Raw genomic sequence first — 243,793 nt, forward strand, 5'->3', positions numbered from 1 at the left:
TCATGAAGTTCAAAAAACTCTTCATGAGTTGAACCCTTACTTTCTCTCCTACGGCACTACCCATGCTCTCTCCCCACTTTTTAAAAAAAATTTTGGCTATGTGGGCTCTTAGTTCCCTGACTGGGGATTGAATCTGCACCCCCTGCACTGGAAGCAGAGTCTTAACCACTGGATCACCAGGGAAGTCCCTCTCTCCCCTACTTTTGAGCCTTTGGTACAGGAAAGGGACAAACGCATTCAAACTCCCACATCAGTGATTTGCAGAAACAGACCCAGTGGAAAATGGCTGCTCGCAAACCCCACGGTCTGAAAACAGAGAAAGCTGAGAACTGAAATGGAAGCAACTAGCTTGCATCTGGGCTGGGGCAGAGGGGTCCAGCTGCTTGGCCCAGAGCAGCGGCTGTGAGCAGCAGCTTGTCCATCTTGGGACAGTCTTGCTGGGCAGCTGCCCTGGCTCTGCCCCAGGTCTGGCTGGGCTGCCTGCCAACTAGCTCTCAATCTGGTAGCTTCAGAACTTTTTCCCAATCCTGCTCAGCTATTTGATGGACACCTCAGTGCTAGGAAACTGTTCTTATTTATCAGTGTTATCAGGTTACATGTCTGGAGGACAATATTCAAAGGCCATTTTTACTTAGCTTTGTAATGGATAACACTTTGTTCCCTAACGCATTCTCTCTTGCCTTTCTAATGATTTCTTACCAAAAATCTCTCACTTAATATTTTCACTTTCTGTAAGAAACCACACATAGGTACAGGAGAGAAGAGTAAAAGTATGTGTAGATTTCTAGAGCCAAGAGAACCTTACAAAATCTTTCTCTATTTGTCGAAAAGGAAGCTGATAGCCAGAGAAACTGAGTAACCAGCATATAGCTAGTGTTAAAGCCAGATGGCTTTTTTACTCCCAGTTCAGTGTTTTTACTAAATTTCATAAAGCAAGGGAGGTCACCCTAGAATGACAAGTTGACCATGTGATAAGGCGTTAAACTACTGAATCGCATGGGCAGTAGAGAGATAACTCTACATCTCAGATAGTTTAAGAGTTTTTATTTTTAACCGGGGGTGGGGGGGGGTGGCGGGAAACGAGAAGAATCTCCTAAAAACCTCCTGAAATCTTGAACTATATCTAGCAGAAAAAGGACAATTGGTCAAGGTTTCAGGAAGCCCGTGGAATATATGATGAGAAAACTTTAGAGAGTCAAAGATATAGAGGCTCCATCCCTGGGCAGGGGAGATCCCCTGGAGAAGAAAATGACCACCAACTCCAGTATTCTTCCCTGGAGAATTCCATGGAGAGAGGAGCCCGGCAGGCTACAGTCCAAGGGGTTGCAAAGAGTCGGACACAACTGAAAGACTGAACACACACACACACACACACACACACACAATGTTATCAGAGGACATAGGAAGGGTAGATAAGAGGGAGAGAGAGAAATATTCTACAATTGAGGAATAAGACAAACATAGAATACTCTGGACTTCTTTGTCTTCCTAGGGATCATACAGCAGCATCTTTGTCTTTCAGCAATTGCTTTTAAAGAAGAAAACATTTATTTAAAAAAAAATCACAGACATTTTTTTAATTAACAAAAAAAAAAAAAACCTCTCAAAATTTGCTTGTGAAATGAATTTTTGTGAAATGAAAATTTGTTTCTTTAATGAGTAAGGTCACTTTGGTGGCTTCAGGGACTAGAGTTTTCCTAGAGTTTTGCAACTAGTCCTTTAGGAAGATTATCTTCATTTTGCAGATAGGAAGTTGAGGTCTGGAGGTGTTAGTTAATGTGTCCAGGGCTTCCCTGGTGGCTGATTGGTAGAGAATCTGCGTGCAGTGCAAGAGACTCGGGTTCGATCCCTGGGTTGGGAAGACTGGAGGAGGGCATGGCAACCCACTCCAGTGTTGTTGCCTGGAGAATCCTATGGACAGAGGAGCCTGGTGGGATACAGTCCATGGGGGTCGCAAAAGAGTTGGACGTGACTCACTGACTAAACAAGAACAGACAACATAGAGGTGGTACTTTCCCTGTCCCCAGCATGTTGAAGATAACAGTTAAGGAAAGTAGTGAATTTCAGAAATGAGGTTAAAAACAATTTTAACTTCCATTAGTTAGTTGTAGTTAATTTGTACAGGGTAAAAATAAATAGTGTTAAAGAGACCAAGGGAGTGCTAGATTTGGTTTTTTACTTGTGGATTTTGAGTTAATTCTCTGAAAAATTTATATTTAGCACCTACTATATACTGGGAAAGAGGTTTAGACATTTTTATCCCTACATGTAAATGAATGTATTGTGTGTGTCTGTGTGTATTAGAGAGAGAGAGAATTATTATTTTAATCCTACTTGTCTTTGAAGAAAATAATATTTAGAGAAGTTGATTTGCTGAGCAGAAATTTAGGCTACTTTCCATGACACTATAACTATATTGTGAATATCCAATGAAGTTGTCCCACTGGCAATTGGATATGAAATTTTGGAACATGGTAAAAAGAGATCCAGCTGTAGTTATAGCCATAAAATTGGGAAGAAAAGAATGAACACATGAAAGTCAGTTCCAGCAGTACATCAGAGGTGTGTCTCGTATGATAAATATTATGATAAATATTTGTAAGTAAATGACACAGGAAAGGAACAGAATCAGGACCTGAAGAGAGATAGGAGATAACTTGGTGCAACATCAAAGAAGAAAGAGTGTCAGGAGATGGGGTGAGGGATCGTCAAGGATACTGAATGCTGGTCAGAGGTGAAAGTGACAGAGGGATGGAAGAAAATCTAGAGTCTAATCAGTCTTCTTGAAACTGAAAGCCAGTAAATGGAAGACGTCTCCAGGCTGGGACAGATTTGGGGGTGAGAAATCAATCAGTCATTTAACAAGAAATACTTTGAATTGGTTTGAGCAAAAAATAAAACATTAAGAAGTCAACACAGAGAGACAGTTGCTTACAATGGTGCAGTATTTGAAAACAAGCTTCTGGGGACTTCATGAGAGTGTGAAAGAGTTATGAAAACAGATGCACTCTGGCTTAGAGGACTCTTCAGTTTGTGATGGGGCTGTAAGCATCTTCTCAGAAATAAATGTGAGATCATTTTAGGGAGAGAGCATTACCATTTTTAGACACTTCTCCTGCTGAGGACAGAAGCTTTACGTGAGGCAACGGAATTATTTGAGGCAGTTACATGGTTAGAAGACTTTTCCTGTACACATCCTTCAGTGAGCTGTACCTTCCCCTTAATAGGAAAAGGTCTCCTATTGTCTCGGAAAGAGCATTGCAGATCTTGACGGGAAGGGCTCCTTAGTGGTGAGCTGCGGGGACCTCAGATATTTTGTTCTACAGTCAGTCTGCCGAGCTAAACAGAGGATGTGGCTGGGGTAGGAGGCGGGGACTGTGCATGTGTGTGTGTGTGTATGTGTGTTTGAGCATTTTCTCATTTCCGCTTCCCCTTTCAAGCCGGCAAAAGCAGTTTCATGAAGACAGTGAGAAAGGTGCGATATGCAATATGATACCTTCTCCTTGTCCTCGCCTCCATCCCAAAACAGGGGAAGGGCAGTGCCCAGCACTGACAACTGCATTGCCTCAAACTCAGCTCTCTACCAGTGGACAGGTGAGTACAACTTCCACCTCAGTTTTAAGACTGTGCTGATTTTGAATGATGCCAGGAGATGGGGAACTTCCCTGGTGGCTCAGCAGTAAAGAATCCATCTGCAATAAAGGAGACCCAGGTTCAATCCCTGAATCAGGAAGATCCCCTGGAGTAAGGGGAAATGACAACCCACTCCAGTATTTTTACCTGGAAAATTCCATGGACAGAGAAGCCTGGAGGGCTACTGTCCATGGGGTCGCAAAAGAGTCGGACATAACTTAGCGACTAAACAACAACCGAAGACAGGGCGAAACATGTCAGAGAAAATCAGGCTGCAGAGAAGAGGGAAACATCAGGAGAAAAGCTCCCACATCCCTGACTTCAACCTTAAGAAATGCATCACTGTGCCTCTTGGAACATGGTCTCTTTGCTTTTTTTTTTCCTTCCTGTTATCAGAGAGGTACTCTTGGCAGGGACATAAAACATGGGTTCCTTTGATGACCTGGTTAGTATTTAGGAATTCTTTCTCGCCTGAGAAGTTCCTCTCTGTGCCCTGCTGTCCTTACTTTTGCTTCATTTCAGTCTGGTTCTAGCTTTGAAAAGTTCTCAAGGAGAAAAGTTTCTTGCCTTCATCTGCTCTAGTATTCATAACTCTGACTCTCGAGAGTACCTAGCCTAAGTCAACTTTGCTTTTTGTGGATATGGCCTCTTTCTTCAAAAGCTGCAGAAGGTTGGTGAGGAGATAAACTATAGCCATATATGCTTGGGTGAGAGAAGAGGGAGAATTTATACAGCTGGACAACACTGGACCAAATTTACTGGAAAACCCAAGATCAACAACCACCTCTCAGGTTGGTGTTCAAGCCGTACATCTCAGAGACGGATTGATGAATATATTGACCCCTTAATGATCTATGTAATCCTGAGTGAGGAGGAGGTCTGCTCCTCCAACACACCTGGTCTCAGCAGTAATCAGGCTGAGCATGTCACCACCTGCATGAGTTTGGGGGAAGGTAGAGGAGTGTGCTGGGGTTTTCCCATGCCCTTCTTGCTACTGAACCCACCAGTGGGTGGAGGAGCAGAGGTGAGTCCCCAGTGCAGAACAAGGACAAGATGAAAGAGCCCCCCAGAAGGGATTTGATGAGACCAGGAGGGTTTGTAGGAGAGCCTCAGTGACTCCATCTACCACAAATGGCCCTGAATAGAGAGAAAAGAGAACTTTCTAGACTTCTAGACAGCATACAGTGGTACCCAGGATAGGAGACTGGCAGTTGCAGGATTTCAACTTTTTTGTCTAAGCTTGTTATTAGGCTTGAGTGATTAGACCTAAAGATCTGGTATAAATTTCCTATAACTTGAAGCATTATTATGAGGAGGGTAAGTCAGGTTTATTATCTGTCTCTACTGAGAATATCATCAGAGATAACTTGCTGAAGCTATGACAAGAGAGATAGAAAGGGGTTTTACAAATGGTTTTTTACTCACAGACACCCCAAGGAGTTTAGAAATTCTTTCCAACTGTACTAATAACTTTTTCTCATAACTCCTTTGCTCCACTGAAACTTAGATGGAGTTCAGTGATTAAACATACTGTAGTGGCCATGGAGACCCAACATAGTCATTTTGATTCATATTCTATTAGAAAAAGTAGAGGGAAAAAAAAAGGAGAGGAAATTTATTCTCAGCTCAGATCATGATTCACATAATAAGAGAAATAGATCCGACATCTATCTCCACTTAATAACTGCCAAATGTTTACTGCCTAAAGGACAAGACCAAGGCTGGTATTCCAGTACCCATGGTACTACTACGTGTCTGGCCCATACCTGGGCCTACTGCAAAAAGCTTGAACACAGATTTTGAGAAGATGAAGAGAGGGTATAGATATTGTGAAAGAAAAAGAAGAGTAAATGTGAGTACCTGAAGGACAGAGTTTCATTACCAAGGAAATAATACTGAAGTATTAAAGATTGTAATTCACAGAACTAACTCGATGATCAAGACATCTGCTCATTCTCACTCCTGTTTCTAGACTGAACTGCCTGTAAACCAGTCCAAATGAACTGGTGCCTCTTATTCTTGATGCCTGATGATAACCCATCCAGAGGAAAGAAATTAGTGTCTCCCAACATGGACAGCACAAGATTCCTTTTTTCCAAATGTACAACTTTAGTAAAGAAGAAAGAAAAAGAGTCTGTAGATGGTCTTCTTTCAGGATGCATTCAACTAAGCTTATTTGTGGGTAAGGGGGGAAGGAGGGAATGAAAAGAGAAGGGGAAAAGAGTTATAAAAGTGAATAGGCATTTTTCTTGGCTTTATTTATCAAATAGCATCCCTCTTTTCTCCTTGAATAGATTGAACTGCTCCCTTAGACCACAAGAATTCTCGAATGCAAAAATGCAGCACTCAGGGTAAATTTTGTTCTGATGGTCTTCCAAACAGCAGTGACACGGGAAAGGGTTACAGATTGGGAAGGCATTGCCTGTCTGTGAAGGAACATGAGAGCTTGTGGCGGGTATGGAGAGCCTGGAGGTATGGAGAATGACGGGCTGTCAGCCTGGCTTGAGGTGGAGTTTGTCCTATTCGAAAACCGAGAAATTGGCCGTCCTGGGATTTCCCACACCACCTTACAACAGTGGTGATGTCTGTCTTGGCAGTGACCGAGGATAAGATGTACCCATTGCGGAAGGTCTTACAGGCCTCATCATGGAAACTCCGTTTCCTTTTTCTCTCCTCCCACGCTTGTTTTCACTCTCAGTCCAATTCACAGGTACTGCTCGGGGTGTAGGCATAATTCAGAGAGAAGAGAAGAGAGGCCTGTCTGATACGTGTCCTAGGAGGAGGCCCAGAGTGCTGAAGAGAAAACCAGGGCTGGGTCTTAGAAACCAAGAGTGGAGGAGGAGGGCTGTGCAATATAGAGGAAGAAAGCACACACCTGGGGCTCAGAACTTGTGTGTGTTCCATTGATAACAGTCGGTATTCTGTGTGACTTCAGATAAGTCTCTCTCTGTCAGTTTCCTTAACTGCAAAATGAGGGATCGGGATTATATGATCTCTCTGATCCCTCTGAGTATTAAATAAGAACAAAGAACCTATTTACTGCTTATTTTTCATCTCTTCTTAACAGCATCGTCTTACTTTCATCCTCTGGATTTGGCACACACTTCTGTACCCTGTCCCCTGGAGGAGGAAATGGCGACCCACTACAGTATTCTTGCCTGAAAACCCCATGGACAGAGGAGCCTGGCAGGCTACAGTCCATGGGGTTGCGAAGAGTCAGATATGATTGAGCACAAACATATCTCTACTCTACTAACCACTTCTTATTCCTTCTTTCCTTATTCCTGAAAATGTTCCAACTTTAGTGAATGATTTAGACTGAGGGAAAATTAACAATAATAATAACTATGTTTATTAAGCACCTCCTTTATACATCAGGGACTTAATATGCATTATCTGATTTTTAAATCCCAATAACCCAAGTCTGGTACTCTGTCTGTTTTATATATGAAAAAATTTAGGTTTAGAGGGGACAAGGAATTTCACCAAGGACACATACACAGTAAGTAGGCAGAACTGTGATTTCAAACAAGGTTTATTCTGATTCCACAGTGCACATTCTTTCTACAGTTTTCCTTCTCAAGAATTGACCATTCTTCCTAAACCCCTTCAAAACATCCCCATAGTAAGATATCTGTAACTGGAGCTGATATTTGGCAGGTTCAGATTGGTAGGCTATAATGGTTGTTAAAGTATTAAAATATGTTCACATCAAATTATGATAAATATTCATTGTTTCAAGCCCTTTGAACGCCCATCACTAACTCAGCTATCCCAGTGCTTCCAACAAGACCCCCCAGATGGCACCAAAAATTCAGTGCCATGCTAGCCATAACGCTTGTGGGACCCAGGCCAAGGACTCTGACTGGTGTCACCTCTGATTTTCCTGTGCTGCTAAATGTTCTGAATGCTACCACCATCTAAAAGTAATGTGAGATTCCAGGCAAACTCTCTTCTAAAGTAGAACGTAGGGTCTTGATTGCTATTAACCAAACAAAGTCACTCTTCTTTTGCTAAGATGATAGCAAAGTTGAGCCAAAATTACTTTTGGTTTGTCTGCCTCCTCTGTACTAGATTATAAGATGGAGAGTTTATGTAGCATGATGTGGAATAGAAAATTTACTAACATTGTTTCTCCTTCTTTTTATCCTAAATTGCGTTTACTGCGGACATCTACATGGTGATCTTAGGTTATTCTCATATGCTACTACCAGTGGAAAGATGATACAACTAGAGTCAGATCAATGTGAATTTAAATCTCAGTACCACAAGATCTTAAATATATGACCTTGGATCACTCACATATCACTCTGAGCTTCAGATAACAGTAGTTAGCTCCAAGGAGATTGTGGGGATTAAGTGAAGTAGTTTGTGGAGAAGTTTTATGGGTAAATATAAGGAACTCTATACATCTCAGTTATTATGAATACCTATTACTTTGACTTGCCCATGTTAATATTAAGTGAACCTCAGACTACATTCCTTAGAAAAGAGATACTGGAAGTAAGTGATGATCTCAGTGTAGTAAAAATCACATACCCATAAAGATTTTCTCTGCTACAAAAGTTACTGCTTCTGCTGATGATTTTGGTGGGAGATATTCCTTTCAAAGTTCTTAAACAACTCCCTAGTCTTAAACCACGAATGGTGACTCTTCTTGTCTAACTCCAATCCTATCTGCTGAAATTTTTTCTTTTAACTATAACATCCTCAGAACAAAGAGAATTTACTTCTTCTCTGTTTGGTTGTAGTCAGTTTCCAGAACACTCAACAGATGATGGAGAAATATTTGGGGAGTAAATCTCTAGAGAAATGTAGGGAAGGCAAAGACAAAGGACTGAAAATAGTAGCAGAAGGGGAAAGAAGATTTTGGAGTGATTTAAGCAAGTAGCAATAAAGCCAGTGTGGTGTTTTTGTTGTTTTTTTGGGGGGTGTGGGGGGAAATAGTTAATGGAAATGTCAGAGAAAATTTATCAGACATCCATCCTTACAGAAGATAGATTAAATATAACATTATAATATAAACCAGCATTAAGAAAGATGGTACTCAAATTCCAAAGGAACTTTTGAACCAGAAGTAAAAATTTACAATGGAAAATTCTGGAAGACAGTTTTTTTTCCGTGTTTTTGTTTTTAGGATAGGAGGATTTGATAGTTTCAGCTTATAAATTCATTAAGATTTGTGTGGCCCTGCGTTCTAGCAACAAAGCCTTGGTGTGACTATGCCCCAAGCCTTCTTCCTCTTCATTACAAGGTATATAAAACATATACTGATACATTAGAATTTGAGACCATGTGGACCTGTCCTAGGACATAGACTAGATGAGGGTAATTTTTCAGCTCCAGTGCGATTCTTGCTTCTCTGCAGGTACAGTGTCTACTGAGCCCCTTCTGTTGTGAGGTACTGTGCAATGTCCTGAGTAAGATTTAGGGGAGAGGTTCAAGCATTGGTGGATAATGACAAGAAACGTAGGCACATACATCTTGCTGAACGTGACATAGGTACATGTGCTGGGTGCTAGAGGTGGGCAAGAGAACAGAGATGACTTGAGGAGGTCTTCAAAGGATAGATAGCATATGGTTGTGTAGAGAGGAAGGTGGATGAGCCTGTATAAACTAAGGCAAAGGATCAGAGAAGTTCAAGAAGCGCCAGGCGTCCATGAGCTCTCCTGACTGAGTCACACTCCTTTGGTCTCCTTCTTTCAGCCTTCCTCATCCAGGCTTACCACTTTCCTAGGTCACTAGGAAGTTTTAAGTCTGGAACCTCATGAAAGTGAAAGTGTTATACACTCAATCATATCTGTCTCTTTGTTACCTCATGGACCGTAGCCCACCAGGCTCCTCTGTCCATGGAATTCTCCAGGCAAGAATACTGGAATGGGTAATCATTCCCTTCTCCAGGGGATTTTCCAAACCCAGGGATCAAACCCGAGTCTCCTGCATTGGAGGCAGATTCTTTACTGTTTGAGTCACCAGGGAAGCCTTCATAAATTAGTATTAATTGAAAGTAAATTTGTTAAGTAGGAAGTAACTCCCGAGGCCACTGGACCATTTTCTAATTCTTACAGGAAAAACTACACAAATGCTTCTTTTGTACAGTATTGTTCCTACAAATATTTCAAATTCAACTAGAATAAATTCATAAATGTTACTATTAGAGGCAAACTCTACAATATTCATTGCCACTAATTCACTTTCTAGAGGACAAAGTCAATGCCCAAGTAGAAACCTGATTGACTTACCAGAAGTCAGTTAATTGGACAGCAAGTTTGGAAGAATGCCCAAGTCTCTAAACTCCCAGTAAGTGCTTTTTTCACTGCACCAAACTCCACTGTACACACAGGTGTGTGTTTTTGTATGACTTGTTTAGAGGAAATACCTCCATACCTTCTATTACAAGCCACCCCCGCCCCATACCTTCCAAGGTGCCATCCTGACAGCTGTGTGCATACATCCCTCAGTTCTAACACTCTCACTGTTGATGTGCTTGCCTGATAATCATTTGCCACTTCCTCCAGATTTCCACAAACACTCAGTTTCTTATCTTCCAGCAACATCACTTCCTTCTGCTACCACTAACCAGACAATTCTATTTCTTTCTGCCTCGGAATATTGCTGTACTTATGGTGTTCCCACACAATGCCCCATGAACCCATCTCTATAATCCAAGTGTGGCTGAGATTGGAGAAAACCAGTTAGATTCTGTTTAGGCAACAGGGACATAGCAGTGAATAACCCAGAGAAAAATCTCTGCCCTGGTGGAGCTTCTATTTTAATCAGAAGAGTAAATAATGAATTAGATTAACAAGTAAAATATAATGTTAGTGATAAGAACAATGAAGAAGGGAAGGAACTACGAGGAAGTGACTGTTTACTGGACACTGTGGAAGCCAGGCCTGGCTTCACAGAGAAATTGCTTGATAGCTGGGCTTCGCAGGTTGAGTGCGTCAAAGGCTGAGGTAGGGGGAAGACAGGGGAAAACAATGTGTGAAAAGCCTGGAGTTGAAAAAGAGATAAGCATTTTCAGGGGGCAGAGGGAAAATGAGTCTATATGAGTGTGATGTATTTTCCAAGAAGTAGGAGGAATACAGGATAGATTCACATCATGGAGGATGTTAAAACCCAAGTAGAGGCCTCCATAACTCATCTCAGGTAGTGAGATTCTGACACTGAGAAAATGAGCCCAGAGAAAGGGGATGAATTTGCCAAGGTTATACTTTTAGCAAGTGGCTGAATATGGGAATCCACGTCCCTTCCTTCCTTCACTTCTTCTTCCCTCCCTTCCCGACTTCCTTCTCTCACTTCTTTCCCTCTTTCTTTCCTTCCTCTCTGCCTGCCTTTATGACTTCCTTTTAAATTCCCCTCATCCCCAAATAAGTTCTGGTGAGCTGAAGATTTCCTGTGATTTAGGTGGGGTTCATTTGCTCTGGAAATTAAAGACAACAGGCCAGTCAGAAATTAAAGACAACAGGCAAGTCAACCTTTGGTATTTTCTTCCCCAGTCTGACTGATGCCAACCTATTAAATGCTTTGGATGGTGGTGCAGGACCAGGTAAATGAAGGCTAAGATGGCTTTTTAGACTCTTTCCCTAAATTCTTTACAGTGGCAGTTTCATCCTTGTATTATCACCTCACAGCAGCTTTAGCCAAAGGACAACAAATTCTCTCTGCTATCGCTCTTTGCGGCTTCACTCTGCATCACAGGTTTCAGTCAATCATTTAATTTCCCCTCAAAGGCACTGGCTGTGGACAAAGAGCCCAGTGTCAAGGGTTAATAAAGTTGCATAGTGCCAACTACTATCTCTCCTTGGGGGAAAATATGCCTTAGGCTGAACCTAAAGTAAAAGAATTTAGATCAGACAGCAGTAATTACGTATCCTTTTCCTCTGAATATATTTTGTCTGTAACAAACAGAAGCATCCAAAACAATTTTATTGTCTTAGGAAGGCTTTTCTATTTAGGATGTTCTTTTCAAAAATAGCTATTTTAGTGCCTAAATTAATGCTTCACTGATGGTTTTGTTTTTAACAGTTTGAAAAGCAGGAGTCTCTGGAAACTGGCTCTCTTCTTATTTTCCCCCCTTTTATTTTTCCTAACTCTAACAGATAAAGGTGTAGGTATAAGGATGGAGTGTTTATGGCAGCTGGAGGGATGAGGGGTGGTCCCACCTCCACCTGTTCACTGTGGAAGTTGTGAGTGCAGCTGGTGGAGAAGAGGCAGGACAGAGTATAAACAAATTACAGTATATTAGCCTCAAATCTTTTAAGCTGTATTTGCACAGTTGAATGATTCATTCCCTCTGATTTCCTCTTCAAATAAGTGGCTCGTGCCATCGGAATGCATCACTTGGAAAAACACACAAGTGTTGATCAGGCAGTGTTAAATGAAATATTAGCACACTGATGAACTGGGGAATTAACTCAGAGCCGGGGGAAAACCCAAGATGACAAATTAGAAGGTGATGATTCTAAAGGTGGTAACTGCTAATTGATCCAGAAATTCCAGAAAAGAAACATCTACATCTGCTTCATCAACTGCACTAAAGCATTTGACTGTGTGGATCACAAAAAACTGGAAAATTCTTAGAGATGGGAGTACCAGAACGCCTTACCTGCCTCCTGAGAAACCTGTATGCAGGTCAAGAAGCAACCATTAGAACCAGACATGAAATGACTGGTTCAAAATTGGGAAAGGAGTATGACAAGGCTGTATATTGTCACCCTTGTCACCCCGCTTATTTAACTTATATGCAGAGTACATCATGCAAGATGCTGGGCTGGATTAATCACAAGTGGGAATCAAGACTGCCAGCAGAAATATCAATAACCTCAGATATGCAGATGATACCACTATAATGGCAGAAAGTGAAGAAAAACTAAAGAGCCGCTTGATGATGGTGAAAGAGGAAAGTGAAAAAGCTGGCTTGAAATTTAACCTTAAAAAAACTAAGATCATGACATCTGGTCCCATCACTTCACGGCAAATAGAAGGGGGAAAAGTGGAAGCACTGACGGATTTTATTTCCTTGGGCTCCAAAAGCACTGCAGAAGGTGACTGCAGCCATGAAATTAAAAGATGCTTGCTCGTTGGAAGGAAAGCTATGACAAACCTAGATAGTATATTAAAAAGCAGAGACACCACTTTTATGCTAACAAAGGTCCGTATAGTCAAAGCTATGGTTTTTCTAGTAGTCATGTATGGGTGTGAGAGTTGGACCACGAAGAAGGCTGTGCAGCAATGAATTGATGCTTTTGAACCATGGTGCTGGAGAAGAGCTTTGAGAGTCCCTTGGACTTCAAGGAGATCAAACTGGTCAACATTAAATGAAATCAACCTTGAATATTCATTGAAAGAACTGATGCTGAAATTGAAGCTCCAATACTTTGGCCACTTGATGTGAAGAGCCAACTCAATAGAAAAGACCCTGATGCTGGGAAAGGTTGAAGGAAAAAGGAGAAGAGGGTGACAGCAGATGAGATTATTGAGCTGAATCACCAACTCAATGGACATGAAGTTGAGCAAACTCCGGGAGACAGTGAAGGACAGGGAAGCCTGGTGTGCTACAGTCCATGGGGTCACAAAGAGTTGGATGTGACTTAGTGACTGAGCAACAACAATAACAACAGTGTCTCCGTGTTGTTTTTATTATGGGATTCTCCCACCCCCATTTCCCCCAGAGAATTCCTATTTTAAACAGGAAACAAGACAAGCCCAGAATGACTGTAGTTAGAGTGACATCCTGGTTGTGAGACCTTTAGAAAATTGGTTTAACCTTTGAGATCTAATTTTTCCCCTTTCATATATCTTTATGAAGATCAAATAAAGTGAAATTTACACATTGCAAATTTAAAGATATTTTCATTTCAATGGAATATTCTGGGAGACAAAATTCTTAAGAATTAAAGAAAATGTTTTCTAATACGGCAGCTAACCTATCATGAGAGGCAGCCCTTTCTCATTGTCCCTTAAATCATACGATGTTTCAAGTTTTCAGATTTGAAGAAATCTGAAATTGCCCTGGTGTTTAGGTTGTTCAGAGCATTCCTTTTTTTTTCTTTGAAGAACCAGACATCTCCTCCCAGCTCCTGAATAGGCAGAGGGTTATGCTCCTTTGTGCAGAGCTGGGAAAATGTGGAGGCAACCCTGGGGGTGGTGGATTCTGAACACAGGATGATGGTGTATCACTGTGTTCCAACTCTCAGGATAGCATCTCTGTGGCCAGAGGCCCTGAAGTCTGAATCGGCGCCATGGAGGGCTCTGTGCTGAGCCCCACATCCTGGGAGAGACGCAGGGCCTGGCTCCGTCAGAGCCGGCACTGGCAGACCCAGGTCCTGGAGGAGGAGGCTGCAGCGGCCCTGCAGAATGTCCCAGATGCCGAGCCCTCTGGCATGGATGACGTTTTCCAGGAAGGTAAGGAGGCCAAACAGAGAGGCATATTGTCTTGAGATAGGGAATATGTGGCAGATGCCCAGGTCTGCCGTGAGGGCAGAGGGTCCCCGGTTTCTTCCCTGATAGCTTGGTTGGTAAAGAATCCGCCTGCAATGCAGGAGATCCCGGTTCGAATCCTGGGTTGGGAAGATCCCCTGGAGAAGGGAGAGGCTACCCACTCCAGTATTCTTGGGCTTCCCTTGCGGCCCAGCTGGTAAAGAATCTGCCTGAAGTGAGGGAGGCCTGGGTTTGATCCTCGGGTTAGGAAGATCTCTGGAAAAGGGAAAGGCTACCCCCTCCAGTGTTCTGGCCTGGAGAATTCCGCGAATTGTATAGTCCATGGAGTTGCAAAGAGTCGGACACAACTGAGCGGCTTTCACTCTCACTCCATGTGGCTCATTTTGACTGGGTTAAATGGGCTAAAGGGAAGACCATAAAGACAGTGACGTAAGGTATGAATTGTGTACAAAAGAAAGGGCATAAGATTGAGAAAGAGAAAGAGGTGCACTTTTGCGTCGTCTTGAGTATTTGTGAGGACCCCAGGCCAGGTATCTCTGTGAATGTTTAGAGTGTTTCTATGTTGAATGTGTGACAAAGCTACACTCAATCTTGGTGCCTGGACTCTGGCTGCTGCTCAGTTGCTGATGTGACCTTTGGCAAGTCACTCACCCCTCTAGAACATACTTGTCTAATTGAAGTATTAGTACCTGAAATAGTAATATTACCTTTTCCACATGCCTCTCAGAACTTCTTGGAGGTTCAAATGATGCTACAGACATGATTGAAAAATAAAAAATAAATCTTATGTAAATATGCCTACCCTGGCTTATTTGATAGGAAACAAAAAGGACAAAAGCAAAATTGTGCTGGTTTTTCTTGTTTTTTCTTTCTTTTTTCTTTAAACAGAATAATCTACCCCTGCTCCCAAACCTTGGAGTATTTCCCAAGTTTCTGGGAGAAAGGGGGCCCAGAGGCCAAGAGAAAAGAGATGTCCACTGTTTTTTTACATGGGTATATCACTCTTGTATCTTAAGGGAAAGTTTTATGGGAATAAGAAGGGTTCATGAGGTGGCTTGAATAAGGATAAATTTGTGGAACAGGGTGAGTTCCAGGGAGGAAGTCTGATATCCTTCAGTCCCCACAGTGATCCGATATCTGACTTTTCTAGGAAATCCAATCAACAAGATTGAAGACTGGCTGCAAGATTGTGGGTAAGTACCAGCAAAGTGGTGTGTTGAGCATGGTTGGTGGTTGGGTGTCCTGACTGGAGGACTCAAAGACAGGGACATGAGTTTTAATTGGGCCTAATAATTAGAAGTGAGGTTGAAATGAGTGAGAGGGGTCTGTAAAGAATTGAGTGAGTGTGGGGGTTAGGGCTGTGAGTCAAGTGCCTCTCTGGGCTGAGACTAAGTTAGGGTGAAGGTCTGGAAACACAGACTGGATCTGGTCTAAAACCAAGAAGGATGGAAATTGGCAGCCATAGTGAATGATGGCTAAATTCCAGACCCCTGCTCCATTACTTTTCCCTTTGGATCAGAGTCTTACACTGTGTGACAGAAGAGGAGTTAAAAACCTAACTGTTCTTATGATCAAAGTAATTCATCATTATGAATCATTATATTGTTTACTTCTACAACAGAACACAGGAAGGGCTAAGCATTTACCCTAGTTATTCAAAGCATTGACTAAGTGGAATAGGTACTTCAAGGCAGATTGTAGTATTTCTTTCCTGAGAAACTCTTAAAATTTGAGGCCTCACACCCCCAACAGGCTGTCCCATTTTAGGCTCAGTCTACTCAGACACAGAGGGAAAGCTTCTGTGACCTGTTTAAGTGTGATCACTTGTGTGATAATGAATTCTCAGAACTTAAAATCTACTGCCTGCTCTTTATTTCCTCTCCAGAAATGTCTCTAGCTTGATATAGCCTTTCATCTAAACTCGTTTATTAACATAAAAATAAGCCCATCCTGGTTGATTTGGTAGGAAATAAATATCACTGCATAATCCAAGGTTGTTTATTTTAACTCTACCCTGGCAGGTAAGGCCAGGAAGGATTTATTTTGTTTTGTTTGTTGCTGTTGTTTATTAAACATATTGTCTTTATTCATTGTCATAATCTGGTTCAAAATTTTTTTACTTCAAAAGTCAATTAAGGGTAATCAAAATACAGGGAATTGAAGGGATGATGTTAATGGGAATGCTTGCAGGTTTGGGTGTGTAAGAACTGTCCCAGGATTTAAAATGCTTCCCACAGTTCAATACTCCTTTGTACTCTTTGTTTATGAATTCAGTATATAGGAAGAGCAGTAACTTGGCCCTTCTATGTCAGAATGAAATGATGCTAAGGGACCTTTCAATGCAAATATGGAGAGGAGCAAACTCTGGATCTAGTCTCTAGTCATTGATTTTATGTCCTAAGCAATAACTCATGAAAGGCCTGGGACTTGGATGAGGGCTGTGAAATGTCAGACCACCATTCTCAGTGAGAAGACATCAACAGATCCAGGCTTTTGTCCATATTTCTGTTGTGTATCCCACATACACAAAGAAAAGCAAGGGTCAGCCTGAGCTGGTCCTCTTATATAGACTATAGAAATGCCTACTAGAGCACAACTAGAAAATAGAAACAAAGGATGCGCACCCAACAAATCTTGTGTTACCAAATTTTGTTTTGGACAAATAAGGAATTTTATCAGTGGGATTTTAATGTAAATTTTATTGAAGTATAGTATACACATCAGTAGAATTTTTCTTTTTAATATGAATTGTACAACTCAATGAATATAAGCTCCAGCTATGGTAGATGAATACATTCTAGTGACCAGTGCTGTACAACGTGGTACCTGTAGTTAACAATATGGTATTGGGCACTTCAAAATTTGTGTAGAGGGTAGATCCCATGTTAAGTGTTCTTATTTCAAAAAAAAGTCAAAGGGAAATGAAGATACCCTGGGAATTGTTGGATATGTCTGTTTCTTCGATTGGTGATGGGTGGTATCACAAGTGTTTACATATGTCCAAGCTTATCAAGTTACACATGTTAAATATGTACTGTTTCTTGTATATCAATTGTACCTCAAAAAAAACTTGTTAAAATAAGAGCAATATAAATCATTGAAGTATAAAATATTTACTGAAAAATAAGTGAGGATTTAAGTATATGGTTCAGTGAATTTTCTCGAAGGGAATAGAGTGATGAAATCTGAAAAATCTGAAGTGAAACATTGCCCACACTCCAGAAGCCCCTTGTGTCCTGTTCCATTCACTGCCCTACTTCCAAGGGTAACCAGTACCCTGACTTGTAGCATCATAGATAAGTTTTGTACTTTTTAAGCTTTATATAAAGGGAATCATACTATATGCACTTTTTTATGTGTGCTTCTTTTGTTCAGCCTTAAGTTTGCGATGTTCATCCACCCATTTTCACCCAGCAATAGGTCCTTCTTTTTAATTGTGTAGCCCTGTCCATCTATCCATCATGGAAATTATCCACTTTAAAATAACTAGAGATTTGGGAGTCTCCTGATTCTGGGTTATTATATATATTATTTCTTTTGGTGAATATATATAGTCATTTCCATTGATGGCCTACCTAGCAATGCAACAATAGTATGTTTTATTGTAGTCATATTAATAGTGGGCTTTAGTAGTTGCATTACTGTGTACTGACAGCACAAGCATTAAATGGAACAGTAGATCTTGTCATTCTAGTAGTTGACTGCATTCAGATCAGATCAGTCGCTCAGTCGTGTCCGACTCTTTGCAACCCCATGAATCGCAGCACGCCAGGCCTCCCTATCCCTCACCAACTCCCGGAGTTCACTCAGACTCACGTCCATTGAGTCAGTGATTCCATCCAGCCACCTCATCCTCTGTCGTCCCCTTCTCCTCCTGCCCCCAATGCCTCCCAGCATCAGAGTCTTTTCCAATGAGTCAACTCTTCGCATGAGGTGGCCAAAGGACTGGAGTTTCAGCTTTAGCATCATTCCTTCCAAAGAAATCCCAGGGCTGATCTCCTTCAGAATGGACTGGTTGGATCTCCTTGCAGTCCAAGGGACTCTCAAGAGTCTTCTCCAACACCACAGTTCAAAAGCATCAATTCTTCGGCACTCAGCCTTCTTCACAGTCCAACTCTCACATCCATACATGACCACAGGAAAAACCATAGCCTTGACTAGACGAACCTTTGTTGGCAAAGTAATGTCTCTGCTTTTGAACATGCTATCTAGGTTGGTCATAACTTTCCTTCCAAGGAGTAAGCGTCTTTTAATTTCATGGCTGCAGTCACCATCTGCAGTGATTTTGGAGCCCAGAAAAACAAAGTCTGACACTGTTTCCCCATCTATTTCCCATGAAGTGGTGGGACCGGATGCCATGATCTTCGTTTTCTGAATGTTGAGCTTTAAGCCAACTTTTTCACTCTCCACTTTCGCTTTCATCAAGAGGCTTTTGAGTTCCTCTTCACTTTCTGCCATAAGGGTGGTGTCATCTGCATATCTGAGGTTATTGAGATTTCTCCCGGCAATCTCGATTCCAGTTTGTGTTTCTTCCAGCCCAGCGTTTCTCATGATGTACTCTGAATATAAGTTAAACAAACAGGGTGACAATATACAGCCTTGACGAACTCCTTTTCCTATTTGGAACCAGTCTGTTGTTCCATGTCCAGTTCTAACTGTTGCTTCCTGACCTGCATACAAATTTCTCAAGAGGCAGATCAGGTGGTCTGGTATTCCCATCTCTTTCAGAATTTTCCACAGTTTATTGTGATCAACATAGTCAAAGGCTTTGGCATAGTCAATAAAGCAGAAATAGATGTTTTTCAGGAACTCTTTTGCTTTTTCTATGATCCAGCGGATGTTGGCAATTTGATCTCTGGTTCCTCTGCCTTTTCTAAAACCAGCTTGAACATCAGGAATTCACGGTTCACGTATTGCTGAAGCCTGTCTTAGAGAATTTTGAGCATTACTTTACTAGCGTGTGAGATGAGTGCAATTGTGCGGTAGTTTGAGCATTCTTTGGCATTGTCTTTCTTTGGGATTGGAATGAAAACTGACCTTTTCCAGTCCTGTGGCCACTGCTGAGTTTTCCAAATTTGCTGGCATATTGAGTACAGCACTTTCACAGCATCATCTTTCAGGATTTGGAATAGCTCAACTGGAATTCCATCACCTCCACTAGCTTTGTTCATAGTGATGCTTTCTAAGGCCCACTTGACTTCACATCCCAGGATGTCTGGCTCTAGGTCAGTGATCACACCATCACTGAATAAAGAAGACTTATTTAAGAACAGCTCCAATGGCTGCTTTCCAGTCAGTTTCCCCATTAACTCGCTTTAGCAACTCTTTATTCCAGCCTCCATTTGAGATTATATTCAAAGCATCATGTGCAAGTTCCATTTTTTAAACTTTCAGGAAAGCCAACTATAAAACTCACAACACATCAGTGCTCAAAGTGAACTTACTGCTGCTAAGTCGCTTCAGTCGTGTCCGACTCTGTGTGACCCCATAGACAACAGCCCACCAGGCTCCCCGTCCCTGGGATTCTCCAGCCAAGAATACTGGAGTGGGTTGCCATTTCCTTCGCCAATGCATGAAGGTGAAAAGTGAAAGTGAAGTAGCTCAGTCCTGTCCAACTCTGAGTGACCCCATGGACCGCAGCCTACCGGGCTCCTCCATCCATGGGATTTTCCAGGCAAGAGTACTGGAGTAGGGTGCCATCACCTTCTCCACAAAGTGAACTTAGAAAATGATAATATCTAGGCCTCTAAATCCCCTTACTTAATATATTTGAGAACATAGCAGCAGCAAGGAGCCACGACTGGAATCCAGGTACTCTGTTCCCCATTCAAAGGTTTTTCATAGACAACTTCATTCACTTGCTTCAGACAGTGAATCTCTTCCTTGTTTAAGCTGTTTCTCACTACCGTGTATGCTGACTTCCATCTGTTCTTGTGGAGATAGTGAATGTTTGATAAAGCACATATCTCAAAATGTAGAAACATAATCTTTAACCAAAATGCTGTTCCGACTGCTTCCTGAAAGACATGATATTCACCAAGAAAGGAGCTCAGAGGAAAGGAAGGAGAGGTGGGTAAATAAGATGATCTCCTAAAAGATTTTTTCTTAGTCTCAATATTTGCATTTGTAATGGAAAGTTTATGGCACTCAAACCCCTGCTTCTGTACATAGATTTCTCCGGTTTTGTTTCCATATTCTTTCTTTCCTAGCTTCTGAAGAATTATTGCTAAGCTGACTTGGGGCACTGTGGTCAGCATGATGGCTGCTGCTGCTGCTGCTGCTGCTGCTGCTAAGTTGCTTCAGTCACTTCCGACTTTGTGCAACCCCATAGATGGCAGCCCAATTTAAAATATGGGGCCCGCTGACTACCACTATGGATTTGTCAGTCAAATCATCACTCTCCATTTTCTTCAACATAAAAGTGATTTAAATACTACTGACTCTCATTAGAAAATTATACAAACTTGTGGGAGATATGTGAAGAAAAGCCCCTTTGAAAACATAGTGATTTCAACCTGTGTTTCTTTTTGGTTTTTAGATACTCTGAAGAAGGGTTTTTTGAGGAAGCAGGACAGTTGAACTACAATGGTAAGTAGAGGCTCTATTCTTTCTTCTGTTCATCCACCTTAGACAGTGACATCACTGTGTGTGTGTACATGCACATGCATATGAGTGCATAAGATGCTATATTTTCACTGCCTGCAGAACACCTATTAATGGTCATAAGGCAATCCAGGAGGCCCAGAAGATAGTGTTGGCTGAGAGCCCACAGGCTGACTAGTCCTCAAAGGTTATCTTCTGTTAGTGGTTGCTCAGCTAATAATCAGAGAAGGCAATGGCAATCCACTCCAGTACTCTTGCCTGGAAAATCCCATGGACGGAGGAGGCTGGTAGGCTAACGGTCCATGGGGTCGCGAAGAGTCAGACACGACGGACCGACTTCACTTTCACTTTTCACTTTCATGCATTGGAGAAGGAAATGGCAACCCACTCCAGTGTTCTTGCCTGGAGAATCCCAGGGAAAAGGGAGCCTGGTGGGCTGCTGTCTCTGGGGTCTCACAGAGTCGGACATGACTGAAGCAACTTAGCAACAGCAGCAGCAGCTAATAATCACTGCTATGGAAAAAGAGCTTTGTAAAATGTGTGTGTCTGTGTATGTATGTTTATGTATCTGAGTGCATACCTCCATGTGCTAATTCTTTGATAAAGGACTGTGTACTTGACTATGTGATTTGGGGACATATTAATTATAGGTAATTTTACAAAACAAAAAAAAATTTTACATGATTATTTTTAATCAGAATTATGAATGTGATTTCTGTATATGTATGGCTGGGGTTGTTTTGCAAATGTGTGGATGTGTGATGTGATTGTGTGGTTGTAGATGTGTATATAAGTGTGTAAGCATGTGTGTGAGTCCAAGCCTGATTTTCTGCAGCCCTTGCCTCATTATTTGATAGGGTGCCCCAGCCATGGAACCAGCTTTGAAGATGACTTGAGCCTTGGAGCAGAGGGTAAGTGGCACAGCTCTCTCAGGTTGGGATTGAAGAAGCGGCTATCCACTGGATGAATGAAGATAGACTGGAAGGGAAGAACTGCAGAAAGAAGCAGCCCATCCCTGGCATCTTCTCTGCAGGGAAAGAGCAATCCCATATGATCTAATGGAAAACTCAGAAAGCATCACATGCCCAGAACTGTCTGCTCACCATCCTATCAAGACATTTACTGGTTCATCATTGGAGCTTTCCTTTGGCCCCTAGGAAGATAATACATAAAATCACCCTAGAGTTGGCTGCCCAGACATCTTTGAAATGGTTTTCTATATAGAAGACCCAAGCAGCCTGAGTACTGGGTGTAAGAGAGAGATTACATTGGAGGAAGATAAAGGCTAAAATGAAGGATGGAGGTACATCAACCCACCTGTGTCTTCTGGGACCCTTAGAGACCCATGTGGTGAGATAGGAACACTAGCCTGGGGGCCTGAATGACTCTGTCCTCCTCAGGACAGAGAAACTCTTGTCTGGACACCAGGCATGGTTCAGAAGTTCGGAGGCATGGGGCCAGTTTTTCTCTGCCATGTCTGTCCCCCTTCCAGGTCTATGTTTGATAATCTTCATATACTTTCCTAAAGAACAGGGTTCATAGGGTTTATGGGCCTGTAGTAGTAGCAGAAAGGAACAGAAGGGGCCGAGGTTTCAGTTCAGAGGGGCAGCTCAGATGATTTTCCTTTCCCCTTCTAACTTTGTCTTTCTGTTACTTGTCCAGCCACACTGTTGGCCGCCAGCAGCAAACTCTACTCCAGGTAAGTGTTAGTTTCAGCCAGGCTGAGTGATATCTCCTTCAGGAGCTACTGAACTGGGGTGGGTGTCAGAGTCCAAGAGATTAAAAACAAAGAGCTGCAGTTTCACAATAGAGAGTGAAATTTCCAACCAGAAATGAGACCATAGATTCAGTTTTTACAGTAGATGGTTCAAACATACCCAGCAGGGAGTGACTGTGCCCTGCAGGGCATGTCTAGAAGCCAGAGTACAGACTGATTGCTCACAAGATTAGTGTGTCTTAGCATTGATCCCTGCAGGAGCTTCCTGGAGACATCCCGGCCCGGACAGCTACTAGATCTTGGCTGCAGTTTGGCTTCCAGCAGCATGACTGGTGGGACCAACAAGACCAGTTCAAGGTAGGTACCAAGTTTGGCAGGGTTATAAGGTCAGGGAAGATGAGAGGCAGAAGAGACTGGAACTTAGAACCATTGCCAGTTTTTTTCTGGGATATATTATTACTAGCGCTTTTATGCAGTCACATACTTGACAAGGGTGACAGCATGCTTCAAGAATAGCAGGGATGCACAAATATCTACTACTCAGAGCTGGTTGCTGTGTGTAAAATACAGGTGTCTCCTCCCCTGAACTTTGTACCCCAGGAAGTGTAATATTGGTCCAATCACATTTCCAGGACTTATAACAAGTTCTCAGTAAACAATCAGTTGGATATCAATTTCAGCAAACTCTCAGAGATAGTGAAGGACAGGGAAACCTGGCATGCTGCAGTCCGTGGGTTGCAAAGAGTTGGACATGACTTAGTGACTGAACAACAACAAAACAATCAATAAGTGTATCCATTAATTGATTGATCAATTGATGTGATAAAATATTGATTCATTCAAGCAATTTTGTATCTCCAAATTCAGGCCAGGCAATGACTGTATGGAATTTGAAAATCAAGTAGATAAAAAGTTTGCCTGAAGGAGCTCAACAATTCTATAGGGTGAAAAAAAAAATACACACCAATAACTCTAAAACAAGGTGGAAAATGATGAGAACTAGTGTGCTATTATAAAAATTGTTTGGAATTTGGAGTCAAAGTTTGAATCTCAAACCTGGTTCGCAGACTTATTAGCTTATTTACTATTTTTAGTGATTTGTACTCACTGAGCCTTACACCCCAATTCAGTTAACATAGAATCTCTGGGGGTGAGACTCAAATGTCTGCATTTAAAAGAAAACTTTTTTTGAAGTACATTTGATTTACAATGCTTCAAATGTACCGCAAAGTGATTCAAATATATATATATATATATATATATATATATATATATATATTCTTATTCAGATTCTTAGGTTATTACAAGATATTGAGTATAGTGTCCTATGTTGTACAGTAGGTCCTTATTGTTTACCCATTGTACATATAGTAGCATATATGTGTTAATCCCAAACTCCTAACTTATCTCTCATCCCTTGCTATCCCCTTTGGTAACCATAAGCTTGTTTTCTATGTCTGTGAGTCTATTTCTATTTTGTAAATAAGTTCATTTGTATCATTTTTTTGGATTCCACATGTAAGAAATATCATATGATATTTATCTTTCTCTGACTTACTTCACTTAGTATAATAATTTCTAGATCTGTGTTGCTGCAAATGGTTTTATTTCAATCTTTTTTATGGCTGATATATACCACATCATTTTTCCCTTGATTTTCTGGTTTTTAATTTATTCATTCTTAATCAGAGAATAATTGCTTTACAATATTGTGTTGGTTCCTGCCACACATCAGCATGAATCGGCCATTGGTATATGTCCCCGCCCCTTGAACCTCCCTCCCACCTCCTACCTGATCCCACCCCTCTAAGTTGTCACAGGGCGCCAGGTTTGAGCTCCTTTTGATTTAGAGCAAATTCTCATTGGCTGTTTTACTTATGGTAACGCACGTATTTCCATGCTACTCCCTCAGTTCGTTCCACCCTCTCCTTGCCCTGTGTCCACAAATTTGTTCTCTATGTCTACATCTCCATTGCTGCTCTGCCAATAGGTTCCATATATGTGTGTGTGTGTGCATGTGTGTGTGTGTTAATATATTATTTTTCTCTTTCTGACTTACTTCATTCTGTATAATAGGCTTCAGGTTCATCCACTTCATTAGAACTGACTCAAATGCATTCCTTTTATGGCTTAGTAATATTCCACTATATATATATATATATATATATATATATATATATATATATATATGCCACAACTAGCCTATAGTTGTTAGGGTTAGAGTTAGAGTTAGGGTTAGGGTATCTCTATATATACCACAACTTCTTTACCCATTCGTCTGTTGATGGACATCTAGGTTGCTTCCATGTCCTAGCTATTGTAAACAGTGCTGCAATGAGCCTTTGGGTACATGTGTCTTTTTCAACTATGGTTTCCTCAGGATAAATTCCGAGTAGCAGATTGTTGGATCATATGATAATTTTATTCCTAGCTTTTTAAGGAATCTCCATACTGTTCTCTATAGTGGTTGTGTTCATTTATATTCCCACCAACAGTGCGAGAAAGTTCCCTTTTCTCCATACCCTCTCCAGCATGTATTGTTTGTAGACTTTTTGATGATGGCCATTCTGATCAGTGTGAGGTGTAGTTTTGATTTTTATTTTTCTAATCATTAGCAATGATGAACATCTTTTCGTGCCTATTGGCCATCCATATGTCTTCTTTGGGAAAATATCTATTCAGGTCTTCTGCCCATTTTCTAATTAGGTTCTTTAATTTTTTGATATGAGTTGTATGAGCTGTATATTCATTTTATATTAACTCATTATCAGTCATATCATTTGAAAATATTTTCTCCCATTCAGTAGGTTTTCTTTTCATTTTGTAAATGATTTCCTTTGCTGTGCAAAATGTTTTCAGTTTAATCAGGTCCCATTTGTTCTTTTTTGCTTTTGTTTCCTTTGCCTTATAAGACAGATCAAAAAAAAACTTTGCTGTGATTTATGTTCAAGAGTGTTCTGCCTGTGTTTTCTTCTAGGAGTTTTATGGTTTCTGTTCTTATGGAACTGTCTTTATCCATTTTGAGTTTATTTTTTATATGGGGTAGGAAAATGTTCTAATTTCATTCTTTTACATGCAGCTGTCCAGTTTTCCCAGCAGCATTTGCTGAAGAAACTGTCTTTTTTCCCATTGTATATTCTTTCCCCCTTTATCATAGATTACTAGACTATACTTGCATGGGTGTATTTCTGGGCTCTGTTCTGTTCCATTGATCTGTATGTCTGTTTTTGTGCCAGTAGCATACTGCTTTGATGACTAGCTTTATAAAAGAGCTGTATCTGAAATGAGCACAAGTCACATCTTCCCCCAGAGTGTGCTGGGAACTATCACCTTAGTGGAAAGTGCAGCTAGAGATCAGGGGTGAGGGCGTTGGCTAGAGCCAAAGTTAGGTGTGAGCCAGGGCTTCTGTGCTCAGTGACTGACAGTTCCCTATCCAGGGCAGGATTGTGTCCTAAGTTTTTGGACAGGATTCCTGAGGGTCAGGTCTGAGCTGGTTCCCTTCTCTTTTAGTGTGTGGTCTCCCCCATCCCAGCTTTGGTACCTGTGCCCTGGAGGGGAACAGTGCTAGAGCCAGAAGGGCCAGAGCAGGTACCCAATGCAAGCTAGGGCACACTCTGGAGAAATTCTGGCACATTCAGTTAGAGTTTCAGCCCGTTCTTGATCCGCCTCCTCTGGGAGCAACAGTAATGGCTGCCATCACCCCTTTCAGATGTAGTGCCAGGTCCAAGCCAGCTCCATCCCCCACAGTTACACACTGTCTTCACAAATAGTGGCCTCCACCCTAGTGGAGCACTGCACTAGCAAGTGAGAAGAGCTGGAGTGATGCTCGGTGTAGGTTTCAGGAAGCTGGCCAGAGCCCCAGACACATTGAATCTGCTTCCTCATCCCTGTTTCAGGAGTAAGCAAGTGTGTGCATAATCTTTGCAAGCACAGTTCTTACTGCCCTCCTGTTAGTCCTACTGGTTTTCAAGCTAGCGAATGGGACTCCTCTGCCCAGCATCAGACTCGAGGGCTCTGGTGCCCAATTTGTGGTTTGAACCATCCATTCCCCAGGGAGGATCTCTGAGCCTCTGGGACCTCCCTCCTCCTCTGTGTCCCTTCCTAGGGATACAGATCCTGACCTGATCGTTTCTCTTCTCTTCCTACCCACTTCCATGTAGATCATTCTTTATAGCCTTAGTTGTTGAAGAGTCTTTCTGCCAGTCTCCATCCAGTTTGTTTTCAGCAAGAACTGCTCCTCGTGTGGATATATGTTTTGGTGTGTTCACTGAGGGCAATGAGCTCAGCATCTTCCTTCTCTGCCGCCTTGATCTCCTTCCTCCTCAGGGATCTAGTCTTATGAAGACAATTCAGATAAGGAAACTCGGGATCATGGAGATGAAATTAGCAGTTAGGAGGAACGCACAAGAATAGAGCCAGGGATTCCAATTATCCAGCTTTTACTTAAACAAGATGATTTCAGTTTGGAACACCGGCATCCTTTCTGAAGAGATTAACAGTGATTAGTCAAAGCCTCAAATAATTCACAGCTCCCCTACTCTCACTGATGTTTGGAATGTAGTGTGAGTGAGCTCTTGTGTCACCAGCCTGGTACTGCAACGATTTGCACAGAGATGGATGTTGGAGAAAGTGTTTGATCTACAGATGCAGGGATTCTATCCTGAAATTGTGCTACAAACAGGCCTACCTAACACAGCTGTATTGATAAAATTTTATCCTCAGGGTGAGAATAAAATGAGTTCTATGTTGCTTACACACTTATTGCCTGGTTGTTCCACCAACCACTGGTGCAAGCTGGTAAGCAAGTGACAAAGCACGTGGCAAAAGCCAGCTATATCTTATAGCAAATGGAAACTGACTGGTTAATAACACAACCACAGATCATTTTGCAACTATACTGATTTTGGTTTTTCAGATCCCTCTCATAGCAAATTTTCATTCATCTGTAATCATTTTAATCAGTCATTTGAAGTACTCTAATAGAATCATGTTCAATTTTTAAACCAAGGCCAGATTGTAATTCCCAGGTTTCAGACAGAGAATTTAGATTCAGAGAAGTGAAAGCTTTTCTGGGTTGCAGTGGTAGATAGAGAAATGGCCAGAAAGATATCTCAGTGTCCTGACACTTTTATTAGATAGTCTGGATTACCCTGCTTCTCAAAGCTTTCTGTGTTTACCCAAACCCCCACTTTTCAGCATCTCAGAGATTCTGGACAAGGTGCAAGAAGATGCGGAAGATGTTCTTTTCAGCCTGGGCTTTGGTCAGGAGGACCACAAAGACACTTCTCGAATTCCTGCTCGATTTTTCACCACCCCCTCTCAAGCCAAAGGCATTGATTTCCAGCTCTTCCTGAAGTCCCAGGTGCGGAGGATTGAGATGGAAGACCCTTGCCTCATGCTGGCCAGTGAGTGTTAGCACAGACCCGTGCTCTACTTCTCTCTCAACCTCCAGACAGTCATAACAGGGATCAATGGCTCTAAATCCTACTTTCTCTTGGTTAGCTTCTCTTCACCCTTTGTCTCTTGTGTCTGTTTCTTCCTTGTTGTCTTCAGTGAATGGAGAACTTCGAGTTCTGCTTCTCTCTCTTGAAGAGTTTTCAAGAGACCTGGTATCACAGTGACTTTCTTTTAGATCTTCTCTCTTTTTGCTGACTCAAATTGGACTGGTATCTTTAAATCTTATCACCATTTTCTATTTCTCAGTTGGAATTAGTGAATGTTCCCCATTTCTAGCCATTACGTTAATACAATTTCCATTTAGGACAGAAGTTCTGTTAATTATGTTAAATTGTGCAGGAGTTTATAAAGCATTCATATTCTTTGGCTTTTCTTCCACAGAAGGAAGGGCTCAGAAATATTTAAGTAAGCACACCAGTGATCTAAGCACACCAGTGATCTTTATGTATAATCTTACCACATCTAGGGAAACAATGACTTAAGGTGTCCCAATTCCATACTGAAGAAAGATATGAGAGGGCTTCTCTACTTTGATGAGGGATGAAAGACTCTATTTTATTCTTTGTGTTAGAATATATTTCAAATAATATTCTTTTACAGCCCACCCCCTCCCATCATAATGGTGTTCCTGATAGTGTTGTTTCAGATCTTTTGTATCAGATTCAACTTCAAAATTTGGTAAAACTATACTCCTGAGCTCCACTTGCTGAAATAAGGATTTTCAGTGGAAGTATTTCACAAGCACTTTATATGACTCTTATGCACCCTAAAGGTTGAGGATGTTTTTGTTGAATGTATTTTATGTGCCAGGTACAGATGTTAAATTCTGGAAGAACAGCAGCTAGGCAAGAGGAACATGATCTTGCCTTTAGGACACTTATAGTTTAATGGGTAAATGGTTTATCACATGCTTTTCAAACATGGATGTGCATATGAATTATGAAAGGATATTGTTAAGATGCATGGGATACAGTCTGAGATTCTGTATTTACATAAGTTCCCAAGTAATGCCAATGCTACTGAACTACTGACCACACGTTGAGAAGCAAAGTCTATTAGAAATAATATAGTCCATCTAGATTTCTCTACCCTTGTCCATTGCCTACTAATTGCTATCTCTCAAATTTGCTTCTATCAAAGAAGATTTCCATAACCCTAAATTTTTCTTACTAAGAACACAATGTTAGTTTTGCCTTTTTTAGTCATGTTTGTCATCTAAAGCAGGGGTCCCCAACCTCTGGGATCTAATGCCTGATGATCTAAGGTGGAGTTAATGTAATAACAATAAAAACAAAGTGCACAATAAACGTTATGCGCTTGAATCATCCTGAAGCCATCCCTCTACCCCAAGTCCGTGGGAAAAAATTGTCTTCCATGGAACTGGTCTCTGGTCCCAAAAAGGCTGGGGACTGCTGAAGCAAACATAGTGATAGAGGCCATTGTATACTGACAGCAGAAAGGATATGCTAAATCAAGATATGGAAAGGTTTCTCATCCTGTATAGAATTAATTTCTAGACTACTGGGGATAAAGAGTCAAAAAGTCAAGAAAGGGAATCCTAGGTCTAAGAAATCTAAATGGGAGAGATATTGGTAGAGAAACTGGCATCTTCTTTCTGAACTTTGAGTTTTAGGAAAGCTATTGAAGGGAAAAATTCAAGAAGTAATTTTCTGATGATTCCTAGACTCATCATCTTCATTCCTTGCACTCAGGCAGGTTTAAGCAAGTGCAAACACTGGCCGTCACTGCAGATGCCTTCTTCTGTCTCTACTCCTACGTGTCTAAGACACCTGTCCAAAAGTTCACACCATCCCACATGTTCTGGAATTGCAACCCAACTGATGTGCCATCCATCAAGATTCTGTCCCCAGAGCCTGAACCTCACTCACCCAGAGAGCGCCTCCGGAAAGCCATCTCCAAAATGTGCCTGTACACATGCCCACGAGATAGGCTCTCACCACCCGACCATACTCCCAAAAGAAACAGTTTAGACCAGGTGGTGTGGGAAGTGATGGACAGAGTGAGAGGAGAGAAGTTGGTCCTCCAGCAAGACTCTGGGTTTGGACCAGGCCCACAGGGAGATCCCGTGCCTCCTTTCAAGGGTACAAAACTGCCTACTTCTTCCTGTCCATGTGTCCTCTGCCTTAAAGAAGAAACACAGCAGGGGATGTCCACATGGCAAGAACCTTCAGAAACTATGGATTCTGACCTCAAAATACCATGTTGCTCACGTTCTCTGCCCAGAGCAGATATACAGTGGAACACAGACTCTGCACAGGTAAAGAGAGAGCTATGGGGGCTACAGGCGACCAGTAAGGAAGCCCATTCAGTCAAGGATGATGCCTTCTGGATAAGAAAGAGCAGAGCAAGAAGGAGTCTGTTTCAGAAGAATCCCATGGGCAAGAAGGTTAAATCACTGGATTTGTCCATCATCCAACAGAAATGGAAACAGAGTCAAGAGAGAACAGAAATGCACCGATCTCTAACTGAGCAGTGGCAGGACACTTTGGACTTGGAGGTGAGTGGGTTGAAAGTGAAGGAGAGGTTGGCATTCCTGCCCATGAATTCTGGATTCCTGCCCTTGGGTTAAAATATATCTTCCTTGTCAGATATACCCAAGTCTTGAATTACATTCAGAAACCTTTGAAAGTGGATTCCCTGGTGGCTCAGATGGTAAAGAGTCTGCCTGCAATGCTGGAGTCCCGGGTTTGATCCATAGGTCGGGAAAATCCCCTGGAAAAGGGAATGGCTACCCACTCCAGTATTCTTGCATGGAGAATTCCATGGGCAGAGGAGCCTGGTGGGCTATAGTCCATGGAGCTGCAGAGTCGGATACAACTGATCAACCAACATTAATATAGAAGGAAGGGGAAAGAGAAATAGACCCAGTTTCTTAAGAGCACCCAGTTTTTGTCACTATTTTTCTAATTCCTCTTCCAGGCTGATCTTCACTAAAATTTCCCATCAAACACACCTACCCCTATCATCTGTGGGATACACACAAGAGTAAAGATAAGGTCAGTTACACACTAGACTAAACACGATTATATAAAATCTCTTCTACCTTGGCAAGTATATAACCATGAAGACCTAGAAGTTCAGATTCAAATCTAGAATTCTCACTCTTAGGACTTCAGCGCTAGAACATGGCAGCGTGGGCAGAGCCATCCCAGCCCTGGCCTATCTCTTTCTCTTCCCATACCTATGTCTGTCCTGCACCATAAGGGATTTTGCACACCATGTGTGAACACCCCAGCTGGCATATTCAAATGCCACAAAACCCCTGCATGTGTGCATGCACGCTAAGTCACTTCAGTCATGTCCGACTCTTTGTGACCCTATGGACTGTAGCCTACCAGGCTCCTCTGTCCATGGGATTCTCTAGGCAAGAATGCTGGAGTGGGTTGCCACGCCCTCCTCCAGGGGATCTTCCTGACCTGCGGCTTGAACCTGCATCTCTCACATCTCCTGCATTGGCAGCTGGGTTCTTTACCACTAGCGCCACCTGGGAAGCCCCCACAACCCCCCTACCAATGCATATAACCATCTACCAGTTATCATTCAGGCCTAGAAGTGCATACCCTAGGAAAAAGGCCAGTCTAGAGAGAACAGACACCAGGCGAAACCAATGCATTTCCCTGAAATAGGCTTGGGGCCATTGAGTTGCATTTGGGGAGGGGATTGTGGGCATCCAGAGCATGGTCTAGAAGTGGTAGTGCAATATCAAAGTGGACACATTCTCTCGGTCCACTGATTCTTCAGCCCATGAGCTCTCTAAAACTCGGGATTCCTCTTGCCTGGGTCTATAGACAGTGCTATGATCAAGTGCCAGAGTCTCAAGGAAAATCCCTCAAACCCTTGCCACAAAGAGAAGCGTGGTGATTTGCAGTCCTGTTTGCATGTGTGTCGCCTCTCACTGAATGTAGAGCTGGCCCTGCCTTCCTCACTGCCAGGCTCCTACCACAAGAGAAGAGCCCAGGTTTCTCAAGTACACTCAGCCTCTTTCCCCTATAGTCGCCTGCTGTCCTGCACTTTCCCCTGCCACTGGTACTGACTGAGTTCTGCAGGGATCTTGGTTACAGGTGCAAAGCAACAGTGAGGAGGAGGAGAGCCACTGGCCCAGCAGACCTGGACATCACCACCTCTGCCAGACTTCTGCTGGCGAAGACTCCAGAAGTAAGTGAAGTGGATCTCTCGTCTCTCTCTGTCTCTCTTGGTTCTCAAACTGGGCCGCACATTGCAAGCACATGTTGAAATTTTTACAAATACTCATAATGAAGTGTCCCACATCCTGCCTTCTAATTTAATTGATATGGAGCCCAGGGACTGATTTTTTTATTGTTAAGCTCTTAGGTAGGGTGATTCTATTATGGCTGGATAAATACTTCTCTAAATCAGTGACTCTCAGACTTTAGCATCAAAATCCCCTGGAAAGCTTGAGGCACTACAGATGCCTGGGTCCTCACTGCCAGAGTTTCTGATTGAATAGGTCTGGACAGGGCCTGGGAATCTGCATCTCTAACATGTTCTCAAGTGATGTTGATGTGGTTGGTTTGGTGATTACAGTCTGAAAACTGTTGTCCGGGGAGAAAATTCTATATTACCCTAATATTCAAATATAGTCTACAGAATAGCAGTTTTAGCATCACTTGGGATATTGTTAGAAATGTGGGATCCCAGCCCTTCCCCATCTTAGATCTGATGAATCGAATTTTACTGAGACCCTTAGGTGATTTGCTTGCACATTGAAGTTTAAGAAGCATTATAGTTTTGCAGCAGGTGAAAACCAACCATGGAGATTTATACCCTCGCACCTGCTTTTAGCTGCTTTCTAATCAGCCTAAATCATAGGACTGAGGCAAAATTCCTTAATGTGTTCATTTAAGCTATGAGGTCCATCCTGCAGCTCGGGTTAGGTATACATAAGCTTTCCTTCCCTCCTCAAAGAAGGACCATTAATATTATATAGGTAGTTACTGAAGCTAAAATGTCTTTCCTCTAGATGTGAATTTCAAGCATTAATTCTTTCAGAGGTATTTTTTATTCTTTTTAATTTTAGCTAAAGATTTGTATTTAAACTAAGCAGAAATTAGTCTCCTGGTGCTACAACTGCCTGTCCCCTAGGACCACAGAGAATATGGCAAGAGTAAGAACTGAAATCTTTCTTGAATTAAGTAAATGAATCATCTTGCTTGGGGTTCCCTCCATTTTGGATGTTTTATTATTATTTACTGTACTTCCTAGTCTGATAATAATCAAATTGTTGATTATTAACCAGTTGTTAACCAAAATTTTGATTAACACTGAAATTTCATTGTTACTGGTCCTGAATCACAAAAGTCTTTATGAGACTAACTCCTTTAATTCTTATTATCTGTGGTTTTAGGGCCCTAGTCACTTTATTTTCTCTTGTGCCCATTACCTTTATCTCCAGGTACATAACTAGTAGCTATCAGTCACTCACAAAAGAGGTAAATATCAGAAGCAGCAATCTACTATGTGCAGTTGAAAAAATTTAGGATATGAAGTCAAATAACCTACCTCATACTAGCTCAGTAATCTTGCAGAAATCAACTTTTGTTTGTTCCTATGAAACCTTTCAAGGAGTATGTGAAAGAAATGTGATTTATTGGAGTAACAGTTATGATGTTGCTGCTGTAGATGATGATGATATTTTAGGAAAAAGTAATTATGGGCATAAAATATTTAGATCAGTGATTCCCAATCTTGCAAGCTTTTTTAAAAAAATATATTTTATTTCCTGGATTCCACCTAATAGAATTAAATATAAATCTCTTAGATTTGAACTTGGGCATTATTATTGTTTATTCTTCTTTAAAAGTTTTCCTAGTGATATCAATCATCTGTTGTTGTATAATAAACCACCCAAAATGTAGTGACTTAAAGAAAAACTTACTTATTATTTCTATTTTGTGGGTTTGCTGGGTGGATTCTTCTGCTTGTCTCATCTGATTTCACTTATGCAACTGCTTTTGGCTAGTTGACTGGGCTGGATCTGGTCAAAAGTGGGCTCGCCCTAATGGTGCTGACCTTGGACCGAATCTTGGTGCTCACTGTCAGCCAGGTACTCTCTCCATGGGGGTTGAGTCATTCTTCAGTAGTCTTAACGGAAGAATGTTCAGCAAAAACTGAAGTTGCAATGCCTCTTTTTAAGGATATGTTGTAAGTTGTACAATGCCCCTTCAACCACATGTTATTGCTCAAATTAAATTGCAAAGCCAATCTAGATTCAAAAGGAAGGAAAACATGCTTTACTTTTTTAATAGGAGTGGCAAAGTCACACTGTGAAAAGGCATGTGGAATGGGAGGGTTGTTGTGGCCATGTTTATAAACAGTCTATCACAGACAGTGATTCTGGCACCCGGTGAGGGTTAAGAACAACTAGTTTAATTAAAGGGCTTTATCCTCACATATTAAAGATACCCCAAGGGCAAGCTCTCATTCTAAAGCTCACTGAGACTCAGCCACAGCATACAAAATTTGAAAAGAAAATTAACTGCCAAACTTACCAAATTCAAATAGAAAACATGGAGTATATGCACCACAGCTAAGCTTCACTGCCAAAAATTTTAATTTACTCTAAAATACAAAATTCTGATCAAGTGTTATTTGTCCAGCAGATGTCAGCCTCACACAAGCAAAAAATAATGCCAAGATGTCCAGCAAAGCAGGCTGTGCAGAATCTATATGACTATACTTTTCTACACAATTCATGAAATACCCAGCACATCAGTTCCTCTCTCAAACATGTCCCATCTTTGGCTAGAAGTCAGGTATACAGAAAGACTGGAATTGCTTTGCCAGAGAAGAAGTTTTCAGGAGTTACACATTTCAAATAAGTAATAGATTCTATTTTCTGCTAGGGTAATAGGATTTCATTATAGGAGGAGTTATTGTGGTTAGAGATGCTGTATTTCACTTATTCTAAGATGTACATTTTTCTGTATTTGAATATGTCTGAAATAGAATGGGTCTAACAATTGGCATTGTTAACCAATGTAATTGTAAGATATACAGTTTTGTCCTACACACACACACACACATATACTTGCCTCCTTGAAAATAATTATAAGCCTTACAAACAATAGCTTATCAGATTCAGTGAAACACAGTAACTTTAGAAAAGAAATCAACCCTGAATATTCATTGGAAGGACTGATGCTGAAGCTGAAACTCCAATACTTTGGCCACCTGATGCAAAGAGCTGACTCATTAGAAAAGACCCTGATGCTGGGAAAGATTGAAGGCAGGAGGAGAAGGGGACAACAGAGGATGAGATGGTTGGATGGCATCACCGATTCACTGGACATGAGTTTGAGCAAGCTCTAGGAGATAGTGAAGGACAGGGAAGCCTGGCGTGCTACAGTCCATAGGGCCACAAAACGTTGGACATGACTGAGCGACTGAAAAACAACAACAACAAAAATAATGTTTCGAGAAGGGGGTGTAGTATTCAGTAACATATGTCATAAAATATCTAGTAGGAAAGACAGTGCAACGATACCACTAGATTTTCCACTAGAAAATGATTAGGAAACTTGATAAGAGTATTTTTATTTGTGTGACAGGGCTTTATAATATTAATGTGAAAAATGAATAGGAAACTATGCAAGCCAAGTAGATAAAAGGGTCAAGAGTCTCTAAGGAGTGTTTTGTGTTTTTTTTTTCCCTAGGATGATGAAGTTTTAAGCATGTATATTTGCTGGCGGAAAAGAATCAATAGAGTGTGGGGGACCATGGTTCAGGAGGGTAGGGAAATGACGATGTGAGGTCAGTGGAGAGTGGGAATGAGCTGAGATCCAAAGCACTTTTGGAGGGTTCAGCCAGGGACTAAGATACAGATCTTTGAGATGAGAGGAAATGAAAAAGGACAGGCGTGACTAGTTACATTGGTCATCTGGAGAGGAGGTCAAGAAATGTATGCTTACTCTTTTCTCCCTTTTACCTGTCAGGTCAGCAATAAAATTGTGAGGCAGGAAATCTGAGGAAGATCATAAAGGTTTGAGATCACCACTATGGAGAAAGGACAAGAATAATAGAAACATATATTAGTAGTTGAATTGGTGAATAACGTTGGGGCTCAGCTCAAGTTGCAGAACATGGATTGGCAATGGTTTTGTCATTTTCTCCAGCAGTGCTCAGTAATCTATACAAAAGAATAAGAATAAAAGTATAGGTAATCATTTTATAACTCTAAACATTGAGTTCAATAGAAAGTCTACATCACATGACTCTTTGATGTCTCTGCTGCTGCTGCTGCAAATAACTTTAAAGATCACTTGTAGTAGCAAGAAACATTTCCCCAGGTAGGGTATGGAAGTTTCTACCAACCCAGTGCCTACAGTTGTCTCAAAGATGCATGATGTGACAAACAACCCAATCAAAAATGAGCAGAAGACCTAAATAGACATTTCTCCAAAGACATAAAAAGCTGCTCAACATTGCTAATTATTAGGGAAGTGCAAATCAAAACCACAGTGAGATATCACCTCACATGGGTCAGAATGGCCACCATCAAAAAGTACAAATAAATGCTGTAGAGGGTGTGGATAAGAGGGAACCCTCCTATACTGTTGGTGGGAATGCAAATTGGTGCAGCTGCTATGGAAAACACTAAGGAGGTTCCTTTAAAAACTAAAAATAGTATTACCATATGATCAAGCAATCCTACCTCTGGGCATATACCCAGAGAAAACTCTAATTCAAGACAATTCATGCACCCCAATGGCACTACTTAAAATAGTCAAAACATGCATACCTGCTAAGTCACTTCAGTTGTGTCTGACTCTCTGCAATTCTACGCACCATAGCCAGGCTCCTCTGTCCATGGGATTCTCCAGGCAAGAATACTGGAGTGTGTTGCCATTTCCTTCTCCAGGGGATCTTCCTGACCCGGGGATTGAACCTGCATCTTTTATGTCTCCTGCAGTGACAGGCAGGTTCTTTACCACTAGTGCCACATGGGAAGCCAAAACATGAAAGCAGCCTAAATATCCATGGACAGATGAACAAATAAAAAAGATATGGTATATATACACAGTGAAATATCACTCAGCCATTAAGAAGAATGAAATAATGACATTTGCAGCAACATGGATGGATCTAGAAATTATCATACTAATTGAAATAAGTCAGAAAGAGAAAGACAAGTATCATATGATATCACTTATATGTGGAATCTTAAAAATGATACAAAAAAACTTACTTACAAAACAGAAAAAAACTCACAGATATAGAAAGCAATCTTATGGTTACCAAAGGGAGTAATGAAGGAGCAGGAGAGGTAATTTAGGAGTCTAGGATTAACAGATACACACTATGTGTGTATGCTCAGTTGCTCAGTTGTATTTGACTTTGCAGCCTCATGGACTGTAGCCCGCCAAGTTCATCTGTCTATGGAATTTTCCAGGCAAGAATACTGGAATGGGTTGTCATTTCCTACTCCAAGGGATCTTCCCAACCCAGGAACTGAACTAGTTCTTGCGTCTCCTGCATTGGCAGGCAAATTCTTTACCACTAGCACCACCTGGGAAGCCCAATACACACTATACTATACATAAAACGGATAAACAACAAGGTCTTGTTGTATAGCACAGAGAAATATATTCAATATCTTGTAATAACCTATAATGTAAAAGAATAAAAAGAATTCATCTGTGTGGGCTTCCCTGGTGAGTCAGTGGTAAAGAATCCTCCTGCAATGCAGGAGACCTGGGTTTGATTCCTGGGTTGGGAAGATTCCCTGGTGGAGGGCATAGCAACCCACTCCAGTATTCTTGCCTGGAGAATCCCCATGAATAGATAGAGGAGCCTGGTGGGCTACAATCCATGGTGTTGCAAAGAGTCGTACACAACTAAGCAACTAAGCGCAGTTATATAATTGCATTACTCTGCTGTACACCTGAGGCTAACACAACATTTGTAAATTAGCTATACTTCAGTTTTTTTAAAAAAAGCATGATGTGTTTCTTTTACATTTCCATTGCAGGCTTTCACCACAACCACAGCACATTCTCTGACAGCAGTGACTTCACAGAAAAGCCTAATTCCCACCTCTTCTCACAGGAGGCTCTACAGCCTCCAACATCCAGCTCCTGCTCCCTGGCCCTGCAAACTCCTGACCTCAATAAGAGAAAAGCAAGATGGTACACCAGACAGAAGACCAGAGTGAGAGACTTGGAATCTCCTCCTGATGCTGTCATGAACAGCATGCACAGAGATAGAACTTAAACAGTCGCTTCATTTCTCTGCACTTTGGTTTTTCTATGTGGGTATTAGAATACATGATCTATATGATATGAACAGTGGTAACCTGGACAAAGAATTTTCTCTCAAGCTTTGACACTGCCTAGGGCAGTTAGTAGATTTAAGGATAACCAAATCTGAGAAACAAGGGTGCTACTGGAATACTCTCAAAAGGCTCAAGCTAAATAAGGAAAGACAATTCCCACTTTCAGGCTCTGAAACCTTGGTGCAATCTACAGTGGGATTCCCTCAGACCCTCTACTCATCCCTCTGTGCTCCCAGTTAAATTCCAGGAAGTCTTCCACCGTACCAATGTCCTGTTTTTCTTCTTTTTTATTTTTAGTTTATTTAATTGGAGGATAATTGCTTCACATTGTTGTGGTGTTCTCCGCCGTACATCAATGAAAATTAGTCATAATTTTATATATATATATCCTCCCTCTTAATCCTCCCCCACTCCATTCCACTCCTCTAGGTCATCACAGAGCACCAGGCTGGGCTCCCTATATTAAACAGCAGCTTCCCGCTAGTTATCTATTTCACACATGATAGTGTGTATATGTATATTCATATATATGCATATGTATATATGCTACTTTCTCAATTTGTCCTGCCTTGCCCTTCCCTGAGTCCACCAGCCCATTCTCTATTCTGCATCTCCATTTGTTCTCTGTAAATATGTTCATCAGTACTATTCTTCTAGATTCCATATATACATGTTAATATACTGTATTTGTTTTTCTCTTTCTGATTTAATTCATTCTTTATAAGAGGCTCTAGGTTCATCCACCTCACTACAACTGACTCAAATTTGTTCCTTTTATGGCTGAGTAATATTTCATTGCAGAGAAGGCAATGGCACCCCACTCCAGTACTCTTGCCTGGAAAATCCCATGGACGGAGGAGCCTGGTGGGCTGCAGTCCATGGGGTCGCTAAGAGTCGGGCACGACTGAGTGACTTCACTTTCACTTTTCACTTTCATGCTTTGGAGAAGGAAATGGCAACCCAATCCAGTGTTCTTGCCTGGAGAATCCCAGGGACAGCGGAGCCTGATGGGCTGCCGTCTATGGGGTCGCAAAGAGTCGGACACGACTGAAGCGACTTAGCAGCAGCAGCAGCAGCAGCAGCAGCAATACTCCATTGTAAATACATACCACATATATCTTCTTTATCCATTCACCTGTCAATGGGACATCTGGGTTGCTTTCATGTCCTGGCTATTGTAAATAGTGCTGCAGTGAACACTGGGGTACATGTATCTTTTTTAGTTGTGGCTTTCTCAGGTATATGCACAGTAGTGGGATTCCTGGGTCATGTGGTTGTTTTATTCCTATTTTGTTTTTCTTCTTAAGGCCCCATCTGAGGAGATCTGCTTGGAGCCTTCCCCCGCCCAAAAACCAGCTTCCACCTGTATCCCAAATTTTGGATCTTCATAGGAAAAGAGATGAGTGGGATTCAGAATCCCTCCTCTTGGCCATTGCAAAAAATGTGCAGTATTTTTTGCTGGCAGAAAACGATACAAATAAAAATGTTTATTTTTTCAATTGGAGTATAGTTGCTTTACAATGTTGTGTTAGTCTCTACTGTACAGTAGATCGGCTACATGTAGACATATATCCCCTCCCTCTTGAACCTCCCTCCCACCCCGCCCCCACCATCTCATCCCTCTAGGTCACTACATAGCTCCCTGTGCTATATAGCAGGTTCCCACTAGCTATCTGTTTTACACGTGCCAGTGCACATGGCAATCCCGACCTCCCAATTCATGGCACTGCCCCTCCCTGCCTTGTGTCTACATGTCCATTCTCTATGACTGTGACTCTACTCCTACACTATAAATGGGTTCATCTGTACCATTTTTCTAGATTCCACATACATGCATTACTATAGGATATTTGTTTTTCTCTTTTGTTAAAAGATATTTATTTGTTGCATTGGTCTTTGTTGCTACACTTGGGCTTTCTCTTGTTGTGGCAAGTGGGGCTACTCTCTAGTTTTGGTGTGTGGGCTTCTCATTGGGGTGGCTTCTCTTGTTGCAGAGCATAGGGTCTAGGATACGTGGGCTTCAGTAGTTGTGACTCACAGGTTTAGTTGCCTCTCAGCATGTGGGATCTTCCTGGACCAGGGATCTAACCATGTCTCCAGCATTGGCAGGCGGATTCTTAACCACTGGACTACTGGGGAAGTCCCCTGTTTTTCTCTTTCTGACTTACTTCACATACCGAGTAAAGTAAGTAAAAACATGTTTTTTAAACCTTGGCATTTTTAAAAGAGAATTAACAGTTGTGGTTTATATAAGACATAAAGTGTTTCGTCAGTAAACAGAGCCTGAGCACTGACAGGGCTCTCCCAGGCAATATACGGTAGAGAGTTTTCTTCCCAAAGAAAATTTCAGTCTAGTGAGAGAGGTCTCACACACACACACACACACACACAGAGGTTTACAGTGATGTATCACTTGATTGCCTAATACACCGCAAGATAACAAAGACCAGAAAAGAGGGATTCAAAAGAAAACATAACCATGAGTGTTAAAGGAAAAAAATCATACCAGATATGACAAGCAAACAGAGCTCTATTTTATTTAGATACTATTGCTGGTAATAGACCAGTCTCGTTGCCCAGCTAGGTGGAAACAAAGGGCTGAAGACTTTTAAGAGCTGGAGTGGCAGGCATCTTAGACCATCAGTGTTTGCTAATTGGCCTTCCCCAAAGGAAAAGTCCCCTGGAGAAGCAGATGGCAACCCACTCCAGTATTCTTGCCTGGAGAATGCCATGGACAGCGGAGCCTGGCAGGCTACAGTCCATGGGATTGCAAAGAGTCAGACACGACTGAGCAACTAACACACTACACTATACACTAAAGGAAAAGTAAACTTTCTGGTATCTTCTTGAAGGAGGTAGTTTTGCAACTTGGAACTAGCCTTCCTCCCCCTCACCCCTAAGTCAGGATCTTACCCTCCTGGAAACTGGGTGATATTTTCCTCAATATTTACATTTCAGAGAAATGACTCTTTGGTCATAGAGAAAGACTTTCCAGGGCTGTAAAAGTGGAATGAAGCTGAGAGAAGATTTACATCTCAAATGGACAGAGATAAGATTTACAATAGCAAGCTTTCTAAAATAAATGCTCAAAGAAAAGAGAAGTCAGAACCTAGAGTCTGGAAGATACCCATCCAAAGTTGAGTCAACCTGTAGGAAGGCCCAGTGGTTTAGTCATGTCCAACTGTTACCCCACGGATGTAGCTTACCAGGCTCCTCTGTCCATGGGATTTTCCAGGTAAGAATACTAGAGCAGGTTGCCATTTTCTACTCCAGGGGATCTTCCTGACCCAGGGATCCAACTGGCATCTCTTGCGTCTCCTACATTGGCAGGCAGATTGTTTACCACTGCACCAAAGCTGAGGGGAACTTTAAAGCCATCGTGATCAAGGAGACCGGAAGTATCTGAGATTATTTCATTTAAAGAGTTTGAGAGGCTAACAGCCTATACGACCCCATCATGGAAGGAATAACTTGGGACTGCAGAACCAGACAACCCACTATTAGATGCAGGAATGAAAGTGAAAGTGAAAGTCACTCAGTCGTGTCTGACTCTTTGTGACCCCATGGACTTAGTTCATGGAATTCTCCAGGCCAGAATACTGGAGTGGGTAGCCTTTCCCTTCTCCAGGGGCTCTTCCCAACTCAGGGATCGAACCCAGGTCTCCCACTTGCAGGCGCATTCTTTACCAGTTGAGCCACAATGGAAGCCCAAGAATACTGGAGTGGGTAGCCTATCCCTTCTCCAGGGGATCCGCCCAACCCAGGAATCGAACCGGGGTCTCCTGCGTTGCAGGTGGATTCTTTACCAGCTGAACTATGAGGGAAGCCCCAATTAATAACAAGACTTTTAGAGAGCTCATCTGGAGGGAGGTGGGGACAGGATTCTGGAGGCAGGGTATGCAGGGATAAGCTTCTCTGTTCCCTAACTGCTTCCTGGGGCGCTGTTCCCTCAGGCCAAGGAACTTGGAATAACCCATGGATCTGTACCAGAGGCAATATCGGAGAGGGAGGAAAAGTAGTCTGTCTCCCTTTTCCCTCCCTGGCAAGATTCTGAAGAACTGGGAAGGTGAATCAGTCATTTGCGGAAGATTCTATTATTAGCCCTGGGAACAAAAGCTTCCTCTGGTCTCTATCCTCCCCTTATTTCTGCCAGCATCTGTCTGGGCTCCACCTGCTCAACCTTCTGAGTGGTTAGAGGGGCAGGGTGTGGAAGGCAGAGCCAGTACAGCATTTCGGAAAAAGGGATTAAAGGTGTGGTAATTCCGTGGCTTGTTAAGTGGAGTTCAGCCACTGGAGTCCCACAATGCTCCCAGATCCCAGTTGTGCTCATCTATACAAGCTGTTCCACCCATCAGAAATCCCAGCTGCTACATCCTTGTGGGCCCAGGGGAAAAGGGGTTAATATCTCCACTCTCAATGAGAAAACTGAGTCATGGAATATCACAGTTTGAAGGAACTAGTCTAGTCAGTTGTCTGACTGTAAAAAAAAAAAAAGAATGAAAGGAAAGGATTGTGTGTCCAAAATCACATACTGGCAGCCAGTGCTAGAATTTAGATCCTCTGACAGTTAGTAGGGGGTACTTTTTTCTATTAAATCCATTTTCTGTATTGTCCATGCATTTTCACACAATCCTTTTTAACCAACACCCTTTTTTAATGTATTTTTACAAAACTTTTACTAGAGTATAGTTGATTTACAATGTTGTGTTAGTTTCAGATATACAGCAAAAAAAAAAAAAATCAATTATACATACATCCATTTTTTTAGATTCTTTTCCCGTATAGGTCATTACAGAGTATTGAGTAGAATTCCCTGTGGTATACAGTAGGTCTTTATTAGTCTTTCTGAAAGTGTGAAAGTTGGTCAGTCATGTCCAACTCTTTGCGACCCCATGGACTGTAGCCCGCCAGGCTCCTCTGTCCATGAAATTCTCCAGGCACGAATACTGGAGTGGGTAGCCATTTTGTTCTCCAGGGGATCTTCCCCACTCAGGGATTGATCCCAGGTCTCCTCCATTGCAGGCTCAGGCCACTTCAGATCACATTCTCCTTTCTTCATGTTGGAGAACAGTGGACAATTAACCCACAATTTATATAAACCCATGACAGAGAATTCATGTTCTCTAATATCGTGTGAGAAATAAGCAGATTTTCAATATTCACCATTGACAATGCAATCAGGAATATGGCTTTCTCAGGCTTGTGCTCAGGATTCCTTATAACCTCTCCCCCAGTGGAAGTTTTGATATGAGGCTGGGATAGAAAACAGTCATTGCAGGAAGGAGATGAAGTGCAAGTGCAGACTCATCAGGAGAGGTGTCAGTGGAGCAGCTGTTGTATCACGTGAAAGAGAAAAATGAAATAGAGGATATGAGCTGAACACCAGTTTGGGTGCAAAGAGAAGAATATGGACAACGATGCAGGTTTCCACAGATAAATAACTTTAGTCTTTGGTGCACACATTGAGGGAGGAAAGATGCACAGATAATATAAAACCTGACAAAAACATATGTGATAATTTGCTTTCGTGAATAAACTTCTGATTTACATTCTTAAACAGATTCTGAAGCTGGGTTCAGAACTGACTAAAGATCTAATCATAAGGAATTCAAGTTCACGGACCTGGTCTGAAAGTCGTAAAGTCGTATTTCTATGCTAATCTTACAACCCCACCCCCACCCCCGTTACTCGCAGTATTTGACAATTAAGGCTTAAAATGGTGAAAGGTACTTGAGGATAAAGCTGCTCTTTAAAAACTTATTTTTTAACTTCAGAATTAAGACTGCAAAAAATTATCCAGTTACCCGAAGAATTAACAACTCAAACTTGCAGTTTAAACAATTACCATGTTTCACTTTCTTTTTTTATTGCGGGGGTAGGGGGAGAGAGCGAGTCCTGTCTCTTAAACTTGAGCAGTCATTTTTTTCGTCCTATGTTACACGTTTCTTTACGCGTCCCAAGTAAGTTTAGCTATTAGCAGTCCTTCCCCGAAGGCCAGCGGGAAAGGTTTAAGAAGCTGGTATTTAAAAGTCGTTTAAGTGTCTCTAAATGGCAGCAGGTGCTGGCAAGTGCCGGGACGGATCAATGCAGGGAAGGCAAGACATTCCTTATAAAAGGAGGACTAGAACGGCCCTTCCAAAGCATGTCAGAGGCGCTTCGAGCATCACCTGGCGGCAATCAAAGCCAGGAGCAGGATGCGCTTTATCTCGAGAGCGCCAGCTCCGCAGAGGGAGCCGCAGGCATCAGAGACGCGATCATTTGCGAGTACATCTCCACGCTGCATCTCCCTCAAGTCCCCATTTCTCTGCTTCTCCCAACTCGCCCAAGGCCCAGTCCTCGCCAGAGCGGCCATCTTAGCGCTCCTCCCGCGCCCTCCTCCCTACCTGCTTCCCTTCCGCTCCTGCTCCCCCAACCCCCTCGCTCACCGGTACCCCGGCGGCGGCCTGATGGGGCGGTTACGTCAGTGGTGACGCCGCGGCCGACCCCGCCCCCACCCTGCCTAGCCTTTCGAGCGCCGGAGGAGAGCCGGCCCCTTGGCGCGGCGACCATGGACCTGTGGCTTGGCGGCCTGAGGGAAGAACCCGGCGCCCGGGCTCCACCTGGGAACCCGGGGGATGGATGTTCCTCTGCGCCGCCTGTGGCTCAGCGGGGACGGCAGAAGCTCCTCCTGGGCGGGTTTCGCACTTGTCGTAGCTTTCGGGGCCTGGGAGGGGGCATCCAGTGTTAACTCCAAGCAACTGAGATGCAAAATATTCCCCGGACGTCCTTACCCCTTCATAGAATTTCTGCCACTCAGCGTCGAATGGGTTGACAGAAACGTGCGCCTATCTCGTTATCTTCAGAATCTGCCCGTATTGACTGGCGTAGAAAGTTTTCCAGAAAACATTTCCTTTCTGAGGAGGCAGCCAGGTGTGAGCTCAGGTGGCAGTGAGTGCTTTGAATTTGGCTTCCTCAGACAGCAAATAAGTTTCCAGAATGGGAAACAAGATGTAAGGGAAACGAAAGTCGCTTCTGTTCAAAATTACTTTACCTGAAACTGCCAATTTAAGGTAATGAAGTAGTTTCCGGAAAGAAACGGAAGGAAGAGACTCGGGGAGAAAAATCTAGAGAAAAGTCAAGCCTACAGGTACGGAAAGATTAATCCACTAGTATTTATTGAGCTTTTATTTATACTTTGCGTTCGACTCTGAGCCATTTGTGCTCTGTTTCCCCGTGGGGAAGATGGAAAATGAAAAGAACCAGCGAGACAGACGTGCAAAGTTAATAACATGTCAGTGGAGTACAGTATCTTGCAATATATAAGACAAGTAATACAATTGTTCATATCTTTTAAAACAACAGTTCCACTTTGGGAAATACCTTTCAATGGCCTGACTTTTAAAAAATGAATGCACTAAGGTACTCATGCGGTATTATCCAAAATTATCCCAACAACAAAAATTTGAAGGGAGAAAAAAATTCTAACTAAAAGGGAAAGGCTAATTAACTTCTGGCATACTGACCTTGGGAATTCTTGGTGCAGATCACAAAATGGCAATAGCCTTATCGATTAATAGTTGACAAATACCAAAATGTACCTGCAGGCTCAACTGCGTAAAATGTAGTTATGCATATAAAGATTAAAGATGAGTGAATTTGGATAGCTTAATATGCCTTTCATTCCTTTTTCAGTATATTTGAGTGCATAATAACTTTCCAATTCAAGTCCGTCTCCAGTGCATTCCTCCTCCTCAGAATACAAACTGCTGTATTGTAATCCCTACCACCTTCATTCCTAAAATGTACTAAATTCATTACATGAGAGCATCTCTTAAAAGCAAATATTTCTTCTAATTACGTAGTTCTAGCATATGGTATAGATGTCCCTGTGGTTCCTAAAAAGCAAAATATAACAATATAAAATCGTTGCTCCTATTTTAATGTCATAAAACCCTTGGAAGTTCATCTGGCAAACACTATCAAGAGTGCCACCTCTGATGTAGTAATTCAACTTTTAGAAATCAAGAGTTTTTACTTGAGGCTCATGCAATTTAGCAGGCTATTCATCTCACTGTTATTTATAATAGTGGAAATCAGAAACATGCTAACTGTTCATCACTGTTGGAACAGTTAGGTACATCTGGAACGTTCACAGGACAGAAAATTATATAGTCGTCAAAAATCTTATTTTCAAAAAGTAAGAAATGAAGGAATATAGATCAAGACAACTGTGTCTGCCATTCCCTTTCCTCTAAGAGGTTTCGTCTTCATAAGTTCTGTTATGGTAGACATGACTCTTTCTCCCTCTTTGCAACATTTTGTGGACCGGCATGGACACTAGACCCAAGTGTAATAGGTCTGTTGGAAATTTGTTAAAGCTCTACCCAAACACTGTAAGGAGAAAGAGAGGCTGAGGTGGTTTGAAAAATGGCTTAAAGGCATTGAATATGCGAGTGGTGGATGCCAGACAGCAAAAACCACAGGGAGCAGAAGTCACGAATAATCAGAGGTTACAGAGAATACAGGCTGAGTTACAGAGAGGCAGCAGTAGCAGAGAGGCAGAAGAAGCAAGATTCTGAGTAGAACCACTTGAATTCTAGGAGCCTCCAAAATAATTATGGAAGTGAAAACTAAAAGCAAGATGCAAAGATGTTTATACTGAAAGGGAGGGGACATATGTATACCTATGGTTGATTCATATGTATACCTATGGTTGATTCATGTCGATGTATGATAGAAACCAAGACAACATTGTAAAGCAACTATCCTCACAATAAAAATAAGTTAAAAGGTCTAGTCCTAAAATATGGCATGTCTAGCTTGTCTGCTGAGCTCCAGGATCTTTCTATTGCAGTCTGATATTTTAACTGTGTTTTAAAATATGTGAAAATGATTCACATTTTACAATATTTGGAAGGAGTGCATTAGTATTTTAATAATGGTGGCAAGACTACAAGTTATTTTTATTTTCTACAACAATCATGATTTTTTAAACGAGCATTAACTAGCATGAATACCATCAGCAGTCAAAAATTCTAATAATTTTGAAAATAAGTTCTGTGTTGTCATTGTGTGGTTAAAGTGACTAGCAGACAGAATTTCAGAGAATTTTCTGAGATTATTAATGACTTAAGGTCTTATAAGGACTAAAATCATTTGACTAAATGACAGGAGGAGGTGAAATGGAAAGAAGATGAAGTAAAGGCAGGCATAGGTGGAGAGTACTAAAAAGGATGTCTTGAATAAAATGTCTTTGATACAAAAATGTAAACTAGGGAGAGGTGCTCCATGGGAAGGGGGGACTGGAGATAAATTATCTGGAGATAATTGTTAATTAGGTTAATAATTAAAGAATAGGAATGGGATGAGCTTCCCTGCTAGCTCAGGTGGTAAAGAATCCGCCTGCAATGTGGAAGAACTGGGTTTGATCCCTGGGTTAGGAAGATTCCCCTGGCAGAGGACATGGCAACCCACTCCACTATTCTTGGCTGGAGAACCCCCAGGGACAGAGGAGCCTGGCGGGCTATAGTCCATGGGTAGCAAAAAGTCGGACACAACTGAGGAACCAAGCACAATAGGAATGGGATAGTGTGTAGCATAGCCTTTTCTTTATTATTTTTATCTTAATTCAACTTGGAAATTTCCTCAGCTACCATTTTATTTCAGGTCTTAACAACCTAGGCCTAAAATATGGCATGTCTAGCTTGTCTACTGAGCTCCAAGACCTCTCTATTGCAATCTGGTTTTTACATAACTATCATAAAAATCATTCTTCTCAGGTAATTTCCCTATTTGCTTTTTACCCACCATATAAAATCTAAGCTTTTAAATAACAACCACAACAAAAATCTCCATCCCTTCCCCTCTTTATCACCTGACTTCCCCAAACTTACCAATTGCATTCTCAAAATCAGTCAGTTCAGTCGCTCAGTGATGTCCGACTCTCTGCAGCATGCCAGGCCTCCCTGTCCATCACCAACTCCCAGAGCTTACTCAAACTCATGTCCATTGAGTCGGTGATACCATCCAACCATCTCATCTTCTGTCATCCCTTTCTCCTCTCGCCTTCAGTTTTTTCCAGCATCAGAATCTTTTCAAATGAGTCAGTTCTTCAGATCAGGTGGCCAAAGTATTGAAGTTTCAGCTTTAGCATCAGTCCTTCCAATGAATATTCAGGATGATTTCCTTTAGGATGAGATCATCTCACTTTCTTGGTTATGGAAAGTCTGGTTGGATCTCCTTGCAGTCCAAGGGACTCTCAAGAGTCTTCTCCAACACCACAGTTCAAAAGCATCAATTCTTCGGCGCTCAGCTTTCTTCACAGTCCAACTGTCCCATACATGACTACTGGAAAAACCATAGCTTTGACTAGACAGACCTTTGTTGGCAAAGTAATGTCTCTGCTTTTTGATATGCTGTCTAGGTTGGTCATAACTTTCCTTCCAAGGAGTAAGCGTCTTTTAATTTCATGGCTGCAATCACCATCTGCAGCGATTTAGGAGCCCAGAAAAATAAAGTCTGACACTGTTTCCACTGTTTCCCCATCTATTTCCCATGAAGTGATGGGACCAGATGCCATGATCTTAGTTTCTGAATGTTGAGCTTTAAGCCAACTTTTTCACTCTCCACTTTCACTTTCATCAAGAGGCTCTTTAGTTCCTCTTCACTTTCTGCCATAAGGGTGGTGTCATCTGCATATCTGAGGTTATTGATATTTCTCCCGGCAATCTTGATTCCAGCTTGTGCTTCTTCCAGCCCAGTGTTTCTCATGCTCTACTCTGCATATAAGTTAAATAAGCAGGGTGATAATATACAGCCTTGACATACTCCTTTTCCTATCTAAATGAATACAATTCCCAGATTTTCCAACCCAGACTTCTGTTAACTTCTGACCCCATATATCTATCTGCCTATTCAGTGTCTCTGCATGGATGTTGAATAGATAGCTGAACTTGACATTTGCAAAACTGAATTCAAAGTCTTCAAGTCTGCTCTGTTGTTGTTCAGTCACTAGGTCATGTCTGACTCTTTGTTACCCCATAGACTGCAGCACACCAGGCTTCCTAGTCCTTCACTGTCTCCCATAGTTTGCTCAAGTTTGTGTCCATTGGATTGGTGATGCTATCCAACCATCTAGTCCTCTGCCACCCCCTTATCCTTTTGCCTTCAATCTTTCCCAGCATCAGGGTCCTTTCCAATGAGTCATCTCTTTGCATCAGGTGGCCAAAGTATTGGAGCTTCAGCTTCAGCATCAGTCCTTCCAATGAATATTCAAAGTTGATTTCCTTTAGGACTGATTGGTTTGATCTTCTTGGTGCCCAAGGGACTCTCAAAAGTCTTCACCACAGTTCAGAAGCCTCGATTCTCAGTGTTCAGTCTTTTTTATGGCCCAACTCTCACATCTGTACATGACTACTGGAAAAACTGTAGCCTTAATTATATGGACCTTTGATGGCTTTTTCTGATGTTTAACATAAGATCATAGAGATTTATTCTTAACATACAGAACATTTAAAAAGTCTAAATAATGGGTTAAAAAATAACAGGAGACAGAAGTTACATGTGAGTATCCTGTCATGCTAAATTAATATAAACATTTGCTTGGTTCAGAATTATTAGTTCATGTCCTGTCTTTCCAACTGCAGCAAGAACCCTCCAGAGAACCATATTTATAGCTGTAGTCATTCACCATCTTAACAATAAGGATCAATGATCCTGTTCAGTCAATAACAAGTCAGAGGGTATTCATAACATGAATGGGCTCTGAAGCTGGCATCCAAGATGAGTTCAGAGATTAATGGGTGTGAATGGTTTAATGAAAGATGACATGTCACAGAATACTTCAAGTCCAGCTGGTGGTATAAGAATCCATCTGGGAATTAAGCTTATCAGGAGTATAAAAACCAGGTCTATTTAGGTTTGCCATGATTGAATGAAGCTAAAGTTTAGAGTTCTATGTTCTTCTAACATGAAAAAATTAATTTTTGAAGTAGTAAATGAATCTACTTATAAAGTGAACTGAGACTATTCTTTTGAGTGCCAGGGGGATTTCTAATTTCCCATCAAAAAAGGAGAAAAGATCTTAAGAGTGGAAAATCAGTATTTGTTTATGTTGAATATTTAAAGCACTTGACTTTTCCTGTTGAAACCCTTTCCTTAGTGAATTTAGCCATAAGGGGGTGCCCTGGGATAATACTGTTCAGCAAAGCCACTGTCCTTTCTACTTGGTTACCTGAAAAAAAGCAAACTTGTAGATTTGGTAGTTCTACTTCTCATCCAGACTCATTAACCTTTGAAAGGTGTCAGCTTAAATTAAAACAATCAAAACTAGTGAAAACTATTTAAAATAACAAGTGTCATTTTGTTAGACCTTTGTTTCCTTTTCAAAGAAATAACAAACATAATAAGCCAAAGTTACACTTGAATTCTGTTGACTTGGGAGCTAAATCCATATCTTGAGGAACTAGTAGTTACTCTTTTCCTTTAGTTCCTTTTTGTGGCATTACTTTCACTATGTCATTGTTTTTGGCCAATGCTTTGGGGGTGCATTGTAGTTGAAACTGCTTTCTTATGAAGTTTCGCCAGTGTTTCTGTAACCGCTACTGTTAACCTCTGCCACATTTATTGACAAATTCTTGCCTCCCTAAGTGTTGCAAGTGACACAGTAAGAAGGAAACTGAATTCTCTTTTTATGGCCTGGAAGGGAGAATGAGAAGCAATCATAGTATTCCAGACACAGAATGCCGTGAAGGACAACTAACTAGTCAAATCACTAACAGGACATTCAGTGAGATGGCTACAACATCTGATGGCTAGAACAGAGGGTCCTCATTGTTTTGGGCACAAGAACTCACTAGGTTGTACCACAGGATATGTGACGGTGTTGGCTCCTTAATTGCCTGGCAAATAGCCCTAGTATTTAGTAGAGGGATAGAGAGAAATGTTATACCTTTGCTTATAAAAGACTAAGTCTCTCTCTATATTTCCTAAACTCATCTCCTCAGGCATAACTCGGTGAGACTTCTTTAGTCACCCCTATATACAAGAGGGAAATTTGAGGATTTATATAGTGTAATTTGGGAGGTTTTTTTTTTTTTTTATGATTGGTGTATAGCTACTTTACAATGTTGTGTTAGTTTCTACTGTACAGCAAAGTGAATCAGCTACACATATACATATATCCCCACCTCCTTGGATTTCCTTCCCATTTAGGTCACCACAGAGCATTGAGTTCCTTGTGCTCCACAGTCATTTCTCATCAGTTATCTATTTTATATATAGTAATGGATATATGCCAATCCAACTTGGGGGACTTTTAGAATAATGTATGTTCATCCATCTATAGTGTCCTTTTTTCCATGGCATTAACTTAAAAAATAAGATATATCCATATCAATATCTATATTTGAAAAATACATTTTTCTTAAATATATGTTGGGTTCCACTTCTTAGAATTGGTTACCTTTAAGCTTTTTTTTTTTAAGAGGTGATGCAGAGAAATGAGGGTGAGAAAGAGTTATGGGTAAAGGAAAATGTATATAAATTTTTTCCTCCTTATTTTTAAGGTTTAAACTAGTATTTTCCTGTTCTTTCCACTTGTGGTGGAAAAATCCAAACTTTTATTAGATTCCTAGAATCTAGTATTAGAAACCCTAAGAGTTTATCAAATGTCAAAGAACTAAAACAAAGAAAGAAAATGTTCTCTGTTTTTTCTTGCTGCTTTCCCATCCATTTAAGATGAGAACTTTAAAAAGATTTTTAAATAAGCCACAAACTGCACATGTCTGATAGTTGCCTCAAGGATTTTGTGGGCTGATCAAGCATCAGAAGGGAGATGTACAGTTACTAAACTGGCTCCTGACCTGCACACACATTTTTTTCTCATTAATCCTTTGCACAGAACAGATGCTCTGGGTGTAGCTTTAGGCCAGAAGAATGTCCAAGATATGTGGGTGTGAATTTGGCCAAAGGGTTAGCTGAATGTGGAGCTCAGATACCAACCTGGTAACAGGCCACATTTTAATGAAAAACGCACAATCAGCATGGCATTGTGTTTTTCAAAGAGGTAATTCCCAGCCATGGAGATTACAAGGGAGAAACAGGCAATCATGTGGAACTGCTTTAAAACAAAGTTCTTGTGTATCCTGGCTGGTGGGGCAGGGCTCTCTAGTAGCCCCTGGGAAATTAGATGATGGAATTTTGCTAGGCATAATTGAGTTTTTTTTGATCATCAGTCATAACTCTTCAAAAAGAAAAACCCTCTACAATTGAATAAAGAAAAGACTTCAAAATTATAATTGGTTATGGTAGAAAAAACTTTCTAAGAGGGGCAAAGATGTTGTGTCATTCACAAGCTGAGAACTGTGAATAAGCACAGGAACAGAATTTTCCTTGTTCCACTTAAGAAAAGAAAAAAAATAGTGAAGAAAACAAAGTGACCAAAAACTCTTTACCTGTACATAAAGAGTGAAATTCTTGTGCTTCCCTGTGTCTCAGCTGGTAAAGAATCTGCCTGCCATGCAGGAGACCTGAGTTCAATCCCTGGGTTGGGAAGATCCCCCTTGGAGAAGGGAAAGGCTACTCCAGTATTCTGGCCTAGAGAATTCCATGAACTATATAGTCCATGGGGTCACAAAGAGTCAGGCATGACTGAGCAGCTTTCACTTCACTTCACTTCAAAGAGTGAAATATAAGTCTCTTAGATATATGTTGTACTAGAAATGGTTCTGTTTCCTCTCAAGAAGCATGTATGTGTTTTAAACCATGTTGTATCATCTGTAAGTACATAAGCGGCTTCCCAGATGGCACTGGTGGTAAAGAACCTGCCTGCCACTGAAGGAGATGTAAGAGACATGGGTTTGATCCCTGGGTCAGGAAGATTCCCTGGAAGAGGGCATGGCAACCCAATCCAGTATTCTTGCCTGGAGAATCCAATGGACAGAGGAGCCTGGAGGGCTACAGTTCGTAGCATTGCAGAGTTGGACATGACTAAATCAACTTGCACACACACACATAAGTACATAAGAAACATAACTGAGGTTATCTTTTAAGAATGAGAGAAATGTAGAAACAGTAGACTCATTCACTTTTAAAAAACTTATTTACTTACTTATTTTGGCCCACCATGTGGCCTATGGGATCTTAATTCCCTGTCCAGGGGTTGAGTCCATGCCCTCTGCAGCAGAAGCATGAAGTCTTAACCCACTGGACCTCCAGGGATGTTCCAGTCATGTTTTAAATAGGAACATAATGCTATTTGATAGTGTTGACAAATAAAGATTTAATTTTATGTCACTGTTATGGCTAGTTGTATGCAGCATACAAAAACAGCAATAGAAAGTGGCTTCGGAAAAGGAAACACATTAATAAAGGTATTATGTGTGAAGTAAAGAAGGTGAGAGTTTATTCTACATTCTGCTAGTCAATTTTATGTTCAGAACCTTCCTTCAGAAGAGCTAAGGTGCTGAGGGGAGATGACATTAGGACAGCAAGGAAAAGTGAAAGAATCTTAGTGTTGGCAAGACTAGAAGAGTCAAGAGGAGGAAGAAAGATCAGACTTCTTCTGGAAGGACCTTATCATGTTGAATTTTGTTCAGTGAATGGAAAAAGTAGGTATTGGTCAAATTTTGGTTTAGTAGTGAGCTCTTCAGGGGCCTCCCAGGTGGTGCTGGTGGTAAAGAACCCACCTGCCAATGCAGCAGATAAGAGAGGATGGCTTGATCCCTAGGCTGGCAAAATCCCCTGGAGGAGGGCATGACAGCCCACCCCAGTATTCTTGCCTGGAGAATCCCATGGACAGAGGAGCCTGGCAGGCTACAGTCCTTAGGATCACAAAGAGTTGGACACGACTGAAGCAACCTAGCATGCACGCACGCATGCAAATGATTACAACTAACAATATAAAGAAAACTCTTTTGAGTTTTAACAACTATTGAAATAAGTTGAACCCCTTCTTGTTACCTTCTCTGTGAGATGAAAGTGGTTGTCAAGGGCTAGAGATTTCCTACACTTGGATTCAAAGAAAAGAAAAACAACTCAGAAGACTCTCTTCTTGTTCTGGAAGATCAGTGCTGGAACAGTTGAGTGTCTTTATGGGAAAAAGAGAAATAGACTTCTACCTCACACCATAGACATGCAACCTCAATGCATGAAGCAGGGCACCCAAAGCCAGTGCTCTGGGACAACCCAGAGGGATAGGGTGGAGAGGGAGGTGGGAGGGGGGTTCAGGATCGGGGGGACACATGTATACCCATGGCTGATTCATGTTGACATATGGTAAAAACACCACAATATTGTAAAGTAATTATCCTCCAATTAAAATTAATTAATTAATTAAAAAATCAATACCAGGTAGATTTATGACTTCAATATGAAAGTCAAAACTATAAAGCTATTAGGAGAAATATAGGAAAATACCTCAAGGTTTAAGTGACATTAAACAAGTTACAAAAATCACTAAACATAAAGGGAAAAATTGACTATATTAAAATTATGTCAAAAGACGACTTAAAAAGACAGAAAAGAAATGACAGAAAATGGAAGACTTTTGCAACCTGTAGGATCAATCAAGTATTTATTAGTACTCAGAATAAAGAACTCCTTTTAAAAAAAAAAAAAAAAAAACAATCTATAGCAACAGCAAAACATGTGAGGGATTTTTCACCACTTCACAATAAAGGATATCCAGATGGCTGGTAAAATTTATGAAAAAGGTACTCAACCTCCTTTCTAATCAAGGCTATGTAGATTAGTGGGATACCTTTACACACCCAGCAGATTTGCAAAAATTAGTACATCTGACAATATCAAGAGTTGTCCAGGATAAAAAGCAGCTGGAGCTCATAGATTTCTAGTTGCAGTGTAATTAGGCACAATTGCTTTGGAAATTAGTTTGCATTATCAGGTAAAATTGAAGATATTCATATCCTGTGACATAAGAATTCCAGTCTTAGGAATACACTGTGTGCTTATGTTTATCACAGTTCATGTTTAACAGCATTCATAGCACTGTTATTGTTAGTAGTCCTCAAATTGAAACATCATAAATGTTTATTAGCTGTACAATGGAGAAATAAAAGGATATTTAGAAATGGAAAATTAGACAGAAGTAAAAATGAACAAGTATAGACATAAGCAACAATATGGAGCAAAAGAGAATACATATAGTATGATTCAACTTTTATGAATTTCAAAAATAGGCAAAACTAAATTATATTATTTAAGGATACATATATGGGTGGTGAAACTAAAGGAAGCAAGGACAAGACTATGATAAAAGTAAAGGTAATGATTAAGGGGATCGGAGAATAACAGAAGATCCATTCTCCAGAGTTAGTAAGTATAGATGATTTCTAGAAGGAACAAGGTATAGAAAGTTCGTGAGTTGAAAAGAAAGTGTGTCTAAAAGAGCTATCTATAAATAAGGTATCATCTAATTTTGAAATATCTTAGAAGATAAATTCACATCCAAACCTAACTTAGTTAATATGGGCTTATTTTACCTGAAATCTTATGAGGGTAGATTATTGGTAAAATTGTAGAATAGGCCAAAAATTTTCTTAGGCTGTCTGGTGAACTCGTTTCATCTCATTTCTAAGTTATTTAATGAAGATGATAACTGCCCTCTTGGTTTAAGGGATTAACTCTCCCAGGAATTTGTATTTTAAGAGGTTTTTTTAAGAAGACTGAAAGGTTTTTAAAGACTTTAATAAAATCTCAGAGAGTGGAATTTAAACTATTTTTTTTAATGTGGAGCAATTTTTCACAAGAGGACTCACTTATAAGGTTTTGCAAGTAACAATCAGTCTCTGCTTATAGAAGGCCCACCAAAAGAGAGCCCTGTCTAACTTGGCAGTTGATTACTTTTGAAATCAGCAAAGATTTAAAACACTTTACCTGAAGCTTTTGCTTCGTAAGAGGTGAAATCTCTACTAACTCAACGATTTGTAAGTAGAGATGCACATTTTAGTTGTTCATATATGAGATGGCTTTTTTCAGTTCAGTGAAATGAAATATAACCAGCCACCAAAGTATGAAACGTATATCCTTTATAAAAGAAACTGAAAGCTTATACTCTTGGTTAGAATGGAATGAATTTCTTTGATTTATAAAGTATAAATTGTTAAGATCACTGGTTTGGCAAAATTAAAAAGGATGTATTACTATGCATGAGTATAAGAATTCTGTTGAATTTGAAATGCATTCTTTAAATAATTATCCCCAAGACTGAATCAACTCTCAGGATAGAAGCAATCATCAGAAAGTACTAAATTTCTAACTGATCAAGTAGATAATTTGTGGAGCTGTGCTTGCAATGAACAAAAGAATTTAAATAAGTTGGACTATATCCTAACTGTTGAATACCCCCAAATTCATTGAGTGGCAATAATTGCTAATTCAACTCAAAATTGTAGGTGAAAATACTCCTGTATTGGTTTAAATGTTAGCTCAATAATATAAAGAGTACAGTACAGTTGACCCTTGAACAGCAATACATTTGAACTGCTCAGGTGCACTTATCTGTGGATTTTTTCAATAGTAAAATAATACAGTACTATATGACCCAAGGTTCGTTGAACCCTCAGATGCTGAACCATGGGTACAGAGGAACTTAGGATATTGAGGAATTACTGAAATTTATATGCAACTTTTCTACTGCTCAGAGAGTGCGTTGTTCAAGGGTCAACACACACACACACACACACACACTTGAGAATTTCATTAGATTCTTGTCTGAGTAGTCAAGGATACCTGTAATAGATTTCAAAATGGATAAATATCCTGATGCATCTTTGTTTCAGAGTAGCCAATCTAGTTGCCACAGTTAAAATTTTATTTTCTACTTCCATTACCTGATTTTCAAGAAAATCTCACAGATGCACAAGGATATATATATGTATATATACTTATATATATAAGTATATAATGTTCTCCCCCAAAACATTTTTTAAGTTTAATTTTTATTTTATATTAGAGTGTAGCTGATTTACAATGTTGTGTTAATTTTAGATGTACAAAAAAAAGTGATTCAGTTATACATATATCCATCCTCTTTCAGATTCTTTTCCCATATAGATTATTACAGAATACTGAGTAGAGTTCCCTGTGCTATATAGTAAGTCCTTGTTGATTACTCTATATATAGTATTGTATATCTGTTAATCCAAAGCTTCTAATTTATCCTTCCCTCAGCCTTTTCCCTTTAGTAACTATAAATTTGTTTTCTATGTCTGTGAATCTCTGTTTTGTGAATAAATTCATTTGTGTCATTTTTTTAGATTCCATATATAAACGATATAGCATTTGCATTTTTATACACTAACAATGAAAGATCAGAAAGGGATATTCCATTTACCATTGCATAAAAAGCAATAAAACACCAGACTTCCCTAGTGGTCCAGTGGTTAAGAATCTGCCTGCCAATGCAGGAGACATGAGTTCAATCACTGGCCTGGGAGGATTCCACATGCCACGTGGCAACCAAGCCCATGAACCACAGCTACTGAAGCCTACACTAGAGCCCATACTTTGCAACAGGAGAAGCTGCTGCAATGAGAAGCCTTCACACTATAACTAGTGAGTAGTCCCCACTAGAAACTAGAGAAAGCCTGTGCACAGCAACAAAGAACCAGTGCAGCCAAAAAAAAAAAAGAATAAAATACCTACCTAGGAATAAACCTACCTAAGGAAAAAAAAAATCTATTTCTGCTTTATTGACTGTGCCAAAGCCTTTGACTATGTGGATCACAATAAACTGTGGAAAATTCTGAAAGAGGTGGGAATACCAGACCACCTGATTTGCCTCTTGAGAAATTTGTATGCAGGTCAGGAAGCAACAGTTAGAACTGGACATGGAACAACAGACTGGTTCCAAATAGGAAAAGGAGTTTGTCAAGGCTGTATATTGTCACCCTGCTTATTTAACTTATATGCAGAGTACATCATGAGAAACGCTGGACTGGAAGAAACACTAGCTGGAATCAAGGTTGCCGGGAGAAATATCAATAACCTCAGATATGCAGATGACACCACCCTTATGGCAGAAAGTGAAGAGGAACTCAAAAGCCTCTTGATGAAAGTGAAAGTGGAGAGTGAAAAAGTTGGCTTAAAGCTCAACATTCAGAAAACAAAGATCATGGCATCTGGTCCCATCACTTCATGAGAAATAGATGGAGAAACAGTGGAAACAGTGTCCGACTTTATTTTTCTGGGCTCCAAAATCACTGCAGATGGTGACTGCAGCCATGAAATTAAAAGAGCTTACTCCTTGGAAGAAAAGTTATGACCAGCCTAGATAGCATATTCAAAAGCAGAGACATTACTTTGCCAACAAAGGTTCGTCTAGTCAAGGCTATGGTTTTTCCTGTGGTCATGTATGGATGTGAGAGTTGGACTGTGAAGAAGGCTGAGCGCCAAAAAATTGATGCTTTTGAACTGTGGTGTTGGAGAAGACTCGTGAGAGTCCCTTGGACTGCAAGGAGATCCAGCCAGTCCATTCTGAAGGAGATCAGCCCTGGGATTTCTTTGGAAGGAATGATGCTAAAGCTGAAACTCCAGTCCTTTGGCCACCTCATGCGAAGATTGACTCATTGGAAAAGACTCTGATGCTGGGAAGGATTGGGGGCAGGAGGAGAAGGGGATGACAGAGGATGACATGGCTGGATGGCAAACTGACTCGATGGACGTGAGTCTGGGTGAACTCCAGGAGTTGGTGATGGACAGGGAGGCCTGGCGTGCTGCAATTCATGGGGTCCCAAAGAGTCAGACACGACTGAGCAACTGAACTGAACTGAACTGAAGGAGGAAAAAACCCTGTACTCTGAAAATTATGTGATGCTGATAAAATAAATACACAAACAGATGAAAAGATAAAATGTCATGTTCTTGGATTGGAAGAATCAATATTGTAAAAATGACTGTACTACTTAAGGCAATCTACGAATTCAATGCAGTCCCTACTAAATTCCCTGGAACATTTTAAAGGGAAAAAAAAAATTGAAGACAAGCTATAAGCTCATTATAGTGGAATAGTTGTATTATGGTACAATGATAAAAATGAATGAGCTAGATTTATAGTATAAATGTAAAAGGATTCCTGCTCCTGAAATATTAGCTTCTTTCTCCCAACCTGTGCCTGTGGCCTCATTGGGAGTTGCCTGCAATCAGTTGATAGGGGAAGACAAATCTTAGGCCTGGTTTATAGATGATTCTGTGCAACATGCAGACACCACTTGAAAATGGACAGCTATAGTACTACAACCCCTTTCTGGGACATCTCTGAAGGATGGTGATGAAAGGAAGTCCTCCCAGTGGGCAGAATGTCAAGCAGCACACCTGCTTGCTCATTTTTCTTGGAAGGGAAAATGACCAGCTGTGTGATTATATACTGATTCATGGGCTGTGGCCAATAGTTTGGCTGGAAGGTCAGACACTTGGAAGAAGCATGACTGGAAAACTGGAAACGAAATTTGGGGAAGAAGTATATGAATACACCTCTCTGAATGAGTGAAAATGTGAAGTTATTTGTGTCTCATGTGAGTGTTCACAAAAGTATGTCCTCAATAGGGGAGGAGTTTAATAATCAAGTGGATAGGATGACCCATTCTGGGGATACCAGTCAGCCTCTTTGCTCAGCCACCTCTGTCATTGCTCAATGGGCTCATGAACAAAGTGGCCATAGTGGCAGGGCTGGAGTCTATGCCTAGGCTCAGTGAAATGGACTCGTACTCACCACAGCTGACCTGGTTGTGGCCACTGCTGAGTGCTCAGTCTGCTATCTACACTGAGTCCCCAAAAAGGCATCCTTCCCCAGGGTGATCAGCCAACTACCAGCCGACATGTTGATTACATTGGACCACTTCCATAATGGAGGGGGCAGCATTTTCTTTTTATTGGAATAGACACTCTAGATATGAATTTACCTTCCCTGCACACAGTGCTTCAGCCAAAAATACCATTTGTAGACAAATAGAATGCTTTATCCGCTATTAGGGTATTCCAGCATTACTTCTGATCAGGGAACTCAATTTACAACAAATAAAGTGTGACTATGGACTATGTTCATGGAACTTGTTGGTCTTACCATGTCTCCCATCATGCAGAGACATCTGGCTTCACAGAATAGTGGAAAGGCCTTTCAAAGACTCATTTATAATGCCACCTAGGTGGCAATTTTGAGCATTAGTTTACTAGCGTGTGAGATGAATGCAATTGTGCGGTAGTTTGAGCATTCTTTGACATTGCCTTTCTTTGGGATTGGAATGAAAACACCTTTTCCAGTCCTGTGGCCACTGCTGAGTTCTCCAAATTTGCTGGCATATTGAGTGTAGCACTTTCACAGCATCATCTTTCAGGATTTGAAATAGCTCAACTGGAATTCCATCACCTCCACTAGCTTTGTTCATAGTGTGCTTTCTAAGGTCCACTTGACTTCACATTCCAGGATTCACTTCACTGGCTCTAGGTCAGTGATCACACCATCGTGATTATCTTGGTTGTGAAGCTCTTTTTTATACAGTTCTTCTGTGTATTCTTGCCACCTCTTCTTAGTATCTTCTGCTTCTGTTAAGTCCATACCATTTCTGTCCTTTATCGAGCCCATCTTTGCATGAAAGTTTCCCTTGGTATCTCTAATTTTCTTGAAGAGATCTCTAGTCTTTCCCATTCTGTTGTTTTCTTCTATTTCTTTGTGTTGATCACTGAGGAAGGCTTTCTTATCTCTTTTTACTCTTCTTTGGAACTCTGCATTCAGATGCTTATATCTTTCCTTTTCTCCTTTGCTTTTTGCTTCTCTTCTTTTCACAGCTATTTGTAAGGCCTCCCCAGACAGCCATTTTGCATTTTTGCATTTCTTTTCCATGGGGATGGTCTTGATCCCTGTCTTCTGTACAATGTCATGAACCTCAGTCCATAGCTCATCAGACACTCTATCTATCAGATCTAGTCCCTTAAATCTCACATGCTAGTAAAGTAATGCTCAAAATTCTCCAAGCCAGGCTTCAGCAATACGTGAACCGTGAACTTCCAGATGTTCAAGCTGGCTTTAGAAAAGGCAGAGGAACCAGAGATCAAATTGCCGACATCTGCTGGATCATGGAAAAAGCAAGAGAGTTCCAGAAAAACATCTATTTCTGCTTTATTGACTATGCCAAAGCCTTTGACTGTGTGGATCACAATAAACTGTGGAAAATTCTGAAAGAGATGGGAATACCAGACCACCTGACCTGCCTCCTGAGAAATCTGTATGCAGGTCAGGAAGCAACAGTTAGAACTGGACATGGAACAACAGACTGGTTCCAAATAGGAAAAGGAGTATGTCAAGGCTGTATATTGTCACTCTGCTTATTAAACTTATATGCAGAGTACATCATGAGAAACGCTGAGCTGGAAGAAGCACAAGCTGGAATCAAGATTGCCGGGAGAAATATCAATAACCTCAGCTATTCTGATGACACCACCCTTATGGCAGAAAGTGAAGAGGAACTAAAAAACCTCTTGATGAAAGTGAAAGTGGAGAGTGAAAAAGTTGGCTTAAAGCTCAACATTCAGAAAACTAAGATCATGGCATCTGGTCCCATCACTTCATGGCAAATAGATGGGGAAACAGTGGAAACAGTGTCAGACTTTATTTTTGAGGGCTCCAAAATCACTGCAGATGGTAAATGCAGCCATGAAATTAAAAGATGCTTACTCCTTGAAAAGTTATGACCAACCTAGATAGCATATTGAAAAGGAGAGACATTACTTTGCCAACAAAGGTCCATCTAGTCAAGGCTATAGTTTTTCCAGTAGTCATGTATGGATGTAAGAGTTGGACTGTGAAGAAAGCTGAGCACCAAAGAATTGATGCTTTTGAACTGTGGTGTTGGAGAAGACTCTTGAGAGTCCCTTGGACTGCAAGGAGATCCAACCAGTCCATCCTAAAGAAGATCAGCCATGGGATTTCTTTGGAAGGACTGATACTAAAGCTGAAACTCCAGTCCTTTGGCCACCTCACACGAAGAATTGACTCATTGGAAAAGACTCTGATGCTGGGAGGGATTGGGGGCAGGGGGAAAAGGGGATGACAGAGGATGAGATGGCTGGCTGGCATCACCAACTCGATGGACATGAGTTTGAGTGAACTCCAGGAGTTGGTGATGGACAGGGAGGCCTGATGTGCTGCAATTCATGGGGTTGCAGAGTCGGACATGACTGAGCAACTGAACTGAACTGAGGTGGCAATATCTTGTAGGAGTAGGACAAGATTGGCCAGGAGGTTTTATGTACTCTGTACTTTCTGCTGTTCTCCTGTAGCCAGGATTCATGAGTCCAGGAATTAAATGGTGGAAATGGGAGCAGCACCATTCACTATTTTCCCTAGTAATCCACTATCAAATTTTTTTCTTTCTGTCCTTATAAACTCATATTCTGCTGGCCTAAAGATCTTAGTGTTAAATGAAAGGATGCCTTTTTCCAGGAGACACAAAACAGATTGGAAGTTAAGACTGCCACCCCACCACTTTGGGCTCCTCATACCCCTAAACAGACAAAGAATAGAGTTACTATGTTGGCTGGGATGACTGATCTTGATAACCAAGGGGAAATTGGTCTACTACTTCACAGTGGAGGTAAGGAAGGGCATGTCTCTTAGGGTGTCTCTTTATTATTACCATGCTCTGTAATCAAAGTGAAAGTGAAAGTGAAGTCACTCAGTTGTGTCCAACTCTTTGCGACCCCATGGACTGTAGCCCACCAGGCTTCTCTGTCCATGGGATTCTCCAGGCAAGAGTACTGGAGTGGGTTGCCATTTCCTTCTCCAGAGGATCTTCCCAACCCAGGGATCGAACCCAGGTCTCCCACATTGCGGGCAGACCCTTTAACCTCTGAGCCACCAGGCAAGTCAAAGATGATGGAAAGTTACAACAACCCAATTCAGGCAGGACTAGAAATAACCTAGATCTTCCAGGAATGAAAGTTTGAGTTATTTACGTGGTAAAGAACCACAACCAGCAGAGGTGCTTGCTGAGCGAAAGGGGAAATACAGAATATGGAGTGGAAGAATGTATTCTAAATACCAGCTGTGGCTGTATGACCAGTAGTAATAACTGTTGGTGAGGGACAGGTAAGCCTAGCATGTTAAGGTCCATGGGGTCGCAAAGAGACGGACACAACTGAGCAACTGAACTGTACTGTAACAACTGTAATTATCATGAGCATTTCATACTTATTTTATTATGAATGTCTGTATGTGTGTATTCCTAGCAAGTATCTTTGTTTTCTTCTTTTTTGATCCTCTTATATAACATAAGATGTATTAGTTTTATAATATTTAAGTTGTATGGTAAGAAGAGTGAACATCACCCAAGAACTTTGCATCTTCTTTTGGAGAAAGGGTTAGTGCTTTTTCAGTTGTACAAAGGATAGTTGTACCATATTAGATGGAAATATAATCTTATTGTTATGGATGGAATGTTTGTGTCCTTCCAAAATTAATATGTTGAAACTCCACCCCTACAGTGTTATGGTATTAAGAGATGGGGTCTTTAGGATTAGGATAAGATGGGGTCATGATGATAAAACCCTCAGGAATGGGATTAATGCCTTTATCAAGCCTACAAGAGAGCTTCCTGTCTCTTCCTGCTTTCTGCCATGTAATACAAGAAATCAGCAGTCAGTAACTGGAAGAGTTTCTAGAAGAACTTGTCCAGAACTTGACCATGCTGGCACCCTGACCTCTGACTTCCAAGCTTTAGAAAAATACATTTCTGTTACTTATAAGCCACCCAGTCTGTGGTACTTCACTATATAGCCTGAACTAAGACACTTGTTATTATCTTTATTTAGATATTAAGTATGATTTTAAAAGTACCAAATTGACAAAGGGTGTACTGTGATGATTAATCCTGAATGTGTCAACTTGGCTTGTCTGTGGTGCCCAGATGTTTGGTTAAATTCCAATTTAGATGTTGTCAAGGTAATTTTTAGATATGATTAACATTTAAATCAGTAGTTTTGAGTAAAGCAGATTATCTTCTATAATGTGGGTTGCTGAGAAGCACATAGAGTAAATTCCATTTTTATTAAAAATTCATATTCAAACATATGCACACCTATAAATAAGTAGTCATAGAAAAAGCTCTGGCAATAATGCACATCCAACCAACAGCGATTACCTCTGGGGAATGGGACAGGGGTTGAGGTGAGGAAAGAGGTGGATCATTCCTTTTGGATCTTATAAAATTTCTGTAATTAAAAGTTCACCAATCAGAATATATTTCTTACATTTGTACTATATTCCATAAGAAGATTCTACTTTTCTTTATTTAGTTTTTATTTTGGTTAAGAGGATCAGTTATCAGACTGACAAACTTGGTTCCCCGAGATTCACCTACAGCTATCTGCTGGAACTAGCGCTATGTCCAAAGCACAGCCACACCATGACCATCCTCCCTCCACCCTGCAGGCTGTATAAATGTGCATAATAAGACAAGGAATACTGTAACTTGTTTGAGATTCCATTTTTTTTCAATAACTACATTTAGTGTCATGAAGTATTAAAAATGTGAGATATTTTGTGAGGGAAAAGATGGCCTTTTTTTGGTAATGTACTTGCAGTGTTGCAAGTTGGGTTTCCCAGGCAGCAGACTCTGAGACACAGCTTAGCGTGCAGGATGTTTATTAAGCAGTGCCTTGGAATTAAAACTTGTTGAAACATGGGGAAGGAAGTAAAGGGATAAATCCAGCTGTGATGCACACCAACCACTGTCTCCGCTGACCCTACAAAGAGCTCTGAAGCTAGAATGGCCATTTGGGGTTGTCCTAAGTTGGCCCTAGATGGCTAAGTCTTTATACTTCCACATCAACCAGTCATTGGATAGGGGCCACCCTGGAAAGGGCATGGTTTGGGGCAAGGTTTCCCATCATAGCTCAGTCAGTAAAGAATCTGCCTGCAATGCAGGAGACACCGGTTTGATTCCTGGGTCAGGAAGATTCCCTGGAGAAGGGATAGGCTACCTACTCCAGTATTCTTGGGCTCCCCTTGTGGCTCAGCTGGTAAAGAATCCACCTGTAATGCGGGAGACCTGGGTTCAATCCCTGGGTTGGGAAGATTCCCTGGAGAAGGGAAAGGCTACTCACTCCAGTATTCTGACCTGGAGAATTCCATGGATTGTATAGTCCATAGGGTCGCAAAGAGTCGGACACAACTGAGCGACTTTCACACACACTTCAGGCAAAAGTCTCTGCTTCTGAGGCAGTCCTGGAAGGGGCTGGCTGATGGCAGAAACCTGATTAAGATAGTTCCTGAAAGGTGTTAACGTAGGGCAAGACTGTCTGCCAACAATGTTCTTAGCTGAGGCAACGTCTGTCAATGAAGAGGAATCTGGGCAGTGCAACACAATATCTACCTCATGCACCCTTTTTAGTCTTAGGATCAACTTCTCAAAACCATTCATATGTCTTTTTTTGTATGTAATTATATAATCATAGCAGTATGATAACTCAGTGAGATAAGTCATGTGAAATATTTATGATGCCTATTAAGTGCTCTTATTATCATAATTATTAATACGATTGTTATTATTCTCACCTAGTTGGCAGATGTCTTGGAAAAAAGAAAACAGTATAATTTACCAAGCTGTTTTTTTATTAAGCATGGAAAAGAGCTAGTATAAGTGGAAAGGAAAATTATAACATTTCTGTTGAGCATACATTATATTGTTTATCCTAAAAAAGTTTCAAATTTTAGGTTGTTTTCTTGTGGTGTGAGTGCTAATTCCTTTCACATGACAAAGGGAATTTTATTCTTCCCTTTTTATTTTATAAGATATACTTCAGTGTTATTCAATGATTCCTAAGGAATTCTCTTTCCTGGTTTATTAAGAAAAGAGTTAGGCCCAGATTTTAAAGTCATTCCCTTGACAAATGTAATCCCATCATAAATCACCATAAATTAAAAGCTGGCTTTTGCTCTTGGAAAAAAATAGTCATGTGAGACTATTGTGTTAATGCATTGACATTTGGTTTTTTACATTTGACTGCTATGCTGATGAAAAATACTTGTTAACCAGGGGGAAAAAAGAAGCTCACACTTACTGAGTACTCTTCTAAGTATTTTACCTGCTTTATTTCATATGTCAATCTTCTGAGGTAGATACTAGTATTGTCTCTTTTACAGATGATGAAAGTGAGGTTTGATTAAGGTCAAACATGTACTTAGAGGCAGCACAGGAATTAGGGCCTAGGATTTTTGGACTGTAAGATTCATATCATTCCTCTTTACTAACATTAAGGACTGATTTGGGTTCATTTCTCTGTTAATTAATTGTTTATTGAAAACATACTGTGAGCCCAGCACAGCCCAGGATTGGAAAGATTTCAAGAAAATCAAGGGAAGTGTTCCCTACACCTTAATTATTCATTTACTATTTTTCTTTGTTGTCATGTGGTCCACATGAAGTATTACTTCCCCCTCTCTGAACACTTTTGTTTCCAAAACTTGACTTGTAAACTCAATTCTCCCAACTGTGTTTAAAAAAAAACCTTAACCAAAGAAATAGTTATTCTTTTATCTTTTGTATTTTCTTGAAAGGTAATTCAATACTTTGTTTAGGACAATAAGAAACTGAAGAGTGATGTAATAGTGGTGATTTATTTTACTATTGCAAATACTTCTGGTAATTTAATAATTCTATTTTCTTATTATCTTATTCTTTGAAAATCATAGTTGAGAATAATTGGTAAGTATTGATGAGCCAATTTCAAGGATGATGGCATAGCAAAATAATTGAATATATGAGAAAAATAAGGTCACTAAAATCCCATATGTTAGATTTTGAAGAGTTCATTGGACCTGTATGGCAATTACAAGATAATAACAGTTTAAGCCTAAAAAATAAAAACACAAAATTTCTCTTTGTTTTTTTACAATCTCTAAAATAAGTCAATCTTCTCAGATGAAGACCTCTATGAAAAGTTAATCTTTACAAATAGAGCTACTCAAAATAGAAATTCAATCATCAAAAAGGAGTCTAGTGGACACTGACATTATACCAAGGTTACATTTTGAAACAATTTTATGAGATAGATTCTATTATTTCCATTTTACAGATCAAAATATTCAGTGTTTAAGAAACTTGCAGTCAGTCCAGCCTTACAACCTGTGCTCATATATGTGCTTACTATTCTATAATAATTCTCCTAACCTCTCATGTCATCCTTTAGTTGTCCTTCAAAAACTATACATACATACAGCTTCTCACTGTAAGGACAGAAAGTATGTTTTGCTGACCTAAGTTTATCACTGCTTACAGTAGTGCCTGGCACAGAATCAATGCACAGTTAATATCAATAAAATTGAATAAAGAAGAGACAATTATTTAGTCATTGTGCTTAGCACCTAATCAGTTAACATGGGCAAAGGTATCTAAACACTTTATATATTAAACACATATTCTCTTAAGAGCAAGTTGTAGACTCTGGAAAAAGAAGATCAAGACATAATCCCTGTTCTCAAGGAACCTTTGATATAGATGGGATGTAGGGCAGGGAGCAAAGACAGGGGGATAAAAGGGTTAATAATAATGCAGGAGGGAAGGTATAGACAATTAGTCTATATAGAGCATCACCCTCCCTAGGAGCTTCTCAGCTTCACATGACGGAGTCATCATGAGGGTTCCATTTTGTCCAGGACAGAGGAAACTAACCCATATAAAAAGAGAAACGTATGCCTCCTTTTTCTAATCCATGGTCTCTTCCAGGACGTTATTTCAACCTATATCTTATATGCTCAGTTTAAACAGACATCCTCTTTTCCTCTTCTTAGAGATAGGAACTAGTGGTGAATGTTTATATGCAGACTTTGAGGATCATTTACTAAGTCACTCTCCAGTCTTCTTTTCTCCAGGCATATAATTTTTAAAAGTTTCATCCTAAGTTTTATTTTCCTACCCTCCAATTATAATTACGGCTTCCCTTAGACTTACCTGCAAATTTTCCAGGTTTATTTTAAGTTGTGAAGTTGAGATTTGAACATGGCCCTTATAGTCACTTCAGTTCAGTTGCTCAGTCATGTCCGACTCTTTGTGATCCCATGGACTGCAGCACTCCAGGAGACTTCCCTGTCCATCGCCAACTCCCAGAGCCTACTCAAACTCATGTCCATTGAGTCAGTGATGCCATCCAACCATCTCAACCATCCCCTTCTCCTCCCGCCTTCAATCTTTTCCAGAATCAGGGTCTTTTCCAGTGAGATGGTTCTTCGCATCAGGTGGCCAAAGTATTGGAGTTTCAGCTTCAACATCAGTCCTTCCAATGAATACTCAGGACTGATCTCCTTTAGGATGGACTGGTTGGATCTCCTTGCAGTCCAAGGGACTCTCAAGAGTCTTCTCCAACACCACAGTTCAAAAGCATCAATTCTTCGGCACTCAGCTTTCCTTATAGTCCAACTCTCACATCCATACATGACTATTGGAAAAACCATAGCCCTTATAGTAGAATCATTATTTACCTGTTTCTGCCTATTTTCCTCTTCTTCTTTTCTTTTTCTTTTTTTCCTGTGTTGGCAATGCCAAACAGTACTTTTTTCCCCCACTATGTTTTATTATACAGACATATTAGAGTCAAATTTTACTGATAATAGCATACTGTTAACTTTACCCAAGCCACAGCTCCTCTGTGGTAAATTGAACTATGCCTTCTGTTATTCAGGCCCCTGTGTTATGTTCTCCTCTTGACTGTGGGCTGGCCCTGAGACCTGCTGTAACTAACAGAATACTGAGAAAGTGACACTGTGCTCATTCCAGACTTAAGCCTCAAGAAGACCTAGTAGCTTTCTGGAGTAAAGCCAGCCACTGTGTAACATTTCCACCCTAAGACTGCCATGCCGTGAGCAGTTGTGCTCCACATCACCTCTCCACGAGCCCAAACTAGCCACATGGAGAGGCCATGTAGAGAAGACCAACCCCTGGCCAACGGCCCTTGCTGATCTAACTGACCATGCCAACTACACCAGCTTGACTTCCCACCAGTGAGGCCATCTTGTAAGTAGATGGAATTCTCTAATCATAGACATGGCACCCCATCTGAAGCCATGTGGAGTGATGACAAACTATCCTTGCCCATCCTTACCCAAATTACAGAATTAGAGGCAAATAAATGGCTTTTTAAAGCCACTATCTTTCAGGTTAATTTGTTAAATAGCAAGAGAATTGAAACACACTCTCTGTGCAAGATGTTTTTCATCTGTAAGATGAATTAGTCGGACAAGATAATTTCCATATAGCATAAACTCCCAGAAGTTGCTACTCAACTTCTGTCTGCAGCCTTATGTTGGTCCTACAGATTCTTCATATCAATTTGTGACTGATCTTGTTAAAATTTTTTCTTTTCTTTTTTAAATTTTAGACACAAGTCTCTAACTTGCCAAAGTCATTCTCGGTACTGATTTTTATCCTCCAGTATGCTAATGCCTCTCTCAGCTTCTTGGTGTGTCCATTTTATGACCTTACTTTCTACTTCATCGTTTCCTTCAGCAATCTCACAGCTGCATTCTCACAGCTGGACTGGCTGATTCACTGTCTTTCTTGGCCCTCAGAAAATCTTACTGGCATAGTTTCTAGGATTCAGAACCCTGCAACTCAACCTTCCCACCATTTTGCTGTTTCTGGCTCAAGAATACTCCTAAATGGGTCACTTTTCCAAGACATAGCATGTCCATTCCTGTGAATTTCTTATGAGTAATATGTGCTATTAGAAAGTTAATGAGAAAAATACTTCCCTTTTTTGGTGGTGTCTTGGCTCAGAATATTTCTGAAGCAATCGTCAATTAATTATGCCTCAGGACTTCTGTGATATTGATGTGAAACAAGTAATTTTTTCTCACATCATGTCTCAGAATATTACAGCACATCTGCTCTCCTTGAGCCGAATTCTTTCCAGAAAGAACATGTTTCTCAGTAAATATCATCCAGTCATTTCTGAAGGACCCTTAAGCTTAGAGAGTATTAAAGTAATTGATTCTCAGCATTTCTAAAACTACTTTCAATTTTAGCCACTGCCGACCATCTGTTTATTCACTTCAGAAAGAGTTCCAAACATAGCCTAGAGTCATCATGAGTAATCTTAACAGGCTCACTGGAGCATATGCTATAACCCCCATCTTCCCAGGATTTCAAAGTGCTTTAGAAAAAAAACTGCATGCCATGTTAGGATCCACTTATGCTGTCTCACAGATGATATACTCAGAATATCTAGGAACTAAACATGTTAACTGAGGTAAAAACAAAATAGAAGAGTTGATCTATGGGACAACTGTAAGGTTGTAAGGTTAACTCGACACAAATTCCCATGATGTTAGGTTACTAGTTCCAGGGCAGAAGATTGCTGCTTTCCCTCCTCACTAAACCTTTCAACTTGGAAAGCACCAATTGCCATAGACTCCTTAAATACATGCATAAAAATGTTCTGGAGTAATACGATTTACCAGACATTCAGCTTTCCTACTGCGCTGGACTCTCTCTCTCTCTTTTTTTTTTTTTTTTCATATCCAGCATCCTTTCTTTATGGGAACTGCCTCTCCTCTACTTCCTGTGACTCTTATTGGCTGCATTTCCCAGGGTCTCACTCATTTGGCAACAGTAAAGGCACATGAACCAGGCTTGGCCATTCATAGTAACCTCTTCTTCTAAACATAGTTATTGGCTCAGGAGTGGGCATTGATCTAAGCAAGACCAGTCTGAGACTTTCACTGAACTGATGGAAGGTGGTAAAAAGGATTCCTTCTGCAAAGCTGCCAGATTAGGATATAGCATGAAGCCTCACAGAATAATCCTCCCAGGCCTCATGGAGTCTGTCTTACACTAAGAGAAAATTAACACACAGGAGCAGAGTGGAGAAACAGAGAGAAAATGAAAGGTGCCGATATTGGTCTGGTTCCTGGATATACTTGTATTTAAACTTTTCCAGACAACCTAGTCATTTGCTCTTTTTCTTAAACGCATCTAAGTTGTGTTTGTCTCATTTTTAATTGAGTTATAATTAATAACAATCTATTCTTTAAGGATCTTCTAGAAGTGACACCAAAAACAGATGTCCTTTTCATCATAGGGGAATGGAATGGAAAAGTAGGAAGTCAAGAGATACCTGGAGTAACAGGCAAGTTTGGCCTTGGAATACAAAATGAAGCAGGACAATGGCCAACTGAGTTTTGCCAAGAGAACGCACTGGTCATAGCAAACACCCTCTTCCAACAACACAGGAGACAACTCTACACATGGACATCACCAGATGGTCAATACTGAAATCAGATTGATTATATTCTTTGCAGCTGGAGATGAAGAAGCTCTATACAGTCAGCAAAAAAAAAGACCCAGAGCTGATGGTAGGTCAGATCATGAGCTCCTTATTGCAAAATTCAGACTTAAATTCAAGAAAGTAGGGAAAACCACTAAGCCATTCAGGTATGACCTTAATCAAATCCCTTACAATTATACACTGAAAGTGACAAATAGATTCAAGGGGTTAGATCTGATAGACAGAGTGCCTGAAGAACTGTGGACAGAGGTTTGTAACACTATACAGGAGTCGGTGATCAAAACCATCCCCAAGAAAAAGAAATGCAAAAAGGCAAAATGGCTGTCTGAGGAGGCCTTACAAATAGCTGTGAAAAGCAGAGACACTAAAGGCAGAGGAGAAAAGGAAAGATATACCTATCTGAATACAGAGTTCCAAATAGAAAGGAGAGATAAGAAAGCCTTCCTAAGTGAACAATGCAAAGAAATAGAGGAAAACAATAGAATGGGAAAGACTAGAGGTCTATTCAAGAAAATTAGAGATACTGAGGGAACATTTCATGCAAAGAAAAGCACAATAAAGGACAGAAATGGTATGGACCTAACAGAAGCAGAAGATATTTAGAGGGGGCAAGAATTCATTGAAGCACTACACACACACACACACACACACACACACACACACACACACACACAAGATCTTAATGACCTGGATAACTCTGATGGCGTGATCACTCACCTGGAGCCAGACATCCAGGAGACATCCAGGAGTGTAAAGTTAAGTGGGCCTTAGGAAGCATCACTATGAACAAAGCTAGTGGAGGTGATGGAATTCCAGCTGAGCTATCTCAATCCTAAAAGATGATGCTGTGAAAGTACTGCACTCAATATGCCAGCAAATCTGGAAAACTCAGCAGTGGAAAAGGTCAGTTTTCATTCCAATCCCAAAGAAGGGCAATGCCACAGAATGTTCAAACTACCATACAATTGCACTCATTTCTCATACTAACAAGGTCATGCTCAAAATCCTCCAAGCCAGGCTTCAACAGTATGTGAACTGTGAACTTCCAGGTGTACAAGCTGTACTTAGAAAAGGTAGAGGAACCAGAAATCAAATTGCCAACATCCATTGGATCATCGAAAAAGCAAGAGAATTCCAAAAAAACATCTACTTCCTCTTCATTGACTACACTAAAGCCTTTGACAATGTGGATGACAGCAAATTGTGGAAAATTCTTCAAGAGATGGGACTACCAGACCACCTTACCTGCCTCATTAGAAACCTGTGTGCAGCTCAAGAAGCAATGGTTAGAACCAAACATGGAACAATAGACTGGCTCAAAATTGAGAAAGGAGTGCATCAAGGCTGTATATTGTCACCCTGTTTATTTAACTTACATGCAGAGTACATCATGGTAAATGTCAGGCTGGATGAAGCACAAGCTAGAATCAAGATTTCTGGGAGAAATATCAATAACCTCAGATATGCAGATGACACAACCCTTATGTAAGAAAGGGAAGAGGAACTAAAGAGTCTCTAGATGAAGGTGAAAAAGGAAAGTGAAAACACTGGCTTAAAATTCAGCTTTAAAAAAATGAAGATCATAGCATCTTGTCCCATCATTTCATGGCAAACAGATGGGGAAACAATGGAAACAGTGACAGACTTTATTTTCTTGGGCTCCAAAATCAGAGGAGGTGGTGAGTGCAGCCATGAAATTAAAAGACGCTTGTTCCTTGGAAGAAAAGCTTTGACAAATCTAGACAGTGTATTAAAAAGCATAGACATTACTTTGCTGACACAGTTCCATCTAGTCAAAGCTATGGTTTTTGCAGTAGTCATGTGTGGATGTGAGAGTTGGACCATAAAGAAATCTGAGCATTGAAGAATTGTCGCTTTTGAACTGTACTGTTGGAGAAGACTCTGGAGAGTCCCTTGGACCTCAAGGAGATTCAACCAGTCAATCCTAAAGGAAATCAACCCTGAATATTCATTGGAAGGACTGATACTGAAGCTGCAGCTCCAATACTTTGGCCACCTGATGTGAATAGCTGACTCATTTGAAAAGACCCTGATGCTGGGAAAGATGGAAGGCAGGAGGAGAAGGGGACAATGAAGGAGGAGATTGTTGGATGGCATCACTGACTCAACAGACATGAGTTTGAGCAAGCTCCGGGAGATGGTGATGGACAGGGAAGCCTGGCATGCTGAGGTCCATGGGATCATGAAGAGTCAGACATGACTGAGCAACTGAACAATAAAATTCTTTAAGGAAAGTCTATGCAACCTTAAAAGTTGCTTTCCTATCCAGTAATCCCGCTTTTTGGTATATATAGTCAAAGGAAACGCAGCCAGTATCTTGAAGCAATATCTGTACTCTTATGTTCATTGCAACACTATTCACAATAGCCATGGTATGGAAACAACCTAAGTGTCCATAAGGGCATCCCAGGTAGCACTGGCAAGAACCTGCCTGCCAATGCAGGTGACATTAAGACACCAGGGTTTGATCCTTGGGTGGGGAAGATCTGCTGGAGGAGGCCATAGCAACCCAATCCAGTATTCTTGCCTGGAGAATCCCATGGAGAGAGGAGCCTGATGGGCTACCATCCATAGGGTCACAAAGAGTTGGACACAACTGAAGCAACTTAGCATGCATGCATCCATTAACAGATGACTGGATCAAAAAAATCTCATCTGTCTGCACACACAGACACCAACACACACACAGGAATATTAGTCAGCCTTAAAAAAAGAAGGAAATCCTGTCATTTGGGACAATGTGGCTGAACCCAGAGGGAATTATGCTAGGTGAAAGAAGCCAGACAGAAAAGACAAATACTACCTGGTTGGGCTACAGTCCATAGGGTCACAGCGAGTCAGACACAACGGAAGTGACTTAGCACACACACACACACTATGTACCTGTGGAATCTTAAAAAAAAAGTTCAAACTCAAAGTAACAGAGCAGACTGGTAGCTACCAGAGTCTAGAAGATGGGGGAAAAGGGGAGATATTAATCAAACCATACAAACATTCAGTTATAAGATGATTAATTTCTGGAGACCTAGTGTACAGCATGATGACTGTAGCTAGTAGTAATGTATTGCATACTTGAAATTTGCTAAAAGACTGTATCTCAGGTGTTCTTACCACACACACACATACACGCTACATACAAGGTAACTATGGGAGGTGATGGATATGTGAATTACTTTGATTGTGGTAATCATTCCATCATATATTTATACATATTACATATGTGTGTGTTTATATATATATATATATATATATATCAGAACATCATGTACACCTTAAGTACATACAATTTTTATCTGTCATACATAAAAATTCAGACACAGTTTAAACTGAAAATTACTAATCAAAGTGAACAGACAAAATTCCAGTTAAAAAAAAAACAAATGGGAAGGGAAGAAGTAGAAGGGAAGAGGCATTCTTAAACTTGGAAAATCTTAGAGGATTATGCCAGTTTTCTTTATAAAGATAAAAACATTTAATTACAAAGATAGCAGTTAAGGTGAAATAAAAAGTTTACTGATCATCTTTGCTTAGAAGTGTCCTTTTCCATCTCCTGATACATCCATCAGAAAATACTTATGTTCAGTGGACTCTGCATCATGATCACATCTTGAAATCAGTACCCCCTGCCCCCCATCCCTAAGGAGGCACATGCCAGAGTTCCTTAATTCTGATTATTTCTCTGGGTTCTCAGTTTCTAATATTTCAGGCTAAAGAGATGCTGCAACTATATTTCTTGGGCTAAAACCTCCCAGTAGGTAAAAATACATTTTTTTGAAAGAAAATTAGGATGGAGAATCTTATCAAATAAGGCTCTACCTGCCTGGATTAAGGATGCCACTTCTAGCTCTGGTACTCTTGCCTTCTGAAAAATTATCATATTATATGAAAATTCTGTTCTAAAATTTTAACACCTGTCATTTACATTTCCAAAAAGAAGGCTAGTATTTATTTTGGCCATGTGGCTTGCAGGATCCTAGCTCCCCAACCAGGAATTGAACTCCATGTTTCTATGAATTATACATTTTATAGTGGAATTGACAGTTGCTGTAAACCAGTGACTACTGCGTATTTCCCATTTTTCCCTTTTCTGACTTGGAGTTTTTATTGTGGTTATCTTGTGTTTGTCATACTACATATTGGAATGGAATATGTATAAACATTATATATATATATATATATATATATATATATATATATATATATATATATACATACACACACACACACACACACACACACCACATTTTCTGTATTTTTCTTTATCCATTCATCTGTTGAGGGATACTGAAATGGTCTCCATACCTTGGCTATTATGAATAATACTGCATTAAATATGGGAGTAAAGATATCTGTTAAAGATGTAACTTTATTTCCTTTAGATATGTACCCAGAAGTGGGATTGATGAATCTTATGGTATTTCTATTTTTAATTTTTTTGAGGAACCTCCAAACAATTTACCATAATGGCACATGGGTTCCCTATCTACACATCCTCATATACAAGCAACTCCTGCAGCTCAATTCTAAAAAAATAAATGACCCAATCAAAAAATGGGCCAAAAAACTAAACAGACATTTCTCCAAAGAAGACATACAGATGGCTAACAAACACATGAAAAGATGCTCAACATCACTCATTATAAGAGAAATGCAAATCAAAACCACAATGAGGTACCATTTCACGCCAGTCAGAATGGCTGTGATCCAAAAGTCTACAAGCAATAAATGCTGGAGAGGGTGTGGAGAAAAGGGAACCCTCTTACACTGTTGGTGGGAATGCAAACTAGTACAGCCACTGTGAAGAACAGTGTGGAGATTCCTTAAAAAACTGGAAATAGAACTGCCATACGACCCAGCAATCCCACTGCTGGGCATACACAACAAGGAAACCAGAATTGAAAGAGACACGTGTACCCCAGTGTTCATGGCAGCACTGTTTATAATAGCCAGGACATGGAAGCAACCTAGATGTCCATAAGCAGATGGATAAGAAAGCTGTGGTACATATACACAATGGAGTATTACTCAGCCATTAAAAAGAATACATTTGAATCAGTTCTAATGAGGTGAATGAAACTGGAGCCTATTATACAGAGTGAAGTAAGCCAGAAAGAAAAACACCAATACAGTATGCTAATGCATATATATGGAATTTAGAAAGATGGTAACAACAACCCTGTATGTGAGACAGCAAAAGAGACACAGATATATAGAACAGTCTTTTGGACTCTGTGGGAGAGGGAGAGGGAGGATGATTTGGGAGAATGTCATTAAAACATGTATAATATCATATAAGAAACGAATCGCCAGTCCAGGTTCGATGCAGGATACAGGAAGCTTGGGGCTGGTGCACTGGGATGATCCAGAGGGATGGTATGGGGAGGGAGGTGGGAGGGGTGTTCAGAATGGGGAACACGTGTACACCCGTGGCGGATGCATGTTGATGTATGGCAAAACCAATACAATATTGTAAAGTTAAAAAAAATAATAATAATAATACACATCCTCACCAACAAGTGATACCTTTTGACTTTTTTAATAGTAGCCATTCTAACAGGTTTGAAGTGATATCTCCCATATTGTGGTTTTGATTTGCATTTCCCTGATAATTAGTGATGTCGAGCATCTTTCATATAACTGTTGGCCATTTTTATGTCTTCTTTGGAAAAATGCCTATCCAAGTGTGTTTGTATTTTATATTTATAGTACCTTAAACACATTTTCAGAGAAGGCAATGGCACCCCACTCCAATACTCTTGCTTGGAGAATCCCATGGATGGAGGAGCCTGGTGGGCTGCAGTCCATGGGGTCATGGAGAGTCAGACACAACTGAGCGACTTCCCTTTCACTTTTCACTTTCCTGTATTGGAGAAGGAAATGGCAACTCACTCCAGCGTTCTTGCCTGGGGAATCCCAGGGACGGCGGAGCCTGGTGGGCTTCTGTCTATGGGGTCGCACAGAGTCAGACACGACTGAAGTGACTTAGCAGCAGCAGCAGCAAACACATTTTAGAAGTATAATAAATACACATATATACATACAAAATAAGGCTAGAGACTTCTGGCAAGATTGGAGGAAATAGTAATAAAAACGTACTTTGATTTTAGACTCAATATTATCCTCTAAAAAATTAACAAGCACACTAGAGAACCTAGCAAAAATGATAATTTTGATAAGTACTTAAGCTGAAGTAATCAAATATTTTTGAACACCCATGTACAAGAAATCATGCCAAATACTGAGAATGAGAAGATGGAAATGATTTAATTCTTCACCCTTAGGAATTTAGTAAGGGGGATAGATTTGATTTCCCAAAGAAGCCGGACTAATACTTCTTCCATTAGGCTCTTATTGTAACTATCTCTATTACAGCATATATTATAATTATTTCTTTAAGTATCCATGTACTTTTTTTTTTAATTTTGGTTATGCTGGGTCTTCACTGTGGCACTCAGGCTCTTTGTTATAGCCTGCAGACTTCTCTAGATGCAGTGCATGGGCTTCTCTAATTACAGTGTGCAGGCTTAGATGCCCCGAGCCATGTGGGATCTTAGTTTTCTAACCAAGAATTGAACCCACATCCCCTGCTTTTAAAGGATGGATTCTTAATCACTGGACCGTGTCCCTTCATGTCCTCTTTTAGAATAAAAATTCTCCAGTGGACCAGTTGATTGTCTTCATTTTTATTCTTTCAGTGTTAAAATCTTTTAACACTTAAAAAGTATCTGTACAGTAGATACTTAACAAAAACTTGATGATGCAACTAACTTATGTTAACTTATGTTAGTTCACATAAGGAGAACTCCAGTGGTAGGGTGGATCCAGAAGTCCCAATATGTCATCAAAGACAAAGGGTCATTCTGTTGCTGTGTTCTGTTTCAATCTGCAGACAGATTTCTTTTGGTGTTGAAGGATGGTTACTAGAACAATTAGGGTGCAGGCAAACTTGGCATGTGACAGGATAGAGAGAGATAGAGACCGAGAAGGAGGAAGTCACACACACACACACATATACACACGCACACACACACTCCTAAGCTTCTTTCTTAAGAGACATGAGCAGTTTTCCCAGAGCATCTAGAAAACCTCTTCTAGTTGGTTGGACTTGGGTCACATCATCATTCCTTCTCATCAGAGGGATGGGATTAGGGCTTCTCAGCCTTGACACCGTCAGCATTGGGCTGGGTCAGTCTTTGTTGTGGGGGACTGTCCTGTGCATTTTAGGTTATTTGGCAGCACCCCAGCTTTTACCCACTAGATGCCAGGAGCATCCCCCAGCCAGTTGCAACAACCAGAATATCTCTAGATGTTGCCAAATGTCCCCTAGAGGCAAAATCACCCTGAATGAAAACCACTGATTTAGATAATTCAGGATTACTCCAGAAGCTGACGGTAGATCAGCTTTGTGTAAAGCAGATGGGAACACAGACTTAAACTCATCAGGGTACTGTCAGGAAGGTAATGGATCTGCTTAGGTAACTGACTGACAATGTGCACTATGCTTATTGGACATAGAGACCAATTTAAAATTGGTATCCAATTTACAATTTTAGTTTTCTTCCATCTCTTATGTCCTCAAAACCAATTTCTGCACAGTTTAGTGAAATTAAACATGAAAAAATGAATTTGTGTTAGAATGATTATTGTCTCTAAGCAGTTTCTTACAAAAGTAAAATTGAGTCAGGGCACTTTAAGTTGGAAGTTACGGAAACACAATCCAAACTGTTTATGCAAAAATGGAACTCACTGGCTCATAATAATAATCACAGCCAAATTTTATCAAGTGCTTCTCCTTAACAAGAATTGTTCTAAATGCTTTCCATGTGTCAACAGATCTAATTCTCATAATAATTCTGTAAAATCTTTGCTATTGTTTCCGTAAGAAAACCAAAGCACAGGGAAGGTAAGTAACCAGTAACTAGCCAGTAAATGATCACAATTTTTAAGTGCTGTTGGAGCCCTAAGGAGGAATTGATTGATTCTGACCTGGGTATACTAAGGAGATCTTATAGAGAAGGGGCATTTTTACTTTGCTTGAAAGCAAGAGTAAACTATTTATATGGTTAGGATGACATTGTGTTGAAGGTTGAATAGAGAGAAGAAAATGTTCCCCACTACTGTGTAATGCTCACTCAGGGGTGTACTTTGGCAAAAACTCTGGATCCTAAAAGGTAGAGTTCTGCTCAGTTTACAAGTCCCCACTATTTCCTGCATAGGCACACTCAGATCTCTGATGTGGTTGCTTCAGATGGGTTCTGATATTAACTGAGAAGTACTTAGAAGCAGCACTCTTTCAACCCTTCTTGGGAAGCTTGGCTCATAAGTCTAGACTCCTGTCTTCACAATGAGTGTCTTCTAAAGGATTCCTTGCCCTTTCCTGTAATCTGACCTCACTCAGGATTGGGGCTATCACAGCCTTGCAGTTTGTGTGCTATACAATTCCAGGTGTGTCACTCACAGAAAACTATTAAATGTTTGCAAGAAACCATAAACCTATGCTTTTTCACACCCCAGTACAACCCTGGGGCCCACACCAGCAGGAAACAGACTGAGAAAATTTCAAGTATCCAAGAAGGACATAGTTTCTAATACCAACTTCAGATGTGGTTACAGAGGATATTGGTGAAAGAACCCCCATAGAGCAGAACTGGGGTGATCAGAAGTGCCAACCAAGGGACTTAGTCTTTGCTGGGGCAGGGAATCTTTGCAGTTTTTGCTCATTAGGAATTTACAGTTGCTGTGTACTAGTGACTACGACCGTATTTCCCATTTTTCCCTTTTCTGACTTGGAGTTTTTATTGTGGTTATCTTGCCTTTGTCATACCACTACATATTGGCTGTCTTATGAAAAGAAGCCACATCCAGATATGATGGAAAAGATTGCTTAATGCTCACAGAACTTGGACTCCAAGATGGATGTGGTAACTAGGTGGGATGTTGGATGGGTTCCCATGGGAAGGAAGTGGATGTGCTCTTATGTATCAGAAGGGTATGTGTCAACACTAGGGTGGCCAGAGAGGTGGTCTGTAGGAAAGCCTACTAATTGACCTCTGATAATTATTCTGTCAGTCTTTTATTTTTTTAATTAATAGAAGTTCCAGTTTTTAGTTGGGAAAACGACTATCAAGCTAGAAACAACATTTTCCAGCTTTCTCTGAATGTAGGCCATGTAACTAAGTTCTGGCCAATGAGATGTGAAAGGGATTGTCACACTTAAGGAAATATCTTTAGTTCTCTTTTTACTCTTTCACACAAGCTGCAGTGTGGTGGTAAACCAGCTTTGACTTTGCAGTAGAGAACTTCATTTAGTATATTTCTTTGCAGAGGTTGGCAAATTTTCTTAAAGGACCTGATAGGAGATATTTTGACTTATAGGCCATAGGGTCTTTGTCACAACTCAGTTCTGCTGTCATAGATTAAAAGCAGCCATAGCCAATACTTACACACTTGGGCATGGCTATATTCTAATAAAACTCTTTTTTTTTTTTTTACAAAAGTAAGCGATCACCCTACTGACTATAGTTTCTCTACCCCTGCTCTTGTGGAACAATAACATAGGTGAAATCTGGGTTCTTGGGTGACTTCATGGAAGAAAGCCACCCTACACTCCACATCATCTACCAGCTCAGACTTTTATGTGAAGGAGAAATAATTCTTTATTCTTATTTAAGTCACTGTTATGTTGGATTCTGTTAAGGTATTCAAACCAATGTCTTAATGCAGTCATATCTTATTGTGAGAAATTCCTAAATATATGTAATCATAATCCACTAGAAGTATTATTGCTTTATTTTAATCACTAATCTATTTCTAGAAAAAAGAGCATTGATTTGGGAATGACTTTCTCAAAATCCCATGGCAAGTCTGTGATAGTACTGAGAAATGCTCTCATTTCCCTTGATTTTGAAGATGTCAATCAGGCATAGCAACTAAAGTTTTTTGGTTTTGTTTTTAACTTGAAATCATTGTGAAAGTGCTTGGAAAATGTCAAATGACCTCTGAGCCACTTATTTATTGGTAAGGATATAATGAATAACTTTTCATTAAATGCACATTAGTTGCATGTTCTTACATGAAATTCTGGTTAAACATATGTATTTTAAAGATAGCATGTTGGTAAAGGAAATTCCAATATGATGCATTAAATTTACATTTTATCCATCATTCAATGCCTTGTATGCACTATTAACTTCTCTAACCACTCTCTTTATTCATAATGAATATAAAATTGAAAGGAACTTCCTCTCCTGTTGTTGATAGCTTGATGTTTTCTGAAGAGCAAGATAATCAAAACAAAAGAATAGGTCACATTGAAAAAGAAAATTTACTGAATGAAGCAGGTAGTTGGAGGGAAGGGGTTATAATTATTGTTGAGAAAAGTTGCATAGATTGTTCATTTTAAAAGATCTTCAGAGTATTCTTTTTATTTTCCCTTTTTAGTGAAGGCATAAGTGTATGCTGTTTAATGTTCTCTTCTCTATAGTAAATAGCACATTCATTCACTTACCTAAAATTTTATCTTTTGGCTCCATAGTTTTAAAAGTGCAAAGTGATATTTATATTACCATTTTGGATTTTTGCAGTAGTAGGTGTGGTTGCCTTATAAAAAGCTCTTTTATTTGGTATAGTGAATGTCATGTTCCTTATTTGTGTGTTATTTGCTAAACATATTCAAGGCAGCACCCCCTGAGACAGCTGTGACAATAATGCCCCACCATGACAACAGAGGAACAGTGCCAAAGCTCAGCAAAACAAAATTTACTTGGCAGGGAAGAGAGAGTAGAGGCTTTCACTGCTCTTTGTAAATGCTAATAAGGTCTCAACCTTGAACCATGCTCATTTTTTATCTTGGAAAACCTTTCCAGTTATGATACAATCTGTATAAGTAGAAGGAAGAGATTCCAAGTTGGGAGTTTATGCAACAGCAGATTGATAAGAAGGGTTAGTCCAAAATCCAGGTGCTCTCATCTGGGAGAAGGTATACATGGGGCCATTTTAAAGTCCATAATCAACTTCTTTGGTCCCTTAAAACTTGAGTCTCCAGCTTGGCAGGCATCATCACCAGGGGTGGCATTGTGTTAAAATGGATGAAATACATTTGTGTTGTGTAAACAGTTGACTCAGAGCTCAGATTTTGTTCTGATGAATAGCTCTTTTAAGCTTACCTGCCCATTTTGTCCTACATTGCATAGTTGAAGAAAAATATTATTATTTCATGGCTGAATTTAAAGATCCACACTAAACCAACTAAACTCAGCCTTCATACTCACATATTCCCTCCAATGTATGGCAGTAATCTTTTAAGTAAGCAATCGGAGGAATACTGTTTTATGGGTGTATGAAAACTGGTCACTCTGTTATGTCTCAACAACTCACGGAAGCTTGAAGCTGGGTTGCTGGATGAAAACTTTCCCTTTTCTTTCTCTGCTGTATGCTCTTTGGAATAATTAGAAGGATGGTGCTTTCCTTCTGTGATTTATCTGTGTTTTCAATGACATAAATCCCATGAAGAGATGGGCTATTAAGAATTACAAAAGTCAATACATTTAAATATCTGTTTGAAATTTGTATTTCTTTTTTACTGTTTCTAAAAGACTAAGAATCTTGATAAATAAGCTATAACTCTCTTGTTGATCATTTTTAGTAATTTAAAGCCCCCACCCAATTATATAAACTGACACTGTTTGCAGAAGGAAATGGCAACCCACTCCAGTATTCTTGCCTGGAAAATCCCATGGACAGAGGAGCCTGGTGGGCTACAATCCAGGCGGTAGCAAAGAGTCAGACACGACTCAGCAACTTCACTTTCACTTTAGTATAAAAACAGATAATACAGGATCATGGGAAATCCAAGTTGTATCATTGCAGATCAAAAGTCAACAATTAGTTATGATTAACTGTCTTAAAATTTATCTCTTCCTACAGAAAAAAACAGTATTATTATTAACAGGCCCCTTTGGATCCTTTTTGTTATTTTTCTTTAGTACTGGAGTCTGGTAATATTTTTCTCTGTATTTTCATGCATGCTTTAATAAGTGACTTCCTTGGTGGCTCAGATGGTAAAGAATATGCCTCCAACTCAGGAGACCCAGGTTCGATCCCTCTACGGAAGATCTCCTGGAGAAGGGAATGGCAGCCCACTACACTATTCTTGCCTGGAAAATTTCATTGACAGAGGAACTTGGTGGTCTGTAGTCCATGAGGTCATAAAGAGTCGGACATGACTAAGTGACTAACACACACACATACTTTAATAAGAAAAGCAGATGAGATAAAAACAACATAGGAATATTATGTCTATGTAAATGAATAAGGCTTAAGTAAGTATTTTATGGCAATTAAATTAGTAATGTGAATAATAATATGTGATCACTGAGTGGTCTCCATAATAAAATGTTGGAAGTTATATTTACAGTAGTTTTCAAATTAAGATGAGGCAGTGGCACCCCACTCCAGTACTCTCGCCTGGAAAATCCCATGGATGGAGGAGCCTGGAAAGGCTGCAGTCCATGGGGTCGCTGAGGGTCAGACACGACTGAGCGACTTAACTTTCACTTTTCACTTTCATGCATTGGAGACGGCAATGGCAACCCACTCCAGTGTTCTTGCCTGGAGAATCCCAGGGACAGGGGAGCCTGGTGGGCTGCCGTCTATGGAGTCACACAGAGTCGGAAACAACTGAAGTGACTTAGCAGCAGCTGCAGGGACCAAAGCATACTTTCATAATAAAATAATTTTTCAGTGTTACTACAAACCAAACTATATGTGTATATCTGTATGTAAGAAAAGAATGCTTGTAGAAAATTTGGAAAAACTTCATCTAAGATTTTAAAAGAGATAAAAACAACTACTCTGTTACATCTTTCTAGTCTTTTTCAAAAAATGGACACAAGCATTTTCTCTTTTACAAAATTGAAATAAAAATCTGTATACATCTAACAGTGCTTCACTATCTGCTTTTGCTTTCACCATGTGATATTTTATACATTTTACTATTTCTTTCAATTTATTTGGTAACATGACTTTAAAGCTTAATCAGGTAAACACCACAATTTATTTAACAAAATAATGTTGGTCATTTAGATTGGGCTCAATTTTTTCCTTTTTATGGTAACATTCAGCATAATACCACTGAACATAAATCTTTGGATGCATCTTGATTATTTCTTAGGATAAGTTCCTAAGTTTAACCTTAGTGACTCCAAAGTTACGGTCACCTCAGTTTTAATGGGCGAAATAATTTTAAAAGTTATTTTCAAGTCAATAGTTTCCTTTAATTTCTATATGTGAGAAATAAGTTCTCTAACAAAATAAACTTTTTCCTTTTAAAGGTAAGGATAGTTTGGCTTATCCAACAAATGAAATTTTATGTCAGTGTATATGTGATTTTGTAAGCATTATAAAATATATTTGGGGAACAAATTGCCTTGGAGCCCCCCTTCTGCATGAGTGCCCCATTGCTTCATTTATAGCAATCCATTTGCAGCTGTTATTACCACCCCTGTCATTTGGGAGGGTGGAGGTAGAGACAAAGACTGATGATCAAAGATGGATTAGGAATTAATACCAAATCAGACAAGAAGGACATAAGTAAATGGTGAGAACTGGTCAGATAGTTCTAGAACCAGAGTAAATAATTTAATCTATTTCGATGAATACTAATCAGCTGGCTTAGTGACAATCTTGTCTTAATATACAAAAATACAATGGCTTATGCAAACATTTAGTTTAGTTATTAATATGTGGCCCTAGGAACAGATTACACAGTTGGATTCTTCCTCAATCATTTTCCTTTCCCGAACATGCCCCAAAATGCAGCTGTGGGAATCAAAACAACTATTAAAAAATATTTAGTTCAGAAGTGTAGTATTTTGAGTGAAAATGTAGTTCAAAGGTTATAGACAAGAAATAATTAATTTTTTATAAATAATTTTTATTCATGGAACAAAGCCAGAAGGTTTGAAAGCTATTTTGTGGTTGCACTGCTACTATGAAACAGTGAGGAACTTTCTTTATAGGAGTAGAGGACCAGCCGCCCAGGAAAATTGTTGCTACCTGGGATAATCTTCATTCCATCTAAAACTAAAGAGCAAGCATAAGTTATCCCTCCTTCCAAATTAAAGCAGAGGTAAGAGGGATAATTGAAATCCTGTGAGTCAGAATTTATCAGAGAGATGAGATGGTCAAACAGGGAGAGGTGATGTTAGAAATAAACAGATGTAATCACTGTTGTCACTGAGACTGTGTCCTCTGGCCAGGGTTGGATCTCTTAGAGCTGTGGTTTCCACATCTGAGCATCAGCTATAACTGAGGCATTGACATGTTCGAACTCAGAACCTTTGGAGGGAGGGGGCTTGAGATTCTATCTTGTAAAAAAGTTTCCAAATCTGTCAGGCTAGGAGCTACTGTCTTGAAGCTTTATCATTTTAAAATGTGACTGTGGGCTCTGGCCATCAGACCTAGTAAGAGTTTCTTAAAGTTATATAGTCTCCAAAGTAGGAATGTTGGAAAAAATATTAGAAATATCTTTATTTTTAAAATCTTATTTAAAACATTGTACATTTTTCATGCATTATGAAATATATGATACAGGAGTATGTATTATATAATATGATTTATAACTCAGGTGGCTCAGTGGCCACAGGAGACATGGGTTTGATCCCTGGGTCAGGAAGATCCCCTCCAGGAGGATGTGGCAACCCACTCCAATATTCTTGCCTAAAAAATCCCATAGACAGAGGAGCCTGGTGGGCCACAGTCCATGGGGTCACAAAGAGTTGGATACCACTGAGTGACTGAGCACAAACATGCATACAGTGGAACTTGTGCTCAAACTGGTAAGAGTTGAGTAGTCAAAACAGAATTTGGCAACCACTGTCTTTAGATAACCGAGAAAATTGAAACTTATGTTTAAGGGGCAGATGTGTATCCAGAAAGATTATTTGGCCTTCAGAAGCAGGTATAATGGACACCACATTTCTAGCGTCACTGTAGCGTAGAAAATGAATGATCCAGACAGGACAAGGGTAAAATACCAGGACAAGGAGAAACCAGGGCAGGAACTGCAGTTCTGACCACTGACAGTTTGAGACGGGGCATGACATAGCAAAAAAAGGGTAGACTTAGGAGTCAGCGGGTCTGACTGAAACTTTGAGTTCTGCCACTTCACAGCTGTGGAAGTCAGTGTTTGATGTCACATATCATGCTGTCTATAAGAAGTGATTTGGAAGTTTATAAATTTAAAAAGTCTCAGACTTTTGTAATATATAATAAAGTAGAATAATTAAATGGATAAATATATATTATTTGTCAATGAGTAAAACATTGTTGTGTACATTTAAAACATTGTTCCATTCTCATGCCCTTTTACATATACAGATTTTCAATGCTACATTAAAATGTAATCTTGAAATTATTTTAAGTGACATTAAATATAAATTTAAATATTTATTAGAGTATGCAAGTAACTGATAAAACCTGCATTATACTGATGTTCTGTCTGAGAATTGACAGCATTTTAGAATCAAATAATTTGAAATTTCTCTTTTCTAGGTATAGATCAAGACTCCTCTGTCTGTTACCTCTTTTTCTTGGGGAGATCTGTTGTATTCTAGTTAAGCAAGATTAATCACATAGTCCAATCCAGGACCAAGAGAACTCCAGGAAAGGGATATAGGCACTATCTTTATCTTAGAACAGAGGAGAGACTATAAAAAGAGCTGTACTGGACTTGGTGAAGTCAGCTTGGACTGTTAATGCCTGAGCTCTGGTGTTATTTGGAAAAGGAATGACCCTGGGCTTTTGGAAGTATATTGAAGTGATTATCTTTGAGACTCTCAGAGTAAGACCATACTTTGGTGAGTTTTGGATGGTGGTTTTCATGATGACAGTGGAAATTTGTGATCTTGGAAACTCAGTCATCTTGAAAGAAGCACTTCCTGGGACTGGAAATAAAATAGAACTTGGGTGAGCCTTAGACCAGATGAGAGAACTCTTTTGTCTCACTAGACTTTTTGGCATTTTGCCTGGGTTTTGCTACATGGACATTCCAGTACACTAGTAGTGGTGGGGCTGAGCCAATGTCTACCACATGAATGCAGGTTGAAAATTAGACATGGATGTGCCCTGAGGGTTCCTCATATTGGCTGCTGGTCTTATGGGCTCTGAAAGAAGTCACATCTTATAGCAGTTGTAAATTACTTCCCATGCCAGTCAGTCAAATATTGGTGTGCATGTATACCTTCTGGGGAGATTATTATCATATCTGAGTCCCACTTCCAGAAATTCTAATCAAGGGCAAAGTGGGGCCCTTAACCTTGTTTGTTAACAAGCACTTCAGATAATTCTAATGCATGTAGTTTAGAGTTTAGCAGATAATCTTAGGGTCTCTTCCAGTTTGTTACTTTTGAACCTTTGTTGAAGCCTTGTTATGGGTGATATAGTCTGCCTTGATGAATTATTAGAAAGGCCTGTTGCATGCTTGAAAAGATGTGGCAAAGAGAAGAATGATGCCACATCTCTAGGGCCAGAGAAGTGGGAGCAGTGGTGGTGACCAAGCTGAAGAAAGCTATGCTTAATAAAGTAACTACCTCACCAGGGACATCGTGATAGGGAGCAGCCTTACTCAGGCTGCTGGGGAAGTGGCAAGGTTGAAGCTTGCAAGGATTTCTCAGGGAAAGAAATAAGAGGAAGTAATTTGGAATCAAGGATCTAGCTAATTTAGATAAAAGGGCTCAAAATTATAGAGTGGTTTCCAAAAGAAGAAAAGGCCACCCTTTCTCCCCGATATTCCATCCTCAGATATATGTATAGCCAGGAAAGGCTGACTTCAGTTTCCCTCAAGGGTGACAAACAGGAAGAGAAGACAGAGTTCGACACTGCTGCTCCCTGGAACCGTTCTTATCAGCTGGGCTTCACTGAAGCTCCCAATGGTACTGCTATTCTTGGGGACTTCCTCCAGTTTGTGTGTTTGATAACTAACCTTTGTGTGTGTGTGTGTGTGTGTGTGTGTGTGTTCAGTCTCTCAGTCTTGTTCACCTCTATGCAACCTATGGACTGTAGTCCGCCAGGCTCCTCTGTCCATGGAATTCTCCATGCAAGAATACTGGTGCGGGTTGCCATTTCTTCCTCCAGGGGATCTTCCCGATCCAGGGCTTGAACCCGCCTCTCCTGCATTGCAGGCGGATTCTTTACCGCTGAGTCAATGGAGGAAGCCCGGAGAAGTCCTGGTGGTGGTGGTTTAGTCACTAAGCCAAGTCCGACTTTTGCGACCGACCCCATGGACTGTAGCTAGCCAGGCTCCTCTGCCCATAGAATTCTCCAGGCAAGAATACTGGAGTGGGGAGAAGCCCTGACCCCTTCCCAAATATCCTTAGGCCACGCAGTGACTAGAAACCGCAGTATCGCCTCTAGAGGGCGCCTGGATCTATCCCAAAGCCGTCAGTGGCCTGACTAATCTGAGATTGCCACTCATCTTCTAAGAAATTCCTTTTTTAAGGTTACACAAGAGAGAGAGGCCTGTGGGGTCCTAATCGATGTCCCGTGTTCTCTATCTTCTTCAGTGCCACGCTGGGGGGCAGGTTCCTCTCTCTGCCCTGGCTAAGGACACATTCTTAAATTTTCCGTTAGGTACCCTCTTCCCAATGCTCCTCCTGCACGGCAGGGTGTTGATGCCAGATCCATTCTCAGGAGTCTTGTGGTCTTGGCAACAGCCCTAATGACCTCCTTCTGTGTTGCCCCAAGTAGGGTGTAGGACCACAGAGGCAGACTGGGCTCAGGTACTGCTAGAGGAACTGATCACAGAGAACCCTAAGGTAGATTTGCAAGCTAAACTTTGAAAATCAGCCCCAGGAAGCACTGATCGGTATCAATTTCCAGGCAAGAACAAGTGAAAAGAAGTTCTCCTCTGTCAACCCCAAAGAAAAGCAGTTTTGACCTCTTTGTCCTCAATAGATTGTTTGCTCACAGTAAAAAATGTTCACATGGAATAGCTGCCATTAATATGGGTGACCTAAAGGTTAATATAGCCCAGGGAATGCTTTTCATTGTTCTGTATTGTTTGTTTCCCTTTTGTGAACTTGTGGCCAGGGAACTGCATCATTCCAGTATGTGGCCCAGTAGCACATTACTAATTGCATTCTTTAAAATACAGATTATGTTGATTTGTTTGGCCATACCAGGAGAGAAACCAGTGCAGGGGGTTATAAAGCGTCAAGGTTATAAACTTTATGGGGCTTTCAGGCAAATGAGGAATTTTTATTAATTCTTTAAATGCAAATGTCTAGTAATGTCCTCACTTGTCACACCCCTGCAGCGCTCCAGTTAGGAAAGGATTGCAACCTGCTCAGTTGGGGGCCAAGTGGAGGAAGAAAATCTGATTATTCATCAGATATTATTCAGGGGCTCTCCGTTGTTGAAGTGTATAACTGAATTAAAAAACTCCCCTTCTCCTCTGTCTCCTCTCCTAAAAAACCATGTGTCACATACAAATGCAAAACAGAGGAATCCCTCTCTTTTGTAGCCCCTGGCAGGACACATTTTAGAATGAAATCAGCAAGTACTTTGGCAGGCACCCAAGGTATCAGGTAAATTGTTAACTATCTGACTGTTCTTTTACAACCCCCAAACTGAGTGTGATGTTAAAGCAAAACCTCTTTATTTTAAACTAGTTGTTCATGATCCTATTTTAGATGTCCCTAAATAATCCTTCATAAGAACTTTTAAAAAGTGTGCTTTTTTTTTTTCCCTTTCATACTACAGCAACGGAAGTCCAAACTTAGAATAACAAATCAACATGTATCAATCACCTTCATATTCCTGTCAAGGGCATATTGGGTTACCATGAAAAAGACCCTAAACCTATCTTCTTGTTCCCAAGTTAGCATGGGATGAACTTTTCACACTTTAACATATTATTATCTGTAGCCACATGTTATTGCTGACCTGTGTTTTTGTTTATAATGCATACAGTAGAGATTTGATGGTTAAAGAAGGAGGAGATTGCTTTATACCAGTAGTTCTCAACATGTGAAAGTGGGGAATTAGAGACAGGGTTCTCTAATCAGCTGTGACACAGCACTGTCTGTGGATCATAAATAACAAATCTTGGGATGGGGTGGGAGATAGGAGGAAGGTTGAAGAGGGAGGGGACATATGTATACTTTTGACTGATTCATGCTGATGTATGGCAGAAACCAACACAATATTGTAAAGCAATTATTCTTCAATTAAAAATGAATTAATTTTTTTAATATCTTACATATATATGTATGTGCTTTATGAAATCAGGTGCTATATTGGTTTTTACTCACTTCTGTACCTTCAGTGCCTGCCTTGGTACCTGGGATATATTATGCATTCCATAAACAGACAACTATAGGAAATAACGAACATGGTTCTCCTAACATATGTAAATGCCATAAAAATACAAATTTTTTTAGTTTTTTTAATTTTTTTTAATTGAAGGATAATTGCTTTACAGAATTTTGTTGTTTAAAAGCATCACTAAATTCATATTTCATCATCCTGATTTTTTTATTGTAGTAAACTACTCATAACATTAAATTTACCATTTTAACCACTTTTAACTGGATAATTCTATGGCATTAGTCAACATGGTTTCTTAATACCAGGAATTTAAATACTAACCTGATGAATTCAAAGGGGACCTTATACTTAGAAACGCTGGAGACCACTTGTATTCAATTTTACTGATAGCAAGTCATCCAATGTTGACTATTTCCAGTATCATAGATCTCATCCTTTTGAAGGGGTGGCATGTTTCATGACTAGGCCATAAAAGTGTTAAAAATTTATCCTTTGTATTGAACTGAAATCTGTCTCTCAGCATTTTCCCATCCGTCTTATTGATCCTAGCAGGAAGAAATAGCATCAATATACATTATGCTTTCTTCCAAGGAACAGCCCTTATTGGATGCCAGCTTTTAATTTTTTTTTTCCTTTTAAAGCAACTTGTTATAAAATCTTGATTAAATCTAACCAAAATTCCTCCCATTTAAATTTAAAGACTTTAAAAATTTTCTGCTTTCTATCAATTCTGGTTAGTAATATAAAAAGCATATGTAGTTTGGGTAGGCCAGGTATGTCACTCTCACACCTCAGAGACCAAGCCCTGGTAGGACAGCTCAAGTTTTCGCCTGCAAAGGGAAGGCCTTGTCCAAGACAGAGCCTCACTTGTCTTCTTTTTGTTATTAGTGATGAACCACACAGTGGGCTACGCTTGACCTCTCCTGCTCTTCCCCACAGCCAATCCAGCACAGAAGAGACTTGATGTTTCCCTTCCACAATCCTATATGTGCCAGCTTTAATAACATCTTTGAATCCAAAGTTATTACTTTCTTTTCCCGCATCATCAGATGTTTGGGTATACATTTTTTAGAAATGTTCTTTCTTTCTGCTGTCTATTTTCTTCTCCTGTCATTCTGTTTTCTCTCCACTATTCTGCCTTGTGTCCTATAGACCACTGCTTTCCTTCTGTGATTTGTTTGGCAACAATAATCTGAGTTATTCATCTCAATTAAGAGTAAATGTCAGTGTCAAACCAGACTCCTGGCTTCACGTTTTGATGAAGAGTTACTACACTCAGAAAACAGTGGGTCTAGTGCTAGGTCACACTCCAGTGAATGTTGAAGGAAGGTTGACTACTGAGTGAAAGATGAAATAACAAAACAAGCTAGTTGGAGCTGCCAGTCTGTACTTGGCTGCCTCTTGTGTTTCCCTGATTACCAGAGCCAAAATTAGCTATGAGTGGGAGATCATGCTTTCTTTTTCCAACTCCCACCCCATGTTGACTCACATGGACATTTCAAAGGATCCTCAAGTCCAAAATAATTTGTCACGAGTACAAATACTTCATTTCTAATTCTGGCCTTTAATTAAGGTCTATAAAGGAAGTTTGTACCTGATGGTTAAATAAAGTGTATGGGAACCAATATCTAAATTTAGGTTTTTGACTTCCTTCTAGAAGTCAGTTCCTGGACAAGTTCTTGACAGTTTAGCTTCTCAGTAGTTATTTCCACAAGTGAGCCTTTGTCAAAACTTATATAATATGATATGGAATCAATAGGGGCTACCTTTACCTGGTTTTCTTTTCTCCCAGCTGAAAAAACCACTTATGCTCAGTCAGAATTTTTCAGCACCCCTTTAATTCTTTTGCTGTTGTTCTAGAGAATTACTTGGAAGAACTAGTGAAAGTCAGCTAGGTCTAGCTATGATTTCAGGATTGAATTTAGCTAAGCCAACCCAATTGGACCATAAGTTCTAAGAGCAATATAGGCCTTCCGTAGTATTAACTAACCTGTTCTCTTTTCAACTAGGACAGGAAGTAATCTTGTCACTTCTTCCCAACAAGGAAAACTTCTGATTGCTCTTTAATGTAAAACAGAAATTCTGTTAGTCATTATCCCATGGTGATCCTCTGAATACATATGTAATGATGGGTTTCAGAGGATTCTAGGACTGGAAGGAAGCCCTCGGTAATATGGTACATTTCCACAATAATCCTTTATGTCCATGTTAAAGAGCCTAAGTCGGCTCTTGGTCATTTCCTCACCATGTTAAATGACATTATCTCTACGAGATTTGCTAGTGTCGATTTCCTCTCTTGGAAGAAGAAAACATTCCTTTTTCTGTCTGAAAGCATTTTCATGTGTCTACAGTACGATACAGTATAGGTTTTTTATCCTTTGCATATGGAGGAAACATTGTTAACATGCCATTATTAGGGCATATTCTTTAAGTGACAGTTTCTTCAAAAACAAATGTCATGCGGTAAAAAAAGAAGAAGGAGGTATCATTACAAATAAAAGGAAAGTTGAGGGCCATATCAGTTAACCAAAATCTATGGGCCTGGTTTAGATCTTGATTTTACCAAAACTATTGTAAAAACGATACTTTTGACACCGTTGGGAAATTTGATCATGGAATGCATACTAGATGATATTAAGCAACAATTGTTTTAAGAAAGAAATGATTGCTAGCTTTGTTAGATATGATCATTGTATTGAAGTTATGTTAAAAAGAAGTTCTTTTCTGATAGGGATTCAAACTGAAATATTTATAGTTGAAATTATAATATATTTGGTATTAGCTTTAAAACATTCTGGAAAAATAAGATAAAACAATTTAGAAAATAAAAATAAAACAATCTAGAAAAATAAGATGAAATAAGATTGAATAAATGCTAATTATTGATACTGTGTAAATGGAGATTCATTAGATTAGTTGCTTTAATTTTGTATATGTTTCAAAATTTCCCAAAATAGAAGGGTTTTTTTTTGAAGGAGAAAGAGCAATTCCTTTATTTTTCCAACTATTAATTTGTTATTGTTATTATTCTAGAAGCAGATAAAAAATATTATTCAATCTGGGTCTTACCTATATTATTTGTACTAATGATAAAAGAATCCAAAACATAGTTACTAAATTAAATAGCTACACTGGCTGTTTTTTTGTTTTGTTTTGTTTTGTTTTTTAGAGTTAACCACTATATTTCAAGTGCTTTATAAATATTTAATTAATTGCTCTGTAGTAGATTATGTTATTCTTTTACAGTTGAGGAAACTGCGCTTCAGAGAGCTTAAATAATGTAGGGTTAATAAAGTAACAGATGATTGAGCCTAAGGTCTGGACCCAGAGCTATCTCATTCCAAAGCCCATGCTCTTTGCACTACCACCCTACCTCTCATTCTGTGTGCAGTTTGAGACCTTGTTGACTAGAGGAAGCCACATCAGCAGGTTAATTAAGAGTGATTCTCCTAAAACATAATCCAGAGTATGTCATTCCTCAGCTAAAAACCTCCCAAAGAATTTCCATCTCACATAGCGAAATTCAGAACGTTTTCAGAATCTACAAGGATCCTAGTCATCTTCCCCCCTGACACCCATTCCACCTCATCTCTTTGCACTCTCGCCTTTGCTTACTCTGCTGTAGCCACACTGGCGACATCAGTGTTTTTCCTAAAATGTATAAAACATCCTCTTGTACAAGGCCCTTCACTTGGTGTGCCTTCTGCCTGGAATGCTCTTTCCATGGATATCCCATGGTTCACTTTCTTCTCCCTTCCCTCTGTTCCTTCAGTCTGCTCAGATGTCTTCTTATGAGAGAGGACTTCCCTGGCCATCTAAATTGAATAGCACCCCCACTGAAGTTTTCTCTTTTCCTCTTTAACCTTCTTTATTTTTCTTCATAGTGCTTATCCCTACTTGACATCATTATGTACTTAGTTGTCTGTTTCCCCTTGCATATTCAGTCACTTCAGTCATGTCCAATTCTTTTTGACCCCATGGACCATAGCCCGGCAGGCTCCTCTATCCACGGGATTCTCCTGGCAAGAATACTGGAGTAGATTGCCATGCCCTCCTCCAGGGGATCTTCCCAACCCACGGATCAAACCCGAGGCTCCACCATCTCCATCATTGCAGGCAGATTCTTAACTGCTGGGAAGCCCTGTTTCCCTTTATTAGAATGTAAACCCAGCGAGGACAGGGACTTTGTCTGTTGATTCACTGCTGTTTCTCTTATACCTAGAACAGAGCCTGGCACACAGTAATTTCTCAACAATATTGGTTACAACTGAGTGGCTGTGGGCCTCATCAGCACTGTGATCTGAGTCATCAGTCATATACATCATTGCTCAGTAACCAGGCAATGTGTGGGACTAACATGGGATCACTGATAGAGACCAGCACCACCCTCTAATGTTCTGTTTTATGATGTGGACATTGTGGAAAGATTATCATTCCAGATCCATCATTTCCCAGCTGCCTATAAGTATATTTCTTAACTCGTTTTAGTCTTACATCTTTAAATGAGATAATAATGTAAAAAATGAGATAATAATTATTAATTACATGATTATCAGATACTCATGTAGAATACTGAGCAAGTTGTACAGTCCAAACCTTCTCTTTATGGTATATCAGACGGTCCTCCTTTAGCTCCAAACACTTTCTTTCATAGACCTAGACATCTGGTCAGGCAGCCAAGAGCTCTGAAAGGCCTTTGGCTGGAAACTGAGGATTTACTAAAGCCCATGTGCTCTCCCTCTTGTTTGAGCATGTAGATAACATGGAATAACCCCTCTGATTTATTGAATTGGCTTTTCCAGGGTTGTTTGTATTGCCAGATGATCACTTCCCATTTTGATAAAGCTCACTTCATAAGGGGGATTAGATGGTGCAAAAATGACAGTGGTCTCTGCCGGATCTGTCAGTCTTTTTTTTTTAACCAAAAATCTTCAGCATGCCAAAACTTTGCACAAAGACTTATTGTTGTACAAGTTTCCAGGACTTAATAAATTACCCATTGTTATGAGATAACCTCAAAACATTAAAAGATCCTGGCTAGGAGGCAATAAGATAATTAAAAAATGGAGTAGAAGTATGGATGCATCAGTTAAAAAAAAAAGCTTTAATCCCAGATATTATATTTTTTTTCCAAGTTTGAGTGGAAAGTAGTATAATCATAGGAATGTACATTAACAAAAAAACAAGCTAATTAAATAACACAAATGTTTTATTGTCTGGGTATTAATGCTTAAAGGTCGTGTCTTAGTTTACAATGGCGAAGGGAATTTATTAAGGGAAGGTTATTTGACAGGAATCTTTTTGTCCTACAAGTTATGTGGAGGTTAAGATAATCAACAGTTCTTTCTTATTTATTTTTTCCTATGAGTGGAATCACAGAGAAGAGAAGTCTCTGCAACATACATGTCTTGTTTGTTACATTATGGTGTTTGGCTCACAGGATCTTGGGAAGAGGAGAAGTAAAAAGAGGAGAGGAGAGGAGAAAACTCTTTTTGGGCATAAAGCTGGGGGCTAGTGTTCTAGTCAGCTGGCCATAGTAAGAGGCACTGAGTCTTGCACAAGTTTCTGGGATTTAATACCTAACAGAGCAGGAAGCAAATGAGCACTGAGCAATGTGGCACCATTTTCCTGTCATCTCTAAACAAAGAGAGCAAACGTCCAAAAGCACAAAGGTGGGTCTGGCACATGGAGCTGGGTTTCCTGGTGCCTTTATCTCTGTCTTGGCATTTGGTCTGTGTTTACAATCTGAGTAACAGATATGAGGTAATGAAGCAAAGGAGGGAAGTGCTAAATAATGACCGTAACACAGAGGTACTGTTTGCTTGGAGCCTTTTGGAGGGTAGAGGAGGGCTGGAAAACTCAGCTATACTTGAGTCTGTCTGCAGTACGTCTGTGGCCCAGGCTTGCTCCATTCAATAGTCCACCATCACTCAGGACCGCACCAGAGCTCCTGGAGGGCAGTGAGGGCTGTGAAAAGCATGTGACATAATGACGCTTTCAGAGAAAACTGTTGGTTCTAGCGACAATAACTGGGTGCCAAGAACTTCTTGGTGCTAGGCATAAAGAAGGTTCTCAATAAATATTTGAGGTGACTTGACCCTGACACAGGCTCTAGTAAGAGACTCCTTTCCTTTACTAGGATAACCTAGGCTGTTGTAGGTCTGTGTAGGGAAACTAAGAAATACCCCAGGCTTGTTTTGCTCAGGTGTCCCTATTTCACCTGGGAGTGGTAGAAGGGCTGGTAATCATGGAAGAAGGGCCAAGGACACACTCAAAGACATGGGCTAAAGAGAGTCAGTGGGTCCATGTCTTTCCTCAGAGACTTAAATGTTAGTCAAGAGGCAGTTTTGAGTATGACTGCAGTGTGTTCCCTTAGCTTCCCTACTCTAATTTTTTAGGGCCGTATGCAAGTTTGATTCAAAAAGGGTTTGGGGGACGAACTAGGAGACATGATCTTTGCAGGCAATATATATATTCAGTGGAGAGACTGCTCTGAGCCCCTCTTTGACAAAGGTATTACAGAGTCCCTTTAAGAAGTGTAACTGGAACTTCCCTGGTGGTCCAAAGACAAAGACTGTCTTCCCATGCAGCGGCATGGGTCGGATCCCTGGTTGGAGAACTAACATCCCTCATGCTGCAGGGATGCAGTCAAAAACAAACAAAAAAGAAAGTGTAACCAACTCCTGAGGCAACAAGGGGCATCAGCGTGTGCAGGAACTTTGCCACTAGGGGGAGCCATGGCTGAAGAGAGTAACAAGGAGCCTGAGACAAAAAGAGACTGGTCCCCACCAGACAAAAGTAATTCAGTCTGGGTATGACAAACTCTGAAGTAAATCAAATAATGAAATAGTCTTAAAGCAGAAACCAGAATTAAAGCTGCTTCTGAAGATGCCTGAAAAAATGTGATAACAGGCACCTCTGAGAGTCTCTGTCATCAGGTGGGCAGCATAGTTACTCCACCTTACTTGCAGGGCAAAGAATGAAGGAAGAGGCAGAGACCACAAAATGATTTTGTGGCAAGATGTAACTAGAACCCAGGAGTGGTGAAATCTGAGAGAGTTTCATGGGTCACTGGAAATTTCCCAGTAAGCACCAGGGCCAGATGAAGTACTGTTGAGTTCAGGGAAATAAATTTTCACTAAATGACAGTGATCAAGCAGAGTTAGCAGTTTTGAGCCTTGCCAAATTCAATGCTTTGTTAACACCGCGAACCAGAATTAAAGCAGAACACAGCTGGCCCTGCCTGTCTGTGGTTTCTGTGTCTGTGGATTCAACCGAGGATCAAAAATGTTAGAAAAATAAGTTTCAAAAAGCAAAACTTGTGTTTGCTGTAAACTGGCAACTGTCTACATAGCATTTACATTGTATTTGCAATTTACATAGCATTTACTTTGTATTAGGTATATAAGTAATCTAGAGATGATTTAAAATATACAGGAGGATGGGAAGATATCCATAGGTTTTGTGCAAACACCATGCCACTTTATGTAAGAGACTTGAGCATCTGTGGATTTTGGTATCTGGAGGGGGAGGGGGTTTCCTGGAACTAGTCCCTACATATACCAAAGGACTATGGTATTTGTTTCCATATTGTCTTTTGTTATTTGAACACTGATGTCATTACTTCCTAATCTCCAGTTTTATGGTTTTCTCCATACCTCACTAGGACCAGTCAGTGAAAGAATATTTAGCTGCCAGACAACAGGAAAATACCATGCATAGCACCTAAAGATGTATGAGTTTAGAAAAACATGATGGCCTCAGAAAATCAACAAGGATAATCCTAGCATATATCCAATAATGACTTATTTTAAACTATAGCTCATTTCAAGTAATCCTTCTGTTCCAGGAAAAAAGCACCTGTTCACTGCAATTCCTGACATGAGACTATAGGAAAAGTTCTCCAAGCCAAATTACTACGTAATACAAATAATAATATTTCATTATGTGAGATATTTGTTGGTGCCTTTTAGGCTTCTTGGAAAATGCTGCAGATTACGCCATGTAAAAGACAGAATGGCTGCTCTTCAGGATCATTACTTGCTCACACTCCCTTCCCACCTCAACCCTCTGCTAAGAGTCCCTAGGACAGACAAGTGGGACTTGAAGTAAGGAAAGCATTTGTACAAGGTCGAAATCCTTAAGATGTCAAGCCTGAGGTGAGGAGGACTAGAAGAGAAAGACTAGAGCCTGTGCAAGCAAGATGAGGGCCATCACCATGTTCTGAACTCCATGAGCTTTCGGTGTGTGGTGAGCTGTCTGGGAAGACAGACAGGGCTGGGCTTGGGGAAGGAAAGCAGCAGGGACTGGGGGGATGTCTGAACAGCAGCCTAAAATTGTGAACCTGGCCTACCCCCCATTCTACTCTCTATTTTTATGAGTTTGGCTTTTTTAGATTACACAGATGATATAAAATGTTTGTCTTTGGATTATCTCACTAAGCCTAATGCTCTCAAGGTCCATCTGTGTTGTGCAATTTCCTTCTTTCTCATGGCTGAATAATATTTCACTATTTATAATAGAATATTAAATATATATGTACATATCATATCTTCTTTATCCATTCATCCACTGATGGGCATTTAGGTTGTTTCTGCATCTTGGCTACTGTGAATATAGTAAACATGGGAGTGCAGATATTTTTTTCTCATTCTGTTTCTATTTCCTGGGACTTTCTCAAGGCCTTGCATGTTTCTTCTTGTTCTCTTGAGTCTCTGCCACTATCTTTGCCTGGCTGGCCTGCTGGTCCTGGGAGGATGAGAGACATAGAGTGTAGCTACCTGTCTGACCCACAGACCTGCAGATAACAGCAGAGATGCTTATATTAAACCACAGACAATTTAGAGATGGGAGCAAAAATATATTATTGTTGTTTTATGCCACTGAGTATTGGGAATCGTCATGTGCCAATAACCTCCCAGGTAGTGCTAATGGTAGAGAATCTCCTACCAGTGCAGGAGATGCAAGAGATGTGAGTTTGACCCCTGGGTCAGGAAGAGAAGGTTACCTTGAGAAGGAAATGGTACCCCAGTCCAGTATTCTTGCCTGGAAAATTCCATGGGCAAAGGAGCCTCATAGGGCTATAGGCCATGGAGCTGCAGAGAGTCGGTCACGACTGAGTAAGCACACACATGTGGCAATAGCAGCATTTGTTTACCTTTCCAAATATGAATCTTTAGCCTTTGGTGTCTCTTCTTTTGTGCTCTAGACTTTTATATCCAACTGACTATTTGACATCTCCACTGTGTCTAGGAGGCATCTCAAATGAAAAAATCCAAAATAGACTCTTTATTTTCAACCCCAAATCTGCCTTTTACCATCTCAGTGGATACCACCATTCTTCCAGTCGTTCAAGCCAAAAGAACTAGGAGTCATTCTTGAGTCTCTTTTTCACTTTCCACATTTAATCCTTTAACAACCCTGTGGGGTTTCCTGCAGAGTCGTGCATGTAAATACAGCCACTTTTCTCATGTTCATCAACATACCAGCTGCTGCTGCTGCTGCTGCTAAGTCGCTTCAGTCGTGTCTGACTCTGTGAGACCCCATAGACGGCAGCCCACGAGGCTCCCCAGTTCCTGGGATTCTCCAGGCAAGAATACTGGAGTGGGTTGCCATTGCCTTCTCCAGTGCATGAAAGTGAAAAGTGAACGTGAAGCTGCTCAGTCGTGTCTGACTCTTAGCGACCCCATGGACTGCAGCCTACCAGGCTCCCCCGTCCATGGGATTTTCCAGGTAAGAGTACTGGAGTGGGGTGCCATTGCCTTCTCTACAACATACCAGCACTTGTTAGGAAAACTTCAATAACCTTTTAATTGGTCTTTCTTTCTTCACTTGTATTCTTTCTTTAATCTATTCCCAAAATACCAGCCAGAGGGGTCTTTTTAAAAAGTAAAACAGATTCTGCCTCTTTCCTCCAATTGCTCCTCATCATTATCTAGAATAAAATCCAAACTCTTCCAAGGTTCTCATGCTCCGGCCCCTGCCTGCCTCTTCAGATCTCATTTTATACCACTCTCCACCCGGACTGGCTGTTTGAACTTTGAACACTCCCAACTTGTTCTGTCCTGGGGGACACTGTTCTATTTCCTTTAATAAGAATGCTTTCTCCTCTCTACTTTATGGCTGCCACTTCCTCACTGTAGAGTTACCAGCTTAAACATTACCTCCTCAAAGAGGCCTTCCATGACCACATTTTCAGGCAGTGACCCGTCCCTTCCATCATGTCTTCTCGGTGGAATGCGTACTGGGTGCTATCCTGTCTCCCTTCAGTGGCAGCGGGCAGTCTTCAGCTGTCAGCCCCTTTAGGAACTTCTTCAGCTGCAGAGATCATGGTCATGCCCCTTCCTCAGGTAGCCCCCATCCAAAGAGGTATCTAAAAGCCTGTTTACCTCAGCCCCACTCAGGACAGCCCTGAAGGTTCACTCTGCTCCAGCTGCCCTTGTGGCGTGAACTGGGGCTATGGTTGGGCCTGCTTTGCTGTTCAGTTTCTCCTCTGATTACTTCTGTTTCCATCTCCTCCCTTCCACAGAGGTTGACCTCTCCTTAGTAAACATTCTAAATCCCACCTCCGTGCTCATTTTGCAGGTGGCACTAGTGATAAAGAACCTGCCCGCCAATGCAGGAGATGTAAGAGACACAGGTTCCACCCCTGCGTCTGGAAGATCCCCGGGAAGAGGGCATGGCAACTCACTCCAGTATTCTTGCCTGGAGAATCCCATGGAGAGAGGAGCCTGGCGGGCTACAGTCCATGGGATCGCACAGAGTTGGACACAAATGAAGCGACTTAGCACACACACACACTCATTTCTCAACACCAGGAAAGTGTCATTTCCTTCATAGTGTTTAAAACTATTTGAAATTGTTTCACTGACTGGTTTGTAAGTTTACTGTTTGTTTCTCCCACTAGAATGTAAGTTATATGTACACAGGGACCTATCTGACTTTTTCACTAATGTACCCCCGGTGCCCTGAAGCTTAGAACACCATCATCATCTTCATCATAGCAAACACCTACTGTTTATTATATGCCAGGTGCTGTTTTATTTATTTATTTATTGGCTGCATCACTTGACATGCAGGATCTTAGTTCCCTGGCCAGGGATTAAACCCATGAGCCCTGTATTGGGAACATAGATTCTTAACCACTGGACCCAAATCCCAGGTGCTGTTCTAAGCACTTTACCTATGTTAATTCACTTCTTCCTTACAACAATCCAAGGGTAGGTGGGTGCTGTTACTTGCCCCATTTTACAGATTGGGAATATAAAATACGGAAAGGTTAGTTGGTTAGCCCAGGTCCACATAGCTGATAAGCGACAGAACCAATATTTGAATCTAGGCAATCAGTTTACATTCTGTGTTCTTAAACACTCCATTAAGCCATTTCTTTTAGTAACTGCTGTTCAATTAATTTTGAGTAATTAAATATATAAAGAAAAGGGAACAGTTGAATATGTTTTGGGAGATACCACCTATTTATTCATTGACAAATATTTTCTGAATACCTGCTATATGCCAGGCACTCTGGTATGCATAGGGGATATAATGTGAAGAAAATAGATATAGTGAGTCCCTTACATATGAACCTTCAAGTTGTGAGCTTTCAAAGATGCGAACCCTGAAAGGAGTGAAGACTTCTTACAAAAGCCATAAGTAGTCATAGATGTGGATTTCCAAAGCTTAAGGAAAAACTACTCTGCAAAAATCAGATCACAATGTCTTAGTGCTCTGGAATAGCAACGCTTTATGTTAAAAATCTTCAAAGCTCTGAAATGTCATTGCCCAAAGCCAAAGGATAATTCACCAAATCCCAGATTGACCTCCCTATAAAATCAGCTTGTGGTTCATGATAAAAAACAGCAGGGAGAGAATCTATAGAGTTAATGACTAAACTTTGGTCTATTAAATGTACAAAGCATACGAGGATGGTGCTGAAACTTTGACGTAAGTGGAGGAATTTGAATTCTTTTGCAGCTGGAATGTGCTGGAACTTCCCAACAGCTTGAAAGAATGCCTAGTATTTCTTTTTCTATTATGATCACTGTTATTTCTCACAGGGGCAAGTGAATCTTCCCAAACTCTCATGACTGGAGTTGATGAGACCCCAGTAAGCTTGTGTGGGGAGCAAAGCCAGCCAGTACACCAAGGCTTGGGCACCTGGAATCCCTGTGTTTCTCATGCATGAGTGTCGCACAGAGCTGTTGTAAATCTTTGAAGCCAACAGGAAAATTAATGAGCACCACACAGAGCAGGACCTTGTCAGTTCCATAACGGGTGGTGGGAGGAAAAATTCTGCTGCTTCCCGCCTCCCCCCCACCCCACCCCAGGCATTTAGTGTAACTCAAAAATGCCTGCTTTGTGACCATTAGCCAATTTTAACAGCTTTCCATTCTGAAGAATGTAATCATTTATTGCTTTCAGTTCATCTGGGAGAAAATAGTGTTCAATGCAACCAAGATGACAGGGTTCATTGCATTAGATTTTCCCTTTAGTGATGAAAAGAGGATATTCCTCTTAAATCATTTAGGGCCAGGGAGCACTCCATAAATAATCCTTGCAGTGTGGATAAAGAGTAGGGCTTATTATATGTATCTTATGAAAGGCCTCTCCCAACACAGTGTAAGCTCCATGAGAGTAGGGATTTTATTTCATTGACCTCTGTATCCCCAGGACCCAGAACAATGCCCACTGCACAGGAAGGTCATTAGAAATACCTGTATTCAAGATGTTGTTCTGAGGATCAATTGAGATGAAAATTGTGATGAAGTTTGACACTCTGAAAATGCTGATTCTACCCCTGCCTCCCATAAATCATGTTGTTTCAGTCAGGAATTTACATAATGGATGACCTACTCAATGGGAGACTAAGCGAGTCAAGCATCTCTTTACTGCCTTAAAAATCGATATTAAAGAACTCTTCATGTTGCAGGGTACTTACTCTTCTTTTGTTTTTTTTTAATGTGTTATTTTCTTTTCTACTTGAAAATGGAAAGCACATTTTGTAAAGATACTGAATCAGAATCCTGAAAAATCAACCATGGCCTATACGAGGCTTTAAAACACCATTTCTCAAATAGCTTTTACCTAATCCAAGTTGGATAACATTTAGGGTCAAGCAAAAGCTTGGAGGGATCTTTCCTAAAGTTAGCTTTCTTTCCTGAGACTTGTAAAACTTGTAAAATTCTGGAGGATGCGAATTAAGTATACTTGTAAATACTGCATTAAAACAATGTATTCACTGTGTTTTTGCTTCAAACTACTTAGTACAACATTTATCAAAGGCAGAGAACACTGATAAAAATATCCAGTTGTGTATTCTCAATTATTATAAAAAGCTCTCAAGGTTGCTAAGGTCACTGCTGGCCAACTCTCTATGTGTAAGAGGTTGGAGCTTGTATGTGTATATAACAAGTATTACTGAAGTTAAGGAATTCTATTTTCTGTGATACAAGTTGTGTACATTTTCTCGATTTTTCTGCCCATGTGTATCAAGGAAAATGTTATCCTAGATTTTACTTCTCACTTACAGGAATGAGAAAGAAAAACGTGAAGTCTGTGCAGACTATTATTTGTGGCATGAATCCTTATTTCTGACAGAGGGTAAGTTAGATGGCTCTCAATGCTTTCCTTTCCCAATGTCACTGCTTTTTATATTTCTCCTTACTTCTTAAGCTTCTGAGTGGGTAGCTTACACTCACAATTGAGTGTATGAATAGGACTGGCGCTGCCTAAAGGGAAATTAGGAAGCTGCCTAAGCCGCCTGATTTATGAGGCATTGAAAAGCACAACTGACCAAAAATATCTCCTCCACTGGCCTGCCATCAGTGCCTGAAATTCCTATGATAAGAATCACCCATTAAAAGTTTTCTGCAGACACGCATGGTTTATTTGGGTCAATAAAACATTGTGTTCGGGAAAAAGAAGAAAGTGGGAAAATGGGAAGGTGTCTCATTATGATGGCTTATTTTACCTTATCAGTTTGTGAATCTCTTAGTAAAGAGCCGCATCTTGACAGGTAGGTACAGTATACAGTTAAGGCTGGAGGGAAAGTTGAGAGTCCAGAGTTTCATGTAGCATCTTCATGTAGACTCTCAGCAGTATGAAGGCAATAAGCGCTTGGGAGAAGATTGCCCAAAATGGACCAAGGAGCAAATTTAAATATTTCACAGTTCTGTTTCAGGCAAGGTTAAGAAGTAGGGTACATAATAGTTGGAGGAATCCCCTTTCAATTCCCTTTTCCACTGTCTTTGTTGTTGTTGTTGTTCAGTGCAACCCCATGAACTGCAGCACACCAGGCTTCCCTGTCCTTCACTATCTCCCTGAATTTGGGCAAACTCATGTCCATTGAGTCAGTGATGCCATCCAACCATTTCATCCTCTGTTGCCCCCTTCTCACTATTAGTTCTTGGGTAACCATAACAGGACTAATGATTTGGTTATTCATAAAATTAATATTCATGATGAAGGCCAAGTGGATTTATGATCAGAGGGAGATACATTTGTAGAAGCAGAACTAATGATCATTCTGACTTTGTTGAGACTATTCTGTAAAAGTGTCTAGGGCAGTTGTATCTGAATCACCACACAGATTTAATTGCCTCTCCCCGGTTCCCACCCAGAGTCTCTGAAACAGATGTTCTGAGATGGGGGTCTGGGACTCTGCATTTTAACAAATATGTCTGTTGATTCTTATGCACATTATTTGAGAATTATTGGTTTGGAGGTTTCAGTAGATTATAGAGGTTAAAAATATGGGTTCTAAAGGTAGGTAGGTCAGGGTTCATATCCCACCTCAGCTGCTTGCTTGTTTGGTGACCTTGGACAAGCAACCATCTAGCCCTCAGTTCCTGCCTAATAAGAATACCAACTTCACAAGATTTTTAAGTGAGGTCCAAGGAGCTAAGTTGTATGAAGTTTAGCACAGCATCTGGCACTTAATAAGGGCAAAAGTGATATCATTATTAAGATGAGTATATTTATTGGAAAAGACTCAGGCAGGACTAATATTAGATATTAAATATTTTGATGACCATGTACTTTATAAAAGATGATTTCAAAATTCTATTGCAATATATGGTAAAACCAACTGGTTTCCTAATTATTGTTCCCTAAGGTTTTTCTGTTGCTGTATCTTCTTTAGCTTTTCTGACTTCTCAAACATATCTAATAGCAAAAGAGTTGGATGGAATATTTTGTAATAAAAATTTGGAACAATCTCACCTAAATCATGGTATCTAGCAATGGAAGAATTGATTATGTTATACTTTGAAATATTTTGCATATTCTTACTAGAACAGACCACCTGGTTTCTTTCCCAGCTGTCACTTTCCTTTTCTTCTCTTATATCTTTACCCTTTGTTTCTTACCTTTTGCTCTCTCTCCTTGGTCAACATAGTGCCTACATTCTCTATTTTCTTCTGTTTCCTTGTCTCTCTGGTGTAATTCCTTCTCATTCATCTTGCAAGCAGAATTGCTCTACATAGCAAAATTTAAAGCTGAGAGAACCGATTGAAATTCTGTTAAATTGCATAGTAACTTATTCAGGGTCACTACTGATAAATGCGAAAGTGGACCTTTTACCTAAATAGATCTCAGAAAATCAAACCAAGAGGAAAAGAGCAAAGATAAAAATGGACTCATTGTTTCATCCTAGTGTAAACTATGGTAAACAGTTTTATGCTAATGGCAATGTAATAATAAGAAATAAAATTATGTAATCACAGAATAATGGGATACATTATAATTTGGAGGATAGAGAAGGAAAACTGGGATTCAACTGCAATCCAAAAGAAACAGCATGTGAAATCTAAAATATCACACAAATGAACTTATCTACAGAACAGAAACACTCACAGACATAGAAAACAGACTTGTGGTTGCCAAGGAGGAAGGTGGAGTTAGGAAGGGTTGGAGCTGAAGTCTGGGGACTAGCAGATGCAAACTATCATATATAGAATGGACAACAACAAAGTTCTATTGTATAGCCACAGGGGGCTATATTCAGCATCCTGTAATAAACCATAATGGAAAATAATATGAAAAAAATATATATATATATATAAATGAGTCACTTTGCTGTGATCAGAAACTAACACAACATTGTAAATCAACTATACTTCAATGAATAAATAAATAAAAGAAACAGCCAATGAAAAAAATGGTGCTGTTGGCATCATCTCACATGAATTCCCCTCTGAATACTAGGATCCCCTTTTAGTGGTTGAAATATGAACTCTGGCAGTTAGAATGCTTGGGTTCAAACACAGGCTCCACAATTATTGGCTGAGTGTCCTTGGACAATTTAGTCTCACTGTGCCTCAGTTTCCTTGTCTGGGAATGTAGATAATAACAGCATGTCCTTTAAGGGTGCTTAGGAGGATCAAATGAGAATAACATGTGTAAAGCACTGAGAGAAGTGCCTTCTTTGTGGCAAACTCTTAAGTACTGATTGCTATTGATGTATTATCTTTCTTATTTTTCATTCACCAAGTTTGAAATCCTCAGTGATGTCCTGAGTGAGGAGGAAGTATTCAGCGAGTTTCTGGACAGACCATTTTGCTCACATTGTGAAAATTTGCTGACAGTGGTTATTTTTCTTTCTGGGAAGCAAGTTTCCTTGCCTGGCTGCCATTCCCCTTTATTCAGATAAATGCACTATGATTTGATCACCCCCAATAAACCTTGGATAGTTTTAGATTTATAAATTAACTTGTTATTAATGATCACACTTTGGGATATAATCACCCATCTGTGACCACATATTAAAAAACTAGAGGTGTATTCAGTATTTACTAAAACTCTCTCTTAACAGAACATGCATCTTAATTCTGGAAATATCTATTTGACCCAGTGCATATATCTTTCTCGCTCGTAACTAATACTGCTTTTTTTGTCTTTCAGCATATATAAAGACTAATAATAAAGCTGAGAATTTGTCTTTTAAAATATTGTAGGTCTCAAACACAGTAATGTTAAAAAAGTAGAGAAATGTTCAAATCTCTTTGGCAGAAGTGTAGGAAAGCAGGAACAAGGGCATCATTTTTCAGAAAGTATTCTCAGACAAATCATTCTCTGAGAGATTAAAAAAAAAATCAGTCATGCAAGGCACACCCCTTTGCTTCTATTCCATTTTTATCATGGCAATCTCCCCTACAAAATTGAGGTTGTTCGTAAATATTTTCCTTCCAAACTGTGGGAAATAAATCATGAGTAACTTTGGATCTTTGATAAAGTTAGGTTAGGGGACTGCTTATCATTGAAACAATGAACACAAAGGCAATTCAGTCCTGGGGCCTCTGACAAAACTCTCAACAGCTGAGGCGGTACTCACGCTCCTTTTTCTCAAGCATTCCAGGGGAGTGGCAAAGGGACAGACAGCACAAGGAATTTTCAAGGTTCTTTTTCCCACCCTTCAGAGTTGATAAGTCTCTAATCATTTAGAAAGGGATTTGTTCTGCAAGAACCCAAAGTATCCCAAAGAACTATATTTACCCATAACAGGCCTTGCTCTCTGTTTAATCTAGCCAGATGGACACTGCTTTTTGGACTCACAATCATATCCCTACAGATTTGACCTCATTTAGCAGACACTATTAAAAGATTATCCTATGATTGAGAATTTCCATTGCATCAAATACTAAATATTAGTAACATTCCTCTATGGGGAAAGTGATGTAATAAAAGGGCATAGACTGAGTTGACCTCAGACAAATTATACAGAGAAGTATGTGAAGATTATGCAACTAATCTGCTGGCTAATAAAGCCCAGCGGTACAGGGAATAAAGCTCTGGGGGCAGACTTTCCCACTAGCTCTCGAAGGAAGTGTTCATGTTCATCTGCAGCCATAGATGGAAGCTGTATGTGATTCTGTTGCCTTGGTACCGTCATGGTTATTTTGAAAGATGCCAAGGGTGAGAAAGTATACAGAAGTGTGGCAGAATGATGGAATGGTGGGATGGGAGTGGGGTCAGGAGGCAGCTTCCTCACATTTCATTTTGTTATTTACTTTTACAAATGGGGAGCATGAGGTTTCTTTTCTTTTTTTTTTTTCCCTCTGGAAGCCAACAATGCTCACAGGAAATTAAAACTGCAGTGAAGGGGCTAAAAATGATATGAAAATCAAGGCATTAAGAAATGATCACAAGAGGGGCCTTTTTTTTAGAATATTGCCAGAAAAGGTGTTGAAAGAGTACCTAGTGAAGATTCGAATCATAAGGACTGGATTCTGATCAAAAGACATGTTTTTTAAGCTGCTTGTAAATGGAAAGCCATATAGGGGGCCCCAGCAATGTGGTAAACTAGCTAAATTAAATTTTTGCTATGATTTTGCTTGAACATACTTTAAAAACAATTGATTAACAGTTAATTATTTTAAAAATGTTACAAAACCAGTACATAATCAAGGAAAGAAAGTCAAGCAATGCCGACATATGTAAAATAAAAGGTGAACGCCTCCCTCCTTCTTTCCCCTGCAGGGGCAAATATTACTACTATATAATCTATCTGTCAGAACTTTTGAAATGCTGTATATTTTATAAATGTGTTTTAGGAGTGGGAGCTAATACTGTACATATTGTTCTGTCATTTTCTTTTACTGAATAATATATTATTAGCATCTTTGTACTCTTTTAAAAAATAGACATTATTTATATTCTTCTTTTTAAGGGGTTATTTTATGTAAAGTGAAATGGAAACGAAGGCAACCTGGCAATTCTGAAACTTAAGAAAGTCATATATTTGATATATTTTTATTTTTATTGATATGATGTACTTACCACTATGTTGTATAAGTTGTTTGTAAATTATGCCTGCTAGATAGCATTCCATCTACCAGGATAAGACAGGAATAGAGAAGAAACTGAGACCTATGCTACAGGTTATAAAAGCAGATTTCCTAATAGTATGTATAGTATAATTCCAGTTCTATAAAAGGTATGTATATGCATAGAAAGCAGTCTAGCAACATCTACACTGAAATGCTAATAGTTATTATCACAGGATTGTTGGAGTATAGCCATATTTTTCTCTCATTATGGTTTTCTGTATTTTCAACAATGAAATTTTATTGCTTTTAAAAAGTAAATGTAATATAAAAACGCAATGCATCTGATGAAAAAAGTTCACATCCAACAGCTACAGAAAGTAAACCCTTCTGAATTAGCTTCCACTCCATTCCCAAACCCCACGATATTTTATTTTCTTAATTTAAGGGATTAGAGTTGAGCTCCTACATTGAGAGAAAGCAATCTTTAATATCAGTGAAAGAGCTGATCAGAAAATGAGGCAAAAGTAAGGAGATCATATTTCTTTATTACATATATGAAGTATAAAAAACTTAACAGAGCAATATATATAAATTTTTTGCTAGTCCACAGGACCTCAGGAAAAACATATGTTCTGAATGTGAAGTTAATCTTATGGCACTGTGGTTCACGATTTATATATTCAAGTACAGAAGAAATGGTATATATAGTGGTTATGATGGATACAGAAGATGAATAATAATGAAAAACTGTAATTCGGTGAACTATCACATACATTGCATCCAAAAATGAGTGAACAGAATGACCATATACTGTTAATAAAGACAAGGAGGAAACTGTCTCAATATTCAGGTTTAAATACTAAACACAAAAAACAAATTCTGTGTCTACAATAATCTCTGAAGTGTATACAAGTGCATTGCAAATAAATGGGCTTTTTACAATTTAAAGTCCATTTCCTCTTTATCCAAGCATTTTCTATACTTAGGACTCCTTTCTCTTATTTTAGAATCTCTTCTTGTTTAGTTTTTTTTATTTTTCAAAGTTTGACCATTGCTGGTATCTGTGGAATCTAACCTCTAGCCCAAAGCTGAGACTTCATGCAAACATATTCTCCTTTCAGGTTGCATCTTCACATAGTTTCTCTAAGTGTTCAAGGTTAAAGAGTACAACTTTCTGTATGTGGTCATTTTTTTCCACACGTGGTGGCAGTGCTTCTGTTTCAGCAGGTTTTCATACACACCTTTTTCTCTTTTTTTCCTGTCAACAGCAGTCTCCAAACTTTCACAACACAAGTGGTAGGTAGTAAAGTGCTTTATACAATGAAATACTATATACATGTGGAGAGGATCCATTTAACACTCCACAGACCAAAGTTCACACACATCACGCAAGAGAAGGCTCTTTTTAAGAAACACCTTTTCTGATAGTAGGGTTGGGAATTCCTTAAAATCTCATTAATTACTTCAAGTAGCACAAATGTAAGTAACATGTCTGAAGATGGGAAGAGTCCTTGTTAGGTGCATTGGGCTTAATAGATTACTGCTAAATATCATATTGCTATTAAAATATCCTTAATAGTTATGAATTTCAGAATCAGTCTCATAGAAAATAGGTATCAGTATTAGGACTTTTCATTCTTCTTTATGAAACAAACTGCATTTAAACATGGGCCCAAAAGAGATACATTAAATAAGGTCCATGCATTGGAACATTTCTATATATTTTGGCACTTAAAAAAGTTTCCAGTTTCATTTTTGAGGTCTCCTTTCCATTAAGTTTGTCTTTTGTACATAGAGACGTGCCATTAAGTGCTATAAACCTTTACTGTTACTTGCACTCTCTTCTCAAAATATCCATGACTTTTCTTCCAAGAGATGGTTTCCAGTGCTGGACAAAACTTTTCATATTCACGACTAGTTTGCCTGTTCTTACATCCTCGTGTCCTGCTACGAGGTACTCCAAACCTAAAAGAGAACAATATTAGGGGCTATGCAGTATCATAATTTATGGAAGGGAAAGATATGATTTTAGCAGTTTTATATATACATGGTTCAAAGTTTTATCAATTCACAGTTGAAATAGGGAGTCACAGGCAATAATTTGGTAAATATTCGTTAAGTGCCAAATGCTTTAAATGGATTATCTTATTTAACCTTAAAAATAATCCTTTGAAGTAGGTATCACTTTTCTTCTTTCCTCATTTTACAAATAAGGACACTGAGGCTTGGCAAGATTAAGAAACAGTGTTTCCCAGTAAGCAGTAGCTCTTTGACTCAAGCTTAGCCCTGTCTGATGGTAGAAGTTTTACTCTTTGCTATATACCACTCTCCATGGTGAAGAAGTGAGGATTCTGTGGGTACTTAACATGCTGCTATAAACCAATAGTTCTTGGGGACTCACTATATATGGTAGTGTACATTAAGGAGGATTTTATAAAAGTGAAACAACCATTTGGGAAAACATATCGAAAGAAAGAGAAGCCCCGGTGGCTCAGCAGTAAAGAATCCACCTGTAACGCAAGAGATGCGTACAGATGTGTGTTCAGTCCCTTGGTTGGGAAGATTCCCTGGAGAAGGAAATGGCAACCCATTCCAGTATTCTTGCCCGGAAAATCTCATGGACAGAGAGGAGCCTGGTGGGGTACAGTCCATGGCATCACAGAGTCAGACACGACTGAGCAACTGAACAACAACAACACTGGAAGAGAAGTATGGATTATACAAAACAGTACATATCTCCTAGATAAAGTGTTTTTGGAATATAGAATGTTTGTTTGTCATACTTTTAAAAAATGATGAGACTTGACAAGACCTACTGCTGATTTTATAATAAAAGAATTTTATAAAATTCCTTTCAGGCTTCAAATAAAATTTTTTGGCTAACAAATAAAAAAACCGAAAGGACAATCTCATTATCTATACATTAATAAATAGAAATATGATAATCTCCCTCAGTAGATGTCTTTAGTAATATCAATATTGGTATTTTGAAACAGTTTTCTGTAATATTATAGGGTAAAACAAATAAGTAATTACATTTATAAAATAAAACTGTCCAATATAAGATAAAGAGACATACACTTTAAAACTCAAGGGAAAACATGAGACATTAAAATTCAGTTGAAAATATCAATTTAAAGTCTTGATTTTATATATATATATATAGTCTTGTTCATTCACTGGAGTGAAAGTAAAAGTGCTAGTCTCTCAGTCCTGTCTGGCTCTTAGCGACCCCATGGACTGTAACCCACAAGGCTCCTTTGTCCATGAATTCTCCAGACAAGAATACTATAGTGGGTTGCCATTTCCTTCTCCCAGGGATATTCCCAACCCAGGGATTGAACTCAGGTCTCCTGCATTGCAGGAAGATTCTTTACTGTCTGAGCCACCAGGGAAGCCCCATTTCATTTTCTGAAATGGTTTTAAAAAATGCCATTCTAATGGTAAGGATTACCTATTACAAATATAACGTGGTCTCTAATAACAGGTATCACCAAAAACAACACAAAACAAAGCTTCTTGAAGAAATGCTTTTTCTAGTTCCAAGGCAGAAAGATACAGGTACGCATGGGACTTATTATGCTAAAAAGGCTCATAGGAATCATTTTAAAAGGGCACAGTAAAGGAATCAGTAAAGGAGGGTTATAACTTGTCAAAGTTATGATAATTTGAGCACCAAGAGCATAGTAATTGTGTGCTAACATACTGAATCAACAAAAAATCCATAATTCCAAAGTGATACTCAAAAAGTACCAGAGAGAAATTAACTTGCCATCTTGAGACAGTTGTTAAAACCATTCCTTACTTTGGAAATTGCTGATTAAAGGAAACAATTTAGCCTTTATCCTGCTTTTATAATAGGAACTATATTTCATAGTAACCTAATAGCCCACCATGGGAGAGAAAGTCCTCTTACAGAATAATGTCATGTAATAAATGAAGGGAATTAGACAAAATTAGAAAAAAACGTTTCTCAAACTAATTAAATTATTCATCCAAGAAGGGATTGCCAGTTGGGTGACAAAATCACTAAGTGAATAGTTGATGGGAACTGGATGTTTGCATAGTGGCTAAATAACTCACACTCATTGTTTCCTAGTCTCAAAAGGGAAAACAAAACTCTCCAATGGAGAGATCAGACTGTTCAGTTTGAGCAACCCAGATGTTTAGATCCGCGATGGTGGGTCATCCAGGTACTGTATATCTTGTGATGTGATTTAACATGAAACAACACAACAATATCTATAATAAGTGCTAGCCAAAATGCTTATCTTGAGCCTATCAAGATAAACTGTAGAGATTACAAGAAAAATAGGAAGTAGAGAGACAAGCTAAATGACACTACAAAGAACCAACCAAATACAGAAGGCAGGATAATTTACAGAACACCTGGCCTATTTTTTTCAACAATAATTTCTAATGCACTAAAAAGAAACTCATCATAAATCTAAGATATTTGAGGGACTTAAAAACTAGATACAATTTGTGATTTTGGATTGAATAGTTGGATTCAATAGTTTGGATTGAATACTGTCAAGGACAAGCCCTAAAGAGCATTTTGGGATCAGTTGGGAAATTGGAATATGATCTCAGTATTAGAGTATATGAAAATAAACAAAAATTTAAGGTAAAGATCATTAACTGAATAAAGTAGGTTGCAGAATGAAGTGTATATTATGATTTCATTTTGGTTAAAAATATAATGTATACATATATAGAGAAATATCTGGAAGGATTCACACTAGGATGTTAACAGAAATGATCTTTGGAGGACACAAGTGTAAAATTTAAAAATTTCCCCTAAATTTCTATAATGTACATGTGTTGCTTCTATAATAATAAAAAAGGTTATTTAAATTATTAAAAGAAATCAAGATTATTAAAAGAAATTAAGTCTAGGACTTAAAAGCTTTAAGTCCTAAACTTAAAAATAGCTACGATGATATTTTCAACAAAAAAAGGAGAGAGACAAAAGAAAAAGGAAAATAATGACATAGGTTTTAAACACTGGAGAGCATAAATGTAAGGTGAATTATAAGCTATTTAAATTCTTTAAAGGGTAACCTTAGCTTCTCCATGAAAAAGAATCCCAGTATTTAATCAACAAATTAGTTGAAACATAATGGTTGTGATATTATTTGTATCATCCCTAAAATAATAAAACCCTCTTTAAAAATACAATGAATAATTTTTAGGAAACTTTCAGTGTTAAGTCTAGTATTTAGATGAATTTACCTTGAAAGTATAAATAAAACAAATATTATAAGAGTTTGCCATTATGTCAAAGTATAAATATAAATTAAACTAATGAAAATGATGCTGAATAAATCTGTAAATTATGGAACAGCATCATACCAAAAGTTAGCATGAAAAATAACTTTATCTGTTGTATCACTTATTAGCATTTACATTTAATTTTGATATCTCTTTGCTTTTGACATCTACTTTGCTGAAAGGTTGAGGGCACAAAGCTCACTTTTTATCCACAGAAAAAGAAAATACAATATTTTAGTGCTAGTCTTGACATTCTAAAATATTCAATAGATGAATGAGCAAATATATGCCTGAAAGTAAGAATGAATGAATTTTTAGGGATGCCAACTAGATTACTACTTTTCAAAAGTAGCAAAGGAAACAGGTTGGCGTGTAAGGTTTCAGTGTTTTCTTATCAGCTTTCTTTGGCCTTAGCTATTAAACTTGTAAAAATGGAAAACAAAGTGAAAGAGTGTCTGGTTTTGCTTTGGCAAAGTCTTTTTATCAAAGTGAATAAACATGTTTTCAAGAATTCTTTGAATAATTGTGCTTATGTTTTCAATTGTGATGAACTCAGTTGGTTCTTTTACTCTGTTTGGCAGAAACCTGATTAGGAAGTATAGTTCACTTCCTGGAGGGCGGTGCAGATGGTCAAAGCTTTTGTTTTTAATGTCTTACTAAAAAACTGAGTAGATTTCTTTTTTTTTTTTTTTCGTTTGCCAGTTTAGTCAAAAGTGCTTATAGAAAGAGCCCCTATGCAGAGATCACTGGGAAACAGAACTTAATGACTCAGTCTCCAGTATTCAAAACCCAAGATTCTGATTAGTTCGTTCTTTGGAAACATATTTTAAAATGTCTTTTAAATTTTCCTTATTAAAATTATACAGAGTGAAGTAAGCCAGAAAGAAAAACACCAATACAGTATACTAACGCATATATATGGAATTTAGAAAGATGGTAACAATAACCCTGTGTACGAGACAGCAAAAGAGACACTGATGTATAGAACAGTCTTTTGGACTCTGTGGGAGAGGGTGGGATGATTTGGGAGAATGGCATTGAAATACGTATAATATCATATATGAAATGAGTCGCCAGTCCAGGTTCGATGCACGATACTGGATGCTTAGGGCTGGTGCACTGGGACGACCCAGAGGAAGGGTATGGGGAGGGAGGAGGGAGGAGGGTTCAGGATGGGGAACACATGTATACCTGTGGTGGATTCATTTCAATATTTGGCAAAACCAATACAATATTGTGAAGTTTTAAAATAAAATAAAATTTTTAAAAAAGAAAGTGAAAAAATAAAATAAAAAATAAATAAATAAAATTTAGATTAAATAAAATATGAAGAGCTACAAAAAGGGTATGAGAGGTTAGTCAACAAAGTCAACAGTTATATCATTGTTTAGATTGTTTAGGTTGGGGGATATTTTATTGATAGCTTTTCTCTCTCTCTTACTCAGTTATCTGCTTCTCTCAAATTTATTAACCAAAGACCATAAATGACTTCTTAATGTAACTGTGCTTTCCTGGACTTAACTTTGAAAAGAATTAGATCCAGAACACAAATTATGCACCTGTTTCAGCAGTGTCATTAAGACACAAATGGCAACTTTGTAAACAGGGAAGTACAGAAGATTTAAAAAATATATTATTTGTTTTGCTAGAATTCATTATTTGTGTACTGCAGTACTATTATCTTGGAAATAATGGTAGATCCTGGAGACAGTATGGTCAAAAATCTAAATCCCATCCTCAAATTTAGTGAGAGAGAGAGAGAAATAAGCAGATTATGACACAATGTAAAGAGTGTGCTTATAAGGTAAACAGATCAGAATCCCATGCTTACTGGCCTGCCTCTGTGTCTGTCATATTATTTTAAGGTGTAAATTTCCCTCCATTCCAAGTTTCTCTAAGATTCTGTAGTTTTGCTGCTGTTTATTTTTACTGTTCTTGATTTGAAACCAGAATGATCATTTAATGAAAAAGAAGATGATGACAACTTGAGAGTTGTTTTCTATCCAGAAGAAACAGATGCTTCCCATGCAATAGAAAAAATGAATTCAATATTATTTGCACAGATGGAATTTTGCCTTTGAAATTCCTTTGGGAGCAAGTTCTAACCAGGGCATTGTAATAGGACCTAGCTTTCCAGTACAGTATTAGTGGCAGAGGAATTCATGAAAATGTTTTCCTTGCTACTGCCACTGGAACCAATCTGAGACTTCTCTTCAAGACAGAAAATATTAAATTGCTGGATTTTAAAATATTTTACTTTCATAGAGCATGTGAAGAATTCCGTTTGGACTTTCCCCAGAATTCAGGTGGTGAAAAGGAGAGATGCTCTTGCTGAGTTTATTTAGATTGTGATTCAGACAATGTAAGACAAGCAGCAAATCAGCAGAGACAAGGTAGGGATCAAGCTAGTAACATCTAATGCTCACCAGGATTGAGGATTGGACAAGTGCAGCCTCTGTTAGTCCATGATTCTGGATACAGTGTTCGCTTTCCTCGTAAAATTTTCAGTTTGGTGGATTTTAAGACTTTTTTAATCTTCACGTTGACCTCAGCATGAGATCCTTTATCATGAGCCGATAAGATCTTTATTTTTAGCACTGTAGGAACACAATTCCAAAAGTAAAAATGAATAGAATTTCATACTACTCTTTGAACTTTGAACAACTTAGATATGCATTTCAGAGTATAATGGAAAAGTGAACTAGTGATTATAATGTGGAAATATGCTTTAAAAATCATTAGGGATTAAGAGGTACACATTTCTATGTATAAAATAAACAAGTTACAAGGATGTATTTACAACACAGGGAATATAGCCAATATTTTATAATAACTGTAAATGGAATATAACCTTTAAAATTGTGAATCACTAGTTATACTCCTGAAACATATAATATTATATATTAACTATATATCTCAATAAAAGAAAATCATTAGGCTCATTGATTTTACACTAACTTCATCCAATCTATCTATATTAACTATCCTCTTCCTTCTTAGACATTTTCAAATGTTACTTCTTTCCATATCATTATGTTAAGAGAATATCAACCATTTGTCTACTGCAAATAAATCTTAAGCACATTCAGCTATCAAATCTAAAAAGAAAAAAGATGCACAGGAAGTAGAATTGTTATCCTGGCTTTTATTTAGATTCTGACTATATTATACTCTATGGCTGGCTTTGTGTAATGTTATGACAAGGAGCAAAACGTTATTGCCAGGACATATTTTACATAGTCTAAAGAGATTAAATATTATTGGTTACTTTTCTTCCCTGGTGTAAAATTCAAGCTGACTGGGATTAGGAAGCTGTCCTGTGTGATGGCAGAGCTCCAGTTTCATGATTCTATTATACTCTTCCATTTATGAAGTGGATGTGGATAGGAATTATGTATATTTTGGGCTGTATAAGTTATGGAATAATAAAAGACTCAGACACTAGTCAATGATATGGCAGCAAGATAAGGCATCTTTAATATATTGAAAGTGAAAGTGTTAGTTGCTCAATCATGTCCAATTCTTTGCAACCCCATGGACTGTAGGAACTGTAGCCCACCAGGCTCCTTTATGCATGGAATTCTCCAGGCAAGAATACTGGAGCAGGTTGCCTTTTCCTTCTCCAGGGGATCTTCCCAACCCCGAGATTGAACCAGGGTCTCTGGCATAGAGGGCCTATTCTTTACCATCTGAGCTACCTATACTTAAGAATAAAGCCATTTAGAATTTAAAAATAGTAACAGTCTTTACTTAGGGCAATGACATTTTCCTTTGTCCATACACTTTATCTTCTGGGTATTTGAAAGGTAGAGGAGTAGACAGAGATGGCAGGGAAGAGAGTCAGGCAGAGAGCTAGTCTCAATGCCTTTCCAGTATATTTCTCCTTCCCTCCTACTACTTACTGAGCATCTAGTATGTGCAAGGAAATGTGCTGTGTGGTTTTCAAAAATCTCATTTCATGGGGAAGATGGCATCATCCCTGTTTTACAGATGAAGAAGTTTGGAGATGTTAAGCTGCTGCTGCTGCTGCTGCTGCTAAGTCGCTTCAGTCGTGTCCAACTCTGTGCAACCCCATAGATGGCAGCCCACCAGGCTCCCCCGTCCCTGGGATTCTCCAGGCAAGATGTTAAGGTACCCACCCAATAAACCAGAAATAAAACACACATAAGGTCTGAATCCAAAGCCTGAGCTTTTAATCACTGTGAATACACTGCTTTAAACTGATTTCTACTTAGTAGTACTACTGGCCAAGGAGTCATTTAAATGGCTAGAGACTTTCCTTTTAGATTAATAAAATAAGAATCATTCATAGGAAAGGATTATATGTCAAGATTTTGTTGTTGTTGTTGTCTGCCTCTTTTCCACATACTAGGATAACCTTGCTTTTGCTCTAAAAGCCTCCTACTCTCACTAAGACATTCAAAACCATCTCTATTAGGAAAATCTAGGTCAAGACCAGAATACTGTATTTACTACTGTTACATAAGACTAATGCTTTGATTTACTGAGAATGTCATAAACCAGGCCACTCATTTCCTTCAAAACTCTTTGTACAGGTAGTTTGAATAGATCCTTGGAAGCACTCATGGACTTCAGACTCACCATATGAGTATTTCATTCCACAGAATGCCTTGGAGTTTCCTAACACCTGTTCCTTACATTCACATTTACCTAAAGAAAGTAAATGAACATGGTGTTAGTAATTTGGAAACAAAGTAAAAAAAAAAAAAATCAGCAAGTAAATCCAAGTGTCATAACCTTTTAAGACTTGAGTGATTTGTACAATATAATCCATAAGAAACCATGAAAAGTCACTTAAAAGAAAACTATTTTAATTGAATTAGTTATCATCCAACAAAGTATTGATGTAAGAAAAATATAGAAAAGTAGAAACAATGATATATTTTAATGCTTGTAACTGATGTAGGTAGATACAAAGATGTAGGAAACATTGACATATTGGTTCTAGCTAAAGTTTCTTGAGAAATCAGAGCACAAGATTTGCAAGTTGAAAATCATAATGGGATTAAATAATGGGAAAGATAAATCAAAAGTGCTTAAAATGAACTATTGTGATTTGTTCAATAATACTGCTTATCATCCAAACAAAGCAGAGGATTGCTCCTGCAGAAATTGTAGCAACCTGAGTGGATACCTCATGGCCTTTGATGATTCTACCAAAGCAGGAGAGTATGGTAACTACCATGTTAATTGAAATCCAAATGCTAAATGAGCTACAAAAGCCTAATTGAACTCCAAATGCTAAATGAACTCCAAAACCTATTTGAACTCCAAATCGCATATCTTTAAAAATTTATTTATTTATTTGGCTGTACTGGGTCTTTTTCACAGTTGGCTTAAATCTCAACATTCAGAAAACTAAGATCATGGCATCTGGTCCCATCACTTCATGGCAAATAGATGGGAAACAATGGAAACAGTGACCGACTATTTTGGGGGGCTCCAAAATCATTGCAGATGGTGACCACAGCCATGAAATTAAAAGACGCTTGCTCCTTGGAAGAAAAGCTATGACCAACCTAGACAGCATATTAAAAAGCAGAGACATTACTTTGCCAACTAAGGTCCATCTAGTCAAAGCTATGGTTTTTCCAGTAGTCATGTATGGGAGAGTTGGACTATAAAGAAAGCTGAGCGCCAAAGAATTGATGCTTTTGAACTGTGGCGTTAGAGAAGACTCTTGAAAATCCCTTGGACTGCAAGAAGATCCAACCAGTCCATCCTAAAGGAAATCTGTCCTGAATATTCATTGGAAAGACCGATGCTGAAGCTGAAACTCCAGTACTTTGGCCACCTGATGCAAAGAACTGACTCATTTGAAAAAACCCTGAGGCTGGGAAAGACTGAAGGCAGGAGGAGAAGCGAACGACAGAGGATGAGACGGTTGGATGGCATCACCAACTCAATGGACGTGAGTTTGAGTAAACTCTGGGAGTTGGTGATGGACAGGGAGGCCTGGCATACTACGGTCCATGGGGTCACAAAAAGTCGGACACAACTGAGCAACTGAACTGAACTGGGTTTAGTTGCAACACATAAGATCTTTGCTGGGGCATGTGGGATCTTTCAGTTACGGCATGTAGACTCTTAGTTGTGGCATGTGGGACCTGGTTCCCTGACCAGGGATCAAACCTGGGCCCACTGCATTGGGAGCACAGACCCTCAGCCACTGGACCACCAGGGAAGTGCCCTCCCCGCCACCAATGGCATATCTTATTCCTGAATGTAATGCTCTTCTCTTTAGTCCTTCAGCCTATAAGAACATGGGTAGGGAGGGACAACATAGTGGTAGGGGAGTGGGAGGTACAACCTATTGAGTGTTAGAGAGGCTCAAAGATGTATTGTACAACATGGGGAATATAGTGAATATTTTGTAATAATTGTGAATGGAAAGTAACCTTTAAAAATTGTATGAAAATAAAAAAGGGGAAAAAAGAAAAAAATTTTTTTAAAGAACAAGAATAGGTCTGTTATTTGAAAACCTTTTCTTGGCTGCTTTCCAGTACTCCCTTTTCATATGCTAAGAAATCAGACATTAAAATTTGAATAAATCTTTCTTGATTAGGCCTCAGCCCAGACGCGTTTTCTTAATAGAAATCTGGAAGAGGAGGAAAACCTATTTAGTTATACTGGGTTGTTAGAATATTTCATAAAAGAAGTATTATTTATAGTTCTGTTGTACTAGTTAAAGCCAGTTAAGTGAAATTTTCATCTGATGTTCTCCATCTCACAAGACGTGGTAGAAATTAAGAGTATCTTCATGTAATGCATTATATTCCTAGTTATGGAAACATGGCAGGTAAATAGGTAAACAAAGTTGGAGAATTTGAAAAACCATTAGAAAAATAGAAGAAATCTTTCAAAAGCAATTGTTCAAACATAGAATTCAGACTAAGTAGCATTAAGGCACAAAATTAATGGGAAAGATTTTTCCTTTTCAAATGCTAAAAAGATAGATACCACAACTTCATATTATCTAATCTTTCCTACCTTCTTGCCTGTTGTAAATTAAAGTAACACCAGTTAAGAAAATGATCTTAAGATTGTTAAGTGAAAAAAAATCATGATACAAAATTGCTGATATCGAGTGTTTCTCATATTTGAGTTCTTGATTCTTGAAAGGTCCATAATTCTCTAGGAGAATGCATTAAAACTGTGGTTTCTTAACTCTGCTCCAGCCACACTTGCCTCCTTGCTGTTTCTTAAATAAGCCAGGCCTAGCTTTCATGCGTTGGAGAAGGAAATGGCAACCCACTCCAGTGTTCTTGCCTGGAGAATCCCAGGGACAGGGGAGCCTGGTGGGCTGCCGTCTGTGGGGTCGCACAGAGTCGGACATGACTGAAGTGACTTAGCAGCAGCAGCAGCAGGCTTCCCAGGTGGCGCTAGTGGTAAAGAACCTACTTAGAAGTATGTCCCTCTCAAGTCCTTCTTTTCCTCCATCCCTGCTTTATTTCTCTATTATACTAAACATCATTAAATATTTAATTTATTTATTAGCTGTCTTCCTCTGCAGGAATGTAAGCTCCTAAGATACTGAGATTTTTGTCTGTTCAATTACTCTATTTGCAGCACTGGCACATAGCATAGGCTACTCAATAAGTATCTGCTAAAAGAATGAGTTTATAAAGAACACTTACAAATTAGTAAGAAAATTACAAATAGGAAATTCACAGAAAAAGAAACCTGAATGTCCCAGAAGTCATGAAAAATTACTAATCATGAAAATGAAATTAAAATGGCAAGCTCCCATTTCACACCCTTCAGATTGGCAAAAATTTAGGTTTGATAACATTAATTTTAGAAGTCCAATAAATATTAACTGAGTTAAACTGCCTGAATAAATGAGTTATGATAGTGCTTGGCCCTTTGTATATGCTACATAGATATTTGCAAAATACAAAGTATTAGTGAGGATGAACAACAGGATGTCATATTTTGCTGGTGGAATGCAAATGGATACAACCACTTGAGAGAGCTATTTGGCAGTAAATGATAAATTTGACAGTAAGCACTCTTGCGACCCAACAAAATTCCAGTTGAGCTATTTCAAATCCTAGAAGATGATGCTGTGAAAGTGCTACACTCAATATGCCAGCAAATCTGGAAAACTCAGCAGTGGCCACAGGACTGGAAAAGGTCAGTTTTCATTCCAATCCCAAAGAAAGGCAATGCCAAAGAATGCTCAAACTACTGCGCAATTGCACTCATCTCACACACTAGAAAAGTAATGCTCAAAATTCTCCAAGCCAGGCTTCAACAGTACCTGAACTGTGAAGTTCCAGATGTTCAAGCTGGTTTTAGAAAAGGCAGAGGAACCAGAGAGCAAATTCCCAACATCTGCTGGATCATGGAAAAAGCAAGACAGTTCCAGAAAAACATCTATTTCTGCTTTATTGACTACACCAACGCCTTTGACTGTTTGGATCACAACAAACTGTGGAAAATTCTTAAAGAAATGGGAATACCAGACCACCAGACCTGCCTCTTGAGAAATCTATATGCAGGTCAGGAAGCAACAGTTAGAACTGGAAATGGAACAACAGACTGGTTCCAAATAGGAAAAGGAGGACGTCAAGGCTGTATATTGTCACCCTGCTTTTTTAACTTACATGCAGAGTACATCAGAAGAAATGCTGGGCTGGATGAAGCACAAGCTGGAATCAAGACTGCCAGGAAAAATATCAATAACCTCAGATATGCAGATGACACCACCCTTATGGCAGAAAGTGAAGAACTAAAGAGCCTCTTGATGAAAGTGAAAGAGGAAAGTGAAAAAGTTGGCTTAAAACTCAACATTCAGAAAACTAAGATCTGGTCCACCACTTCATAGCAAATAGATAGGGAAAGAGTGGAAACAGTGAGAGATTTTATTTTGGGGGGCTCCAAAATCACTGCAGATGGTGAGTGCCGCCATGATATTAAAAGACACTTGCTCCTTGGAAGAAAACGCAGAGACGTTACTTTGCCAACAAAGGTCTGTCTAGTCAAAGCTATGGTTTTTCCTTTAGTCATGTATGGATGTGAGAGTTGGACCATAAAGAAGGCTGAGCATTGAAGAATTGATGCTTTTGAACTGTGGTGTTGGAGAAGACTCTTGAGAGTCCCTTGGACTTCAAGGAGATCCAACCAGTCCATCCTAAGGAAATCTGTCCTGAATATTCATTGGAAGGACTGATACTAAAGCTGAAATTCCAATACTTTGGCCACCTGATGCAAAGAACTGATTCATTTGAAAAGACCCTGATGCTGGGAAAGACTGAAGGCGGAGGAGAAGGGGATGACAGAGGGTGAGATGGTTGGATGGCATCATCGACTCAATGGACATGAGTTTGAGTGAACTATGGCAATTGGTGATGGACAGGGAGGCCTGGCAAGCTGCAGTCCATGGGGTTGCAAAGAGTCAGCCATAGCTGAGCGACTGAATTGAACACTTGAGACTCAACAAAATGAGGTTGTATCCTAGAACAGGGATCAGATAATAAACATTATAGACTTTGTGAGCCACAGGGAAAAATTAAGGATTTTATGTAGGTATTTATGTAACCACTTAAAGTGTAACTGTTTAAACCTTAGAGCAGTTAGCTTTCAGTTCAGTTCAGTCGCTCAGTTGTCTCTGACTCTTTTCGACCCCATGAATTGCAGCATGCCAGCCCTCCCTATCCATCACCAACTCCCGGAGTTCACTCAGACTCATGTCCATTGAGTCAGTGATGCCATCCAGCCATCTCATCCTCTGTTGTCTCCTTCTCCTCCTGCCCCCAATCCCTCCCAGCATCAGAGTCTTTTCCAATGAGTCAACTCTTCATATGAGGTGGCCAAAGTCCTGGAGTTTCAGCTTTAGCATCATTCCTTCCAAAGAACACCCAGGACTGATCTCCTTTAGAATGGACTGGTTGGATCTCCTTGCAGTCCAAGGGACTCTCAGTAGTCTTCTCCAACACCACAGTTCAAAAGCATCAATTCTTCGGTGCTCAGCTTTCTTCACAGTCTAACTTGCATATCCATACATGACCACAGGAAAAACCATAGCCTTGACTAGATGGACCTTTGTTGGCAAAGTAATGTCTCTGCTTTTGAATATGCTATCTAGGTTGGTCATAACTTTCCTTCCAAGGAGTAAGCATCTTTTAATTTCATGGCTGCAATCACCAAAAATAAAGTCTGAAAAAAAACTGTTTCCACTGTTTCCCCATCTATTTCCCATGAAGTGATGAAACTTTAGCCTGCAGAAAAGTATAAGGCAGGCCAGATTTGGCCTGAGGGCTGTAGTTTGCCTGATCTAGTGAAACTCCTTCTCAAGTACACAATATAACATATGTAGGAAAATATTCATGGTAGCACTGTATGTAATAGTGGAAAACTGGAAATTGGAGATAACCTAAATGGCAAACAATTGGAGAATAAAAATGGATAAATCTAAAAAAAAGTACACATTTAAGTAAAAATAATTTTAAGGGGTAGGTAAGTTATCATGTACATAAGATTTTTAAAATATTATATATTATACTAATTATATACTATTTACTATGAAAGTGAATAGGAAAAGGAGTTCATCAAGGCTGTATATTGTCACCCTGTTTATTTAACTTATATGCAGAGTACATCATGAGAAACGCTGGACTGGAAGAAACACAAGCTGGAATCAAGATCGCTGGGAGAAATATCAATAACCTCATATATGCAGATAACACCACCCTTATGGCAGAAAGTGAAGAGGAACTAAAAAGCCTCTTGATGACAGTGAAAGTGGAGAGTGAAAAAGTTGGCTTAAAGCTCAACATTCAGAAAACGAAGATCATGGCATCTGGTCCCACCACTTCATGGGAAATAGATGGGGAAACAGTGGAAACAGTGTCGGACTTTATTTTTCTGGGCTCCAAAATCACTGCAGATGGTGAATGCAGCCATGAAATTAAAAGACGCTTACTCCTTGGAAGGAAAGTTATGACCAACCTAGATAGCATATTCAAAAGCAGAGACATTACTTTGCCAACAAAGGTTCGTCTAGTCAAGACTATGGTTTTTCCTGTGGTCATGTATGGATGTGAGAGTTGGACTGTGAAGAAGGCTGAGCACCAAAGAATTGATGCTTTTGAACTGTGGTGTTGGAGAAGACTCTTGAGAGTCCCTTGGACTGCAAGGAGATCCAACCAGTCCATTCTGAAGGAGATCAGCCCTGGGATTTCTTTGGAAGGAATGATGCTAAAGCTGAAACTCCAGTACTTTGGCCACCTCATACGAAGAGTTGACTCATTGGAAAAGACTCTGATGCTGGGAGGGATTGGGGGCAGGAAGAGAAGGGGACGACAGAGGATGAGATGGCTGGATGGCATCACTGACTCAATGGACGTGAGTCTGAGTGAACTCTGGGAGTTGGTGATGGACAGGGAGGCCTGGCCTGCTGTGATTTATGGGGTTGCAAAGAGTCGGACATGACTGAGCGACTGATCTGATCTGATCTGATGAAAGTGAAAGTGAAAGTGAGGTCGCTCAGTTGTATCCGACTCTTTGCGACCCCATGGACTGTAGCCTAACAGGCTCCTCAGTCCATGGAATTTTCCAGGTAGGAGTACTGGAGTGGGTTGCCATTTCCTTCTCCACGGGATCTTCCCAACCCAGGGATCAAACTCGAGTCTCCTGCATTGCAGGCAGACGCTTTACCGTCTAAGCCACCAGGGAAGCTCACTATTTACTATATGTATAGTAAAATAGTAAAAATATGAAAGTGTATGGTGAACACCAAAATTCAGGTTAGTGGTTATTCTATGGCATAAGGAAGGCTAATTGAGTTTGTAGATTGGTACACCTAGGGCTTCAAATGTATCTGTAATATCTTATAATTTAAATGAAAATATGGCTTCCCAGGTGGCACTAGTGGTAAAGAACCCATTTGCCAATCCAGGAGACACAAGAGATGTGGGTTCAATCCCTAAATCAGGAAGATCCCCTGGAGGAGGACATGGCAGCCCACTCTAGTATTCTTGCCTGGAGAATCCCTGGTGGGCTAAGTCTATAGGGTCACAAAGAGTCGGACACAACTGAAGTGACTTAGCACATGAGATAATTATTGCAAAATTAAGATTTGATAGCATTACAAGGTGTTCATATGGGTGTTCATATCATAGTTTTGGTGTTTGTAATGTTTAATAATAAAAATATTTTAAAACTTATTTTAAGTTTTATTTGGATGATTTGGTGATCACTTTATAGCCAAATGCTGACAAGATTTTTTGTCCACATTTGTATTTTTGATAAGAGTAAGTCGGTGCTAAATAGAAACACTTGATTTTCTATGAGAAAAGAATACAGACAGGATAAACCCAGAAATTATGTATTCACACCAATATTACAGCATGCTCCTCAAATGACAGAGCAGATAAATATCACAGCAAAACTGAATCAGAAGAAATAGTATAGACTTGATAAGCTCAAAGAATCATCTTTATATAGTAAACAGTGTTTTGACTTCAGTAAAAATCATGTTTCATATTCAATTAATGTTGTTAACATGAATTTTATTAGTTTTATTTGGCTTATATTTAGTCTATAAAATTACTTTTAGAGTTGTAACAAAGCTATAAACATAAGGCGTTCACAGCTAGTTTTTGCTTTATGCTATAAACATAAGGCAGTCACAGCTAGTTTTTGCTTTGTACATACTGAGTTACACTCGGTCTATAAGAATATTTTTCTTTTAAATGGATCTGTACATTTCCATCAAAACAGTATATTTTAGAGAGAAGGAAACACAACAAAGTACCAAGAGTGGGATAGTGAGATTTGGGTATTTTTTTACTTGATATTTTCTGTTTTCCAATTTTTTACTCTAACTATATGTTACTCTACCAATAAGAAAATTTAAAAAGCTTGTTTTATATTTAATAGTTTTATACTTATGGGGTTCACTACCTGGTTAACCTCAGAACTAAAGCATTCCCCTTATAAGATTCAAAATCTGTTCTCTGGTTTGTCATGGATCACTGCTACTCGAGACCAGACCCAGAAATATCATCTCTAATTATACCTCTTGTCCCACCTGAATGTCGAAGTGCAGAAAATCCTTGCTCATCCTTCCAATCCCAGGTTGGCTCACTCTTATTGTGCATGGAATGGAAGTCAGGAACTTCATGATACCAGTCTATGTCTGTGCTGCTAATAAAATAGAAAACGATGAAGAACCTATTAAGGAATCTCTTAGAACTTAAATTAAATGAATGTATTTATAGGGATTTAAACCTTGTCAGCTATCTTCCTATCTTTTCACTTTTCAGAAATAAATAGTATCATAAAGGGCCTATTGTTAAAAAGAATAATTCACCTTGCAAAATGAACCAGACCATCTCTAGAATCTTGCAAGCACAATTTCCTTGATTCTGCAATTTGACAAAAACTCTTTAAAGAGATGTGAAACTACATCTTTGCTCCTCCAGTGGCATGTAAGGTTTTCCAGATCACCATCAGATCTTCAAAAGAATGTGAAAGACACAGATGAGAGCAAGAGCCCTGCCTGTTCACCTGCTGAGGCAGTCTCCTGTATGAGGGTCGCAGCTCCCCGCACAGTCACAAGGCCGGCAGCCGTAGTCTCCGAAGCCCCAGTACCCCACCATACACCTCTCACAATGTGGCCCTGCCACCCCAGGCTTGCACGGGCAGTCACCATTGCTGGGGTCACAGAAGGTCACCGAGCTGAAAGGAAGGACAGCTGATCCAACTGGATGACAGGAACACGCTACAACAGAGAAGACACAGAAGCACCAATGAGTCAACTGGTTATCTGCAAAGATTGGTCCCCAGCTGTTTCCTCTCACCACACAGCACATCTCTGAGGCTCCTCCTTTACCCACTTAATGTATGCTCAGCGAGTGAAAGCTAATTAAACTGCAGATAAGAAGACATCATCAGAAAAGCACATCTGCTGCTAAACCACCTAATTTATCATTAAATTAAAGGCATTAATATGAACGGCTTTTTGTCTGGGGTGATGAGGATGAATAAGCAAAGAAGACAAAGAAGAAGCAGTTAGTGAGAAAGAAAAAAAAATCATGAGTGCATGGTGTTCTGGAAGCCGAAGCTCCAAGGAGGTGGGCAACATCAACTGTGTTAAATGCTGTGAGTCCAAGCAGATGAGGGGCAGGAATGGATCAATGCACCTGACAGCATGAAGACCACTGGTGTCCATGACAGGAACAGTTTCAGTGTAATAGTGAGTAGTGAACCTCATTGAAGAAAACTCAGGAGAGAATAGGAGTAGAGGAATTTGAGCATGAAAACAGAGAGCGCTATTGAGAGCTTTTCTATAAGGGCACAGAAATGTAGTGGTAGCTTAAATTGGAGATAGGAACTGAAGTGAAGGTTTCAGTTTTTGTCCGTTGTGTTTGTTTTAAGCTGGGAGAAATTACAGCATGCTTGATGTTGGAAAAGATCCAGTAGAAAGGGGAAAACTGATGAGTAAAAGAGAGATGGGAGAATTTTAAAAGGGATATTTGGGCATACTTGGGTAAGGACAAAAGGATGGGATTTGGTGTAGAAGAGGAGGTGTTGGCCTTGGGTAAAAGCATAATTAGTTCATAGTAATAAGATGGAAGGCAGAGCATGTGGATACAAATGCAGGGAAGTGGATAAACGCCATGGTGGGAGCTGGGACTTTTCTTCTGACTGCTTGTTTTCTGGATGAAATAGAAAACTATGTCATCAGGTGAGAAAGATGACGAAGAATGGGAGTGGGAAAGTGACTGAGAGACTTAGGAAGTGAAGTATAATTGCCAGCAGCATAAAGGGCACCTTTTGAGATTAGTAGTCATGAATTCATAGTGACTTCAGACAAAATGGTTGTTTCTTCAGTTCTATACAACTAGGAGAGTTCAGATGTGGCACAGGAAGAAAGCTTGATTTGATTTGCTGAATGTTTGTGTCCTTCCCACTATATTTGCATGTTGGAGCCTAATCCCCACTGCGATGGTATTAAGAGGTGGGAAGCCTTTGGGAGGTTTGGATACAGTTTAGGGGAGATGATATTGGTACCCTTATAAGGGAAAAAGAGCGCAGAGCTCTCTTCCTTGAGAAGGATGTGAGGCAACAACAGAAGTTGGCAGTCTGCAACCCGGAAGAGAGCTCTCACCAGAACCGGGCCATTGCTGGCATCATATTGCAGACTTAAACCTTCAGAACTGTGAGAAATAAATGTTTATGTTTAAGCCACCTGCCTGCCTGTCTGCTAAGTTGCTTCAGTTGTATCCAACTCTTTGCAACCCTGCGGACTGTAGCCTGCCAGACTCCTCTCTCCCTGAGATTCTCCAGGCAAGAATACTGGAGTGTGTTGCCATTTCCTCCTCCAGGGGATCTTCCCAGGGACTGAACATGCATACCCTGTGGCTCCTGCTTTGGCAGACGGATTCTTTACCACTGAGCCATCTGGAAAGCCCTTAAGCCACCTAGTCTATGATATTTTGTTATAACAGCCTGCATAGGCTAAGACAGCTCCTCAGACTAGAATCTATAATCACCATTTCTGCAAGTTCTTTATATTAATCAAGAGTCCTTCTCCTCAGCCCTATGGACAGAGAAGCCTGGTGGGCGCAACTTAGTACATATGCAACAGCTGACTAACAATGCTGTGACAGTTTCAGCCTCCTTCATGCCTTCGAGATAGTTAACCACTCTTTCTTCTACACTGCTTCTGTTCTTTGTATGTATTTCTATTTTGTGTGTATCACAGTGCATCATTATTATTTGTTTATGTGCCTGTCTCCCTTATTACTAGACTCTGAACTCATTGACAGAAGCGTCTTTATCTTCTTATTTTGGCTTTCTATACTCCAGAACAGAGTCCGGAATATAGTAGATGCCCAAATAAGAATTTATGGAATTGACCTGAAGGTCATTCTAGGCTGTGCAAGTCGTATGTGAAAGGGCCTATTTGGGGAATGTAAGAAGTTTAGTGTGTGTAGAGTGTACATTTAGGGGAAAGCAGTTGGAACTGATACCATTGTTGTTGTTTAGTCACTAAGTCATGTCTCCATGGACTATAGCCCACCAGGCTTCTCTGTCCATGGGATTTTTCCAGGCAAGAATACTGGAGTGGGTTGTCATTTCCTTCTCCAGGGGATCTTCCCAACTGATGAGGCAGAAGAAAAAGTGTTGAGTTAGGTTTGGAGCCAGACCATGGCAGAACCTAACCTAAGAAGTTGAATTTTGTCTTATGGGTATAAAGAATCATAGGAAGCAAATTGTTTTTTTTTAAAAAAAAAAAAAGAGCAGAATTATGACATGGTTAGAATTTAATTTTGACAGTTACTTTGGTGACATCATAAAGAGACTACAGTAGGGAGAGGCTAATGTCAGGGAAACCAAACAAATGAGAGAAAACAAGGAATTGAACTAAGACAGCAGATGAAGGAACAGGAGAAAAGGTTGGATGTGAAAAACTTTTAAAATATTGAATTGATAGGATTCAGGGGCTGGATGATGAGGAAGAATGCACTGTTGAGGGACAATAGAAACTGAGGAAGATTTTAAGGTTTCTAGTTTATGAAAGTGAATAGAGCAGGTTGGGGTAGGTGAATCCATGTTGGGGTGGAGATAAGGAAGAGAAGGAGAAAAAGATGAGTTCAGGGTTAGACATATTGAGATGTCTGAAGAATACACTAAGTTATACTGTGTATGTATGTGCTTAGCTGCTCAGTCATGTCCAAATCTTTGCGATCCCGTGGACTATAGCCCACCAGGCTCCTCTGTTCATGGGTATTCTCTAGGCAAGAATACTGGAGTGAATTGCCATGGGCGATTCATGGCATCTTCCCAACTCAGTGATCAAACCCAGGTCTCCTGTATTGCAGGTGGAATCTTCACCATTTGAGCCACCAGGGAAGCCCAATAAGTTATACCAAGCAACTGGAAATAATAATCTGAAGTGTAATAGAAGGTTGGAGTAACAAATACAGTTTTGAGAATTGTCAGAAGATGAGAATTGAACCTAGGACTACTGGATGAGATTTCCCAGAGATAGTATACAAAGTAAGAAGATAACCAAAGTGGAACACTGGTGAACACCCACATAGTCCAGGCAGTGGAGGAGCAGTAACTTGTGAAGCAGATAAGGACCAGATAGAAAGGGAGAAGAATCAAGTAGGTGTTATGGAAACCAAAGGATGAGAAAGTTTCAAGTGATTAACAATGTCAAACAAAGCAGAATGTGTAAGTCACATAAGATATATAATAGGACAGTAATGTTGTCACATAGGAGGGCATTGGTGACTTGGAAGAGCAGGATCTGAAGAAATGGAGGTATTAATGGCATAGTATTCTGTTCAGCGGAGAAGGCAATGGCAACCCACTCCAGTACTCTTGCCTGGAAAATCCCACTGATGGAGGAGCCTTGTAGGCTGCAGTGCATGGGGTCGCTAAGAGTCCAACACGACTAAGCAACTTCACTTTCACTTTTCACTTTCATGCATTGGGGAAGGAAATAGCAACCCACTCCAGTGTTCTTGCCTGGAGATGTCCCAGGGACGGGGGAGCCTGGTGGGCTGCCGTCTATGGGGTCGCACAGAGTTGGACACAACTGAAGCGACTTAGCAGTAGCAGCAGCAGCATTCTGTTTAGATCTCCCTCATTTTGTTAAGCCTATAATCATTAGGGTAGTAGTTTTCAAACCAGCAGGAATGTGAGAAGTCTGCAAAAATTCTATACTTGTTGTATCTGTGAAACATACCCTTCCTTTCCTCTCTTATGCTCTCCTTGGTTGAGAACCACTAAAATAAGAACATGGAATATTGCCCTTTTTAAAAACAAAAGGTATAAATTATCTTCTTGGGACTATTCATTTACTTGCTCACTCAACCAACATGTGTTAGTTAATAATTCTAATGTGTATGAAGCATTTGTAGTTTACAAAACACAACTACTCCTTAGTCAAATATTTAATGTCCTTCATATTATGGCCCTAGCCCACTTTCCTACTTTAACTTCTCATTACTCTCTTGCGTACAGCCCTTATTCTAATTGAATGAAATGAATTCTTGCAGTTAGCCTTTATTCTAATTAAGTGGAACCCCAATCTTTCCTGCTCTTTATGAATCCCAATAGGGAAATCTTTTCTCCTACATCTATCTTTCAAAATTCTACACATCCTTTAAGATCTATTCAAGTGTCAACCCTAAAGGTTGTCTCTGGAAGGCCATGGTCAAAATGACTCAACGATTTGGAATAGTGGAAGTGCTCATGGTAGAAGCCCTGTTTGCATCTTTCTTATAAAGACAGAACCTCACAGTTGAAATTCAGTGATATTCAGAAAAGATGCAGCACCCTTCCCGCTGCAACCCCCTCCCACCCCACCAAGTATGAAGCCCAAAGCAGCCATTCCATTTATCCATCTAATGGGCAAGTTTACCTTAGAAATCATTCCCTATTTCAACATAGTTGAATATGATTTCATCCTTTATTTGAAACCTCTTGGTGCTTTAAAAATAGCATTTCTTGTTATAGCTCTGCTCACTTCTACTTTGCATTTCAGACAGTCAGGCGTCTACTTTTCTCTGACCAACCAGTATGTAAATTCCTTGAAGGTGAGCATGGGTTTCACTCACCTACCTCCGGAAGTCTTCAGTGGAGAGACTTGGGTTCAACTCCAAGCTAAATGTTTTTATCTTTATGAGCCTCATGTTTCTATTTTACCAGGTTGTATTAAGAATTAAATGAGTCATAGTGTATGTCCCTTGGAGAAGGAAATGGCAACCCACTCCAGTGTTCTTGCCTGGAGAATCCCAGGGATGGGGGAGCCTGGTAGGCTGCCGTCTATGGAGTCGCACAGAGTCAGACACGACTGAAGCGACTTAGCAGCAGCAGCAGCAGCAGTGTATGTCCCTAGGACTTAACAGGCAGCTAGCAAATAGCAGATTCCGGCTACTCAATAAAAGATGGTTTATTTGAATTAAAAGGCAGTGATGAAAAAGCTATTTACAAAGGGCAGCAGAGGAAAACACCATAATTGACATTGCTTGAAAAGATAAATGTGTGTGTTTGTTTAAGGCAGCATTTATTTATCTGTTCACTTATTCAATAGACATTTAATGAGCACTTACTGTGTGTTAAATACTGAACAGACTTCCAGGCACCGATTTGATATTTTTGGCTCTTAAAGATATCCAGAATTTAGAAGAATAATTATTAGAAGATTAAAAAAACTTATCTAATGCAAGGAGAAAAGTAAACATTCTGCCTCTAAAACACTGAGTTTTTCAGGAGACCAACTTTATTTCGGTTCATACAGTTATGGTGATTGCTGACATTAAATCCCCTGATTTTTTTTTCTTTTGGTTGGGTTTTGTTATGAAAACATTCAGCATTTCCTCTTGATAGCAAAGTATTTTTGATTTTTCATTTGTTTTTAATTAAATAATTTGGAGAGATTATACAGTATGTAACATGAATGTATCAAAATGCTAAATTAAGTCCCATAATCCAATAGAAACTTTTCATCATTTTGAGGTAACTAAACCAATAGTTACCGTATCACTCAGTTAAGTCAACTTAGTTCTTGACAGCAGACAGGGGACCAGAAGAAAGACAAGGTAGGACTCATCTATTGTATTATATGGTATTCCACCACTACCACCGCTGTCTTTTACTCTTATGGGAAAATCCAGTCCTTTCTACGATTTGACCTCTCTGTACTGCCATATATTTTAAAACCTACACACATTTCAGGAATGGCCAGAGAAGAATGTGATTCTATTACACATGCTAGTGGATTTCTGTCAATGTGACTTTTCACATAAATAAAAGATAAAAATACCATTAGGAAACTATGCAGAATTAGCTCCAGGCAAAAGCTCCTGACACCTTTCATGGCATACTTTTTCAGAATGCACACTGAGGCTCGCCTTGCATACCTATCTCCTGAAGTTTCTATGGCAAGCAATATCTATTACATACATAATCTACATTTCTTATTTTCTTCCAAAATGGAAGTATATTTTCTCCTTGTTTGGGAGGAGGAGGGAAGGTTCTTCTTAGATTCCAGTTCAGGTTATGATCTTCCAACATAAATAGTAAGTGCTTGGGTTGAATTTTAGAATCAATAATTTACTAATTGTGTAAATCAATAACTTACTAATTGTTGACTCTAAAATTCAACCCAAACACTTACATTTTATACATTCATTATGGTGAATATCAAATTAAAACCAAGGGGGCTTTCCTGGTGGTTCGGTGGTAAAGAATCCACCTGCCAATGCTGAAGACATGTGTTTGATCACTGGTCTGGGAAGACCCCACGTGCTGCAACTAGGAGTTCACATGCCACAACTAAAGACCCCGTAATGCCGCAGCTAAGATCTGGAGCAGCCAAATAAATACATTTAAAAAAAAATTAGAACCCAGAGTGACATAAACCCTTGACTTCAGTTTTGTCTTCTCCTTGTTAGACACAAAACCCAATAGCAGAGATTGAACTGACACCATATACTATTATTCTAAACTTAATTATTAGTTTCATTATCATTTGGGGGGGGTATTCAGCTGTGGTAAATTGTTCCCGACAGCCAAAATTGTTGGTAAATTGTTCCCGACAGTGCTTTGAGTAGTAACCAGATACACTGGGTTGGCCAAAAAGTTCGTTCAGGTTTTTCTGTAACATCTTATACAAAACCCTGAATGAACTTTTTGGCCAACCCAATATTTAGAGGCTATGTGGTCTATCTAGGAAGCAAATTATTACTGGAGTAATTATTAATACCACTACCTCCCAAAAGAAAGCTCACCCTAGGCTGCTCTCATACAACCATACTGACAAAGCAAAATTATTTTTTAAATGTCATTTTAATTCCTCATTATTGTCACAAGATTTCATTAATAATGAAACAACTTATTTTAAACAGTATGTTCTGTCTGGTATGTCCTGTTATAAGAACACATGACACAGTAACACAAAATTTCCAGAACAGATGAGATAGAGGAAACGAGTACTTCACAAAAGATTTCACAACAATTTTCCTTCAAATAATGAATTTAAATAATTGCTAAATGTTGTACAGATCTTATTTACAGATACGTATTAGTAGCACCACATCTATTTTGTGATGTATTGTCCCTCCACAGAGCATGTACAGACAAGAGTGAGGACAGAGGCGGTTTTTTCCTTAGAAAAGGTAACTACAAATAGAACAATAGATGAAGACTTTTAAAATAACCTTGTGTATATATAAGGCTCTGAAACTAATATCTGTTTCAATCACAAAGGCTGACGATAAATACAACTGTTTGGAAAGTACCTGTAATGTCTCAGGAAGACATAACCTACAATACAAAGACAATCTAATAGAGTTGGTAATGGCAAAAACTTAGAGAGTCAGACTAAGAGTTCAAATTCTGGTTATGTGGCTTACTCCTTATATAACTGTGAAATTAACCCCCTCAAGTCTCAATTTTCTCACTCATGAAAGAAGAGTAATAATACCTATGCTACAGAATTGTTTCTTTGAGGACTAAATGAGATAATGTATATATGTAGCAATGTTTCAGGCATTAGTAGCACCTTATGTAAGGGGACGCCAGAGGATGAGATGGCTGGATGGCATCACTGACTCGATGAACTTGAGTCTGAGTGAACTCCGGGAGTTGGTGATGGACGGGGAAGCCTGGCAGTGCTGCGATTCATGGGGTCGCAAAGAGTCGGACACTACTGAGCGACTGAACTGAACTGAACTATGCTTAGATAATCACTGTTATTGTTATCTGCATGAAACATACCAGCTTTAAATGTCCACCATTTATTCATTTATTCATCAAACCTTTACCAAAGAGTTATTGAGCTTTGGTGTTAACATGAACTATGCTAGGAGATGAAGATACAAAGACAAATAGAGAGTCATATCTCTTCGAGAGATATGTAAATAAATTGTTGTTGCTAAGTCGCTAAGTCGTGTCCAACTTTGAGACCCCATGGGCTGTAGCCCTCCAGGCTCCTCTGTCCGTGGGATTTCCAGAACAAGAATACTGGAGTGGGTTGCCAATTCCTTCTCCAGGGATCTTCCCATGTCTCCTGCACTACAGGTGGCTTCTTTACCACTGAGCCACCAGGGCAGTAAGTGTTAGAACAGAGGTAGACCAGGGTGCATGGAAGCACAGAGGAAAGAATAAAAACTGCCTCATTAAAGATATGAGTTTTTTTAAGGAAATTAATTATCTAACTGGCTTTCAAAACAGGCTGAAATTCCTTGCTTTGTACCTGGAAGGAATCGGTGGCAAATAGCTTTCTTGACTAATCTAAGTCCTCTAGGTTACTCGCCCTGTTACATGTTCCCTTCTCTGCTTAAAAGAAAATTAATCAGCTATCACTCTTATTTTGTGGGTCAAAGTATGTTGAGAAAAAGTAGGGTATTATCCATGGTCCTGCTGCTTATAGGGAGATACCCTGCAATGGAATGTAGGACAAGAGTCACAGCTGTCAATCTGCATGAACATAATAAGCATGTCAACATGGATACAGAATGGCCAGGAATATAATGGAAGAGCTATGGCTTCCTTTATTCTGATGGGATTGCTAAAGCCTTTGGTGGTAGAGACCATTGCTGCCTTTTCACCTTTATTCCCACCTTCACTGCAGCTCAATGAGTCTGCGTATCATTCACTCAAAGAGTGATCCAGGATGCCAAGTGTGGGAACCACCTTGGGAACCACAGAAACCACCTGCTGAGTTTAGCATCTCACTATTTTTTAAATTGTCAGGACTTCTTAGTATTACCTGATGGCTCTAGCTTTTGCCACTTTGTTAGTAGAAGCTATACTGGGAGCAAAATACCCTGGAAGTATTTGCTTCTGATTTAGCTTTTCTAAAAACAGAACTCCAAGGTCACGGCTCTCAGCTGGGAAAGAAGCTGCTCGTGAAGCTTTTTCCCCACTGCTCAGCAACCATGCCTTCAGCAGCACCTTCCAGCCTCCCAACATTGTTTTCTCCTGAAAAGGCCAAGGCCCTACAAAATTTCTGATGGGGAATTTCTAATACCAAAGCCATTTCAAAAGTTTCCCAGCTTCCTGCCAAGGTTCTTAGAAGGAACAGGAAATGACTTTCAGATGCAGCTCCAAACAGGAGACAGTATGAACTGTCATTACTATATTAAGTGTGAAGTTAAGCGTTAGATAAAATGAAGTTGTCTATTTTTTTGACATTATTTTCTCCTTTCCTTCTACTATCAACTATTTTTTTGCTAGTGGATGGATAGCTATAAAAAATAAACAAAAAATTTGTACATGAATTTTACTCAAATAAAATATGTTTTACCCCTTTATTCTCCTAAGGAGCATGTTTCTATTCACTTTTTAAGTGTTATACACATTGTATTCAAAGATAGCTAGTTCCACAATATTCAAGGTATATATTCCTTTAAAAAAACTACACTAGAATAAACTTAATAAGAAAATAATCTAAATTAAGATTGCCTATCAGTTACTAAAATGCAATGTCTCCTGAATTGTACATCCCACACAAAGATAGAGATTCATTTATGCCTGATATCTATCCATTCTTGCCTCTATTGAATAATTTTTAAAAATAAATGGAAGGTATTTAAGTATATTTCCTATCTGTCTTCTATAAGCTTTTAAATGAGTAATGCAAATAAATACAAAAGTCATGCCCTTTATTTATTTATTTTTGGAATTGAATTGTTTGGATATAATCCCACTGAATTCTTATTTTTTTATTTATGTATTTATTTTTGGCCATGCTGTGCAGTATTCAGGATCTTAGTTCCCCCACCAAGGGACAGTCCATACCCCTTGTAATGTCCCCTGCAGAATCTTAACCACTGGATTGCCAGAGAAGTCCCCAGGCTGTTTATTTTTAATGCTTTACTATATGACCACTGCTCAGACCCTCAGTTTGATCTCTATATCATTCCTTTCCTGTTTACTAGTTGTAACTGAGCCAGTTCCTATTTATTTCTGGGTATATGTAAGAGATCTTAGAGAACTAAATAGCTGATTTTTATATTCCTGGGTTGCTACTTTAGTTAAAATTGAAGGAAGTACTTTTGAGTGTATAGACAAATTTTACTATGGCAAAACTTTTTGGTACAGTTTTGGACACTGTATTTGGAGGATTTGGTTAGATTATACACCATTGTCTTTTTGTTAAAGACAGCCTTCTGTATTCCCAGTCCACTCAGGTACCATCCACTTAGTCATCTCTAACTCCTTTTTCCTTTGAAGAAAGAACCCCTATGGACTCCATTTATAGCCCCTGCTAGACTGTCATGGTACCCCTTCCTTCTTAATACTTAATGTAGTTTTTTTTTCCTTAATGCAGTTTTTAATTTACACATTTACTTGGGTAAATTTATTTATAGCTTGTTCACATGGAGTTAGGGACTCTTGCTGTTTGTATCATGAATAGGATAGACCAGTCACATGATAGGCACTGGGTAAATCTGTGTTGAGTTTTTTAAAACTGGGTTAATTACAGTCAGTTAATAAATGTTTCCTAATGATTGATGGTCTTCTGGCCTCCAGTGTAATTTCATTATGATTTTTCACCTCACTGCCATCTCTATAGGATATTGTGAAGGCCTAGAAGGTAGAGGCCTTGTCTTTTCATCTCTGTATTCCCCAAAACCTAGGACCATGACTGACCCATTTTTAGGACTTACTCAATCTCTATTGAGCAACAACCAGGAAATTATTTTATGTTTTCAAGAACCTCCTAAAAGGCTCATACTATTTCTTTTACAGGTTTTTAGTAACACTAAGATACTAGAAACAGAACAAGCAGAACAAATTCATAAAAAATGGAAATGGCCAAATAGAAGAGAATATTCTGAATCTTCCTAGAGCAAGGCTGTTCCCTGCATTAGTGCAAGACTGCTTCCTACATTTAATGAGCTACTCGGTCAAATAATATTATTTATTATTTGTAAAAAAAGTTCTTTATTCTAACTCTGTGGGAGACATTCCCCACCCATAAATCCTCTCACTGGCAGCAAAATATTTTTTTCACATTAATCAATCTGAAATTCCTTTCATCACTTTCAAACCAATTATATCTAATTATGACTCTTTGTTCTAGGAAATTCAGTTCTTTTTTTGCCACTCCATTTGTAAGCTAGTAAAGAGTCCACCTGTAATGTGGGAGACCTGGGTTTGATCCCTGGGCTTGGAAGATCCCCTGGAGAAGGGAAAGGCTACCCACTTTAGTATTCTGGCCTGGAGAATTCCATGGACTATATAGTCCATGGGGTCGCAAAGAGTCCGGACACAACTGAGCAACTTGCACTTATGTACCCTTATACCTTTCAAGTATATGTAAAAAGTTGTATTCTCCCTGAGCAGTTTCCTCATTGATCTGAGAATATTTATTCTCTTCCATGTTTATTTATTAGTATCTCTTTTCCTGATTCTTCTGTTGGTCTATTTGAAGCTCTCTCCATTTACCTTCACCTTTGTTATACTAAGTTTAAGATAAATGCAGTTCTTAAGGTCCAAGAATATAAGTATACATATATAATTTCTGATTCTATCTGCCTTTGTTTACTCCTTTTGTTTTCACCAACTAGGTCACAATGTGGTGTGGAATCAAATTCTTTGGATCTTAACAGGTCTTTGGATCAAAGTCTTTGGGAACAGATAAACCTGAGTTCAAATCTCTGTGCTGATCAGTTGTGTGAACTTGGACAAATTATATAGTCAATTTAAGCCTTGATATCCTCATTTATGAAATACAATAGATACCACCCAACTCATAAAAATTGCTAAATGGGAAAACTTATGTAAACTGCCCAGCACAGTGTCTGACCTATAGTAGCCACTCAACAAATGCTAGCTCTCTTCTTTATAGCCTGTCTAATTTTGTCTAGGTTTTCTGAGAGTTTAAATATTTTATCATTGTTTATTTGATTATTTAATGCTTCTTCTCATCAAGTGCAAAATAGCATATTATTTATTTATTCAGTGAATTGTCCTAGAGACATTTTAGAGAACAACGGACTGGTTCCAAAAGCAAAAGTTAGAACTGGACATGGAACAACAGACTGGTTTCAAATCGGGAAAGGAGCACATAAAGGCTGTATATTGTCACCCTGTTTATTTAACTTATACGCAGAGTACATCATGCAAAATGCTGGACTGGATGAAGCACAAGCTGGACTCAAGATTGCCAGGAGAAATATCAATAACCTTAGATATGTAGATGAAACCACCCTTATGACAGAAAGCGAAGAACTAAAGAGCCTCATGATGAAGGTGAAAGAGGAGAGTGAAAAAGCTGGCTTAAAACTCAACACTCAAAAAACTAAGATAATGGCATCTGGTCCCATCATTTCACAGCAAATAGATGAGGAAACAATGAAAACAGTGACAGACTTTATTTTCTTGGGCTCCAAAATCACTACAGATGGTGACTGTAGCCAGGAAATTAAAAGACACTTGCTCCTTGGAAGAAAAGCTATGGTAAACCTAGACAGCATATTAAAACACAGAGACATTACTTTGCCAACAAAGGTCCATCTAGTCAAAGCTATGGTTTTTCCATTAGTCATGGATGGATGTGAGAATTGGACCATAAAGAAGGCTAAGCATTGAAGAATTGATGCTTTTGAACTGTAGTGCTGGAGAAGATTCTTGAGAGTCCCTTGGACAGCAAGGAGATCAAACCAGTCCATCCTAAAGGAAATCAGTCCTGAATGTTCATTGGAAGGACTGATGCTGAAGCTGAAGCTCCAATACTTTGGCCACCTGATGCTAAGAGCTGACTCATTAGGAAAGACCCTGAGGCTGGGAAAGATTGAAGGCAGGAGGAGAAGAGGATGAGATGGTTGGATGGCATCACCAACTTGATGTACATGGGTTTGAGCAAGCTCTGGGTGATGGTGTGAAGAACAGCAAAGCTTGGTGTGCTGCAGTCCATGGGGTCGCAAAGAGTTGGACCTGACTAAGTGACTGAACAGCAACAAATGACCTCTCCCATTTCTCTGCCCAAATTTCAGTGACTTTTATATTTATCAGTTCATAAAATATCTCCTTTTGACAGTGAATTTTAATGTTATTTAATCTTTTAAAGGATAGTCCTAGTATGATTATTACAATATATATATATGCATTTTATCTATCTCTTTGACTACTTAACATTCTGGTTTTACATCCTAGATTTTTTTAAAACTGAGATTAAAGTTTCCCAACTCTTATTGCCAAGTCACTGTTCTATTTAAAGTTCCGTTTTCAAAAACAGTTACTTCATATTGATTCTATGCTAGAATCATTCACAGTTACTTCCAAAATAAAACAAAATGTCTGTGTTGTTTATACAACATAAGATAAACTCATGTGGCTTTGCTAAAACTACAGTTTCAAAGAAAAAACCCACTAAGCTACTCCTGGAAACCATGTCAATACCCTTGGGGAACAATTCTTTTCTGAGATGGACTGGAATACAGGTACAAGAATGAAAAATGGAAGGTAATACTGTGGTAAGGCAGTCTGGATTTGATTAACAATTTTACTTCAAAGACAATTTGAAGGTAAAGAATAACTATGCCAGGGGTAGAATGAAATACTTGTTAAATAGGAGTACGAGCAGAGAGTGATTCTTGTGAATCTTCTTGGGACCATGATGAGAAGGTGATGTCTGAATAGGACTGTGAAGGCTGGAAAGAGGGTCTGTGGCAAAATAGTTCCCATTCAAGGCACTTGTATTTCTATCAGCTGAACAGTTTTCATCTAAGCCAGAAAGAAGAAAGAAAAAAAAAAAAAAAAGGCAAGAAGACACAAAAGAGATTTGAATGGATGATAAAACTCATTCTTTACAAAGATAGTTGGCTACATAGGGTAATGGTAACCAAGTAACCAGACAGTATCTTGGTAAACATTTGGTTTGGGGTTTAGGGCAGAGGGACTAAGTTTGTTTTTATTCACTCTCTGCTAAAGGCAGTTGACTACATTTATTTTGTCCCACCAGGGAGGAAGGAAGGGCATGTCAGTTTTTCAAGCGGTTGTTTAGTTTGACAGAGAATGAGTTCTACTTTCTTTTCCATTCGCTGATTTTTCTTTAAAGGTGGAAAGAGAGTGTGCAATAGGTAAAAATATATCTTGACATAAAAGTCAATTCATTTATTGTAAAGTAACTGTTTCCCAAAAAGAGAACTAATGCTGTTCTACAAAGCATTTCTTCAAACATCTATTTTAAACCACAAGTCCCACTAAAGTAAGGGAAATTTTCTATAGAAAAATGTCAAGGACTAGCTGTCTATATTCCACATGCAATCAATTTCCCACCCATCGAACATTTAACACATCTTGTGGTGTTAAAAGAACAGAGAAGGGGGAAGGATGGGACTTCATGAAGTACTGGATTCAATAATCATTTAAATACCAACATAACGTAATAGTTTAATGCTACTTCTGGAATATGTAATATAGAAGTAAAGTAAATTGTCAATGTGGTGGTAAACTAATTTTATTATAAATTCCAGTCTCACTACAATAATTCACTTTAAAGTATGAGGTATTTATGGTAAATAAATCTGTATACTATGAATGGGGGTGTGTGTCTCTGAATGGAATTGCTAGGTATTTATTTTGAAATTGTTATATGAAAAACAGACATCTTAGAATTCTGCCAGAAATTTTGTTGCAGAAAGGCAGAGATTCTGAGTGAGACATTCTTAAGTGGGAGAAGATAACTGAACGAGTGCTTATCAACATTCACATCTATCATTGAGTTAGGAAAACATGTCTAGCCAGAGTTTTAGTAATCCTTTAGAATTTTCCACCAGAGATATGGCTAATTCAGTAAGTAGACTAAGTTATAGATGATAATTAGCTCAAAATCTTTGGTCCAAGAATGAAAGTGAACAGAGTTCATCCTGGAAATAGGAATAGCATGTGTAGTGCTATCATATGCTAACCTGGAGACCAGAAGGCTGAATAAGAATCACCAATGATGCTACAAATTTCTGTCGCCACTTCTGTTGGAGATTCTGATTCAATAGACCTAGGGCAGGACTCTGGGATTTCATATTTCAACAAGCCTTCCCAAATGATTCTTTTTTTTTAATTTTTTGATTAATTTTTGTTGGGGTATATAGTTGCTTTGGGAGAAGGCAATGGCACCCCACTCCAGTACTCTTGCCTGGAAAATCCCATGGGCGGAGGAGCCTGGTAGGCTGCAGTCCATGGGGTCGCTAAGAGTAGGACACGACTGAGCGACTTCACTTTCACTTTTCACTTTCATGCACTGGAGAAGGAAATGACAACCCACTCCAGTGTTCTTGCCTGGAGAATCCCAGGGACGGGGGAGCCTGGTGGGCTGCCGTCTATGGGGTCGCACAGAGTCAGACACGACTGAAGCGACTTAGCTTAGCTTAGCTATAGTTGCTTTACAATGCTGTGTTAGTTTCTACTGTACAGCAAAATGAATCAGCTCTAAAGTATACATGTATCTCCTTCCTCCCATACCTCCTGCCAAGTGATTCTGATCTGCATACAGGTTTGGGAACCAATGACTAGATAGCAACAGTGCTTGAGATAAAATAAGGGTACTGTGAAAGTGGAGGCAAGACTTTGTTCAAAGGAAAGAAACCATCCTACTTTTATTTAGAATCTGAGTTTCTGACTTTAAAAAAAAAGCCTGGTAGCTTGAAATTGGTCATGGTGGAAACATTTAAATAATAGAACTGACCAGTGCTGCAAATCAGGGCTTCCTCCCCACTAAAAAGCCAGCACACCACTGTCTAGTAGGGTTATTCTCATATTTTTAAAAGGCCTGCCATAGGAAAATCTATCGAGGTTACAGGCTACCAAAGGCACATAAGTGACTTTAAGGATTTCAAGTGAGTTACTCTAGAAGAAACTGCTGTTTTAGAACAAAGACAGAATTCCTTCACCATGGCTCAGGACACAGTAATAGATTTCTCCTGTACCTTAACAACTAGTTTGTGCCTCCATTTTGTTCTCAACCCTAAATTCAGCTGGAGAGATTCACAATGTCCCTTGTGTTTACAGACCTTAAATGCACTGTCCTTAAATAATTTTTTTTTCTAAGTTGTAGAAATAAATTCAGTTTCAATGATCCCTTCTAGTTTAAAAAAAAAACAAACAACATCTCTAAAATCCTCAAAAGTGATTTCTTGGCTATGAAAATATGTAGTTGATTATTTGGGTCCCACAGGTGACTCTAGTTAATGCTAAAATAAAGAGGAAGTGAGAATAGAGATGATTTAATTTCTCACAGGAATAAATCTATTGGCTAGTAGAGTTGACTCGGGGCCCTGTTTATTCAGGTTTGGTGAATTTATGGCCAGTAACTAAAAGTTTACACACAAGGACCATAGTATTAAGCATGGTGTTTGTTAGGAGGGGAAAAAACCCTAGAACATCCATGGGACCAATAAGTCCTTGGCTTATCTGGCAGAGAGATAGTTACCTAACTGTGAATAGAGTCCCAAGAGCAATGTTATTACTATTTGTTGAATGAACTAATGTGCCCAGGTAAATATTCTATTAAATGTACAGTAGATTCTGCAAGGAGGAATAACATCAATTCATTCCCTTTCCCAGATCACCTCATTAAAGGCAATGCAGGCAATCATTGATTAGAAAGTAGGACAAACTTTGTGTTTTGGCACTTTAAGAGGGAAAAATAAAAACAGTCACCAAAGAAATATTGAAGACATCTCTTCAAGGAAGTCTCCCCTTATGCCCTCACACCACCCTCAAACTCTCCTTAAGGCACTTCGTGTCTCACTTTCATTGCACTTTCTTCATATAATAGGGGACAATAATATTACCTACATGAAAGTGCTTTTGTGAAAGATAAGTGAGTTAATACCTATACAACCCTTTGAACAGTGAACAGAAAAGAGCAGGCACTCAATGAATGTCAGCCACTACTATTACACCATCACCACACCACAGTGTATTGAAATGATCTATTACAATAAATTTCTCCCCATCGAGGATATAAGATCCTTTAGGGAAGACCTCTTCATCTTTACAGATCCAGTACTTACCACAGTGCCTACTGTAGGGGAGACACTCAATGAGTGTTTCTTTGGCTAAACTGCACTTTGATTTTTACACTTCTAATAAACTTTGGACTGCTGTTTCAGGTTTTCCAATAGTTCCAACTCCTGAAAAGACATAAGCTAGGAAATAAAGGAGAGAAGGATTTTGATACATCATTGATGGCCATCCAATAGATTATAATTGCCCAGGCCTATTTAATATTAGAGAGCAATACTGTATAGGAACCTGGAATGTTAGGTCCATGAATCAAGGCAAACTGGACGTGGTCAAACAGGAGATGGCAAGAGTGACCATCAACATTTTAGGAATCAGCAAACTAAAATGGACTGGAATGGGTAAGTTTAACTCAGATGACCATTATATCTACTACCGTGGGCAAGAATTCCTTAGAAGAAATGGAGTAGCCATCATAGTCAACAAAAGAGTCCGAAATGCAGTACTTGGATGCAATCTCAAAAAGGACAGAATGATCTCTGTTCATTTCCAAGGCAAACCTTTCAATATCATAGTAATCCAAGTCTATGCCCCAACCAGTAATGCTGAAGAAGCAGAAGTTGAATACTTTTATGAAGACCTACAAGACCTTTTAGAACTAACACCCAAAAAAGATGTCCTTTTCATAATAGGGGACTGGAATGCAAAAATAGGAAATCAAGAGATATCTGGAGTAACAGGCAAATTTGGCCTTGGAGTACAGAATGAAGCAGGGCAAAGGCTAGTAGAGTTTTGCCAAGAGAATGCATTGGTCATAGCAAACACCCTCTCCCAACAACACAAGAGAAGACTCTACATATAGACATCACCAGATGGTCAATACAGAAATCAGATTGATTACATTCTTTGCAGCCAAATATGGAGAAGCCCTGTAGAGTCAGCAAAAACATGACTGGGAGCTGACTGTGGCACAAATCATGAACTGTTTATTGCCAAATTCAGACTTAAATTGACAAAAATAGGGAAAACCACTAGACCATTCAGGTATGACCTAAATCAAACCCCTTAAGATTACACAGTGGAAGTGACAAATAGATTCAAGAGATTAGATGTGATAGAGTGCCTGAAGAACTATGGACAGAGGTTCATGACATTGTAAGGAGGCAGTGATCAAGACCATCCTCAAGAAAAAGAAATGCAAAAAGGTGAAATGGTTGTCTGAGGAGGCCTTACAAATAGCTGAGAAAAGAAGAGAAGCTAAAAGCAAAGGAGAAAAGGAAAGATATACCCATTTGAATGGAGAGTTCCAAAGAATAGCAAGGAAAGATAAGAAAGCCTTGCTCAGTGATCAGTGCAAAGAAATAAAGGAAAACAACAGAATGAGAAAGACTAGAGATCCCTTCAAGAAAATTAGAGATGCCAAGGGAACATTTTATGCAAAGATGGGCTCAATAAAGGATAGAAATGGCAAGGACCTAACAGAAACAGAAGAGATTAAGAAGAGGTGGTAAGAATTCACAGAAGAACTATACAAAAAGGTCTTAATGACCCAGATAATCATGATGGTGTGATCACTCACCTAGAGAAAGACATCCTGGAATGTGAGGTCAAGTGGGCATTAGAAAGCATCACTATGAACAAAGCTAGTGGTGGTAATGGAATTCCAGTTGAGCTATTTCAAATCCTAAAAGATGATGCTGTGAAAGTGCTGCACTCAATATGCCAGCAAATCTGGAAAACTCAGCAGTGGCCACAGGACTGGAAAAGGTCAGTTTTCATTCCAATCCCAAAGAAAGGCAATGCCAAAGAATGCTCAAATTACCACACAATTGCACTCATCTCACACACTAGCAAAGTGATGCTCAAAATTCTCCAAGCCAGACTTCAACAGTACATGAACTGTGAACTTCCAGCTGTTCAACCTGGATTTAGAAAAGGCAGAGGAACCAGAGATCAAATTGCCAAAATCCATCAGATCATCGAAAAAGCAAGAGAGTTCCAGAAAAACATCTATTTCTGCTTTATTGACTACACCAAAGCCTTTGACTGTATGGATCACAACAAACTGTGGAAAATTCTTAAAGAAATGGGAATACCAGACCACCTGACCTGCCTCTTGAGAAATCTGTATGCAGGTCAGGAAGCAGCAGTTAGAACTGGACATGGAACAACGACTGGTTCCAAATCAGGAAAGGAGGACGTCAAGGCTGTATGTTGTCACCCTCTTATATAACTTATATGCAGAGTACATCATGAGAAATGCTGGACTGGATGAAGCACAAGCTGGAATCAAGATTGCCAGGAAAAATATCAATAACCTCAGATATGCAGATGATACCACACTTATGGCAGAAAGTGAAGAATAAAGAGCCTCTTGATGAAGTGAGAGAGGAGAGTGGAAAGGTTGGCTTAAAACTCAACATTCAGAAAACTAAGATCATGGCATCTGGTCCCATCACTTCATGGGAAATAGATGGGGAAACAGTGGAAACTGAGAGACTTTATTTTGGGGGGGCTCCAAAATCACTGCAGATGGTGGCTGCAGCCATAAAATTAAAAGATGCTTACTCCTTGCAAGAAAAGTTATGACCAACCTAGACAGCATATTAAAAAGCAGAGACATTACTTTGCCAACAAAGGTCCATCTAGAGTCAAGGCTATGGTTTTTCCAGTAGTCATGTATGGATATGAGAGTTGAACTATAAAGAAAGCTGACCGCCAAAGAATTGATGCTTTTGAACTGTGGTGTTGGAGAAGACTCTCGAGAGTCCCTTGGACTGCAAGGAGATCCAACAGTCCATCCTAAAGGAAATCAGTCCTAAATATTCACTGGAAGGACTGATGCTAAAGGGAGGAGGGTTCAGGATGGGGAACACGTGTATACCTGTAGTGGATTCATGTTGATATATGGCAAAACTATGCTCGCTTCGGCAGCACATATACTAAAATTGGAACGATACAGAGAAGATTAGCATGGCCCCTGCGCAAGGATGACACACAAATTCGTGAAGCGTTCCATATTTTTTTTTTTATCAATGGTGCTGTATAGAAGGAGAAGTTTTGAAACTACTGTAAAAATAAGACCAGTAACTGGAAGCAGGAGGCTTAAATCCAAACCCTGACTCCAGGGAACTCCTGACTCCAGGGAACATTAATTGACAGGAGCTCATCAAACGCCTCCACACCGATACTGAAACCAAGCACCACACAAGGACCAACAAGTTCCAGGGCAAGACATACCAAGCAAATTCTCCAGCAACAAAGGAACACAGCCCTGAGCTTCAAGATACAGGCTGCCCAAAGTCACCCCAAAACCATAGACATCTCATAACTCATTACTGGACACTTCATTGCACTCCAGAGAGAAGAAATACAGCTCCACCCACCAGAACACCAACACAAGCTTCCCTAACCAGGAAACCTTGACAAGCCACCTGTACAAACCCACACACAGCGAGGAAACTCCACAATAAAGAGAACTCCACAAACTGCCAGAATACAGAAAGGACACCCCAAAACCAGCAATTTAAACAAGATGAAGAAACAGAGGAATACCCAGCAGATAAAAGATATATGGCAAAACCAATACAATATTGTAAAGTTAAAAAATAAAATAAAATATTTTAAAAAAATAAAGCTGAAACTCCAGTACTTTGGCCACCTGATGCAAAGAATTGACTCATTTGAAAAGACCCTGATGCTGGGAAAGATTGAAGGTGGGAGGAGAAGGGGACAACAGAGGATGAGATGGTTGGATGGCATCATGGACTCAATGGACATGAGTTGGTGATGGACAGGAAGGCCTGGCGTTCTGCAGTCCATGGGGTCTCAAAGAGTCAGACACAACTGAGCAGCTGAACTGAACTGAACTGTGATCATTTCACTGCTAGAAATATAAAGTTTATTTTCTCCTTAATATACAGGTGTAGGCTCTGGCTGTAGCACTTGAAAATGAGGAACAAACATATAGAAGGAATCTTCTAGGATATGTCTTTGTAAGTGACTCTTCATATAGGTAAGGCCACTATACAATGCAATATTTCCAGTGTGTTCTATGGAACACTAGTCCTGAAAGAGACTCCATAAGAAAAGCATTCTCTGGTTAAATTTGGGAGTCATACTTCAAAACTATATAGGAGTTTTATCATGAACACTGTTATTTAAAAGCTCTGAGAAATCTTTAAGTAAAGAAACCTTTGACTAATTTATCATTTCCTGAATCTGAAGGCTGTAGAAAAACTCCCGTATATCTAATTTCTATTAATATCTTATGGAGTTAGTGTTCCATGAATCAAACTTTGGAAAACACCAAATCATAGAAACACATGTATCCAGATTTCCATCCTTTTCATCAGATTTCCATCCTTTTCATCTACGTAATTCATTAAAAATCTAAGTCTATATGCATACAAAGAGAGATGCAAGCTTTGGTTAATTTGAATGCTCAGGAATCGTAGGTTATTCTGTCTGGCTAACTAAAAAAAAAAAATTAACTGTAGAATAAGTGCTAAATGAATTTAACCCTTGATGAAAAGTATTCTGCCCACTCTCAAACTTTAAATATAATCACCTGAGAGTTTTGGTAAAGTGCATGTTGGCTTCAGCAGGTGTTGGGTGGGGATCAGAGGTTCATCAGTAACTGAATGATCTTAATGCAGCTGGTCTTTGGACCACACACTGAGCATCAGGTTACTTTTCTGCCTTGGAAAGCACAGTAGAATAAATACATTGTTATTTTGAATAACATTATACATGTTGATGAAGCCACACACTGAGATAGTTTAATTTTTTTTTTCAAATGTCCACTTGTTTTCTTGATATGACCTTCCTCATATAAAAGTAAAGTGGGACCCAATGGGCAGAAAAGTTGTAGCCATAACGATTCTCTATCAGCACTTAGCATGAAATATGGTGCACTGTGCTGTGTGTGCTAAGTCCCTTCAGTCGTGTCTGACTTTTTGTGACCCCATGGACTGTAGCCGTCCAGGCTCCTCTGTCCATAGGATTCTCCAGACAAGAATACTGGAGTGGGTTGTGCCCTCCTTCAGGGGATCTTCCCAACTCAGGGATCAAACTTGTGTCTCTTATGTCTCCTGCATTCACAGGCAGGTTCTTTACCACTAGAGCCACTTGGGAAGCTTGTGGTGCACTGTAGGTACTTGATAAATGTTAAGTACATTAACATATTTTTCATAAGCTTAATTCTCAGCCTTGGTAAATCTAAAGGTGATATAGAGACACATCTGCTAAAGAGGGAGTTAATAATATGAAATATTACTAAATAAAAATGAAAACATTGCCAAACATGTTGCCAACCAAACAGCATGTTATGGAAAATACTTGAAAGAGAGAAAAATAGGATGTGCTAATAAGTGGTGGAGTCTACTCCTGACTCAGAAAAGGGAAAGGAAGAACTAGAGTCATAACCTGGAATAAGGTGCAAGTTAAGAAAAGCCATGCTTGGGAAGTCACACAGGCATCTGTGTCCCAAACGTGCTGGAACTGTCATAACATGAATGGAGATATGCCTTTCTCAGGCAGTCTACCCAGAATCGAAGGCATGTCTGGAGAAGAAAAAAAGGAAATATAGATCTTCCATACTAATCCATTTACCTCCTACAAATTATACTAAAAGGACTAAATTGGTACCAGTTATTTTCATAATTCCCCTATTTGTTGCACCATACTTATAAGGTGTAAATATTTTGAATTAGGAGTGGTTCGCATTATGAATTATTGGTGGTAGTTTCTAGCTTCAAGTCATTCAGGATTCCAGATGTAAGGGAATACTATGATAATTTAAGGGGTTCAGAAACTAATCCAGAAAAGTGTGTTACAATTATCTTACAATGTTTTGTTTTGTTCTAGAATGTCATTACTGTGCTGTTCATGGACTTTTCATTGAAATAGCTTTGGTACCTTTAGTACCAGTTTGACATTGCCTATAAATATCTTTTGGTAGGGTCCAGTAATATTAAATGGTACTTATTGACTGACTATCACCCGCTTGTGGGATAGTTCAACCCACAGCATCTCACTGATGGAAGTATCCAAGATGAGGGCACCTCCAGCCAACCACCCATCTTCTCTACTTCTCTCACCCTCATACTCCTCTACCATGCTCCCCCCTTTTTTTCCCTCTGTAAGGTCTGTCTTGGAGAAGGCAATGGCACCCCACTCGAGTACTTTTGCCTAGAAAATCCCATGGACGGAGGAGCCTGGTAGGCTGCAGTCCGTGGAGTCGCTAGAGTCGGACACGACTGAGCGACTTGACTTTAACTTTTCACTTTCATGCATTGGAGAAGGAAATGGCAACCCACTCCAGTGTTCTTGCCTGGAAAATCCCAGGGATGGGGAAGCCTGGTAGGCTGCAGTCTATGGGGTCGAACAGAGTTGGACACAACTGAAGCGACTTAGCAGCAGCAAGGTCTGTCTAGTCAAGGCTATGGTTTTTCCAGTGGTCATGTATGGATGTGAGAGTTGGACTATAAAGAAAACTGAGTGCTGAAGAATTGACGCTTTTGAACTGTGGGGTTGGAGAAGACTCTTGAGAGTCCCTTGGACTGCAAGGAGATCCAACCAGTCCATCCTCAAGGAGATCAGTCCTGGGTGTTCATTGGAAGGACTGATGTTGAAGCTGAAACTCCAGTGAAGAACAGACTCATTGGAAAAGACCCTGATGCTGGGAAAGATTGAGGGCAGGAGAAGATGACGACAGAGGATGAGATGGCTGGATCGCATCACTGACTCAATGGACATGGGTTTGAGTAAACTCTGGGAGTTGGTGATGGACAGGGAGGCCTGGCATGCTGCGGTTCATGGGATCGCAAAGAGTTGGACACGACTGAGCGACTGAACTGAACTGAACTGAACTGTTCTAAAATTTTTCCAGTTCTTTGAATATGCTATAGTCTTTCTTCCTTCTGTTCCTTTTTAGCACTGGTTGTTCTCACTGCTGGGAATATCCTTTATCCATACCATGTTGATTCCTATTAAACTTCAGGTCTTAGATCTTAAGTCGAAAAATCAACTCTTGTTCATTGCCCCTCCTATGATCTCTCCTGTATACTCTAAATAGTACTGGTCATACTGGTGTGATTTAACACACACATATATATCACTAGTTGCCTATACACACACACACACACATACATATATATATTTATTCACACACATACATATATATATTTATTCACACACACATACATATATATATTTATTCACACATAAAAAGACTGTGTCTCAAAAAAAAAAAAAAGACTGTCTCTCTTGTTCACTGTTATAATTCCCAGAAATGAGCACACTTAGTACACAGTAAAATTCAATAAGAATTTGTTGAATGAAAGGGAAAGTTTTTAAAACGTTCTAATTTTGTTTCAACTCTATTGACCTTGGAAATCAAACAGTATATTATGGAAAATATTGTCTCTATAGACATTTTCATGGACTAAAAAATAATAAAAAGTTATGTGTTTTGTAGTTTTAGCTACATTCTCACATTTTGCTGATGTTTTTATAGAACTGTAATTTGGAGACCAAAACCTATAAAGCCTTTTCGGCAAAGGTCCCCAGAAGAGCTACATTAAGTAGTGGGATAACTTTTTAAATAATCTCCTCTTTCATGATCTTTTTATAAAACTCTGAAACCATGAGCCCTCTAGTATTTAAAGAGCTAGAGCTGACACAACCTTTTTACATTTTGTAAGAATATGAGCAGTAGCTTGAACACAGAACAGTAACAAAACAAAAGGTGTTTATTTTGGCTCCAAGTCAGCCAATAAACCTTTTATATTTCTCTTTTTATTGGTAAGACTTAGACATTAAAAAAAATTATCTCTGTTTCAATCTTTTATACATTTACTCATCTTGCAGTTTTGAAAAGCTGAAGAATTTAAATGTTGACTAGTAAAGTAAAATGCAATGAAAAATATGCAGTGCTTTCAAATTAATCTGAATATTATATTAGTAAAATATATTTGAAATATATGAAACTTTCCAGATTAATCACTGCAATGGCTCCCAGTACCCTAGAAAATTAATACCAAAAAATTTTAGGCTAGCATACAAGGCCCTCTAAAATCTAGTCCTAATCAATGTTTCAAAGTTTTCTTTCTCTCTTCTTACAGATCTTCTGCTTGTTACTCTAATGAAAGTGACCAGCCATTTGCTATACCAGAACATGTGCATGCATGCTCACTCGGTTGTGTCTGATTCTTTGTGACGCCATGGACTGTAGCCCACCAGGCTTCTATGTCCACGGAATTTTCCAGGCAAGAATACTGGAGTGGGTTGCCATCCCCTACTCCAGGAGAATCTTCCCAACCCAGGAATCAAACTCATGTCTCCTGTGTCTCTTGCATTGACAGATGGATTCTTAACCACTGCGCCACGTGGGAAGCCATATTAGAACAGTGAAAGTGAAAGTGAAGTCGCTCAGTCGTGTCTGACTCTTTGTGACCCCATGGACAGTAGCCTACCAGGCTCTGTGGTCCATGGGATTTTCCAGGCAAGACTACTGGAGTGGGCTGCCATTTCCTTCTCCAGGGGATCAGAGTAGATGCTTAAATGTTAGTTAGATATCAGAAACTAGGTTTGTTTTAATCAATGTAAGTAAAATTTGCAGAGTCTTAATCTAGACCAGTGTTTCTCAAACTGCTTGCATCAGAATCACCTGGCAGGCTTGTAAAATTCAGATTTCTGGGCTCCACCCCAAAATCTGGTGCAGCTGGTTTGGGTTGCAGTCTGAAAACTTGCATTTCTAACACATTCCCAGATGATGCTGATGGTCCAGGAACCAGACATTTTGAGAATCACTGGTTTGCTTGTTGACTGCAACTAAACTTGAATTGAGCTGCCTTTGTTCAACACAAGAATGAATCTTTGAAAAGTAAGTCAGATTATACCACTTTTCTGTTCAAATATCTATGCTGGTTCATCATTTCACTTCAGGTAAAATGTGCTGTGCTTTCAGTGGCTTACAGGCCCACATTATTTGCCTCATACCTCTGGTCTCATCACCTGTTCCCCCCAAATCCCATTCTGATGCAGCCACGCTGACCTCCTTGTTTTCATTTTGACACATTAAGCACCTTCATGTCTGAGGACATTCGCTCTGGGTGTTCCATCTGCTTAGATTTTCTTAAATATTTGGCCAACTTTTTTACTATCTTCGGTTCTTTGCTCAAGTCTCACCTTCTTAGTGATGAAGCCTATCCTCATTCAATACTGCATCTTGTCTATGTTCTCACTTATATCAGTGAGAAGCTAAAAAACCAAACTTACAGGAATAGAGAACAGATTGGTGGTTTCCAGAGGTGGGGAATGAGGGGTTGTTAGGGCAAAATAGGTGAAGATGGTAAAACAACAACAACAACAACAACAACAAACTTCCAGTTATAAGATAAATAAGTTTTGGAGATATAATGTACAGCATGATAAGTACAGTTAATACCATACTGTGTATGTGAAAGTTCCTAAGAGAGTAGATTATAAAAGTTTTCATCATAAGGAAAAAACTATAATTATGTGAGGTGATAGATGTTAACTAAACTTATTGTGATCATTTCACAATTATATATACATATACCAAATGATTATGCTGTACATCTTAAACTCATATAGTGCTATATGCCAATTATTAAATAACGAAAGTGAAAAATAATACTGCATCTTGTCACTCATCTTCTCATTCCAAACCCCTGGCACCTCGGATCCTTCTTAACTTGTTTGATTTATACTTCTTTGGTGATGTTATTAATAGCACTTACCATCTTCTAACATATTTACTATATACTTCATTTATTAATTTTATTTATTGGTTTTTATTAGTTTTTATTGGAGCATAGTTGCTTTCCAATGTTATGTTAGTTTCTGCTATACAGCAAAGTGAATCAGCTATACGTATACATAGCCCCTCTTTTTTTGGATTTCCTCCCCATTTAGGTCACCACAGAGCACTGAGTAGAGTTCCCTGTGCTATAAAATGTTCTCATTATTTGTGTATTTTATATATAGTATTACTAGTGTATATATGTCTGACCCAACCTCCCAGTTCATCCCACCCTCTTCCCTGTTCAGAATCCATGCATTCGTTCAAGGCTATGGTTTTTCCTGTGGTCATGTATGGATGTTAGAGTTGGACTGTGAAGAAGGCTGAGCACCGAAAAATTGATGCTTTTGAACTGTGTATTGGAGAAGACTCTTGAGAGTCCCTTGCACTGCGAGGAGATCCAACCAGTCCATTCTGAAGGAGATCAGCCCTGGGATTTCTTTGGAAGGAATGATGCTAAAGCTGAAACTCCAGTACTTTGGCCACCTCATACGAAGAGTTGACTCATTGGAAAAGACTGATGCTGGGAGGGATTGGAGGCAAGAGGAGAAGGGGACGACAGAGGATGAGAAGGCTGGATGGCATCACTGACTCGATGGACTTGAGTCTCAGTGAACTCCGGGAGTTGGTGATGGACAGGGAGGCCTGGTGTGCTGCGATTCATGGGGTCGCAAAGAGTCGGACACAACTGAGCGACTGATCTTATCTGATCTGATGTCTCTATTTCTGCTTTGCAAATAAGATCATCTATACCATTTTTCTAGATTCCACATATATGTGTTAATATACAGTATCTGCTTTTCTCTCACCGACTTACTTCACTCTATATGACACTCTCTAGGTCCATCCACATCTCTCCAAATGACCCAATTTCATTCCTTTTATGACTGAGCAACATTTCATTGTATATATGTACCACATCTCCTTTATCCATTCCTCTGTTGATAGATATTTGGGTTGTTTCCATGTCCTGGCTATTGTGAATAGTGCTGCAGTGAACTTGGGGGTGCCTGTGTCTTTTAGACTTATGGTTTTCTTTGGGTATATGACCAGGAGTAGAACTGCTGGGTCATATGGAAGTTCTATGTTTAGTTTTGTAAGGAACCTTCATAATGTTCTTCATAGTGACTGTATCAATTTACATTCCCACCAATAGTTCAAAAAGCTATACAAATGAGAAAATAAGTAAAAATGTCAGTGTTTGCAGATAACATGATACTATACATAGAAAATCCTAAAGTTACTACCAGAAAACTACTAGAGCTAATTAATGAATCTGGTAAAGCAGGATACAAAATTAATGCACAGAAATCTGTTGCATTCCTACATACTAACAGTAAAAGATCACAAAGAGAAATTAAGGAAATAATCTCATTTATCATTCCATCAAAAAGAATAAAATACCTAGGAATAACCATACCTAAAGAAGTAAAGGACCTGTACTCAGAAAACTATAAGACACTGGTGAAAGAAACCAAAGATGACACAGAAGGTGTTTTTGGATGGGAAGAATCAATATTGTGAAAATGACTGTACTACCGAAAGCAATCTACATATTCAATACAATCCCTATAACAGTATCTTTCTGAAAATGTTGCCCATTGCCATGCAAGGTAGTAAACTAATTTCCTGTTTTATCTGCTTGTTAGTGCATATATTCTTTCTTTTAGACATTTTTACTAGTGGTCTGAAGATGTGAAATACCCCCATACACATATATATTTAAATATATCCTGTACAAAATGGTGCTGGGGCTGAATATGTTTCAGGTTGAAAAATTTCATAAGCAGACCCTTCACTGAGCACACAGAGTTAAGGAAACTACATGTTAGTCCCTAAGGTACTATGGATTTTAAAGGAGAAATTATTTTTGTTATAAGGTATTTTTAATCAATAAAGAGTAGATCTTATAGGACAACAGTTTATACTAGTTTTTCATTTCTTTAGGACTTACTATACAAGAAACCTGCTAAACACTCCACATATTTTAGGTTATATAGTTCTCATTACAACCTTGTGAGTAGAAAGACATTGGTGTCCAAAGACCTTCAACAGTTGGCATTGGGTTACACAACTGTAAGGGGCAGGGTAAGTTTCTGTTCTAGATCTGTTTGAATTCTACTAAAATGAAAGTCTGATGGTTGGGGCATGTAGAAGGGAGGCTCAAGTATATGTGTATCAGTTCAGTTCAGTCGTTCAGTCATGTCCGACTCTTTGCGACCCCATGAATCACAGCACGCCAGGCCGCTCTGTTCATCACCAACTCCCAGAGTTCACCCAAACTCATGTCCATCAAGTTGGTGATACCATCCAGGCATCTCATTCTCTGTTGTCCCCTTCTCCTCCTGCCCCAATCCCTCCCAGCATCAGGGTCTTTGCCAATGGGTCAACTCTTCGCATGAGGTGGCCAAAGTACTGGAGTTTCAGATACAGCATCAGTCCTTCCAAAGAACACCCAGGACTGATCTCCTTTAGCATGGACTTGTTGGATCTCCTTGCAGTCCAAGGGACTCTCAAGAGTCTTCTCCAACACCACAGTTCAAAAGCATCAATTCTTCGGCTCTCAGCTTTCGTCACAGTCCAACTCTCACATCCATACATGACCACTGGAAAAACCATAGCCTTGACTAGATGGACCTTTGTTGGCAAAATAATATCTCTGCTTTTCAATATAATATCTAGGTTGGTCATAAATTTCTTTCCAAGGAGTAAGTGTCTTTTAATTTCATGGCTGTAATCAACATCTGCAGTGATTTTGGAGCCCCCAAAAATAAAGTCTGACACTGTTTCCACTGTTTCCCCATCTACTTCCCATGAAGTGATGGGACCAGATGCCATGATCTTCATTTTCTGAATGTTGAGCTTTAAGCCAACTTTTTCACTCTCCACTTTCACTTTCATCAAAGGGCTTTTTAGTTCCTCTTCACTTTCTGCCATAAGGGTGGTGTCATCTGCATATCTAAGGTGATTGATCTTTCTCCCAGCAATCTTGATTCCAGCTTGTACTTCTTCCAGCCCAGCATTTCTCATGATGTGCTCTGCATATAAGTTAAATAAGCAGGGTGACAATATACAGCCTTGACGAACTCCTTTTCTTATTTGGAACCAGTCTGTTGTTCCATGTCCAGTTCTAACTGTTGCTTCCTGACCTGCATATAGGTTTCTCAAGAGGCAGGTCAGGTGGTCTGGTATTCCCATCTCTTTCAGAATTTCTCACAGTTTCTTGTGATCCACACAGTCAAAGGCTTTGGCATAGTCAATAAAGCAGAAATAGATGTTTTGCTGGAACTCTGTTGCTTTTTCCATGATCCAGCGAATGTTGGCAATTTGATCTATGGTTCTTCTGCCTTTTCTAAAACCAGCTTGAATATCTGGAATTTCACGGTTCACGTATTGCTGAAGCCTGGCTTGGAGAATTTTGAGCATTACTTTACTAGCGTGTGAGATGAGTACAATTGTGTGGTAGTTTGAGCATTGTTTGGCTTTGCCTTTCTTTGGGATTGGAATGAAAACTGACCTTTTCCAGTCCTGTGGCCATTCTGAGTTTTCCAAATTTGCTGACATCTTGAGTGCAGCACTTTCACAGCATCATCTTTCAGGATTTGAAAGAGCTCAACTGGAATTCCATCACCTCCACTAGCTTTGTTTGTAGAGATGCTTTCAGGCCCACTTGACTTCACATTCCAGGATGTCTGGCTCTAGGTCAGTGATCACACCATAGTGATTATCTTGGTTGTAAAGATGTTTTTTGTACAGTTCTTCTGGGTATTCTTGCCACCTCTTCTTAATATCTTCTGCTTCTGTTAGGTCCATACCATTTCTGTCCTTTATCAAGCCCATCTTTGCATGAAATGTTCCCTTGGTATCTCTAATTTTCTTGAAGAGATCTCTAGTCTTTCCCATTCTGTTGTTTTCCTCTATTTCTTTGCATTGATCGCTGAGCAAGGCTTTCTTATCTCTCCTTGTTATTCTTTGGAACTCTGCATTCAGATACTTATATCTTTCCTTTTCTCCTCTGCTTTTCACTTCTCTTCTTTTCACAGCTATTTTTAAGGCCTCCTCAGGCAGCCATTTTGCTTTTTTGCATTTCTTTTCCATGGGGATGGTCTTGATCCCTGTCTCCTGTACAGCATTTCTTTTCCATGGGGATGGTCTGGATCCCTGTCTCCTATCAGACACTCTGTCCATCAGATCTAGTCCCTTAAATCTATTTCTCACTTCCACTGTATAATCATAAGGGATTTGATTTAGGTCATACCTGAATGGTCTAGTGGTTTTCCCCACTTTCTTCAATTTAAGTCTGAATTTGCTAATTCACAATGTTACAGCAGAAACAAACACAATGTTGTACAGCAATTATCCTCCAAATAAAATAAAAAAATTAAAGTCTGAATACAGAAATAGCATTTAGAATCAAATCGCATACTGGCCAGAGAAGCTCAGAGGGCTCAAACATACCTTGTACACACCAGGACTGGAGACCCCACAGAGACTGAGACAGAACTGTGTTTGGGTGTCTCCAGAGGAGGTACAGGTCAGAAATGGATTGCTTCAGGGGCAGGGGCTCTGGGTGCACTAGACCTGGGTATGACATAAGCCCTTTGGGAGGAGGCTGCCATTAACCCACCATAGAGTCGCTAGATCTTACACACGACTGGGGAAACAGACACTCAAAGGGCACAAACAGAATCTTGTATGTACCAGGACCCAGGAGAAAGGAGCAGTGACCCCACAAGAGACTAACCCAGACTTGCCCATAAGTGTCCAGGAGTCTCTGGTGGAGGCGTGGGTCGGCAGTGGCCTGCTGCAGGATTGGGGACACTGAGTATAGCAGTGCGTGCATGGGACCTTTTCATTACCTCCACCATAGTTTGGCCTCAGGTCAAATAATACCAACAAAGGTCCGTCTAGTCAAGGCTATGGTTTTTCCAGTTGTCATGTGTGGATGTGAGAGTTGGACTGTAAAGAAAGCTGAGCACTGATGTTTTTGAACTGTGGTGTTGGAAAAGACTCTTGAGAGTCCCTTGGACTGCAAGGAGATCCAACCAGTCCATCCTAAAGCAAATCAGTCCTGAATATTCACTGGAAGGACTGATGCTAAAGCTGAAACTCCAATACTTTGACCACCTGATGTGAAGAACTGACTCATTTGAAAAGACCCTGATGCTGGGAAAGATTGAAGGCGGGACGAGAAAGTGACAACAGAGGATGAGATGGTTGGATGGCATCACCGACTCAAGGAACATGAATTTCAGTAAATTCCAGGAGTTGGTGAGGGACAGGGAAGCCTGGCATGCTGCAGTCCATGGGGTCTCAAAGAGTCGGACATGACTGAGTGACTGAACTGAACTGAACTGAGTACAGAAAAAAAACAGGAGTAAAACAATTCTTGGAGAAATATTGTGACGTAAATCAAAATTTGGGGCTTAGTGTTGAAAGTGAGCTGTTCCACATTCTATCTTCAACAATATAAGAGAAAAAGCCTGTTAACAAGCCCACTCATATTTCATGTAAATACCTCCTGCCTTATGTCAAAACTGTTTTTTCAAGAGCAACAGAATTTTTCCTTTAAATTAAAAACAAACTCAAGATTTTAAATGATTGTTTCCCATTGTATTGTTCCTTTCCTGTCTCTGTTTTTTGACCTAGCGTAGAGTCCTTAGTGGGAAAAGGAAGGGCATGATCATTCATCTCCATTAACAGTCGTGAGTGGTTTCTGTGATCTAATCATCTGAGTCAAGAGACATGTAAATGCTCATGTAGTTAGAGGAACTATTCATCCACACTGGACTTTTACTTAAGCTCTGTCTACATCCTTCATAGTCATGTTTCAGAGAATGTCTCATTAACTGGGCAGATCTTTGAGAATTATACTCTTTCTTTGGAAAAAAACCTCTTATTGGATTTATGCCAACAAAAAGCAGAACCCATTCTTTAATAGTTTAGTATTTGGAGGGAATGTAAGGAATTACTGTTATGTTCTAAATTCATTTATGATACCATGGTACCTTACAGCAGAGTCAACCAGATTGCATTCACAGTGGAACCAAAATCTGTCATTTTTCAGATGTTCAAGTTCACTGCAGACATGAAAACAAGAATGACCCAAGTGCAGATAACCACTCTTTATTTCATCAGTTTGAGTCCATTATTGTCTGTGTCCTACTCATATATTTGGTCTTAAGAAAATTTGAGCACTGCAGAATTAATGCTTTTGAACTGTAGTGGTGGAGAAGCCTCTTGAGAGTCCCTTGGACTGCAAGGAGATCTAACTAGTCAATTCTAAAGACAATCAACCCTGAATATTCATTGGAAGGACTGATGCTGAAGCTGAAACTCCAATACTTTGGCCACCTAGTGAGAAGAGCTGACTCATTGGAAAAGACCCTGATGCTGGGAAAGATTGAAGGCAGGAGAAGGGGATGACAGAGGATGAGATAGTTGGATGGCATCACCAACTTGATGGACAGAAGTTTGAGCAAGCTCTGGGAGTTGGTGATGGACAGGGAAACCTGGCATGCGGCAGTTCATGGGGCTGCAAAGAGTTGGACATGACTGACAGACTGAACTGAGCTGAAGATAATCTTAAATATATCTTCCTTTTGATCATTCTTTTTTCCCTGTTATTAGTCATCTTGTTTTCCAAAATATGGTGCTATAGGAGACAATTTTATTTCATGGAGAGTGAGTAAGGAGATTGTTTTTATGACTATTGTACTGTGCCCACCTGACAATTTTTACCCCTTATCAATGAAGTTAACTGAAGTGTATGAGTGGATTGTCTGAGAATTTCATGACCTCTCTCCCTTGGGTGAGCAAATGAAGGATGCAGTGTCATCTCTTTTGTAAGAATCAAACTTTTCCCCCCATAACCATGAGTTCACTTACATTTGCAAGCATCTGGGGCAGAGAAAGGTCTTCGGAGGTCCCAGTAGAAGCCTGGCTTACATCGCTGGCAGTGTTGACCTTCTGTGTTGTGCTGACAGTCATTGCAGACGCCGCCACTACGATTCCCTGATGCCTCCCACACATTAATGTCAAAGTGACAGGCGTCAGCATGTCCATTGCACTTGCAGGCTGGGGGAAAGAAGAATCAGAGGAAAACAAAGAATTAAAAATAAAATGACAGTTTCTCTAGTATTCAGTTACAAGTAGGGCAAATTGACTGCTAAATTTTTTTTAAAATTAGTTTTTTCAGATTCATAAGTAGAAAACAGACTTGTGGTTGCCAAGAGGGTGCGAGGATGGGGAAAGAATAGAGTAGGAGTTTGGGGTTAGCAGATGCAAACTATTACATATAGAATGGATAAACAATGAGGTTCTACTGTAATAGCACAGGGAACTACATTCAATAAACTGTGATAAACCATAATAGAAAAGAATATGGAAAAAAGAATACATGTGTGGTGTGTGTGTGTGTGTGTGTGTGTGTGTGTGTGTGTGTGTGTGTGTGTGAAGTTGCTTCAGTCGTGTCCGACTCTTTCGTCCCTTAAAGACTGTAGCCCGCCAGGTTCCTCTGCCCATGGGATTCCCCAAGTAAGAATACCAGGATGGGTTGCCATTCCCTCCTCCAGGGGATCTAACTGACACAGGGATCAAACCTGTGTCTCTTATGCACTGGCAGGCGAGTTCTTTACCACTAATGCCACCTGGGAAGCCTTATGTATGTAAAATTGAATCACTCTGCAGAAATTAACACAACATTGTAAATCAATTGTACTTCATTTTTTTTTAATTTAGTTTTTTGAATAGTATACATTTTCACAATACAGGAGTCAAAACAGTGTAAGCAGGTTTATATATTAAGAACTCTAGTCTCCCCATCCCTATTCACCCTGTTTCCTCTGGCCCTCAGTAGTTTCTTTCCTTTCTTCCTTCCTTCTCTTTCATCCTTCTCTCCCTCCCACCTTCCTTCAAACCTAGAAGGAAACCTCTAGTGCACAGGGGTTAGTAACTTGGCAGATAGATTGATTTGCCTTTCATGAAGTACTGTTCTTCAGTTATTGTACTGGTGAGTATGAGGTGGTCTCCTAAAGAGGCCTTAATTTTCTTATGGGAGAGGCTTGCAAGTTTCTTATGTAACAGATTCTCAAAGTCATTTCTAAGATTATAGTAAGTAGCACCAAGTGACAAGTCTCTGTGTTCTATATGTATTTAGACATGCAGCTGGTTTCTGTGGAAAGGGTCATAATGGCACTCTAGGAATTCGGAAGAAATTCTTTAGATTGTCTTGATTGATTTAGAATAAGGATCTGAACTTTTTCCTGGAGGTCAGCTGTATTTGAAAATGTTTTTGCTATTGTTTTTCATTGTTTCCTTGATGTGTTATGATATTTTGACCAGATTCATAGTCTTTAAAAAGCATACTATAAGATAATTTAAGATTTATGCTTAGAGGAAATCCTGTACATTTCCGTGAAACTAAAATAAATCAGTTATGATTCCAAACTACCTATGGGAAGAGACTTCCCACAATTTTACCCACTGTATTTGCCTTTAAATCCTAGTAAAGTTGAAGTTTGTTAGTGTAAACATTGTTATGGGCACGTGCATTTCTCGGTGCCTGTATATTTCCATTTCATGTGTGCTTCATTTTTAATTGCAAAGAAAAAAATGGTTCACATTCCCATATTTTTTACTCTTCTATCTAATCTCAAACCTCAAACCCAAAGTCAGCCATGACAGTGTTAGTCTCATTCTTGATGAACTGGCATAGTTTCAAATCTAATTTGTTTTTAAAAGTATAAGTGAAGAGACAGGCATTATGGTATTCTAGAAAAAAGTATTTAATTTGGAGTCTGAAAACTAGGGATCAAGTCCTGACTCTATCATTTACTAACTTTGGCAAGATACTTAAAATTTTATTGGACCTCAGTTTACTGATCTCTAATATGGGATTAGGAGAAGGCGATGGCACCCCACTCCAGTACTCTTGCCTGGAAAATCCCATGGATGGAGGAGCCCTGTAGGCTGCAGTCCATGGGGTCGCTCAGAGTCGGACATGACTGAGTGACTTCACTTTCACTTTTCACCTTCATGCATTGGAGAAGGAAATGGCAACCCACTCCAGTATTCTTGCCTGGAGAATCCCAGGGACAGGGGAGCCTGGTGGGCTGCTGTCTATGGGGTCGCACAGAGTCAGACACGACTGAAGCGACTTAGCAGCAGCAGCAGCAATATGAGATTAACACCACCTACTTTATAGGATTGTTTTGAGAACTGAATTCAAGATACCTATTTTCATTATTATAATTCAGTATCTGTGAACTCTAAACCTCAGTTGCTCTGTGTCTGGCCATGTTTTTATTATGTCAAACTCTCAAGAAGGGTGCTCAGGTTCAACATAGAGTCCCAGCAAATAAGCAACACATTTTTGGCAAAATAGTCATACCAGCGACTTTGCAAGCAGTAATTGTTTCCTGAGCACTGAAGAATTGATGCTTTTGAACTGTGGTGTTGGAGAAGACTCTTGAGAGTCCCTTGGACTGCAAGGAGATCCAACCAGTCCATTCTGAAGGAGATCAGCCCTGGGATTTCTTTGGAAGGAATGATGCTGAAGCTGAAACTCCAGTACTTTGGCCACCTCATGTGAAGAGTTGACTCATTGGAAAAGACTCTGATGCTGGGAGGGATTGGGGGCAGGAGGAGAAGGGGACGACAGAGGATGAGATGGCTGGATGGTATCACTGACTCGATGGACATGAGTCTGAGTGAATTCTGGGAGTTGGTGATGGACAGGGAGGCCTGGCCTGCTGCGATTCATGGGGTCGCAAAGAGTCAGACACGACTGAGTGACTGAACTGAACTGAACTGAACTGAATTGTTTCCAATGGCTGAAGTCACAGTGGGCAGTGATATGGGCTATGTTTGTGTAGGTTAGCATCTGTAACCTACCACTTAATATTGTGTTTCTCAAGACAACAAACGAGAAGTCTACAGATGTTTACTTAACAAAGAAGACTTCTGAGTCTGTGGACTTGGTACTTACTTCTGCACTCATTTGGAGACCCTGTTTTTCCATCAGCTGCCTCCCAGGGGCGGTCGTTATATAAAGGTGCACAGTGTTGGCAGTGGGTGCCTGCTGTGTTGTGCTTACATATACACTTTCCATGGACCTGCAAAGAAAAGTAAGAGCTAAGAGCACAAACAACGCTAGGAAAGAACATTCTTCCCACAAGCTCATCTCGTTCATTGGCTTTAGCCATATGACATTCATTCACTTGAAGATATTAATCATCAAGATGAGAGATCCTTTCTTTGGTTTGTCTTTGCTGTTAATTCAAAAAACTACAAAATATATATTTTCTTGACAGCAGGATACATGACCCAAATAAGCAATTCTGAGATAATTGCTAGGCATTTACTTAAATTTTTAATACTTCAAATTTTTTTTTATTCTTTACACAAAAGTGATACGTCTTCAATACAGAAAATGTAGACCTTTCCATGTCATTAAATGTTTTTGTACAACACCCATTTAATGATTTCCTTGTACAATATACAGTTTATTTGACCAATCACCTATTTTTGGTTATTTAGGTTTTCATATATTTTTATACAGTATATTTTAATTCTATAATTAATATCCTTGTAGCTATTGTGTACATCTTCATTTATTTGGAATGTGTTTTCTAGAAGTAAAGTCAAACAGTCATCATCTGTATATTTTTAAGGCTTTGAAGACATTTTGTCATAATACTGGGCATTTTCTTTTAATCCCATAATTCAGAGTAGCTGAGGGTTTTAAAAATAGTATTTCTCACAAGGAAAAATATTTTAGTGGAATTGTTGCAGGAAGGGGGACCCCTTCCAGGGCCCGAAACTGGGCTCTTGTCTAACACTCGGAAAAGAATTGTCCAAGGAGACACATGTGCTGACAAAACAAGAGATTTTATTGAGAAAGGGCACTCGGGTGGAGAGCAGTAGGGTAAGGGAACCCAGGAGAACAGCTCTGCCACATGGCTTTTATGGTGATAGTTTATGGGGTTTTATGGGTTTTATGGGTTTTTATATGGTTTTATTGGGTTTTATGGTGATGGGATTAGTTTCCAGATTGTCTTTAGCCAATCATTCTGACTCAAGAGTCCTTCTTGGTGGTGCACGCCTTGTTCAGCCAAAATGGATGCCAGAGAGAAGGATTCTGGGAGGTGGTCGGACCTGTGGTGTCTCCTTTTGACCTTTCCCGAACTCTTCTGGTTGGTGGAGGCTTATTAGTTCTCTGTTCTTTACCAGGACCTCCTGTCGTAAAACAACTTATGCAAATGGTTACTATGGTGCCTGGCCAGGGTGGAAGGTTTCAATCAGTGTGCTGCCCCTAACAGAATTATTTGGGATCTGAGCATTTTATGAGAATTTTAATATTTTGTATTATCTCATCAATAACTTCTAAAAATTAGTATTTGGGATCATCTGGAATACTTCCTAATAACTAAGTTTGCCATGAATTCCAGTACCACAATGAATTTATTGACACATGATATCATGACTGTACAAACGAACGTTTTTTGAAGTAGCTCAGAGACAGAGTCCCAAACTTGGATCTATGAAGTATTGTTTGTTTTTTCTTGAGAAACAGTATAAAAAATAAATCAATGCAGAGGTAATAAGTTATATCAACCATTTATAATTATTTAATGAATACCTACTAGAGAAAGTTGCTATATTAGGCAATGTTTGATACACAAAGCGTTACAAAACATGATTTCTGTCTTTAAGCAAAGTACAATGTAGCTGGATAAAAAAGATTTACATAAAAAAATTATGCATAAACAAGACAATAAATAAATACCTAAGAAAGAAAATTATGTTGGAGTTCAAAAGATGCAGAAATCACAGTAGATTAACAGTGACTGAGGACTTTATGAGACAGACGGGCGTTGAAGTTGGGCAGTATTTCTGACAGGCAGAAGGGAAGAGACTTTCCAGGAAGAGGAAACAAAATTAACCAAGCTGTGGTTCTGGGAGGTTACAGAAAATCTATGAACAAAGTTTATTTCAATATATCTGAAATATTCTGACTGCGATGATAAAGGAACTACTAAAAATGAGACATACTTAGACTGGCCAGAAATAAAATTAATCTTAGGGTTCAACAAATGTGGAAATAGCTACAACCAATACATTGAGGTATTACTGCTTGACCTAACTTAACACTTGAGAAAGTTGCGTTGTCTACCCAAAGTCTCCTTTCTCTTTTCATTCTCTTGGAATATATTTCTTTGGTTCCACTGGTAGAGGCGCTCTGGGAATAGCATATGCATTATCCAAGTGTGTTATGTGACTACTGTGGACCTTTATGTACACATAAAATTCAAGTGCAGGAATTATTCAGGGCTTGGAGGTCCACAGGCTACTTGTGAATGAATCACATGATACCTAAGAGCCATCTTGCTAAATTTAGTTTCTATGTATTATAAACAAAGGTTTTTGTGCTTAATGAAAATGAACTATAGCTGTCCTTTTAGTTCTTAGGGATTAGCTAGGATATAGATTTTTTAAATGGTAGAATTGACTCAGAGTGCAATATGTTACAAAAATTTTTGTTGATTTTCTTTATAGAAACTCAGCTAATATTATAGATTCAATGTATTGGTTTTGTTCTTGGAATGCCCAAGCATGAGATGAATTATAGTTACCTTTTTTCTTGGGCTTTTCTTTGTGAAAAGACTTGTTTATACAACAAAGCTAGGACTTGTTTATACATAAAGTCCCATGGAGTTGTTAGGAGTTTACTATACATAACTATTCACACATCCAGCTAAGAGCTAAAGACAACTTTGCACTTAAATTTGGAGAGCTGCAGGAATTCAATGTTCACTACTCTATAAGAATGAGGTGTTTTCATCCTAGCTCCTGAATATCTAATTTTTCATATATTCTGTTGAAATGTTCTAGTCCAACTGCTTTTTATTAAATCTTTTAAATTCAACATTCTTATCATCATGAAAAAAAAATTCTATCAAATAACTCCTACAAGGTAAGATTCTTTTTCTTAATTGAAATATAGTTGATTTACAATGTTGTATTACTTTCAGCTATACAGCAAAGTAGTTCAGTTATGCATATTCATATTCTTTTCCATTATGATTTATCACAGGACCATGAATATAGTGCCCAGTGCTATAAAGTAGCTTGCTGTTTATCCACCCTGTATATAATAGCTCGTATCTGCTAGCCCCAAACTCTCACTCCTTCCCTCCCCCACACCCCCATGGCATCCCAAGTGTGTTCTCTCTATGAGTCTGTTTCTGTTTCATACATAAGTTCATTTACGTCATATTTTTTTAACTAAAAATTTTTTACTGGAGTATAGTTGATTTACAACATTGTGTTCCAGGTATACAGCAAAATGAATCAGTTATATATAGGTGTGTGTATATATATATATCCAGCATATATATATATATATATATACCTCCAGCACTGCAAGCGGATTCTGCTGCAAATTATTGCTATTTTTCTTTAGAGAAACTAAACTATCATTATAAGTCAGTTTATCAGGTTTGGTCTTGGAATGCCCAAGGGCTGTATGTAATTTCACCCAACTCTGGTTAGTCCTGGTCCACAAATTCCAGAACTCAGGAGACCAAAGACACTTAGGGAACCTCATCAAACATTCACGTGCATCACAAGATGATGTGGACCGGTCAGTTCCCTCTGGAGTAAGGATCTCAGAGCACTTCCTTGCACCCACATGCAAGGATTGGGATGAACCTCCCGGGGTCTGAAAGATGCCAGCCCAGCAAATATTTCTGCACACAGAAAAAGTCAAGGAACTGTCATTTTGAGAATTACTAAAAATAGTTGTAAATCATTACCTAGACCATTTGAAACAAGAAATCCTTTCTCAGCGATACAACTGTTACTGTTCAAGCTTGAAAGATCACCCACTATTTGATGCTTGTGAAAAATGTGCAAGTGAAACTAGGTCTTCACTGGGGAAAAAAAAAACAGAAAAAGGAAACTTTAGTAACAAGTTAAACAAAGCTCTTGTTTGGTATACAAACATAAACTAGATAAAGAGCAGGAAAATGGGATTATGTATTTAAGGCTTAGTTGAAAAAGAGAGGTGTCTGGCTGTGTAACTGGGAAATGAGAATTCATCTTTAACAACAAATCTACAACCCTAATTATACAAGAGTTATACCTTGGCATTTTTGATAGTCTATGAATTTCATAAACCCCTCCATTATACTGAGAGTACATTTCTCCATTGATGTCAAAAGTTTCTTACTATATCCCATACAGGGAGGGAATCATACAAACTTTGAATAAGAAATTTAAGGGATTACTAGAACAGCTTGCTCATGAATACCTGTCTACTTTGGTGACAAATATGATATATTAGAGGTAAATAGACACAGAAGAGAAAATACTGCTCCTTCATATGTAAGGCTCTAAGAATCTATGTGGGAACAAAATGAGGAAATTATTATCTTTCAAATTTGTCATTGTAAGATAACCCATCTTGCTTAGAAAAGCTCATTTTTAATTGTTCTTTGGGGGCAGAAGGCCCTCTAGTAGTCAGCAAACATAGACTTGAAGAAATTGTCCATGGCAGGAGGTTGTGAGAATCTGGCCATTGGCAATGTTAAGCATAAGGGTTGGACAATCGCTTATCAAGATAGTGTAGAATATTTAAACATTAAATGGAAGATTGGCTTTGACAACTTTTAAGGTCCTTTTAGTCTTAAGGTGATCAGTCCTGGGTGTTCTTTGGAAGGAATGATTCTAAAGCTGAAACTCCAGTACTTTGGCCACCGCATGCGAAGAGTTGACTCATTGGAAAAGACTCTGATGCTGGGAGGGGTTGGGGACAGGAGGAAAAGGGGATGACAGAGGATGAGATGGCTGGATGGCATCACCGACTCAATGGATGTAAGTTTGAGTGAACTCCGGGAGTTGGTGATGGACAGGGAGGCCTGGCATGCTGCAATTCATGGGGTCGCAAAGAGTCGGACACGACTGAGTGACTGAACTGAACTGAACTGAGTCTTGCTGCTGCTGCTGCTAAGTCGCTTCAGTCATTTCTGACTCTGTGTGACCCCATAGACAGCAGCCCATCAGGCTCTGCCGTCCCTGGGATTCTCCAGGCAAGAACACTGGAGTGGGTTGCCATTTCCTTCTCCAATGCATGAAAGTGAAAAGTCAAAGTGAAGTTGCTCATTCATGTCCAACTCTTAGCGACCCCATGGACTGCAGCCTACCAGGCTCCTCCATCCATGGGATTTTCTAGGCAAGAGTACTGGAGTGGCTTGAGGTTCTATGATTCTAAGGCCTGCCTCTGTGTATTGTGAATACTGCCTGGTTGAAGGCAACTACCCATAATCCTTTCTAAGCTACCAAATAAGCCTTAAATGTCATATGGCAGGTCCTATTACCATTTCACCAAGAGTGTTTCCAAATAATGTGAAAGTCAAATAAGGGAGAGTTAGGAGAATATCTCTCCTTTTTAGCAGGCACTACCTGATGTGGCAGAAATGAAAAAGTAAATGTTAATAGTCTCTGAAGATGGATTTGCATATGTCGATAATGACTATACCAAAACTAAAATAAGTTTCATTCTTTCTGATTTTTCTCTTACTGTTTTCCTCCTTCTGTACTGCATTTTCCCCATTGCTTATGAGAAAAGTAATCAGACTGTCATTCTAGCACCTGCCTTCCAAATAAAGGTATATTTTATCATCCACAGACATTCATTATAATGGAAATACCAAAGCAAATAATAAATATGGTTAAAGCTTTGGAAGACTCAAATTAACTGAATTCTTTTATCAATGTCTGATAAAATTTGCTTCCCAGCTGCTCTCCAAGAAAGAAAGAACCAACTATTGTTCAAGTCCTACTACAATTTATAATGAAAGTTAGTGGGAAAAAAAAGATTTTACAGCCAAGTATTCAGAAATTCTTCAATTTCTGAAGAATTGGGTACTTCAATTGGGTACTTTCCTTGGGCTCCTGTGCCATTATTGTTTTTATATACATGATTTTATTTTCTTTCTTTACCATTCAACTTTGAATTTCAATGGAAAATGAATATCCTTTCATACCATCATTGGAACTTTAAAAAATGTTTGTGAAAAGAGAACACAAACAGTGCCCATTCTATGATCCTAAGAAAATTGCCCACTTAAAGGCAGCTATGGCAATTCACAGACCTTCATTTAGCGCTGATAAATGATTTACAAAAGTGGAACAGTGCTTTGCAGCAACTTTAGAAAAGATGTAAAGGCAAAAAAACTGATTTAATTTCTAAAGAGATAGTATGTCCCTTTTAGAGAAAAGGATTAGCTTCCAAATGAATGAACTTCTTATGTATGAAAAGAGATAAATTCTAACAATGGGCTAGCCTGTTAGAACCTGCTCCTCTTAAGCAGGACAAAAACAGTCACCACAATGCTACAGCACAAACCCTTGACTAGAAAGCATTGTGAGGAAAACATGTCTTTTCATTAACAAATAAAATCTTTCTCTACCTCTATTAAAGGTATGCATATTTCAATTTAACAGAAGTGGGAGTTCTATGGTGAACATGTAGCACAATAATTGAGTTTGGTAAAAGGAGGCTTGAAACATAGTGTTAGAATGGAGTAAAATGAAGACTGAATATTTCAAACCCTTGCCCAATAATATATATATCGCAGGATTGTAAGCAGTGGAAAAGCTCTACAATCTATTCTTTGGTCTATACTTGAACACTAGAGAAAACAGGTCTTGTAAGAAAGCATGAGCAATAAAATAGGTATAGAGCAGAAACAATTATGATTAAAGAATGAAAATCAGCCACAGGAGACTTCTCTCTTCCCAGTCAGCCTGTTGCCTGAAATTCTTCCTATCAGAACTCATTCCTTTAGGCCCTGAATATCGTTTTAGGTTCAAGAGCTCCCTACAAAAAGGGACTTAAGCTCAGAAACCGAAAATCCTTAAATTATTAGCAGCAAACATATCAGCAGGGATTATAACCATCTGTTCTCAATTTTAGAACTGTACTCAGAGTTGCCTAAAGAAGGAAGTAGCTTTCTGGTGGAGGGAAAGGGAATGTCTAAAGAGAGGGAAGGAGCCAAAGATAAACTGTCCCTACTGCACTAAGGTGCCAAGTAACTGGCTGACAAACCTGGAAAAAATGCATGGGGCCAATGCAAATTTCATAACAAAACTGCATTTAAGTACACTGTATGGTAATCATGTGTTTATATACATCTCTCTGATAGATTGTAAGCTCTTGCAGGGAAGAAACTATGGCTTAAATTTCTTTGAATCCTTATTAACTGGCATATAATAGGTTTTCAATTGATATGTGTTAATTTTTTTCATTCAGCCAATATATATTCAATGGAACATGGAGAACCTTAGTTATTGAGTTTAAGTCCATTTTCAAAACTTCCCAAGAAGAAAGGGTGCTAATTATTCATTTGAAGTGGGAATGGGGTACTTTTGTTTGTCACCAAGCAGGATTTGGGACAGAACAGGGTTGAAAGATATTTAGCTTTGTCCAGAGCACTTTTGGACAAGTCACACTGGTAAATATGATGCTATGTAGAGAGTTACTGTAAGCCTAAGGCATAAGGTTAATCAGGGAGGGAAATGAGAATAAAGATGAAGATGATGATGATAAGTAATCAAAATAATAGTAGTAGTTAATATTGATTAGCACTTACTATGTACCAGGTGCTGTTCTAGGCACTGTATAAATATTAATTCATTGGATTTACACAAGAACCCATAGTATTTTAGTTGCTAAATCGTGTCCAACTCTTGCAAGCCCATGGACTATAGCCCTCCAGGATCCTCTGTCTGTGGGATTTCCCAGGCAAGAATACTGGAGTGGGTTGCCATTTCCTTCTCCAGGGGATCTTCCCAACCCAGAGACTGAACCCAGGTCTCCTATATTACAGGCAGCCTCCTGCATTGCATGTGGATTCTTTACCAACTGTGCCACCAGGGAAGCCCCATAAGAACCCTATAAGGTAGGTATAACTATTGCTGTCATTTTACAAATTAGAAAACTGAAGCTTAAGTAATTTACCCAAGAATTCTATAGCAGTCTGACTCCAGAGTCACCATCCTAACCCTTAAATGACCCTGGGGAGTAGGATTTTTGAGAGATCTACTTTGGCCAAATATCTTCAGTGTGTTACTTAAATAATATTGATGTTTCAAACCAATTTGTCTGTCCTTGAAGAGTTCCTCAGGATGAAGGTTGGTATGGACTCAAAGTGAGTCATTTCAAGGGTATTCTGTTCTTGAATGGATTATTTGTCCTCTTCCTCTGAGAAGCCTAGCAGTTTTGGCAATGGGTGAATATAGGAAGATTGGCCCCATTTCCCACGCCTGGCATCAATAAGTTCAGGGCATGTAGGAGTAGAGAATATTTTTAGATTCTTATTGGTGCAATGTAAAATCTATCTGTACCTTGGAAATTCTGATGCCTCCTAGGGGCATTTGTGGGCCACTGCAGGTGTTAACAAGTCTTAGAAGTAAAAGTCAATCAGTCCTGTCCAACTCTTTGTGACTCCATGGGCTATAGTCCATGGAATTCTCCAGGCCAGAATTCTGGAGTGGGTAGCCTTTCCCTTCTCCAGGAGATCTTCCCAACCCAGAGATTGAACCCAGGTCTCCCACATTGCAGGCGGATTCTTTACTAGCTGAGCTACAAGGGAAGCCCAAGAATACAGGAGTGGGTAGCCTATCCCTTCTCCAGGGGATATTCCCGACCCAGGAATCGAACCTAGGGTCTCCTGCATTACAGGCAGATTCTTTACTGCCTTAACTTAGAAACTCCCCTGAATAAATTTGCAAATGGAGATAACAGGAAAGTATGTAAATACATTCTAATTAAAGATTTGCTCTTTGTGAATAGCCTCCCTTTTGTTATCTGTTCTCCCTAATTGATATGATCTGGTAAGGATAGATAGTAATACTGTGTAATGTGATGGCTTTTACAGTTAGTTTTAATTTATAAGAATGGTAAGTCAAACATTGTACATAACCTAATGATTCAAGTCAAAGTTAAGATTCAGGCTGTTGGCTTATTTCCATTTTTTTAATGTACAAAACTTTGTATGCCCCAAAGCTTTGATTTGTATATCTAAATGGCAGTTTTTCTGTGCCATTGTGCATGCTATTTATCAGAAGAAATCAGTAGCTGAGGTACTATTCGGAAGCATGAATTCACATACACAGAATTTCCAAATGCTACTAGATCTATGTATTCCCAACTGTGGACATTAATTTTAAGATTTCTTAAAGATGTATTTCAGTAGACCTTTGTTTTGTAGTATGACAGCTAGAACTGAGAACTAACTAAAATCAAGTTCTGTGGTTTATCTTCCAACATACCACATGGCCCTTGCTGAGAAATTAGATGATTGGTCAAAACAAAGCAAAACATACAAAATCAAACCTTCCAAACCCAGTATCTGCAGAAAAAAAGGCAGAAACTTCTCCAGGACAGAGAAAAGCTTTTTGGACCTTCCAAATCAAGTTCAAAATACTTTTGAGTTAAAAAATGTTAATAAAGTAACCTATTTTAAAAGCCAAGTGAAATATTTTAAAATATTCCCATTGTTTTAAAATGTACTATTAGCTCAACTGTGTTTTGTTAAGTGAGCACTTTAGTTTAAATTTGGGGTTCTTCAGTAAATTTTAGGTACAATTTCCTCTTAGCTTTCAGAGTGATGATTTCCTAGAATAAAGAAAATCTCTCTTTGTGAGTCCAGGGATAAGGACTACTTTTATTTATAACCATGGGCAGGATCAATGCAGGATCTTTTGGAAAACCACGTTATCAGAATACTTTTCTTTGCATTTTTCTCTAATTAACAAATAATATTCTTTCTATTGGATAAAATTGTGATAAACTTTGAAATGCACCCACCCCCCATAAAGAGAGACTAAGTGTTCTGGCTAACATACTTTTCTAGATTATATCTGCTTTTTTTTCTTTTTAATTGAAGTATAGTTGCTTTACAATGTTGTATTCATTTCAGGTGTACACCAAAGTGATTCAATTATATATAAATATATATATATATATATTCTTTTTCAAATTATTTTCCATTATAGGTTATTACAAGATATTAGATATAGTTCCCTGTGCTATACAGGAGGTTCTTGTTGTTTATCTGTTTTATATATAGAATTTGTATCTGTTAGCCCAAAACTCCTAATCTATCCCTCCTCTACTTTTCCTTTGGTAACTATAACTCATATGTCTGTGAGTCTGTTTCTGTTTTGTAATAAGTTCTTTTGTATCTTTTTTTATATTCCACATATAAGCAATATTATATTGTATTTGTCTTTTTCTGACTTATTTCACTTAGTATGATAATCTCTAGGTCCATCCATGTTGCTGCAAATGGCATCATTTTATTCTTTTTTATGAGTAATCAGATCAGATCAGTCGCTCAGTCGTGTCTGACTCTTTGCCACCCCATGAATCGCAGCACGCCAGGCCTCCCTGTCCATCACCAACTCCCAGAGTTCACTCAGACTCACATCCATCAAGTCAGTGATGCCATCCAGCCATCTCATCCTCTGTCGTCCCCTTCTCTTCCTGCCCCCAATCCCTCCCAGCATCAGAGTTTTTTCCAATGAGTCAATGTTTCGCATGAAGTGGCCAAAGGACTGGAGTTTCAGCTTTAGCATCATTCCTTCCAAAGAAATCCCAGGGCTGATCTCCTTCAGAATGCACTGGCTGGATCTCCTTGCAGTCCAAGGGACTCTCAAGAGTCTTCTCCAACACCACAGTTCAAAAGCATCAATTCTTCGGCGCTCAGCCTTCTTCACAGTCCAACTCTCACATCCATACATGACCACAGGAAAATCCATAGCCTTGACTAGACGAACCTTTGTTGGCAAAGTAATGTCTCTGCTTTTGAATATGCTATCTAGGTTGGTCATAACTTTCCTTCCAAGGAGTAAGCGTCTTTTAGTTTCATGGCTGCAGTGACCATCTGCAGTGATTTTGGAGCCCAGAAAAATAAAGTCTGACACTGTTCCCACTGTTTCCCCATCTATTTCCCATGAAGTGATGGGACCAGATGCCATGATCTTCATTTTCTGAATGTTGAGCTTTAAGCCAACTTTTTCACTCTCCACTTTCACTCTCATCAAGAGGCTGTTTAGTTCCTCTTCACTTTCTGCCATAAGGGTGGTGTTATCTGCATATCTGAGGTTATTGATATTTCTCCCAGCAATCTTGATTCCAGCTTGTGTTTCTTCCAGTCCAGCATTTCTCATGATGTACTCTGCATATAAGTTAAATAAGCAGGGTGACAATATACAGCCTTGACGAACTCCTTTTCCTATTTGGAACCAGTCTGTTGTTCCATGTCCAGTTCTAATTGTTGCTTCCTGACCTGCATACAAATTTCTCAAGAGGCAGGTCAGGTGGTCTGGTATGCCCATCTTTTTCAGAATTTTCCACAGTTTATTGTGATCCACACAGTCAGAGGCTTTGGCATAGTCAATAAAGCAGAAATAGATGTTTTTCTGGAACTGTCTTGCTTTTTCCATGATCCAGCAGATGTTGGCAATTTGATCTCTGGTTCCTCTGCCTTTTCTAAAACCAGCTTGAACATCAGGAATTTCACGGTTCACATATTGCTGAAGCCTGGCTTGGAGAATTTTGAGCATTACTTTACCAGCATGTGAGATGAGTGCAATTGTGTGGTAGTTTGAGCATTCTTTGGCATTGACTGAGTAATATTCCATTGCATATGTATATTTATATATACATATACACACCACATCTTCTTTATCCATTCATCTGTTGATGGACATTTAGATTGCTTCCATCTCTTGACTGTTGTAAATACTGCAGCTATGAATACTGGGGTGCATGTATCTTTTTGAATTAGAGTTTTCATCTTTTTTGGATATATGCCCAGAAGTGGGATTACTGGTTCATATGGTAAGTATATCTTTAGTTTTTTAATGAACCTCCATACAGTTTTCTATAGTAGCTGCACCAATTTACATTCCCACCAACAGTGTAGGAGGGTTCCCATTTCTCCACATCCTCTCCAGCATTTATTGTAGACATTTTAATGATGGCCATTCTAACTGCTGTGAGGTAATACCTCATTGCGGTTTGATTTGCATTCTCTAATAATTACTGATGCTGAACATCTTTTCACGTGCCTGTTGGCCATCTGTATGTTTCTTTGGAGAAATGTCTACTTAGGTCTTCTGTCCATATCTGCATTTTATTATCACTGAACTATTTCACAACTCCATAAGCTGTAGAAAATTAACGATAATGCAAATAGTTCTTCTCCACAGAAATGCAAGTCAGTTGTGTCTGACAGTGCAGTTGAACAATTCTTATCATATTGACCTGTTTTGCACCTCTTTGTAAATCTATTTATTTGCCAATGTATGTGTGGTTTTTTAAATTTTTCTTTGAAGCAGTAGTAAGGTCTTACTGTCCCCTTATTAATTACTGAGTTAAATAAAATTGTTGACATGTTTTTATTTTATATCTGTGTGAATCATGACTTTACTCTTTAAAAGAATATCCTTAAATATTGCCATTTCTTATCCTCCACATGTTACCTAAAGTTCTTCCATGTAGACTACTTAAGAGTATACTTCTAAAAGTGGAATTTCAACATGCTATATGTAGTTAAATGGGTTTTGAATGTCTCATATCTTTACAAGATTAATTCTACTAGCTTTGTTTTTTTCCGTTTCATCAGGCACTTCATCTCTCCTGTGGAAACTGTAATAAATATTTCAGCCATAAAAGTGTAAATAGCATTAAACTAAAAACTATGATGCCTAGGAGGCTTATGAAGACTACATTTAGATAAAATCAAACTATTACCAATTTAGGTGATTTTTTTTCTATCCTTACTTCATTACATAGAACCATCTCTTATTTGCTTTTCGTTTTCAATGAGCTTTACGTATTATTTCTGACTACAGGATTTTAAAAATGATGTCTGTCCAAACAGACTTACTTATTTGGATAAATCCTACAAATGAATACTTAGGTTACATGCATAATCTGGTTTCAGATTTGCATGTGTACAATGGAAATAAAGCAAGGCACTCTGATTTTAAGACATTTATTTTGGTGTATCTATGGAATTACCTCAAAATGTCAAGTCAGCTCCTTTTCTACAGTTACAATTTCTTCAAGGTACAGAGCAAGAGAAGACTGACAAATACCATTAGATTCTTGCTGCCGTTCTTGTTTATAGGCAGACTTTGATTTTACTTAAAGACTATATATGAAACTACCTTAGTATACAGATTCGACATGTGAAATCTGTTTCAAGCCAGATTGCTACCTGGTTACTGTGTTGAGTTACTGAAACAGTTGCTACATAGCCATGTGATCCACTTCATCTCTGTTCTTCATTTGATCTCAGTTAAGTCTTGTTTTCATAAGTTAACTTTGCACTTATCTTTTTATATTTAAGCTTTTCCAGGGTCACAAGGCAAGCCAGTGGCAAAACAGGGAACAAAACTCCCAAGAGAATCCAAAAATATTAGAGGCTTCCATCTTGGAACAGTGATGTCATCAGGAAGATTTTTTTTTTTTCCTTCCCACAAACACCTAAAATAACTTCTTAGGATAAACTTTCTTGAGGGGTAAAAAGGATAATTTCAAATTTTTATCTAGTTAATTTGAATAATTTTAGAAAGAAAGAGCGAAAGTGGAGTTAACAGTATATAACTTCTATGCTGTTAAAACTATTAACACAACAATTGTCAGACAAGAACCTGAGAAATTAAGTGAAGGGAAATACTAGAACTCATTTTGTGAGCAACTTATCTGTCAAGCAGCATTTGACACAAGAATGAAGGAAGGTCTTGTGGGGTTTTGTTCAGTGTCTTTTAGGATTTAGATGGGTTTTTATAATTAGTAGAAGACCAGGTAAATTCTATTAGAAATGCTGTGGGGGATTATTAAGTACTTTTCACTTGCTCAATGTGTTCACATAGCTTCTGGTTATTTTAAAGAAAATTCCTTGTCGCAGACTATTTTGCATTCTCTTACAATTTTAATTCATTCTACTTCACATTTCTCACTGTTTTTCCTCTTTTCTTGACAGTTCTGTTTAACTGTCACTCAGTATTCTATACAGTGCAGAGGGTGTTACAAAAGTTGACTTGTTTAAGATAAATGAGCCCCTGATTGTCGTACAAGAAGCCAATTGCTAGGGCATGTTTTCTTCCATAGTTTTTTTTTTTTTTTTTTCGTTAAATTAATTCATTCAGATGCTTCTTTTCACATAGGAAAATTGCTTGTTTCTAGGTGAACCATGTAAAACATAGTCTTCATTACTGAATATGTTCATGTGAATGATCAAGGTGGAAATACTGATATATTAAAACTTATGCTTATTGGATAACTCTATCAGAATGTCATTACCAAATCTGTGGTCATTTGTACACATCCAGAAACAACAACTGCAGCTACTGAAAGAACTGGTTTGCCTCAATACCCATCCATCCAAAGCTAGTGCTTTTTAAAACAGTCCCAGCTAATGACTGGGACTTGAAAAGAAATATATTCATTTTGTAAAGTTCCTTTATAACCAGCCATAGGTTGGTTTGTTTTTCAGCTTTTGATTTTTTCCTACTGAGATTATATTCACACAGCATAAAATGTATCATTTTAACTATTTTAAAGTATACAATTCAGTAGTTTCTAGTATATCCAAAAAAAATTATGCAGTCATTGCCATTATCTCATTCCAAGGCATTCCCATTACTCCAAAAAGAAAATCTGTGTCCATTAAGCAGTTACTGCCCATTCCTCCCTAAGCTCCAACTCCTAGCAACCACTAACCTACTTTGTCTTTATGGATTTGTCTCTCCTGGACATTTCATATAAAAGGAATAATACAGTACGGGGCCTTTTGTGTCTGGCTTCTCTCACTCAGCTAATGTTTTCAAGGTTCATTCTTGTTGTAGCATGTATCAGTACTGCATTCCTTTTTATGGTTGGATAATACTCTGTTGTATGGATATACCACATTTTGTTTATTCATTCATCAGTTGATAAACACTGGGTTGTTTCCACCTTTTGGCAAGAATAAAGCAACTATGAATATTCAGGTACAAGGTTTTGTGTAGACATTTGTTTTCCATTCACTTGGGCAGATACTAAAGAGTAGAACTGCTGGGTCATAAAATAATTCTGTTAAACTATTTGAGGACCTGCCAGACAGCAGCAGCACCATTTTACATTCCTACCAGCAGGGTGTGAGGGTTCCAATTTCTCTGCATCCTCATCAAAACTTGTTATTATTTGTGTTTTTCATTATAGTCATTCTAATAGATGTGAAGAAGTATTTCATTGTAGTTTTGATTTGCATTTTCCTAATGACTAAGAATTTCAAACATCTTTTCATGGGCTTATTAGGCATTTTCATATCTTCTTTGGAAAAAATACCTGTTTAAACCTTTGCCCATTTTTAAATTGGGTTCTTTTCTTAGCATTATGTGGATAAATATGACATAAAGAGAATAAACTTTGGAATTAGATACATGGGGTTTCCAATCCCTGCTCTCAGTAACCTTGGATAAATTCCTTAATAACAAGCCACAGTGTCCTACCTATAAATAGTACTGGCTCCATGTATTTGAGAATTAAAAGAGAAAATGCGTGTAGATGTGTGACACAATCAATCAAGAGCAGTCATTATTATTGATTTTTAACATTATCTGAAATAAATCCCTTATTTTTAAAATTCTATTGATTAATTCATTCATATATTAACTGGTGATATTTTGAACCCACTATGTGTTTGATATTTTGATTATTCCATCATCTGCCTTTAAAGAATCAGAGAGTTTAGCAGATAGGAAAAGCTGAATATGTACGCAAATGATACAGTGAGGTAAATATTTTAATTGCGAGAGGTACAGGGAACTCTTGGAGGTCTGAGGAATGACTGGGGCTTTGTGTCTAGGCCACTAATAACCTATTTGTTTGAAAAAATAGGTTGTAATTCTTTACTTCACATGTTAGTGAAGTTAAGTGCCAAAACAGAACCCACAGAGTGAAATTCCCTTTTTATTAACTATGAGAACTGGCAAATGAGAATTAGCGGCTAAATATACTACAATTATGATCTTTAGCCCTTATTCAGAATAATGGAAATACTAGGATCCCATGTTTTCTTTAATCTTAATGCCTACTCAGGCCTTATGGGGGAAACAATGAAACCAATGCCCTTCAGGAATTCTGAGAGCTGACTGAGCCAGCTAAATTACATGCCTGGTACTAATGCCCTTAGAGATGCAAAAATAGAAGGCCAAGGACACTTGGTCATTGTTTACTTTTATAAATTTAATAACTGTATCTATAAAATATTTACTAGTGGAAAAATAATCATTTTTCCATTTCCACATATATTGTAGTTTTTGAAACTACAATATATTGTAGTTTTTGAAGCCATAATTTTCTCTGCTTTTTCTATCTAGATAGCTAGAGCAAAGAGTTTTAAAGATACCAAAATTTCATCTTATTAAGAATTAACTAATACTATACTGTTTCTATGGAGAAGGCAATGGCACCCCACTCCAGTACTCTTGTCTGGAAAATCCCATGGACGGAGGAGCCTGGAAGGCTGCAGTCCATGGAGTCGCTGAGGGTCGGATATGATTGAGCGACCTCACTTTCACTTTTCACTTTCATGCATTGGAGAAGGAAATGGCAACCCACTCCAGTGTTCTTGCCTGGAGAATCCCAGGGATGGGGGAGCCTGGTGGGCTGCCGTCTATGGGGTCACACAGAGTCGGACACAACTGAAGTGACTTAGCAGCATACTGTTTCTATACCCCCACATGTGTACTATTTCATTCCATTAAATATTTACATTGCTAAGATATAATATGACTGTAGTTCCAGTTATAGTATTAAGGTTTTGAATGCTAAGACTTAGACACTTTGCTGTTCTCACTATTTGAAATGACTCTGAAGTTTCTCCACCTTGTGGAATAATTATTATATATATTATATCATATATTGTATATATTCATATATTATATATTCATATATTATATATATGAATATATATATACATATACATACACACACGTGTGTATGTGTGTGTATTTTAACTTTGTATGTTTGGTCACTAAAATTCACCTCATAAGAGGGAACAGGACTTAAATTACAACTTATCTTCCACTGAATGTAATTGTTTTAAGACAAATTGAAGTACATTTCCAGCTCTTACAAAATTGGCAAGACACAAGTGAAATACCACAGAGATACGAGACCTGGGGTTGTGAACCAGAAGTCAGATATCTGTAACTTCAGCTTCTTTCCATGTAGCTTCACCCTCCACTCACTCCATTATACTAACAATTGAACAGGGAGACTAGGCTTTCCAGACACACAGATCTGATCTAGGCTTCCAACTATCTATGAGATGGACCTTCCAAATGCTACAGCACTGAAAAGGAATTAGTCTTAAGAAAATTTGCAAAGTGATATGTTAAACTCATTTTTGTACCTTTACAATACTCAAAATTTGACCTAAATATACATGTGATTCATTTTCTTCAAAGCATATTCATGAAAAGTTGAATGTACAAAATATAGTATTTGGAGAATCAACCTTATTTTCCTATTGGCTTGTATTTTATTTTCAGAGATGTCAGCTCTCACACTAACATCTTAGCTTTCCAGTATTTTTATCCTTTAACCTCTCTGTTAAGCAGTCCAAAGCCCATAAACAAATACTTAAATGTTCTGGGGAACCTTTGAAAGGAACTTCACAGGGAATTGCTTTCCTGAGTGCAAAAATTATTTTGTAACACTTCTAGTTCTTAAGTCTTCTGGTTTCCTAATCGTCAAATAAAAAGAGTAATCTTAGGCAACGTTTGCCATTAAAATAGAGTATGTCTTACTGTTTAGAGGGAAAATAAGGCTAGATTCATTTGCAGTCTTATGGTCAAAACACCAACAATTTCCAACCATGAACATATTTTCCTGACTTGTCCTGCTACTAGGAAACACAAGGTAGGAATGAAGTATAAAGAACATTCTGTACACCTTCTATTATTGTATCTGTAGTTACTCATTGCCAAGGGACTACTGGCAAAGCTATACCATACTAACATAGGAACACTGAAATAAGAACATTAAGATTTTGAAATGAGTTGAGAATAGTCTCACACTAACTGTGTCAAGTTGGCAGTTTCTATTTTGTTAATTTTAGGAACAACATTGTGTCCCCGTTGGTGATAGGATTACCCATTCCTCCATGTGACGCATCAAGGGTGTGAGGTTGCTGCTGCCTTTCATTAGCTGTGAAAATGATTTAGGGCTGGAGATGGAAGTAAAGAATGGTAGGTCCAGAAAGCCCTCTTTCTAGTAAAACCAAAGATACTCAACAAAGATGAGTCACACACTCCAAAAGATAGGTACTTCTAAATTATTTTCTTTGTAGATTTTCCAGACTTGTTTTTACTCTTTCTTGCCTTTGGACCATTTCACTAATGAATAGAAGAGAAGACAGAACCAATGATAATTTCAGATTCAACATTAAAATGCAGATGACTTGGATAGATTACCTATTCCTATGAAAAGAGTCTCTTTAGTGAAAGCTTTTTCCTTGGTAGCATATTGAGGGTAGAGGTGGGGTACAGTAAAAAGAACTCTGAATGTAGAAATTACTACCACTGTGACGATAAGCAGGTAAATTAATCTCTCTGTACCTCAGTTTCCCTTATCTGTGAAACAGTATTGACAATGCTCATCTTCCAGAATTGTAGTAAGGATCAAGGGGGAAAAAATGCATGGGAACGGGCTTTATAAAATGTAAAAATTAAGAGCTTTTGGTGGTGGAAATAGTCTTTGCTCTCTTATGTCATTACTCAGTTTATTTATTTATTTTTTATTTTTTAGCCATGCCACACTGACCTGCATCTTCTGCAATAAAAGCACAGAGTCCTAACCACTAGACCACCAGAGAATTCCCTTTGCTTGGTTTAGATTCCATGATCCATGATGATTATTAATTACTTGAGTCTACCTCCACCTCTCTTGCCCTCATGTCCTGTCTATGCTCTTTTTTACTCTGTTCTTGACATATTATCAACCCTGTATAGATTAAATTTTTACAGTACAAAAACAACAAAAAAGGATGGACGATGAATTTAACCTGAGCTCTACTCTTCATTAACCTTTGGGAAGTCAGTTAACATTCCCAAGCCTCAGTTCCTCATCTAAGAAACAAAGTGATGACGACACTCCACCCAGTTATTGTGAAGATTAAATTCAATAACACCTGTAACATGACAGCACGAAACCCGGCACACAGTAAGTGGTAACTGTTAGTAGTAGTGTTTATAATCCATGATAATTATTTTTTTCTCTGCTGAGAACTCAGACCTGACACTAATTTACAAATGTTCATTTCCAAATATACATGTATGTTTGCTATAAAAATATGTTAAAATTTTGAATATTCTTATTTAATAACCTTATTGTTTTTAAAACCTATGTTCTTTGCCTTAATATCTTGAAGAGCCAAGAGCTTTCAAATTAATACATATTCACAGTACGGCAAAGAATTTTTAAAAAGAATATAAAACTATGGCCTTAAATCTGTCCTGAATTTATAAAATATGACATATAAGAGATACAAATATAAATATGTGAATAAAAGTCTTCAGATTCAGAGGGAGAACAATGTTTGTAATGACGTTATATGAATGATTCTGCTACCTGACTTACATAGCTAGTAGCTAAGTAATATCTTTCTCAAACCTCACTCTATGGTTCCACAAGTTTTGATGTTTACCTTCAGATTTAGAACACATTAGTCAAAACTCTTATAAAAAAGAGTTTCTGGTTACAAAAGAAAAATCCGCCTTAACCTTAGTGTAACTCAAGGCATTTAAACAATTCTCCGCAGCATTCTAAGGCCTGTGTGTTATCCAGTGAATGGTATTTTAGTAAAACAATGAAACATTCCATGTTCCTTCTTATTACCATCCATCATCCCACAGCTGTAAAATCGCCAACTGCTAGGAAAAAGGGAACTAAATCAGTCCTCCCCAGCTGCACAGAGAAAAAGCTTAAGATCTCCCTGCCACATCATTTCTGGGATCCCAGCAGGCTGGAATCAAAGTACCATTTTCCGTGACATAACACCCCTGCTGCTGCTGCTGCTAAGTTGCATCAGCAGCAGTGTCCGACTCTGTGCGACCCCATAGACAGCAGCCCACCAGGCTCCCCCGCCCCTGGGATTCTCCAAGCAAGAACACTGGAATGGGTTGCCATTGCCTTCTCCAATGCATGAAAGTGAAAAGGAAGTCGCTCAGTTGTGTCCGACTCTTAGCGGCCCCATGGACTACAGCCTACCAGGCTCCTCCATCCATGGGATTTTCCAGGGAAGAGTACTGGAGTGGGGTGCCATTGCCTTCTCTGCAAAAAGCACCTACTCTATGATTTATTCTTGTTGTTATTGGGAAAGAAGTGTCTGTAAGAGAAGTGGTAGAAAAGACAATACAAGATAACAATAGTGATGTAAATAGTGGCTACCGAATGTCAGGCAGTGGCTACCCCGTTTTTAAGCCTCACAATAACTGTGTAAGGTAGACACTGATCTCATTTCCTTAAGGAAAATTTTCTTGCTGCAGTGGCAGCAGACTCGCTGTTTTTCATAGAACATGATTTCTATAATATGATCTATTAATAAAACCCCTCAGCTATAGGAGGACAAACAGGCTGACCATTAATGTCAGAACTAGGGCTTCTCACGAAGCCTCTAATACAGGCCACAAAGGAACCCCCAACACCATAGAGTGCTTCCTTTAAAGTTTCCAAAATATTACAGTGGAGTGATGGGCAGGTTTTGGGGGGCTCCGACTTTCTTACACATGTAAATTCTTAAGAGAAAAGCTGTAAATATAAAGATGGGGAAGAATTTAGTTTACAGCCACAAAGCCACCAATGTTTCTGCCCCATTTCACTATACGTTCTTTTTTGAGAAACACTGCTGAGTGTTAGCACTGTGGTTGAAAGAAATGATTCACTTACCACCATCCACCCTCCTTTATCCTCCTTGTGAATCTCATGAGCTCAGAGGCTGAAGACAAGGTTTTCTCTGTTTTCTCTCATCAGGGAACTCACTGAGTGACCTGGTGGCTGTCATGAGAGAGGCAGCCTAGTTGCCTGTGTCCCTTGCCACAGAGATGTGGCTGACTTTGTCATGTAGATGGAGAATTCCTTGGTTGGCCACTCCACCTACTTAGGTGGGTGTTAGACCTGTGAAATGAAACTTGCCAGTTTGGTCAGGGATGTGCCGCCCATTGTGTGAGAAGCCCTCTTTCTTGAGGCTGGAGGCAAGTTGAATCTGAGTGCTAATGACACAGTTGGCCATGCCTTTAATTTCTTGCAACCGTTGTTTTTTGCAAATCTGGGCTGGTCTCAGGGATTAAGGCAATCAGGACTCCACTGAGAATACACAGGGTGGATCAAGATCTTCAAGTGCAATTCCACCCTTTTGGCTCCATTGGCATCTTTGTCGAATCATAGTGAAGGCTCCCACATGCTCACGTATAAGCATAGGACTTACATAGGCATAGGACTATGTAACGTTCTTGGCATAGGACTGGCAGAGATAAACACGAATGCCCTCTTTCATGAAGTGCTGCACAGCCCAGACATCCTTGTTACCATCACCACTGGCAAAGCCCTTGATCATCTGGCTGAAGATTATATAGAATGGTTGTACTTTAAGACTTCTGCCATCAGCAGACCAGGTCAGAAAGGGGCACTGAGGTGGCTCTGCCTTGCTGCTGGTACCGATAACATCTTACTTCAAATCTGGATATTGAGGCCTGCAGTGGCTCTGGGGCAGCAGTGGCTGAGGCTGAAGCACTGGGAATTGATGATGTCCCTACCAGCTAGTGTATAAAGATGCTTGCTTTTATTGAGGGGCCACAGCTAGGCCTGGCTGTCCTTGCCCTCAGAAGCACAGAGGGATCCCTCTGGAGAGATAGTCACAGTGGTCAGGTAGTCTGGGGGGCTGATATGATTGGTCTTCAGTTTGCAGTTTACCAGGCTTCGTATCTTGACCAGCTTGTCCCAGGCACAGGAGACAGTGATGGGATTGCTGCTATTGAGTGAGAAGCATATGCAAGACACCCCTCTCAGTGGCTCTCAGTGGCTCTCACTCTAGACAGTGTACTTGCAAATACCCAGAATATATAATAAAAACTTCCGGGATTTTCTCTTCAGCCTTAGAAAATGTTGCTAGAATTGGCATAGGATTGGCAGAGATAATCTGCCAACTTGAAAGTTTATATTCAGAAGATTTACTTTAAAAAAAAAAGAAAGAAAGAAGCTATTGCTTTTAAACGCATACCCATGAATGCTTTATAAGGCTCTTGAGAACTCTAGTAATTTAGTTTGGTTGATCAGAGTCATTCAGGTGGTCTCATAGGTCATGAGACAAATCAAATGTGGCCTATTCTGTGCCACTCATGTTTTGGGGGCCTCTAAGCTTGTATCCGTCCTCAGGACTCTACCCTGAAATTATCCTGTAAGGCTCAGGTTACAAGAGACAGTTGAAACAAGAGGCCAGTGTCGTAGTCTGTTTGGGCTGCTAGAAGCAAGTACTATAGACTGGGTGGATTATAAAAGACAGAGATTTACTTCTCAGAGTTTTGAAGGCTGAACGTCTGAGACCCAGGTGTCAGCCTGGTCAGGTACTGGTGAAAGCTTTCTTCCAAGTTGCAGACTGTTCACTGTGTCCTCACAGGACAGAAGGAGAAGCTAGCAAGCTGTCTGGCTTCTTCTTCTCAGGGCACTAGTCCCATTCATGAGGGCTCCACTCTCATGACCTAATCACTTCTCAAAGGCTCCATCTCTACGTACCATCACACTAGAACTAAGGGCTCAACAGAATTTGGGGGTGGGGACACAAACACCCAATACATTGCAGCCTGCAGGCTCTCCTTTCACTAATGCACCTAAATATAATGGCAGAAAGTTACTAACATCTTACCTCATACAGACCTGTTTTCAGTCTGGTTGACACGTCTCCAGAATATCTAGGTTACTTTCTATTTGACTAATACCTGAACCCAATTAACTTAGGTATAAAAAATAATTTCATCATTTATTTGAAACAATATTGATTCAAAAACCCATTAATGAGTAGAAACTAGTACATGTTTGTTGAATGAATATTGTACTTTCTTCCACTTGGGAACCCTAGATTCACTTCGAAGTAATAGCATTATTTCTATTCTTGTTACTTCCTGGCTGCTGTCCTAATCATTTCAGTTACCCCAGTGCTACTCTGCACCCTGCCAACTCAGCCCAGCTAACAAGATAATCAGGCTGGCTAACTGGTTCATGGTCTCTGGTGGCCCTATCCTATATCAGGGCTGGTAGAAAGAAGACAAATGTGTATGTCAATGCTTTAGGTAACAAAGTAAGGATATTCTGAAGCCTTTTATTTTTGATTTGGTTTGATTAGAAGTATCAGAAGAAAATATAAAATTAAAGAATTAGAATGCTCTCCTATTTCCCTATTCTCCATTCATGCCTCCACATGAATCCCAAATGGTACTTGCTGTCTGAGACACTCTGTGTCTTTTTTGGAAGAAGATGAGGTGAGGACAAATGGTGACAGTAATTTACATCCTCTCCCTATTCCTATGGTGCTATCATTCAACCAAATACCTGCTGAACACCTTCTTCTGGCTCAGGTAACACAATAGATCCTGAGAATACAAAGATCACACAGTGCCTGTCCTCCTAGGAGAGGCAAACGAGTAAAAGTTCACAGGAAAGTGCAATGAGAAGTGTGAGCCTAGAGGAAAGAGCATTTAAGTCTGCCTTAGGGTGAGAGGCCACTCTTAAGAGAGGAAAGTTATTATTCATTCTACTGGCTGGCAAGCAGAAGATACCAGGAGTTAAACTAAGGTTCTTATTTTTTACACTCTAAAATCCATTTAACAATAGTACCCATTTACTGTCAAAGCTGGTTTCCATGTGATAATGCCACAAATATGATTATGTTAACCTCTCCTACTGCTCACCTTACACTTTATATCTGAAGGTCATAGTACTAAAATCTGGCATGAATGTTTTCCAAGGAATCTGGTTATCATGCTTGACTATTTATAATTCAAAAATGGAAGATTAAAAAAAAACAACAAAAAACCCAAGTTAATAGGCACATCCTGGGATGACCATGGAGTTGGAGGAGTGAATCATCAGAGGAAGAAAGAAGAAGCACTATGCAAGCATAGACTCACTGTAAGAGAATTTAGACTAAGGATTTTTTTCATAAGTGAGGACTTGTTTTACATACCACGTGGAATGCTCCAGGGGCCTTGACAGGTCTGAAGCCATCAATAGGTATGCACTGGTCAGCATGGCCGTTACAGAAGCAGCTGCCCTTAACAATGAAATCATAGATTGCATAGTGGGTAAAATGTTGAGGCTCTGCATTCAAGTGGTTTCTCTGACAGGGACAAGACTGTCGTTTTAGCAGCTGCACACGGAGGTTGGTGATCTTCAGCTGCTCCTGCACCTTGGCACCGTAAGGGTTCTCCATATCATTCGGTGGTGACAAAGCTCTGAAAATAACCTGTAAAGAAAAAGAAAACGCGGTGCATATACAGGACTGTGTGCAAACCCTGAACTCTCCCGCCCCGTGTAGTCCTGCTTTGCTTTATACCTTTCATCATCTACAAATGATAAGATAAGAGGGTTTCAGACCTTGATTCCATCTGGGGAAGAGCTGCCCTATTATTTCAAGGAACAGATGTGCTGCCTGTTTGGATGCAGAAGTATAAACTGAGTAACAGCAGAAACCTGACTCTTGGGATAAAGGCAGCCATACAAAGATCTTGAGAGAAGAGCCTTCCAGGCAGAAGGAACAGCCAGTTTAAAGACCTTTAAGTAGAATCAAGCTTGGCTTATTCAAGGAAGAACAACAAGATCAGTGTGACCAGAGTCCAGGGGACAAGGGGACAGTGTTCAGAGAGGAGGAGAGAGCTCTTGTATGACAGATTATGAATACAGCGCCCTTTAAAGGCCATGGTAGAGTCATTCTAACTGTAGTGGGAAGCCACTGGAAGGTAATAGGCAGAGAAGCGATGTGATCTGATTTGCATTTTTAAGAAAGGGAACTTACTTTTGTGAGGAGGGTGGATTACAAAGAGTAAAGAACAGAAGCAAGAAGACCAGTTAGGGAGAGACTGCAAAATAATAAAGATCCAGGTACTTATATTTGTAAATGAGGTATGACCTTTTCAAAGGCTCATCAGTTATTAACTGAGGCCACTTCCACTAGAAATATTTTTGGTCCTCCTTTTCTGGATCTGCCTGGCAAGCCTGTGGCATATATTTGGAATATTTTTGTGTGTTAGTCACTCAGTCATGTCCAACTCTGCAACCCCATGGACTGTAGCCCACCAAGCTTCTCTGTGCATGGAATTCTCCAGGCAAGAATATTGGAGTAAGTTGCCATTTCCTTTTCCAGGGAATCTTCCCAACCCAGGGATTGAACTCAGGTCTCCTGCATTGCAGGCAGATGCTTTACCATCTGAGCTACCAGGGAAGCCCAAAAGTGAAGTCACTCAGTTGTGTCTGACTCTCTATGATTTCATGGATTGTAGCCTTCCAGGCTCCTCTGTCCATGGGATTTTCCAAGCAAGAATACTGGAGTGGGTTGCCATTTCTTTCTCCAGGGAATCTTCCCAACCCAGGGATCAAACCCAGGTCTCCCCTCATTGCAGGCAGACTCTTTACCGTCTAAGCTACCAGGGAAGCCACAATATTTTTACTGGCAGTAAATATACAACCCTTTGAGAATGGATCTGATTTCTGAAGTTAGTCAAAAGTCATTTAAATACAGAGGAGGCAATGACAACCCATTCCAGTACTCTTGCCTGGAAAATCCCATGGAGAGAGGAGCCTGGTAGGCTACAGTCCTTGGGGTCGCTAGGAATTGGACACGACTGAGGAACTTCACTTTCACTTTGCACTTTCATGCATTGGAGAAGGAAATGGCAATGCGCTCCAGTATTCTTGCCTGGAGAATCCCAGGGACGGGGGAGCCTGGTGGGCTGCCGTCTATGGGGTCTCACAGAGTCGGACACAACTGAAGTGACTTAGCAGCAGCATTTAAATCCAATGCAGTAAGTAATAAACCTGATTGAGTTAGTTAACAGCACTTTTGGTGAAAAGCAAGGTATAATTAAGCAATGATTTTTTTTATTGTTTAGGTTATAGATAGGTTATAGATTCTATAGGCAATTTAAGGTGTTAGGAGGGAGGGAGGAAAACCAGAGGGAGGAAGGCTCAGAAGGGCATGCGAAGGAGTCTATACCTTATATAGGGGTAATAACATGGGCCTTGGGGTGGGGTGGTGTAAAATTCTCTAGTGGACCTGTTACTTTGGAGTAGAGACTGGTGGAGAAGGAAATCACTGCCTGTTGAAACTAGTGAATATAAATATAATGTAACATGAAGGATTATTAGAAGGAAGGCAACACTCATGCATGAGTTGCCTCAACACTCATGATGAATTACCCCTCATCATGCAGTTAAACAAAACAGACAAAACCTCAGTCAATCTCATTGATTTATATAGTAAGAAACACAAAGCTCCTCTGAAAAATTCTTAAACATCTCTTGGCTTTAAAAAAAAAATGTCAAAACCTTATTTACAAAAAAACAGAAATATTTTGATAACCACATACAGCCATCCCTTGGTATTCAGGAGGACTGGTTCCAGCACTGCCCCCGCCCCAATACCAAATTTTGCAAATGCTCAAATCCCTTAGTTGGTCCTCCAAATCCACAGATATGAATCCTGTGGATACAGAGAGCTGACTATACTATGAAATAAATTATTAAAAAGTAAACTTTGGATAAACTCCCATTTAGAAAGAATGTATGTAAAAGTGACTTTCCAGGGGAAAAAATTTTTTTCTTTAAGGAATACTTTGGATAGAAAAATTTCATTTTACAAATCAATTTTGCATGGAAAGTATGAAAAGACAAGACTCTACTGTGTAGGATCAGATTTCCAGATCTACTGGTACAGAACTGTCCTCAGTGAAATATAACTTAAGGCAAGGTGTTAATTCAATGGACACTAGACCTTCTCTAGCCAATTCTCCATCCAGCAGCCAGAGTGATTCTTCACTAACAGAAATTGGACCATGTCCCTTGCTTAAATCCACACCCACCCAAAGACCTCCCATTTCTCTCAGAATAAAATACAAAGTCCTTATAATGGCCCTGCTTTATTTTTTATCTTAGTGCTATTACTACCTGCACATTATAGTTGTAGTTGTTTAATGTTTTACTAGTAGTCTTTTCAATATAGAATATAAACTTGTTTTTTTTTTTTTTTTGGCTGCACCACAAGACATACAGAATTTTAGTTCCCTGACCAGGGATCAAACCCATGCCCCCTGCAGTGGCAGCGTGGAGTCTTAACCACTGGACTGCCAGGGAATTCCAGTTCCCTAGAATGTGAACTTCTTGAGGAGAGTCACTGATGTATCTCAGGACAGTGCCTGGCACAGAACAAGGCCTGGTATTCAATAAATTTTTGGTAAATAAATTGATTAATTATAACATTGTTCTCAGCATTCAAATAACAGATGAGAATTTCAAATAACTTCCTTCTATAGGGTCATAAACAAATTCACATACTGAATTCATGTCACAGCACCAGAAGGGAACAGGTAAGTTATATTAAAGCAATAGTTATAAATAATGAATTATTAACCAGTATGTAGCTAATTTTGAACTTGCAAAACTTAAGAAAGCTGTGTCTTAAACAATAGTCTGTCCCCTTCATTCACATGTAAGGTGGCAGAAAGCAACACATTATCAACTAAAGTTTTCCAACAAATAATATGTCACCTATTTGAAAGTCAATATAAAACTAATATCTTTTGAGACTTCCCTAGGGGTCTAGTGGGTAAGACGTGCTCCCAGTGAATGGGACCTGGGTTCCCTTCCTGATCAGGGAATAGGATCCCATGTGCCGCAACTAAGACCAGGCTCAGCCAAGTAAACAAATATTTTTTTAAAAGAATGAATGTCTTTTTCTTTGAACAACAGACTAAACATAACATGGTTTTATATTTCCAATCATTAAAAAAATTTTAAAAAACAGTGACTTCATTGTGAGATTTACATAGGGTTTATTTTCCATATGACTCTCAAACACTGGCATTATGTTAGACACTTGTGAAGAACTCTTGCTCTAAATAAGATCAGTGATGTGGCTACCTCCCAATTTATTAACCAGTGGTGCAAGGACATGGAAAAGGGTAACCAATGCTAAGTAAATGTGTTCCACTGAAAAGTCTTTGCATACTACACCGTCACCCACCCATCCTTTTCCTGAACATTGGTGGCAACTGTGTTTGCTCTCTCTGCTCCTGGCACATTTTCACCCTTGACATTTACCCTAGTTCCCTCTCTCTCCCTCCCCGTGAGAATTGTTCAGCACATGCAAGACTACAGGAAGATCTGTCAAGGTTTGTAGGAACTCAGAGGCTATTTTGCTTCCTGAACCCAGACTGTGGAAGCTGAATGGTGGCTCTGTGCTTGGTGTGCATGACACCACAGTTGGCACGCTGATATCAGCAGGGAACGGGCATTGTGACCCCCGAGGCTGCATGCTGGAAAGGAGACAGCAGAGTGCCACAGACACAAAAGTCAACGGGAATTTAAACCATGAAATCTTTTTTTCTAGAAAGGAGACGCCTTAATCTGATACCCTGGGAAATGGATCTACCCTGCACCAGGAAACAGAGAGTGTGCCAATCCAGATGCTTCAAACTTCTGGCAGGTCGCCTTTTGGGTCCCACCCAGTTTTTCTTAAAACATCCACAGAAGAAGCTTGTATGGCACTACTAAAATGAAGGAAGAAAAAGTGTAGAAGCTCTCCATATAACATCAGCCTCTTGTGTCTTTGTTCCCATCAGGAACTGGATGTATACACAGGGGCCATCGCTGTTCCTCTGTCTGTGATTGCTTCTGAAGATGCACTCCTAACAAGACATCGTTAAAAAGCCAGAGGGGGATGAGGATCCAGCCCAATTCAATGTTTCCAGCTTGTTGGTGCTATTGGCCAGGACTTCATGATCTTAGGCTTCCCAGGTGACTCAGATGGTAAAGAATCTGCCTGCAATGCAGGAAACCCTGGTTCAATCCCTGGGTTGGGAAGATCCCCTGGAGAAGGGAATGGCTACCACTCCAGTATTTTTTCCTGGAGAATTCCATGGACAAAGGAGCCTGGCCAGTTACAGTCCATGGGGTTACAAAGAGTTGACACAACTGAGCAACTATCACTCATGATCTTATCTTTTTAACTAAGAAATTTGATTATGTTTTAGTGATTATACTATGCTCATTACAGGAAAATCTGTCACTCAAAGTGTAGAAAACATTAAAAACCTACAATCTGATCCACGTGGAAGACAACCAGGGATGCCAGCTTGATAATATTTTTCCATCTGAACTTCTATATGTATACATACAGAGTATAATGTAAAAACTTTGGTTCAAATTTGCAAAACCTTGTGAATATTCTTCCAAATCATTAAAAATAACTCTACATCAGTTGTTCTCAAAGTGTGGCCTCCTAGACCACTATCATCAGTAACAACCTGGGAACTTGTTCAAAATGCAAATTCTTGGGCCCTACACCAGATTGACAAATCAAAAACTCTGGAGATGGAGCCCAGCAATCTGTGTTTCAACAAGCCTTCCAGGTGGTTTTGAAGCACAATAACATTTGAGAATCACTGCCACATAATTTTAAAAACTGCTTAGCGTTCCATTGTGTGACTATGACACAATTTATTCAGCCAGGCTGGTATCATTGTTTCCAGCTTTTCAGTATAACTCATTACAAAGTACAATGTTATAGCTAGAATATGGGAGTTTATAATAATATCTTGACACATTTCCAAATGTGAAAATCAAGAGTTATAGTTTCAAAACCTATCAGAGCTTCTTGAATGAATCATGTACCCTTTCTTACCTAATCTTTGGAATCTTGACATTTCTCAGTCTTGCCTCACTTCTCTAAGCCTGGAATGCCTCAAACTTTGCCTAAGGATCTGGATTCTTGGCTTAGGCTCTGCCATTTCTCATGCTCTACTAAAACAAAGAGATCTTCTAAACAGGGTAGAATCACCTACATGTTCTTTCTTTTCTAGAATACTTACAAAAAACTCTAAATAATACTGAGAATTAGTTTAAAAATGGCATTCTATACATTTACATAGCATTCTATTTATACTCAGAAATTTCAACAGAGTACCAACACAGTGTGGACAAAATAAGTAGTAGAGTAATATTAGGTATATAATAGTCAAGGAATTCTTTCCATTCTGAACTCATAATTTACATACTGTTTTATACCTAAAACTGTATTGCCTGTGTAGAATAATACTTCAAGAAACTTAGTTATCACATTAAAAAAAAAAAAAAAACTTTTTAGCTGCTAGTTTGAGGAATATTTCAGGTCCAAGCTGATTACCCATTCCATGGACTCCTCTGGCACTTGTTCTTCCCATGATGGCATTTTTACACTAGTACATTGTTATTGCTTATTTACTTGTCTGTATCCCACATTAGACTCTGCTCAGTGGGCAAGGATCCTGTTTGTCTGGTTAACAGCTGTGTCCCCCAGCATGTCCCACAGTCTTTGGCAAATTGTAGCATTTCATAATTAAGTTGAATGAATAAATGAATGACTGATTTCTCCAAATAGCATTTTTTAAAAAGGAGAAGCCAAATAGGGAATAGGGTTTAGAAAAATAAAGAAAGCAAGATGGTCTTACCACAAGTTCTGCACTCCTGATGAGGAGTATGTGAACACACATATTTGTATAAATACCTATGTAAAAATATAGGTAGTACATTTCAAGTGGTTTCATAGATTCTTTCCCTTCAGTAGCACACAAGATCTTTCATGTTCTTCAGAAAACAAATCAGGCAGGCATGAGCAAGGACCCAAACACATACAAATACTAGATATTTCCCATGGTTTCTGGTCTAGTTTTTTTTATTTACCAAAAATAGAAGCTTCAGGATCATAACTGCAATTGTTATTTAATGGTTTTTGAAAACCTAGATAGCTTCATGTTCTCAAAAGAGCTTTTGGTTTCAATGATTTTCTTTATTTCTGTATTTCGCTTTTGCTTTTTAAAAACAAAAAAATTTTTTTTTAATTTATTTTTGGCTGTGCTGGGGCTTCATTGCTGCTCGGGCTTTTCTCTAGTTGTGGCGAGCGGGCGCTACTCTTTAGTTGCTGTGGCTTCTCTTGCTGTGAAGCATGGGCTCTAGGTTGGGCAGGTTTCAGGAGTTGCAGCACATGGGCTTTGTAGTTGTGGCTCCCAGGCTCTAGAACACAGACAGGCTCAATAGTTGTGGTGCTTGGGCTTAGTTGCTCCAAGGCATGTGGGATCTTCCCAGATCAGGGATCCAACCCATACCTTCTGCACTGACAGGTGGATCAGATCAGATCAGATCAGTTGCTCAGTCGTGTCCAACTCTTTGCGACCCCATGAATCGCAGGACACCAGGCCTCCCTGTCTATCACCAACTCCCGGAGTTCACCCAAACTCATGTCCGTTGAGTCGGTGATGAAATCCAACCATCTCATCCTCTGTCGTCCCCTTCTCCTCCTGCCCCCAATCCCTCCCAGCATCAGAGTCTTTTCCAATGAGTCAACTCTTCGCATGAGGTGGCCAAAGGACTGGAGTTTCAGCTTTAGCATCATTCCTTCCAAGGACATCCCAGGGCTGATCTCCTTCAGAATGGACTGGTTGGATCTCCTTGTAGTCCAAGGGACTCTCAAGAGTCTTCTCCAACACCACAGTTCAAAAGCATCAATTCTTCGGTGCTCAGCCTTCTTCAAGTCCAACTCTCACATCCATACATGACAACAGGAAAAACCATAGCCTTGACTAGACGGACCTTTGTTGACAAAGTAATGTCTCTGCTTTTGAATATGCTGTCTAGGTTGGTCATAACTTTCCTTCCAAGGAGCAAGCGTCTTTTAATTTCATGGCTGCAGTCACCATCTGCAGTGATTTTGGAGCCCCCCAAAATAAAGTCTGACACTGTTTCCACTGTTTCCCCATATATTTCCCATGAAGTGATGTGACAGGTGGATACTTTACCACTAAACCACCAGGGAATCCCCTTAGTTTTGCTTTTACCTTTATTACTTTTTTCTGCTTCCTTTGGGTTTCATTTTCTTTTACTAGTTTCTTGACAGAACTGTAGATCATTGTTTTGAGACCTTTTCCCCTAAGTGCTTCATTAGTTGCAGCTCATAAATTTTTCTATGCTGTATTTCCATTTATAATTCAGCAGAAATGCTTTATAATTTTCCTTTCTATGTCTTCTTTGACCCATGGGTTATTCAAAAATGTGTAATTTCCAAATATTTGGGGATTTCCAAGATACCTTCCTATAATTGATTTCTAAGTAATTCCTTTGTGATCAGAGAATAAACTTTGTATGATTTAAATATTTTTATATTTCTTGGCACCTGTCTTATGACCCAGTATATGACTTATCTTGATAAATGCCCTTGAAAAGATTTATATTCTACTGTTGTTGGTGAAGTGTTACATAAATGTTAATTACATCAAGTTGGTTGATAATGTAATTCAAATCATCTATATTCTTTTCCCTACTTGTTATATCATGATTTTCTCTACTTATTATATCAATTTCAGTGAGAAAGTTGTAGAAGTCTCCAACTATAACGATCAGTTTATCTATTCCTTCTTGCAATGTTTGCCACACTCATTTGAAGCCTTTTTATTAGGTGCATAAACATTTAGGGTTGTTATGTTCTCTTGATGAACTGGCTCCTTAATCAGTATGAGAAGTCCCTCTTTATCCCTGGCAATATTCTTTGATCTGAAATTTACTTTGTCTGATAATAATATAGCCACTATCAGAAGCTTTTGATTAGTCTCAGCACTTATCTTTTTCCACTCTTCTCCCTTTAAATTATTTACATCTTAATATTTAAAATGGATTTCATATAAGCAGCATGATTATGTCTTTTGAAAATCTATATTCAATTTCATAATCTCTGCCTTTAATTGGAGTGTTTAAGCCTTTTAAATGTAATATGATACACATTGTGTTTAATCTACCATCTTGGTTTTTGCTTTATATTCTGTCCCCCTTCTTTTTATATTTTCCATTAGATTGAACATTTTAGGGTCCTTTTATAATTTCCATTTTTATTAGTTATAACTCTTTTTAAAAAAATAGTAATTGCCTTAGGATTTATAGTATACATCTTTAACTTAGCACAGTCTATCTTTAAGTAATATTTACTACCTCACAAACAGTATAAGAAATATAATAGTGTACTCCCTTTCCTCCCTTCAACCTGTGTCACTGTGGTCATGCATCTGACTTCTATATATATTATAATCTCCACCACATATTGGTAATACTTTTCCTCTAAAAAGTCAATTATCTTTTAAAGAGATTTTAAAAATAAGAAAAAAGTATTTTACATGTAGCCACCTATTTTCCCTTTTTGATGACCTTCATTCTTTACTATTCCTTTATCTAGATATCCTTCTGCCTGAAGGATTTCTTTTTAAAATTTCCTGTAATGCAGGTCTGCTGGTTGCCTTTTCATGCCTGAAAAAGTCTATTTCTTCTTCATTTTTGAAAGATATTTTTGCCAGGCATAGAAGTTTAGGTTAACTTTTTTTTTTTTTTCCTGTCAATACTTTCAGGATTCTGCTTAACTATCTTTTGGCTTGTATTGTTTCTGTACAAAAGCTGCCATTCTTGTATTCGTTCTTTTGTACATAAATGTGTTATTTTTTTGTCCCCCTCTGGCTGCTTTTAAGTTTTTCTCTTTGCTATTCATCGTTAAACTACTTGATTATGATGTGCCCTGGGGCAGTTTTCTTCCATTTCATGTGTCTAAGGTTTGTTATACTTGTTTGTTTAAGGTTTGTTGGATCTATGGATTTATAGTACAATCAAATTTAGAAAAACTTCATCCATTATTCCTTAAATTGTTTTCTGTTCCTCTCCTCTCCTTCATGGATACCAACTTATTCATGTACTACAGCTCCCTGATTTATTTATTTTTTTAAATTGCTGAGTTATTTATTTTTCTGCTTTTTGAAGTTGTTCCACAGCTCACTGATTTATTTATTTAAACTGATGATTTATTTATTTATCTGCGTTTTTTCTCCCTGTGTTTCATACTGGACCATTGCTACTGCCATGTATTGAACTTCACAAATCTACTTATCTGTAGGTCTAACCTACTAATCCCATTCCATGTATTTTTCATCTGAGACATTGTGTTTTTCAACAGTGGATGTTGAACTGGGATTTCTGCCATATTTTCCATGCTCCACTTAACATGGTCAGTCTTTCCTCTACATTCTTAAACATAAGGAATACAGTTATAATCGTATTAATGTCCATGACTACTACCCCTATCATTTATTTGTGTCACTTCTGGATCTGTTTCTGTTTACTTTTCTACTCATCATAGGTTGTATTTTCCTGCTTTTTTGCATGGCTTCATTGGCTGCCAGACATTGTGAGTTTTACCTTATTGATGGCTGGATTTTTTTTTTTTCTTTTTAATTCTTGAGCTCTTTTCTGGGATGCAATTACTTGGAAATAGCTTGAAGTTTAAATAGCTTTTAAGTTTTGTTAGGTGGGACCACTGCATTTTTTAGTATCAGGCTAGTTCTGTCCTTTCATTCAGGCAATACCCTTCTAATTATTCTACTGATGCATTACAAGGTTGAATTATAAAGTTTTCCACTGTGGCTGACTAATCCTGGTCCTGTGTGATCTCTAAGGATTTGTTCCCTCTGTCCTTTAAGGTGGTTCCTTGTCTGCCCTCAAGTAGGTTTCTTAAACACATGTGTTGATTGGTACTCTGCTGAAGACTTGAGGGGGACCGTTTGTAGATCCCTGGAAGTCTCCCCCAGTGCAGCCGTTTTTGTTGTTGTTGTTGTTTCTGGTGCTCCACTCTGCAAACTCTGCCTCCTTGGTCTTCTCAAACTCTCAGCTCTTTAATTCAGGAAATCTATTAGGCTTCTCCTCAGTTCCTCTTTCCTGTGCCCCAGCCTGGAAACTCTAGGCAATAAGCTAGGGCAATCATAGAGTTCACCTCATTTGCTACTGCTCTCTTCAGGGACCACTGGGATGTCCAATACCATCAGGGACCTGCTGCTTGATGTCCAATACCTGAAAACATTTGTGTCATATATTTTGTCCATTTTTTTAGTTGTTTCAGGCAGCAGGATTAGTCTGATTCTTGTCATTGCATCTTAGCTGTGAGCTGAAGTCTAAAGAACCAAGAGAGTTTAATTGTATAAAATATAATTTAAAAAATGATAATTGAACTAAGTCCTTAGTTTTGTATAAAGCTATCATGGAAATTATACATTGAAATTTTAGAAGTGCGGGAACCATACTTGGAACATTTAGTAGATAAAAAGGCTTGAAAACTTGTTTTTTTATGGGGCATATCAAACTAAGAAATACAAAGAATTGAAAACATAAGCATCTGAACTTTGTAAGTTTATTCAGTAAATCTGTTTTGGTAATTTGTATATTTTAAAAGACAGGAAAATCCTCATTATAACATTCTTTACAGTTTATGTGACTTATTATAATCTTCTACTTTATATTTTTAAGTTTATATCATGCTTTGATGCATCTTTGTATTCCCATCTAATACTGTCTGACAGATTAATAATACTACTGAAAGAGTGTGTTAATTAGGATCATGTTAAAACAGGCTTAAATTTTCTGATTTAAGAATAATAATATAAATATAAAAATTTTATTTATATAATGTGAATTTTATTCATAAAAGAACATACTAAGCACATAGTACTTCACAAGAAAGTTTATCATCTTAAAAATACCTTAGTTGTTTGTTAGTCTTACACTACCTAAAATTTTTACCTTATTAAAAAAAGGATTCACTATAATCAATATTAAAATACTTTCTGAGTGCCAAATTTGAATAATGTATTTTCAGTAATAAATTTACATCAACTGCAAGAATGACAACACATTTAGAAAGGGAATCCCTGGTACTTTTGCCTAACATAATTTAATAAAAAGATAAAACACCTCTACCATAAAAACTAACTGTATATATATATTAGAAAAATAATCACACTTCTTCCCAGCTCTACAGAATGACATCTATGTGGAGAGATATTTCCAACTGCATTATAAAGCATTTGTTTCGTGTGTTTCAGGTCATTTTTTTTCATGTGTTTGCTTCAAGTTGTTTGTTTCATGTTTACCAGTTCTTTAGAAATTGCATCTGTTTAATTCATTTGAATCTCATTACTACACATTGACAACTGTTCTGTTTATTGTTAGGTTGATGACACACCTTAAGATCTAAACATAGAAACTAATATATCTGTCTTCATTTTTACTGTTCCTCAAGCGAGACTGCAAACTCTCCTACTTAAAAAGTTCCTAAAATTTAGTGGGATTCACACACTCTAGTTTTGTATTGTCACCACACAAACAAGGAAGGCTTTATGTCACCTGGCTTCTGAAACTAGTTGCTGGCACCGTGTAAGCTGACATTTTAGGAATCTGAGATGGAAAGCTGAAAGATTCTTTGAGTACCTGTACCCTAATATATTTTTGAAACCAGCTCTCTGTTGTCCTGGGTAGGTAATCTTTGGGAAAGTATGTGAAGTTTCAGGCCTCTTAAGGGTTGCAGTGAGTGGAGTTCTGGTTTCAAGGGGAAAGAAGGCTGGACAAGGAGCAGACAGCATAATTAACAGGTGGGTGTCTGTGGCACAGCAGCTGGTTGGGTTAATTTTAGAACATTTGTCCTTGACTGTGCCACTTTAAGTGGAGCACCTACTTGTGTTAGAGAAGTGTGTCTGTCTTTGGGCAGTGCCAAAATCCTTTTGCTTACACTCTGGAGCATTAAGCACCCTGTTTCATCAGATAGCCCACCTTTTAAAGTGGGAGAGTTTTATCTACTCAACTAGTTCTTCTAAGATAGGACAATATAACCTAATAAACCTCTCAGTGGAGCAAGCTGAGGAATGCAGTGCACTCAAGTGACTTACTTGTACGATAATAACCTCGATTTGTAAGTACACAAAAGGCTCTTTGCATGTTTCAAGGACATATTTACAGTTTTAAAATGATGAAAAGGCAGCTTCTTAAATATCTTCAGGGGGAAGGGAAATGACAGAACTGCAAGGAGAAACAAGAAACAAGACAGAAGATCAAAATAAAAATAAAGACTGGGGCTAAAAATAAATTTTAAAACATTCTCCAATACATTTGGAATGCTAGCTTTTCCTTTGCCCTCAGTAGTTGGAGTCTTGGGATCTGAGTGTCAGAAGAGTCCTTAGCAACAGATGATCTAGTCTGACGAGAGGAAATCGAGGTGCAGACTGCTTAAAGTGATTTACCAAAGGTCAGTAAACAGGTTTATGACCAAGCTAAAACTAGCACCCAGTTTCCTGATTCTAATCTCATGAGTTTTCCAATATATCCCACTTTATACTTGTTTGGCAGCCAGCCATTCCTGAATTAAAGTTAAATTTTAAATTCAAGATTAAGGAGAATTTTATATATGATTTATCCCACTTGTCATCCTCATAATGGATGGGACTAACTGTGCCACCTTTTTTTTAATGGATATGACTAACTATAACCTTCATAAAAGTAACAATACTTACTCTTGATTGGCTCACAGGGATGCAGGGAAGATGTTTTAAAAGATATCAGATATAGAAACATTTTGAAAAATCACTGCTCTTTATAAATAAAATTGATTGGTGAATAGCTTTTTATTAGGGACCTGCCTTGTTTTTGTCAATCTACCTTCTTTGGGACTGAGCAGCCCAGTGGCTAGGATTCATGATAGGCCCTTCAGATGAGGGCTGTATGTCAACCTGAGTAACTTCCCAGTCTTTCCCTTCTGTTTCCTGGCAACACAGTCAGTCTACAGTCTGGAATACCCTCTGCCTCATCTCGGGTCATCAATGCCTTCTGTTTGCCTCATCTATGCTGGAAATTGCATACGTGACCTCTCTGCTTTCACTGCCTGTCCCTTCCAACTCTTGCTCCCTCTTTGTACTCAGTTTTGTATACGCCAATCATATTGAACTCCTTTCTGTTCCTAGAGAGCCCCATGGTCTCTCTCCCTTCCCCTTCCCAGACTTGGCCCATAATATTTCACTGCCTGGAATCCTTTTTACTTTTTTTTTTTTTTTTTTTGGCCACTGTCACCCACTGCTTGACTCCCCTTCCTTCCTTGGCCAACTGGTTACCTATCTTTTAGGTATCATCTTCCGCATCTTTCTTCACCATTCCTCTCCACTGTAAGTTTAGATGAGATGTTCTCATATGCTACTTCAAGCACCTGTTATTTCTTGCAGACTTCACACTACTGTGTCTATTTTAATTGCTTATATTCCTCTCTAGACTGTGAGCCCCATGAGTGCAGAGGGCCGTGTTTGCTTCTCCACCAGTACATAGCCGATGCTTGCCACATATAAGTCGCTTAGTCATGTCCGACTCTTTGTGACCCCATGGACTGTAGCCTGCCAGGCACTGCTTCCCATGGAATTTTCCAGGCAAGAATACTGGAGTGGATAACCATTTCCTTCTCCAGGGGACCTTCCCAACCCAGGGATCAAACCTGGATCTCTCACATTGTAGGCATTTTATTTACCTTTTAAGCTACCAGAGTCCAAAGAGTTAACACATATTTTTAGAAAGATGATACTCATACTTAATAATAATTCACATGTCACACACTGCTTTCACCTTTATTTACCTCACTTCATCCTTGCAGTAAACCTATGGTTGGTATTATTCATTGCCATTTTTCAGACATAGAAATTCACCTAGCTAGAAGTGGCAGAGCCAGTATTTGAACCCAGGTTGTTGGATTCCAAGTTCAATGTTATTACTATTACAACAAACTTTGTTTGGTTATAGAATAATTAAAAGTCTTAAGTAGGTGACCAAGGGAGAGACATAATTGGAGCTTCTCTACTGCTGCTGCTGCTGCTGCTAAGTCGCTTCAGTCGTGTCCGACTCTGTGCGACCCCATAGACGGCAGCCCACCAGGCTCCCCCGTCCCTGGGATTCTCCAGGCAAGAATACTGGAGTGGGTTGCCATTTCCTTCTCCAATGCATGAAAGTGAAAAGTGAAAGTGAAGTCCCTCAGTCGTGTCCTACTCCTAGCGACCCCATGGACTGCAACCTACCAGGATCCTTCATCCATGGGATTTTCCAGGCAAGAGTACTGGAGTGGGTTGCCATTGCCCTCTCCAGAACTTCTCTACAGAAGAATAAATCTGGCAAAGAAAAGCGTCTGAACCATAGTGGAGGCAGTGAGGAAAGGGTAGGGCAGACAACCCATAGATAAAAGGCAAAAAAAAAAAAAAAAGATTAGAACAAAAACTAAGAACTAAAGGCTAAGCTTTAGGAGCCACTTTTAGTTAAAGGCAGAAGAAAGGAGATGAGCCAGAAATAATACAAAAGAAGGGTCAGTGAGCAATGTAGGAAAATATTAAAAATTCATTTTCCTAGAAGCCAAAGGAAGTGAGAATGAAAATAAAGAAAATTAGCTATTAGTGGTGAGCTGAATACAGGAGGCAAGAAAGAAGACTGAGGAAAAAAAAGGGGTGGGGGGGGGTGGCTGACTGACAGAAGACTTTTGAGAGCCTAGATGGAATAAGGGATGGTTTATAAAAATTTCAAGAAAGAATAAGGGACAAAGAAGTGGAAGCAAAAAAGAAGTGACTGCAGAATTTTGGCAGTTTGTTTATTCATTAATTAGTTGATAGACATTTGGGTTGTTTACAGATTTTGGCTATTATGAATAAAAGTGCTATGACATTCACACAAAAGTAATTGTGAGAGTCACAATAAACTGTGGAAAATTCTGAAAGAGATGGGAATACCAGACAACCTGATCTGCCTCTTGAGAAATTTGTATGCAGGTCAGGAAGCAACAGTTAGAACTGGACATGGAACAACAGACTGGTTCCAAATAGGAAACGGAGTTCGTCAAGGCTGTATATTGTCACCCTGCTTATTTAACTTATATGCAGAGTACATCATGAGAAACACTGGACTGGAAGAAACACAAGCTGGAATCAAGACTGCCGGGAGAAATATCAATAACCTCAGATATGCAGATGACACCACCCTTATGGCACAAAGTGAAGAGGAACTCAAAAGCCTCTTGATGAAAGTGAAAGTGGAGAGTGAAAAAGTTGGCTTAAAGCTCAACAGTCAGAAAACGGAGATCATGGCATCCGGTCCCATCACTTCATGGGAAATAGATGGGGAAACAGTGGAAACAGTGTCAGACTTTATTTTTCTGGGCTCCAAAATCACTGCAGATGGTCACTGCAGCCATGAAATTAAAAGATGCTTACTCCTTGGAAGGAAAGTTATGACCAACCTAGACAGCATATTCAAAAGCAGAGACATTACTTTGCCAACAAAGGTCTGTCTAGTCAAGGCTATGGTTTTTCCTGTGGTCATGTATGGATGTGAGAGTTGGACTGTGAAGAAGGCTGAGTGCCGAAGAATTGATGCTTTTGAACTGTGGTGTTGGAGAAGACTCTTGAGAGTCCCTTGGACTGCAAGGAGATCCAACCAGTCCCTTCTGAAGGAGATCAGCCCTGGGATTTCTTTGGAAGGAATGATGCTAAAGCTGAAACTCCAGTCCTTTGGCCACCTCATGCGAAGAGTTGACTCATTGGAAAAGACTCTGATGCTGGGAGGGATTGGGGGCAGGAGGAGAAGGGGATGACAGAGGATGAGGTGGCTGGATGGCATCACTGACTCGATGGACGTGAGTCTGAGTGAACTCCGGGAGTTGGTGATGGACAGGGAGGCCTGGCATGCTGCGATTCATGGGGTCTCAAAGAGTAGGACACGACTGAGCGACTGATCTGATCTGATCTGAACTCATTTTTCCTGGGTATTTAGAAGAGGAATTCTTAGGTGGTGTGATAAGAGTGTGTTTAATTTTATTGGGAACTAAGGGTCTGTTTTCTAAGGTAATTATACTATTTTCCATTTCTCCTAGCAATATATGATGAAACTTTTAGTAGCTACACATTCTCACCAACACATGGTATTGTCAGTCTTCTTAACTTTAGCTTTGATAGTGAATATGAATAGTCTCTCACTGTGGTTTTAATGTACATTTCCCTGATGACTAATGGTGTTGGGCATCATTTCATGTGTTTATTTGCTATACATCGTCTTTGGTGAAGTAGCTTTTCAAATCTGTTGCCCATTTTTATTCTTGTTGTTTTCCTTCTTGTAGACTTGAGTTCTTTATAAATTCTGATATATAATATATATGTGGTAAAGAATCCGCCTGCCAGTGCAGGATATGCGATTCAATCCTTGGGTGGGGAAGATCCCCTTGAGAAGGAAATGGCAACCCACTCCAGTATTCTTGCCTGGGAAATCCCATGGACAAAATAGACTGGCGGGCTACAGTCCAAGGGGTCACAAAGAGTCAGACACAACTGAGCATGCATGCATGCATATTCAGATATATTACTGGCACGTATTTTTTTCCAGTCTGTGGTTTGTCTCTTCATTTTCTTAATAGTATCTTAAAAGCAAAAATTTTTAATTTTATGAAATTGAACTATGGTGTTGGAGAAGACTCTTGAGAGTCCCTTGGACTGCAAGGAGATCCAACCAGTCCAACCTAAAGGAGATCAGTCCTGGGTGTTCATTGGAAGGTCTGATGTTGAACCTGAAACTCCAATACTTTGGCCACCTGATGCAAAGAACTGACTCATTTGAAAAGACCCTGATGCTGGGAAAGATGGAAGGCGGGAGGAGGAGGGGATGACAGAGGATGAGATGGTTGGAAGGCATCACCGACTCAGTGGACATGAATTTGAGTAAACTCCGGGAGTTGGCGATGGACGGGGAGGCCTGGTGTGCTGCAGTCCATGGGATCGCAAAGAGTCGGACACAACTGAGCGACTGAACTGAACTGAACTGAACTGAATGAAATTGAATTATCAATATTTTCATTTTATGATTTGTGTTTTTTTTGTCCCACCTAAGAAATTTTTGAGTAACTCAAGCTTATAAATATTTTCTCCTATGTTTTCTTCTAGAAGTTTTATAGTTTTAGCTGTTACATTTAGGTATACAGTCCATTTCAGGTTAATTTTCTCTATGGTGTGAACTCTGTGTTAAGAACTAAGTTTTTGTTTCTTTCTTCTCCTTCTCCTTCTTTTTTGCATGTGGATATCCAATTACTCCAGCACTGCTTGTTGAAAACACTACCTTTTCTTTATTGCATCACCTTGATAACTTTGGTATATAGTTTTCTTTATGTTTCTTTTGCTTGAAGTTTACTGATATTATTAGAGCTGTGGATTTATAGTTCCCATCAAGTTAGAAAAGATTTGCCTGTTATTCCTTAAAAATATATATTTTTTGGTCCTCTGCTTCTCCTGTTTAAAAAATATTATCTATTCGTTAAATTTTTTAGTCATACCACACAGCATGCAGGATAGATCCCCAATCAGGGATTGAACCCATGCCCCATGCAGTGGAAGCACAGGCTTAACCACTGGACCGCCATGGAAGTCCCTGCTTCTCCTTTTAGACACCAGCTATATGAATGTCAGAGAAGGCAATGGCACCCCACTCCAGTACTCTTGCCTGGAAAATCCCATGGATGGAGGAGCCTGGTGGGCTGCAGTCCATGGGGTCTCAAAGAGTCAGACACGACTGAGCGACTTCACTTTCACTTTTCTCTTTCATGCATTGGAGAAGGAAATGGCAACCCACTCCAGTATTCTTTTTTTTTTTTTTCTTTTTTTATATTTTTAACTTTACAATATTGTATTAGTTTTGCCAAATATCGAAATGAATCCGCCACAGGTATACCTGTGTTCCCTATCCTGAACCCTCCTCCCTCCTCCCTCCCCATACCCTCCCTCTGGGTCATCCCAGTGCATCAGCCCCAAGCATCCAGTATCGTGCATCGAACCTGGACTGGCGACTCGTTTCATACATGATATTATACATGTTTCAATGCCATTCTCCAAAATCTCCCCACCCTCTCCCTCTCTCAGAGAGTCCATAAGACTGATCTATACATCAGTGTCTCTTTTGCTGTCTCGTACAGGGTTATTGTTACCATCTTTCTAAATTCCATATATATGCGTTAGTATACTGTATTGGTGTTTTTCTTTCTGGCTTACTTCACTCTGTATAATAGGTTCCAGTTTCATCCATCTCATTAGAACTGATTCAAATGTATTCTTTTTAATGGCTGAGTAATACTCCATTGTGTATATGTACCACAGCTGTGATCCATAAGTCTACAAGCAATAAATGCTGGAGAGGGTGTGGAGAAAAGGGAACTCTCTTACACTGTTGGTGGGAATGCAAACTAGTACAGCCACTATGGAGAACAGTGTGGAGATTCCTTAAAAAACTGGAAATAGAACTGCCTTATGATCCAGCAATCCCACTGCTGGGCATACACACTGAGGAAACCACTCCAGTATTCTTGCCTGGAGAATCCCAGGGACGGGGGAGCCTGGTGGGCTGCCATCTATGGGGTCGCACAGAGTCGGACACGACTAAAGCGACTTAGCATATGAATGTAGATCACCTCAGTATTGTCACACAGTTCACTGACATTCTTCTCATTCAATTCTCTTTTTTCTCTATGCTTCATTAATTTATAGTTTTCACTGCTATGCTCTCGGGTTCACCAGTCTTTTCTTCTGCACTATCTACTCTACTGTTAATCCTTTACAGTATATTTCCATTTCATATATTGCATTTTTCATCTTTAGAAGTTCCATTTGGATCTTCTTTATATCTTCTATCTCTGTATTCAATGTGTTTTCTGTATTCAATGTCTCAAACATACAGAGTATACTTATAATAGCTGCTTTAATGCCTTTGTCTGCTCATTCTATCAGCTGTGTCATTTCTGGGTGTGTTTCTATTAACTGATTTTTCTTCTAGTCAGGAGTTATTTTCTCACGATTGTTAAATTTTTTTATTTTTTAAAAACTTTCTATTGGAGTAGAGTTTATTTACAATGTTGTGTTACTTTCTGCTGTACAGCAAAGTGAATCAGCTATACATATACATATACTCTTTACTCTTTTTTTTGGGGGGTGGGGGTGCTTCCCTGGTGGCTCAGATGGTAAAACGTCTGCCTTGCAATGCGGGAAACCCAGGTTCAATCCCTGGATTGGGAAGATCCCCTGAAGAAGGAAATGGCAACCCACTCCAGTACTCTTGCCTGGAAAATTCCATGGACAGAGGAGCCTGGTAGGCTGCAGTCCATGGGGTTGCAAAGAGTCAGACATAACTGATCGACTTCACTTATACTGTTTTTTAGATTCTTTTCCCATGTGGGTCATTACAGAGTATTGAGAAGAGTTCCCTGTGTTACACAGTAGGTCCTTATTAGTTATCTATTTTATATATAGTAGTGTGTCATGTTTGTTAATTTTATCTATTTTTGGCTGTGCTGTGTCTTCATTGCTGCACAGGCTTTTCTCTACTTGCAGTGAGCAGGGCCTACTCTCTAGTCGGGTGCAGGCTTCTAATTGCAGAGGCTTCTCTTGTTGCAGAGCATGGACTCTAGGGCATGAGGGCTTCAGCAGTTGCAGCACGTGGGTTCAGTCGTTGTGGCACAGGGGCTTAGTTGGTCTGCAGCATGTCGGATCTTCCTAGATCAGGAAGTGAGCCCATGTCTCCTGCACTGGCAGGAGGATTCTTTACCAATGAGCCACCTGGGAAGCCCAAGTTTGTTCATTTTGATTGAACATTAACATTGTAAACATTATGCTGCTGGTTGCTGGATTTTGACGTACCTTTCTAAGAATGGTTAGACTTTGTTCTGCAGTCAATATACTTGAAGTCAATTTAATCTTTTTAAAAATGAAAAGTGTTAGTTGCTCGGTCATGTCTGACTCTTTGCGACCCTGTGGACTGTAGCCCGCCAGGCTCCTCTCTCCATGGAATTCTCCAGGCAAGGATACTAGAATGGGTAGTCTTTCCCTTTTTCAGGGTATCTTCCCAAGCCAGGGATCAAACCTGGGTTTCCTGAATTGCATGCAGATTATTTACTCTCTAAGCCACCAGGGAAGCCCAATCTTTTTGAGGTTTATTTTAATTTTTGTTAGGGTGAATCCAGTCTAGTCTTTATTCTCAAGCTAATTTAGCCCCACTATTAAGGCCATCTGAGAACCCTTCCAGGTACCTGTGAGTTATGAGGTCTTTCCACTTCGGATGGTAGGACCATAAACCATTCTCAGCCTTGTGTGAATACTAGGGATTGTGCAGCTAGCCTCTACATTCTACTGGTTCTTTCTCTACTCTCATAGAGTTTAGTTCACACATAAGCAGCTCAGTATTCAGCCAAAGATTTGGGGGGACCTTTGGACAGATCTCTGGACTTCTCCATGCAGCTTCCTCTTCTTCAGGGTTCTTCCTCACAAACTGTAGCTGTCTTGGCCTCCTTGAGCACTGATCTCCTGAAGTCAGTAAGATAACTGGACTTCAGGTTCCCCTTCACCATGCCTTAGAAATGCCCCATCAGTAACCTGGACAGTCACAGGGCTTGTCATGTTTTGTTTTCCCTCTCAGATCAGTTTTATGCTACCTGTTGGCCAATGTCTGAAATAATTGTACCACATATTTTTTCCTGGTTTTCTAGTTTTTTAATGTAGGAAGGTAATTCCTACAGCAGCTAATTCTTCACAAACAGAAATTCCATTTCAAATTGCTAATTTTTAAGATGCTATAGGGCTTCCCAGGTGGTACTCGTGGTAAAGAACCTACCTGCTAATGCAGGAGATGCAAGAGATGCAGGTTTGATCCCTGGGTCAGGAAGATCCCCTGGAGGAGGGCATGGCAACCCTCTCCAGTATTACTGCCTGGAGAATTCCATGGACAGAGGAGCCTGATGGGTTACAGTCCATAGGGTCACAAAGAGTCGGACACAACTGAAGTGACTTAGCACATACACACACACAAGATGTAACTTCTGGAGTGTCAGAAGACAAAAGGGAAAGCCTATATGATTTAATACTTAAATGTAATTATTCTTTCTTTCTTATTTCTTCCCTACCCATATCCCTTTCCCTCCCTAAAAGATAGAGGATTCTACTTGAGATTTTTCCCTTGAACAAATGAAACTTGCAAATGAAGTTGCTTTCTATAATTTGTTGTATTTGGAGGTATACTCAGTATTTAAGAAGCAGAAACCATAGCGTTGCAGATACTTTCTTTTTCAAAGTAGATGGTATTACAATAGCTCTGGGTTGCTATTTCACTTACTGAATTAACAGTTCCTAGGATTTCACTTTGGCCCTGCTATCATTCAGCATGATCAGAACAAAGCTATTTACAGCCTTCTATGCCTCCTCAGTCACTTAATTGTAATGCTGCTGCTGCTGCTAAGTCGCTTCAGTCGTGTCCGATTCTGTGCGACCCCATAGATGGCAGCCCACCAGGCTCCCCCGTCCCTGGGATTCTCCAAGCAAGAACACTGGAGTGGGTCGACATTGCCTTCTCCAATGCATGAAAGTGAAAAGTGAAAGTGAAGTCGCTCAGTCGTGTCTGACTTTTAGCGACCCCATGGACTGTAGCCCACCAGGCTCCTCCATCCATGGGATTTTCCAGGCAAGAGTACTGGAGTGGGGTGCCATTGCCTTCTCTGCTTAATTGTAATATCAAGTACTTTAACACAGAATGTAAATTGTGCACATGGCAAAAGTGAATTTTCCTGCATCACAGTAATTGAGATATCCCTTTAAATGAAGTGACCTAAGAGGCATCCTTGGATCTCCAGTGTACTTGAAAAACAGCCACATTTAAAAAAGATAAACCATGAACACTCAGTTATTAACATCCAGAAGAATTCTCTAAGTCTACAATACCTGCTGCTGCTGCTGCTAAGTCGCTTCAGTCGTGTCCGACTCTGTGCGACCCCATAGACGGCAGCCCACCAGGCTCCCCCGTCCCTGGGATTCTCCAGGCAAGAACACTGGAGTGAGTTGCCATTTCCTTCCCCAATGCATGAAATTGAAAAGTGAAAGTGAAGTCGTTCAGTCGTGTCTGACTCTCCTCAGCCCCATGGACTGCAGCCTACCAGGTTCCGTCCATGGATTTTCTAGGCAAGAGTACTGGAGTGGGTTGCCATTGCCTTCTCCGATACTAAACCTACATTTCTATAAATACATCCTCCTCTTTAAGAGTAAGACAACTCTTAAACACTAACAGGACCAAATGCCAGTAAAATTGTCCACTGTAGCAAAATTTTCAGCCATTTTTTCATGTTAAAGGCTTTAAAAATTTTATTCCTCTTTGTGCCCTCAATTAATCTTCCTTATAAAAATGCATATATATATATATATAAGTTAAAAATAAACACTTTCCCTAACTGGCTACCATAGAAAACCACAGTTAGCAATTAGTTTGACTTTAAAACTAGCTTTCTTGTTGAACATCTGTGTGCCTATTGGAGGTTTTCCATAATGCAAACCTTTGCTAGAATGTGCTTTCAACTTTTCATTCAAGAGACTTAATCAGGAGCAACCAAAATATCCTGCTTAGGGTTTAAAACATATATCAAACTTTAAACACTGTTACTCTGGTGGGGAGATCCTGGCTACCAAACAAATAGACTTCAAAGGGACTCCCTGGGTTTCCCGAAGCCACAGACAAATATTTGCTATTATATTACTGTGGTAATAGATAGCATATGGCCACTTTGTCCTTCACCTGCCGGAGATCTTGAAGATAGCTGTTGATCACCACAATGAAGTTTTCCCAGTAGAGATGAATCTCATATACCTTCTCCCATTAAGTTCTAGTCTGACATACAATGACTAGTTGCAAGAGCTTAATTAAGGAAGAGAGCTGAGAACTTAAATAGAAGGATAAATTTGCAGAAATAAACGCCCCACTCCGGTGTTCTTGCCTGGAGAATCCCAGGGACGGGGGAGCCTGGTGGGCTGCCGTCTATCAGGTCGCACAGAGTTGGACATGTCTGAAGCGACTTAGCAGCAGCAGCAGCAGCAGCAACCTGGCTTAAAGATAAAAAAGATACTATTTCTCTACTTCGACCTACATATAGTGAAGTACAAGCAGTTCAACTGAAAGACTGGTATCCCTCATTTATATGATTTGTAAAGACAGAAAACAATAAACACTATAAAATTAGTGTAAATTTGCTTCTGCTCCAGAGTAGAGATTTACAGAGAAGAACTAGAAGTATACAATTTTCAGAATGTTTAAGCCATTGAGCTTATACAACAGGAAAGCCCATAGAAGAAATTCTGACCTCCAAAGAGAAGTAAGTTAAATCTCATTTCCTGGTGTCTCAGACAGTAAAGAATCTGCCTGCCAATGCAGGAGACTCAGGTTTGATCCTTGGGTCAGGAAGATACCCTGGAGAAGGGACTAGCTACCCATTCCAGTATTCTTGCCTTGAAAATTGCATGGACAAAGAAACCTGGCGGGTTATAGTCCACGGGGTTGCAAAGAGTTGGACATGACTGAGCGACTAACACTTTCACTTTCAGTTTCTAAAAATGTTTCTCTCATACTTTAGGTAAGAAAAAGACATTTCCAACCTGGATATATTTCAAGCTTGGCTAATATAAATCCCAATTGTGACTCTTATCAGCAGTGTCATTTCTGAGTGATGACAGAGCTGTGATTAAATAAGATAAAATCCCAGGTCTATGTGACATTAAGCCTTTTTATAGAAGAAGCATTTACTTATTCATTCAATCATTATTTATTGAGGAGTACTTTGTATCAGGCACTGTGCCAGGTACTCTGGATACAGAATTGAATAAGAAAAATCAATCATACATAGGATTTCAGTTATTCCATAATTCTTGAAAATTGAGTGAACTCTGTCAAAAGTGATTTATATGACCTAGAGGGGTGGGATGGGGGGAAGGGGAGGGAGGCTCAACAGGGAGGAGATATACATATAATTATGACTGATTCACGTTGTTGTACGGCAGAAACAACATTGTAAAGCAATTTTCCATCAACTAAAAAATAATTCTTTTTTTTAAAATGGTGTTAGAAAACAGCTCAAAACATACATATTTTTTTAAATCAGAAGGGCACATAAGGCCATTTAATCGAATTTCTCAATGCTGGAAGTTCCTCTAGAATGGCTAATACTCTATTAGAGTATTAGCTACTCTAATAGAGTATTAGCTCCATTCTCTACTAGATCCCACAACCTCATCAGGCAGCATGCTTCATTTTTAATGATTCTAATTATCAAAAAGTTCCCTTATGTTAAGCTAGGATCTGTCCTCTGTAACTTCTAATACTGATCTTGGAGCTACACAAAATAAGTCTATTTTATCTTCAACAGGAAGTCCTTCAGATACTTAAGGGCAGCCACCAACTTCACTTGCATTCTCTAGGTAAAATATTGACAGTGTCTCATATCACATAGTTTTAAGATCATTTTCTACCACTCTGGCTAGGGAGCAAAAGACGTCTGTTTTATTTACATATGTAAGCTACCAATGACACTCTTTTCCTCACATTTTCCCCTCTAAGATTTCAAAAAAAATTCTAATCTCTACTGGTGGACATTTTTTTTCCCAATTCTTTTTCAGTCCAAATGCATTTCAAAGGTTTTTCTGTAACCTAAGGAATATACATAGGTTTTTTTTTTCTTTTTGTATTATTGTATTTTTGTTTTTGTAGGAGAAGGAAAGAACAGCTTTATTACAGGCAAAGGGGGAAGACAGTAGGCTAGTGCCTCAAGAACTGTGCCTGCCCCCGCCCAGAAATATTCAGATTTGTTTAAAAGACCTATAGTATTCAATACAGCTATTTGGGAAGAAATGGAGTTGATGACTGGAGACAGTGGTATTAAAGTGAATTCATGATGAGAATATTGTTTATGTGGCCTCCTGAGCACTCACCTACAATCATGGTCAAATAGGGAGGCAAGACTGCAGTAACGTCATTATTTTGGGAGGTGGGGAAGGGAAGGAAAGTCACTCCTGTATATGAATAGAATGTTGTGATATTATCTGCATATTTCCATAGCATTCCAATGATATATCTGTCATTGTATTATTTAGTTCTTGAGAAAATAATATTTCTGGTTATATGCCAATGAAACCGATAGGAAAGCTGGCAGGTAAAGCTAAAGTAACAAAGGTGGGTTGGGAGAGGTGGCAGCAGTCTAAATATTCAGTAACTACATATGAACAAATTGGTTCCCCCTGTCTCCAGAAGTAGCTGAAGTGATGAAGGTGACTGGTTGGAAACTGACCAGGAGATTAAAATGGCCTTTGAGGATGAAAGTACCAGGGGCCAGCTCCACAAGTAAACATCCTTCTGGTTATACTTACAGCACCTGCTGGGTCACCCAGAAGCAGCTAAATGCTTCCTCAAGTGGGCTTTTTTTAAAAAAGGAGAACTAAAAAGGAGCAGAAATAAATACATCACTGAACTCCTGGCCCATGAAGCTGGTACATATTTCATAAAGTTCTTGGAAAACAGGCATTTTCCACCTGTTCTGGTGACAGTATTTCAAATTGATAATCTTTTGAACATAACTCCCTAACTTGAAAAGGACTTCAAGAAAGACTTTTTCAAGCATATTGTTTTAAAAGACCATTAATTTTAGCTACAAACCAACAAAGTCATGAAGAGTATCTAATCTTAACCAAAGCATTAAGGCAAGTCCAAATACAGAATCCAGGCCAGGGCCAGGAACTGAACTTTGCTCACTCACTCTGAGTTCACTACAGAGCAACCTCTTACTAGAATCACTTGAAAATTCCTCCTTGAGTCTGAAATATCAACAAGGTGTAGGCAGATACTTTTCAGTTTTGATAAGAACTTTTACTTTAAGCTCATACTTGTGTCTTAACATAACTTTGCCATCTAAAAATATCTTTAAAAACGTAGTTCCTTATCTTGTACTTGACATTCATAATATACTTTTAAAAGAATTTGTAGCATCACAATAGATATGTAGAACTAAATATGGAATGACGAGACATGAAATGTTCTTTGTACGTGTGATGTGTTCATTTTTCTCTCACTCTAACTCCTTCTACTCTATTTTGCCTGTTTGTGAAGATGACTGGGCTAGTACTTTAATAAAAAGTATATAATTCTTTATATTCACTTTATTTTCTATAAAATGACTAAGACACATGTGTTCTCTAAACTAAATACCTGTCCAAATTAAGAAAGAAATGTACACCCTTGATGCTCTTGAAAAACTTTGACAGTTAACCAATGTTAGTACAGAATGTCCTGAATTTGCAAGTGACTTGTGTTCTAAAAATTTATTTGTAAGGTCAGTTACTTGGGCTTTATTTTTGTTTACTACTGTATCCCTAGAGCCTGGGATAGGGCTAGACACACAATGGGCATCCAAATATTTGCTGATTGACTGAATGAACTGGCCTAGAGTGGATTTCACTAATGATACAGTTGAATTATATTATAATAATAGTTAGCATTTATATAGTACTTAGAATTTATAGAACACATTTATATGAGCCATATTTTACCCTTTCTCACATTGATTCAATTTACAAATGTAGCATCTAAGCTGCACAATGCAAAGAAATAGAGGAAAACAACAGAATGGGAAAGACTAGGGATCTCTTCAAGAAAATTAGAGATACCAAGGGAACATTTCATGCAAAGATGGGCTCGATAAAGGACAGAAAAGTTATGGACCTAACAGAAGCAGAAGATATTAAGAAGAGATGGCAAGAATACACAGAAAAACTGTACAAAAAAATCTTCATGACCCAGATAATCACGATGCTGTGATGACTGACCTAGAGCCAGACATCCTGGAATGTGAAGTCACGTGGGCCTTAGAAAGCATTACTACGAACAAAGCTAGTGGAGGTGATGAAATTCCAGTTGAGCTATTTCAAATGCTGAAGGATGATGCTGTGAAAGTGCTGCACTCAATATGCCAGCAAATTTGGAAAACTCAGCAGTGGCCACAGGACTGGAAAAGGTCAGTTTTCATTACGATCCCAAAGAAAGGCAATGCCAAAGAATGCTCAAACTACCGCACAATTGCACTCATCTCACAGGCTAGTAAAAGTAATGCTCAAAATTCTCCAAGCCAGGCTTCAGCAATATGTGAACCATGAACTTCCAGATGTTCAAGCTGGTTTTAGAAAAGGCAGAGGAACCAGAGATCAAATTGCCAACATCCGCTGGATCATGGAAAAAGCAAGAGAGTTCCAGAAATATCTATTTCTGCTTTATTGACTATACCAAAGCCTTTGACTGTGTGGATCACAAGAAACTGTGGGAAATTCTGAAAGAGATGGGAATACCAGACCACCTGACCTGCCTCTTCAGAAATCTGTATGCAGGTCAGGAAGCAACACTTAGAACTGGACATGGAACAACAGACTGGTTCCAAATCGGGAAAGGAGGACGTCAAGGCTGTATATTGTCACCCTGTTTATTTAACTTATATGCAGAGTACATCATGAGAAACACTGGACTGGAAGAAACACAAGCTGGAATCAAGATTGCCGGGAGAAATATCAATAACCTCAGATATGCAGATGACACCACCCTTATGGCACAAAGTGAAGAGGAACTAAAAAGCCTCTTGATGAAAGTGAAAGAGGAGAGTGAAAAAGTTGGCTTAAAGCTCAACATTCAGACAACGAAGATCATGGCATCCGGTCCCATCACTTCATGGGAAATAGATGGGGAAATAGTGGAAACAGTGTCAGACTTTATTTATTTGGGCTCCAAAACCACTGCAGATGGTGACTGCAGCCATGAAATTAAAAGACGCTTACTCCTTGGAAGGAAAGTTATGTCCAACCTAGATAGCATATTCAAAAGCAGAGACATTACTTTGCCAACAAAGGTTCGTCTAGTCAAGGCTATGGATTTTCCTGTGGTCATGTATGGATGTGAGAGTTGGACTGGGAAGAAGGCTGAGTGCCGAAGAATTGATGTTTTGAACTGTGGTGTTGGAGAAGACTCTTGAGTGTCTTGGACTGCAAGGAGATCCAACCAGTCCCTTCTGAAGGAGATCAGCCCTGGGATTTCTTTGAAAGAAATGATGCTAAAGCTGAAACTCCAGTACTTTGGCCACCTCATGTGAAGAGTTGACTCATTGGAAAAGACTCTGATGCTGGGAGGGATTGGGGGCAGGAGGAGAAGGGGATGACAGAGGATGAGATGGCTGGATGGCATCACTGACTCGATGGATGTGAGTCTGAGTGAACTCCGGGAGTTAGTGATGGACAGGGAGGCCTGGAGTGCTGCGATTCATAGGGTTTCAAAGAGTAGGACACGACTGAGCGACTGAACTGAACTGAATTGAAGCCCTGCAAATTTTTTTTAACTTCTCATTTAGGATTTATTGTTAAAGTTGACTTGGATTATCATAAGTATTACAATGGTTTGAGCTAAGTGGTATCCAACTCTTTGCAACCCCATGGGCTGAAGCATACCAAGCTCTTCTGTCCGCCACTATCTCCTGGAGTTTGCTCAAGTTCATGTCCATTGAGTCAGTGACACTATCTAACCATCTTATCCTCTGGTACCTCCTTCTCCTTTGGCCTTCAATCTTTCCCAGCATGAGGGTCTTTTCCAGTGAGTTGGCTCTTCCCACTAGGTGGCCAAAGTACTGGAGCTTCAACTTCACCATCAGTCCTTTAGTGAATATTCAGGGTTGATTTCCTTTAGGATTGACTGATTTGATCTCCTTGCAGTCCAAGAGACTCTCAAGAGTCTTCTCTAGCACCATAATTTGAAAACATCAGCACTCAGCCTTATTTATGGTCCACCTCTCATATCCATACTTGACTACTAGAAGAACCATAGCTTTGACTATAGGGACCTTTGTTGGCAAAGTGATGGCTCTGCTTTTTAATATGCTATCTAGGTTTGTCATAGCTTTCTTTCCAAGGAGCAAGCATCTTTTAATTTCAGGGCTGCAGGCACCATCCACAGTGATTTTGGAGCCCATGACAATAAAATCTGTCACTGCTTCCACTCTTCCCCCTTCTATTTGCCATAAAGTGATGTGATCAGATGCCATGGTCTTAGTTTTTTGAATGCTGAGTTTTAAGTCAGCTTTTTCAGTCTTTTCTTTCACTCTCATCTAGAGGCTCCTTAGTTCCTCTTAACTTTCTGCCATTAGAGTGGTATCATCTGCATATCTGAGGTTGCTGATATTTCTCCCAGCAATCTTAATTCCAGTTTGTGATTCATTCTGCCTGGCATTTTGCATGATGAGCTCTGCATGTAAGTTAAATAAGCAGGGTGACGATATACAGCCTTGTTGTACTCCTTTCCCTTTGGAACCCAGTCAGTGTTCCATATCCGGTTCTAACTGTTGCTTCTTGACCCACATGCAGGTTTATTAGGAAACAGGTAAGATGGTATGGTACTCCCGTCTCTTGAAGAATTTTCAACAGTTTGTTGTGATCCACATAGTCAAAGGCTTTTACATAGTCAATGGAGTACAAGTAGATGTTTTTCTGGAACTCTCTTGTTTTCTCTATGATCCAATGAATGTTATCAATTTGATCTCTGGTTCCTCTGCCTCTTCAAAATCCAGCTTATACATCTGGAAGATTTCAGTTCACATATTGCTGAAGCCTAGCTCAATAAAGTGTTGTCAAGAAACTGTAGGCATGATAGCCACACTCAACATAACCCAAGGCTGCTCATAAGACCCCTAAATTAAAGAGAGAGCCATTTAAGTTACTTGAGAGGATTGGGTGTGAGATGAGGGAGCTTGAATCAACATGGTGACAGTGGAGGTGAGAACCAACTTAGAGACAGAAACACCAGAGCCTGGTGATGGACCTCATATAGGCTCCAACTCCTACACGTATGGTACCACATTGCATCTAATAGTGTAAGCTGTAGATAAAATATCATCTCTTCATACAAAATAGAGACTCGGAGAATAGAGACTCATTTCTTTTTCCCCTGTCACCCTTTTCTTTAGCAGTTAAGTGAGATCTTTATGTTCAGTGATTGAGAAGGACCCTCTCACTTCGAAAGAAAAGAGATATCCCCAAAAAGATTAGAACAAAATTGAAGGCTCCTGTCTAGCTAGCAGGAAGACTGATGTGATTAGCTAAGCAGTCTGAACCTAAGACCCCTGCTATTGGAGTAGTTTGAATGTAAAGAATTTACTCACTCTATGGTATAACCCTTGTATTCAGAGGTGGGTGAGACATTAAGGGGTCCTGAGACAAATCTTCAAATCTGCACACAAATCCTCTCCATAACATCTCTCACAGAGGCTCATTCAGGTCTTGCTGAAACACTTCATGGGATGAGAAACTCAAGGGGCCTCACTTTGTCTTTTGGATACATCCAGTTTTTAAGAAAATCTTTCTTTGGTCAAACTCTTGCTTTCTGAAAAGCATCAGAGTCCATTTAATCCCTCTTCAAATATCTGAAGAATGCTAGCAATTCCTGAACATCCATAAATCCTCTCTCATAGGCAAAATATCCCAAGTTAATTGTTCATTATATAATGAGGTTTCTAATTGATCTCACAAGTTCTGCTCAGCCTTCTCTAAATAGGAATATCTTGACCTGAACATAATATTCGAGCTATGCTTTGACTAGAGAACACAACAGAAGGACTATTCTCTTTTGTTTGGAGCATTATTCTCCTATTAATGCAGCCTAAGATTGCATTAGCTTTTTTGGCAGTCATGACGTACTGTTGACTCACACTGAGATTACACTCAACTGAAACCCTCAGGTCTTTTTCACATGAATGGCTGATAAGTCACACCTCTTTGGTAGTAGTACAGCTGAGTTTTTAAAAGAGGAATTTACCACAATTAAGTTTAATGTCATAAATTTTACTCAAGACTCTTTCACACTGTTCCCTGAGCTGTTTTTCTTAAACAGCTCTGATAATGTTATCCTTACTCAGAACTGTTGATTGATCTCTGCTACCTATAGGATCAAATCCAAAATACTTTGCATACTGCTGCTGCTGCTGCTAAGTCACTTCAGCAGTGTCCGACTCTGTGCAACCCCATAGACAGCAGCCCATCAGGCTCTGCCATCCCTGGGATTCTCCAGGCAAGAACACTGGAGTGGGTTGCCATTTCCTTCTCCATTGCGTGAAAGTGAAAAGTGAAAGTGAAGTCACTCAGTCGAGTCCAACTGGTAGCGACCCCGTGGACTGCAGCCTACCAGGCTCCTCCATGGGATTTTCTAGGCAAGAGTACTAGAGTGGCTTGCCATTGCCTTCTCCAACTTTGCATACTAGACCCTGTATAATCCAACCTGAGCCTTCAGGGTCAGCCTCATCTCCCCTCAGCTCTCTCTCCTCTCCACCCATACCATACCAGACTCTCCAGTCATTCTAAGGGTTGACTTTCTTCATACATGTGCACTTTTCCATGCAATTCCCTTCTCCGCCTTGTAATTATTACTTCTACTTTTAAGAGACAATTTAAAAGTCCCAATTAGGATGTGAACTTCCTGAAGGCAGGAATATACTACATGAAAGTTCAGGTAATAGAAAATAGGAGCTTCCCAGGTGGCGCTAGAGGTAAAGAACCCACCTGCCAATGCAGGAGACACAGGTTTGATCACTGGATCAGGGAGATCCTCTGAGGAGGGCATAGCAACCCACTCCAGCATTCTTGCCTGGAGAATACCCGTGGACAGAGGAGCCTGGTGGACTACAGTCCATGGATTACTAAGAGTTGAATACAACTGAAGCAGCTTAATTTAAAAGTTTTATATTTTTACTTTTTTTTTTAAGAAAATAATATTTAAACCTCTTTTTCCTTGTAAACTAAGCTGCTTCAGTTGTCTTCAACTCTAGAAATCCAGGTGAGAGGCATTTAGCTTACTTGAAACAGTAATTCTTAGGGAGAGGAAGTAACAAGCTTGGCAGTTTACCCGAGTGAACCACATAGCTGCACAGGTTTGTCAAGAGGCAGTGTATTATTGTGATTATTTTCCAGAATCACACACACACAAAAAAACCACCCTTGCACCCAGTACAACACTGTGAAAAGAAATCCAGTTGGAAGCACTGCAGAAGCAATCATTTCCAGTGATATTGATGAAAAACTAAACAAAATCTCCCTGTTAACCTTTTCCTACCCCTTCCATTGTGTTCCAAGAGATGTTGATGGATTTGTATCTTTCAGTCTAAACTGCTTTGTGTCAGGACTTTGCAGATTAGAAATAGAGCCTGTTGTTTGGGTTTGTAAAGGGATAGAGGCTAAGACATTGTTCTTGTTCAGAAATTGTACTAGTCAACTATCTGCCTTAGAATCTGTCATCCTAAATGGCTAATTTAACAGATATTTAGCAAGTCATCTCTCAAACAGACTGTTTAGTGTACCTGCACACCAGGTGAAAGTGAAAGTGTAATCATTCAGTCATGTTTGACTCTTTGTCTGCCATAAAGATGCTTTAAACAACTAAAGGTAATAAATAGTCATTACCAATAATACTGGGCTTCCCAGGTGGCACTAGTGGTAAAGAATTGCCTGCCAATGCAGGAGACCTAAGAAACACAGGTTCGATTCTTGGGTCAGAAAGATCCCCTGTGGGAGGACATGGAAACCCACTCTAGTATTCTTGTCTGAGAAACCCCACAGACAGAGGAGCCTGGCAGGCCACAGTCCATAGAGTCACAAAGAGTTGGACACTACTGAAGCAACTAAGCATGCCCACATGCATGCACCAATAATATTAACAATGATAATGCCTCAGAACCAGAGATCAAATTGCAAACATCTGTTGGATCATCAAAAAAGCAAGAGAGTTCCAGAAAAACATCTACTTCTGCTTTATTGACTAGACCAAAGCCTTTGACTATTTGGATCACAACAAACTGTGGAAAATTATTAAAGAGATGGGAATACCAGACAACCTGATCTGCCTCCTGAGAAATCTATATGCAGGTCAAGAAGCAACAGTTAGAACTGGACATGAAACAACAGACTGGCTCCAAATAGGGAAAGGAGTACATCAAGGTTGTATATTGTCATCCTGCTTATTTAACTTATATGCAGAGTACATCATGCAAAATGCTGGACTGGATGAAGCACAAGCTGGAATCAAGATTGCCGGGAAAAATATCAATAACCACAGATATGCAGATGACACCACACTTATGGCAGAAAGCGAAGAAGAACTAAAGAGCTTCTTGATGAAAGTGAAAGAGAAGAGTGAAAAAGTTGGCTGAAAACTCAACATTTAGAAAACTAAGATCATGGCATCTGCTCCCATCACTTCATGGCAAATAGATGGGGAAACAGTAGAAACAGTGAGAGACTTTATTTTGGGGGGCTCCAAAATCACTGTAGATGGTGACTGCAGCCACAAAATTAAAAGACCCTTGCTCCTTGGAAGAAAAGTTATAACTAACCTAGACAGCATTTTAAAAAGTAGAGACATTACTTTGCCAACAAAGGTCTGTCTAGTCAAGGCTATGGTTTTTCCAGTAGTCATGTATGGATGTGAGAGTTGGACTATAAAGAAAGCTGAGAGGCAAAGAATTGATGCTTTTGAACTGTAGTGTTGGAGAAGACTCTTGAGAGTCCCTTGTACAGCTAGGAGATCCAACCAGTCCATCCTAAAGGAAATCAGTCCTGAATAACATTCACTGGAAGGACTGATGCTGAAGCTGAAACTCCAATATTTTGGCCACCTGATGCAAAGAACTGACTCATTTGACAAGACCCTGATGCTGGGAAAGATTGAAGGCGGGAGGAGAAGGGGGCAACGAGGATAAGATGGTTGGATGACATCACCAACTCAATGGACATGAGTTTGAGTAAACTCTGGGAGTTGCTGATAGACAGGGAGGCCTGGCATGCTACGGTCCAAGGGGTCGCAAAGAGTCGGACATGACTGAGCGACTAAACTGAATGCCTCAGAATCCATGTATTTGATAAACAACTATTTATCAGGCAACATGTTAGAGGCAAGGGTAGTGTTTCTCATACTGTGGTCTGGACTATCTTAAGGAACTCACAAAACAATGTGATGAAAGCCATAACAGAGGTGAATGTGTACCAAGAGTGCACATGTGTGATGCACATACATCATGCACCTAACCCACAATTTGGGAAAGAGGTGAAGATTAAGCCAAGTCCTTAAGGATGAGTAGGAATTATCTATTCTTTTATCTATCTGTCTCCCCAAAATATATGAGTGACAACTTAGCTAAATGGATAGAGGTAGGACTCAAGAAGAGGAGCATCTCAGGAACTGGAAGCATGTGTGCAAGGGTCAGGGGATGAGAAAGAGCATGGCACCTTGGGGTAAAACAAGCAGTTCCACATGTAGAGCTGGAGGCTGGGGAGTAAGAGGCAGTGAGGAGGCTGAGGCAGCAGACATTCAGAAAGGGCATGGCATTAAACAGTGTGGACAATGTGTGAGGAAACTGGAGAGTCAGTGAAGGGTTTTAAGCAGAGAAGTGACATTTTGGATTTCACAAAGATCCTTCAGAGTACGATATAGAGAATAGATTGGGGAGCAAGCAAGACCCAACAGAGTGAACTCTCAGGTAGAGGGGACGTTCCTATAAGGCATAGAAATGGTCTGCACCACCACTGGTAGCTTAGGGATGGAGAGAAGCATATGGACTCAAAAGAGACTCCAGTAGCAGAATGGGACAGGCCCTGGTGAATGTCTAAGGCTAGTGAAGGAGAGAAAGGATGGAATATGGGTCTCAGTTTTTGTCTTGATGGGCCTTTCTGAGTTAGACAGTAATACCATTAATTTCAGTTTTTATTTTCTCAGTGAGACAAGAGGCAAGCTCTGTGGCTGAGAGCAAGCAATGAGTGTGAGGAGGGGTCTTAGGGACAGGAGAAGACACTTTGAAAGAATCACTACAGGAATGGAGAAGAGTTAAGGGAAAAAAAGGATTTCCAGGGTAATTTAAGGGCCACATTCAGAGTGGGAAAAAAAATTTGTAGAGGCATCTCTAAGCACAATTGTGTTATTATTTTACCATTAGAGTTCAGCTCTTTAGCTGAAGGAAGAAGGTGAACAGTAGAATTGATTAGCACTGGGCTGAGATGGACAGACAAGAGGGCAATGGAGTTGAGCAGACTCATAGAAGATTCAAGAGAAAATCATGGGAACAAGCTAGGTATCATGCCCACTTTTGCAGACAAATAGCTATGTGGGGGCCAGAGAGGAGAGAAAATAAGTGGTCTAATGTGGCATAACTAGATTATTAAAAAGAAGAAATAAAAATTAGAAAAATGGCCAAAAGTAACAAATAGGAATTGATAAGGAAAGGAAGGGAGCTAGGGATTTGCAGAGGAGGAGTTGACAATTACCTGTTTGTTCTTACGAACTACACTTCTTCACTACACCCTCTGTTCTAGGAAGGATCCCCTAGTGGACCTCAGTTCTTCTGAACTTTGATAATCATCAGAGAGGGAGCTATTGTTCCAACAGGGTGACTGCAGTGTCCTACCCCTTTAGATGTGCTGGGAGGGGAAACATGGGTTGTTGGAGATGAGGTGCCTAGTTCTCCTGGAAGAGCCAGAGCACTGGTCCACGTGACCTCCATTTATCTTTGCTTCTTATCTGGAGGTAGGGGTGGAGTCAGAGGGCTATGCACTGGGATACAGGATATGAGAAAACTATAGGAATCAATTACAAAAGGAACTGATGGAAAACCTCAGAAACCTCAGAAAGGTCAGGTTGACTGCCATAAAAAGAAACATAAATTCTTAATGGAGATTAAATAGTATAAGAGAGTGATTAAATTTTCTCTTTTCAATTTAATTTTAAAACACCCAAACCTTTCTAGTAGCTGCTGAAAGATAGTGTTAGCACAGATGATGTCACCCAGAAAGCATCTGAATGTTTTTCATAATTTTTTTTGTTTTGTTTTAGGAACTATGTGATTATGAAGTGTAAAGTAACGTCTGCAAACATAGCAGAGGCCTTGAAAGACTTCTGCTTCTCTCTGTTACAGACAGGAAAGTTAGGAAGAGAAGTGAAATATGACACAGAAAGAGGATTAGTGTTTTCTTTTTGTTTGTTAATAAGACAAACCATCCAGGAAAAGAGCTTGTTTCTTAAAGTGAGATGTATACAAAATGCCCAACAGAGAAACTGGCACATTTTACTGTGATCTCTAAATGATACTTTTCTCTTCTCCTCCTCAAGAGAACAATTAAACATTCATTAAAACAGTAACATTTTCTGAGATTGTGAAAATGTAAATACTTTTACATAAATGGGATTAATTGCATAGCACCCTTGCCTTAAGTAGATGTTCTCCATCACATTCTGCAAATTAAATTTCATAACTCGTTAAGCAGAAAAAATGTGTACAATGCTCTATTTTAATTTCATTTCCAATGCTGTGACAGCTCATGGATATTAAAAATGACTTCTAAAAAATCATCCTGCCAAATTTCTCCTATAGCTGGAATTTAGGGTCAAAAAAGGATTAAAAGTTGAATAAGTCAAGATAAAATGGAACGTGAGGCCCTTAAAATCTGAAAGCCCCTAAAATCAGCATTTCTCTTTCAGCATGTTTTCAAAGATGTCTTTCTCCTTCAATACTGTTCCCTCTCCCTTTTCTATCATCATTATCTGACCAGTCTTTCCTGTCTCCCTATTTATTTTAGTTCATCTTTTGAAAATCTAAAGTGGCAAATTTCACGCCTTCCCTCTCACTTTTCATTTTAGAATTTGTACCGACTGTATTGACAGTGGCAAGTCAATGTTATTCAAATTCATGATGTTGCTTAATTAAACAGCCATTGAATCTGCAGGTTGGTAAGACTGGTCCTTGTATATGCCTGGGCAGTTGCAAGTGTTTTTGGTAATGGCAGAGTCAGTGGAATAACTTTGATCCTCCCCTGGACTCCATTCTTGGACATTCCTCTTTTCTGTCCACACCCACTCCCTTGATGATCTCATCCAGTTTCATGGCATTAAATATCATCTCTGTGCAAATGACTCCCAAATGTATATATTTAGTTCAGATCTCCCCTTTGAACTTTAAACTCCCAGAACCAACTGCCTACTCAGTATTTCCACTTGGATGTGTCACAGGCAACTTATACCTAATGTGTCCACATATGAGTTCCTGACATTCCTTTCCAAATCTACTCCTTCTAGAGTCTTCTCCACCTCAGTAACTGGCTGTCCCATTCTTCAGGTACTCAGGCTAGAAACATCCTTATCTGTTTCTTTCTCTCATACCTGCACCCAACCTGCCAACAAATGCTGTTGACTTTATCCATAACATTGATCCAGAACTCAACTACTTTTCATCATTTCCACTGCAACCTTCTGTTTCTGCGCCATCAGATCTAGCCTGAAATTAACGGCAATAGCATTCTAGCTGGTCTCCCTGCTTCCCTCTTTGGTCTTTCCTTACCCATAAACCAGAGAAATCATATTAACAATAAATTGATCATATTATCCCTCTGCTTAAAGCTCCAATGGCTTCAAGTATCATTCAGAGTAAAACTCAATGACTTTATAAAAATTTATTGTCCAGATTGGGACCTCTTTGAGAGTGAAAGGGAATGCTATTAATAGTTTAAGTGATCTCGGTGTAAATTTGGGCCATCCTAGACACCCGCTTATAAGAATCTGCATAATTTCCCACACCTTGCCATTATCTCTCTGGCCTCTGGTATAGTGTAACATACCTCAACCCTTCTGCCTCAGCACCAGCCTCTTCACTGTCCTGACGGCAGGAGGCAGACTTCCTCAGGACCTTTGCCCTTCCCCTAGACATATCCATAACTCATTTCTGCTTCCCTTCAGGTCCTTATTCAAAAATCCCATTAAGGTGTTCCCTGGAAGCTGTCTAAATATTTAAAACCCCCTTTCTACTACCTAGTCCCCTTCCTTGCTTCTTTATTTTTTTTATAAAATTTACACTTATTACTATCAAACATCCCATATATTTTATTTACTTAACTTGTTTAGCACCTTACACTTAGAATGCAATCTCAAGGGCAGGAATTTTTGACTTTTTGTTCTGTACCCCCCATTCCTAAAATAGTTGGAACATAGGAGACAGTATGTAAATATTTGTAAGAAGAATGAATGAATTATGATTAGTTTGAAAGGATACACAGGAGTTGTGTAACATCCGACACATTTAATAAATAGTATTATCATTTCACAGTTATTTTCATAGAATTCAATTCAGCACCAGCCTCCTTGCTGTCCTGAAGTACTGTCTGAATGTATTTGGACATTTATGGCTTCTGGGGATATATGATAGATGCAGAAGTTGGGGGTCTAGGAGCCACAGAGCGAATACAATGAGAAAAGAGGCAAAGTTCTTCAAGAAGTGAACACTGTAGGAGTAGAAGAGATAAAGGACATGATATTATAGTTGCATGTGAGTGACACAGAGTGCATGGGTGTGCAGAAGAGACGCAGTTTATATTCAATGACTTTTCAGACACTTCTGATTACTGATCAGAAGCAATAACTTCCATATTCTCTGGAATGACTCATTTTCCTCATCTTCCAAGGTGCCCAACCCCTGCTGCTGCTGAAGAATCCCCATTCTGGTTTGCGTTCTCCATCCCTTAGTAGGAAGCTACCTTGTATGCCCTACCTGACCTTCAGCTGTCTGTTCCTCATTGTCTTAATTTTTCAACATGAATCATCGGTTACTAACTCGGCATTTTGCAATCTGATCTCTCAAAGTTTCCACAATATTACAATGAAATACTGGCAAATATGAAGCAAACAGATGCTAAACAGATTTTTTTAATAGCCACAAAGAAAGTATTTGCAGAGGAAAAATCCACCCATTGAAACCAATCAATCAAAGTTTATTGATTTAATCTCTGGGTTTGTTCTAATTTTTAATGTAGTTTCTTTGAATAATTTTAATTGATAACCATCCTGTGGGTTTTCCTTAAACTAAAGGCAATTTTTTAAAATGTGCTTTTATAAGTCTCCTGCCCCACCCCTACAGGAAGGGAGTAGCCTAGCCCCAGGGTGTGGATAATCAAAGCACTCTAAACAAACAGATAAAACATTTATTTTCCAAAAAATTCAACAAAATTATAGCTGAGAACATGCTTCAAAGTATAACATTAATAACTTAGAAAAATTACTTAAAGCAGTTACCAACTAGATAAAAAGTATTTCCTTCACCCCCCCCAACAAACAAACCAATCAATAAAAAGTATGCTAAATGGCACTGAAGAACTGTTAATACTCATTACCATATGGTTTATGCTAAACGATCTTGTGTTAGTCGCTTAGTCATGTCAGACTCTTTGTGATCCCGTGGATGATAGCCCGCCACGCACCTCTGTCCATGAAATTCTCCAGGTAAGAATACTGGAGTAGATTGTTATTCCCTTCTCCAGGGGATCCTCCCGACCCAGGACTCAAACCCAGGTCTTCCACATGGCAGGCAGATTCTTTACCATCATCTTGGGTAACATTAAATGCAAAGAGTCTTTGCCTATTATTTTTCTATCTAATGTAAAAAAAAATTAACTTTATTATACAAAATTTTCATGCATGCATGCTAAGTTGCTTCAGTCGTGTCCGACTCTTTGCAACCCCATGGACCATAGCCCACCAGGTTCCTCTGTCCATGGGATTCTCCAGCTGAGAATTCCATGGTGGGTTGCCATGCTTTCCTCCAACCAGGAATTGTCTCTTATGCCTACCTGCAATGGCAGGCTGGTTCTTTACCACTAGTGCCACTTTGGAAGCCCAAAGTTCACATAGCCATATTACAAATGATCAATTAAACTGTAAGTTTTATAGTTTAATAATTACCAGAGCAATTTAATTTTGTTTTTAATTTTTGAGTTATAATAAAACCTAATCATATAAATAATTTTAAGGCAATCTAGTCATCCCAGCTCCAGCATTGATTACTTCCTCTGACAAAGTTACCCTGACTCACTAAGTCTCAAGGACTTTATCTGTAAAATAGGGTTGATACTGAAACCCAACTAACAACATTCTTTTGAAAATAAGGGATGTAGAGAACTCTACAGAATGCCTGGGATATGGGAAAGCTTCAGTATATAAGAGCTGCCACCATGACTCTCATGACTGATACTGCTGCAAAAACAGGCACAAGCATATTTCAATGACTGAAGAAAACAAGTAGCTAACCAGAGTAGTGTCTCCAAAGTATTCCTACTTGTGTATTACTTTATCTTTACAGTTTAAAAATCCTAAATATTGCTGAGCACCTTATACATGTAAATACCTATAAAACCCTGATTAATGTATCATTTTCTGCACATTTGTGCCACACTGACTTTATCACAATGTACTGAAATGTAATCCTCTTCAATAGCCTAAAGAGACAAACACTCAAATCTTAAAAAGCATAGGACTTGCACAGCATACTGGGGGAATTAATCATGCACTGTCTCATATTATTTAATAAATCAGTCCATAAATGATATTTAATCTCTTACGCACTAGACTGTAAGGACTACAAAGGAAAAGCAATGTATGTAGTTTTTGCATCTTTCACACTACACAGCTTGACACAAAGGAATTTCAAATGATTGGGCTGCCCAAAAAGTTCGTTCATGTTTTTCCGTAAGATGTTACAGAAAAACCACAAACAAATTTTTTAGCCAAGCCAATAGTACAGTGGAGTTAGCACTAGCAGAGAAGTCAGGAAATACAAACTTCAGCTGAGTAATTGTAGACAAGACATTAATTCTCTTCAGGCTTCAGATTACTCATCAGTCATGTGCTTTTCCATCTATGACATTGAGGTTCCTTTTCAAATGCTCTCATTCTAAAAAACACTAGCAAGAGGGATTTTTACCAGTGTCTGTTATTTTAATACACTTCATTTTTCCATATCAAAAGATTGAAGGAAGCCTTAATTATAGATTTTGTTCACTCATGAAATCTTGCCAGGAACTCAGAGTTCTTATCACTGTCTGTTTCATCCAACACAAATCCTTCAATCTGTTATAAGAACAGCAACCCCTCCACTCCAGCATTCCCACTGTCTGTGTGTTAGTCACTCAGTCGAGTCCAATTCTTTGCAACCCCATAGACTATACAGCCTGCCAGGCTCTGCTGTCCTCTATCCATGGGATTCTCCAGGCAAGAATACCGGAGTGGGTAGCCATTCCCTTCTCCAGTGATCTTCCTGACCCAGGGATCGAACCCAGGTCTCCTGCATTGCGGGTAGATCATCTGAGCCACCAGGGGAGCCTCCCCACATCCTCTATTCTGTTTTATTTTCGCCTTAGAAGTCATCACACTCTGGCATACTGTATAACTTAGCTAATTTGTTTTGTCTTCCCCACCCCACTCTCACTACTGTGCCAAGCACCAGGCCCATCTGTGCCTTTAAAAAAAAAAATGGAGGTATATTTGGAAATTAAGAATTATATGTATTTAAGGTTTACAATTTGATGATTTGTTACACATAAATATTGTCAAATAATCACCACATTTAAGCTAATTAACATTTCTGTCACTTCAGATAGTCACCACTTTTCAGCACACGTGGTGAGAATACTTAAGATACAGCCTCCTGGCAAATTTCAAGTACACAATAAAGTGTTGTTAACTGTAGTCATGAATGCATGCATGCTTAGTCACTCAGTCATGTCCGACTCTTTGCGACCCCATGGACTATAGTCTTCCAGGCTCTTCTGTCCATGGGATTCTCCAGGCAAGAATACTGGAGTGGGTTGCCATGCCCTCTCCAACTATAGTCATACTATTGTACATTAGTTCTCCAGAACTTGTTTATCTTTCATAACTGAAACTTTGTGCCCCATGAACAATATCTCCTCCTGTTTGCGTCTTTCACCAGGATTTTGGGAGCACTTAATACCTCACCCCAGCATTTCCCAAATTATGCTCTGAGGATCTCTAGAGTTCTAAAAGATAGGAATTGGAGTTCTGCAAAGACAGGATTGCATGGGCTAATAAGTTTGGGAATGTCCCATCCTATACCTCCCATTTGAAGATACAGGACACATAATGAGAATATTTATGTGTTTATAAATGTCTCATTTTGTTAAACCCAATCAGTGTCTCCCAACCTAGTTTGGCTATGGAAACTTTTATTCCCAGAACACCATCGACATCTCAGAGGACACTTCTGCTTAGGAGAAAACTGTTTGGCAAATTCTTTTTTACCTTCATGTCACATCCAAATGAACAGCAAATGTGAGAGAGTGAGCAAGGGTAAAGGCAGACATCTCTTTGCTATCAACTCTTAGAGGTCAGTAATGGTGAGAGAACATGGTTTTATGAAACAAATACTATACTTAAAGTCTTTGTGATTTAGTCCAAGCTCTGTCACATAACTAACTGTATGAAAGTGTTAGTCGCTCAATCCTGTCAGACTCTTTGCAATCCCATGGCCTATAGCCCTCCAGGCTCCTCATCCATGGGATTCTCCAGGCAAGAATACTGGAGTGGGTACCCATTCCCTTCTCTAGGGTATCTTCCTGACCCAGGGATTGAACCCAGGTCTCCTGCATTGTAGGCAGATTCTTTACCATCTGAGCCACCAGGGAAGTCCAACTAATTGTAAGCTGAGCAAATCACCTTATCTCTGAGCCTCAATCTCCTCTCCTATAATGAGACACATTGTAAGATAATCATATCCTGTTCTTTGAAACTGCTGACCAGCTTAGAACGTTTTGTGTAAACTTAAACTTATATTTAAAAAGTATTCTTCTGTGTGGATTTTTGAGGCCTGTATTTTTTAAAGTCCTCTTTCAGATGACTGGTGCCTTCCACTCTGAAGATGGACATATCTGATTTCTTAGACATGAAACGACAGGATTCTCTAAAGCCCTAAAAAGCCCAAAGAAGTATTTCAGAGTCGACAATGGAAACAAATTTAAAGACTGGGATATATTTACGTTAGCCTACGTAGTAGGATAATACCTAGAGAAGGCCTGAGAAATCTTATGTAGAATGGAGGAACATATAGGTCTACAGTATTATAAATAAGGAATAAATGAAATCTGAGCCTGCTTATTTGATGCTAGATTAATTGGATTATTTTTCTGCTCAGTTTTCAAAAGTAGTGACTGATGCTACAGAGTTGTACTGAAAAATTAATTTGTAGCTCAGCACTAATTTATATTCCAAAGCAACAAAGGAGCGGTAGATAATGATCGCTTCCAAGGAGGCTTCCTCTGGTCCTTATCTTTGAGGAAGATTCTCTTCTAACTCAGGAGGGAAAGATTCATTCCCAAACCTGTCTCTAAGGGAAAGAAATTCTATGATGGTTTAACATATACTTGCAAGTAATGCTCTAGAGAGAACTAGATGGCATTTAATGTTTTTCTTGCCATTGAAATATGTCTGCTGAAATAACTACAATAAAAAAATTTTTAACTAGATATAAAAGGTGACTGCACACTGAAAGATCGATCTACCATAAGTTTTAGTCTCTACCTGCTTGAAATTTGACATAAGCACTGATGACAATAAGTAGTTTGGCTTTAAAGAAAACAAGATTTTTGCTCTGCAGTGGAGAAGGCAATGGCAACCCACTCCAGTACTCTTGCCTGGAAAATCCCATGGGCGGAGGAGCCTGGTAGGCTGCAGTCCATGGGGACGCTAAGAGTCGGGCACGACTGAGCAACTTCACTTTCACTTTTCACTTTCATGCATTGGAGAAGGAAATGGCAACCCACTCCAGTATCCTTGCCTGGAGAATCCCAGGGACGGAGAAGCCTGGTGGGCTGCCGTCTATGGGGTCGCATAGAGTTGGACACGACTGAAGCGACTTAGCAGCAGCAGCAGAGTAAATAAATGTTTAGTCATTACTTTAGTCATCTCTAAGTAATTTCTGGGCCATTGAAATACATTTAATATGATATTTGCTAAGCAAGCATGCCTACCATCTGGTTACTGAAACTCTTATTTTTGCTACTTCATAGATAACATGACCCAGTAGCACTGAGATGGAGGGAACTGATATGAGCCTGTGGATCAATTCCAAAGCAATCTGAGAGTTCAAGCCATTCATTTGTTTGCAACACAAAGTGTTCTCCACAGAAGAAAACAAAGAGTCTAACTTATCTGTCTCTTTCCTGTCCTGGTATCTGGAAAAATGTCCATCGTGACAGGGTGCACACAGGTTTACAATACTAAGCCAACTTAAGGAAGAATGGAACGAAGAATAAGAATGGAACACCATCTGCGTGCTGCTTGGGCTGTATCCTCCTTGGTTCTGGTGCCAGCAACACTGTTCCAGGTCTGCAGAGCACACACAGAAACAGCAGCAGCTGGATAACATGGCAAAAGTCCACACGTCTATGGGAGTAGGGCAGAGAAGTACCCAAACCAATCTTTCCATCAGTCCCTGGCAAGTACCCCTGTGCACCAAACCAAAGACAGAATTTGTAGCACTGCCTGACACATAGTAGGGACTCAAATATTTACTAAATATAATCATCTGGGAAGTCTATGAATAGTAATATAAACACTGCTGGAAGAATGATTAACTTAATGTCTGGATGTATGCTTAACACTTGGTCCAGACGTTCACAACTTTGACACTATTAACATTTTGAGCAAATAATTCTTTTCTGGGAACCAGAATGGGAGGAGTGTTATCTTGCGCACTGTAGAAGGCTGAGCGACCTCCCCAGTCTCCATCTACTAGACACCAACCGTGTCACCCCCGCCCTCAGCAAAAGTGTCTCCAGACACTGCCAAATAGCCCCTGAAGGGTGATGTTAACAAAATCACCTCTAGTTGGGAACCACTTATCTACTCTCTGTGTCACGTGCTAGAACTAGAAATACTATATTCTCTTCTCTTTTTTTTTCTATGTTGATATTTCTTGATCTATATATTGAAGGTACTTTATTCTCTAAATCTGCTTTCACCCAATTGTCCCTAAACTCCATGTTTTCATACATCTCAGTGGGGGGAGGGCTTTCTAGGTACATCCATACAAATTAAAAGAAAAAAAAAAGTCTCCCCCTTGAGCATTGGGAAATATGAAGCAAAGAGTAAACATTCTGTATAGAAATGGTACTAGTAGATAAGGGGCTGTTTTGCAGAGTGATATTGAGAAGCTCTTGCACCCAGGATAGACCCAGGAGCCTGAGCTGCAACTGATGTGTGTGTGTGTGTGTGCCCAGAAAGAATTCCTGCGTCTAAAAAGAAACTAGCTTCATTTGTTTGCTATGCAGTCTCTTAATCTTAACAATAAAACTCCTCTGTTATACAAAAGTATCCTTCTGACAAACATAGTATTTTCCTCCCTTGGCTTTGTTTTTATTTACTTCCTATTTATGTTAAGGTTGCAGAAAGATAGGCATGGGCTCCAGGAACAGGCAGTCTCAGTAAGGCTTGCCCCTGCAGAGGCACAGTAAGCAGTCCTGCTGTCTGAAGACACCAGTAGTCTTTTAAACCTCTAAGGTAAACTGATAATGTTGCCTATCTACTCTTCCTTTAAATGAAAAAAAAATTAAAATCTTAGAATTCTGATTTAAACCTAGCCAGTGGGCAACCCGCTTGAAAATGATTCCACATGCATGTCTCAGGGTGAGAAATAATTTATGACAAATAAAGCTCATGAAAAATTCTAATTTCATTCATGTTGCTACAAGTATACCTTCATGCTTTAAAAAAAAATGTGGGCTGGTAACATTTTTCTACCTTACTTACAGTGTAGAGTTAAACCTGTGCCCTTACCTCTCCTCCAGTGCAGGGAAAAGGATTGGAGTATCTAGAAGTGCAAATAGCTCCCTTCTTGACAACATCGTCTTCCAGGCCAAATGTAGCTGAGCAGTTAGTTGCAAAGTACTTGTAAGGCTTCCATGTTTTTCCAAAGTCCTGGGACCGGTCCAGCACCATGGCTGCCGGCCGGGGAGACTTGAACACCATAATTAGATGAGTGAAGTAGAATTCAGCTTCCAGGTCTAGCTGGATCTTTTCTCTGTGTACATCCTCAGCAGACTGCCACCACGTGCGAGGATACCTGAAGGAGGAGTCTGCCATGGCAGCTGGTAGGTGAGCCAGGTGAGGCTGGGCAGCATTGCATTTGTCACATTTGGGCTGCTGACAAGTCAGATCAGTGTTCTCACTGTAGAAGCAGTACAGTTCAGTGGCGTTCTGACCACAGGTGGTGTCTGTCCAGAGTTTTCTCCCTAAAGCCAAATTTCCCATCCGAGGGTTACAGGCTTTTTCACAGCGGGAACTCACTCCAGCCACTCCACTCAGTCCTAGAGATGGGAAAGCATATGTTATTCAAGACAAACCCATCTGGAAAGCTCTTCTGTCCACCCAGTCCATCTTCAGCAGTCCCCATGTTGCCCTGAGACTTTCAGTAAAGAGGAAATTCTACCAAATGCAAATATGGAAGTGTGTGAATGTGCATGAGTGTATGAGGGTGTGCCTGCATGCGTGTTTCATGTTCAGATGTACAATTCACATAAAAGAAAATAAAATCACTTTAGGTAAAGGGTGAGAGGAAGGAAAGTGTTAACACTGGGAAAAGATAATGGGCCTAAACCTTTTCAAATATTTTTAAACAGTCTCTATTTTTGAAACACACTCATTTGCTTTTGAAGCCATGACATAAATAATACTAAAAACCAACAACGTTTTTAAGATCACTCAGTTTAGTCTTTCAAATATAATTTGAGTCCTTGGCATTATCTAATATGTGTATGAGAATGCACTACAGAGGGAATATAGAATTCTACCATATTTTTAAGACAAAAATATGAAGGGACAAATTCTCTAGGAAAATCAATATGAGATACTGGTGTACCATGGGATCTCATTTAGGGAACTAAGATGTGCAATATCTGTTTTTAGTACTGCATAAATGTAACTAAGAAAAAACCCTCTAAACTACCAGATGACAGAAAAGCTTATTTGATGTGCTCTCTCCCTCTTGAGTGCTTCTCCCTATGACAGGTTATATAGTAGTCACCTGTTTGCCTAACAGGAGAATGGTTACAGTCTGGCAGCCACTAACAGCACCTTTAAACATAATCTGTGAACTAAAACACCTTCTTAAAGAAACATGTGCTTCCACCCAAACAAAGGCCCAGCAGACTTTAATGTTTCAAAATTACTTAAAATGATAAACATTATCCACCCATTAACATTCTGACTACATAATACAATCCTTTAATTTGGGCTTGTCATTTTAATTATGAATACCTTAAACAAAATTATCTATTTTAAAAGTTAAAACAGAGAGGGAAAGAAGGAAAAGGAAGCCAAACCCCAAATTCTAGCTAATTGAACTTTTCTGCTTCTTAAGAGGGTGCACCTCTGAATTGTTATCACTATAAGCCAAATGACAACTTAGACCAAAAGAGAGACATTTCACACACTGACTACCACGAGCCTCACATAGTCTTTGCAACCTTAAGAAAGGGCTTCCTTAGGCATAGTTTTTAAATGTCAGATTCAAGTGTGCCTTATGTCTGGACTCTGCTTGCCACTTTTCTGATTAGCTGGGGCATCAGCTGCTTGTGGCCAACATCACACGAACACACAATGTGCTATGACTCACCTGTAAAGCATTTCAGGGAAAATCATATACTGCCCGTACAAGTATTTTTATTTACAACCTTTTGATTGCTTGCATGTTTTTGCCATAACATGGTTTGAAAGGTTTATTAAAGTTCACTTTGCGGTTGGGGGAGCATACATAAGTGCACACAGGGATGCTTAAGTAGCAGGAATTAAAATAAAAGCTTAGACCCTTTAACAGTTCCTTGGGAAACGTTCTGAGTAATTTTAGAGCTCCCCCTGCCCCCCGCCAAAAAAAAAACTAAGAAGCAATCCAGAGAAGACTGGAGTTAGATAAATAATCGATGGACACAGTACTTAGAGATCCCTAAAGAAGTGACCATCCAAATATAGCAAGGATGCCCCTAACAGTTCGACTGGGGTTTGGGATGCAGATTCTAAAGCCTGGCTTTTCTTCATGCTGGCATCTCTGGGGGCAGAGTAGATGAAACCGAAGGGACGGGAGAAGTGTGCCAATGCTCCCTCTCCACCCGTCAGTCCCTCCAGCCCACACTCTCCTTTCTGGAGCAAGTGAGATGCTTTGAAAGACCAAGAGGCCAAATAGTTACTCACTGTCTTTCCCCCTTACACCCTGAACTGCACTTGAGCCTAACTGGAAACCAGGTGACCTACAAGAGGAGAGAGAGGAACAGAAGGGGCTCCCAAATTTAGAAAGAGCAAGCTAGGACTGGTGGCCAAGGGCAGCCCAAGGCAGCCCAGGTGGGAGTGCAAGGGCGAGCGCATCTGACGACGCCGCTGCCCGGCGTCCAGTTACCCAGACAGGAAGCAGACCCGCCTCCGACCTCCCGCGGAGCCTCCGCCAGGGTACCAATTCCCCAGGGCGGCAAACCAGCTCCTTGCAACCTAGGGTGATCACCACCTACCTTCCCAGGCCGGGGTCTGAGTTCTAGCCACTGTCCCGGTGAGAGAGCCCTCACCCCGCCCCAGGTGTCCCTACCTGGCTCCCAAGTACCCAGCAAGAGTTCGGGGACGACGGCGATCGCTCTCAACAAGAGAGCGGCCCCGGCCCACGCGCGCCCAGGGTCGCTGGGCCACCCCTCCCCGTCATTCCTCAGGCCATGTAGTGCCGGGGGATGGCGAGCCTGGTCCTTTGTTCCCTCACAAAGTGGAAAGGCAGTTTTTTACTAGTCCAAACCGAGGAAAAAACCAAGGTCGCACTATCTCAGGCAGGGCGCACCCAGGATATCGGGTTATCCAAGGGCATGTGTATCGCAGATGCAAAAAAAAAAAAAAAAATCAATAATATTTTAAACTGCGGAGACCCGGGGAAAAGGAGGCGGAACATGGCCACTCATTTCATCCTTGGGCGCTGAGCTCGGCGCTCTCAGCCTGCGCACCCCTGTATCCCCGAGTCCCGAGATGGGGAACACAAGAGCGAAGGAAGGGGGGTGGGGGCCCGGCAGCGTCACCACCCACCTGCGGCCACCGCGGAGCAGCCCCAGAGCAGTAGCAGCCGCGCGCAGCTCCCCATGGCCGGGAGAAGCCGGGAGGACCCGGGCCGGGCGCGCGGGAGGGAGTCGAGCCCTCGCGGCTGTGGGATGAAGCGCCAACAAGTCCTCGGGAGGAACCAGGGCTCTTTTATTTCTTCGTCCTCCTGGGGTGCCTGGTTCGGTCAGTGGGCGGGGGCGCCGGGAAGCCGCGGGCTGGGGCCGCGCTGGGAGGTGGGGTGACCCTCGCGCACCGGCCTGGAGGGGCCCGGGCACCTCGGGGGCGGCAGAAGCCCCGGTACCATAACCTGCCCGGCCGCGCTGCCCAGCGGAGCAGTCCGCGGGCTCCTCCGCGGCTAGTCCGGGGCTCGGCGCCCGCAGCAGCCGCTGAACTTTGCGAGACCTTTCACTTCCCGGCCGCCGCCGCCGCCTCCTGGGCGTCCTCCTCCGCTTTTACCACCTCCTCTGGCTGCGGCGTCTCCGTCCTCTGCTTCTCCATGGGCAGTTCCATGGGATGCATTTTTATTGCACCGACACAGCGGCGCTCCGGTGCCAGCCCTCCTCCCCTCGCACCTCCACCCCTTCCTCCCTCCCGCCCCCCGCGCTCGCTTTGACAGCCGGGGCGCTGTAGCCTGTGAGGGCGAATTGCCGCCGCAGCTCGGGGAGGGACGCCCCCCACCCCACCCCCCACAGCCAGACCAGCCGCCCCGATGCCTCGCTGCCAGCTTGACCCGCCCGCCTCCGCCCCTCCGCGCGCCTTTCACCTCGGGCCCCCAGCTTCGACCGTGCCCCTCCCGGCTCTCGCCCTGCATGTCCCTGCGTGACCCCCCTGGTGCCCTCCAGCACCCACAGGCCTCCTTTAGAAGCAGTCTCCCACCTTCTCCCGGAACATTCCACAGAGCAGTTGACTCCTTCTTGATCAGGTCAGGGCATGCCAAGGGGCTTAAAAAACCGCGAAATAGGCTAGCGCCTACTTCCAACATCCCCCCAGCAAAAACAAACCCTCCCTCTTCTCCCGCCACCCCTTCTCCCAGAGTTTCACGACCCAGGGATAGAACCCCACACACACACGCCCACCCAATCGGGGTCATGGGCAAGAGAGAGCTCATTAACTGCATTCGCCGCTTCTCTGCTGACCCTCAGGGGAGTGGAGGAGGAAATCTTGGCTAAACAATCAATGCTTACTTTATCCGAGGTGTATCCTTTTTGATATAAAAAGTATTCCCTAACTCAAACTCAGGGTGCTAAAAGAAAAGGGGCACAGGATTAGCCAGTGCCCAGTTTAAGAACATCCTTGCTAGAGGCAGGGGCACGACAAAGAGAACCTCTTTGGTCCTTCCAAGCACTGTCCTTCCAGTTGTGCTGCGAAACAGTGAAGTTGTGAAATAACCTAAGGGAGAAGATTTAGTAGCAGCCAAAAGCAGCTAATTGTCCATAGCATTGTGCCGGGCTGCTGATTATGGAAGCCGGTTATGGAGCACTTGAATCTGGGGCTTTCTCAAGTTCTGTGAAAATCAAGTTCTATGTACACATCCAGGGAAACTGGCAAAGTTAAGTAGAAAGTAGTTTTTGATTGCAATGTTCATTTTGTGCCTTTAAATATTTTCCTGAAAAGTAACTGTTTTACAGATACAATTCAGTTGTGTGTGTTGCTGATGATGACAATTTAGATGCCTCGGAGCACAAGTAGGTATTATTTATGACTCAGCTGAGGCTATAGAAGAAGTTTATATCTCACAGGAGGGACTGGGACGTGGTCAGCATCATCCATTTGGGGACATTAAAATTATTCTGGCCAGCACTGGAAAGTGGCAAAAGATGTGGAATAGCAATTTATATAACATTTCAGAAAATAAACCCTTTAAATTTTCAAATATTGGCAATTTGGGGGCTTTCTTCATATCTTATAGACATGCTTCCAACTGAGTCAATTGAACATCTCTCCATATTATTCTTACCAAATAAATGACAGGAAATAATAACAATCCAAGGGCTCTTAACACCAATATTTAACCTAATTATCAAAGCAAACTTTTAAAAAAGAAAAAAAAATGCACATTTATTATTAACTTCTGATTCTACCCTATTGAGGCAGAACTACTCCATTTCCCATTACAAATATTAAGGGCATTACTATCTGCACCAATCCTGCCTTGATAATGTACTTCTTTGATTGCTCTGTAACTGGTTTCTACTTCCTTTAAGGAGACAGTGAGTTCCTTAATGGTCAAGCAGTCTGTTATACTTAGTCTGAACAAAACATTATTATCATTTTCTTTTATTCTTAACTGAAAACACCTGCTAGATATAAAACAAATTTTCATTAAACATTTTTGACTGGGTTATGTTAAAAAGCGATTGCAGTATACCAAAGACCAGGGATTAAGAAGAAAACCAGTGAAATCAGAATGATTCCCCATATTCTAAAGAAATCTGTATGTTTATACCAATATTTTATATATGAAGCAGCTCAGAAGAGAATAGTAATTAGCTTTCTAATCAATTTCATTTGGTTGCATAGTCTAATTTAGTTATAAATTCTGTTTTCATCATTGAAAATTTTTTTGTTACTTTTTTTTCTATTTTCATTTTGAAGATGCTATACAAGGAAAGTTTGCCTACCTAAGGAAAATCTTGCTCAGTGATAATCAAGGGCATACACTGCCTGTGATTAAGTGTTTTTGAAAATTTCAATAATGAATTTAGAATTTTTTTTAAATTTATGTTAGTAGGAAGCTTAGCAAACCTATGGAATTTTGATAACAAGTTTCCAGACACCACATAATTGACAGATCTAGAATACTCCTGAGAATTTGAAAGAAAGCTAAAAAATGCCTTCAAGAACTAAAATTGATGGCAAAAAGTCCATATACCAAAGACCTTATTTACAGGTGAGGTCTTTAGGTCTTCACTTAAATTATCCATGCAGTGTTAATAAGTTTGGTTATGCTGTTATCCTAGACGACAGCATATTTAGAAGCAAGAAAGTAGAATGAAGCAGGAGGTTGTTAAAACAAGGAATGAGTTGAGGCAACCTGGTAATAAAGAGGATGCATGTTGTGCATGCTAAGTCGCTTCAGTAGTGACCGACTCTGTAAACCTGTAGCCTGTAGCCTGCCAGGCTCCTCTGTCCATGGGATTCTTCAGGCAAGAATACTGGAGTGGGTTGCCATTTCCTCCTCCAGGGAATCTTCCTGACCGAGGGATCGAACCCCCCGTCTCTTCTGTCTCCTGCATTGGCAGGTGGGTTCTTTACCAATAGCGCCACCTGGGAAGCATAAAGGGGATGGTAGAACTATGAAAAGCAGCATAAGGACCAAAAACCCCATAGCAATCTGAGGCCTTTAATTCAGAGGCAAAGCATCAAAAAGCTGCAAAGGTGTCACCCTATTATAACTTAGTACAGTAAGTGATGTTTCTATTGGATCATGGAGTTATTTAGCATCAAAAGGGACCTTGGGGTCCTTGAGGGCAACTTCTTACCTCATCAGATCCTCTCCCCAGAATCTCTGTCCAAAGGTCACCCAGATTCTGTTCTAGAAATCTCAGTAAACAAAAGCCTCAAAAGCAGCCCTTTTCATTTTGGGTACTATTGTAATCTTTCTCCTTAAAATTCTACCTGTGTTTATAGTTTAATTGTCTGAACAATATAGAATAGGTCCAATCTTTTTCCGATAGGTAATTGAAGGTCTGAAGTAAAGTTTTATTGCTCCTCCTATTTTCTTCTCCAAGTGTTTAATTGCCCGTATAGCATGATTTCCAAACCTTTAACCATCTTATTCACCCCTTTTCAGATATACTACAGTTTTGTCAACATTGCTTTTATACTGTGTACCTAGAACTCAACTCTAGGTTTGTCTGAATTGGTGTAGAATAAAACTGAACTAATAGTTCACTTCACTTAGGTCTAGGGCTTATATTTCATTACCCTAAAAGTGTATTAAAAGTTTTATGATGTCAACTGATATTATGCTTGAAGAAAATTAAAATCCCCTTTTTTATGCTGATGTCTTAAGGACTCCTTAATAAAAGGTAAACGTATTTTGTTTAACCAGAAGGAAAGAGTTCCACTAAAATACATTGCAGATAGAAAGCATTTGATAAATATTAAGGAAAAAATCCACAAATGCAAATTGTTAATTTTTGAAAAT

The 243,793-nt window shown here is 39.6% G+C and overlaps 2 protein-coding genes, 1 long non-coding RNA gene and 1 other non-coding gene across 16 annotated transcripts; 3 read left to right on the forward strand and 1 right to left on the reverse strand.

The window, feature by feature from the left end:
- Positions 1-3,410: 3,410 nt before the first annotated feature.
- Positions 3,411-39,667, forward strand: TESPA1 (thymocyte expressed, positive selection associated 1). 6 transcript variants are annotated; one of them, XM_059886959.1, is made up of 12 exons: positions 3,411-3,594; positions 13,836-14,043; positions 15,230-15,272; positions 20,618-20,667; positions 21,540-21,593; positions 22,345-22,381; positions 22,643-22,756; positions 27,596-27,804; positions 29,569-30,374; positions 31,924-32,032; positions 37,866-38,044; positions 39,476-39,667. In XM_059886959.1, the coding sequence occupies exons 2-12, from the start codon at positions 13,881-13,883 to the stop codon at positions 39,557-39,559; spliced, it is 1,848 nt and encodes a 615-aa protein (XP_059742942.1). In that variant the 5' UTR covers positions 3,411-3,594; positions 13,836-13,880; the 3' UTR covers positions 39,560-39,667. The 6 variants fall into 6 exon arrangements, with proteins under 6 accessions (XP_059742942.1, XP_010803557.2, XP_010803556.1 ...); XM_010805255.4 differs by having other exon boundaries at positions 22,658-22,756; XM_010805254.4 differs by having other exon boundaries at positions 37,866-38,144; positions 39,476-39,540.
- Positions 39,668-110,077: 70,410 nt separating this feature from the next.
- NTN4 (netrin 4) lies at positions 110,078-240,185 on the reverse strand. 4 transcript variants are annotated; one of them, XM_005206644.5, is made up of 10 exons: positions 239,632-240,185; positions 236,359-236,888; positions 189,929-190,207; positions 165,610-165,736; positions 162,510-162,698; positions 128,363-128,576; positions 127,884-127,999; positions 119,429-119,497; positions 117,253-117,423; positions 110,078-111,517 (listed from the first exon to the last, which is right to left on the reverse strand). In XM_005206644.5, exons 1-10 carry the CDS (start codon positions 239,684-239,686, stop codon positions 111,381-111,383), a joined length of 1,887 nt encoding a protein of 628 aa, XP_005206701.1. In that variant the 5' UTR covers positions 239,687-240,185; the 3' UTR covers positions 110,078-111,380. The 4 variants fall into 4 exon arrangements, with proteins under 4 accessions (XP_005206701.1, XP_010803496.1, NP_001095673.1 ...); XM_010805194.4 differs by having other exon boundaries at positions 127,872-127,999; NM_001102203.1 differs by having other exon boundaries at positions 127,884-127,996; positions 239,632-240,085.
- On the forward strand, positions 131,159-235,157 carry LOC112446712 (uncharacterized). 5 transcript variants are annotated; one of them, XR_009494546.1, is made up of 6 exons: positions 131,159-131,256; positions 135,944-135,993; positions 149,716-149,807; positions 173,516-173,587; positions 184,704-184,914; positions 234,591-235,157. It is a non-coding gene; the product is annotated as an uncharacterized lncRNA (long non-coding RNA). The 5 variants fall into 5 exon arrangements; XR_009494547.1 differs by lacking the exon at positions 149,716-149,807; XR_009494544.1 differs by lacking the exons at positions 135,944-135,993; positions 149,716-149,807 and adding an exon at positions 194,577-194,751.
- Positions 148,711-148,817, forward strand: LOC112446898 (U6 spliceosomal RNA). The gene has a single exon (XR_003034976.1). It is a non-coding gene; the product is annotated as a U6 spliceosomal RNA (small nuclear RNA).
- Positions 240,186-243,793: the final 3,608 nt, after the last annotated feature.

Source organism: Bos taurus, chromosome 5, assembly GCF_002263795.3.
Source record: "Bos taurus isolate L1 Dominette 01449 registration number 42190680 breed Hereford chromosome 5, ARS-UCD2.0, whole genome shotgun sequence".
Classification (NCBI taxonomy): Eukaryota; Metazoa; Chordata; class Mammalia; order Artiodactyla; family Bovidae; genus Bos; species Bos taurus.

Coding starts and splice junctions, on each gene's coding strand:
- TESPA1 (XM_059886959.1), top strand. CDS start 13,881: ATGGAGGGCTCTGTGCTGAGCCCCACATCCTGGGAGAGACGCAGGGCC. Junction 27,805..29,568: donor CCCTTGCCTCATGCTGGCCA/GTGAGTGTTAGC, acceptor CCTTGCACTCAG/GCAGGTTTAAGCAAGTGCAA. Junction 38,045..39,475: donor ACACCAGACAGAAGACCAGA/GTGAGAGACTTG, acceptor TTTCTTCTTAAG/GCCCCATCTGAGGAGATCTG.
- NTN4 (XM_010805194.4), bottom strand. CDS start 239,686: ATGGGGAGCTGCGCGCGGCTGCTACTGCTCTGGGGCTGCTCCGCGGTG. Junction 190,208..236,358: donor TTCCCTGCACTGGAGGAGAG/GTAAGGGCACAG, acceptor TTTTCTTTACAG/GTTATTTTCAGAGCTTTGTC. Junction 117,424..119,428: donor TGGAATGAAATACTCATATG/GTGAGTCTGAAG, acceptor GTGTTCCTACAG/TGCTAAAAATAAAGATCTTA.